Genomic DNA, 281,862 nt, shown 5'->3' with positions numbered 1-281,862 from the left:
AAGGTCTCACCCTTCCTGCACGTCCCTCCTTTGAACAGGGGCTGGCAGTTCCCCCTTACCTGGAGGGCTCCTACAGCCCTCCAGACCCCACATTTCTATATGGACCAGACAAACTTTGGCAGGCTTTCCAGGGGCCTCCAACACCCCCAAAATGAAAGGCTACCAAATTTAAGTCCATGGCCCCCTGTCTGATGTGTATGAGGACCGCAGGGTCACTCCTTGAGCACTGCACCAGCTCCAAGGGTGATGCATAAGCCGAGATAGACCTCTTTCTTTGGCCACAGGTCAAACCACATCAAGGACCCCCGAAATAATCGCAGATCAACATCCAAAACACCTCCCCAACCCCAGCCAATACACAATCACTCTGCCAACATCCACTATTGATTCATTTGCAATTAAACTTCCACCATCCAACGTAGAAAAAACTCCTGTTTTCCCCACTGTGTCTACAGCCTGATATTTGGGATTCCAAACTCCCCTGAGCCTGCCTGAGCCCTGATTGAGCTCTTTCCCTCCTTCTTCTACTTTTTGGCACCTTTCTATCCTCTCTCCAGCTTTTGGGAGGGGGAGTTCGCCCAGGTTATAAGCTCCCAGCTTGGAGAAAGGAACTGGGGGGTGCAGGCATGCCTCGCAGCTACTTTCAGAGGGTTGAGTGGGTTTTTCCTGGGTGTTTGGTTCGTTGTTTTTTTGTTTTGTTGTGTTTTTTTCTTGCAACTAATGAGACTCCCAGCCCATCTGAGAGCAGCACAAGACCTCAGCCGGCCAGAGCAGAGCTCACTCAGCACAGAGCCGGCTCCCGCGCTGCGTTCGGGCGAGAGGCATCCGCACCCTAACCACAAACGGCAACCGTCTTTCCAGAGCCTTTGCGCTAAACCCCTCTCCTCTCACCCACCCAGCAACAACTAAAAACAAAAAGACATTCGGAGCCGTTTCTCCCTTTTTCATCCTGCAAAAATACCCCCCCTGCCTCCTTTTCCTCCAGCACTAACTCTTTGTCCGCGAGCTTCCCAGCTTGCTAAAAATCAACTTAAAAAAAAAATAAAATAAAAAAGAAGTAAGAGGAAAAAAAATAGGTGTTGCTCCTGGGGTTGGTTTATCACGAACCGCAGATGTGTCTCTAGAAGGTAAAGTAACAGAAAGTGGCGAAAGGAAAACAAGAGGCGGGGTAAGGGGGGGTGGGGGTGGGCAAGACGGTTTGAAAATACCGCGCAGCCGGTGCCCCGGCGGGAGCTGCGGCTCCGCGGGTCCCAGGGCAGCCGGGGAAGCACAAAACCGTCCGGTTTGTACCGGGGGCGAGAATAGAACTGTCCCTGCCCCGCTACAGCACCCGGTCCGTACCGGGGCCAGACGGGGAGCCGCTCCCGTTAATACCCAGGTCGGTTTTTTTCCCCTCTGGTTAAACGGGGCAGTCGCTCCGGGGCTGTTTGAGTCTCTGTCCCTCTCTTTTGTTTCACTCCATCTCTCTCTCTCTCCTGCTTTCATGTACAAAACATACAGGTCTGGGTTTTTTTGTCACTCTAACCGCATCCGGACTCTATTAAAGTTCCTGGCGCTGGATAAACAATGCAACTGTCGCGTGCAGCAGTCTGAAAATAATTGGATTAGCTCAAACATATCAGCTAAATAGAGACAGTCCCTGCTCAGACAGACAGAGTAAATGTCACCCTGGAAAAACCCTGAAAACTGATCTCATTCATGCCAGGCAACCCTGCAGCAGCCTCCTCGGAAAAAAAGAAAAAAAAAATAGAAGAAAAAACAATTTTGTACTAATCGCCCTTTCCCTGCACACACACACACAAACACACACCCCTCGGCTCACACGCTGCCCCTCGGTGCACACAAACGTCCGAGCCCGGAGGGTTCAGGGAGCGGCGCAACCCCCTAGCCCCTGCACGGGGTGCGCAAAGCTCTGAGACTCCCCCATTTATTCCCTGAGCGAGACGGCCAGGGGGATGCTTTTGGGGTCCTGCATTGGGGGTGGCCAAAGACCTTGGTACGGAGCTGGATGGGTCTGGAATTGGTCAAAGACCCCGGCACGGAGCTGGATGGGCGGGGGACTGAGTGGGCGAGCTCACCCCCCAGGGAAAACCCTCCCCGCATCCCCGGGCGTCGCATGGGAAGAAGCCCTGGGAAGAGCGAGGCGGAGGGCAGGCGGGGGAAGTTGGCCGGGATTTAGTACCATTATTAAAATACAGAGAGATACACTAATGCTGCGGTTCCCTCGGTTTCGCTTCCTCCTTAGGCGCCGCAGCTGAGCACCCTGTAGGCGCTTGGGGTGTCGGAGGGGGCCGGATCGCCCCCGGGACAAGTGGTTTGGGGTTTTGGAGAGGTTAGACCCCCAGCCCGGGTGGGACAAGTGGGAGTTTGGTTATAAACTCAGCAGGACAACCTGTAAAGCCGATACACACACATCCCCGGGGGCTTCAGCTCCCGCTGCGTTCATCACACGGATGCTTGTGCGCATCCCTCTGCGTGGAGAGAGGAGACGGGGTCGCAGCTTTTCCCTTTCTCCCAGAGCTTCCTCTCCCCAGCAACGGGGATGAAGAAGCCAAAAACCCCTACCTGTGCTTGACCGTGCTTTCGGTCGCGATTTGCACCCGAACCCGGTAGGCGATCCTCCTAAGAGGCTACTGGGGGGAAAAAGTCCAGAGCCATATTCTGGGACATACGGCGGGTAGGTAGTGATGGGGTGATGAGCGGAGGAGGTGGCTCCTCCTAAAGAGGCCATGCTGCTCCGAGAGTGAGAGGACTCCAGCTTCATGGTATCGGCCAGGGACACCTGGTATTTGATGCATTCCTTCTCGTCCTGCCTAGTGGAGCCGGTGGAGCCGGGGGTGGAGATGGACGGATCCGGGGACACATCTTTAGGAGGGGTCGGCGGGAAGGTGAAAAGGTGCGGGCTGGAGTGGCCGGCGGATAAAGTGGAAGAGGAGGCGGGTGGGTAGACGGAGAGGGGTCCCGGTGAGCTGTGATGGATGGAGGTCTTGGAGAAAGGGCTGAGGTTCCAAGGGGAAGCGCTGTGGTGGCTGCCCAGCGCCTTGCTCCCGTCCAGCCAGGGCAGCGAGCCGTGCAGCAGCGGGGGCCGGCACACCTGGCTCCCTGCTCGGAGAGAGCACAGCGAAAACACCCGTTACACTCCCTTTGCCACCCTGGCAAGCCCATCGTAGGAGTGCCGGGCTGTGTCCCCCACTCCCTCCTTCCCAAAGGGCTCAGCATGAGGGTGGAAAATAAGCAAAATTACATCTGGTGTGAATCCCCATTCGCCTTTAAGAATTAAAATTTAAAAACTCCAATAAGCCTGAGCTGGCAGCCCCGATCCTGCCCAGGAGCGGGTTCCGAGTCCGGATCCGCCGACCAGGGATGCCAGCCCTAGGACACAGAGTTTGGCGAGCCCTGCTTCGCTCTCCCCCTTTTCCAGACAATCCCACACGGACTTTGAAGCGAAGACCCTTCGTGAAATCGCTAAGACCCCACTGCAGAAATATTTTGTTTTTCTTAGCTGGAACAAAATTTTCCAAACGCAGCCGTGGGCTATAAACCCAGGGAATATTCTGGCCAAACGAAGAAGACCAGAAGATGCCCACAGATGTGATAATAACCTCTCCAACAGAGCTGCTAAACTTTGCAAACTGCCTAGTTTGTCTTTTTTACTTCCACGAGGCTGCACATAGACGTTAGATGGCTTTTTCCGTGGCGATATGGCACACGGAGAGAGTACCAGCTTTCTCAGAGAAACTCTCCATCCCCTTCTTATGACGAGAGACCCTTCACTTGTATTTTAAAATACAGACCTAGAGTTTGAAAAAAAAAAACAACAACCCTCACTAGGTTTACGCAGTCAAATCTTGATTTCCTTGGTTATAAATGCTCTTAGGAGATGATAGCTAATATTTTAATTACTGCCCTTTCAAAAAAAAAAAAAAATAGTATATCCAAAGAATTAAATCTACACAAATCCCCAGCAATTTGAGCAAATTGCTACAAGTTGAAAAACAGAGTTATTCAGCTGGAGGAGAGCAAGTTTGTGCCTGCTAATAAAGTCCTAGAAATGCATTGACATCTAGAGAATCTTAACCTCTGTAGGTCTCTGGATATGTGTATAGAGGCTGCTAAATATACAGAATGAGAGATGCAAACACAGATCTATAGAGCCAGAGAAAGTTAAAGAGCCGGGGCAGTGTGGACATGTATGTTTGCCTGGGAGCTTGTACGTGTCTAGAAAATCTCCAAGCTAGTTTTCACAGTACCAGGCATTTGTGAACAATACTGAAAGTAACTGCTCAAAAGGAAGGGAAGGTGGGTTATACGAATAGAAAGGGTCAAGATTCATTATCTTCTCCAGGAAGTAGCATAGTAAATAATATTCAGGCTAGATCAGAGAGAACGCATTTCCACTTTCTGCTGATACATTGGGAAAAAAAGAAAAAAAAAAAAAAAAAGGAAAATAAAAGGAAAGAAAGAAAGGACAAAGTGTGCTGATCCTTAGAAATAATTGTTTTAAATGGACTAATAGCAGAACAATGCAGTTACTGAGCGGAGCCTAATGCAGACTCACACTCAACAAGTAGCTGAGGGCTGGGAGCAGCCCCTGAACCCGGCTCGGCTCCATCCCTACTCACTCGTCCCACTCCCCTTTCCTTGATTTTGGGGTGATTTCCGTGGCAAACCTCGGGTTTTTTAGATTTCACCGCCACAGAGGTCACTCTCCGGCTTCGCAAAACAGCATCTGCTTTTTCCCCTCCTTTTAAAATTTTTCCCTTCTCCCTATTATTTTCACCATACAGGTAAACACCAGTTATAAACACTGAATCTCTTCGATTCAACATAAAAGATGGCACTAAAACACCCATCCCCTCATGGACCTGGGCCTCATCGACCCCAGGTATTTCACCTCCTCTCTAAAAGCTGTGACCCAGGAACAAAACTCACGCTGTGGATCATTACCTTCCTGCAGGACCCACAGGAAAACGCACCATCTCTGATACCTAATTACACCACGGGATTTATTTTTTCTTTTTTAGTTTTAACACTCGCCGTGATGTGGCCCTGGATGCATGTGCAAAACTTTCAACCCAAGCCTAACAAGCTCACCAAGTGAGAATGAAATAGCCCAAGCGTGAGGACAGCGGGGTCATTTTCACACCCCTGCTCTCCAGCTTGCTTTTCTTCTCCAGAGCAGCTTAATCGTGCAAAAACTAAACACCGTATAGAAAACCCTAACTGTTAACCTAATTGAGAGAGGCGATGGGGAAACTAAAGCGAAAGAGAGAGGAAGAAAACCAGAGAAAGATTAAAGGGAAAGAAAGAGAAAGAAGGAAAGTGAGAGAGAAGGGGAAAGGGGGAGACAAGAGAGAGGGGACAGAGAGAAAAGGGGAAAGACAGCAAGAGAAAGAAGGAGAGAAAGAGAGAGATAAAGAAGATATAAATAGAGAAAGAAAAAATGAAAGAAGAGGAAAAAGAGAGCAAGAAAGATTAAAAAAAAAAAAAAAAGAAAGAAAGGAAGCCTGGATTATATTTTTTTTTCTTAATTTCCAATAAGCCAACCCCAAAATCCACCCGTGACGTAGTTGCCCCGCTGGCAGGAGAGCTGCCGGGGTCTGCCCGAAGGCATCCGGGCCGGCGGGACTCGGAGCAACGCGTAGGGACCGGGACTGGTGCCGGGGCTGCCCCGTGGGAACCGCGATGTCGCCGGGGACACTCACCGTGGTGGGCCGTGGGGTATCGCTGCACGGTGGCTCTCACGGAGTTGCCGTAGTACGGGGGGACGGGGTTGCCTTGTCCGTCGATATTAAAAAGTACATCCACTTCCTCGGCGAGAGGATACTGCGTGGGGTCCATGTAGGTATGGCCGAGCGTGGGGTGGTGCGAGTCCGGGTGCTGCCCATTGAGCACGGCCGGGTGGTGGTGGCTCACCCACCGCGGCTGGTCCGTGGAGACCTCCATCTTCCGCGCTGGCTGCTCTTCCTCCTCCTCCTCCTCCTCCTCAGCAAGGAGCAGAGGGCTTGAGATTGGAGGGGGAGACGGTGCCGAAGTTTATTGCAGAGCGGTGGAGGGGAAAGTGCTCAGATGTTGCTGTTTAAGTTTGGTTTAAAGTGGAGGGAGGGGGGTGATGGTGATAAACGATCGATTAAAAAAAATAATAAAGAACTAATATTTCAAGAAAAAGGAAAAAAAAAAAAGAAAACAAACAAACTCAGGGGAAAAAAAAATCTCTACGAAGTGAGATCCCCTCGGTATCTTCCGCTCTTCTGCAGATGTTTCTCTTCTTTGATCACCTGTAACGAGAAAGAGGAAAGGGAAGGAGCAGAGAGAGAGAGAAAGAGAGAGAGGCAGAGAGAGAAACGTGCTTGAGAAGTTTTGAACTTTAGCACCTGACTTTTTAGGCAGGAGAAAACCCATCCCATCCCTCGGCAGCCATCCCTGGGAAGCGCCTGCTCTGCCCTGGACCCACCTCTCCCCAGCGCCTCTTTCTCTTTCGCTCTCTCCCGGCTCGGAGCGGAGCCGAGCAGCTCTAACCGCGCTTCTGCCGCCTCAGCTCTTACTCTTGCCTCTTCTTTTTTTGCTCGTCGCGGTTGTTTGTTTATTTGTTTATTTGCTTAATTTGCACCTGAGAAGCTCCAGCGGCTTAAGCCGGTGAGAACTTGTGCCATTCGCTGCTCTGCAGCCTAGAGCCACTTTGATTGCTCATTAATTATTATGCAACTGAGAAAAGGGGGGAAAAGGGGGGAAAATAGAAGGTGGGGGGAAATCGAGGAGGGGAGGGCAAAGCGATTGGGGAGAGGGTGGGGGTGAAGGGAAGGAGCGGGAGGAAAAGGAAGGAGGGGAGAGAAAACAAAACAAAACAAAAAGGCGACAAGTTGCTAAAGAAATTCCGCACAAACCTTGTGGAGAAGCAGTGTGTGACCCAGGAGGGATGAAGCTGAAAGTGCTTGATCAGATCAGATTGTGCTAGCTTGCTCTATTTTTTTCCCCTATATTTTTTTCTCTCTCTCCTTTTTTTTTTTTTTTTTTTTTACAGGGAAGGCATTCTTTCTGAAAGGAGCAGGATGGCGCCAGCCGGCTCAGTGCTTACAGACAGCTGTGGCGAGACGCAACTTAAGGAGGTTCCAGTGTCATAAGCCCGGGGGAGGCGGAGCTTGTCCCCGCCTGAGGAGGGGACCGGCAGGGCACACCGGCCGCCCCCGCCGCGCACCCGCGGGAACCTCCTTTTTACCAACTTCTTTTCTCCCCCCGCCCCCCCCCTTTTTTTTTGTTGGTTGTTTTTATTTCTCCATTTTTAAGGGGGAAAATAACTTTTCCCGCTGGCCAGGAAACTCTGCGAGTGGCCAGTCCTGGAAGCCATGCGCGGAGGGGACCGGTTCGGTTGTCCCGCCGGCACACCGCGGGGGTGTGAAGAGGGACCGGACCCCACCCCCTAAAAGCGAGACCGGGCCGAGCCGGGGATGTGCCGGCAGGTGCAGGAACCACGAGGGGGGCGAGGGGGGCTGGCCACCTGAATTTGAGCTGCACAGGCGGGTTTAGAGCTGCTCCGTCTCATAAAGGATTTAATGATTATTATTTTCAAGGATACAAGCGCAGAGAAACGGACGCGTTTGGAAATAATACGGTTTGGGGGTATTATTTTTTTTTTCCCTTACAGGCAGCGGCGGGGGGGGCGGAGGGCAGGGGAGGCTCAGGGCAAGGGGACAGGGGGGCTTCCCGGCCGAGCTGCGGTGAGGGACAGGACCATGGGACCCCCCGACCCCCGCGGGCTCCTCTCCCGCAGCACCTCCCACCGCCCAGCGGGGGCCGCCGCAGCCAATGGGGGGCGAGCAGGAACTGGGGCGCCGGTCCCGGGAGACGCTGATTGGCTGCCCGCCCGCGCCCCGTCGGCCCCGGGAGGCGCTGATTGGCTGCCTGCCCGCGCCCCGCCGGCCGGCCCGGCCGCTGCGTTGAGCCAGGGCATCCCCTAGCGGCCCCGGCGGCACCGCGGCCCGGGCACCCCCCGCACACCGCGGGGCACCAGCCAGGGGACGAACCCGGGAGAGGGGAATGGACGGAGGGAAGTGGAGCGGGGGGGGAAGAGGGAAGTGGAGAGAAAGACAATAAAGAGAGAAAGAGGGGGAGAGAGGGAAGAGGAAAAACGGAGGAAAAGAAAATAGGGCAAAGAGAGAAAAGAGAGAAAGTAGAGAAGAGAGAGAAAGGAGAGGAAAGAGAAATAAAAAGGAAGAGAGAAAGAGGGGAAACGGAAAAGAGGAAAAGACAGAAGCCGCAGAGAGGAAGACAGGCAGAAAGAAAAGAAGAAAAAGAAAAAGAAAAAGGAAAGGAAACAGAAGGAACAGAAAAGGAAAAGAAAAGAAAAAAAAGAAAAGAAAAAGAAAAGGAAAGGAAAGCAAAAAAGAAAGGAAAAAAGAAGGGAAAAGAAAAAGAAAAAAAGAAAAGAAAAAAAGAAAATAAAAGAAAAGAAAAAAAGAAAAGAGAAAAGAAAAGAAAGAAAAGAAAAGAAAAGAAAAGAAAAGAAAAGAAAAGAAAAGAAAAGAAAAGAAAAGAAAAGAAAAGAAAAGAAAAGAAAAGAAAAGAAAAGAAAAGAAAAGAAAAGAAATTATTTAAAAAAAATAGTAAGAACTAGGAAAAGTCACTTACAGGGTGCCTTTGCGTGCCGTCTCTCCGCACGCCGGCACGATCGTCTACCCGGGTGCGAGAGGAAGCGCCTCTCAGGAGGTTTTATACAGGGGGGTCTAATTAAAAACTGGGGTTTCGCAGCGACGGCCGCGCCGTTGCTGTTGCCCCCGCCGGGGCGGTCTCCGGTCGGCGGGGCCAGCGCCGTTCCCCGCGGCGACCGCGCCGGGCTGGGCTCAATCTGCTGCCTGGAAATGCCTCCCCGGCCGATTCGATCCGCTCCTCGACGGGCGGCGGAGCTGAGCCTCCAGACGGACGCTCCGAGTCCTTGAGCCCGTTTTAAGCCTGGGTTTAAGCCCCCCGGTGCGGCTCATCCGCCATTCGGCGTGAGGACAGAGAAGCATCGCTGAGGTTTCGTGCTTCTCGATGGGGATGCACACACACAAGTATATACTTTATATTAAAAAGATATAAAAGCTGGGGAACCAGCCGTGCGTTGGGGTCGGTTAAGCACATCCCGGGCGGGAACCGGATAATCGTGCCCGATTGGGAACTCCATGTGGGGGGATAAGCAGGGATGGGGTGGCAAGTCCTGTTCCCCCCCGGGACTGTCCGGGGGAGCGGGCTCGGCGCTGCCCCTCGCTGTCCAGCCTCGCTGACGCCGCCGGTGCCGAGAGCCGAGTCCCGCCGGCCGGGGGGAGCCGGGCACCGCTCCCGGCAGCCCATTAGGAGGACGGGAGAAGGGGGGGTGCCGCGTGGGGGGGATGCTCACGGCCCTCCTGGAGCCGGGGGTTTTAATTCGCTCCGGGAAAGCTCCTGTTTCCTCTCTCCCCGCAGTTAGACAGAAGCCCCTCTGCCTGCAGCCTTTTTGTTTTGCAGGATACCCCCACCCCGCTTTCCTTGCTCCAGTTATTGGGGTGCACTGCGGGGTAAGAACCACCGGGATCTCTCCTGATGTTCTTGGGGTGGGGAGGGTCCTCGCCGCCTCCCTCCACACCAGGAGCCCCACGGCCCTGGGCGGCCTCCGATATAGGGGGCCGGCGGGGTGCCGCAGCACCGGGGAAGGGGGTCCCTTGCCCACCCCTTTTCCCTGGGAAGGGATTTCTTTGAGAGAAAGAGGACTGTAAAGAGGAGAGCATCATTTACAATGCATTTATTTGCAGACAAGAGCACAAACTTTCTGCACCCCCCGCCCCGCCTCAGGTTTAATGCATTTTATGGACGTGAGGGCGAAGTGTTTCCCCGGATTTTGCCTCTTTATCCCCGCTCTCCAAATTTCCCCAGACCCCAAGCAGACCTTGCGGGCGAGAGTGGTCTCCAGCACTTGGAAAATAAGTTACCTCAAATAGAAATATCTTTTAACATCTGAGGGAGGGTGGGGAATATCTTAGTGCCGAGTTGGGATCTTTGGGCAGGTGAGCTGAGATTCCCAACCCCCCGTTCGCGCAGTTATAGCCCTGGGACCTGCAGCCGTGGGACCACAGGAAGGGAATTTCTGTCTAGAGGTCACAAAATTGCTAAGCCATCGAGAAAACGTGCCTTTCCCGAGTCCGGGGGTAGGGGGAAACCACATTCATCCAACTGTTTGGAGGGCATGGAATGTATAATGCAAAAATAAAATTAATGAAGTAAAAAATAAATTTAAAAAAATAAAACAAGTCAATAGCTACACCAAGACTGATCAGTGGCGGGGGGAAGAAGTGGGAACAGTCCTGAGCATCCTGTCCTGCCCCGGGTGGAGGGACAGGGGGTGTCAATGCGGGACCTTACGCGCCGCCTCCCCCTCGCAGCCACAGCCCCAATTTCGGGAGGTGGACACCCTAAATTTTCACCCCGGTCTCACGGCCGCGATCTTCCCAGCTTGGTGGAAACTGCACTGGGGAGAGCAAAAACACCCCCTCAAAAAAAAAAAAGAGGGGAGGGTAAGGCAAACCCCTCTTTCCCCCCCGCTCTCCCCTCGGATTAATTTGTGATCCCCAGAGTTTTTGCTAGGAGCGCTGGCCTTGACCGTCCTTTTCTCAGGCTGTGGCTGTAGATCCATCACCTCGGCCTCCCCCCCGCCCCCACAGCCCCCAGCAGGGTTTCCAGTGACAGCTCGGCGTTAATAGGAGCCCATTGTTGGAGCAATTAGCCCCAAGCTCGCCACCAGCCGCCAGATAAGGCTCGGGGGTTTCGGGGGTTAATTCTGACGGGGTGGGGGGGGGAGGCTCGCAGGGAGGGGGACTGGAGCATCCCTCCTAGTTAGGGAAGGGATGTGAAATGGGGCTAGATCTGGCGCTAAAAGGGTCAGGAGGAAACACTTTTGACAAAAGTCACTGAAAGTCTCCAAGGGGGGTGGAAATTATATATATATATATATATATATATATATATATATATAAATAACAAAAAAACCCCAAACAAACTCGAGGAGATGGGGTCGTTACCCCGCCTACCCCTCCCCTGAAAATGAGCAGTCAAAGGACACTAAAGCTGTGCGTGTGTGTCCCCGCGCTTTTTCTCTCGTTCTTTTTCAATAAAAATAGATACAAGCGGAGGTTTTTCTGGTGCCGGAGCGCGGGGCCACCCCCCGCCTCCGTCCACACCGGTGTCCACGGCTGCCACTGGCACCTCGGGGCGGGGACAGGCAGAAAAAGCCCCCTCCTCCCCACCCTCCCCTTTCCCCCCCTCTCTCCTTTTAGCCCCCTTTTAGACTACAATTGACTGAAAGAGGATTAAGTTACGTTTGCTGGGCTGGGATTTTTTTCTTAATTTTTTAAACAGGGTACCAGAATAGTACAGGTAAAGCTGTACAAACAGCCGCGAGCGACGGATCGGAGGGTTATGGAGAGGACACGGCCCAGGGCAAAGCTCCGAAGATTTTTTCTTCCCCCGTGTACAGCAACTTGCTCTCTTGCCGGGGGAGAGGAACCCGGCGTTAAACAAAGGAGGAGAGAAGGGGGAATATTTTGTTTTCCTCTTTTGTTTTAATTTGTATTTTCCCCTTCCTGAATCAGGCAGGAATTGTGGTCTGTTCCCCCAAGGCCAACCCCCCTCTCTCCTTATCAGTAAAGCGATAATCAGCATCCCTCCAGCTAGGGGCTGGCAATAATAATAATAATAATAATAATAATAATAATAATAATAGAAAAAGAGAGACGGAGATACCAGACTGGCGTTTCTGCATCTCTTTTATCTCATGTGAGCCTTCCCCTCCGCTTCGAAACCAACCACACCGGTGGTTTATCTTTTTTTTTTTAACCTTTTTTTTTTTAAATCTAGACATATATATTTCCGTTCTCTTCTAATAATTCCTTTATCTCTCGTTCGCGAAGATCGAGAGGAAACATAAACACACGCACACGAAGAAGTGCTGAGCAATGCAAATTCAGCGAGAACAACTCAACGTCTGATTACACCGGGTCCAATTTTTTTCCCCCTTCGTGCATCACCACCACCACCACCCCCACTCCCCCCCCTCGGACACACACACTTTTTCTTCAGCGCAAATGATGCTGTTTGATGGACGGGGGCGGGCGGCGCGGAAGAGAAGGGGGAAAACCCTGCTCTGCCCAAGAACAGAAATTCGTAGAATTAAAATTGGGAGGAGAGAAACTGGGACTTTACTTTTCCCTCCTCCCTTCCCCCGACTTTCCCCCCCCCCTTTCTTTGAAGCTGAGAGGAGGGCGACTGCCCCGGGACACTGCAGGAGTAAGAAAAAAAAAGGTCTGAGAAAGATCAAAAACCGGCTCCGCAAGTCCCAGAGGCGACCTCTCCTCCCGACACATTCCCCAAACTGCGCAGAGAGGAGCCGGGCAAAGGGGAGAAGTGGGGGGGGGACACACACGCGCCGTGTCACCCGTCCTGCTCCGGGAGGGGAGGCAGAGTCCAGCTCCTTCCTCCCTCCTTCCCTCGCAGCACAGCCCCGGTTTCAAGCTCAACCCGGTAAGTCAATTTTCTCCCTTTCCCCAACCGCCCCCCACACACACACACTTTCCCTTTTTCAAGCAGCAAAGGGATGGCTTGAAAAGGGCTTTTCTTGCTCTTCTGTGATTTTTTTGTGTTTAATTTTTCCTTTTTCCCCGACACTCCGCGTTGCGCGGATCCCGCCGCAGCACCGGGCATCCCTCCCCCGGCACGGAAAGGCTTCTGTCTGATAAATTAAAACAAATATATACATATATATATATATATATACATATATATATATATGGAAAGAAAAAGCAGAAATTCGCCTGAACAGCCACTCCAAATTAAGGCGAGGTTCAGGAAATGCGCATTAGCAAACAAAAAAGGGGGGGGAGGTTATTTTTTAATTTCATGTTTCTCGGCTTTGCTTTATCGCCCAGGATCGTTTCGAGCGGTGCGTTTGCAGGCGGACTGAAGCGAAGGCAAAATATCTTTCGGGTTTTAAACCGGCGCCGTTTCTCTCTCATCCCAAGGAGAAGGTGAAGCTGACGTCGGGTTTAATGACTTTTATTTTTCCCCCTTTTTCAAAAGCAGAAATTACCCTGGGACTTAGATAAAGCAGAAAACACAAATCGCCAGGTGTTTGGCGTGAGAAGAGGCGGCAGAATTAACACCAGCTCCTTGGCGAGGCGCTGGGGCAAATCCTGACCTCACGGGATTAAAAACGGAGAGATTTGCTCCGGGAAAGTCCCGGCTGCCGCTAGTTCAGAGCAATTCCTTCAGAGCACCCGTTCCAAAATTTACCTCCCGTGTCCACAGCCACTCCCGCCCCGGTGCAACCCCGCACGACACCCCCGCTCCGTAAATGGGGGGCTCACCTTTACTGTTCCAAGCTCCCAAATTCGGATAGTACCGGCGGATGGGGGGAGGGCAAAATCTGCGCGATTTCTTTTTGCTCTAAGGCTGGGGAATTATCTCACCCCAAATTCCGCTGACATGCCCCTGTAGGCACCCCTGAGATGCTCTTCCCCTCCCCGGCCCCATCACTCCTGAGATGCTGCCCACATCCCAGTGGGCGAGAAGAGGCCCCCATCTGGGTCTCACACCGCACCCCACTCCCTACCTGCTCCTAGGAGGAAGCACCTCTTCGCCTTTTTTCCCTCCCTCGAAATTAAAACACCACCCTCGGCTCTGTACTAAAACAAATCAATCCCCGGGGAGAAGGAAGCGCTTTGCCCCAGCCGGGAGCGAACTGCCGGGGGGGAAGAACTTCCCTCTCCTTCCTTCCTAAGAGCCTGTTTCTCCTTTCCTATGCCCCCTGGCTTCCCGGGACTCTCTCTATCCCCCCTGCCTGCCTTGGTGGCCGGGGATGCTGTCCCCAGTGTGCCCGGGGACCAGGGACAGGGGCCGTCCGGGGCTGTCGCCGCAGCGGCACCGCCGAGTCCCGGCTCCCCCGCTCCACACCTGCGGCCCATAAATAATGGAGAAAACAAGCAGGGCCGGTGGTTATTAATTATCCGGTTGCATTAAAATCCGTCACCCAGAGCCCCGCTGCCTTTGTACGGACACGTGAAGGTAAGAGGAACTGGGGTGGATGAATGGCTGGGTAGATGGATACGTAGATATACACATATTTTTTTTCCTCTTTCTGTTTCGAAGACGCACAATGACAGTTAACGCGCATTTTTGGACAGCCCGAGCCATTTCCAGGCTCTCTTCTGAAATAAGCCCTCTGCCAAGTCTAAAGGGTGGAAACATTTTCTACGAGGAGGGGAAGGAGGAAAGACAACTAAACCCAGGATTGCCGAGAGAAAGGGAAAAGTCTCCTCTCGTTTTTCGGGCACCGAGTCCTGCCGAAGCCCAGGACCGATCTCCCCGGTGCGGGGTCCCGAAACGGAGCCACCCCCCCACACCTCAGCCTGTCTTTACGGCACATCCCCCCTCCGTGGCTAGGGTAGCTGTGATTTGGGTTTGCAAGGTATCAAAGGAGGAATATCCGCAGAAAACGGGCGGAAGATCGTCCTAATGAAATCATATTAGAAGCATAATGTGCTTTTCATATATTATATGCTATACCTATTTTAACATAAAAATATATCGTGCTAAATATACGGTATATATTATGTGCTATACAGCATGGACTGACCTAACATAAGCAAGTCAACATCGGTGAGTATTATACACAGGAATAGTATGGAAACGCAGATGTCCTGCTGCTCGCAGCTGCGCTAGCAGATACTGACACACGGACCGACATCGCTGTATACAAAAATATAAGTGGTACGCGTATGTTGGTCTGTATATATAAAGATATATGCACATAGGTACGAAGCCAGACACGGAAAGGCCCCAATCCCCCATACAAAGATACATCCCTTCCCGTCCTGAGATGACTATTTCGCATCCAAGTATGACAGTGCCATGTCTCCCATCCCAGCCTCTCTCCTTTGCTCCTAACACCCAGAGGTAAAACAGCTTTTTCTCACCCGCTTCCCAAATTTCGGATCCCTCCCGAGCGGGGCGGGGAGGGGGGGGGTGCCTTTCCCCAAGGTCACCGGGAAAACCAAATTCCGCCCCCCCCCGTCACCACACACACACCACAAGTAATAAGGGTTGAGTTTCAAGCCGGCGGCTGCTGCCCTTTGAGCCCAAATCCCCATCCTAATTCCCTCCACGTGGAGAAGGAGAAAAAGGAGGAGGTGAAGGAATTAAAAAAAAAAAAAGAAAGGGAAGAAGAAAGGTGGAGGAACATACAGACACACAAACCGGAGAATTCACTGACCTGGGCAGACGCTTTTTATTCTGTCCCGCTCCGCTGGAGCTCTCAGGGCAGCCGTGCGGGAGCAGCGGAGCCGCGGCTGTTGGCATCTCCAAAGCTCCCAGCGAGGGGGAAAACCTGGGGGAGCCGCATCCTCCAAACGCCCACCCTTGCCCTCCTCCTCCTCCTCCTCCTCCGGGCTGGGCTGAAGATCAGAGCTCTTCCGGGTTGGGAAAGGGCAGAGAAAGAGTGAGAGAAATATGATGGGCCATTTCTTTACACACCCATCCCGGGAATCACATGGGGCGGGGAGGTGGCGGGGGGGGAACAGGGGCAGGGCCTGGTTGCGGGGGGGATGTGCCAGGTACTGGGGCTCGCAGAGGTGTGAGCGTGATGTAACCCGTCCCAGGAGAAACTGTCGCTGCCGTGAGGCTGCAACGCCTGCAAGAGACAGGGGAAAAAAAAGAAATACGATTAAACATACGATCATACAAATAACGCCGGGGCTCTCTCCGCTTGCACTGAAATCTTTCGAGGAAAAGCGGTGACATTAGCTAAGAGGAGCTGTTTCTTTTCCGTCCCCCCCTCCTCCTCGAGATAGACTTTTATTCACCCTATTTTCCTTTATTTTTTTTTACATCATTATTATTTTTTTTTTATTTTGAACATGTGTCTGTGTAAGGCTCCAGAATATGGGCAGAAAAAAAAATAACCATGATCCACACACATCCCTTGGTACTCCGAGAGCTGGGGTCACTGTCCCCTTGTCCCCCGTGTTGCCTCCTCTTCATCGCGACGAGGAAGGCTCTTGGCAGCTCTGCAGAGAGATACCGACCTTGGGGGTCGGACCCAGCCCGGGGATCTGTCCTCCCAGAGCCAGGACGGGCTTGAACCCACGACCTCCGTGCGGAGCAAACGGGACACGCCGTGTGGAGCTGCAGCCCCCGCCTGCCCCCGAATTCCACCTCCCAGCGAAGACTTGGGGAATTTCGAGGGCTGGGGAGGATGGGGGGAAGACAAAAGTCCCCTCGAAACTGGTGTGGGGCCGGAGGAGAAGCTTGGGAGCCAGACTGTGGCCATGCCGCAGGCTCCGGGGGATTCCCCAAATCTTGCAGCCATGACAGGAGATGGGGGACTGGCGGGAGGGGCACTGATTTTCCACATTTAACCTCCCACTTGTGTCAGTCCCCAAAACCTAGTGCTGTAGCCTCTCTGTGCCCCCCCTCATTGATCCACTGGCAGATTTGCTCGCAAGGAAACTTCTCTGCTGTTTGGTGATGGATGCTCTTTTTTATTATTATTCTTTTATTATATCTATTTCTTCAAAGTCCCCCCTCCCCCCGTGTAGGGGGGCATCTGTCAACAAAGCCGGACAAGACCTGGAGAATCAGCCACGAAAAACGCATCGTGGGGTGTCCACGCTGTTACCCGAGTGGGCAGCACTTCCCGGGATGAGAGAAGAAGTGGGAAGGTGGAAAAAAGTGGGGATGGGGGGGGTGGTGGAGAGAAACACACACGCACACTCCCCAGTTCAACATCAAACCCCACATCCAGCACCGGCGTGAAACGCTCTCACGAGAATAAACCACAAGAGCTTTATTCGAGGGAGTAAACGAGGTGCGTTTAGCAGCCCTCAGGCCCCACGAGTGGGAGACCCCCCATTACGTTTTGGGGGGACTCAGAACCGCTCCCCTGGCCCATCTCCGCTGTACCCGGCGCAGATCCCGCGCATCCCGACGGCGCTGAGTTCCGATGCAACCCGGCGCCTTAGAAACGGGGGCGAAAATTGATCACTTAAGGAAAAAAATACATATATACTCCTACTCCTGGACGGGTTTTTTTTCCCCCCTTTTTCTGCTGACGTTAGGCGTTCGCTATCTCCGCTTCTAGAGTGACTCTATAAGGTGAAAGGTAACGCGATCGCCTCCCAATTCTATCTTTAGAATACACATTCAATTAAGGTAATAACTTAAAGCTAATTAGAGCTGCGAAGGGAGACTTCCCACCGAGAAGCACCGATGGAAACAGTTCGGGCACCCCAACAGCTGCGAAGATGGGTCGAGCCCGTCTACCCTCGCTAAAAAATGTGGCTTTTGCTAGGGAAAGGCTCCGAAAACGAGTGTTTTAAAGCCACGAGGCTTGTGTATTTTTCACCGAGTGGAGGAACGGGGGCTAAATCCTTGAAGATAATAAAAAAATGAAAATACGGCTAAAAACACTGTTGGGTTGTGCTCCCCATCACCGGACAGGGAAAATCCCTGGGAAAGGGAGGCGAGATCAGCGTGGAAGACGATGTTGCCGGATCCTTCCAAAACTGCCCAGGATTAAAAATAAAATCAAATAAAATAAAGGGAAGGGTGAGGGAGCTGGATGTCTGAGAACATCGTGGAAAAGGGGAAACGAAAAATCAAGGATTCTCCTGAAAAAAACGCTTTGGAAGCCCATGGAGACGGAGTCCCTGCTCTATTGTCTCCATTCCCCTGTCTGGGGCTTGATGGGGGCGGGATGGGGGGGGTGGGAAGAGGAAATTTGGGCAGAAGCGCAGGCGCATCTACACACACACAGACCCCCCTCTCGCATTCACCCCGCATCGTGAAGTTCATTCCCAGCTATGATGGCTGGTGATTCAAAGGTTAAACATAACTAATGAGGCTTTAAATGGCACCCGGGGTTTATCACACATATCACAGACCTTCCCTGATGCCTGCAGTTTAGGTCCAAATGTACATTAAAAGCAGTAGCCAGGTAGCCAGAGGTCATTTAAATACATAAATACATGCATATATATATATATATATATATATACACACACACATGTATTTTTTCCTTGTGTATGTGTATATATGTGGAATATATATATATGTGTGTGTGTGGTGGATGTGTGCATATTTATATTCCATATACATAGGATATATATTTTTTAAATTTTGTTTTTCTATGCGTTTTCCAACTAACTGGGGGAGTCTGTGGTTCTCTGAGTGCCTATGGCTAATCCCATCTCTTGCTCTCCTCCTGGCACACGCTGAGTCGCGTATACATCGAAATAAATACCTACACACACACACAATCGATTTCGGCTCCTCCCGATCCAAGATTTGCAGTCGGACCCTCCATAAATATAATCCATACGTTATTGTTCGCGATAACCGCTCCGCCGGTTGCAGAAAGGAGGTTAGGGGTGGTTTATTCACTATAATTAAACTACCTTGTCTGCTCTGGAGAGAAAACCCGCCTTCCTCTGCCCCCACCCCGGAGAAAAGATGTCAATAATCAATAATTTCCACTTCCCCGGCTGTGAAAACACAGTTTTAGGATTTTCTTTTTAATATCATCGTTGCAATCTTCGTTTCCGAGGAGGGGGAGAAAGGGCCCTTGGCTTGATCTCCCCAAATCAGCCGGTTTGGCATCGATCCTGTGCTTTGTGTGCGCAGCGTATATTCGCTTTAAAACGATTTCCATTAAACGCAGCCTCCTACATTGGTGGGATCGACCTAATGACTTTGTGTGAACGGTAGGGAGGGAGAACGAGGCCGGGGGGGAACCTCGGAAATTAAAATAATCTCCCCCCACCCCGTCCACATCTTCCATTCAGCCAAATGAGGGACTTGGAAATAAAGTCAAATCCCAGACCCAAATAAATAGCCTCAGTTGCGAATTCCCATCCATTATAGCCAAGGTGCAAAATATATTTATAAAAAATATATAAAGCACGTGGAAGTGGAGAATTTTAATTAAATCTTACTGCGGCTCTAACAACATCGAAGTGATATTTCATTCGGAGCCCGCCTCTTGCTTGTGTTTTATAGCGTTTTCTTGCCTCTGACTTTATTTAAAATATTAGACGAGGTACAGAATTATAAATGACTCTTTCCTTATCTGTGCTGCTCACATATCCAGGATCAGAGGAGCTGATTAAGAAAGAAGTCAGAGGCAACGTTGGATTCATAATGATTCGGAATAATGAATCCTTATCTCTGCTTTCCAGATTATCACCCTTTCAGCTCCCAATGTTTTGTTACATGGGATAATTTATTGCATCTAATACATCACAATGAATCTGATGGAGGAAAGCGATGGGCAACGTTGGGGGGAAAAAAAGAGAAAAAGAAGGGGGTCCTTATTTTAGTTCAGTTTTATCCTGGGGGCAGCGAAATGGATTTTTTTTAAGGGAAAAATATAAGGTAAATCTAAATCTGATAATAATAATACTAATAATACTAATAATAATAAGTTGGGGGGGATGAGGCGCTTTAATTAGTGTGTCACTTTCAGACTGGAATTCAGAAAATCGACCAGAGTTTCTCCTGTCAGTGACTGCGAGATTTTACATGGTTTATTTTTTATTTAAGGGGGAGATAATATATCATAAACATTGACTAAAGCACGGAGCTGGGTTACGATAAAGCACAATTTGCATCTCTTTCTCTCCTTTTTTTTTTTTTCCTAGAAGGGAGGGCTGCCAATAATGTTCAATTTTCTCCCCGCCCCGTTGCCAAATAAATACATGCATAGCAAAAAATCGATAAGATTTCTGCTGTGAGTCTCTCCCCTTTCTCTCCCTGTGTTTCTCCCTCCTTTTTTTTTTGGTCTTATAAATTGGAGAAACTCCGCGGCTTGCTTTGTATGCAAATGAACGCTACTCTGTGTTTCTGGCTGCAGAAATGAAAAGGGGAGGGGGGCAAATCACCTGGAATTATTGATATTCGTGTGCCTGAGGAGGGGAAGATCTGCTGATATTTTGCTGGGTTTGAATGTGTTCGTTGGAATCCTTGAAGGGAAGGAGCAGGCGGTGTTCGCCTCCTCACCTGCGCAGGGATAAGATGCATTTCAGATATTTTTTGCGGTGAATAACCCCCACTGCCCCCCTTTAGGGGGTGGGTTGGAGTGGGGAGATTCCCATTGCAATAACAACTCAGCCCAAAAGTTGATCTCGACTGAACCACCGCGTGGGTTAATGATGATAAAGACTCAACCCACCCCCAAAGTCCTGCCGACGTTCTGGGGGTGCTCCTGACCCCCTGTTAGAGCATCCCCACCTCTCCGTTTCTTGGGCAGCACCAGAGAGAAAATGGTGCCTAAAATCCTCTTCGTGGTCAATTTGCTGCACGTAGTTTTTTTATATATTATTTTTCCTTTGTGTACAGGCACTCCTGATGTTAAATTTTCTGGGGACAGGTGCTGGCAGCTCTGTTCTGCCTTGGTTTAAGTTTCCCTGGCTCCCTCTCATCCCTTCTTGGCTCTCACAGCACAGGGACCGTGTTTAATCATTAACCAGGTCCAGCTCGGTCCTTTTTATTTTTCCAGAAAGCGGGAGAGGCTTCTGAAATGAGGTTGAAAAATAACTTTATTATTATTATTATTATTATTATTATTATTATTATTATTCCCTTTGCCTAAAGGGGAAGGCTCACACTTGGGGGTTTGAGTGAGGGGGACCTTCCCCCCACCACCACCCGTGTCCGTGTTGCAAATGCACGGTCTCCCTGCTATAGGTTCATCATTTTATATGCGGTGTTTCACAAATCCCATCCGAACGGCAATCTCTGCTTCCCTGCTCTTCCTCCACCGTATATTCCCTGCAATATTTGTCAAGGAATTTCAAGTATCAATTATAACCGCAATTTTTGATCCCCCCCCAGTCTGAAGTGTAGATGACGTGATAGGAATATACATATATATAATACCGGTTCTCCCTCAGATGAATTTATTGGACCACGTCCCACCCTCAGCTGAACATTCAATATTCCAGCATTATCTCCGCACTTAAACTCGCTTTCTCCGTTTCTGTGCCAAGATAAATTTGCATAATATTTGCAGTTGTAATTAGCTGATGAACATCTCCCAGCCTTCCCCTTTGTTTTCCATGCGTTTGGTCTTCAATTGATGCCACTTTTGATCTTTAATATTGCAGTATCCCGATAGAGTATTTTATATCTTATCTGCAGAGCATGAAAGTCGCGCAGAAAGGGAGCGAGGGGAGAAAAAAATATGATGGGGAGAAAGGAGAGGGAGGAAAAGGCACTGAACGAAGCTGAACTAATCAGAGCTTCGAAAGGTTGCTTCAGATGCCTGGATCCGCAGTTGCGGGGCAAATGCGATAAACGTTGAAATTAGAGCCATTTAACAATAATATGGGGCTTGATCAGGTGAGGTACCACCAGTATCTCTGCATCATCCGAGATGGGCGCCCGAGGGTCGGGCGGTGGGGCCGGGGACGCGGGGCGCCGGGGGGGGACCAGGATGGGCAGCGGGTGTGTCCCAGCATCTTCGGGCTTGGGGACCCTGAGAGCTTTTGGGGACTTGAGCACCAAAGTTGAGTTTTGTTATTTTTTTTTTTAAATTTTATTTTATTTTCTAGGGGGTGGGGGGAAGATGCTTTTCCTCATCCTGCAATTGCACCAGGGGCAGCTCGTACTGGCCACCCGGTACCCCTGAGCCCCCTCCCCGCCCCACAGCATCTCGAGTGAGCAGCTCCCATCTCCACCCCCCCACCCCCCCTTCCAGGGTCACCTCCGCTCACAGAGCCAGGAGTAAAGGATGTTATCACGTCGGGAGGGTTATTAAACCGCTAATGAATGAGTGTCTGTGAGACTCTGGACGGGCTGGAGAGACTGCGGGAGGGGGGCCAGGCGGGGAGAGGAGGCAGAAAGGCTCGATCTTCATGCCAATCTCTGGAACAAATAGCTAACATTTAACGTTTACACCCTGCTTGGCGACGAACTGGCGCTCCACGGACCCCTGATCCAGGCTAAAATGTCCAGAAAGCCTTTGGAGAGAACAAGTTCCTAGCTATCAGGTTCTTCTGATCTCTCTCCTCCTTTCATAGGGCTTTGGTTTCAGGCTGGACTTGTCCAATGTCTGCTTTACCGCTGCGCGCTCCTAAATGAGTGTCAAGGAGGCGAATATCAAATAGCAGAGAGGTCAAGGCGATTTGGTTAACCGTTGGCTGGGCTGATGGCTTTAAACTTGTGTGGGAGGCTGGGGACGTGGCGAGGGAGAGAGAAGGAAAGGGGGGAAGGAGTGGGAGACGAGGGGAAATAAACCCAAGAGAAGGGAAAGCGAGGAGGGAGGGTGGGAAGGAACCCCAGAAAGCCAGGGTCAGGGGTTTCAGGGTGGTGGAGGGTCATGGAAACCCTTGGTGGAGGGTTTACTGGTGACCCTGGCTAGGCTGGGGGTACCTTTGTCCATCGGGGAGTGGGGGGGGTGCATGTCGGGAGTATTTGCACAACGCGTGTATTTTGATGGCATCCACGTTTGGGCTTGATTCTGGATGTTTTATATGGGAGGCTGCAGGGTGCAGGTGGGTGCATACCGAGTGAGTGGGTACAGCTGTAGGGGTTTGAAGATGTGTTGTGGGGGTTGTAACATGTGGGTGGAGGGGGCCACATGGTGTTTGTGTGCAGGGGGAAAACCCCAAAAATGCATCCAAGAGGGTACATTTGTGCAAAGGGTGCATGAGGGCAGGGCTGAGAACCTGGGTACGGGGTCGTGGTCCTGGGGGTGATGTGTGTGTTGGAGCGAGGGTGGTAAGGGGGTGAGGGAGATGCCATATATGTCTGTGCATTAGGGATGTATGGAAGAGTTTGCCTATGGTGATGGGGTACGGCAGGTTGGGAGCAGGTGAAGAGGTGACGCACACAAGGAACATATAGGGATGCAAAGCAACAAACTGCACGAAGGGTGGACCAGCTGTGGGTGTAGGATGAGCTATGCATGGGGTTCACACGGGGGTGCAGGACCATGGGTGCGAGGGGTCCATGCTGTGGCCATGAGCGTGTATGAGTGGGATGTGCTGGGAGAACCTGGGTCTGTGGAGGGCTGGGTGATCCAGCAAAGTTTTTGGGGGTCAAATCCATTTCCCGAGTGCTCTTGTACTTCTCAGCATGGGGGCAGGCTGGGAGACTCAGCAGGCAGCGAAGAAACCAAAGAGAAATTTTACCTTTCCTGTAATAATCGTCTGCTTAAAAAAAAAAAAGAGAGAGAGAGAGAATTTCCTGGAAGAGAAAGTTTTCTATTACCAAAGTGGCCACTGAACAGAACAAATACTCGAGGCCTTTTCCAGCCACACTCCTCAGGTACGAAGCCGCACGAGCCCTCCCTTCCCAGCAATCATGTTTTCCTCCCGACATTAGCAGAAAACTCGCTCTGGTCTCAGGGAATGTAAAGCTCCTCAGCTGAATCAAGGCAAACAATCACCATAGGAAATGTGTGCACAGCTACACACGGCTGAGCAGCGCCGGGGGTTGTAACTACCGCAGAGTTTGCCACGGCTAAAACCAAGAGGGAGTTAATCGTGAGTTGTGTTCCAGTGCCCTTGACCTACAAGTTGCAGAGCTCAGGAGTGCGACGCCGATAGAAGATATTGAGGTGAAGGCACTGAGGCCCTCAGTCTGAAGCTGTGGTCTCCATATTGCCCCGTTGTCTGCATTTTGGGTATGTTATAGGGGAACCAATTCCTTCTGTTCTCCCTTTTGGAGGTGCACAAAGGACTTCAGGGGGTTCAGCCCTGGGCTGTCCTGTAGGAACGATGGATGCCATCAGGGACAGGTTAACGAAACCTGGTGAAGATGGGAGAGAGGACAAACAAATTTCAGGATCAAATAAGTATTTTTATTTATAGATTTTTAACAAATTTTATTCTAGTGGTTTTCATTTGCTTGGCTGCTTGGGGTAGGCTGGAGCCCAGTGAGTGTGGGGCCGTCCATCCTATGGGCATTGCAAAGGTGTGGCCCTATAGAGAGATGCCTCATATGTATGTTTGGACACGAATATATAGGCAGAGCGTGCACAGGGACCCCTTGTACATGTGCACACCAGCGCTCGTAGATATCTTGCACTATCTTTATTTTAAAATATATATATATATATTCCCTACAAGGCTCCAAGCTATACATTTCTCCATCATGCCTGCATACATCCACATACATCCACACACTAAGGCTGCGTTTCCGGAGACATTCTCAAATAGAGCAGTGTAATTTCTCCGCTGATTTTGATTGACATGCTGTCCCTGGGATCATGTGTTAATCCCTTCTTCACTCAAGCCTTTTCATAACTCATTTCTCTCTGCTAGATGGAGACTCTGATGGTTACCGAGGCAACGATGATAGCACTAAGCCATTTCCCTCTCTGCACGGAGACCATTATTCCGCATGCATAGGCCATTTGCAACAAAGGTCGCCACAAAGTCATCCACAACACAGCACACGTTTATTAAACTTTTATTCTTCTTTTTTTTCCCCTTAACAGAGAAAGTAGCCGGCACGTGTGCAATCTCTTCCTTTTTTTTTTGGGGGGGGACATCTTTGTAATATAGGTAATAATAACTGTAGCAGATATTATTGTACCCAAACTATATATCACACAGATCAGGGGCTTACAGTTCCTGGTCCAGAAAGATCAGGCTTAGATGGCAAGGTTTTGCACCAATGATTCCTATTTGTCTTTTGTTCTCCTATCAAATAGTAACTTTAATAGCAGTTGGAGGAAAAAACAGCCAACAGCGACGGTATCAGAGCGGTGTGAAGTGAATATTTGAATGTAAAACCCACACAGAGATTTGCTCTGCAAAACCAAGCACCTCCCAAAACCAAACAACTAAATAACCGTCGGCAATGACCACCCCCTTGCTGGTATGATTTTCTTTTTAAGTCCAGTTTCTACCTGGCTCCTTAGCTGGGCTTCCTGGCTCCAGGTATAACTCACAGGGGACCCTCCTCGTGGTCTTAGGAGCTGTTTTAAGGGTGTTAAATCCAGCTCTGGCTGTAAGAGGACAATGGGTTAATGCACTGCTGGAGCGGGACCCCGCAAACCTGAGGTGCTCCCTCCCCACCAGCCGGGCTTTGCCCATATGGGGCCAGGCTGCTGGATTTTATTTCAGCCCCATCCTTCGCCTCTGGAGACTGAATGCGATGCGGCGCTTTGGGCTGGCTTTTAGCAGCCCTTTCCCACTGGGAATGGCGAGGATAAACGCACAAATGCCTTTTCGTGGACTCGTGAATTTAGCACTGAAGCCAAACATCCACGTCCAGCATCCGCTGACCACCAGCCCCACCACCTCTCAGCGCCTGGGATCACGACTCCTTGGCCTGCAGATATTTATAACCTCTTTCCATCTCTGTTCTCAGGCGGTTAAACACCTCTGGAGGTCTGCATTTCCTTGTGGGGACAGAGCCCCCCACCCCACTGCGATGGGTCTTGCAGATACGATGCCTGACGGGTGATGCAGGGACGGGCGAGGGTTGGGCGGCTGCTCGGACAGTCCTGCGGCATCAGGTCTGCTGTGGATGTGAAAGAGGAGGAGAAGATGGCCCACGGTGATAAGCTATGGTGCCTCCTACTCTTCTCTGTCCAGACAGCTCCAGCGCTGCTCCAGGATCTTATCTCTCTGTATTGCTGCACCTCTCTGGCCTCCCTCCTACAGTGTCCTGCTCAGCTCGCTACAAAACACACTCCTAATTGCACCAGCCTGGCCCAAAGCTTTGATTCCATCTGCCCTCTCCAGCTCCCGTCACTGGCTTCACTGGTTTTATCACCTATTTCGTTTAAATGCTTGATGCCACCCCTTCAAAGCCAGGCAGAGGTCAACCTAGCCCCGGCTCTGCCACTGTTTCTCCCTTTATTTTTGTTCTGGAACTAAAAACAAACAAACAAACAAAAAACTATCATCAACTTCTAAACATTCAGCTTCTTTTCTTACATACAAGAGGGCACTGAAATTACTGAGAAGTCCACATGAGTCCAACCACATGCAAGTGCATGAAGTCCAGAGCTTGGAGAACCACTTAGGGGAAAGCATCTCCCAGGAGGAAACCATCACTTGGAGACAGCCCCAGTGGTTTCCAAACCAGGTCGTGTGCGTGTTTACAAAGTTTCTGTTTTGCAAGATATTCAAATAATCAGAGACAAACAGGAGCTGGAGTTAAACCTCCCAAACGACCATTTATCTGGAGAATCACTTTCCCACTACGATGCAACCACCACAGGGGAGGGTGAAACACCATCGGTCCAGCTGACACGCAGCTGAGTGGTTTATGGTGTGGGGTGAAGAGGTTCCTCTGCTGGGGAGGATTTAGCAGAGGTGTTTGGAGAAAGTAGCTTCCCTGGATCCCCGGTGGTTGGTGTCCAAGACCTGCCGTGTCCACCCCTTTGAAATGACGGTGGGCAAGAGTGAAGCTTGCTCCACCAATGTGACATTACAGTGTAGGGACCCAAGAGGGACGGATCCTGCACCCAAGGCCTTGCTGTCAGGAGGACACGCTGTCTCCTGGCTTTTTTCACTATATTCCTAATCCACATCTAGGCTTTCTGAATAAAAGCCCGTTTACTTTTTCCCCATCCCCTGCACCATCCAGCACCCTGGCTGCTCTTCCATCTCTCCTTCTATGCAAAGTCTTCAGCCTGCCTCGATTGATATTAAATATACATATATATATATATTTATCATGATTTCTGCTCATAACAAGCTCTCGCAGCTCACGCAGGGATGCTCAAGGCTGGGAAACACACAAGAGTATTTACTTGTGATGTAGCCTGGGGATGGTGCTGGGACTTCTGAAGGAAGCGTGGCAGGTATTGCCAATCCCCCTGCACTAATTGATGGGCTCTCTATATATCATGCCAGATAAAGAGCTCTTGTGCAGTAAATGCTGATGTTTAGAACATCCTGATAGTGTTTTGTTAACAAGAAGATAACGGGAGAGCAAGATACGTTTGTTTAGCTGCCTATAGATAAACCCAATAGGGTCTTTGTTAAGTTTTCATGACTGATGGCAGGTACTAAATGCGATAAATAATACCCCAGGTCCTGACTGGAGCTACTGTAGCACAAATTATAACCCACTGCACTGACCTATGAGGGGGATGGAGGGGTTGAAGGCTACAGGATTGAAGACCTGGGATCTTTTTTTGATGGCAACCCTTTGTTTCTGAACCAAAGGTGGTCCGCTAAGGTTTTTCCAGCACTCCTGCCAAGTGGTACCCACCAGAAAAGCAAAGGATGAAAAGGAAAGTGGCAGCAGAAAGGCAGAGAGGCTGCAAAAAATTCACAGGTAGACGGTGTGTCAGTGGCCAACCCCAGTCCAAAACCAGCAGTCACCTTTCCTCCAGGGTTCTCCACCAGCTCATCCAGGATGGGGTGCCCCAAGAGTCTTTGGAAATGGAGGGTGAGCAAGGCTGTGTCGCAAAATCACGTCCAGCAGATCCAGAGCATCGTTCTCCCCCCCCGCCCCAGGAGGACGCTGAGTCAAGGCAGCATCCGCCTCCCTCCCAGGTTCGCCTTCCTCAGGGTGCTTATTAGCATTTCTCCCCAAACAACCTGCTAATTGCAAGGTGGGTTGCTCTCAGCCCTCTTACAAAAGATGGAATTGTTATTGAGAGGTGATGTGGTGTCCCTGAGTCATGAGAGGAGAAGAGGGGCCACGGGGTCTGCCCACGATGCTCCCGGGTGATGTCCCAAGGGTGTCCCCACCGATGCACCAGCCTGCGAAGCCTCAGCTCGTGTTTAACAAATTACCAGCAGGGAGAGAATCGCTCGGCAGAAGCTCTGCAAAGCCTACGGCTGCAAAACCTGTCGAGGCTTAGAAGTCAGGCCATGAAATGACCCAGCTCATTTCAGCTGTTGAAAAGGGTTATAATTACACTATCTTCAGTGCCATCTTCCCTGAGAAGTTAGTAATTTGCTCCCATTTTTTTATTTTGTTTTGTTCTTCTTGTGTCATTTTTTTGTTTTATTCTTCTTGTGTCTTTTAGGAGAGGAAACCGCAGGAGCTGCACTGAGATAGAATCCCAGAATCATTTCAGTTGGAAGAGACCCTCAGGATCATTGAGTCCAACCATAACCTCACTCTAGCACTAACCCATGTCCTGGAGAATCTCATCTAAACGCCTTTTAAACCCCTCCAGGGATGGTGACTCCATCACTGCCCTGGGCAGCCTATTCCAATGCCTGACAGCCCCTTCCATGAAGCATTTTTTCCTAATATCCAATCTAAACCTCCCCTGGCACAACTTGAGGCCATTTCCTCTTGTCCTATCACTTGCTACTTGGGAGAAGAGACCAACCCCATGCTCCAACCTCCTTGCTAAAAGCATCCATGACCCTTTGGATGAAGCTTTCCTGGTGCACCTCGCTGAGCAAGGGGATGAGGAGGCCTCCAAGCTTGGCTCCCTGACTGAAAACCTCTGGGATACTGGAAGTCTCAGCTCATTTTCTGGTGGAAATGAAGCCAGAAAGCAGCCATGGCACCTCCAAGCCAGTTCTGACTTTGCACGAGAACCTGATTTCCAGCCCGACGTCACGTTTTGGCTCCCAAGGAACTGGGAATGAGGAGCTCAGCGTCCAGGTTTCCATCTAAAAAAAGTGTTACCAAGACATGAAATAGGTCCTTGGGGAGTCTGTGCAATTTGGGGTTTGTTTTTCTATCCCAGCTGTTCATATGGGTATTTTTATATATATATATTTTATATATATATATTTTTTATATATATATTTTATATATATATATATACACAAACACACATTTATATATATATATATGCATATATATATATATATGTATTTAATCCTCTTAAGGAGGTGGAAAAGGCGGGAGAAGAGGGCACTGAGCTGGGTTTGCATAGCGTCCCAAATTATTTACATTAATAACAGTGTCCCATTATTATTTACTTTAATACCTTGACTGGTCCTGCTCCTTGCCTGAGGAAATGCCAAGATCTTCTAATTTCTACTCCCATGTCATGCACATCTATCCCATCCTTCATTAGTTTTTGCGGCCATCAATATCAATGGGCAGAGTTTATCCATTCCCATCCTCTGACCAGCTCCACTGTTACAAGGGCAGCTGTAGGATTTGGCTGTAGATAAACCTACTCCTGGCATACACACTCTAATCCAGATTAACTTCCAGTTATGGGTTCTCCCCAAGCAGAGTTATTGCAAGAGGAGGGAGACTTTGTATCCGACTATACACATTTAAACACTCCAAGCTTGAAAATGTATGTATGGATTGAAACTCTGCCCTGTGACTGGTTGCGAAGTTCCTATATTTCCATTTTGCTGATGCGGGACTCACCCCCATGCTCCTGAGTGAGTGCTCGGCCCCAGTGTCAGTGCTGGCCAAAAGTGATGGAGGGATATGAATGAAAAACTAGTGACTATTCCTGAAAAAAACTTTGAACAGGCATCCAAAAAATGAATGTGTTTTCTTCTAATTAGGAGCGTTCACCATATCTCATGGCGATCTACAAAACAAGCCACATGCCGGTTATTGTTGGTACAAGCACAACAATTCTGACTGTGGGAAAAAAAGTATTTCCAGGCATGTAGGACACAAAACTTACTAAAGGCATTTTAATGACACTTTAATTAATCTCTAGGCATAGGTTAAACAGAGAATATCTAAAAAGGCGTGTATGTGTGTGGGGGGTAATAACAAAAGTTAGGACTCAAATCAAAAGATGCTTTAGGACCTGCAAAAGCTATTAAATATAATTATATTCATTTCAAATATCCCCACGCACAAAAAATGGTAAACTGGAATGAAGGTTGCAAGCAAATCTCACTAAATCAAGGCTTAAAAAGAAATTTATCAAAAGAATGTTGTGATTATCATACGAACAAAAACAAACCCAAATAAATTCAGAGTTAAGGTGAGACTTAAAAAAAGCAATCCAAGGCAACTAGGTGTGGAAAATTACAGTGGGGGCAGCTAAACCACTTCAACTTGGAGATGCCGCGCAGTAACATAAAGAAAAAGTAAGTGTGGATTTCGAAACACGTTATCCTGACCTGGGACCACAGAAATGGAAATGCCTTTCTCAGGTGTCTGTTTGCTGATAGAGTTTATCGCAACCAGCTGGGAGACTCTCATTTCCAGTTTGCTCGCCAGACCACCACCATCCTGGGTGCACACCTGAGACAAAGCAACCAGGGTCTCTACAGAGAAGTGGGTTTTGGTTCAAGAAGAAATGAACCCGATTTTATCCAAAATCACCACTTCCTGCCCAATTCTTGCGAGTGCTTTGCTGAGCTCGCTTCGCGCCGTTTCCCAGTTGTGGTTGGGAGGTGCGTCAAGCAGCCTCGGGGGGAGCCCACGTACAGACATCTCCCCACGCCTTTGGTTTGGAAGGGCCTTGCAGTGGGATCCAGACTTCTGCATATCTATTATATGGAGATCTTGGCAGCCGAGAACCACTTTTGGGAGAAAAACTCAACCTAAGCTGGTGCCCGCAGTAATAGGTTCATATAAAGGTGCCTGGAAAAGTACCTGGAGAGGTACTCAAGGATGATGGAGGCTCAAAGGTGTATTTTACAACAGATGCCACTATTAAAGCAAGGATTAGCTCCTACAGCAGATCTCAAGCTTAGAAAGAGGAGAAAATTTCCCTTCTTGTATCATCAGGCAATTTTTCTCTGCAGATACTGACGCTCTTGGCCTCACATGGCTCTGGGACGGGTGGTCCCAGAGCTCAATGATGTCTGCTCAATGACAAGGAGAGCTGGGAGCTCAGAGGTGCTTGTTCCTTTCTGGGCTTTGTCCCAGGCATTCTCTGTGACATGGCACGAATCACTGCCCTGCTTTGGTTTCGCTGTTCGTAACTCCAGCAGAAAATAAATCAGTCCCTGTTCACAGAAAGTGGGTGACGCTAACCCGGCCCCATGATTTCCCCAAGCACATCTGATGGGAACTATCACAGCTTTCGAGGCCTTAAGCCATAGAACTAATAACCACGTTAAACAGTTATCTGGTTTTATTACCCCCTCCCAGTGATTGCTGGGGACATCCACCCACCTTGCCCAAACACAGGCAAGTGTAGGAATGCCATAGTGGGACATGTTGCACTGTGATGGCAAAGCGTAACCAGATGTCTGGAGAGGTCCCCTTCTGTCTTAAATTCTTATAAGGAGTGATCAGTTGTGTTCCTCAGCTGTGGAGCGTGTTGCCAGCAGGGAAGGGGCAGGCTGGTATCTGCGAAGGTCTGATCTCCAGCAGCTCCACGCTCCTGGACACCAGAGGTGTGGAAGGTGCATCTCCAGAAAACAACAATGGGCACTTGTCTTGCAGAAGGGAAACATGCAGTGTCAGACAAACAAAGGTGAGGGACCTATTTCAAGAAGCAAGACACTTCTGGTTGAGATAAGGGTAACTCAAAACAGAGATAAACAGCTGAATTACTAAGTTGTTGCAGAAAATTGGAGTACGTTGGCAGAGGCAATGCCAAGAACGTACTCAGCTCTGCAACTGCTTTGCAACGTGTGCATCTGAGGCTAGATTCACACCAGAAGACCAAGTGATGCTATTTCGTGTTAACTCTATGGCCAGCGCATGCGATCCAGAGGCAAAAAGAAAAACAAAGACGTGATGTAGCTCTGCAGTCATTTAAGCACAGCTTTGGTAAACAGAGCTGGTATAATATTCACCAGAGCCTCAGGCACGGGCTAAGGCACTGGCTCCTCCCTCCACCCACCTGCACACGGGATAACTTGTGCAAAACTTGGCCTAGTAGGAGCCCTGGCAATTAATCTGGTCCCCTGCATCTCCCCACCGCCCTCCTTCCCCAACACCAAACCAGCAGAATCAGCTCTGCTTGTAAACACAACCGGACTGTCAACCAAGGCCAAGCAAAAATGAGGAGCTGGGCGAGCATCCCGAGATCTGTAGCCTGTTAAATAAGCCCGGGGAACGTTTTCCAGTGAACTGGCGGAGCGCAGCTTTGCCAACATGGGCACCTGGGTGTGGAAAGAATGCTGGCAGGGCGATGAACTCATTAAGGTGGAGCTCTGTCACCACCTCCCGAAGGAATCCGAGATGAGTCCATCGCGCTGCCGTACCCTTGTGCAAGCGAGTGTAGGAAGGATCAGTCACTGGAGCTCCGCGCTCCCCTGCTCTACACGCCGAAGTCAATGCCACCAGGAGAAATAGGAGCCTTTTCCATGTAAGCGAACTGATCTGGCTGATATCAAGTGACTCATTAACAGCTTACAAAACTTAAGTAGACCATAGTGTTGCTCTCTAGTAGTGGGAACTTCTTGGCTTGAAAGGAGGATTTGATACCTGCCAAAAGCTCGCCTTGGGCCTAACCCTCGTTAGCAATAGCAGATCTGCCCTTGGACGTGCCTGCAAGAAGCTGCAAACTGCGCCTGTTTCAGCTCTGAAGAATGAAGTTTTCCCAAGATCCTGGGCACTGAGATGAGCTGGGTCTGCACTGGGCTAATGGTGAAGTCCGAAACGTGCAACACACTCGATGAGGGGCGAAGGTGGAATCGAGCTGTTCTTACGCTCAACAAATGTATCTACTCAAACTGTGTCTTTTCTCAGTACTCGATAACATTTCACCCTCCGCTCGCCCTTTCATCTTTTTCCTACCCAAGCTCCTCAAAAGAATGAAAATATCCCATGATGATTAGATTGATTAGAGGAAAATGAATCTTACTTTCTACTTTTCTTAGCCATGCTAAGAAAAATAGGTCCATGTCCTTAGTGGTACGGAAGAATTTGTGTTTGGCCCGATGTGGAGCAAAGACTCAAACTGCTGGGAAGGTGACTGCCGTGTACGCAGAGGACAACTGAAACTTTGCCATCAGCAATAAGGGTCTTGTAAGAACTACCTGTTTCTCCTGCACTTCTTTGACCATGATAATAAAGACCATAAAAGCACCACAAGGCCCTGAGCACTGGTTTAATCGCACAGCCACGCTACCTTGTGTGCTATGGGTGGAAGAATTAATACAGATCAGATTTACTCTTTCAAGGCATATTTGCTTTAGCAGCTGCTAATCCAGAGGCTACGCAGAAAAGACAAACTTGTCATGAGTTTCCTCAGTGTGCTTCTCCTGAGTATATTTCTGTTGTCCATGGCTTGGGTGCATCCTTACTTGAAAGCGGAGATAAATACATTTCCTTCAAAATAGCTAAATGGTCATCTTGAATACATCTGAATTGGAATCACTGTCACTTGGAACAGGCAAAACCAGTCCATCCTTCACCATAGGTCATGTAGTCAAATCTTGCAGAGCACAGAAACAACAGATGGAGTGAATCCAATGGAGCAGGATCAGCTTCTAAACAGGTTGGTAGGCAGGAGATGTTTTTTTCAATTCTAAGGAACACAAGGGTTTTGCAAAATAGATCCTTTGTGGGTCCAAGTAAAATGAGTAAATAGATTCTGAATAAAGGTTAAGTAGATACACTGTGATGGTTGCTTGAGCTCATGGCTTTGCCATGTTGGGTATGAAACCTCCAGGTAGACTTAAAAACATCGCAGACAGGACATACGTATGACACCCGAAGTTTTGGTTTAGTGAATTTGAAAGAGATTTCTCCGTTTTAAATTGTTTAGCAAGCTAGAACATCTCCAACAGACTCTGTGGCTGGTCCAGACAAGACTTTGCAGAGATCATAGTTGTATTCCCTGAACATCATCTCATGTATTAGATAGCTACGACACCTTCAGTGGGATCCTCAGCACAAAACTGCTGAACATTCTGGCTTTGGGAAATTCTTTCTTTGGCCAGGACAAAGCAATCCTGAAAAGCAAATAAATGTGGCATTTAGCCAGTGGCAACTGGGAAGGTTGAAGGGATATGCTTGCTCCTGAGCTGTGACATTGCAAATCTGGCCTTTTAGAAAGGAGGTGGCACTAAGAGTCAATGGTCGGGCTGGGTTATTAGATACTGAGGCCAAAGTCTGGATTTTGGGCTTGACTGAGCACCTGTCTTTGCAGAAAGTATAGAGAACAACAGCATCGCTTCATTCTCAGCATCTTAATACGTGCCAACTCCAAGCACTAACGCAGACATTTCACAGCCCACAAAGCCCAGAGAAGGCAGCTATTGTATGAATTATGAGAGGTCTATTTTGACATCCCTGAAGTAATTTTAAGCAAGAAGCTGTTCTTCAGGTAAACCTCACCCTAGAAGCAAAGAAGAGGTAGCAGCAAAATAAGGTCTCAAGGGGAGCTCAGACAGGCTCCCTTGGCAGAAAGGTTCAAAATCAGTGGATGAAAAGAGGGTTGGATTCATGTTGGAAAACTTTGCACGAGAACCTGATTCCCAGCCCGACGTCACGTTTTGGCTCCCTAGGAAGTGGGAATGAGGAGCTCAGCGTCCAGGTTTCCATCTAAAAAAGGTGTTACCAAGACATGAAATAGGTCCTTGGGGAGGCTGTGCAATTTGGCGTTTTTCTATCCCAGCTGCTCATATGGGTATTTTTTATGTATATATATATACATATATATATTCACATATTTTTATATATATGCATATATATATATGTATTTAATCCTCTTAAGGAGGTGGAAAAGGCGGGAGAAGAGGGCACTGAGCTGGGTTTGCAAAGTGTCCCAATTTACATTAATAACAGTGTCCCATTATTATTTACTTTAATACCTTGACTGGTCCTAGGGAAATGCTAAGATCTTCTAATTTGTACTCCCATGTCATGCACATCTATCCCATCCTTCATTAGTTTTTGTGGTCATCAATAGCAATGGGCTGCAAAGCCAAAGGAGCTGTCTGGTTCAGGAGTGTAGTAGATGGTTTCCAGCTCCCAGCCTCAATGAAAACACAAATGTAGAAGCGCAGAGAAAGGCGTAGTTGAGGAGCAGGTTCAAGGATGGACCCTCATAGTTGCGCAGTTTTATCTACCCCGTGTAAAGGTGTTATTCTTGTTATTTAACCCGTGGGAAAGTCTGGGCTGCCTTTTACAAGCTTCACATCACCTGGGTCCAAGGCCGAAGTGGAGCTGCCAGAGCAGGAAACGTTATCCTCCTCCTGTGGATGGAAACTGGGACACGCACCGATCCTGCGCCCCAGCAAAGCCACGAAAGAGCAGAGGACTGTGTCCGACTTTCCCACTGACAGGACAGTATTTCTCCCTTAGAATATGTGCAAGGGTCACCACGTGGACAACAAAACCTTTGAGCAGGTGTACACCCTAAACATGACCATTTTTACAGCATTTATTAGAAAAGTGCTGTAAATGATATCTCTATTACAAATAAACAATTGCACACTATTCCCTGCCTCTATTACCTAATCTGTTTCTGTATAAGGAACTTATACAGAACGCAGCAAATAGTGCCCAGTCCCCCACTTGGGGAGGGTTCAGCTTGAAGGAAGAAGACTGAAGGTCTCCTGCAAGCAGCAGCAGCGCTGGAGGCCTTGGGTGACACCAGGGCACCAGGGCAGTGACAACCCATCATACTTGTCATTAGTCCTAGAGTAAAGCAAATGACAGGCACAGTAAGTTGTCAAACCTGCGACGGCTTATGGAGGAATTGACAGGCAAGACTCTAATTTATAGACCAAATTCCTATTCGTGACAGCTGATGAAACCTTAATTTTTGTAAATGTGTTTTAAGTCTGTTTCTCCCTCATCCCCTCGTTTAGACAACAAAATAACCTATTTTTTTTACTGTTTGGTTTTATAAGTTTCAAAGTCCTTGTGGGAACACTCGCATTGAGCACACAACAGGGAACTGTGTAGTCATTAGCAATTTTTCCTTGTGTTTTTAAAAATACGTGGAAGATCTTCCACCTATCCTGAGTTTACGTGGCATTTTGCTTTCTGAAAAACTGACCTCCTTGGTCAAAGGTTGAGGAAGCAATGTTCCACCAAACCTCAACTATCAGCACCTGCGCGGTGCCACCGCACCTGAGTGCAAGTCTCCATCTGTGCAGGGCACCCAAAAGCCACTGAGCTGCTGTGGTTTCGGCACTGGCCACCAGAAACCTGAATTTAAGGGTCAGGGTCTCTGGAGCAAACACGGAGTGGAAGAAAAATTAAGAGGAGACTGGCAAGGGAGAGTGGGCAAGAGGACACAGTGGTCCTGTAGCCCCCAGCTCTCCTCTCTCCCACTGGAGAGCACCACAGGATTGAAAGTCCTGCTGCAAAAGGTCACTGCATAAGCACGAAGAGCTGCGTCTTAGAATCATAGAATAGTTTGGGTTGGAAGAGACCTTTAAAGGTCACTGAGTCTTGGTGAACAGGGACATCTTCACCCAGCTCAGGTTGCTCAGAGCCCCATCCAGCCCGGCCTGGGATGTCTTCAGGGATGGGGCATCCACCACCTCTCTGGGCAACCTAGGCCAGTGTTTCACCACCCTTATAATAAAAAATTTCCTTATATCTAGCCCAAGTCTCCCCCCTCCTTTAATTTAAAACCCTTGTCCTATCACTGCAGGCCCTGTCTATTCCCCCTTCACCTGGTGTAAACCCCACGCAGGCTGGAGCAGCATCTTCGAGGCAAATCACCCCAAGACCAGCTGCCATCGCTCGTGTTTAAAGGCTTCTGCTCCCATCAGCCAAATACGAGCTGTTTGCTGGCCGTAAATCTCCCGTTGCAGCCTCCTCTGCCGCACAGCACACACGGATTAATAGCAGCTTTCTACTTTTGAGGTTACAGCTGATCCGAAAGTCCCCAGAAGAATGGGAGAGTTTCCTAAGTACCATGACTGACAAGACGGCGAAGAGGGAGTTTATTCAGAGCATTATCTAATTCATTCCCCAGCGAAGGAAACTCATCTACTTTTGAGACTTAAAACTTCTAAAGAAAACTGCTATGATCTAAAGAGATTGGCCATAAAACTATTTGTATTGAAAACTTAGCCAGCATGCCTTTAGTGAACTTCATTCATTAACATTCTTCTGGCAAGGTTTCCATATCTCAGCGTTCATTTTATACTTTAATTTGGTTAGTAGGTCTTTGTTTAATCGTCCTATTGAAAGGAGAACAAAGAAGGTTTAGGTGATACAGTGAAGTAATACACTATATTTTATCTCTGGAAAGCCCAGACAAAGTCAGCAGGCTCTGATACCCTCCGATTCAGGGGTTTTTTTATTCCCTTTCTCTTCCAGGACATTTGGAATCACAAATCAGTTGCGGAGCATAAAGATCCTCACTGTACTTAGCTGCGGACACCTTCAGAAGAGAAACACCTTGTCAAGTAGAGAAATGATGCTTTGAGCACGACATACAGCCCCGAAGGAAGATAATCTCTGGAAAAGTGCATCCCCATTACTCCAGGGATGGATGCTCTGCATTTATATCTCTACCCTCCAATAAAAATCAGTAGTCAAGATAGTTGCTTCTATTTCTGAGCTTTGTGCTTACCATCTTCATATTAATATAGATTTTCCTGCGTGCAAAACTCTTTCACAAGTCGCAATTTTGCCTAACGATGAACACACTTTGCAGCGAGCACACAGCACTGACGTTTTCTCCAGCGACCTGCAGGTACGGGCTGCCCTAAAAGGAGGATTTAGAGGATGAAAAAAGCATTAAAAACTGCCTAATTTCACAATAACGGAGCTGCTCCCCAGCCCCTAAGTCACCCGCACAAGCGGGCAGCTCCTGGGCTGGTGTAAACTGACACAGCTCCAACCGACTCCAGATAATCATCTGGCCCCAGAGTAAAGGCAGGATCCAACAAGCTTTTCTCACGGAATAGCTTTTACGCTCTTTTCTTGAATATTAGCTACCAACACTCACCATACTGCATAAATCCACTGCATCAGTAAAGGGGGGAAAATTGTATCTGTCTTAACACTGCGGGCAGAGGGCGAGTTGTGTTCTCCTCACTGAAAACCTTTTAATTCTTTACTTTTTAAACTTTTGACCAGTTCTACTCCAACTAGCCATGGAAGTAGGTGTTTTCTGGATGCAGCGCTCACAACGGATATTCTTCTTGGATGAAAGGGGTAGGAAAACCATCCGGAGGTACTGATGCTCTCCCATGACATCCAACAAGCAAACCAACTTGCAACCCACCCGCTGGACCCTCTTCCCATGGGGAACGGTGTCCAAACCCCAAATCATAAAAGGATTCAGGGTAACACAAATGCCCAACCCATTAAATCAAGTGGCAAAGCAAGGGAGCAGCCCTAACTCCGGCAGAGTTTGTGGAGCAGAAATGCAACCGGTGAAGTTCTAGCAGCAAATACAAACATCTGGGCTTGCTCAGCGTTGGGTGGCACCAGGGGATGTAAGGAAGGTCCATGCCCCATGGCTGCTCAGGGGGTAACTAGTTTTGGAAGCTGATTTATTCTTTTAAACCACCAATTCCTGATACACAGCAGTGAAAGGGGAGGCAGGCTGAGCGCAGCTACGGACCGAGGATGGCTACAAACCGCTGACCTGGAGGTGAAGGGCCTCTTCTCCCGTTACTAATCCCCTCAGCCACACAAGGCTCCTGAAAATGATGCTTTGGTTTTATTGCCACAGGGGTCATTTATAAAATCATAAAACCCGGGGGTAGGAAACGAAGCCGGCGGCAGCGAGGCACAAGCATGCATAGAAATAGCTGAGCGGCCGTCGAAATGGCAAAGTTCAGCCCTCCCACGGCACCTTGAATAATTTAGCTGATTAAATGAGAGAAGTTCTGATTAACGGTGGGGAAGAGGAAATGGATAAACAACTTACCAAAAGCTAGTTCTTTATTATTGCAACCAGAAATGACCAAAGACGGTGTATTTCGTATGCTTGCACATTACACATGGAAAAAAAATAACCCACAAGAATCAGGTTTGTAACATCCAGCAATTCAAAATAAAATAATCAAACCCAAGAACTTTCTTGACTGGTAATTAGCAGGGACAGAATATAAATGAGATGGCATTGAACAAAGAATGTAACAGCGCACTTTTAATAAACCAATTTCATCCATATCTCCACTGATTTGTAATTTAACAGTTCTATCAGCAAAGCCTCATTTCCCTAACTAGACTGCTACTTTTAAAAACATAACTAATTCATTCTCATTAATATCAATTTGGATACACTTAAAAAATAACTCTTATTATCTGCACAACAGGTTAAAGGGCCATATTCTCAAACATCAAATGTTTCTTACTGTACGGTTTAAAGTACAAATATCCCCAAATTAACCAATGAAGGCTAAAGTCGCTTTGGAAATAAAAGGCATACATTTATTTTTCCAGATTTATTCTTGTATTTTATTTAGCTCTGAGACCCATTGCACTACAGTATCTAATACTGCTTTGTTTCTTTTTCTTTTCTCTCTGTGATTTCCCCCCTTATTTTCAATGGGGAATACAATGCATATTCACTTTATTGTTCTTTCCAAGGGGGTACGAAAAGCAGAGCGAGGCGTCTTCTGGCCTCGGCGCCACTCGGCATCTCCTCCATCTCAACACGAGCCCCATCGTTTTGGCAAACTCAATGAAAATAAAGAAAAAAAGAAATAAAAGCTCAGCTACAGATTAACACGCTGTAGCGACCATTGAAAGTGCAGAGCCCCCTGGCCTAAGCTCTCGATTCAGCCGGCGTTTAAGCACATGTAGAACCAAGTGTGGGAACAGGGCTCCTTGAAGGCAATAGGATTACTCACTTCTTAAGAAGTTACCACATGTTTAAGTATCTGAATCGAGGCCTAATTATGGTGCTGGCCGGCTCCTCGTGCGCGCCAATCCCTTAAAGCCGTACGGACCGGCGTGCGTCGCACGGGCGTTTAATAGCTGCTAGGTTTGTATTCTCAGGCAGACAAAAATTAAAATCCTCAAGCCCTATAAAAAAATAATTACAAAAAAAAAATGTACTTTATAAATATCTGGTATTTACACGTGTGAAAATCTTTTAATGGGAAGTGTTTTTACACACCAATGAAATGTACAAGCAATGAAAAGGTACATTGACAAAGACGAGAAAAAAAAAAAAGCAAAACCAAACCAAAAACAAAAGTATAAAATATATTACAGGTCCACTGAAATAAATTCACACGGGAGAAAAGAATCGACACAATGGAAACTTTCTTCTTTTTTTTTAAAATAGAAGATATATCACAAAAGCTTGAACGTGTTTATTTTATGTTAGTACTAAAAATCAAGGAAAAAAGCTTCATATATTCTTGTCACAAAAATATTTACCGGTCACTTTTTATTTCCACATTATGATTATCTGGCTCAGCAGGAAAAGAGGCTGAACTGTATCCAGGCTATAGAAATCATTCCAGACGGTCTCCTCAGTTTACAACTCACTGCAATTTACATTTTCTTCTCCTCTCGGCACCTTACTGCAAAGGTTCAAGAGAGATTAATAACAAATCAAGAAAGAACGGGACAGATAATCTGCATTTACAACATTCATCTTTGTTGCTGCCGAGCCATGAACTACCGAAGTTTTTATATCGCTCTGTGCAAATTCTCCCTTCGGTAGCTGAAAGACGGGATCAGAATGTACCAAAATCCAACCCCCTGGGCTCGGACGGTCTGTGAAACGCGACAGCCCCCGACGGAGAGCATCTCCTCGCCCCGATTCACTCCGGAGTCGTGACGGAGGGTGAGACATGACCTGGTTGGATTATACCCCCCCCAAACCTGCAACGGAGTCAGGGCGGACGGTGTCGCGGCGACCGCACGACTTCAGTCCGCTGGCAACGTCTTCAGTGCGCCCTGTGCTTCCTCTTCTTGTGTTTTTTGTCCTTCTTTTTGTTGGCACACTTGGAGCAGAACCATTGTACCTCTTCTGGGGGTGCAGTCGTAATCCCAACGCAAGGCCTGGGAAGGAGGGGGAAATATCGGTCTCAGTGGAGTAACGTTGATTTTGTGTTTTACCCAAAGAAGCGCAACTTGCGAGTGGGAGAAAGGATCTGGCCTTCAAATTAATACAGCAATTATGTTACTATTACCTTAATGAATCTAATGATTGAACAGAAACCTAAAAAGCACTTCCTTTGAAACAAAAAAACCCATGTATTGAAAGGACACCCAGATAAGAAACACTATTTTAATAGAAAATATGAGCGCACTTTCAGGTACATTAGGCCAGATTTTAAATAATTTCAAATGCTTCTTCAACACATCTGCAAGAAAACCTCACGATTTTATGTAGCTGTTTAAGAAAACGCCTAAAAAGTGATTAACTTCCTCCAACCCTATTGTAAGAACTGACATTTATATTGCTGTTCATACAATGCTTCATAATTTGAAATGTCTATCTGTATACACTATGCTCATAATCCTGTAGTTCTCACAAAATTACCGGCATCAGCAATATTTCCCAGCAGTTTCAAAAACAACTGTTATCACCAATGCCCATTAATTAAAAAGTAACTCTCCTTTATAGCGTAAAATCTCCTTTTTCAAATTCCGGAGAAACAGAGATAAAAATATCTACCAGGATTGTTAAATTGGACATAGCAAAGCCATTCAAATATTCCCAGTGTCATGAATCGTAACCAAAAAAAAGAAAAAGGTATTGATAATATAGCCCCAAATCTGCCAGGGAACAGCAGAAGAGGATGGATGAGAAGAACTCACCAGTGATACCAGTCGTCGCAGTCGTCACAACCTATCATTGGACTGCCATCGTCTGGCTTGTTACAGCCAGGACAGATCCAGATCTGGTTACCCGACTCGTCTCGGATCTGGTGCAAAGAAAAGAAAAGTTAAGTTAGTTTTCAGGGCTTAAAAAATAAAGAGAAAGAGTTTCTTGTCTATCCCACAAAGCTATTCAGCGGTCGCTGTTGTTATTTATGAATTCTCTGATCATAAACATTCGGCGTTATGTTTTAATTGATTTTCCTATACTGTACATGATGACAAAAACACGTATTTTTCTGTACCGTCCTGTAAACCAGTAAAGCCAGTTACACCACCCGACATAAGCGCGGCCATTCACATACAGCAGCCAGGGCTTAAGGACACAATTCCTTCTCTGTCTATACTGTCGTGACTTTTTAAATTCTAGCCTGTTAATGGCAAGAAGGAGCAACGGCAGCCTCCTGCGTAAGATAACAGTCTTATATGCATGTAAAATATACAGTGCCCTGTGTATATATTGCCGTATTACTTATTAGCCAAAGTCTTCAACTTCAACTAGCCGATAAGATCAGGATATAAAAAAAGTTGTTACTGAGTAACTTTCCATTCCCCTTATGACATTTATGTCACAGTACAATTTACTAAAGGGTAAACGAAACGAGAGAGGCAGATCATTTACAGCATTAGGCAGCTGCTTACTGGATTAATCATATTCAGAGATTTATGATTTTTTTTTAATATTTATATACTGCTTGACCCTTTATTTGTATTCTTAAATCTCCAGCAGTTTCTTCAACAGTTATTTGCTAAAAACATACATGCAAAATGTCCCGAAATCCACCTAAAGAAGTGCAATGAACACCACAAAGTGCAAAATATCAGGGTTTATTACCCAGTTTTCATAATTCCTTTATGAAGATTTGCACATTATCGCTGAATCTCAAGAACATAAACTGTTTTGTTCTCAGCTTTGGTGCATTAGTGCATTTACACATATCTAAGGCAATAGCTTTTTGCTATCTGTACGGCTTACAGAAATGGTATTAAAAAGTAGTAGATGAAAAGACCCAAATGCTCTGTCTCTCAAAAAGAAAAACTACTACACGGTGGTCTGTACATCTTACACCGCTTCTCAAAAAATCAATAGGAATGTACCAGAGCTGCAACCAACACATCACTCCCGACTGGCTCCTCTTAAAGCCCTGAATTCTTTTTGTGATTTAAAACTAGAAAATACAAAGCCCAGAAATACAAAGCAGGGAAAAATCTCCTTCCCACTAGAGAAATGGAGCAGGCAACATCCTAAAATGAACTTGATTTTAAAGGTGATTGATTGCAACGATCGTTCCTATCTAGGCATCTAATCTCACGTCTGCAAAGTCATTTTGAGTTGGCAGAGCAGCATCTGCTCTGCAGGTAACCCGGGTGTGAAAGGTCCGTGGTCGTCGCGGTGGGGAAGGAGGAGATGTTGTGTCCCAATTGAAGACCGATACCCCAACTTTTCCAAACTTTTTCAGGGGGAACGTGTGTCTGCAGTGGTCGGAGAGGGGCAGGGTGGTCTGCAACCACTGAAACTTCTGCCTGTTCATTAAACAAGGACTTGGGCTGCTGAATGAGGATGTTAAAAATGTTGTGTAACTTCTCATTCCTTAATGAGCCAAGGGTTGTGGCAGGAGGGACAGTATGTGATTGCTGGATGCTATTTTAGTACAAACCGCTGAGAGCTGACAATCAGAGCACGCTTACTGAGATGCTATCCTGCAGGGAGAGCCCACATCATGTATTTGTAATTTTTTTTAACTATAAGATCACCCTCCTGTCCTTCCCTGCAGAAGGGAGTTGCTCACCTCTGTCACACTGGCTCCAATCTTATCTCTAGAAGAGCTTTTTCCCGTGTGACCTGGGGAAAGCCATTTCATCATTCTGTGTCCCAGATTCCCGTCTTACAATGGGCTAAGAGTTATTAATTATTCCCTTCTTCCTCAACCTCTCTCTCACCTTTTTGACTTATAAACGTCTCATATCAGGAGTCTCTCTGCCTGTGCACATAGTTGGATCCTAATGAAATAAAGCTCTGGTTTTAACTACAATATTGAAGAAAGAACGAACGAACCTGGAGCTTACATGTCCTCCGAATTCCCCATAAGGTAAAATCTAGGTTTTCCTTCTTTAAACTGACATCATCTCTAAGTTCTTTGCTTTTAATGCTTACTGAAAAAAACTGGATTTAGCGCAGTATTTTGGAAATGTTTCTTTCTTAGAGTGAATAAGTGGTGGAGTCAGGGTTTCAAAGGCATTTAGATGAGGTTCTTAGGGACCTGGTTTAGTGCTAGAGTTGGGTTATGGTTGGACTCGATGATCCCCAGAGTCTCTTCCAACTGAAACGATTCTACGATTCTATGAAATTTCCAAGCTTCTGGGCACTGCTGTAAGAGTGACATTGCATTTACACCTGTGATACAGGAGGTGAGGATGTGTATCCTGAACCCTAAAGATAAGCACAGCCTCCGTGCAGTCGTCTAGTGCTGTAACCGACTCAGGAGTGAAATGTAGCAGCTGTTTAAACAGAGATCAGTAACACGATACATTAGTTTAAGTCCAGCAGGGAAGAGCACCTTTTCCATTAGAAAAGGCAGGGTAGATTTACACTAGGAATCATTATAAAAACAGGAATTGGAAAAAAAAAAAAGGGGGAGGAAAATCATGCATACATCGCAATTAAAGCCCAGGAAGCTCTGTAATAAAAACAAGTTTCAGGTGTTTTAAATGGTGAGATTTTTAAACCGCTACCCAATACAGATAAGCAAGGTGTCACCAACCAAGCTGGAACGTGGCCAGGACAGGGAGGATAACAATGCCGGTACTGTTGTTAATGGTATCTGCTGCTCTTCAATGACCAGAAATGGTCAGAACTTTCATTTTATATTGCATCTAAAGCAGAAATTTTCAGTAGCACAGCAATCCTAGTACTGAACAGAGGTATGTCCATGTTCTTTTAGAGAATGTAGTCTCTGTATCATGTTGGATGGGACACTTTTCTTAAGGAATAAAGAAGTCTCCACGCTACCAGAGAGGCCAAGTTCAGAGCATATGTCAAACAGACTAATGAACTGTAGACTAATGAACTATCTACAGACTTTCTGAGAAGTACAAACCTTTGCAATTTCTGTGTGTTGAAGAAACCGAAAAGGAGCTTGTGGACTCTCCACATTTCAGATGAGGGCTAAGTCAAATTCTTGATGTTGTATGAGGGTTTTGTACTTCACCTGACTGACAGCAAAATCTATGGCGAGTTTGACATTTGAGGTTTCAATTCAGCACTTATGAAACAATTTATAAAAACCCTCCAACTCCAAAAATAAATGCTCTTGCTCAGTTAGCAGAAAATACCGAGTGGTATATAACTGGACCTGTTAAAAGAAACTTAAACATTGAACTAGAAACAAAAGAGAAATTCAGTCTAAGTGGTAGTGTTTTAATTATTAACCCCTCGAATCACATGCATGGAAGCAAGGGCTGGGTAAGGAGCAGCTTAATAGAGAGCAACATGACAAGTCCAGGTACCATCATTTTGAGATGATGAGTCACCCCAGAGCTCAACAATTCAAGAGATGAATGTCACCAGCAGTGGGACAAACCGCGGCAGCACGTTACCTACCACGTAAGTACTGACGGTCTCGGTCACCACGCTCCGAACCGGAGCTTTGGAACCTGCTGCTGCTGAGACGGCTGGAGAGGGCGGTGGGATGAGGACCTGCGAGACGGTGGCCTGTGGAGGAGGAGGAGCTGGAGCCGAAGGAGGGGTGATGTGGATGGGAGCTGGGACCGGTGACGGCACGGGTGGAGGGGTTTTGGGCCGGCTCACAGGGGTGGAAGGTTTGGCCTCTGGAGCTGGTACCACTTTGCTGATGACTCTGTAGGAGTGAAAATGAGAATCGTTAGAGTTGATGGGAAAGAAAGCAGCGATCGATCACTGACTAGATATAAAGAAAATACAGCACAGATAATTCACATCACCTTTGAGCCATCAAAGAGGCAGTTTGAACCCAACACAAGAACCCAACACCATTAGGCCATTACAAAGCCAGGACAGCCTGAGCCACTCCAGAGCTCACTGCCATATAAATATTCTCTGTGGCTTTACTAAACCTTGTTTCGTTAAGTTTTATTACATTACCTCAATTTGTGGGAAATATTAGAAAGGAAAGTTAATCAGCTGTGAACAGCACTGATTTTAATCTTCAAACTGAGAGACGATATCGTCCTCTCAAGATCCTACATTAGGGGGTTCTCCAAATATTTGCTAGTTTGGTATTTCTTTCCCCAAATGTTTATGAAATCAGCAGTGGATCTAGTCAGGACAAATAAATGACGCACACTATATACTCAGCAGTTAAAATATTGCTACTTACTCAAGTAGCTGAAGTAGACAGGATGTAGCTCTAGTAAATACACAGTATAGAATAATCTTGCCCAGGAAGGGGGATACATAGAGGACCCAACGTTTATTAATGAATGTTGATATACAGTGTTATTGACGTGCATGCAATTTAATGAACAAGACAGAAAAAGCCCTCGCTATAAGGCTCTAGATTAGAAACATAAAGAGAAGGAAAAGGATGTTTTAGAAAACAAACCAAACTGAACCTCAAACAAAACACAGGATGGGTCTATTTGTTTTACCACATTTCGGTAAATAATTTTATTAACTTATTTATATTTGAATGGTAACTGTGGGAGTGCAATTGATTTGTGATGGCACTGCGGGAAGAATGTGATTTAAAGAAAGGTTAGACATTCCAGAGATGAGAATACCTTAAGAAATCTAAAAACGGAGACATCAGTAGGAAAACTACGATGGAAATCAAATTGCAACAGCTCCTGAGAACCAGGAAAGTCCAGCCTCACCGTCAGTGGGAACTTTACATTCAACTTCAGAGTTTACCACAGCTCTCTTATGATATTCAAAGGCAGTATCGCTACGACTGGGGATATTTTCTGCATCTTGAGTAAATAATCAAAGTGATTATTTGATAAAGGCTGGGAATTATAGAGTATTTAATGCTTGGCTGCGATAACAGTGTCTTTCTCCCAAGATATGCCACTTGCACTACTAAATCAGAACTATGGCAAGTTGTAGTAAAAACACTTGGTAAAAGGAAACTCATCTACTCATCAAATCCAGCCTCTTTCTCCTGTTGGTGGGGTAAATCTGAAAAGCCACTGTCATCCTCCACCAAGAAAGTTTCCTTTTTGGCTCTTGAACGTCCATGATGTGTTTCTGGTTCAATGGAAGTCTTGGCACGTGGCTCCCTGGGGCTCCTGACTCTGATGCTTAGTTACAGAAGTTAAGAAGTCGAGAAGTTATAGAAGTGACTACACAGAATGCACTGAAAGTATTCCCCAAACTTCAGAACTTTCTTCAGATATAGACTTAGAAATACGTAATATTGCAGAAACTATTATTTATGGTATAATTAAAAACCAATGTGCATCTATTTACATTGCTGCAGAATATATTGCCAAAATTACAGGAATTCCAGTTGAAGAAGTTATAGAAGTGACTACACAGAATGCACGGAAAGTATTCCCCAAACTTCAGAACTTTCTTCGGATATAGACTTAGAAATACGTAATATTGCAGAAACTATTATTTATGGTATTTATATTATAATTAAAAACTAATGCCTTCCTCCTTCCACGGCTCCCACAGAGAGCCCTGGCTCCCCATGCTGAACGCCCCAGACCTTGTTTGGTGGCAACACTCCCATGGCTTTCAGAGCTACCCCCAGGACTTGAGAGTCACCTCTCGACAAAAAACAAATCTTAGCAATAATAAAAGCAAAGAGAGGGACAGACAGCAATGTATTTGGCACAGCTAAAGTCATTTGGATGGTTTCAAACATCATTATCCCTTTCATTCCCCGCCTCCCTCTTCTACCCCCTCCAAGTAAACAAAGTCCTGCTATGAGTTCTTCAGGGAGTCAACCCTCCCCGAGTCTAGACTAGGAAATGGATTAGCTAATAGGATTTTAAACATAAGTTTGCACACACTGTAAACAGTTTTAAAGAAGTATTAGCTAATATAATTTGAATAAGAGTGACCATGCCCAGCTAACATATGAAATGAAACTATGCCGTTTCCTGGTCCAGATGAAGCCAGGTTCTTCTCCTGAACGAGGTCTTTGAAGCCAACATGCTAAGAACTGCAGAAGCTACAAGGAACATCACATACCAAATCTTACGAAACTACAAATATTCATTAGCGGGCGACACACACTCATTGGTTGACTTGAAGTGTGCAATTAGGATGTGTTCAGTATATAGGGCAGCTTGTTTATCTTGATTTCAGAGCTCAGTTATCAAAACAGGAGATCGGCATTTCGGAGCACGCTTGGGCCTACCACTCCCTTGGGCTAAACAAGTTCAGAGACTTTAGACTCCGGAGTGGAGAAATGAACGGCTTTGTGCTCCACCATTAGAGGTGATGGAGTAACCTCAGGGAGGGCGGTTTAGCGTGTCCTCCTTTCTGAAGAAGGGGCTGCACACACGGCAATACAGAGGTGGGGAGAAATCAAAGGGAAATAGCAGTCCCACGACTAATAATTAATGTTACTTCAGACTCGGAGAGAAACCTGATATCAAAACACTATGTAAATGATGGCAAGATTTATGAGCTCTATTTTATAGACAGGAAAAGTGAGGCACAGAACACAATGCGAGTAGGCGATACTCACTACATACAGCTAATGTTCCATCCTCCTTGTAGCTGGTTCCCTCCTAGGATTTAAACTCTACATTTGGACATCACCATACATAGAATCATAGAATCATTCTGGTTGTGAGGGACTCTCAAGATCATAGAGTCCAACCATTAACCCAACACTGTCACTAAACCATGTCCCTAAGAACAAGATACACATATTGTCATCTTCTTTCCTAATATGTGTTTTTCATACCATTTCAAATTCAGTGTTTGTATATTAAAAGTTTGCAAGTACAATACTAAATAAGGCAAAATTTCACCTCCTTCCTCACCCTAATTTGAAAACTCTAAAACTGAGGCTGGATTAATATTTTTTTAAGTAATCAAATACAGATGAAAAACAACCACCATCAACACACTCAGAGGCCCGAGACAAGAAAAACATTTCTCTGCAGGCTGCTTGCCTGACAGTATATCACAAACACGTTCTACAATGAAAGATAAAAAGTCAATTAAAGTTGTTTTTGAATCAAATAGTTCCCCCAGAATGAAGGGGTATGAGAAAACCCTTGGAATAGATGTGGTAATAAGAACCTCCCTAAATCTTAACTAAAGTTTACCTCTCCCTTTAAAAAAAAACCAAAAGACAGAATTAACGTCAACACTGTGTATCAGGTGGTGTCCAACCTACAATAACTTTGGATTTCTTTTTAAATGCTAGCAGAAACTGTATTTCGTACAGAACCTCAGCACATTTACAACCGAACGCACGTACCAATACACCTCTATATAATGGAAGAGTGAATGAAAACCCATTTTCATCATTACTCTGGGGCAATCACCCCGTTCACAGCTACAGATCCAAACAGGATGAAACCGAAGTGTCGGCTTGCAAGCAAAGTGCAAATTCTACCAAGATTTTAAGTGTCACAACAGGTCAGTTGGTTTATAATCAGCCCTACACAGGCATGAGCTGTAACATGCTACACCTGGAGCAAAATGAGGCTCCAAGGTGTGAAATGGTTTCCTATCTTTGGAAGTAATTTATTTGATTTCATTCTGATCCTTACGGCTGAAAGCCCCATTGACTGCTTCATATAAACACAGGGAAAAGACATGTGCACCAAAAGGAAATGGCTTTTCAAAAATAGGATATGAACTGCAGGGCTGACTGATTGCTATGGGTGATGAGCTCCAAAAAAAATGCTGTATCGGTACTTCGAAAGGTCTAGTAAAAAAATCACAGCAATCTTTGTTTCTCAGAGGCAGAGCTCCAAAGAAGCTGCTTCTCTGCTCAAAGGAAAAACAACATTTGATAAGTCCTAATTCTTGAATTATTTTTAAGCAAGAAGCGGGAGCTAAAGGGGTCTTTGTACATAGGAAAATGTCACCATTGACTTCACCAACACAATCAAAACTAGTATAACTCACCTGGATTATTACAAGTGACGCCAATGGCAACTGGGGTGTATTAGAAGGAGGGGGGTTAGTAGGTCAAGAGAGGTTCTCCTTCCCCTCTACTCTGCCCTGGTGAGACCACATGTGGAATATTGTGTCCACTTCTGGGCCCCTCAGTTCCAGAAGGACAGGGAACTGCTGGAGAGAGTCCAGCGCAGGGCAACAAAGATGATGGAATGGAGCATCTCCCACGTGAGGAAAGGCTGAGGGAGCTGGGGCTCTTAAGATTGGAGAAGAGGAGACTGAGGGGTGACCTCATTCATATTTACAGATATATAAAGGGTGAGTGTCAGGAGGACGGAGCCAGGCTCTTCTCAGTGACAACCAATGATAGGACAAGGGGTAATGGGTACAAACTGGAACACAAAGGTTCCACTTAAATATAAGAAGAAACTTCTTCTCCGTGAGGGTGCCAGAGCCTGGACCAGGCTGCCCAGGGAAGTTGTGGGGTCTCCTACTCTGGAGACATTCAAAGCCGCCTGGACACCTTCCTGTGTAACCTCATCTGGGTGTTCCTGCTCCATGAGGGGATTGCACTGGATGAGCTTTTGAGGTCCCTTCCAGTCTCTGACATTCTGTGATTCTGTGTGATTCTGTGATATTTGTTGTTATAAATTCCTCAATGCTAGAAAATTAAGTGGTGTAACTATATTTTATTACTGAAAAATCTCACACCTGGAACTGAGGTTGTTGCAACAGAAAAAAAAGAAATACTCTAAGACCTATGGGTAAGAGTGTCAAAAACACCCAGGGGAATTAGGAAGATTTCCATATGGTTTAGATTCTTCACAGATTAGAGGTGATTCTGAAATTTTCTTTCCAACCCTGGAGGAGAATCAGTGCAATTTAAGCTCTGTAATGTAGGCTAATTCCCATATTACTTTTAGAAAGAGAAATTTAGTTTTTATCTCTCATGCTCTGCTGAATATTTTATTCTGTGCAAACAAGTCATATTGGCAAATACAAGCTCCACAAATACACGCTATGACCAAATTGTGCATTTGCAGAGTGCCAAAATACATCAGACTTCCAGTGGAGCCTCTAGCAATTCTGCAAGTGAAAAGACTTCAGTACTTAAGCTTGAGATTAAAAAAAATATAAATATTTTCATGTGATAAATTGCCTGCAATGTGATATTCTTCTCTATCAAGGAAAATGAACTTTGAACATTTATTCTGAGCTATCACACATTTTTGTGGACACTGCCTGGTCTCTTACAAATGGCACAACTTCTGCCTAAGGGTGTTGATCTTCAGTGGTGCACATGTGGTTCAATGGTCCATTCTTCATTTCCTCACTACAGCAAAACCTGCAAAAGTCCCTTCTTGGGCAAGAGAGTCTAGTGACTTCACAGGCATCGTGTCACCTAATCCCATTCACAAGTTTATTGAACTTCATCTTAAAACCAGTTAATCTTTGTGTCCCCATCATTAACCTGTTCCAGGATCTCACTGCTCTGGTGGCACAGCAGCCTCTTCTAGTATCCAGCCTGCATTCATAGGCAATTAATTCCCATTTGTTTCTGTGCCAACTTTGTTCTTTAGCTTAAATAGCTTTCTCCCTCCAAGACGTTTACTTGCCTGATGTATTTGTAGCCAGCAATCACATCCCCTCTTCACATGCTAGACTAAACACACAAAGATGCTCTCCTAGGGGTCTGGAGCATCTTTCTTATGAGGAGAGAACAAGGGAGCTGGGGCTGTTCAGCTGGAGAAGCTGAGAGGGGATCTCATCAACGTTTATAAATATCTCCTGGGTGGGTGTCAAGAGGATGGACCAGACTCTTTTCAGTGGTGCTCAATGACAGGATGAAGGGCAACGGGCACAGACTGAAGCACAGGAGGTTCCATCTGAATATGAGGAGAAACTTCTTTCCTTTGAGGTGCCAGAGCCTGGCCCAGGCTGCCCAGAGAGGCTGTGGAGTCTCCTTCTCTGGAGACATTCAGACCCACCTGGACACCTTCCTGTGTGATCTGCTCTGGTGAAGCTGCTTTAGCAGGTGGGTTGGACTGGATGATCTACAGAGGTCCCTTCCGACCCCAACCATCCTGTGATAACACGGATCCCCTTATGCTCCCCCTAACAGTGCTCCAAGGCCTCTTCTGCACCTGTTCTTCATCCTTCCTGAATACAACCTGCCTTCAAGAATCAAATATAACATTTCAGACAAAGTATAAACAGGTCCTCATACAATGGCCTGGACAATTCCACTACCTCTGCTAAAATAATCTCTTGCAATGCATCCTATGGTTGGCAACTCTGTCTTTCTGTGATCAACTAATGATCCCCTGACCACTTAATTCACCTACTGTAGTGATGGACACCCACTGATCAGCTTTTTACTTCTGGCTGAAGTTTTGATTGGTACACTGCAAATCCAAAGTCTTAACTGCAGTTTTTCATATACTGAATTAAATGCCATTTTCCCTTCTATTCAAGAGAATCCAGTTCATTCCAGACAATCATAAGATCCTCATTTGTACTGACATGGTCCTTCAAAATTACTGCCAACAAAAAGTATCAGTGTTCTAACTCCTTCTGTGACAAAATTTTAAAAGAAATGATTAAATAAAACCAGTCCTGGAATACATCCTTGAGCACATTCACTAGCAAACTTCTCTCTGGTTAGATAAGCGCTCTTACAATTCTCAGTTCCTATCTTCCTTTCACAGCATCACAGAATAGTTTGGGTTGGAAGGGACCTTCAATGATCATCCAGTGCCAGCCCTGTCATGAGCAGGGACATCTTCACCAGCTCAGGTTGCTCAGAGCCCCGTCCAGCCTGGCCTGGGATGTCTCCAGGGATGGTTTATCCACCACCTCTCTGGGCAACCTGGGACAGGCTCTCACCACCCTCAGGGCAACAATTCCTTCCTCATGTCCGGCCTGAATCTCCTCTCTTTTAGTTTAGAATCATTACCCTTTGTCCTATCACAACAGGCCATGCTAAAAAGTCTGTCCCCATCTTTCTTCTAGACCCCTTTTAAATACTGAAAGGCTGCAATAAGGTGTCCCCAGACTTTGAGCTAGTTCCTTACTACCGAGCAGCTCCTCTGCTAACCCTGTTTAGACAGCTTCACTAGGAATATCCTGTGTGATAGTATTAAACATCTTCCTGAAATCCGGCTTGGATTTGCCATTTTTCATTCATTTAGAAGAGAGCATCCCTTCTCCCAGTGGTAGGAAAGATGTCAACTTTATTCCAGCTATGCACATGCAAATGTCCCAGCTCATTTCCACCCTAGTTAAGAATTTTCCTTGGAGGGGAAGGGATTCGATCCTGCACCCAGCAGCTGCCTCCCCAGTCCAGAAGAAATGACTCTGCTGTGGGAGGTGGAGATAGTTGCTCTCAGCATTGGTGGTGGAAAAAGATACCTGAGATGCACAGCAAAAAAATCAGCCACTGCCAGGCACATCTGCTACAGCCTGACTAGGTTAACCTAGAAAATCAGTTGCTTTATCAAAAATTGACACCAAGCGTGTCGGTATGGTTTACTTCTGTTTTGTGTTTTGTGCCAGTTACCTCCAAGCCTTCAATCAGCGCTTCCTCCAAAATTTGCTGCATAGTTATATGCACTGCTCTCACCAGGTGTGTAGATCACATTTTCTTTCCCTTCTTCTTCAGCACTTCTATTTTTTCTATTATTTATTAAAGATAGATTGAACACGCGTTGCATTTTAAAATAAAAACAAATATATTAAAAATGACTTGTCACTGAGTCTGCAAATTCACGAGACAGTTCTTCTAGAACTTGGGAGAAAGATTATCCCATTCCTTGATTTCAGCGCATAAAACTTCCTGTATTTTGTTACCCAATTCATTATGTTTAATTTCCATTACTGTCAACCCACTGCTGTTACCCATCTTGTCCTAGTTCTCAGTAAAGGAGAAAATGAACAGAGGATCACAGGCAAGTATTCTTTCTGTTCTTGGCTCATACCTATATTATCCTTCATTTTGTCTTTGTCTTAATTTCCACAGTCCCCCTTCTCTTCTCTCCCTTCTCTTCTTTCTCTTCTCTTCTCATCTCATCTCATCTCATCTCGTCTCCTCTCCTCTTCCTCTTCCTCTCCTCTCCTCTTCTCTCCTCTCCTCTCCTCTCCTCTCCTCTCCTCTCCTCTCCTCTCCTCTCCTCTCCTCTCCTCTCCTCTCCTCTTCCTCTTCCTCTTCCTCTTCCTCTTCCTCTCCTCTTCCTCTCCTCTTCCTATTTGCTCTATATCCTTCACAATAGTTAATTCAGCTTGACTTCTGCCAGGCCTGACTTCACCTCCACAGTCTTTTGTCTTGAAGATGTAACTTCTTTGCTAACAGTCCTTTTCTCCTAGAGGTACGATGCTCATTCTCAACATCCTTTTGGAAGGAGTTATTCACAGAATTCACTCTGTAGTAGTTTCCTACAAGTGCTCCCTTCCCATCACTTTTGAATCTATTAGGTCTTCAATCTAGCTGACATTTCAAACTAACTCCTTCGGTTTATAGACATTTGCACTCTTGAAACTGAATTACAGGTTTTCTACTGTTTATTTTCCCATTACTTTAAGTGAAACAGAGTTCTGCCCTCAGCCTCCGCCCTCTGTATCTGTTACACCAGGGTATTTCTCCCAACAACCACAAGCACCTTTCTGCCGATGACTCCTAAATCACCCTCCTGTTCTTTCTCACCATTTTGACTTACATCTCTGGATGGTTCATCACTAGTCTGACAAAACCTGAATTGGTAGCGTGGTGTCTTGGTATCTTCCATCTTCTTTTCTCTCTTATCATCAATAACAACTTGCTCAGATCTTCGATGTGAAAACCACCAGGCATTATTCCCTTCTGCTGAGCTCTCAACAGCAAAACCAGGAGCTGGTAAAACACGTTTACGCCAACGTGCTCTTTGCAAGCTTTCTCTCACATGCTCCTTGCAAACTGCCCTTTATTGCCATATGTTTCGGGAAATGTTACGCGATGTACAATCCAGAAGCTTGCTCATAAACCAGTCCTACATATACTCTCTTTACTGGGAACTAGTATAGAATATTAACTTTATTAACTACCAGAAAATAATGCCAGCATGGGCTTAGAAACCTCCAAAACTGTCATTTCCAGCTTGTTACTGATACATTTTTTGTAAGAATCAAGTAAACAGGCCAGTCCTGCACTTGGAGGCTCCATAAAGCGACAGAGGAATTGCTCACAGGACAATTTGACTAGATCCAGGTAGGACCAGCTTTTTCTTCATGTTTATGGATGGCTACTCTTGTCCCTATCCAGCTCCCAGGAACTATTTTTTGAATCCCTGAGTCTATATAGTTGACTCAATTTTGTTTAAAAGCTTCAATAAAAGAATGAATGACAAGAAGCACCTCTGCCAAAGACAAGAAAATCAGCACCTTTCTCTTGCAGTCATCTTCTATGGAGGCAAAGTCTATTTTCTAAACAAACACCCATCTGCCTTTCTAATCTTTCACACATATTTGATCGGTTTCTGTTGTGCTTTATAAGGGCAGCTGCTCATGCCCATTTACACAAGCAATTCGCTTATGTGTCTAAACCTGCCTGAAGTGTTTTTTTTAATTGTGGTATACAGTATATGATTTATTTACTCTTGAGCAATAAGCAGCAAAATCAAAGAATCTCACAGTAAGTTGTTTTGTTTTCTAATGACTCAAGCCTTTTTATGGATTCACTTTTGGATTCACCACCCAATGTGGCCAGCAGCAAAATGAAAATGATTTTCCACAGCCTACCACCTACCATAAACAGGATGAATAATTAGTTGGGGTGGCTTCAGTAATTAAAAAAAAGAAATGCTAAGGACTACATCTGAAGTTGGAAATAACTCGCACTCAAGGAAGAGAAAAACTCTTCTAGAAATATAAACAAAAATGATAATTTATTTGTTTTGGTAAAAGGGATATGGAATTCTGTGTTTTATTCTGTTTTCATGTAAAAGGGAGAGGCTGGGGTACCTCCATCCACGTGAACCAGACTTGTGGATGGATACAAGACCACACATGGGGATTCTACTACAGGATCGTGGCCAATGTGTGACACTAAAAGAGAAAAATCGGGAAAGGGATATGAAACATACCCGTAACAATACCTTCATTAAAATGCGTTCAGCATTTAAAAAGGTATTGAAAATCAGTCCTCCAGCTCTTATAATTTAAAAGACTACAGAACAGAAAAATGAGGGTATGTATATACACACACAAACACAAAGATTTATGAAAGCTGTAGAGATGGCTGGAAGTCCTTATGCACATCTCTGCTCCCTTGGAGAAGGGCGACATCATTTGTCATTGTTCTGTCTCCTCACTTAGGTGGTCTATTGATCATATCAAAAATGATTTCACCATTACACACTCTCTTCTCTCTTACACCAAAAGTTGGACTGACATCCACAACGTTAATTCTGTTAAAACACGGTTCACGCAGCTTTTTCTCTGCTAAGTGCTGCAGCGTAAAATAATTGGGCTGCCCATTAGCGCTGCAATAAACACAGACTTTCGCTGCCCGGACTCTATTATTTAATTTTCCCGAGCCGCGGTTTCCCCTTCTACATTTTTCTCCCTGAAGTATCACTTTTTTCCCTCCTATTTAATTCCACAATAAGTTCTCCTCCAGAGCTTTCTGTTGAATAAGCAGCGTCTCGCAGGGTAACCAACACCGCCTACAGCTGTGTCCCACAATAGCCCCATGCTGCTTGCATTACGTTTTCCGAAGGATTTGGTCACGGTGCCTTAACTGCTCCAAACACTGCTTTTATTCATCGAAACGTGCGGAAGGAGGGGCTTCCAGCAGGATTCCTTTACCTGTTTTCCCCACCACAAAAACAGTGAAATAAATGGAACGGGTCAGGAGCTACTTGGCTGGGAATGCAAACCTATGGCTTGACAAGTCAATAAAAAGTGAATCCTTTCCTCCCCGGCCACACGTGGGGAGCCAAGGCTCGAGGCAAACAATTTGGATGTGCCTACACAAGGTTAATGAACCCCATTATTCAGCTATTGTGGGCAAACGTTATGAAGACAGTAAACTAAATTATCTGAGTTGCTCTCCACGAAATAGCACCCAAAGTTCAAAAGTTTCTTCACATGGTCTGATTTATCTGGACGAGAACAACCCTATTAAAACCAAAAGATCCTTGAATATTCACCAGCGATGATACTGTAAAATGAAGATGCATTATTGGAAACTACCTAGGGTAGAACTCTAGTTTAATTGAAGCTAATGGCAAAGTCCTGTCTTAGACATCCATCTTTTTTTCGTAACTCCCAGGGAGTCTGAGCAGTTTTGAAAACAAAAGTATTCACATTCCAGCAGCAACAACAGATCCCCAGTGAGCTTAGGGGAACACCAACATGGTCCTTGCCTCATTTATTGTCTTCAACCAGGTCAATAAAAAATGTATGGATGGATTTGCTACTACTCCTCCTCTCCCTCTCCCTCTCCCTCTCCGTCTCCCTCTCCCTCTCCGTCTCCCTCTCCCTCTCCCTCTTCTCTTCCTCTCCCTCTTCTCTTCCTCATCCTCTTCCTCTTCCTCGTCCTCGTCCTCGTCCTCGTCCTCTCCTCTCCTCTCTTCTCTTCTTCTCCCATTCTTCTGCCATTACCTTTTTAAAGTCTGATTGTATATCTCTGGAGAGTCTGCAGCTCAGCTCTTAGTTAAATTAAGGTTGTTGAAGAAGATACATCATTTAGGCATTGGAGAACATCACCCTGTAATACACTTGACGGTTCTCTGTATGCTGCAGGTTAGGTAACGCCATTTTATGGAATTTCCAGAAGTGTGAATGATGAAGAACTGGTTTACTGAAATTCTGTTGCCCAACTGTGGTTGCATTTAAAATACCAAATTCTTGAGCAAGTAGCAGTGATGACCCAAACCATGTAAATTTATGAAAAATAAACTCCTCCAACAGTCCAGCTGTGTTTCAGGTAAGGTTACAGATTCAATGAGGAGATTTCCTCAAGCCGCATTTCCTTTCAGGCTTCCACTTTTTCAGACACTTGCTTTTTGACAACTTATAAAAATAGGTGCTATGAGCACCTTATTGTGGTACAAGTTCTGAGATGGTCGATCACAGAAACTCAGTGTAATCAAACAGAAGGAACAGGCCAGGTTTCCTTGTCCTCTTAGTCCCAATAGCTTCTGGGTCACCCATATTACACAGAGAGGTCCCATCTACTGGTCACAAAATAATTTGGTCTACACTGGCACTTGGCTTTGAGATTCCTTATAAAGTATGTCAGCTAGTGATACCGGTGGCTTTTGTCACGGGGATATAATGCAGTCAAGTGAGCCTTCAAATGACCACAAGTTAGGCTTTGGACTGATAATATCCCACCAAGTGATAAAAAGCTTTAGTGGCATCAATTCAATATCTGGATGACAAAAATTCTTCTATCCCTTAATTCTTTTAGGATTTTATTTTACAATCCACAAGTTATTTAATATACATTTTTTATAGACACATAAGCATGCATATCTGAGTATATGCTAATTTTTGGGGGGAGAAAGTCAAATATCTAGTTACTTCAAAATATGTAAGACAAGGGGGCAACTTCATTGGAGCAGGAGGTTGGGTTTAGAAGTTAAACACTGTTAAAATACGTGTCTTCTCACCAACTCATGCCTGGTCTCCAGGTTCCCTTCTGATGGCAGAGCTATGATACAATGCGGTACGAGTCTGGAGCAAAAGCCTGACATTTTAAGGTGAATTTGGAGAATCTATTTCACAAAAAATATATATCCTGCTTCTAAGTCACAGAAGCACTGAAACAGCACCAGTGAGTGGTACTCTGCTTTGTGAACTGGCCTTAGTGTCAAAAGCCATTGTTTTTTTCTTAAAAACTGTATTTAAATGTAGAATAAATTTATCTGATGTATAAAAAATTACAGCACATCCTGTTGCTGAAGTTTGTGTCCACCATGGCAGTGGTTGGAATGTCAACACCCCATAAGTAGATCTCCTTTTTAAAAACTTAGGTGTTTGGAAAATGATTGTGCTTAGGAAAAATAACCAGACAAAGCAAAACCACGATGCAATTGAATTAAAGTATTCAATTCTGCCCATCATTTGCAGTTGATTTAAAATCGTAAAGTCTATACTAGCTGGGTTGTTTTTGTTTTGTTTTTTAAAAAGATAGCATCTCTAGTTCCTTCCTATACTAATTCAGTTAGCAATCTACCTTGATAACACTGGAGAGGAGAAAAAAACACTGAAAAACCCTTCCGACATATCATTCAAATCATATCTAAAAAGGTGGTCATAAATATTTCAGAATCCAAGCAAACTAATAAGAGCTAGGCCCATTAAGGATAAGATCTTTTACAACAAATTAAATAAAACAATTTATTGAAGCCTGGACTTGAGATAAACTAGATTTACTAGCTGACCTTTTATTCATTTAAAGAACAAAATTAGCTCTAATTGCATTAGAATGGAATCCAGTAAATTTCTTCTAATGTGGCATCCATGCAAGTATTGCTGTAATTGTTTACAACTAAGATGGAAATGCTTTGATTATAATCTACTTTCTTCCTGTTTTACCGTGCAGTTAAAACACTTGCAAAAAAAACCTAAAGTAGAATAGTTTTTCCAATATTGGTTTCTCCATCCTTCAGCAACAATATGTTTTTGCGTCTATTAACCTAATGTTATTAATAGTCGTCTCTTTTGAACTGATGTGTGCTGTAAGAATGTTTGCACACTGGACAAGCTTGAATGCAGAGACCACTTTGAATCTAGGAGCAATATATACTTGTATTCCCAGCAACAAGAAAGAAGGAGAACTCTCTGCTGTTACCATCACCGCTTTGTATGTTGGTCCAAGCAGAGGAGCCAAGAAGCAAAATGATAGAGAATAAACTGCTCGCTACTGAAAAGGTATTTTCCTCACCACTGCTGTGCTATTTGAGTAAATTCATGTTGCTGTTGCTGTGCCGTGTTTATGGTGTGATGTGAAGCTCCGCTTCAATCACCATTGGGATGATGCTTTTTCTTCAGATGCCTGAAAGACTTCATGGCCTCATCAAGATCTGTAACTTCTTCCATTCAAGACAAAGTTTTATGTATTTTATCTATTCCCCCAGCCTCCAGTTGAACAGGTGCTTATGTACTTCCTAAAGCCTCCAAACAGCTCTTCTCTTGAACAAAGGAAATTCAAATAACTCATTAGTCCATTTACTCATCAAATTCTACAAATCCCCAAAAACTTTTTTCATACTTTTCCATGGCCATTCACGGTATTGTCAAACAAACCCATGCCAGCAAACTCCAGAGACATGCTAATTGAAACACGTTTCTATATGATAATTACCAGATATCCAGAACTTCATTACCAACGCAGATGAAACAAAAGTTTAACTTTTCCTTAACATAACACGGAACAAAAGCTTTGTTTCTGCCTTAAAAGGTTGATTATCCTACTATGGTCTTTTCAACTAATAACTTGAAATAAAGGCTGCAGAGCCTTCTAGTTTTGCTTCAGATGTCCAAGCTACACACAGGCTTTGCCTCAGATCCACACCAGTCCTTTCCATAATGATCACGACATGTGAAAATTAAAATATGCGCTGAGTTTAGGCTGAATATTAATTGTTGAAGATGACAGTAAAAGTATTATTTAGAGTAGGACAAGCCCTGCCAAATAAGACACCAGATTGACTCGCAACACAAAATTGTCCCCAGAGCCACGTGGCACAAACTGTATTTATCTGTGTAACAGCAAATTTCTTCCTGGACTTTGCCTTGGAAAACTATGAAAAATCCTCAAAGTTGTTATAAAGTTCCACAAGTTCTTGTTTGCTGTGAGTCAGAAGGTGCAAGTGGGTGATAGAACCATTACACTGGGACATCAGGGTGCCAGTATGGTGGGCAGTGAGGAGATATTTAAGGTAGAAAAGGGAAACCAGTGAGCAATTAGAGATGGAATACTAATGACTCAAACCTTGTTTGGTTACTTATCTTAAAGCAATCTCAAAGATGACTGTTGCATGGAGAAGATGAAGTTCCCCTCATAGACCCAGTAGAGATGCTGCAGAGAGCTGGAGCACAACCAACTTTTAGCATTTCCTACCATCTGCCTCCAGGACTCCCCAGGCCCAAAGATCTGGGCTTTGGTTTATTAATTCTCCCCTATTTTTGCCTAGAATCTTTGAGTTAAGCCAGCTTTGTGTATCTCCCATCCTGGAGTCGGGGTTTAAACTCTAGGCTCTACCATGCACAGGATCACAACGCCTGAGGTCCTCAGATGGTGGTCAAGGTGCCACTAAAGATGCACGAAGGAAACTGGGATAGAACTGAGTTTCCCAAAAGGCCATAAAACAAGATGACAGTATCTCTGACCCATTATGGGCTGTCAGAGCTGATGATGACATACCCATGTGATTTGGAGGAAGCAGATGGAGTCTGAGTCTCAAAATGCTTGTGGATATGAGAAGGACTAGGGTAAATCAAGATGGGAAGCAAAATCAACTCCTTGGTGCTAAAATACAGCTTCAGAATTTTAATTTAGAAATTCTGCCTGGAAATTCTGACCATTTTCCTCATGTAAACACTTGTACAGTTCTTGAAAAAGAGGAGTTTAAAGGTATTTGCGGTTCCTCAAGGAGGAAAACAGATTTGTGGGCTCTGAAGGGACACTCTCTCCATGTGGGCACATCCAAATCTGCATAGCAGGCCAGACAAGGGTTCTGAGAAAGCTGGAGCTTTTGTACAGCAATTTGAAGCACAAAAATTCTAGATCACACTCTAATACTGTGAAAAGAAGGAGGCAGAAATTATTGAAGAGCAGGAAAAAGCCCTGATATTTGGGGTGAGGGGTGTCCCATAGAAACCAAGAAATGACTGAAGTCCCATAGCAACTTCAAACCAGTAAAACTCACAGTTACCTACTGAGGAGAAGTCTGACAGCACAGAAAAAAAGAATAATCATCAAAGATGCCATTTAACTTATAAAGGAGAAAAATTAGCAATTAGGAGATTTAGTTCATAATGGCTGTAAAATAGAAACTACTTTATTAGCAATAATTAATGCGATGAATGGGAAGGAAAAATCTGTTTGGTGCCCATGTTTACCATCAGACATGAAAGTGTGCTCTGAGCCATTAAAAACAACATGAAAAGCCTGATGAAAAGAAAACCTTTACCTACATACACAGGACCAGCCTAAAAAGCCCCGTGACGCATGGTTTTCCCAGCCTCTTCAGCCACCTGTTTATGCTGTGTGATCTCAGGATAGGGATCATCCTATTTATGCTCGTCCAGTACAAAGTAACTATTATTTGTACAACAGCACCCAATAATTAGGGAGCTAATGAACCACCATTTGAAATAAGTTAGGTACATTCATGAATAATCATCAACAGTTATAATAAAACAGAGGTGTATAAAGGAATTTCAAATGTTGTGCTTTAAAGCATAAAACAACTGTTAGCTGAAGAGCGTTGTGAAACTTGGCTGTAGGTTATCCTAGGGATAACTATACGTTACGGAAGCCTCACTATATGTCACTGGAGGCACCACAGAAGTCTAGATGAAGTCTTGTAAATCCATGCCCTAGAAAGGCATGGACTGGGAAACAGTGTAGGATGGATGAAAGATGATGGGAGAGTAGAAGAAAAGGGCAAAACATTCAAAAAGTTTCTATTGGTAAGTGTTCTGCTTGATTTCTCATTACAACAGTCCAAAGATGTAATAGGTGTATGAATGTCATTTGCCACTAATTTTTAAGTGTTTCCCACTGAAAATAAGAGCTACCGCAAGCGACAGAGGGGGAACACCTTGCAGATACACCTTGCAGATGGACTTATTTGTACTTACATCTTGTCTTGGCCTGCACCCACTCTTAACGTCAGCCGAGGAATAACCGGTGATGGAGCAGGAACAACTGGTTCCACCTTTATCTGTACAAAGGAACACAATCATCAATCAAAGACTGCAAGCAGAGTCCCAAAATATATTAATTACATGAAAGCACTGATGGGGTTAACCAAACAGTGTATCAGCTTGATGAGACAGACCTATGACCACAGTGCTCTCACGCTTCATGCTGTAGCACAGATGGTCAAAGTTTGTTGGGAGCTCCCAGCCACAGCAAAGCACAAATCTGAATTCTACACTGAAAAGTCAACTTGAAATTTTCTTTCATTTGTACCTGCTCATACACTTTGTTAACAAGTCTTCTCGATTCAGTATTTTTCTAGAGACACAAAAACCCCCTAGTATATTTCTAAACAATGATACGAAATGCTTTGACCTTGATAGGTGCCCACTAGTGTTTGCACTTTTTGAGGTTTAAATTCAATTATTTCCCAAGTTCACCACATAGATGTGCTGTGACCCTCCTGAATTAAAATTAGACACACAGCAAGCAAATAAACCTCAAGCACCAACACTGACTACTTTATGAAAGTGCTTATGCACACAGGTATAATAGAACCATTGCTTTTTAATGCAATTAGGCTGAGGTTTCTAATGGTTATTTTTCAAATGGCCTGATTTTCAACCTCAGTATCTGGTGGAGTTTAGAGCACTTGAATATGTCCTTAAAGTCTTTGAATCAGTATCTGTCAAAATTAGCAACTCCCATTGAGCTACTGCTTTGCTAAACCTGTATAGAATTATCTCCGATTTTACAGTTGACACTGTAATCATTCTCTGTACATAAGCCGCTCAACCTATATCCATATATCCATGTACATTATATATGCACATGTATATAGAAAGAGAGGGAGATTGATCTCATTTTGAGCACGGGTATCATCATATTTAATAAAATAACCACTTAGCTGAATCTGATCCAGGAACTCCAAGAGACAAAAAATAGTATGCACACACTAAATGGAAACCCGAGCAACTCTCAATGGGAGAAATCTGCTTTAAAAAAGCTTTCATGATGAAATGGAGAGCAAACAATCAATTCAAAGCACAGAAAGAGGCGCAGGAGACAGCAGCCCAGAGTGGGAGGACTCAATTAGGACTTACATTGAGGAATGGTAATGACTGAGTCCCGTGCCACGCACCTTGCCCAAAGAATCAGAGCTGCTTGGGAGATGTCGACTCCAGAGAGAAGGGCTGCAGCCCAAGTGGTATTTCTGTTTTGACACAGTTAACCACGCTTTTCAATAAAGCTCTCCATGGATATGTATTAGTCTAATTCACAGGCCTCTCTCTTTTGTTTGTATAGCACCATTTTCTTTGTTATGTCATTCCTTTGGAGTGTTGCAAGCGTTTTTTACCTCTGAAGATCTTAATGCTTGCAACATTTTCACTGCTACTTTCTACAGGCAAGTCCCTTAACTGCTTTCCCATCATCTTTAACTGTAGCATTGGGCACTGGACAAAGACATGGAATTGAACCCTAGGTACAGGAGGCTCAGGCACATGCCTTAGATTATTCTACCTCCTTTCCTGCAGCTTTTTCCTCCTTCTGTAGTGCCTGTTTCAAATCTAAAACTTCCTAGGACAAGCATTGCTACTTACCTTCCAGCACACAGCACAGAAAGATACTCATGTCACCTATCCCTCGCATTAAGGTCTTTCATATTATCATTTCTATTCGACCAAGATGTTCTAACCAACGGTGGTGCGGGTTCATGTGGCAGAAGAAAAGCACATAAACAACTTATTTACGCTCAGATGCCAATATCACAGTCTGGCCTGAGAGGAAACTGGGCTCCACAACAACCCTAAATCTTATTCTTTGATACAAGAGGAGATGCAGCATCTTTCTACAACATGGGTTTATGTGGAGTGTTTGCATGACTGGAGCAGAGGGAAAATTAAGAAGCATTCACGATTAAAGGGGCCGATAAGGAAGATGGGGACGGACTTTTAGCATGGCCTGGTGAGAGAGGACAAGGGGTGATGGTTTGAAACTAAAGAGGGGAGATTCAGCCTGGACATGATGAAGACATTTTTTACAATGAGGGTGGTGAGAGCCTGGCCCAGGTTGGCCAGAGAGGTGGTGGATGAACCATCCCTGGAGACATCCCAGGCCAGGCTGGATGGGGCTCTGAGCAACCTGAGCTGGTGAAGATGTCCCTGCTCATGGCAGGGGTGGCACTGGATGAGCTTTGAAGGTCCCTTCCAACCCAAACTATTGTATGATTATATCCTGGATATCGTTGTTTTTCCTCTACATCAATGCCAGGATTTTGACTCACGAGTTAACTTTGGGGCAGCTCTGGCAAGTCCTGAAGCGCGGATGGCTCCGTTTCTCACGCAGCAGTTCCGTGACTGCTTTAGTTTACAGCTCAGTGTATTAAGGTTAGCTGAAACTGGGTCAGCAGCCGCTTCGTGAGCTGCTCAGTCACTCCTACAGCACACCCGGTAATCTCCATCGTAGAATGAGGTGTAACCGCTTCAACTGTCTGCTTTTAATTTAGCAGCGCATGCAAGGCAGCCCACAGCTCGCTGTCTCCTTTTCTGGCTCCAGGAGCAGCGCCCCAGCACTCACTGCAGAGCATGGAGCTGTAGGCAAGCCCTGCGCACAAAACTCCTGTTCCTTGGTGCCATCAACCATCACTTCCAGTGTGCAGCCTTCAGCTTCGCCTTTCTGCCGTTTTTGCAGAGTATTGGTTGCTGTTCAGTGTTTTCCAGCAGCTCAGGGCAAAATTACAGGGGAAACTTGATAAAAAAGTGTCAATTCGCCAACAGGATGGGATGCACGCTTAGGTAATAACTATAACAACACTCAAAATTAAGCATTAAGTGATTCTTCTGTTTAAGTATGGCAATGTTAGAAATGGCAATCTGATGTCTTCTACTGGCCATCAAGAGCTGAAACTGCAGTTAAGCCACAAAATCATCTTGCAGGTTGTGCTTGCGCCGTGCAAGGTTAAGGGTCCGAGCAGTAACTTGATCATTCGCTCTTATAACGCAACCACTGGCTAAATAAGTCATTGTGTAACCGAAAAGCTAAATTAAGGAAACATGTACTTTTAGGGGTTAAAATGAAAGAGCAGCATTCTGGAGTAATACTGGGAATTGGGGCCAGCAGAAGAGCATTTACAGTGGATTACTAAGCTTCCCAAATCACCAAAGAGGTAAAGTCCAGCAATATAAGACTCCTTTGTAGCTAACTAAAAATACATTGTCAGTGGATTTGTCCAGTTTTATGTATAAGCAATACTTCTTTCACCTGAACTAATACTAGTAGTCATATAAGCCCCTTATTGCCATGTGCTGCATTTTTTTTGCTAATCTTCAAGGATTTAGCTGCTTTGCCACATACCTCAGGGCACCAACTGATAAAGCTCTAACTCTCCATTTTTCCAGGACACCAGCAGTGCGGCCTTGCAAAAAATGAAAATCGCTCAAGAGATTTAAAGGGGAAATTTATTTTGAAAATCCTGACTTGCAGCAAGATGTGGATTTAAAAAAAGCTTATCTATCAAGAATCAGTTTAAATTTTAATTCTATCTGGGGACTCTTTCATGCATTCTAGCTTTAAAGTTTATCTTTTGACAGGGACTTTTTGCCAATGTAATGGGCAGCTTTGTCACTTTAATTTGTCCAAGTTTTTATTACTGTTGATCTCCTCTTCCTAATATATATATATGTTCAATCTATGCTGAAGCTTTACCAGTTCGTGCTTGTTTGTGTACCTGTTGTATTGCTCTAGAGCAAACTAGATACACAGATTTGCAGAAGAAATGCAAAATCAAATGTATGAAAAAACAAGTAGCTCATCTCTATTTTATATAGATACATATTTATCTTAACACTGAAAAAAAAAGCATTTTTCAGCTTAAAAACTATGTTGAGTTTTGAAATTGGCCATTTGGTTCAAGTCCAGCTTGTAGCACAATAGGGTGCAGTGGCAACAAAGGAAAATGAGGAATGTCCCAAATTGGAGCTTGTACGAATGGTGTATTATACACCAAGCAGGATGTAAAGACCATCTTGGTTAAACCAGAACTTACATAGTGTTTCCTAATGCTAAGGATAGAGATTTAGGAAATCCTGTATCCAAGGTTATCACATATGAAGACAATCTCTTTCTTTTCTTCTGGTTTTTGTTTTTTTTAAAAAACAATTTAATGCGTATTATAAGGTGAAGTGACAAAAAATTAGAGCAAGCCTTGAATTAGGGGAGCTGTTTCTAATGGGATTTCAAATCTGATAACATGCAAATACGCTGGTTTCATTTCTCAAATATTAAATATATTCTGAAGATTAGGTGATATTGGAAAAAAGAAATTATCTTTGGCTGATGTAAATCACTAAGAGTTACAGGAGTGGAAGGAGCTCAACCCACTTGAAAACCAGCTCTCCCCTTCTCTCTTTCAAGCATAAGACTCAAAACGAAAGGTGACATTTGAACATTTAGACCATAATTTGAAAACAATTTTCTTACTTCAAACAAATGGGAGCAATAAGGGGGTGGTCGTGCAAAGAGAGGATTCAGCAGCTCTTCCGAACATAAGATAACTGGTGAACTTGTTTATTTGAGGGCACCTCATTTCTTTCCGCCTTGTAATTTACAGACTTGTACAAGCTTTGAAATGTAGACTTTTAGAAACTAAATTTAAAGTAAAGGTGTATGGTTGCTGCTTCTGACTAAGGGACATCTACAGAACAAAATCTGTGCATTGCGATGCTACATACACTTGTGTGTGTGCTGTTGTTGAGCCCAAGCCCCAACTTTTCAAAGTAAATGGAGGAAAACCAGCAAGGCAATCTCACATTTCAAATTCACAAAACTGAACTTCCACTGTTTTATCTTCCAAAGAGGCGGGACAGTCCCTGGATCTCTTTGGGGACATCTTCCATGGAGCTGTTATGTTTAAAAAATACCAAACCTGGAATCACGCATCTCCTCAAAGCTCTTAAACAATGCTCAGCAGCAAATATAGGAATCCATGTGCATTTTTTCGGGCAGTTATGCCATCTCAGCTCATGGAAACAGCTTACCTTTTCATGTTTGTGTTTCTCCTTTTCTTTCTCTTTCTTTTCTCTTTCTTTCCTCTCCTTTTCCTTCTCCTTCTTTTCCTTTTCTTTGTCCTTCTCCCTTTCTTTCTTTTTCTTCTTCTCTTTTTTGTCTTTCTTCTTCTCTTTCGGTTTCTCTTTGTCCTCAAACAGTTTTTCGGGAAGCATTGGAGACAAGGAAGGTAACATGCTGGGAAGCCTCATGGCAGTTGGTGTGCTGACAAAGGGCAAAGACATTTCCTTGGGAGGTAACACAAGAGGTGCTGATGGAGCCTTTACCTTATCTTCCTTACCCTTATCTTTAAGTTTCTCTTTGTCTTTCTTATCCTTGTCTTTTTTGCCTTTCTCTTTCTCTTTCTTTTTATCTTTATGTTTTTCTTTCTCTTTTTTGGTATTGCCATCTTTCAACTTTACTTTTGTGTCAGCGTCCTCAAAGTCCTTTAGCTTGAATTTATAAGGATCAAGATCCTCATCTTTGAGTAGCTCCTTCCACTGAAATTTCGCTTCCTTGTTTCCTTCCTTGTCTTTATCCTTCTCCTTGCTCTTTTCCTTCTCCTTATTTTTCTCCTGTTTTTTCTCTTTATCTTTTTCCTTTTGTTTTTCTTTCTTCTTCATTTTTGTCTTCAGCTCCTTTTTCAATTTCTTTTTCACTTCTGCTGATGAAGCCAACTTGGTTTTCTCTTCATAGACTTTGATAAGAGGTTCTGGAGTTGGCGGCGAAGCGGAAGGAGAGGAGAAGTAAGTGAAGTTGGCAGGTGGATTAGAAGGTGTCCCCATGTTTGCCTTTCGAATGACCTCATCAATTGAGTCATCCATTGTCCATGAAATGTCTGAACTTGAAGTCCCACCTGAGGGAGGTATTGGAGTTGCTCCTGCCTTATTTGCATTATTGGCAGAAACGGAAGGTTTAGGAGTTGTAGCCTCTGAAACAGAAAGTCTTTTAGGACTGGTAAAAATTTCCCCTTCTGATTCAGAACCAGAGGAAAACTCAAATGGATCCGGTTCTCGTTCTGCACACGCACGAGCAATCACAGCATCAATTGAATCATCAATGGTCTTGTCCATTACTGGTGCTTTCTTAGTCTGGCTTTCAATATTTGGCTTGGCAGCAGGTTCAGGTGGCGTCTGTCCTTGTTTTACTTGAATGTTTTCCTTTCCTATCTTGTCACTTAATGCAGCCAGAGGGGTTCTACTTGGTGTTTCAGGCTTGACAGGTGGTTGGGGAACATGAGCAGGAACCTTTGGACTTTTCGGACTTTTTGGGCTCTTGGCGCGACCCGGTGACTTTTTTTCTTTGGAACCAGGTTTTGGTGAACGTATGGGGCTTCCTGTTACCGCTGGGGAGGGTGTAGTTTTAGGTGATTTTGTCTTCTGTCCTGGAGAACTTGTTTTGGACTTTGTTTTGGGTACAAACGGCTTTGCCTCTAAAGTTTTGGGGGTTGGCATTTGCGATTTTGCAATAGGAGCCAACATTGGTGGTTCTGGTGACGGAGGGGGTACGTCTGTACTGTCCTGAACATGAACTGGAGAAAGCATGGGTGGTACTTTTTGAGTATTTATTGAGCTAAGAGGCTCACGTGGTTCCAAAGCTCCGTCCAAGGTGTCCCCTTTGGAAACGGACGGTTTTAGCCGTTTCACGGGTGGAAATTCCTCAGCATCAGGACTTTCTAATGGTCTCTTGCTCAAGTAGTTCTCATCATTAATTGCCTCATCCTCTTCCATATCTCCCTCTTCTTCCAGTGGCACCTGCATGGCCTCTGCAGATGTACCTCCATCGGTAGGCACCTGTTCCTCTTCCTCTTCTGTAACAAAGAACATTTTAAAAAAGCATTAGGATGATTAAAATGTGTTTTACAGAAACAAACAGGCAGCAGAGCAAATGTTCACATGTATCTCAGCCCATAAGAGGTAAGTGGCCACCTAACAGCTTCTTACTCCTCTACTGGGAAGGAAAGTCTTGTATCCCCTCTGTCTTGCATTGGCCACCACCACAACCGCCAGGTGCCCTCATCGCAGTGTAACATCAAACACATGAGCAAAGGATCTGAGGGTAGACCTTGTGGAGAAGGTCCAAGGTGTCAGTTCTACCTAAAAACATCCTGATTATTTCTTTCTGAAGCTGGTGGGATTACAATAACACAAACCTTGAAGCATTTTTTCCTGTAACAAAGCAGAATGCAAAGCAGACTTGAAAGTAAAATTCACTCGAATGATCTGTCCTTCTTATATATCACACAATTTTGACCGCGGATTAATTACTAGGAAAAATGTCTTCCTAAACCTGGTTTGTTTTTCCTGCAGCAGCACAGTCTGAAGGTTAAAGCAGAGGACTAAGCCCCGCTCAACCTGCCAGGTTCTGCCTCTGATACCATCTTAAGTGCTCGCTGCACACGGACATTATCTGTTACGATGATACGGGAACACCCTAGCATTGCGTGTGTGTGCGTTGGTTTGGATCAGAAACACGCCTTTGAAATGCATCTCCTCGCTGTCCCCGCTCGCCGTTGTTTTCTTTGCACCACGGAGCAACCCTGGAGCCTGTGCGCTGCCTTCTTGCTGCAGCAAAAGCAAAGTCAAATTATCGTTGCCAGAGGAATGCACCTAAAGTGCTTGAGTCACAAGTGGCCATTCAGGCTATGGGACCTAAAAAAAGCAGCTTTTGGAAATAAAATAAACCCCAAAATACGCACAATGTGGACATCAGGCACCAACTGTTTCAAGATACTGCGGACACCACCTCTGTGCTTGCTCTGTTTTTTTGTTTAATAGCAATTATTTTTTTTTGCCCCTACATATAATGCCACCTTCAGTCCTACACATGTGACATTATGGTGCAGAGAAAGGAGAAAATTCACTTGAGATCTCCCAGCAAATCCACAGCAGGTTTGAGAAGAGAACCTCTGATCTTCCCAACCACAGCCAAGCACTTTATCCTCTCGGATACACTTCCTCACTTTCAAAATGGAATTATCCAAGCAGGAAAAAGGATTCTTAGTCTGGAATAAGAACAAGCACACCGGCATTAACCTGACACATTTATATTTGCTGTAATTACGTCATTACACCTATGCTGGTTGACGTTCCTGTGTAGACAACCTCATTTCACTTCAACTCATGTCTCTGTTTACCCACCTGCAAAACATATGACATTTTGTCTAGCAGGGGTTCTGCAGAAAGATATTAAGTGCCCCAACATTCTTGCATGAAATACGTAGCAAAAACCGTTTATTATGACAGCAGATAAAACCCAACTTCTTAATGAGCAGGTGGTTTTAAAGAAGCAAACACCGAGAAACTTATAACGTTACCCTAACACCATTTAAAGCTTTGCAAGGCAGCATCTTTCTGAAAAATCTCTTTTTTGAGGCATTTATTTTCAGGTTTTCTGTGCTGGTGTTTCTCTGCCGTAATGTCAACGCTCTGATTTAGGAGGGTTGAGTCAAGAGCCCTGGGCTGCAGCACAAATCTTGCCAGCATCACAAATTAAGTAAAATGAGCTAGCAACTCTGGCTTTTGCCAGGGCCCAGAGGATTTACAGCAGCCAGCCCAGAGAGGAGACTTTGCCCGAGGATAAAGTCTTAGCCTTCCGTGAAAAACAGAAATGTTAGGGAGTTGGTTTTGCCTGGCTGGGCACTGACATTAAATTTCTTAAACTGCAAAGTTCGGGTATAACTGAGAAATCACTGCAGACCAAGCCTGCACCTGCTATGGGAGTGGGGAAAATCTGCTTCCAGATTGTGGAAATAACTCCAATCTCTGTTTAAGCTGTTGTGGGAATCAGCTCCTTCATCGGCTCAAAATGGTTTTGGGGATGAAGAACTGATATTCATCAGATGTCACGCAGCACCGGTTGCTACCGAGCAGTTCCCTCCCAACCCCATTCAACCTAGTTTGTTTTCGTTTAGAATTGTAGAGAGTGTTAAAATTTAAAACAAACACATTACTTTAAAATCAGGATTTGGAGAAGTCTTTTGCCTCAGCTACAAGATGAAAAGTGTAGCCAAATGCAAACATTATGAAAGACGGGGTTTGATGGTGCAGACTTTAGGAATAGCAACGTAAACCATTTTAATCTAAAAAACATGGGGATAAAAGGAGTTAATAAGGTCGAAGAGAAACTACTGCAATGAATAGTAAAAAAATTACATTTAGTAGAAAAATCAGAACATTTATTTGCTAAAGGTTTCTGCCCGGTGTCTGCTTAAACAGCCACTGTGTTGTACTGTGTCTCACGGAAGGGCACTGCAATAGTCCATATTTTTGTAACTCCTTCCCATCCCAAGGTGCTTCTCATGTTTTACCTACTCAGGACTGCAGAAAACCAGCAGCTGCTGGATCAAAGGTGAAAAAACAATTTCAGGGGAGGTTTGGAGAACAGGGACTGGAGTTTTGTACAATAAAAAAAAAGTAATACTTATTTTTTTTTTAATAAGGGCAAGTAAAGTTTGCACCAGGCCCACAAAGTTCCTGTGATCTCGTGTGGAGGTGCCAGCGAAGGGCAGAAGAGGTTAAAGTGCAGTTTGTAGAGGTGAGACTAGAAATTGGGGTGTCTTGGCTCCAGCTTTCATGCACATTCCTGCAAGCCACAAAGACAACTTAGTAAGGAAGCAGCAGCATTTACCATCCCTTTTATATGGACTTGGATTCCCCAAAACATCTGGAAAAAATTGCCTAGGTCAGTCCTGAACAATCCGGGGACTAAGGAAGTTCACGAGCACTTAACTACTGACACACATTCACCACTTTTCAGACATGCTCAGATGACAATCTGGAATCCTATCGTGGTCAAATGAAACCCAAATTTCTCTTGGAACGAGGCCATGGTCTGATCCTCAGCGAGCGCTGGTTTTCTGCCAGGCAGCGGCTTTCAAACCTGAGCCACCGCAGCTGTGGCCGTGGCACAAAACAATAATGCAGGTTTGTTGTGTTGGGTTTTTTTTGGGGGGTGGGGGGGTTAATTAGAAAAGTGAAATCTCTGTCTTATGTTCAAGAGCCGCAGGTTCTTTTTCCTCCAGAAGGATTCACAGGAGCAGGAACTAAATATGGGGAAAACATCAGCTTTTAAGCGTCATCTGCTTGACTCAGCGATGAGCATTTAAAACCACGCAGCCGCTTTTTCACCTCTGTCCATCTGATTCGCGACCCGGCACTTCTTGACGTGCAATTGTCTGTGCACAGGATTGCTCTTAAACTCTCTTTACTGCCATCTCTCCCTATCTCCAGCCACCTTATTAATGATCCTACTCTTGAGTTAGCATCTATAGGTCAAATGGATATCACCTCAGCCATCTGCCCTAATAACTCTCTCCTGTAATGAAAGGAGACTAGAGCTGTTTGGGAGGTTTCTCAAGATAACAAATATATATATATTTTTTTTGGGGGGGGGGTTTGTTAGAGAAGTCAGTGCTGGATCAATATTAATGTTCACATTACTAAAGCTATACAGAGTAATTGTTTATTATGTCAGCTGGACCCAAGCGCAGAGCCTGGGTTCAGTTGATGCACAGGTTACAGGATGGATGGGCTCAGCCCAGTGAATTTGTCCAACGCTGAAATAAAACAGACAGCTGCTAATTTGGAGAAAACTGTGTGTTCAGACAGCATTTCTTACTGGAGCACATCAGGATGTGTGACACCGCCTGTGCCTACGTAACAAGGCAAGTTCTTTGCTTTCACGAATTGATTTTGAAGCTAAGAGAGGAAGGAGCCCGTTCCTCTCCTGACACGGGTCTGCAGAGCGATCTTGGGCAGGTCACATCTTGTTGTCTTCCCATCTGACAAGCGATGATAATTTCATCTCACAGGGGCGCTGTGAAAGCTGAGTGCGATAAATACATAGCTCCTTGGGATTTCCGGACAGAAAGCATTAGAATCCCAAACGCAAGCTGCGGAGCTCTATCACCACTTCAAATACTGGAAAATTTCTTAAGCTGAACAGTTCAGGCAAGGAACTGAAAGTCCTGCATCTTTTTAACAAAAAAAACCCCAAAAAACACTAAAGAAGCACAAAACTTCTTTCTTTGTACATCATGTTCCTGTAGCACAGCAGGGAGTCCAAGAAGGCTTATTGAATATATACCTTCTTAATTTGGCCACGGCTCAGTTTCAGGACAGCAATACTCAACACTTCAGTAATGAACTTCCAAGTTCACCATGATCAAGAGACTGTTTGTCCCTAAAACTGACAGAGGGGTACAAAGGGACAGGAATCCTGCCCTTATTGCAGGACCTGCAGTGCAATCACCCGTACCGCGCTATCAGGCTCTCCCGGCCGCCTCATTAGAGGAGGCTGCACACATTGCCCTGTCAATGACAGGTCGGGTGAAAGTGAAGGCAGGAAAAAAACAGATGAAAAAGTCTTCTGGTTCAAGAGAAAGGCACCTATGTACAGGCATTCTACAAGCAAGAAAACCTATTTAAAATATATATACATATAAATACATATATCAAATTAAATTGTCATCATCTTGGTCATTACCAGACTTTTTACTTGGTAGTTTCAGAGACAGCAGCAAAAGCACTTCCATCTGGATCATAGAATCATGGAATGTCCTGAGTTGGAAAGGACCCACAAGGATCATCGAGTCCAACTCCTGTCCCTGCACAGGACAACCCCACAGTTCACACCGTGTGTCTGGGGGTGTTATTCAGTCTCTTCTTGAACACGGTCAGGCTTGGGGCTGTGACACCTCCCTGGGGAGCCTGTTCCAGTGTCCAGCACCCTCTGGGTGAAGAACCTTTTCCTAATGTCCCACCTAAACCCCTAGCACATCTTCCTGCCATTCCCTAGATGATGTCCTAAGGAACATGGCACTGAGTGGGACAGACAAGATCTCTGCTCAGCTCTTGACGCTTCAAAAAACTTGCTGTTGGCTGGTATTTAATTGTAAGTGAAGTTCCAAGCACTCTTCTGGCAACTGGATTAATATTTCCCCGTGTCACAGGGCGGTATCAGGATAAAACCAAGTGGCTAAGAGCTGGAGATCTAAGAATAAACCAGTATTTCTTAGGGACAAGATGAAGGAGAGTCAAACACGTTGACATGAAGATGGACCCCACTTGCTGAAGAAAGTATAATATGATGTTAAGAACAGCAGCCTCTTACCTCCAAGGCAATGGGTGACGTAGAAATTGCATGAAGCCCTGGCAGGTAACAGTTCCTGTGGAAGCCAACTCTTGTTATTAGAATAATGCAAGATTTTGGCATTTGGTATTTGATATTTAGCACGTCAGATAAACAATATCAGCTTTCAAAGCAAACTCATTACGGATACAGTTCTGAATGAGCAGATGTTTCCATGCAACCGATACCTGCCTGTTTTCAACAATTACATTTCTTCCATAACCTTTTTCTTTTTTAAACAGAACTTGAACATTTTCTCTCCTGACCGAGTGCAAAGTGGCCAAATATGGATCTATCGGTAGATCACCCATCATTTTCACACACAGTTGTGTTCACATCAGGTCTCTGGGCTCCTCTGCACTGTGTGGTACCAAGTACCTAAGTCTGGAAGTTGAATGTGTCAGGGTTTCTAAGGAAAATTAGCACTCATGAAAAGAACTACCATGGCAGTGCCTGCACTGAAACCTTCAATCCACCTTCCTTTGCAAGCATTTGCTGAAGGTTTTATACACAAGCCAGTTCAGCCTCTCAAATACAAGAAATTAAGTGAGCATTCCACAGTATATGAAACTTTTTAGTGAAAAAAAAACCCCTCAAACCAACAATATTTTCCTGCAGACTTCCAGAATAACTTTCCTATTGTCTAGATAAGGCATGAGATTAAGCTAAAGATATCTTTTGGGAAATTTTAAGTCACTAAGTCAAGAGCTCAACATCCTTAACATACCCTAATAAGTAGGGACTTTTGACTTCTGTTAAAAGTGAAAAGATTTTTTCTTATGCCATGATAGGTTTTATCTCTTCAACTTGTAATAACAATGGCTTTTTCCCAAAACAAACAGAAAGTGTGCTTGTAGTCCATAAAGGAAATTAATGAAGAGCAACAAAATTCAATCCTGATACCCTACAGGCCAAAATCCTGATACTTCAATGCAAAATGAACACACTAGGATACTTGCAATGTATTTTGAGCTTAAAATGCCAGATTTTATATAGATATATGTGTGTGCATATATATGTTATATATATTATTATCTATACAACTTCTCTGTCATATAAACACAACTGATCACTGATGCGACTTGTTAAGCAAACAGGTGATACACCAACAGATTTCTCTTTTACTGTATAAAGGAGATCAACCAGCCTATTACCCAACCCTGATATTTTCCAATTGACACTTTCTACGGGAAGAGAGCTGGTAAGAAAGCACCATCAAGGAAGCTCATCTTCCACAGGTCTCAAATTTTTCCACTGACATTGCCAGCGAGTTCATTCCAGCCCCTTCTCGGTATGTTCTAAAATGTCAAAACCACAAATACGTTAAACAAAAATTAAAGAAAAAAAAAAGCTTTCGGGTATGGATAGTGATTTTGCATACACAACTGAAACACTGAAGAGGATGTTAAAGATGCCTGAAGCTAAGCATCCAGATTTCTTAGTTATGCTGGAACATTTTGGCTCAAATGGCTGGGTGGTGCCTTCGACAACCAGTATTAGCCAGGGTTGAATTTGGAGGTGTTCAACGGGACTGAGAGACCTGGTGTATACATTTATCAATCACTCCAAAACATAGTTTTTAACCTGTCTGAGAAGCTACAAGTGGTCAACAAAAGCCCCTTCCATCCCTAATGGACAAAATAGATCCATCTGCCTTGAAATACAGATGATGGCAATAATGTGGATGAGGACTCACAAATTTCCAGACCAGTTCGGTTATCTCTCCACCCTGACGAACAACTAATTCACACTCTTGATTAGGCAATTCTTGGTATTAAATCAATGGAGACGAACTTTTCAACACAAGCATGGGAATAAGACATAGGTAGTTAGCCAGAAAGAAACCACAATGACTGAAGCTGTAGTTCTACATCACAGCGTTGCTTAAGAAAGAAACAGTCCCATCCTTTATTTTGTCTGGGTTCAAGCATTTGTGCAGAAGAATGGGGAACTAATTGAAGCTAAAATAAGAGAGATTATCTGTTAGTTTGAACCCAAATCACCAGCCTCGTCTGCCATGATGCTACTCAAATTTTTGGGCTAGAACAAGCCAGACTAAAGTCTTACACCTCCTTTCTTCATCATCATCTTGCCCCTTCTCTACAGTGAAGTGTCTTAACAGGCTAACTCATATGGAAATATATCTGGGAGTGGGTACTAATTGACAGGAAGCTCAACATGAACCAACAGTGTGCCCAGGTGGCCAAGAATTGTATCCTGTCCTGTATCAAAAATAGCGTGGTCAGCAGGACAAGGGCAGTGATCCTTCCCCTGTGCACTGCATTGGTGAGGCCACACCTGGAGTATTGTGTTCAGTTCTGGGCCCCTCAGTTCAGGAAAGACATTGAAGTGCTGGAGCGGGTCCAGAGAAGAGCAACAAGGCTGGGGAAGGGACTTGAACACAAGCCCTATGGGGAGAGGCTGAGGGAGCTGGGCTTGTTTAGTCTGGAGAAGAGGAGGCTTAGAGGTGAGCTCAGCACTCTCTAGAACTACCTGAAGGGCAGTTCTACCCAGGTGGGGATTGGTCTCTTCTCCCAGGCAGTCAGCAATAGGACAAGGGGCCATGGGCTTCAACTCTGCCAGGGGAAATTTAGGCTGGAGATTAGAAAGCAATTCTGTGCAGAGAGAGTGGTCAGGCATTGGAATGGCTGCCCAGGGAGGTGCTGGACTCACCGTCCCTGGAGGTTTTGAAACTGAGATTGGACATAGCACTTAGTGCCCTGATCTAGTCAATGGACTGGAGTTGGACCAAGGGTTGGACTTGATGATCTCTGAGGTCTTTTCCAACCCAGTCGATTCTGTGAAAATAAAATAAAATAAAAAAAAAAAAAAAAGTATTTTTCTGTCCAGTTGGCGCAGTAAAAATCTCACCTCAGGATCACACAAGCCTAAGGGTGTGGGAAAGGCTGGAGGCACAGAGCATCCCTCTTCAGGTATCAGACAAATGTGCAGCTTTGGTGCACATGTGGCTTTAGTGTGCACATGGTGCAGTGTGGCTTTAGGATACTGCATGCAATGAGAATAACACTTTTAGACACTAGTTGCAGTCCTCATTATAATACTTTTTTAGAATATGCAATGTTTATGAAGCCACACTACCCAGGATTCTTCAAATGACACACCCAGCTTCCTGCTGCAGAGATAAAAACAGCGTTGGCAGATTGTTATCAGCTACAATCTCTCTCTGATCCGACAAAATATCAGTCCTACATTTGTGCTGCAAATAGGAAGCAAAAACGTGTTTCTGTCTAAATAAAAAGAGGGGGAGTTTGATTTTCTAATAGCGGCTCAACAGTTTTTTGTAGATCACACGTACACAGACGAATAAATGCACGTGCATGGCAATGTTATGCTGATGTGTCTGGAGATGTTATTCAGGCTTTGGATGGAGAGTAAAACCAACCACAGAAACACCTTTAGGAAGTGATGGAGCGAGAAGGTGGGTGAGAACCAGCCAGTTCCCCATCACCAGGGCAGCCTCGGCTCAGCCTCTTCGGTGTTGTTCTGAATTACTTGTGACTGAGTCTCTCCCCTGAAATCTGCAGAACACAGAACGACACAAAAACCGCCACCGTTTGATCTGTTTCGATCAGGGGCAGAAAACTGCCATAAAAAATGCCAAAACTTGGATTAATCTGCACGGTTTTCACTCTGCATTTTACTCCTGGGGTGTATGATCCTTGGCAGAATTTGGAACTTGCCCCGAAGTACATGGGAAGCTATAGAGGTTTTCTCTTTAAAGGAACATTTTGACTTCTAAAAAATGAAATTATTAGCAAAGACAAGGTAATTAGGCAATGACAATTCATAGAGTACAACCAATCAATAACAGAGTACATTAGCAAGACTGACAGAGGGGTGAAGCTGATACGTTATAAATGGCTTTATACCGACCTGTAAAAATGCAGCGTTTCCCTCACATTCGGCACAATAAAAAACTAAAGTGCTATATAAGCAAGCCAACCTGAAATGACACCTAGTATTATAAATGGCCTAATCTATATGTTAATACTGTTGTATCACATAACTGCAGCAAGACCAAGATAACAATATGACTTTGGGGTTTCTATGGCTACATCCTGGGCTAACGTGCCTGAAAGGGCTCGCTGCTGACACCACACCAGCTTTCCGAGTGCTTCTCTTTGGTTATTTATGATATGATTTATGATAACGACAACATCTCCTATTTTCTCCCCTCGTCAGATACAATAAATTGCCATCGTTAATCACCGTTCTTGCTTCAGCTATGATTACAATAGTATAATAGGGCCAAGCTATGGTAATACTGTGTATTAAGGTGGGCTTTTTTTTCCCCTTTAAAGAAATATGCAGAAGTAGATCTTTGTAGCCGATGTCAGTACCTGTGGTATTTTAATAATCTTCCCAGGAGTATTTGTGGATGAGAATTTCTGTTACAACTCAGATTTGACAGTGCTCCTCTCGCAAAGATCAATTTTACGATCTAAAGACTCAAAATCCACATCGTATTATCTGTATCTAACAATTCTCAGATGTAATGCGAGGGCTTCATATGTATTTTTCTTGATAAAAAGAAAGCAGATGGTCAGACTTTTCACTTTGCACCTCTGTATCTGATCTTCCTGGCAGAGCTTCCCAAACCAGCTTTTCAGGTATCACAAATCTTACTAAAAACAAAAACACTGAACCTATATAAACATTTGGAAGGATTTTGCAGTGCCTTTCTTTTTATATATTATGGTCTTGTGTAAGAAAATATACTGTTCTACCTTCAATAAAATCGTGTGCTAAAAACCCCAGACTTTTACAAATATTTTAAGAAGCAAATATTTATACCTGCTAGAGGAGGAACAAACTAGGTATTTATTACATTTTACCACCTGTACTTCTGCTATAGTAATAATTTTTAGCTAGTATTGCAGAATATGTTTCAGTGCTTCACAGATTTGCAACCTACATATGCATTCATGTACAAAGCGAGAAAATACAGTGATTATTTAAGATCTTATTTTGCAACTGAGCTGAAGGACCCCAAAAAGGGTAAGGCATCATTGTCCAATAGACATCACATATTTCTTTTACCTTGTTACCTCAGACCTCACCCTTTCTTCCCAAAAGTTAAATCTCCAAAGCTCTGATTTCTGTGTAATGTGCCCATGACAGCAGAATCACAGTTTGGGACACAGGTGCTAGAATTTAAGTCACATTTCTCATCCTCAGGAGTCTCAGAGACACCAAGTCAGAGGCAGACGTGATGGCATGACGAGGTATTTCAGGTCACATTAATAAGCGTATTTCTATTTATATTGCTGCTATAAATAGCTCACATGCCCTTCAGCCCTGTGATCATTAGTGACCCGACTTGTTATTGGTATTGTGGCAAAGGTAGAAGAGATAGGTGGGGAGAGGGTGACAATATCGACCGATGCAGGGACGATGTTTGATGTGGAAGTGGTAGCACAGCAGAAATGGGAATATGAAGACAGAGGTGTCCTTTCAAATAATTATCTCATCTCAAAGCTCAGGTGATAACCACGGACACCTCTGTGTCAGGTGAGGCAAAAATCCAGGTGGAGAGAGAACATCTCTGCCACAAAATCAGCCACAATTACCTGTGACTTGCTTTACTCCATCAGAAGTAAACCTGGGCTATTTTGGGTATTAATTTGTTATATATAATACTTGCTCACATGACGGAGCTTCTGCAAAGAAAGCATTACCAGAAGGAATCTTTGGCTTAACACAACTTTAGACCATCATCACTCTTGCTGTGCAGGACAAAGATGCAACTTTTCCATCGTAAAAAGGCTGTGAGTGTTTATATCACCTTCAAATAACTTTTTAGTTTAACAACTCATTTGGCCATTAATTGCCTTTCCACTCCTTTTCCTATTGCGCATTACTTGCAATTGCAAGGGCACGTTCGAAACCAAATGACAAGCTGCTCAGGGCAAGAACCATATCTGTATTCTTCAAAGCTCTTTGGTTACTTCTGGGCACTATAAAACAACAAACCATGGGGCATGTATTTAGAGACTCTCCTATCCATTTGATTGTCTTCATCAGATAAGAAAGGGAAATTAAGTATTTTCGCAGCAGTAAAAAAACATTTTATAAAAATGAGAAAGACTGGGGGAGAAGTTTATTCTTCATATAAGAACTGAGGTGTACAAAAATATCAACCAGATACTACGCTCTAGAATAAACTGGAAAAACTCTGTCTACACTGTTAGGCAAACCCCTGATCTGTGGTATCTATAGTGGCATAGATGAACATAAGTCACTGAAATTTAATAATAATAATAAAATAAATATAAACCAGCCCTGCCATTGACTGGAAACTCCCACTAATGCAAACAGAGTTACTATATCTTCAAAGTAAAAAAAAAAAAGGCAAGTGTTTACCCTCTCTCTCAATATATGTATGCACACCATACCCAGAAGTATTTACCAAATATTCCAGCTGTTGGGAATGGGTGTATCAGCTCATTTCTCTAAAGACAGCAGCGGCAATTAGGAATGCTTTTGCCATCCAGAGTAATGTGTTTATTCAAACAGTTGCTAAGTCAGAAATACAAATGCAATTCCAGCTTATGGCTCTGAACAGCATCCAAAGTCTTCACGAATATGTGCTGACAATGCGACCCTGGGACTTCAGTACCCTGAATTGGTAGCGGTGTCTCTTGGTACATACGTGAAAACCCACATTTGCTGGGGAAAATTCTGAGATACAATAGGAATCCCATAACAAATATAATCTTTTTGATCTAGCAGAGAAGGAAATCACTGATGATAAGGCTTTAATAAAGCTTGACAAGCCTCAAAATTAAATTTGCTGGGAAGGGTTCACCCCCGAAACAGATACTTTCAAGCGGTCTTCACGAAAGAAGTCGAGGGAAGACTTAAAGAGAGGAAAATGTTTACTTTAGGAGCTTTTTTTCTTACAGCTACAAATCCAATTAGTGACCCTCTTTGTCTTTCAGCCTCTCTCCTTTATTCTGGGTGGGAGCACATGTGTGTCCCTTGCTCTGCCTCTAACCCTGCCCTGCAAAAGGTGCCCATAGGCAGAGAGCAAACTCAATCAGGGCAGGGTGACACAATCTAGAGAGCTGCACTTCTCAGCCATTTGAAACCGGATCGGACAGGCGGGTTCAAAATGCTGCTGTCAGCACCGCTGGAAAAAGAAAGAAAACAAGTGCTACGAGAGCACGGGGTGAGGGTACTGAGTAATAATTCTGCGGGCAGCTCCCCGCTCCAGCAAGGAGCCCAGTGCAGGGAGGCCGTAGGAAAATTTCAACCGCATCCAATTTAAAATCTCTGCTTTTTATTTCCTGCGACCTTATAATTTTTCAGGGACAGCTGCAAAAATCTATTGCTTCTTCCCGGAGGACCTCATGGATCGCGGCAACATCTTCAAATAAATCTCACTTCCAAAGGAGCTCAGAGACTAAAATCAGAGCAAAGGAGTCTCTTAGATGCTGTCACCGTCTAAGAGGTTTTTGGGGGACAACTGGAAAGACCTTGTGCTGTTTTGCAAAGCCAAAACCAATCCTATGCTTCTGCAGTCACTGTAAGCCTTTGTACGATAATTAAGCTAATCAAAAAGGAGTGTAAAATACTAGAGAAAAAGAATAGAAAAGAGATTCAGAGATATCAAGAATCACAGAATCACAGAATGTCAGGGATTGGAAGGGACCTCAAAAGCTCATCCAGTGCAATCCCCCCATGGAGCAGGAACACCCAGATGAGGTTACACAAGAAGGTGTCCAGGTAGGTTGGAATGTCTGCAGAGTAGGAGATTCCACAACCTCCCTGGGCAGCCTGGTCCAGGCTCTGCCACCCTCACTGAGAAGAAGTTTCTTCTCAATTTTAAGTGGAACCTTTTGTGTTCCAGTTTGAACTCATTACCCCTTGTCCTATCATTGGTTGTCATCAAGAAGAGCCTGGCTCCATCCTCCTGACACTCATCCTTTACATATTTATAAACATTAATAAGGTCACCTCTTAGTCTCCTCTTCTCCAAGCTAAAGAGCCCCAGCTCCCTCAGCCTTTCCTCACACGGGAGATGCTCCACTCCCTTCAGCATCTTTGTTGCCCTGCGCTGGACTCTCTCCAGCAGTTCCCTGTCCTGCTGGAACTGAGGGGCCACAACTGGACACAATATTCCAGGTGTGGTCTCCCCAGGGCAGAGCAGAGGGGCAGGAGAACCTCCCTGACCTACTGATCACCCCCCTTTTAATCCACCCCAGGTACCACTTGCCTTCTTGGCCACAAGGGCCCAGTGCTGGCTCACGGTCATCCTGCTGTCCACCAGGAGTTCCAGGTCCCTTTCCCCTATGCTGCACTCTAATAGGTCATTCCCTAATTCCTACCCAGATGCAAGACTCTACACTCTCCCTTGTTATATTTCATTATGCAGGAGAGGTGGGCACGAAGGTGAAATGATTTGTGATATACTCCTCTTGGTATTGCATGCAATGGATGCAAAATAACAGAGTATGCTTTTGTGGAAACGTTCGGCAAGTTTCAAATTATTGTCTCTTTTTAGAAACATCCCAACCTGTTTTTTAAATAGAAAATTACAGCCCTCACAAGCCAATGTTGTGTGAGGTTGAACCTTCCACCCACCTCACTCCTGAGCACCCAGCAGCCTCCTTGCAACGCACGGTCTGCCCCAGCGCTCCCAGTGACCTTGGCAAAACTCTTAAAACAAAAAACACAAACAAAAAACCTCCAGGACCTCAGGCTCTAAAGCTATTTTAGAATTAGCTTTGAATAATTGTCCCACAATAGGAGTTTTCTTGATTAATTGCTTAAGATAAGGCCTCCTTTTTCCTTGCTCGCCTCCAGTGACTCCCTCTACTTCCCATAATCACTTTTGTCCCAGTCTCCTGTTTACTGGGAACTGCCAGGAGAAAAATCAGAGATACACCAACTCCATTACCTGAGGATTAGCCAGGAGATAACCCCATGTATTCCATTACTGACCATTATTTGAGTAATTATTCTATCAAGTTTAGACCATGCAAAAGATGCACGAACGGTTTTGCAAAGCTTGCCCAAGCTGTAGATCTAAGGGATGCGACTTGTGTCCTTCAACAAAACGAAAATGATGTGCTGATTGCAAAGGAAAATGAGAAGTGGGTTTGTATCAAGTATATTTTTCTTAAAAAAATAAAATCAACAGTCAAAACACACACAAACCCCCAACTAATTAGGCTTAATTAGAAGTTAAGGATCTATTTCTATTGAGTTTCTGCACAAGATGGATTGTATACATACAAACTGGATTGTATACATGCTTGATTACAGAAATTTTGCAGGATATTGCTTTTCCATCTGAATTAGTTAAAAAATGGTATTCGGCCATTAGTTTATGAGATTAGCATCCTGACTATAGGGAAAGCAAGGACAGAGGGGAAACAAAGAGTCAGTAACCAGCAGGCTTAAATGAAACAAGAAACTTGAGCACACACATCAGTACTACACTCAGAGGGCTTGATACCCTGATTTAAACTGAATTAATGCCTTTTAGCTAAGTAATATTTTTCTTGGACACACAGGAGAAATGAAAAAAACCCTATGAAAACAAATTTAGCAAAGGAATTGGCTTCAGTAGGCAGTTTTACGTAACATTAACTTTCCACACAGACATTAAAAAAAAACTATCCTTAATTTGAGAGCTGTTGCATTCCCATGTAATCTTCCTGTTTCGTGGACCTGTGACTGGTACTTTACCAAGGACACCAGAAGATGCTCTACAAAGACCCCCCCTAAGAAGCCACAAACTAAAGACAACTTCATCTTGAGAGACAAAATTTCCTTCAGATATCAAACGCAGCCAAAGTATTTACAGACGATGCAAAATCAATCTATAACTATATATCTGACCATCCTTCTCTTGCCACACTTGCTGAAGCCGTGTTCTTAAAATCACCGTCAAAATCTACAATCTTTATTTTCAAAAGACCATCAACCTTCCAGTTCCAGCAGATATCATGTAATGTCTTATGTAAGCTATTTTTTAGACATATTTTCTTTGTAATTTTAAGTGCCATTCTAGTAGACAGGTATAACCACCCCTCAGCCAGGGGTAGTTTGGCATTTTTTAACTTATGTTGCTTCATGGTCTTCCAGCTCTTGGCTAATGCAAATAAAGCTTCCACATGGTCTCCATATAGTCAGACCTTGACCACCTCTGTCTTGATGAGTTTTTGGGGGGCAGAGGGGAGATTTACCTACGGGAGGGAGCACAAACTGTTGGTATTCTCAGGATTCGGGCAGAACCAAGCGTGCTCAGCTGTGGCAAGGGAGCTCCGTCCATTCTAAGATTAAAGCCAGTGGTTGGGAAGGTTGGGTTTTAATGGATAAATTGCTGCCGAGTCCGCTCAGCCAAACACCTTTGCTGATGAACGAGACTTGAAATTGGGTGGGGAGGGGATTATCTTCCTGCCGTGGCATGTGATTTTTAAGAACACCCCCCTATTAATTTAGTTACGTGCCAAATAGTGAGCAGCAGTTTGACCCAAATCCTATTAGCAACAACATTCATTTCTCCCGCCTCCCAGTTCAAATTGTAAATTCATGGGGCAAGGACCTGCATTATGTTTGTAAAGCCTTCACCCACACTGTTGGATGCATAATTCATGGACATGAACAACAAGGAAGATTTTCTTTTGCATTTCTTCGTTTCTTCTTTTTGTTCTGATTCTCTTTTTTTTCTCCCATCCTTGTATTTTCCTCCTTTGGTTTGATCTTCACTGCCTCCCCCTTCCAAAAACATTACATTTTTTTCTGTCCTTTTCCTGTCCCTCACTCTAAGCTTTCGCTTCTGCTAAAACATAAAAACCAGAAGAGGCAAGAACACATTTGCTTTTTGTGTCACTTGGGATATTTTCATTAAGGAGACTGGTGGCCAAAGGCACAACTGAAGCAAAGCGAAAAGGACAAAACATTTAGGAAGCCAATGAAACACTGGACTGTAAGAAGTACCGAGAAGAAGGAGAGGAGATAAAGATACACTAAATAAGTATTTTGGGGACAAAATGAAGAAGATGGGACAAATCAGGATGTGGACACATGGTTAAAGCAACTGTGGAACAAGACAAAATGTGATTGGGGAGCAACTGTTTGCTAGTTTGGTTTCTCCATCATGTGATGTTATATCCTGCAAGCTCTGGTCCTTGAGCACTTGCTTAGGGAGAGTCTCTTCAGTCCTGAATTCTTCCACCTCACATCTGTCACAGCGAATGCTGTGGCTTCATTTCTTATGTACCTCCAGAAGAATAAAAAATGCCTGAGGATACTCTTAGATAAGAAGTTGTTCAGATGTGACGTTATCTCAGCAGTCATTGAAAAGTAATTACACCTCATATTCTCACGAAGCATTCATTGTTTTCAAAAGAGACTTAGATATCTAACTTTTAGATATATAACTTTTGCAGATTCTGCTATATTATTCATATGTTTTAGTAGAAACAAGGAATAGCTGAAGAATCGCAGTTTGGTCACTAATGTACAGATTGTCTTGCTTACAATGGTGAATTCAGTGTCACCATTGCAAATCACAAGAATATATCTGTCTAGCGCATTGCAGCCAAGATGAATTATCTTCCAATCTCTTGGGTTTTTCTGAGTTCTAATATAATGTGTGTGAGGTCACTTGCAATGATCAGCAGCTTGGGACACAGGGTACTGATGCTGTCAAACACCGACAATTACAATTACGGATTACCCTTGCTTCAAGCACAACTGTGCTCTGACATTGTCCTACAGCATCGAGCACCCACAGGGCAGCTCCACTCCGGGAGCTGAGGGAAACGCCAAATTCTCCTCTCCCTCCTTTCTGAAAGAAACAACTTTTGGCCTAATCATAGAACAGAATCATTTTGGTTGGAAAAGTCCTTTAAGAACATCAAGTCCAACCATCAAGCCAACACTGCTGAGTCCACCTCTAAACCGTGTCTCTAAGAACCTCACCTACATGTCTTTTAAACCCTTCCAGAGATGGTGACTCCACCACTGCCTTGGGCAGCCTGTTCCAATGCCCAACAACCCTTTCTGGGAAGAAATTTTTCCTAATATCCAATCTGAATCTTCCCTGGCGCAACTTGAGGCCGTTTCCTCTGGTCCTGTCGCTTGTTCCTTGGGAGCAGAGCCCGACCCCCTCTGGCTCCAAGCTCCTTTCAGGCAGTTCAGAGATCAGAAGGTCTCCCCTCAGCTCCTGTTCTCCAGCTGAACCCCCCAGGTCCCTCAGCCGCTCCATCACACTTGTGCTCCAGCCCCTTCCCCAGCTCCGTTCCCTTCTCTCAACTCGTTCCAGCACCTCAAGGGCTTTCTTGTCATGAGGGGCCCAAAACTGACCCCAGGATTCAAGGTTTGGCCTCCCCAGTGCCCAGCACAGGGGGACGGTCACTGCCCTGCTCCTGCTGGCCACGCTATTCCTGATACAAGCCAGGATGCTGGTGGCTCTTTGGCTACCTGGGCACACAATGGCTCATATTCAGCTGCTGTTGACCAACACCCCAGGTCTTTCTCCACCAGGCAGCTTTCCAGCTGCTCTTCCCTGAGCCTGTAGTGTTGCTTGGGTTTGTTGTGACCCACGTGCAGGAATCAATTGCTTGACCAACTCCAAGGAAAACAGGAGAAACAACCAGCCAGAGATGAGAACGTGCCTGCTCCTCCTTGCTGCATCCCACAGCTACAGCAGATAAACCTTCCAGCCTACGGCAGACACGGTCAGTCCTCTGACTTCAAAGAACAGCACATGACGAAAACACAACGTTCACAGTCAGTATATTGCAGTATACACACATTATTTCTGTTGCTAACTTTGGGTTTTGTATTTTACTAGACCTGTGAGCCCTTTCAGGTGAAACGGGATGTCCTTCATCTTCTCTTTAGGGTAGATATGAACACTTGGGTGCCGATTCAGCCTCTTGCTGCAGACGCAGAAACTTCAGGAGAAGACTTATTCAGATCTTAGTTTGCAGTAGGACAGAGGATTCTTTCTCGAACTGGGGCAGGAGATTTACTTATTTTTCCTAAATGGCATCTTTGACTCAGCAGAAATCAGTCCTCAATTTCCATTCTAAATTTTCTTTCCCCCTGTCTACACCATATTATGCCCTAATAAAGCAGGGGAAGGAAAACCCTTTTCTCTCTCTGTCCCACCGAGAACTGTCACTGCTCTGAGCTGAAATACAGACAGCAGAACTTCAGATAATGTCTAGAAATCCTCCTCAAAGACGAAATATCACTGAAATGTATAAAAAGGATGGGCCACCTCTTCTTTTGTAGGGAGCCAAAGAGCCTTTAACAAAGAATTTCAGATCCACAAATATTTGAGTTTGTTTCGAGTGCTTGATAAGACTCCAGCAGACATCAAATTCCTGTTTTATTTCTGAGCTTCTGCCCCCTCCTCCACCATTTCTGGGCTATGGAAACAAACAGAAAACGCTGGTGTACTCTGTGTACACCCAGGAACTCATTAAGTTCAATCAAAATGACCTCCAGAACTGTGGGATGAAGTAACAAGAAAAATAAAGCATTAGGGATTTTAATACAATAACTGCTTGCTTCCTTTTGCCATAAATTCTTTATGGGTCTCTCAAATACATCTGCTACCGTGGGATAAATATCTTGTGCTCTGGTTATCCAAGGTTTCCTACACAAATCTAAGATTTACTCAGCTATGTGCACAGAAAGCTGTTTAAAAAATAATCTAACTGCCTTATGAGGAGAAAGAAATCTAACCATAAAATCTGTGAGCAAGAACAAGAACACCTTAATCCTCTAAGTAAGAAAGGGGTTGTCAGGACTTGCATCTAAGTCTTCTGCATATTAGAAAAGAAAAAATAAATAGTTAGTTATGGCCAAAAGTATAAGGAACTGGGAAGAGAAGAGACAGGGAACAATTTTAGTCAGGACACCTGGGAAACTGTAAATATATTATTTCCATTTTCAATACACTACACCATTGCAAGAGAATATTACCCTTGACATATACTAGACATGCTGAATGGCAGAGTGGCAAAAAACATCATTTATCATAAGTAATATGATAAATAAGCTCTGTGATTGCTCAAGAATACGAGGTTTTAAAGACGCAAGATATCTCATTCAGAATAAAAGTCTTAATTTATTTTTGCTCAGGAATAATATTCTTGCCAAGCCACTGTTTTGGGAATTTTCTGTTTCCAAGATCAGATATTTCAGGACAAGCTGCTACGATCACATATTTTTACACACTCTTCATCCACAAATGGCAAAGAATTTGTACCAACAAACAAAATCGGGGACCTCATCTTAGGAAAAAACAAAGAGGGCTCAGAACAGGCAAACTACTTACACATGGTCACTGTCACACAAAATACTGGTGACAGAGCTGAGAATTAGAAGTATAGGATGAGCTTGGAAATACAACACCGAACCTACCACTTTTGCTTAAGAGAAGGTGTAATCTGGCTAATCAGAGATTTTTTTATACAGTCAAGAAGGGGAAAGAGCCCATCTTTCTAATCCATCTAAGAGTTCTTGGATTAGAGGAGATACCTTGAAAAAAAAGTCAATGGTGTTTGTTCATCTCTCTAGAGGAGAGAGAAGCATCTCCTGCCACTGGAAGAATCACAGAATCGACTGGGCTGGAAAAGACCTCAGAGACCATCAAGTCCAACCCTTGGTCCAACTCCAGTCCATTGACTAGATCATGGCACTAAGTGCCATGTCCAATCTCAGTTTAAAAACCTCCAGGGACGGTGAGTCCAGCACCTCCCTGGGCAGCCATTCCAATGCCTGACCACTCTCTCTGCACAGAATTGCTTTCTAATAGCCAGCCTAAATTTCCCCTGGCAGAGTTGAAGCCCATGGCCCCTTGTCCTATTGCTGACTGCCTGGGAGAAGAGACCAATCCCTACCTGACTAGAACTGCCCTTCAGGTAGTTCTAGAGAGTGCTGAGCTCACCTCTAAGCCTCCTCTTCTCCAGACTAAACAAGCCCAGCTCCCTCAGCCTCTCCCTATGGGTCTTGTGTTCAAGTCCCTTCCCCAGTCTTGTTGCTCTTCTCTGGACCTGCTCCAGCACTTCAATCTCTTTCCTGAACTGAGGGGTCCAGAACTGAACACAGTACTCCAGGTGTGGCCTCCCCAATGCAGAGTACAGGGGAAGGATCACTTCCCTTGTCCTGCTGACCACGCTATTTTTGACACAGGACAGGATACCATTGGCCTTCTTGGCCACCTGGGCACACTGTTGGCTCATGCTGAGCTTCCTGTCAATTAGTACCCCCATTAGTACTATATGGAGTTTCTTCTGGCAGAAAGAGCTGTTTAATTCCTTGAAATACATGAGTTACGTTGGTCACTGAGCTATGACCGATTTGGGAATGACCATCACTTTGTGGCTGATGCCTGATTCAGAAGAGGTATAGCTTTTAATTTTAAAAGAAATTGCAAAAGGACAGCGAGATTGTAACATCCACTTTTTGTACCACATCCTTCTCCACCCTCCCCTCCCAGTGCGGATTAGGATGGGGAGAGGAACGAATTATCTCTGGAAAACTACAAAAGATAGAATTGATTTTTGGTAAGAACTCCAAGGAAGTTCTTAATACCACCTTATCTTTGTGAGTAATACAGAAATGTTCCTCCACCGAGTGAGCACCTATCTATGCAGCTATCCTTGCCAATGTTATCTCTACAGAAAAGCAGCTTTGAAGGATAGAAAATAATATATGTTCCCCATTGGTAGAAATGGAGTTGTGTCAAAACTTGTAATGCAGAGTTTAGGTTCGACACTAGATATTTCCATAACTTAAGGGAATTCAACAAGTTTGTTGCTGCGATGCTCGCATGAGCCCAAGATAAGATTTGCCGATCTCACATAATGGAATTTAATAACTGATGGACTTCAAAGCACCTGCACATCCCTAATGATGTGACAGCACCCAAATTCAGTGTCTTGCACATTAATATTTTTATTACGATGTGAATTTATAAAGTTTCTTTAAATACGTTTAAAAATATCCATCACCTATCAGTGTTTCTTGAGGAAAGGCAGGAAAGTCCAGGGTGATACGAGGTAGCAATCTCCTCTTACACTAGTAAGAAGAGATGGAAAAAACAGATGTAGTTATGGATGCACAAGCTATTCTTCTTGAAAGTTTTTTGTGTAAGTCTAAGAGGAGATATTACCTCTTCCTACAAACTGTCTGCTCCTGACTGCAACATTTACCAATACAAATATTGGACTGTCCCACCCTTAATAATTTAGGGTAGTCCCCCCCATCCAGCTTTCAAACGTTTAGGTCAAATGGTTGATTTTTTAAGAAAAAGAAGCTTTTGGTTCAAAAGCTCGCATTTCTAAGACAGTCTCATTTAAATGTGCATGAATCTCTGAACGTCATCTTCTTGCCAGCCCAGGGTTATGCTTATGTTTAATACTTCCCTCTTTATTTTCAGCCCTTGACAACTAGCAAGGAGAGCACACACAAAAAGCATCTTGCAGCTCCTCTAAAAACAATCCTCTGCTACAGCCGAGCAGTCTCTGCCGAGGAAAAGAAGAACTATTTGGTCATCTGCCGAAGCCAGTTATTCTGTTCTTTGGACTCCCAGGATTTCTGCTATCTGATGGAATATTTAAGTGGAGACTTCATTCCCCCGGCGGAGCTCAACGGCTCAGCCACTCCACTCCGGTGTTCAATGAGCTCTTGTGTTCTATTACAGAAGAAATGTGATTTTCTGCCCAGCTGGAAAATGATACTTGCTTCCTAGTGCAGAGATTTGTACCCCACTCTAACCCGCCTAAATAGGTCACAGTCACATTTTCACAATGCTACCAATATATCCCTTCAGAAAATGCAAAAGCTTATTGCAACCAGGGCAAAGACTATCTAATGTGGAATACAGCAGAGGGAGGGAAATAAATATATCAAACTAAAAAACACGTTACATCTCTCTATAAAACCTCTTCCTCTGACGCGGCGGGTTGGAATAAGTGTCCCATATCTCTTTCTCTCATCGACTTTCCCATTTCAAGCAGATTTGAAGACCCTGCTGTGCCGGTGACCAGCTTGGCGGCGCTTGACAAGACACAGCTCTGCCCCTTATTCCCATCCTCTATCAAACAGGGATTATTGATATTTTCCACCGAGCTCTCTGAATGAACCAGGAAGCTTTATTTATTCATTTGCTTGCTCCAAATGAAACAAGTTCTGTCAACCCTGCTGGGCAGGATGCTCTAGTCTTATTGACCTACATGGTACAAGTCTCCCAAAAAAATTGAGACGTTAAAAATATCAAAGTCTAGTAGATGTCTTGAGGAAACAAAAAGCGTGATGTGTCGTTTAATTTATTCTTCAGACATCTTCTGTGCATGGCTTTCTTACGCTGCTTTACCAGTCAAATACAGTAATTAAGCGCTAGTTAATGTGCCCTTCAAAAGGACACACTGTTCCCAACTACCCTGGTATAAATCTGGCTTAACCTTAAAAAAGCCAAGAGAGTTAAACCTTGCACACGAGAGCCCTGAAACTTTCAGCGTCAAAATACATTCGAGGTAAAACGAATCAAAATGTGGAGAAAGGGGATGCTCAGAATTGATTTTTCCAACAAGGCATTTACAGGCGCTCCAAACACGATCCCCACTTCAAACATAAAATAGTCATTGTGCTGATTTGTTACGGCGCGACTTACTAACGTATTTGATTCCACATTATCTGAAACTCCCAGTTATCCGAGGTCTCATCTTCTTAATGGAAGGGAACGTACAAAAGCCGAGCACTCACTTTAACACACAATATATTATCTATACAAATTGGTACTCACTCAACAGACAAACTTAAAAACCAAATTATGGTTTACTATTAATTTGATACTCTGCAGTAGAAAACACTGCTTAAAGCCTGAGAGCTTATAAAGCCTTTTAACGACAATTCTTGGCATTATAAATACCAGATCTTGACTATGTGCTGGAACTCGGTAGAAGGCTCCCATGAGAAGAAAGTTTTTGGTAGCTGGTTGTTGCAGCTGAGAACTTACAGAATATTAACCAAGTTACTGTATTGTGGGCTAAGATGTCAACATTATTAAAATGTTTCTTGGCATAAAACCCCACTGCTGTGTCAAAAGCAAAGATTCCTCCTGAAGCAACGCACTGGGTATCTCAAAGCAAATGATTTGGAAGCAAATTTCACAGGCAAACTTGTGGGGGACTACGGTGGGTCCGTGGATGCCCTGCTGGAGGGCATGGGGACAGAAATGAGCCTTGAAGATATGAAGGCCTACCCGTGAGAAAGATGGGAGTGAAGGAGCATCCAGAGATGTTAAGGATGTACCTGTGAGAGAGAAGGGAGTAGAAGAGTAACATTGATGATAGCAAAATTAGCCAATGAGATGTTACTGCTGTAACTTGTAACCAATAGTGAAGAGACACATGAATTGGTAAAATTGTATAAAAATACACTTGTGGCAATAAACAGCATCTACTGCTTTCATCCTGGAAGAACTTGGTCTATGTCGTTTGTCCGTCTCAACCACAACACAAATCTGCACCTAAGACACCGATCCAGCAGCCAGTGAATTTCAACCTTTATCTTTGCTTCGCCACAGCTGCCTCTAAACTAAGTTACCTGCAAAACACATTTAGAGCCTTGCCTCAGTTTCCCCAGTTTTAGAGACTGCAGCACCTATTTAAGCGTGGTGAATTAAAAGTCAAACGTGGAAACGTAATTCGTCAAACACACATATGTGTATGGATGCCGCAATGCAAATTGCTTTTCCATTCCAACAGTCTTTCTGCATTTAACAAAGCCCAATGCTAGAGGTATTACTATTTGCTTTCTAAAGTGTATGGGGTTTTGCCTTCAGCATCAATATTTTTGATCTCAGGGTCATATTCTCAACAGTTCTTTGGTAATTTAGGAATAAGAATCCCGACAACTTTCAGTGGAAACAACACTTTTTATTTCTTAGGCACTCAGAAGGACCTACCTTAATTTGCCGATTCCTTTAATTAAAACCTATTAGAAGTTTTAACTTGCGGTCAAAGTTCTGTAATAAAAACGCTAAACCCCACATCTCATTCTACAGCTTTTCATCAGGATAGAAGCCAGACCCCAGTCGTCCAGCATCAGAGCTGCTATTAACAACACAGCACACTGTACACTTTAGAAATAAAAATTCAAGTCCACAGTACAGTGACAGATATTTGGATGCTACTGGGCAGTTCATGTTATAAACAGAGGCATTTCTCTTGAAAGTTCAATAAGGTTGAAAGCCAAAACAGTGATACGGCATCAGGGATTTATCATCTAATAATAAAAGAGTGTTTGTTCCTCTGGATCTGCTCTGAACAAGTGGAGTCTGATGCTGAAAGAGCAGGTTCAGTAGGCATGCAGTTTTTCAATTGCACTCCTTATTGTATGCTTTATATTAAAGAAAGCAATTTAACTTTTGAGGACAAGAAAATTATCTTGAAACTGAAGTCCTGCCTAAGCTCAAGGCCAAGCTAGAAAAGAACATATACAATTATTAACAGGTCTTCAATTATTACTATGGCTGGAACACTCACAACAGCTATAACTCAGGGTGCCTACACATTTTAATTATAATCCCCATTTTCAGCAGGTTATAGCTTTCCCTATGATGCTAAAATTTATCAGGTCTGGCTTGTCATAGCCTTAAAAAAATAAAAACAAAAAAGTTTAGGCCATATTGTTCACTCCTGCTCAAATTATGGGGAAGTAGAACTAAAGTAAATGCGGTTCTGCTGCACCACGGGTGACAGAACAGAGGTGGAAACCACTTGAGCAACCTCTCTTAATGATGCTTTGGAGTTTTTTGGTGGAAACTAGGCATGGTATCATTGAAGCCACTCACGTACACTCCATAAAGTATAAAATAACAAAAGCAAGAATTTACCTAGTTATAAAAGCAACAAGAAACAGAGGGACACCATCCAAGAAGCTGTGTTGTACCAGGTACATATGTGAAGTAATTGGCTCTACTTCCACAAGCACAAATGAGGTTTCCTACTTCAACAAGTCAGGGCTTTTAGATCTTTGCCTCACTCCGTATCAAGTCAAAGTGAACAAAACTGGACTCTATAGGAATGATCTAGGACAGCATCTTCCAGACCTCAGCTTTCTACTCATGGACTTTCCTACAGTGGTAAAACCCCCTTCCTCAGCCATGCAAGTTTTGATGCAAGGTACAACTCATACACAGAACAGACCAATCTGCTAGTGAGCAGCCAAACTTAACCCGATACATCTAATTTTCTTTTAAATATTCAACAAATTCCACATACAACCATTCCAAGACAGCAACAGGGATGCCCAATAACTCCTAAAAGACTGGAAGCACTTTGAGTCCTATTCCACATCTTTGGCCACGCAGATGAGCCCAAATGATGCTCTGCTGGTTGTGTATGTTCTGCCAGAACAGAAAAACCAATCTGCTGCCCACTATTCTACAGCAGCACATCTGGGGAATACTTGGAAAATCAGAGCAGGCTGAATGACGTGCCCTGGCAAAGGCATCTCGCTCCCGTTGTTTTCTTTTCCTAGGTCTGGCTTAGAAATAAGCTGGGATTTCCTGCGTGCACAGGTCGGGCTGCAAAGGCACAGTTGGCTTTAAATTGGGAAGCACTGGACAAACTGGGCGTACACAGACGGTCTGTACTGGGCTTCAGCAGTAGATTCATTCACATGGCATGCACTGCTAAAATTTTGCTGTTGTTCTAAAATACTCCTCTGGACTTTGAAACATTCAGTGTGAAGTATAATATTACAAGTGAATACAATTAAAGCAGAATAGAATTTCATACATACACAATGACGAGTGCCTACAAAACTATATACCAATGATCAAATTAAATATTAGCTGCCCAGATGTAAATATCAGGCAAAACCTACTATATTGTAGTTTTGTAAATCAGGATTTGTCAAACCAAGCTCCGGCTTGGAGTGCACAACATCTTGCTGCATCTTTTCCTGTTTCCAGCGTTCTGATAAGTCAAATATTAATCGTAGAATCATTTCAGTTGGAAGAGACCCTCGGGATCATCAAGTCAAACCATAACCTAACTCTGGCACTAAACCATGTCTCTAATGATACTGTGCACTTCAGAAATAAGTTGTGACTGTAACACACTTGTGCAATGACATGTTAAGATTCTAAGTCCGACCTCGCCACTGGTATTTCCTGACTTTTTTGAGCTTAACAAGTATAACCTCACATGTCTCAATGTTTAAAAGAATGATGTAACATAATAGTAGCTTTGAATTTATGATTGTTTTTATTAAAGAAGCATCTTGGAGAGCCCAGCTAACAACAGAACTCCATTGTGGTAGATGCTGTCCAGACTTAACCTGTAAAGCCCTCAGTCAGAACAGTTTACAAATCAAATAGGGAAGGCATACCTAAGATGAAGGACAGGAAATATTACTGTAATAATACTGATTTATGGAGGAAGTGACCTACCTAAGGTCATAAAGCAAGTCTGACCCCCATCTTCCGAATCCCAGCCTACTGCACTAATTGCAAAACTGTCCTTCACCTTCCTCCCAAGATGAAGGACTGGCAAAGCGAGGTCGATGCTGCACCAGGAGAGCTCAGGGCTCCAGTCGGACAAGGCAACAATGATCATTTTAAGGACAGGAAGACAAAAATCTCTGTTTGCCTTCTCCCTTTGCCATTTTATCTCACTTAATTTTTTGGTTTGGAAAATACAGCTCCAACAGTCTGCGTGGGCTTTCAAATGACTTTCTAAGTGAGGTACAGTAGCTCTGCTGGTGGACTAAAAGGTTTTATTCTCACACAAAGCTCAAGAAACACAACTATACTGTCCCGTCTACGTCCTCTATGTCCAGAAAATTTAGTATGTATCATTGCCCTACCACACAGCAGCAAGTTCTCTATACATAATATCCTATTTATTTGCAGGATATACTGGTGTCTTAAGTGCATTTTTTAAGGATTACATCACACTAAGCTGTTAAAACACCCATTTCACCAGTGAACAAACTGAGATTAAATGATACAAGAAGACTCTTTGCTGGATCAGCTCAAGGTTCAACACAAATTCAAAAGAGCTCTTGAATTAAGGACTCGTTATTCACAACAACAGACTTGCAAGATGTGCACAGAAACCTGTTAAAAATGCATTTAACAGGATCTACAACACAGAAAACAAGAACTGCAATGGTAAGTGGTTCAAGGCCTTCAACTTACACTGGCTGAAGCTGATGAAGAACGTACAATGAGTCACCTTCAGGCTAGTGCAGAGGAGGCCACCTCTCCAACGGCTCTTTAACTCTCCTGGATGCTGATGTGGCATTTGCATTTAAAATACACAACATTTTAGGTCAGTCTTCAGGAATTTAAGTACAGTTTTAGTTATGGCATCACTAGGAAGTTCTATATATTTAAGCTGCTAATGTAAATAATCTTTATGATGGTTAAACCATAAGCATCACAACACCCTTTCAGCAAACATCGTCTGAAAACACCGGGAGCTTGGAAGCTGATAGGTGTCCTTGTTAGTTTGTTTTCGTCTCCACCTCCTTGAAAGGAAGCAAAAAGCTCCCATTTTGGGTTAGCACAGGATCAATTAAGAGCCTATTTTAATTGTTGGGAAGCCAAGCTTTCCTTCAGAGCTATACGGGCTGTGTATTCACCAATCAAACTAATTTCTCCCTTGTGTGACTCTTGAGGAAAAGTTTCCTTGCGTGTACGCAGGAGCTGGAGAGACTCAGACGTCAAACCTTAATTGCTGGGCCAAGTTTTTCTTTAGGTTGATTTTTAGGTACCTTTAAACTTTTAATTTAAAACACTGAAAACTAATAAGAGGTCAACTCTTCAAACATGGTCCATGTTAAATAAGAGCATTTATAGGGTTACAGCTAAGGAAACAAGCGCATTTATAGGGTTACAACTAAGTAAACAAGTGCATTTATAGGGCTGCAAGAGAAAAGCAACTTGAGCTTCTGCTGGAAGTAAAAGGGGTGGATGGTGGACAGGGAGTATAAAGCAAGTTTTGGGCAGTTTGTGCATGACCTGCGTGTTTTGACTTCTGATTTTTCTGCCTATCAAGCGGTAACACGTACAGACTCAACAAGTAAAGCTCATCGGGGACTGAAATTACCGCAGGAAAAAGCTTCTGAAATACAGATTTATTACCCTCTGTCGGAGGAGCTGGGCTAGAAGATGCTGCTATGGTGGAGAAGAGAGGACCACCGTGGTTAGGAACCCAGAGAGAGTAATTTGAGAGTCCAGCACAAACCAACGAAGATGATGAAGGGAGTGGAGTATCTCCCTTATGAGAAAAGGCTGAGGGAGCTGGGGCTCTTTAGCTTGGAGAAGAGGAGACTGAGGGGTGACCTTATTAATGTTTACAGATATATAAAGGGTGAGTGTCAGGAGGATGGAGCCAGGCTCTTCTTGGTGACAACCAATGATAGGACAAGGGGTAACGGGTATAAACTGGAACACAAAAGGTTCCACTTAAATTTGAGAAGAAACTTCTTCCCAGTGAGGGTGGCAGAGCCTGGAACAGGCTGCCCAGGGAGGTTGTGGAGTCTCCTTCTCTGCAGACATTCAAAGCCGCCTGGACACCTTCCTGTGTAACCTCATCTGGGTGTTCCTGCTCCATGGGGGGATTGCACTGGATGAGCTTTCGAGGTTCCTTCCAACCCCTGACATCCTGTGATTTTAGTATGTTGAAACCACAGCTGGTTTGCGCACCTTAGTAAGATAGGAAATCACCAGGTTATCCTTCCTATTATCTGGACTAAAACTCATTCCATCCAGGGCTATTATAGAACAAAACAAAACAAAAAAAATCACATGCATTGTCCACCCTGTAAAATCAACCGAAAGCAGCTTTTCTCTTCCCTTCTCTACCTGGCGCCAGGGAACAAAACCTGCGTCACAGCGCCCAATGTTTGCAGACACGAAGCCATTGAGGACGCGCAGCCATGAAAAACCTTCTCCTCTTACCATGGGGAATGAGGAGCGGTCGGCCGACGTTATTGTTTTTACCCAGTGACATCCTCGAGCCTGTCATCGGGTATAGAAGGAGCCTTTATGCAGCGGTTGTACCATCCCATTTCCTGGCTTCTGTCAGACCTAACAAAACCCAAGTACTAAACACATTTTATGCCTTGGAGTATCAAATGTTCTTTGCTATCAGTCGAAATGGAGCTCTGTTCATTTTCATTATTGCTTCATATGAAAATGTTAGCTCTATTCATATTCCATATTCAAGATGTTTAACCTGGGTTCACTGTATGAAAAGTCAATCATGTGTGCATAAATTCAATATATTTTCCCCATTTATTGCAGTACAATGAGTATCTTACAGAGAGCAATGTTTGTGTACTGATTCAAAAATATTATCTCTTTCTTTTGCCCAATTTATTTTGTATTTATTTGAGGTGAGGCAGGTATATTGGGTTAAATAAGCTTTATCATTGCTCAAGGTTTATTATGTTTAGCACAAGAAAGAAAGGTGGCGTAAGAGAAGGAAATACAAAAATCCATCTTCGAAATCATGCCAGCAAGTGGGAAGAAACACTTTTGCTGATAAACAGGAAATATTTTATTTCTAAAGTTAACATTCTTAAGTAAAAAAACAAACACTTCAGCTAAATTTGTGGGTTTTAAAAATAAACTGTGGAAAGCATTAAGGGAACTAAATAGAAACCATCTTTCAAGATGGTAAAACTAGGACAACTGCAAACACGAGGTATTAAACAAGCCATGACAACAAACATACACAACAGCCAATTTTAACACCAATTAAAGATATCTGCGGTCAAAACCTGGAAAAAAATACTGCGAGAAACGTCAATCAAATTATTATGTAATAATCTAAACCCTTTACATTATTATTTATATTTCAGGAAGCTGCACATGCTCCAACAGAGCGTCCAGCATGTTCAAAGCACCTACAGCCTATAAAAGAATCATAGGATGTTAGGGATAAATTAAGAGAGAAATTAAGAGCATCCTTGGTCCAGGAAATGCATGGCAGAGCTGAAGACTGGAGACAGTTGGGGTAGAAGGGCAATCAAAGAACAATTAATTGATGCAACTCATCAAGGAACAGAGCAAATGTTGGTAGTGTCCTGCCGGGTTCTGCTCTAACTCTGCAAAAGTTTTTGTGCTGTTAATGGGAGTTTTGGCAACAGTTCATCCTGCTGAAATAAAAGTATATAAGCAGAAAATATCAGTCTGCAACTTCTTGTTGGCTCAATGTAAACGAAAGGGTGAGTGTCAGGAGGATGGAGCCAGGCTCTTCTCAGTGACAACCAATTATAGACAAGGGGTAATGGGTTCAAACTGGAACACAAGAGGTTCCACTTAAATTTGAGAAGAAACTTCTTCTCAGTGAGGGTGGCAGAGCCTGGAACAGGCTGCCCAGGGGGGTTGTGGAGTCTCCTACTCTGGGGATATTCAAGACCTGCCTGGACACCTTCCTGTGTAACCTCATCTGGGTGTTCCTGCTCCATGGGGGGATTGCACTGGATGAGCTTTCCAGGTCCCTTCCAATCTCTGACATTCTGGGATTCTGTGAAAGATCTAAAAGGGTGTTTTCCATCTCTGTGCTGCAAGTGAAACCCGGATTTCACACACTCTTTCATAGAAGAATTGCAAAGTTTCCTTGCAAATTGAAAAAGCAATTTTGCTGTATTTTTTTTGCACAGGGCAAAAAAAAAACCAACTATACACACAGTTTATTTCCATTGATCTGTCTATTCTGTCCAGTTTCTTTGCCTTTCTTCAACAGATTAAGCCAAATTTTTGGAGTATAGATTAACATGCATTATGCAGTGACAGCGATCAACTGCCTGTAACAGGCACAGGTTTCTTATGGGTAAAAATGGGTTTTTTTTGTGCAAGTAAAATTAAGATTTTTATAGTCAGTTTAACACAACATGGAGCACGTGTAATAAGCACAAGTGACTGGTCGGTCCTGCCCACCAGTGCACCCACCTCACTGCAAACACTGGGCAAATGGGACACTGGGGAGAACAACTGATACGTGAAAAGTGTTTTGAAGCCGAAAAGCAAGAAGTGTTAAGTATTATATCCCATTTCAGCGTGTCATTACAACAGCTGCTCAAGCTTAGCATAAAAACAATATATAATTAAAAAAAAAAAGGCATGCAGTGAAGGAAAAATTAGGAATTCAGCCCCAAGTTGCTACCTGCAAAATAACTTGACATGATGGGGCACCATGCAGACGTTGTAACCAGCTCATGCTGTACAGAATGGGCACACAAGAAGACCCTGAAAGTGCTAAAAAATACCAAAAAAGTATTAAACTTTAAAATATCAGGGTCAAGTCAGCAGCAACACACTTCACTTAAGCATGGATCATTAGAAGAAACTTAATATTCCAGCAAAGAGAAAGCCTTGCTCTGATTTCTTCTGTCTAGGTTCATATATCGGTACCAAAACACCAACAACTAAAGCAACACGAATATTATGGTATATTATTATTTACCTACAGTGAGGGAAGATAAAGAGTTTTAAAACAACGAGAGCAAGTTAAAAAAAAAAACAACAAAAAATACCCTTGACTTCAAAGCAAAAACTAATTATGTGTTTTACTAATTACATTTTAAAAAGATACACAGGGCATTACCAACGAACCCTGCAAAACTGAAAACACAACTGTGTCTCAGGCTGCCTTGGCCTGGAAAAGAGCTCCTGCGAATTACCAAGGGATTCCTGCTTCCCGCAAACACAGCGCCACTAATATTCTCCAGATTTGCTGGCCCTGCTACGAACCATCTCCAGAAAATGTTTACATTAAAGTCGGGTTCAGCTGGGAGGTCATTTAACTTTAAGGCTTTAAGAAATCAGCAGCCGTCTTGTCTCCCCAGCAGTGCAGGGGGATGGGGAAAAGGGGGTTTTTTTTGCCTTAAAAAGAAGAAGAAAATCATTAACTTGCTTCATGGACAAAACCTCAGTTTTTCACTCTGTTTCATTTGCTGTCAGTGATGTAAAAGTCCTGGTTTTGGTGCTTGTTTTTCATTAAGCGTCCATCAATAAGTTGTCGGCACATTTCCAAAGTTTCGGCATAATTTGAAGCTGGTTTTAGGTTGAGCCACGACATCGCACGTTTTAAAGCCATCCTGAAAATAATAGGTGCTATCTCACGCAATTAGCTGCGAATTTTATCAGGTTGCTGACTTTTGAACTGCATACCTATATCGAGTAAACAAGATAAGGAATTTATATCGTATGTATTCAGCCTTTATTCCTTAAAAATCGCTTTGACGAATGCCGAGTGGACGTCGGATGATTTTCTGTTTCATTCTGTACCACGTGAGAATCAATACAATGTGGTTTTATTTGAGCCAGGCTCCTAAGCTTACATCTTATTTACATCTTGCAACTGATAAATGATAGCAATAAAAGTGTGGCATTCCACAGGAAGAAAGTGAGATTACGCTTCATCTAATTGTTTAAAGTAGGAGAAACAGTCTTCCCAACCTGAAATAAATGCCTTAAAGGTTTCCAGTAGTATAATTGTATTGCAAGGGTCTAACAACTCTATGCTGAGCAATAACGGCCGCAAATACAACAATAAAAAGTCAACTGTTTAATTTTTTTCTATAGCTATGTATACATGTATATATGTCAGAAAAAAACACAGCCTTCCTTCAAGGTTCTTAGAAATAACCAAAATATAACTATGGCAATGTCTGTGTAAGAGACTGTTTATGTGCACTGGTAACTGAAATCAGATGCAAAGAGCACAAAAGCAAATGTTAATATTTGCTTCTAACACAAAATGCGTTTAGCAGATCCAGAGTACAACTTACAGCAACTGTCCCATGAGATGCAGATTTGCGTTGTGGCTGATAGAATTGTTATATTTTTAATCCCAGAACCAGTTTCCAACAGTCCACAGAGGGAAGGGAAATACCTGCACTGTCTTCTGGTTCTATCTCATCAACTTTAATTTATCTCTATACTAAGTACACCTACTTTACTAAGCAAAAAAGCATTAAGCACACATGTGAGTTATACAGGTAAAAAAAATAAAAAGAGGTAGAAACAGACAAGTAAAATCCAGATTAGAAATAACTTGTGTGCAAGAAATAATCTGAGTAATTTAAGAGACTGAGTTAGCACAAAGAATGGATGCAAAAAACTTTGAGAAAGGAATCGTTACTGTCCATTTTGGACTCGTGAAATGAGCCATTCTGCTGGGTCTGACTTTGGAGCAACTCCTTTTCCCGTTCGATGAATCCCAAAACGCTCTCCAAAGCTTTCACTCATTTTGACACAAAGGCTACAGGAGACTGTTTAGACTCCTAATAAGCCAGGAGCCGTGAAAGCCGCACGGAACTGTTAAACCCGGGATGGCGGCAGCCGAGAAAACAATTCCTTGGAGAGGAAAGCAGCCAGTGCGTGCCCTCGTGTAGGAATCACATACCAGAGGAAAAGAGCTTTTTTGGTGGGTTTTTTTTGGGTTGGTGTGTGATGTGACTGTGAGACGCTGATTGTTCGCGGAGAGGCTCCGTTTCTCCACTGTGTCGCCTGGAATGGGACAAGGGACATTTATTTCAGCCGCCCAACGTCACCGTCACCTGCCGAAAATCTCTTTGGCAAGTGTTGATGTTGCTGCCAACTAACAAACGTGAGATATTAACGCTGAATCTTCTCAACTATATTTTAATCCTACTAAAAATGCTCCTTTTTATGTTTCCCTTCTACCAGGAAAAGCCGGACACCCTTTAAGATCCCCTGAGAGGCGCATATAAAATAGCGCTCATCTAAAGTCTGGTAATCTCTGACTATACCATAACACAGCACAGTAATTAACACATCACCACCATATTTCTTCCAACTCAGCAAATTTACAGCTGAAAGTAGTTCCATGTAACCCAGTTTAATTAGGCTAAAAATGACGCAACTTATTTTATTAAAAGGGGATTGATTGCTCTACAAAGAATTTAGATCCAACAATGACCTTCTGTGCTACTGTAAAAGGTGTTCGAAACCCAATGAACACACAACGAAGGCTCTAAACCAGAAACTAATTAGCTCACACACAAAATATTAAATCTGTTTCACAAATTATGTAAATCATATAAAAAATGAGGTATAATACCAATGGCAAACTGTATAGTGCCAAAATGGAATAAGCTGTATGTATACCTGCCTTCAAATTAACTAAAGCAATTATACTGTAAAATCATTAGCCCAAGACATAGTTTAAAGTCAAGCTTTAATAACTTAATGCTACATGCATTTTCTAACCACAGAAAAAGCATTACATACATTTACACTTCCCACTAAATTTAGAGGAGGTTATGCTGCATTAAACCAAGCAGGAAAAATAAAGTCTTAAAAAAAAAAAAAGGAATGCCAAAAATGTTTACTGTAGAAAACATGCACAAAATCAAACCATCATTTCCTCTGGAGCTCTGTTTCCCCCCCAAAAATGATGCATTATTATGCTTTTTGAAACATTAGCATGTTTATTCTGCCACTGTCAACAAAATTAACTAAACAACTCTCCTGAGTGACGACAAAAAAACCCCAAATTTTACATGACTGCGGTGATACTGTTAAATGCCAATTATCTGGTCTCATGGCTGTACGTGTCCCATGGCCAAAATCTCTTACTAGTAAGTGGAAAAAGAGCAACTCACGGTACAAGTGTGTCTGTACCACAGGACGCGCTGTTGCCTTTGCAGTCCTAAGGGATGGGATGAAATATGTAATTTTTTGGCAGATGTGGAGTGCTCGGAAACCCTTCTGCTTCCCTAATGGGATTTCCAACCTGCTCTTCATCCTTTTAAGACATCTGCAGTGGAGCTTGATGCAGCTGTGTAGGAGCGAAGGGATTGCAAACAAGGCAAAAATAAAGCGGCTTTCTTACTCTACTCGGATGGTAAATTTGTTACTGCAATTTTCACAAGGTGGGGGCGTATGAGACAAATCCTCTGTGCTGTCATGCGGGAGGATAAAGTTTAGGCAAATGGCTCTGAATCATCTACCTGTTCCCATCTACAACACATGGCTCTACTGTATCTTCATGCGGAATTTTGCAGGTGTGACATTTCGGATGATCTGGGATTCACTCAGCATAAAACCACGATGCTGTACGTGTGATTTCACAGAATCACAGAGTGTCAGGGATTGGAAGGGACCTCAAAAGCTCATCCAGTGCAATCCTCCCATGGAGCAGGAACACCCAGATGAGGTTACACAGGAAGGTGTCCAGGCAGGTTGGAATGTCTGCAGAGAAGGAGACTCCACAACCTCCCTGGGCAGCCTGGGCCAGGCTCTGCCACCCTCACTGAGAAGTTGTTTCTTCTCAAATTTAAGTGGAACCTTTTGTGTTCCAGTTTGAACCCATTACAATCACAGTATCACAGTATCACAGTATGTTTGGGATTGGAAGGGACCTCAAAAGATCATCTAGTCCAATCCCTCTGCTGGAGCAGGAACGCCTAGGTGAGGTCGCACAGGAACATGTCCAGGTGAGTCTTGAATGTCTCCAGAGAAGGAGACTCCACAACCCCCATGGGCAGCCTGTTCCAGTGTCTGTCACCCTTACTGAGAAGAAGTTTTTTCTCAAATTTAAGTGGAACCTTTTGTGTTCCAGCTTGATCCCATTACCCCTTGTCCTATCATTGGTTGTCACCGAGAAGAGCCTGGCTCCATCCTCCTGACACTCACCCTTTATATATCTGTAAACATTAATGAGGTCACCCCTCTTCTCCAGCTCCAGAGCCCCAGCTCCCTCAGCCTTTCCTCACATGGGAGATGCTTCACTCCCTTCAGCATCTTTGTTGCCCTGCGCTGGACTCTCTCCAGCAGTTCCCTGTCCTGCTGGAACTGAGGGGCCACAACTGGACACAATATTCCAGATGCGGTCTCACCAGGGCGGAGTAGAGGGGCAGGAGAACCTCTCTCGACCTGTCTGAAAACGAGCACACACAAAATAATAGCTTTCCTGGCCTGAAGCTGAGGTGCATCTTTTGGGGGTGAAGCTAAAAGCTGAAGCACAGCTGTGACACACGTGTGTATGCATTAAAAAATAAAGACTATAGTTCAGCTTGAACAAGTAACAATTCAGACCTTTTAAAATTTCTTTAAGCTGTTCACTGCCCAGGTGTTACTGTCAAACTTCTCATGGACGCAAATACTTTGTGGATGGCTACAATTTTTTTCCAATTAAGACAGCTTTTTCATATGTCAGGTCTGATATATTATGAACCCCATAAGCTAAGATTTGGTGCTCCGTTCTCTGTCTGAATAGCTGGGGTAAAGTACTATCACGATACACAGAACCCAAACACCACTCTAGGAATGGATGTGGCTTTGGTGTGTTACACAGGAGGAACCGCAGAGGATCTTTCAAATATTGAGAAAGAAATGTGAGAACTTTTCCTCTGTTTCCAGAATATTGATTAACAAAAAAGCAACTTTCTGAATTTGTTATTGAGCTTTTAATACTACAGATCCAATGGGAGACTGATCAGCAGCAAGGTCAACTGGCCAAAGATGTCCAACAACTATTTGTGTGTGTAAACACATCTACAATCACTAATCCTGCGTAATCAATACATACAGACTCTACATTTACTAAGGGCTGTTATAATACTCGTTTAATACTACCTTCCTACAAAGAAGACTATAAAAACGATGGGCATATACTGGGAAGAAGTACATGGGATGATGGAGAGAATGGAAAGAATTACAGAATGAAGAAACTGGGAAAAACTGAGTTAACCTGTAGTGAAAATTAATAACATCCACGCAGCCAACTGAGAAAGGAGGACTGTAAGGCAGGATCGATGAGTGAATCTTCTAATAAAATGCATTTGATTGGAAAAAAGTATTTCCTTGCCTCAAAGTATTCTCCCAGTGATCACGCTACGATAGGAGTTGTCTCCTAAATATCAACTGCCTCTTGATGTTGCATGACCACCTCCCAACCCTCTGCAAGCAGAATATAAACGTTATGGTAATTACCGTGACTGATGACATGTAAATATTTAATACACTTTAGTTTTTGTCTTTAAAATGAGTTTTAGAAAGGAAAGTAAATTAGTTTCCGGAGCTGACTCCGGAACTTGGTTATGGAGAATAAGGATAGTCAAGGGAAGTCGTTTTGTCTGCCTGGCATGTGAAATTTAAGGGAAAAATACTTGCTGGTGTAAACTGCTTTTCTAATTTGTCAAAATAATTCGAAATTAGATCGTTGTCACCAAAACAGGCTCAACAAAGCCAGTTGCCTGACAATATTTTATCTGTGTCTTTGTGACTTACTGCTTAAATCCACACACATGCCAAATGCCACAGTACTCGCTCACTGCTTAATCTGTTTCCTTTGAAACTCATCATCAAATGCTCATTTCTGTACAGTTAACGGCAGGGTCTTTATAATGTGTTTTCTTTTTTAAATGTAAATCCAGTGTCTTGGGAAGGTGTTTAAAAAAAACAACCAACAACACACAACAAAAAAAAACCCAAAACAAACAAAAAAACCCCCACAAATCTATGAAGTCTCGTTCCATGCTTTTGAACAGCAATAGAGGAAAAAGATGTCACTGATTTGAACATTCCTTGGAGAGTGGTATTTCCCTTTCTATGAACTTCTAATATATTATAAAATATTGTCTGAAAGAACAAGATGATAGCGTTTCCATCTGTTGTTTAAGCAGCTCTAAAGCCCTTTTAGTTTTGAGAAATGTATATTTTTAAGGAAAAAATAAAGAGAGAATGAATGAATGAATGAATGAATGAATGAATAGGTCATGAAATAGCCTAAAAACAAACAGCAAGAAAAACATCATTTCAACTGTATTACAGCTCCAATTACTACTTACACCCCACTTTCCTGGGTCAGACTGTATCTTGATCAATGATATCCCAGCTGGTTTTAGCTGAAAAAGTTTCCATTTCTATATCTGCTAATGGTGCTACTGATAAAGGGGGAGAAATCCATCGCATCTGCAGCAAATAAAATTCCATCAAGGGACGTATATTCATATATGCATGCATGAACTGAAACCGTCAAGGAACATATATATTTATGAACCCTTGCCCATATATATAACATTTTGAAATATAGAAAACTGAATGAGAAAGTAGAGTGCAAGAAGCATATCCATATTAAAAAGTATGCCAGAAAAGGGACTGCAAATCTTAACATCTCTAAATGCTGGATACAAGATCCGTGGCAAGCAGGATGTTTCTGCAAAGCTACATGAGAAACCGCCAGCTTTAATGTATCACCCTGTAGCACAATATTTAATCCCCATTTCTAGTTCTTCCAAGAGCACACTGTCTGCAGATATATATGCCATGGTTAGGCGAAAAGAAAATATTATATGCAAGGTTAAGCACCTTTGGGAAGTGACCGGTACAGCTCAGCTGATCCTTATACTGTCCCTTCGCCTTGTTTTATTGCTCTTCCAATTTACAGTGAAATGCAGGTATAAAAACACCTGTGGAAAGGTGGCATGAGGATGTTCTCGCTCCCTGCAGCTGTACAACTTTGGTGGAGAAAGAAGGCATGACAAAACAGGGTAGCCTCTTTTAAAGAACCAGTTTCCTCTTTGATGAAAGCTGAAAACTTGGAATTGGCACCAAGCTCTGCTGTGCTGGGGACTGAAAGCATGGACGTGACTTACAGCATCCCCATCCTGATCAGCATCCCCATCATGATCAGCATCCCCATCCCGACTGGCATCTCCATCCTGACCAACATCTCCATCCTGACCAGCATCCCCATCCCGATCAGCATCCTCATCCTGACCAGCATCCTCATCATGAATGGCATACCCATACCGATCAGAATCCCCAACCCAACCGGCATCCCCATCCCAACCAGCATCCTCATCCTGACCAGCATCCTCATCATGAATGGCATACCCATACCGATCAGAATCCCCAACCCAACCGGCATCCCCATCCTGATCAGCATCCCCATCCTGAATAACATCTCCATCCTGATCAGCATCCTCATCCTGCATCCTGATCAGCATCCTCATCCTGACCAGCATCTCCATCCCGACCAGCATCCTCATCCCGACCAGCATCCTCATCATGAATGGCATACCTATCCCGATCAGAATCCCCAACCCAACCGGCATCCCCATCCTGACCAGCATACTCATCCTGACCAGTAAACCCACCCATGAGCTCGGCACATCTCCCTGCAGCCACAGGCTGCTCTACCTATACATTAGCTCCATCTATACATTAGCAACATCAGCGTAGGGAAAAGAAAAAAAAAACAAACCAAAACAAAACTCTAACCAAAACCTGTCTTGAGGTCTTGTTCATTTTGCCTATCTCTTCTTGTACTGAAGTTTTTGGGTGCTTGTTTAATTTTTTTTCTTCTTTTTGGGAAGGGGGCAGAGGGGAAGGCCTAGCCCGTGTTTAAAAACAGTAGATAAACCATGAAAATATCTCACCATGTGCACCAAGGCTGCAATGTTTTTTTCTTAAGCATTGCTACTGCAATGCTTAAAAGACAAAACAGAGGAGCGTGAAGCAGAGATTTGGCTAATAGGAATAAGCTGTAAAGCCCAATTACTTTGACAGGATCCTTTTCAAATTCACATTCATCTTCCAAGCAAAGCCAGTCTGGCATCGAGGATTCAACAAGTTATATTGTAACTGGGTACTTGTGTGTTCTTAAAATAAACATTTCTTCTTTTTGCGTGGAAATGTCATCCCTTTCAATTTACATCTTTGGAAACAAAAGCCCCTGGAAAAGTATACAGAAAAAGCTGGAAAAACTCCATCCTAGTTTGCAAAACTGAAGTAAGATATACAAAGGAAATGAACCTGTAATACTGTTGCTGTAATACAAACACTCACTGTCCACCGCCACATTTAATTCACATTACGTGCTTTTTTTTAATCCTGGGTTCTTCACTTTAGCAACGACGAGCCACACTAAAAATAAAAACTTAGATAATTGCATTTCTGTAGATTGTGGTGTGTTTAAGGTCAAAACAATCTGCGAAAAAAGAGGGAAGGAGCTTTGGTTTTATTGCTAATGCATTGGTATAAAACCTCTGTTGGAAGAACGAGGTAGGGAGAAAAATAGGTGAGAATCTGAGGTATATATATAATTTTCTTTAGCCATCCAGATGAGTTATACAGTATTTTGAATCATCTTCCTGGAGGTCTCTGCCTGTCTCTGATTCCTGTTTGTAATCAGGTATCAAACAAGTTGGATATCTGTGTTAACCAGTGTGAATATTCCCATCCATGTTTAAAGAGGATCCTGAACCAAATCCCTCAACAGGAGTAATTTTGATTTTTTATTTATTTTTGTAACATTTAGACCTAAATTTCAGAGCTTAAGTCTGCCTCTGTATTCAATTAAAAGAAAGATTAATGAGATTATAGCCAAGCAATCATACAAAGGTTGATGATAATACACTTTGCAGCTGAAATGACTTTGTCCTGAGGTTTTTTTCTTATATATTTCAACATAAACTCTCTTGCACAGGCAGCACATCCCTGTCTATCCATCCCAAAATGTTTTGTGCTCTTCCACAGCCAAAACCAGATTTCCCATGCATGCGGAATTTGGTGTACCTAAATCCATATTCAAAGCACATAATTTAATTTGTGGACATTTATGAACTACATAACCAAATTAAAACAGCTACCAAAACCTCAAACCTGATCTCCCGCCTTTGCCATCCTCGTATTTCTACCGCATCACGTTAATAATCGATTTTTCCATTGGATTTCCACCTGTTTAAGGAAGGGACCGACCTGCTATCGATCAGCCGTTCAGACACGGCACATTATTTGAGCGAGCGATGTGAGATCCCAATAAAGGCACCGGCTACGTCTGAATGTCCTCGTGTGTGTACAAGATCACATGTCGAAATAAACATAGCTGGGTTGAATTCTGATGTGCTGAGCGCTCCAAAAAACACGCTCGCATTACGCTGGGCGTGAAGATCCACAGAGTTATACCTTGCTATACGAAAAGCTATTATTTGGTGAGGAGGGAAATGTGCTCCGTGAGCAGCCTGTAAACACACCATTTAGAATTAGTGAAAAAATTGCTAAAAGTTGGAAAAACCCGCTGTTCAGAGCCAGAAAGAAGAAACCATCCCATGCCATCAAAACGCTGGCAGATTCTGCTTCTGCCCTTCAAATAAAGTGTTACAGTCTTAAAAATACATTGTGAAATGAGATTCCTCCACCGCAGTAACACAGCTGTGTTGCTTTGGCACCAGCCAGACCAAGCGCAGACTCTTCACTTGGAGCCATCCCACCGGACAAACTTCTGGGAACTTATTCACACTCTGTGCTGCTCCAGGAAAACAAATAAAAAAACCATGGACATAACTCTTATCATTCCAAGTACCATGACAATTCAGTTTTATGGTATGTATGTTTTATCATCTCCGTTAGCGGGGAGGATGTACCTCCAATCCGACCGATGAGGTGAGGAGCTTCATACCTGAATCATTATAAGTGAATGTGTGGCAGCAACTGCCAATAACTAAGAACATCAACAAAGTTGCTTATCTATCTATTATAACTCTGATTTTGCTTGTTTGGGCTGAGATCTCTGAACACACAACTGCCGAAATTAAAAAAACGCATTAAAAACCTTACCAAAACCAATTTATTTAAAATTGTCATGTTCTTAAAGGTCAGCTAAGAGGCCAGGGATCAAGAAATTGTACATGTTAATAGTAGTCAGGCCACTGATTTGCTACACAAATTGACTTGACCTGCTCCAGCAGAGTCTGGGAATGAAGGAGCAACGAAGATGTTTAAAGCAGTGGAGCATCTCCCTTATGAGGAAAGGCTGAGGGAGCTGGGGATCTGGAGCTGGACAAGAGGACACTGAGGGGTGACCTTATTAATGTTTACAGATATATAAAGGGTGAGTGTCAGGAGGATGGAGCCAGGCTCTTCTCGGTGACAACCAATGGTATGACAAGGGGCAAAGGGTTCAAACTGGAACACAAGAGGTTCCACTTAAATTTGAGAAGAAACTTCTTCTCAGTGAGGGTGGCAGAGCCTGGAACAGGCTGCCCAGGGGGGTTGTGGAGTCTCCTACTCTGGAGACATTCAAACCCGCCTGGACACTTTCCTGTGTAACCTCATCTGGGTGTTCCTGCTCCATGGGGGGATTGCACTGGATGATCTTTTGAGGTCCCTTCCAATCCCTGACATTCTGTGATTCTGTGATACATGGTCTTGCAGTGACATATATTTGTAGGGCGATCCAAAGAGACCCACCATTATATTCATAATATTATATTCATAAAGCACCTTATTTGCTTTAACACAAATAAATGCTGATGTTGCACATACAGTAAAGGAAGCTTAATGGGCAAGCGAATAATTGGCAAACATTACATGCTATTAGAAAGTATTACTGGGACCATGAGGTTGTTTTTTTGGCTAGAAGATGAAAATCCAGTGTAGCTTTCTAGAGGCACCACCACTGTATCTCATGGGCTCCGCACTTCAGTGCCTCTTTTTTCCTTCCTCACTGTCCTCTACACACTCAGGTTTCCAAACAGACTTCATTTTTCTTGTTTAACGGCACGGCTTAACAAAAAGGCAAAATCATTCAGGTGAAGAAACCAAAGTCACACAAGTCAGCCCAGCGATGACTCCCATGTGGCGTTACAGCAGCATCCCCAAATGGAAACTCTGGTTTCTCCCTTGAAAATATTTTGCTGTATCGACGTCTGGGGAAAAAAATGTCACATTTTCCAGAAAAAATCCAATGTAACCTCCTCTTGTTTCCCCTCCTCTGGTCCCACACGTTTTAACATGTTTTAGGCAGCTGCCATCTCCATGCCAAGTGCTGTAGGTGGGACCAATAAGTTCAGTTTCAAAGGAGAGAAGACAGGGAAGCACTGAATCGGCTGAAGCTCTTGATAACAACAGCAGGGGCAAAAATACCCTAGTACTTATATTTTATTTTATTTTATTTTATTTTATTCCTCTTTTGGGATGCAGCAAAGGATAAAAAAGCAAGGACCTTTGCTGCTGTCAGTAAACCTCGCATAATGTTGATAGTTTATCATTTACAGAATCACAGAATCGACTGGGTTGGAAAAGACCTCAGATCATCAGGTCCAACCCTTGGTCCAACTCCAGTCCATTGACTAGATCATGGCACTAAGTGCCATGTCCAATCTCAGTTTAAAAACCTCCAGGGATGGTGAGTCCAGCACCTCCATGGGCAGCTGTTCCAATGCCTGACCACTCTCTCTGCAAAGAATTGCTTTCTAATAGCCAGCCTAAATTTCCCCTGGCAGAGTTGAAGCCCATGGCCCCTTGTCCTATTGCTGACTGCCTGGGAGAAGAGCCCAATCCCCACCTGGCTAGAACTGCCCTTCAGGTAGTTCTAGAGAGTGCTGAGCTCACCTCTAAGCCTCCTCTTCTCCAGACTAAACAAGCCCAGCTCCCTCAGCCTCTCCCCATAGGGCTTGTGCTCAAGTCCCTTCCCCAGCCTTGTTGCTCTTCTCTGGACCCGCTCCAGCACTTCAATCTCTTTTCTGAACTGAGGGGCCCAGAACTGAACACAATACTCCAGGTGTGGCCTCCCCAGTGCAGAGTACAGGGGAAGGATCACTGCCCTTGTCCTGCTGACCATGCTATTTTGATACAGGACAGGATATCATTGGCCTTCTTGGCCACTTGGGCACACTGTTGGCTCATGTTGAGCTTCCTGTCCATTAGCACCCCCAGGTCCCTTTCTGCCTGACTGCTCTCCAGCCACTCTGTGCCCAGCCTGGAGCGCTGCAGGGGGTTGTTGTGGCCAAAGTGCACAGGCACTTTAGTTTCCTTAAGGAATGATGAGAAAATAAACTGTAAGCCGTCTTTGCTATCTCCACATTTTAAAGCTGGTCAGAAAATGGTTTCCTGCAAAGAACCCTTCCCTACGAGAGAAAACAAAAAGTTTTCTAGTTTACCACAAAAAGGCAGTTTCCTACGGAAAGCAAAATCCCTTTCAAGAAAACTATTAGTGCAATTGAAAACCTAATTTTCTGTTAAAGAATAGTCTGCATTTGTTTTTTTTTTTTAAACCAGCTGTTATGGTTAAAACTGTACGGAATTGGTCATCATTTACTGCTTCCTGTATTATCAAATTCTACATCTGATGCCACAAGAATGAGCTTTTCAGGGCAAAAACTGCCCCTTTGTGTGCAGACAAGGCATCCAGCAAATGCTGCTTGAGCGCTAAGTAAGTTATGGAACTAATTAAGTTACGGAAATATGAAGATAATGAACACTTTCAAGTACTAGTTCATTTTTTTTTGCCATACAGAGCATCTATTTATGTTCTAAAACTCTACCATCTATAAACCAAAATGATTAAGTTGTTAACATATCATCTATAATAGTAGTCTGCCTGAATTGAAAAATACACACAACAGTCACATTTACAACAACGGCCTTTAAATCCTTAGTGAAAGCTTAACCCTCTGAAGAAACATCTTCTGAAATGCCAACACAGAATATTAGTTTCTATTTTACTGACATACCATGAAAAATAACCACACAAGCGTAATCTGATGCATTATCACCTCGGAAGCTAAATGTGGTGCCAAATTTACTGAGCCAATTTAAATCTGTAGGAAACTGGAACTCTATTACTATTATTATTATTATTGTTATGGCTTCATCTTGGTGCAGGTTTCCAGCTTTATGGTGTATTTGGCTACCTCTGCTGTTGTCTGGGCAATACAAGGGATGTGCCAGCATGAAGCAGAAGATAATCCCATTAATGGCAGCTTTAACTTTTTACTGGGTTATTCATACGTGGATGAAGGTGATGTACCGATCTACTACAGAAGACCCCATGTCCAAGCTCTGGTCACTGCTTCAAAGAAGCGTCTATAAAATAAACAGTTATCAAACGCGACTCCAATATGTCTCAAGCTGAGGAAATAATTAGTTCATGCTACAATTGTCAGAGAAATGAAGAGGGAATAAATGACCGAATATAGCTCTGCACGTCCACTTCTCTGACAACTGTAATAATGAAAATATTTCTTACACTTCTCAGGGTGGTATTAAGCAGCAAAAGATGTAAAATGTCAAATTGTTTAAGGAAATATATACACATGAGGAAACAGGCACCACTTATAGTGCCAAGGGGTTCTTATATGAATGTTAAGGTGTCTCTTTATAGTATGGAACTCTGGTCCCATTGCCAGAGGGTCATTTAAATATCATATGGAAACAAGTCAAGAGATGCCTTCTCACCTTGGTAACACATGGATGTTACACACGATTATACACGTTTCTGTGTATTTCTGTGTGTACATGTGTTTTAGTTTACATTAAAAGAGCGGTTACAATGTCAGCCCATCTCAGGCAAGAGCCAGTTCAGGTCACTCAATGAATACAAATAGGAAATACGAAAAAATGAAGCATATTTTCGGTATTGCAGCTCCCCTGCAAACACAGCAGAGCACAGCAAGGCCTCGGTCCTGCCTGCAGCTGCTGGACGCTGCTCTGCCGCAGCATTTCAGGAAAGCAAAACAACTGGAAAGACAGAAATTATCTTACAATTCATTGTTCAATACCCAAGAGGCCAAAGGCCCCTAAAAAGGAATTAAAAAACAATAAAGTAAAACCAACGGCAGTTTGACCTGGACTCTTGATGCAAATTTCTGCATCAAGAAAACATCCAAAAGCAGTTTAGAGGTGAGAAGGCTGTGATGCCTCTCCAGAGGGGGTTTTAGCACTTCGGGACCAGAGACAGGTCGGTATCTTGGCTGGAAATGAGATACAGACTCAAAACCTGACCATAGATCTGGAGCTGTGGATGGAGCTGAGAGCAGCTCGGACCCGCACGTCTCTACCTCAGCTCTCGGGAGCTGTTGACAGCAAAGCCGAAAGGCCAGATCTTGACCCAAAACTCTCAGAATCATAGATTGATAGAATCATTTTGGTTGGAAAAGACCTTTCAGATTATTAAGTCCAACCACAACCTAGCTCTAGCACTAAACCATGTCCCTAAGAATGTCGTCTAAACGCCTTTTAAACCCCTCCAGGGATGGTGATTCCAACACCTCTTTGGGCAGCCTGTTCCACTGCTTCACAACTCCTTCCATGAAGAATTCTTTTCCTAATATCCAATCTAAAACTCCCCTGGTGCAACCTGAGGCCATTTCCTCTTGTTCTATCACTTGCTACTTGAGAGAAGAGACCAACCCCCTCCATGCTCCAAGCTCCTTTCAGGCAGTTCAGAGATCAGAAGGTCTCCCCTCAGCTCCTGTTCTCCAGCTGAACACCCCAGGTCCCTCAGCCGCTCCCATCACACTTGTGCTCCAGACCCTTCCCCAGCCCCTTCCCTTCTCTCAACTTGCTCCAGCACCTCAATGTCTTTCTTATGACAAGAGGCCCAAAACTGAACACAGTAAAGTCAATGATCAAAGAACAGGGGAATGAAGAACGCTGTGTATTGGTAAGGAAGAAGTGTAGGACCTGGTGTATTTGGGCAAACGCCCATGGTTCCCAGGAACGGTGCTGACAAGTGGCTTCTGGTGAGCTCCTTGTTCTTTGACGACTCCAGGTTGGGAGCAGGGGCACAATGCAACGGTGGAAGAGGGAGACTTGAAGTTAGAGGAAACAAGCAAAGGAAAAATAAAACAAAACAAAAAACCCCAGCAAAACAGATGCAAGGAGTAAGTGACGGAGTCACTGAAGTGGCTTCAGTGAAAGGTGATCACCACCTTCTCCCAGCAGCACCTTTAATCATCCTTGATGCAATTTCACTAAAGCAAATTCTATTTAATTTCATTGTGCCTGACCAAGCAATGCAATTCCTACTAGCTGGACACTTTCTAGCCTTCATCAGGCTTTCGCAATAGCACTCATTCCCTCGAATTTATCAGAGCATTTATCACAGCAGTTCCAAAAGCGCCAGCTCCATGAGGCAGAACCTGGTGCTCAATACTTTATTTGTATTCAGCAGATCGACCTTTGCATTCTGTCCTGGTACGCTGATAATTTCCCCTGTTTCCAGAAGAGCTCCTACTGCCCTGCCACGTAATCACTCCCTCATTTGACGAGCAGAGCACTTTCCTTCACATAAGCTCCAGCACCTTGCATATTTATTCAGTATTTAGCAGCTCAACAAGCCTTAAGTTTAACCCATAGATATTTAATTTTGTTTTGCTACAAAAACAACAAAACTCGGCTATTTAGATTACCGTTTTTAACCTCAAATTTAAAAATTTTACCAATCCTTTTGAGGGAAAAAAAATATATAGATCATATGAGGCAAAGAAAGATCAGTTTGAGAATCTCTACACACAGATGCTGGTCAGGATGGGGATGTTGGTCGAGATGGGGATGCTGGTCGGGATGGGGATGCCGGTCGGGATGGGGATGCCGGTCGGGATGGGGATGCCAATCTAAAGGACATGAGGCACTCAACAAAAAACAACCCAGAAAATCCTTTCTTTCTGATTGTTTCAGTACTCCATCGCTTGTTAGCAAAGCAGCAGATTAATGGTGAGATTATAAATGATATCCATGTGCATAGAAACAGGTAGCAGTTCTACAAAAAAAAAGTTATTCAAATATCACTCTAAAATTTTATCCATCATCACATCAGCTCATACTCTGGAAGGCAATATTTCTTAAATTTGGGGGTTTACGCTTATGCCATTTGCCATTTTTAACAGTAGAAAATGTGATCATCATTCATCTTTAGCTTGGATCGGATCCAGGTCAAAGAGCTCCATATTTTCAGCCCATTAGTCATGGGAATTAGAAGTATTATACAGTAGCTTTTAATTGGTAGTTCATGTTCAACTACGGCAATCCAGTCTATGATTGCAAAATTGCTAAATTCTATTCTCAATAAAACATCATCCAGCTTCAAAAAAAAAACAAACCCAAAACAAAACCTGTCCCAAAGCAATCTACATCTCACATGCATAAGTAAAATATAACCAGCTCCACACTCAACGATCATGGGAAAAATGTTGATGAGTAGGCACAAACTCCGGCTCAACGCCGCGTTCCACTCCAGCTCCCTTTCAAAGGAAAGTCGTTCTAAATGCTCGACTGGTCAAACACAACATTAAGTAGCAAGCACTAAAAAGTTAATTGAATGTTTGCCAGGAGACGTATGCCCTGCTTTTATACTGGATAATTAATTTCTTTGTTTTTATAAGAATTTTAAAGAGTGACCAACATGCACCCCGAGGGTAATGATCTTCATTCAAGGGAGACTTCTGACTTTCTGTGACACGGGACTTATTTGTATTTGGAAACACTCCAAGCTTATCCTCATGCAGGTGCTCGCTCTTAACATCACACAAACTCTTGTATCTATTTATTTTTATTTTTAAATTTTTATTTAGGTGGTATCTTCGCATACCTCTACTAAATGAAGACTTTTTCAGTTCAAAAATAAGTTTGTTCTTAATGTTTTACAAGCAAGGTTGGGCTGCGGCACATGGTGGAGAAGGAGCTGCATCTACTTCTAGTCATCTACTTTACAATTACAAGACCTGTCTTTTCTCATCTCTAAACCTTATTACACACAGGAATGGGGCTTTGCTGTTGACAGTGTGAGCTACTCATTAAGATAAACTGCAGGTTTGGGGTTATAAAAAAAATTTCTTAGGTTACTATCAACCCTGTCAGGATTAATCGTTTTAAAGTATACTTGAACTGTCAAAACAGTTCAACGTTTAGAGCCAGAAAGGAAATGGAGACTATTAGCATCTCACAACATGTGCCAAAGCTCCAACGTACTTGCGGATTTCTGGTCTACTACTGTTTTGGAATAAAAATCCAGAATGATCTTTAACCATGATTAGGCCTTTGCTGCTAGCAATGATCGTTACTACAATTTACATTTTGAAGTAATTGTTCCTAGACCATTGCAATCTGTGAGTAACTCCTTAATTGCTTCTGTAAATAAGTATTTCAAACAGTCGATTCCCCATACTAAAGAAAATATCGACAAGAAGAAAGCAATATTGCGCCCCTCTCTTCCAACCCTCTCACTGATAATTGTAGGAACTACTGCTGATTATAATCGTCACGAAAATATACCAGCTATATATGTGGAATTTAACTTCCCTAGGTTTTGCCGTTAAACATGACCAACTATTGGAATGACCGCAGAAACACCAAACTCTTGAACAAGTGAACTCTAAATTTTCTTTAAGCTTTCTTCTGTTTCATTTAAAAGTTGGCGCAGTTTTTAGACTCTGATTTTTGATTACCAGCCTAACTGCTATGCCATCTAAAATTATCTCAGTTAACGTAAAAAGGTGGTTATTCTAATCGATAAATACAGAACCAGGACAGGACACTGAAAGAGTAACAGGGCGATGACACGAGTTTAGCTGCTAACCTGGGCTAGATCCTGCAGGTCTGAACACATCTCCACTCGAAAATAATCAACAGGCATTCACTCTGCGCGGGTACCTCCAATCTTCTTACTGCTATCGTTACTAGAAGATCTTTAAAGAACCTTTTACTCACTGCATGAATACCAATATGAGAGCAAATTTTAACTATCCAGATCATAAAAAGCAAATTGGTGCAGGAGTGTTCGCTGGCTGCCGCTGGTTGGACCTTCCGACTATCAGCTAGAATTGTTGGCAACAGGAGAGGGGTCAGCAAAACAAATTCTGATGTTCATCTCCCTTCAGTCTGCTCACAGTCTAGGTTACCTGCACGCTGGTTTGGGGTAACATCGCTGGGGTACAAACATTCACAGTGTCATGACACCTTCCAATTTTATTACTCTCAGGATTGTGGTTTTCCTGCTTGAATGAAATTACCTTCAACCTGCACACTGCAGCTCCACATAAGCCAGAAGATCTTGAATCCTGGGTTCAGTTTTGGGCTCCTCAGGACAAGAAAGCCCTTGAGGTGTTGGAGTGAGTTGAGAGAAGGGAATGGAGTTGGAGAAGGGGCTGGAGCACAAGTGTGATGGAGCGGCTGAGGGACCTGGGGGGTTCAGCTGGAGAACAGGAGCTGAGGGGAGACCTTCTGATCTCTGAACTGCCTGAAAGGACCTTGGAGCATGGAGGGGGTTGGTCTCTGCTCCCAAGTAGCAAGTGATAGAACAAGAGGAAATGGCCTCAAGTTGCACCAGGGGAGTTTTAGATTGGAGGATATTAGGAAAAGAATTCTTCATGGAAGGAGTTGTGAAGCAGTGGAACAGGCTGCCCAGAGAGGTGGTGGAGTCATCATCTCTGGAGAGGTTTAACAGATGCATAGACGAGGCTTGTAGGGACATGGTTTAGTGCTAGAGTTAGGTTACGTTTGGACTCAATGATCTTAAGGGTCTCTTCCTACCAAAATGATTCTATGATTCTATCTGAGCTGAAGGGCACAGTGGTGTTCTACTGGTTGGACTCGGGTGATGGGCACAAAGGTTAGTGTGGATATTCCCATAAGAAAGCCTGAACTTTTTGTCCTTGCTTGCATCTGGAAACGTAGCCCACACTTACTTATGTTGAAACACAGTGGGGGCTCTTTCCCAGTCATCAAGCTCAGCTGGAGGAGAACTTGCTTGTCCTCCCAGGAGAGCAGGTCTTCTGCATGTGGATGGCAGCAGATTTCACTTCAAATCCCAGTAAACCTAAAGGAAAATCTCCCCTCTTCATACTACCAAAACATCAGAGAAGATGTAAACCTACTAACAAGGCTTTCGCAGAGCAAGAAAAACCTGTACTCTGCCCTCCCTCAGATCTTTGTTGACATGATGACAAATAAGAAAGAAAATCTACTGCTCCTTGTGGAAGTGAAAATGTTTGTAAGAACGTGCACACACGCTAATATTTAGGAGCAGACAAAGCTGTGGCGGTGATGAGGGTCCCACAGTGTCCCAGCAGCAGCCCACAGAAACCATTCACTTTATCGTAACGCACCAACTGGAAGAGCTGGAGAAGCTACTAGGCTGGTGGCATCTTACGCCTGAGGTTGTAGTAAGCTCAGCTTTATACGCTTTCTTCTGTTCTAAAATAAAGCACGTGCATTTATTGATCAAATATGAATTTCTTAAATGCAAATGCTTTCACAGCTGTGGCCTTTCCAGACACTGCACTGCCATGCTGTAACACTGCCATAGCTGAGTTAAAGCCGATATTCCACTCATACTGGCAATTTTCCACTAGCAACAAAACCAAGTCGAGTAGACGCAACGTTTCAAAACGCATGTAAACTATTTAGATGAATTCTTTTTATTGACAATCCCAGGGGAATGGAGAGAAAATGATTTGTTTTTACCCTCAGAGCTCAAAGCTCTCTTGGGAGGTAATTCAATTGAAATTTCACATTCAGTCTAGCCAGGCAGTGATAAACAGATGCTTAAATTAGCTGCATTACACCATAATCAAATATCTTAAGAGGGGGGAAAAGTTTCCAATAAACAACGGGGGTGGAGGGAGCTTCCCAGTATTTTCAGAAGGAATGTTTTTCATACCTCTCTGAAGCTCCTGCACTCCTTCAGAAACAGAAGCACCTAACAATGCAGAGAATACACACACACCAACACAAACCCAAACACAACTGGCATTTCACCCAGATCTCTAGATTAGGCCACCTGCCCCCCCCTCAAAACGCTTCCTTTATCTACTATGCTTACAAGACAATTTCTATTACCATGTCCCGCTGTGCCACGCTGCTACTTCAGCGATTTTACAGAAATGTTCCTCTTCTTTTAATTTAAACAAACTGTTGCTTAAAATGTTCATGCACAAGTAGAACTAACCAGATCGGTGTTCAGATCTGAACACCCCCATACAGCCCGATAAACATCGTGCGTCTCCATCCCGTTTCTATCATCCTTCTTGGTCCTTCCCCTCCCTGCCAAGCAAAAAGAGTAAGAAAACTGGTGCTTTGCTCCTGCTCCAGCTGTCAGGAGTGAGAAATATATCAAAAATAACTAAATGTTTTGTCCATTTGGATGGGTCCCCTTGTTACTCCTGAAATCCCTGGAAGAGCATGAATGGGTCTGAAAATACAAACTGTATACAGTTCTCCCAATTAAATTTGCTAATTCAAGAAGCTAAGAGAATTAATAAAGGGGGGGGCGGGAAGCATATTAGAAGTTTTTTAAATTTTACCGCTTTTTTTTTAATTTAAAAGAGACATTTTGTGTTTCTCTCTGGACTTTATGTGCAGGTCCACAAGAACGCGTGAGTGCCCCCCACTGCAAACACTTTCTAGTTCTCACGGTCATGAATGTAATGTGCTTTAAACACATCCAGAAAGCTTCAAAAATCAAGAGGAACAAAATAATCAAGACTATAATCAAGGTATTCCAAATAATCAAGATTTAATCACGGCGTTTTCAGTTACGGGGTTTGGTGCTCACTCGCTGTGCTGCATCCAACGCAAACAAAATGCCCTGAAATACGGGGTCAAGTTAGCAGAGGTCAGGCTTGCAAACATTGTGTGTTTTAGGGGTTTTTTTTTTTAAGTTCATTGTCACTTTTCTTTATCAGCAAGTAATCCTTAGCCTGCCCTGCCAGTGAAAGCATTTGCCTGCCACAAGAGGCAATATTAGAGGGGAAAATAAGATCTAAAATTGCAAACATCCTGGACTCCGAGGCGAAACTACTCCCTGTTACACCGAAGGTTGAAGTAAATGTTATAATGATTCCTCTGGCTTAAAAAAAGAAACCCATGAATATGTTAAACTGCTTCAATCATCTTGTGCGTCGTCACAACTGTAAAATCCAAAGTGTAAACGGCTCCTTGTGTTTGTAACACTCAAAACCAAAAGCTACTAGTTCACAAAAGTTTGATTTTTCACTGGTGATCTTGTTTAATTTGGAAAGTACTAACTTATAAGTAGATCCAAATAGTAATACTGGGGGAAATTCTTAAAAAGACCATTTGTCCGTCCTCCAGGTCAGCTGCTATCTAAATTTTTAAACTACCTTTCTAACAAAGTATGTGTTTAATATATGAACGCTTGTAACAGAGTCATTCCTACAAACATTAGATCATATTTTAAAGCGGTGTGGAGCACCACAATCTGAAAAATGAAGCTAAGAGTTAGTAGTTACTTATGGAAAGTTGGATTTTGCTGTTAGAGATTCGAACACTAAGTGACCATCAAAAACGTGTGTGCCGCACCAAATAAAACACAAAATGTTGCGTCGAGTTTTTTAGTCCGTGGTAAAAACAAGCTACACATTAGACACTTTGCAACTCCTATTGTAAGATAAACATGGTGTGCCAAATGATATTTTCTTTAAATCACATTACTTCTCAGCGCAGTAGCTCAGGCGAAGCTCTTAGCAGCGACTGAAATGGGGAGGTAAAAGCCTTTTTCGACGACACGGATTTTCTCTTCTCTTTGGTGCCAAACGCGCCGGGAAGGAGCCGCTCGGAAAACTCGGCAGCCGCGGTGAGGTCGGTTCACAGGAAAAGCCTGACAGACCTTAGGCCAGACCTAACGCTGGAGTTCAAGTTCGCCTGACCCTCGGGTTAGCACCACACTGCAGGCGATGGCGGTGGCGGCTTTCTCTGAAACCCAATGCACCGGGGTTGTGGGTGGTGGGTTTTTTTGCTTTAAGGGACAGCCGAGTTTCCAGCTTCATTTACTTACAGGGTTAAGAACATACAGTTCTTGCAGCAGATTAAAAAAGCAGCACGGAAAGGGTATTGAATCAATCTCTCCTTCGCATTCCTGTGCCTTATATCTTCCATCTACGCTTTCATGAACTAGAAATATTCCAAGTTTCTCATCTAAAAAGAATTAAATAATAAAACTCGCCGAACACACGGCTTTCAGGCAGCCAATGCTTTTTAGTGCTAATATTTCCAAATACTCATGGCTTTAAAAGGCTCCATGAATTAGAATAATGCCATGAAATCAGTAATTTAAATAAAGTCATATTTAATTGATTCTGACATTCAGAGACATTTCTTCGCATTGCCACCCCTTTCTGACCTTTCACTCAAGTGTGTTTCGCTCCATTGACGGGGACTAGCTATTTATTGCTGTCTTTGAAGTTATAAACGCACAGCAGCAAAATCTGCCCCCAAAGAAACAAGGGGGACATTTCCAACTAATCTTACTGAGGATGGGATTTGGCCAAGAGAAGCGTAATAAAAATCGCTCGAGAATACTGAAGTAACGTACACAAACACATCCAGCGAAAAGGCTACAAAATCAGAGGGCCCTTCAGTTACTGTGGTTTCCCTTTGTAGGAGGGTCAGGGAAAAATAATGGCTGTTACATGTCAAACAACATGATGTGCAATATAACAGGGCAGTTAATTAGACCCGCAAGGGCAGAACTCACTGGTCAAAGCTGTGACACAAGCATCTAGTCATCTTAGTATAAGTAGAGGTACAGAGGAGAGTATAAGTATAAAGTAGAGGTACAGAGGAGGTAAAGATAAATTTGGCATTTAATTCCTAAAGTTAACAATATAAAATGCATCTTTCCCCAGCCATTTCCCCAAAGTGTACCACGAAATGCAGGAAATGTATTGCCAAAAACCCCTAAAGTCTGTGAAAAACTTGGTAAAATTAATAACGCTAGCCACAGCTTTATTAAAAATGTCTATTCTAAATATTTATGATTCAGCACAGAATTAAGGGGAGATATTTTTTCTTTGGGGTAGGATGTTCTACAGATGTCCTCCAAAGGACACGTCGTATTTGTCTGGGATGTATTTGGAATTTAACTATCACACATAGGACAGCAAAACAAATCCTTTGCCAGGATATAGACCCAACATTGTAACACCTGGATTTCTGCATTCTTAAACTATCTATATTCACACACAGCAGCAGGGACATTCTAATTTAAGACTTTAGTAGCCTCTCCATACAATATTCCAATGGGTCGATTACATAATACTCTACCACCTTCAGTAGATTCCTTCTTGAGCAAAACTAAAAGAGAAGTAATGTTTCCATGTTTTCTCAGAGTGAATACATAAATAGATCTTGAGTGCAGTAAATAATCAGAAATTCGGTCAACGGGAGTAAGAATTCAAGCAACATGTAGGAGAACATGAAGTCTGCAAAGGTCTATGTGACAAAAGCAAGAATTGCAGATGCCTACATGAAATGCAAAAAGCTCCAGGCAAAGCTTTACAATTCTCCTTTAAAAATAAAGGTTATTTTGAAAACTTTTGGTTTCTGTACTATCTGTTGCTTGTAAAGGCAATTGTTTATTTAAGCAACAGAAAGTTCTAATCCTAAAGCATTTATCTGCAGCCATCAAAGTATTTTCATAAACTTATTATTATTTACAGTTCTACTTGGTTTTCCTAAACTTCACATTCCCAAGCTCTGCAACATGCTTTTTAAATCAGGCAAGCTTAGTTTCACGTCAATTAAATATAAGCAGTCCTGAAATTAACAGCTGAGCCCACAAACCCCTTTACTTCTACTACCCTACGACCGACGTAACCACCCTCAAACGGAAGAAGAGACACAAGTTTCCCCCCGACCAGCACATTCCTGCCTTGTTTCTCCCCACTTTTTAATTTTAGAGTATCACAAGTTGTCCTATCTACCCAAGCAATATCAGTGCATTCATTCTCACAAATGCATCACCCAAACAGGCACTTTAACAATCCTACTTTATATTCCTTTTCCTTGCAACTGATAACTAGCACGCTTTTGAAGCACGAGATTAAAATCAACCATAAAAAAAAGAGGAAAAAATACAATGCAATTTATTTGTATGTACCATCCACATGACAACGTACCTCCTTTGTCTAATCGACTCCCGGGGATTAGGAAAAAAAAGAGGTCAGGAGGTGAGTTCTGAAGAGAGGATGGAGCTCAGTGGGACGGAGGAGAGCAAAACGCTCCCCAGACCGGGGCAACACAAGTGAGATACTGTGGAACCACAGGAAGGGGAAAAGGAGAGATTAGAGGTCAGATCCTGGTGTTTTTGCACATCAAACTCACTCCACGGTTGGCGTTTTGCACAACCATGTTCAGGCTGCAATCCCAGGACACCGGAGGAGAGGCAGGGATTGGGAACGGGGTTCGGGGAGCCCAGAATCTCAGGCTTCCCTAAAGGGGTACGTTCTGCAAAATTCAAAATAATAATAATCAAAAAGAAAGCAAACAGGATGAGAAACGGAGAAAATGAAACAGAAGAGCAGTTTGGCTTTTGCATTCTGGCCTCATAAATCCTTCCCAGCAGAAGAGAAGTCAGATGGAACAAAGCATAAATAAAGTATGAGGTGAGTTTTAAGCATTTTTCAGGGCAGGGAGAAGGAAAGCTCAACAGACTGCACCTCTCCACCCTCATTGAGATGCAGACCACACAAAGGCGAAAAACTCATCTTGATGCACTGGTAGTTACGCATGTAAATTCCAGTGCAGGGAGCAAGATAAGCCCAAAGAATGCAGTTTCTCTCACCAGAAAGATTCAGCTTTGTGTATAATGCTGTAGTTTAACTGCTGTAACCATCAGGACGAGTCTGTTTAATATCAATAAAGTGAGCAATGTGTTTTTGCCTCATGCTAAACAAGCAGAAAACCCAGAACAACCAATTCCCACAGCCTAGAAACACCCGTACGTGAAATAGCATCCAACTTTGCTGCGATGTAAAAAAACCCACCAAACTTCTTTCCACTTCAGGCTCTTCTTTCTTAAGCGGAGTCTGAAACGGGAGCTCACCTGTGCGGCACAACGTGAACCTAAAGCCTCCTCTCTTAGCGGAAAATAAAGTTTTATTTTAATAAGACATGCCCTTGGATGATAACACTGACAGTACCATTTTGCAGCCTCTCTTTGCCTCATCTCTGGCTAAATTGTCATTATTTGAGTTATTTTGGCAGCTGCAGAGCACACAAATCTGCGCACAGCAGCACACTACTTTAGTTATCTAGATGTGATTTTTTTTTTTAATTTTAACTATTAACAGCAATTATGAAGCGTTTCTTTTGAAAGGCCATAATTAGGGATGACAGACAAACAGTGGATGTGGCAGAAAAAGATAGTACCAGCTCTTTGATAGTACAAAGCAAACCACCAAGGCAGTGTGATAGTACTAGTTTCATTCCTTTTGGAGTTCATCAGTTGTGAGCGATTGAATTCTGCCTTGTGACTGATAAATGCATATTTTGATTTGTTTCCCCTTGAAAGCCAAGTACTCTTTTATTGGCAGGCTGATTAAAGTGGAATTAAAATGTTCTCTGAGGAAAGAGGTGAAAACTTGTCACCTTTTTCTGCAATGCTCTTTTTTCCCCCCCTTAGTAGATAAGGGTTTTTCTGAGTCACAGACACCGGATACTTGGGGGTAAATTAACCAAACTAGCCGCGTTTTAAAAGGACAATTGTTCTATTTTTAAAGCCGTCATTTTCTGAATATTTGATTAGGGCTGCGTTACAAAAGATAACTTTTGCAAACAGTCTGCTCTCCCTCCCCCCCCAGCCTTATTAATTTTACATTAGATTTCGAGTGTGTTCCAGCAAACCCCACGGTGAGTCCCTGCTCCATCCAGGCTTCCTTACTACTGCGATTTCTGCAGGATCCGGGCACGGCAAAGTTGAGCTACATCAGCAAACAGGCAGCCAGAAACCTCAGGACCCGAACCGAAGTGCAGCTAAGCTTGAAAGGAAGACAAATATTTAAAGACGGAGCAGAGGACCCATAAAAAGCAGAAAAAAACCCCTAATTCAACGAAGCATTTACACGACATAAAGCTACTAGACTATAATAAATGTGGCCCTCGTGAATTTGCTATAGCAGAAGTTTATGCTTCCCTCAATTTAAAATTTTCAAATAAAGAGACTAAGTACAAAGCCCTGGAGAGAAAAATAGTAGAAAGTATTATAATTATGAGAGCAACATCAACCATTGCGAGTGATATTGTTCTTCTCCATCAAGGAAGCAATAACTTTGATGAATAATCCCCTTAATGAACACCAAGATGGGGTTCTGCCTCCCTAATTAAATTAAATTAAAAGTGTCAGGTATCAAACCTCTGTGGTAAAAACGAAGAGAAGCCACACAGCAGCTTCCAAACATGGTATTATCCACCCCAAATTTGAATTTTTCAAGTATTAAAAATACAAAGAAGCAAACTTTGGGTGCTCCGGAGCCAGGAGGGGTAGAAAATAAACCCACTAAAGACAACAATGGGGTGTTACTAAGAAATCGAAAAGTAGGTGACTGTGGCAAAGGTGGAAACTTTCTCCTTAACTTAGTCCTTATGCTACTATGGCTGCATTGTGTGGTTTAAAAGATCAACTACAGAAAACTGAGACAGCAAAATGAGCTTGAGTGAGCCATGCGGGCTTATCAACAAATTATCTTTACCGGATATAAGTCAGATCTTCAGTATTACTTTAGCAGGATTTTTTGTGGGTTAATTTTCTTACTCTCTATCTGATGCAACAGAAAAATACAAAGCCTGAAGGAAAATAATCCTTATAATTTGCATTTTTAAATGCCCCTACATAAAATACATATTTAAGTAGATGCATCATAATGGCTGGAATTATTAAGTTACATAAGTATTTAGAGAGATTATGAAATACTTATTGATTTAACTGCATAAATATGTACCTGGGGAAATTTATATCACAAATGAAAGGGGCCTAAGCCACTCTGTCAGAGCCAAAACAAAGACAATTATCTTGTCAATAAAAAATGGAAGGTAAAATTCCAAAAAACTATTAGTGAGCTAAAAATAGAGCAAATTTATAATTGTAACAGGTAACTTGGGGATAAGCCTCATAAATCCCTATACAGACACGCAAGTGAACGGAAAGCAAACATTCATTTTGATTGTGTCCTAAGAACCTGTTAGGATTTGGGGAGGAGGAGCATAAAGTTCCATCCCTGTTAAAAAACATGGAGTTGTACATTTTTTTTAATTTAAAAAAGTACCTAACTCTATAATTGCGGAGGCCCTGTTACAAACAACCATTTATGGCACCCACGTTACACTGACAGAGTCTTACAAGCTTTAAAAATTCATTAGGATCTTGGCAATAAATATTGCCAATGTATTTTACTGTAACTGTATCGATCCTAATGCACTTGACTTATCTATAGAGATAAAACTTATCTTGACCTTGTCGAATACAAACAGTCTGGACTAAAAACCTGCGATAGCCTCTCATGGGGAAAACATACAGCAGATAACAGCTACAGAGATGATACAGGAGCAGTACATCAGTATTAATGTTCCAGATGAAACAAGAATTTGCTTGAATATTCGCCTACCAAGCACATGTAAGGAGACACTAATAAATAGGAAACGATATGAAAGCGAGCTTTAAAGAGGAAAACTGTACATTTAATTAGAGTCTTCTTGGGCACAGTATTAGTCCCGCTAGAAAATATGTGACGCCAGATCATTACAACCCTCTGCACAGCGATATTATTGAGTTGTGTTTTTTTTGTTTGGACGCAATCGCTTCCCTTTGTGGAAGTAAAATCCAGTTGCATCGCGCCGACGAAAAGCAACGCGACCAACTTTTGCCTTTGTTATTTCAAGTCGCCGTTTCCAGCTGCAACCCGAGCGGCCACTTTAGACGGGGGGCACCGGCCTCAAGACGCGGATCCTGCCGCACGCAGCTGGGGGACAGACCCCGCAGAACACGAGGTGTCCTCCCTCGCAACCCCCCCAAGCTTCCTAAAGACCCTGCACAGAGTATGAATGCCCCAGGATCGGGCCCCGACCCCACGATTTCCCATAGAAGCCCCTGAAGTGAGAAGCCGAACGGATCCGCTTTGCTTTCACACTCTCCAGTGCTCCTTTCCCCCCGCCATCCTCCCGGCTGCCGTTAGCTGCTGATAACTTAATTAACACTTTCAACTACCAACAAAAAAATATTCCTTGTTATTTCTAAGGCAACAGAGATTTTATTTTTAACTTGCGTGGTTGATTTTGAAAACGAACATTAGGGTGGCTTGCCAGCCAGGGCAGAGCGTTAGCCCTCGATCTTTCATCTAAACTTCTCCAGGTTGTTGTTCATGTAACTCAACCAGGTACAAAGAGTCACTTTCCGAAAGAAAAACAGAACATTCTTTTTGCAATTAATTCCGTATTTGCCCATTTCAGAGCCAAACACAACCGAATACTAATAGACTTCCATCTTCCAAATATCTTCTCTTTACAAGCAGTAAGAACATTCGAATGCAATGTCAGCATTAAGATTTAAGATCTCTAGCACCTCAGAAAATGTATTTCTTTCTGACACAATGTTTTGTGGTCCGTCTTCATAAATTAGGAAAAAATTAGGATGTTTACAGGTATTTGGACAAGTAAACTATTGCTGGGTCACACTAATTACTTTGCATTTGCAATTAATGAAAAATAACTATGCCCGATCACTCTGCAATTAATATTTCCATGTGCTAAACAGCACCAATACAGTAAAACTTCTTGCAAAGATACAGAAGAAAAATTAAAGAGAGAAAAAAGAATCTGCCGAATAAAATCAATACGTTTCCCACACCATTAAATATTATGGGTTTGTGCATATATTTTCAATAACCTGCATGTACTGACAATCCAACAATATTACAATACGCTTTTGGATACAAAGGTAAAATGATTTTGGCGCATTAACTCTGCTATTTCCTGAGCCACGAGCAGGGATTTTAAAGGTTTCCTATTTACTCCAAGCAAGTAAATGAAACTAACTACACGGTTTTATATTTCCACCTTTAAATATTGCTTAGCTTTGAGAAATAGCAATAAAACTTTCTACGTTTTGATAGGCAACAGTATTTTGCATTGACTGAAGGCAAAGAGAGACAAAAATAATACTATCCACAGCAGTGGCACAAAGAATAAGGCTCCATTGCTAATTATACAGGGAACTGAATTTAATTACATGGAGAACATTAAACACTTTCCAAAATAAAGAAAAAAAAATTAAGAAAAGCTGGAGATGAGACTTTCAAGTGGTTTTAATGCTACAACAGTGCCCTCTGCTGAGGCATCCAAATAATGCTGAATTATTACTTGAACACCAAACAGGACACAAAACCCAGGCATCGCTATTTGGGGATAGTTTCTGCTTAAAATTAGGCACCATCCTAAAATCAAATTAAGCCAGCTTTCCATAGGGTGAATAGGCCATCGAGGTAGGCATGTGTTTGTCAATGAGACTGCAACCACTGTTTGCAGACGCAGTCGTAATTCAGAGAAATTTAAAAAGCAATATCTGAGGTCTGAATTGTTCCATTCTCGCTCACAGGATCCATCTGGTGAGGATATTCCCAAAGACTAATCTGTTTAGGATCCCGTACTAAAGCACTGCTTTTCTTAAGACCCAACTTAGCTTATGTATTATGATGGATTTAACAAGACGATACTAGAAACACCTTTGAAACTAAAAAGGCTATGAAATAATCGAAACCAAATAAAAACTTGATTCATTCAATACATTTTAACAAGAAAACTGTTGTGCGCTTTTTCTCCCTCTTTCCCCAGATGGTAAATATCCCCAACATACTCCTGTCTGGCAATAAACCAGCAAACTAAATGCTGTCCCAAGCACTGTGGGTAGGTTGGACGATGTTCATCAAAATTCCAGTTTCAGACGACTGAGTGGAAAAGGGGAAAGAGAAACAGGAGGCAAAGGATCTTAGCACGACTGAAAAGTGCAGCGTAGAAATTTCCGACAGGTTTGTCTCTGTTCCTTTTTCTTTACGGAAAATGAAAACAAAACCCCAACAAACCACAAGCAACAAAACCCAGATGACACCCCCCAACCAATAAAACTGGGGTTTAAAAAGGAACGAATGAAAAGTAAACTCTTCCTGAGAGTGGATTTTCATGAGCTGGTTTTCAGTGCAATTATTCTAATTTTATGTGTTTGGGGGAACAACAGAACAATTTCATAGCTATAAAAATAAAGGTTTTCAGGACTAAGGGAGACATGAGGTAGACAAGACCCTTTCCTTACATCCCTCTTCTCTCCCACCTTAATCTAGGCGAATAAAAGGAGTAAAGGAAGAATAAAGAGAGAACTCACGTTAACATCTTCTTCTTCAATCAAAGTTTTTAAAATTTCAGCTAATAAAAAAAGAGCCACAGATTTGAAAGTCTGAGCGTTGCCTTTTCCCCAAATTCAATATTTCTCTAATGATTAACTCATACATAATTTTTGTCACCTGCAAAAAACTACAGCCACAAGCACTCAGATATTTTAGATTAGATCGTAGCCAGAAAATGTAGGTAAGAGCAGACACCGAGCTCTGTGGGTATGCAGAGGAACAAGGTGAACAGCATGAAACGGGCAAACACAGACTACGTTAAAACTCATTTTTCTACCCTCAGCGACACCTTTTTTAAAACTGGGGGTAAATGGTGATAAAGCTGCTTTTGTTTTAATAGTAGTAATTAAAAAAATATATATATTCTTGAGAAATATTAAATTTCTGTGGGTTTAAATGTCAGAGAACATTCAGTGTAAAAGACAAATGCACGTTGGGCAGACTTGAAGTGAGGGTTTTTTCAGATTTCGGGCTCTTTTCCAGCACCTCACGAGCCTCCTGAGAGGTGCCCATGAATCAGCTGCTCATCCGGACGGCGACGCTGGAGAACGAGGGCGCAACTGGTTTTGATACGGACACCGTCTCCTGCGATCCTTATCGAGCACGACGGTTTGAAATCAGGATGCTAAAACTATGTATAAACCTGCGGGGTTGGGAGTACCTGCGGGTGCTGCTCATTCCAAAGATATATGTGAGTTCTTAGTGATCCCGATAGACTTTTTATTTGCTACGTAGTGTTACCAGCCCTGGGCTTTCCGCATCCAGATCTATTTCTCTTTTGCCTGTTTCACATCGGCAAAGCTGAGATGCTTTTGGCTAACTAAAAAATTAGTTGCTTAAGCACAGTAATACAGAAAAGGCTGAAATTAAGAGTGTGTCTTTTTGAGGAGTCCGGCACCCATCCTCATATACAACTTCTTTCAATTTTAAATCTGTGTTGCAAGCCTAATTTTCACAGTCTATCTTTTTTCCAGATTGCAGCTGGTTGAGCCTCCACTGGACATACATTTAAACTCCTGCACTTCAGAGGTTAAGTGAAGGTGTTAAAATCACTTAAAGCCACATCGGCGCAGTAACAACACCACAAAAATAGCATCTTAATAATGCAGTATCAAGGATGTGTAATATTACCATAAGTTCAGGCTACACCAAAACATTTAGCAACTTGCTTACTCAAAATGCTATGTAAATGATGAAGATTTACTGCTACTGTTGGATCCTAAAGGTTCATTTGCTGTGAATTTAAATACATAGCCTGCTTGGAGGTGGTTTGCTTTTCGTCTTTCCAAAAGGAGCGTTAGTTTTGCAGGACAGTTGCACAATCTAAAATCTTAATCCATTGTCCTCTTGTTGTTTTAGGCAGGTAGTGCCAGAAGTGATGAACTATATTAAGTTATTCCCTTTCATTCCCAAAAGAGAGACATTTAAACTCAGTGCTTATTTCTAAGAAAATCCAACAGGCTGTGATTCACAAAAGTTCTCTGGCATAAACTAATCTCCTTGTCGAGAAAAGATGGTTGCACAGTCTTCTGAATAATCACAATAATAAAGAATCATGAGGGGTTTGACAGTTCAATGTGCAAAATGCAACCGAGGTCCAGCAGGCAAGAAAGACAAAAAGCATTTTCTTCCTTTAAGTGTTAAACTGAGGCTTTTTAAAGAAACACGGAAGGTAATAACGAGAAGATCACGTCACCTCCTTTTCCTACAGGGAGTTTAAAGCAGGTCGGCGTAATCAAAATAGCAAACAAATAATCCAAGAGAATATAGAGCCCTAATTTACTACAGACCTATCAGTTCACTCATCTGAAAATCCAGATTTTCAGGAATTCTCCATTCGGGCGCCACAGAAGGACACATCAGCCACCCAAATTAATTTGCCACCTGGTGTTTAAGCACTGATGACTTTCTAGAGTTTCCCCTGATCTTTGTGATCTATCAAGTCTCTTTCTACCCACTGCCAGTCGCTACAACAAGGAGAAAATAAAGGCTGGAGCTGTTGGGGATATGAAAGGCAAAACAGAGCAATGCAGGAGTATCTGCCATCCCCAGTGCTGCCCCTACTAACTGTGTTTATAGAATAAGGGATGGCATTTCAGGGATTTAAGGGGAAAACTTAAAACCAAACCAAACCACCAAACACATTTTTTATTTTTAAACGAAGGGAAGAAAAATAATGAAACTACATTTTACTAGCAAGCAATCTGTCCATTGATTCCTACAGAAAGACAGAGCGGACATGCAGATGCCAAAGAAAGCTAAAATTGGAGAGTATAAACCCTCTTTCCTCTGCATGCCCAGCACACTTTGTTACACCTACACCACACATTGCAAAGCATACAACAAAAACTTTACAAAGTAACCTTTCCCAAATCACAAAAATCTTGTTTTTTTTTTCCCTAAAAGCATTTCTTTACCACTTGGGCAGGATATGTTTAGCTCTCTGCCCAATGAAAATGAGAAAGAATGCCTTAGTTTCTGTGTGCTAAGATGTCACGATATACATTTCCCACGATGTGAACATTACTGACAGTGTATTAGATCTGATCTTAACAGGCACACTTTTTTTACATTCAGTAAATAAACACAAGAAACATCTTCCAAAACAGCAAACAAAGCACTAAATGGAGAACTTTTTTCCCCATGGATCACTCATTTAAAATATAATGGAGTTAGTGCATTTAAACTTTGGTTGGTAATGGATGTATGCATGTTATATTAGTCCAAACAGACGCTTTTAAATTGGGCAATTTAAAAATCATTGAAATGCACTGAAATCTGATCTCTGCCCCCTCCAAAAAACCCAACCCAAACCAGGACACGTAACGAAAAGGAACAAGAACAGCGCATTATTTCCAAGTTAATTTGCTAGCCAAATTCAGGAAACAATGTAACCCCCCAAATTCTCATTTCAAAGTACAAATAATTTGCATATATAGGGGGAAGACTCTTGCCAAACAGTGATGGCTGTCAAACAAATCCAAGTTGCCTTACTCTCCTCTGAAGGATTTCTAAGAGATTCAGAAAGAATTCTGAAAGTTGAGAATGCAGAGCAGAATCAACACAAATATTAAGAAATAACTTCGGGGGGAATGAAATGTGACTGTGAGAGCTTTGCCAAGAGACACCTATAGGGAACATCTTACCTTTTTGGTACCTTAGGGTGACTATTATTATATTTATTCCTTTAGATTTCTACACAAAGGTAAAAAATACTGTTAATAATACAGCCAAATCATTAGATTGACCTACTCACAGCACAGTTGCTCTGTAAAATCAGAAAGACAAGAAGATGCTCAGTAAGACTGTGAGCACCAGTGGAAAAGGAACCTTTGATGGTCACATCCAGCTTTCCTGCACCTTTGCCCTCTGTCCAGCTGAAGCTTCAGAAAGCTCATTTAGGACCTCATCGAGGTGATTAAAATTAGGCTGTTCCCCTGGCAAAATCATCTTTCTTTTTCCTCTTCTCTTTCAGACATCTGCACAAAAGTGCGTTCATAAAAATTAAGCCAGTTGTTCGTTAAGGAAAGAACTATTTGCTGCGTTAGCAGGCTGAAGTACTTCCAGTAAAAATGAACTCGAAGCATTTTCAGCCGTTCTTCCTTGTTACTTCTGTTCCACGTACCCTCAGTATCTCACATCACGCTTTACTTATGATGAGAGTCTTACTGAAAATTAGGATAAGGGGTATGTTAGCCAAGATGAGTGCATTTAATAAGGAAAAATAATTTAATAGTAAATAATAAATCGGATATAACAGTAAAAAATGAAAACATGCAGTTAGCACTGATCCAACAGTGTCAAGATACATGTCAAAACTTTATTCAATGTCAAAGAGACATTGAAACCTCTAAGACATGTCAAATCTGGACCATGGCAGCCATCAAGTTTGGGTAGAAAAATTACTAGTAAAAGGCTTCGGCACTGTCCAACTATGCAAGAAAACCATTTTGCCTTTTCAGAAGAATACAAACTAGGGAAATACAAGGAACCACTAGTAAGAAAAGACTGAAAAATATTGTTATACTTTAGCCAGAATCCTAGAGAAAACCATTTGCCTGTAAGGGCGGCCATGGGTTACAGCCACATCTCTGTATCAGTTACTATATGAGGCTGGTCCTAAGTACGAACCCAGGGCAAGTTTCCAGGAGGGCGAACAGGGATGGAAATACAAACTGCAAACGTTTTAAGCCTCCGCACTTCATGCTGACTTGTTTAAACTTCTTGGGCAGTTTCCATTTTCAGCTGCTTCTGCTTATTTAATATCCATCCTCTGCACATTTCTATCATAAAACTTGTATAGAAGAAAAGCTTCTTCGGTGATGTAGAACCAACATATTGCATTTTTTGTTTTGCTTTTTTCATGCTGGGTAGTCTCGGACTGTAAACATCGCTACTAAATTCCAGAATTATAAACAGTCAGTATCAAATGGTTTGTATCTGGAACCCAAGAAACCTGTACATAGCAGACAACATTGTTTTGATACTGCTTGAGAAAAATTCAGGTCTCAAACTATTCTCCTGTCTCTACCAGTTCACTATTTAGTAAAGCTGCTTGTTCTTACATGTATCTAATTAATATGAAGTTCGGAATACACACATACTTCAAAAGAATGACCCTAACGACTACCACTTCAACCCATAACAGAATTAGGACGTATTAAGAGAAAACCCCACAAGATTAGACAGAAAAATCAAAAAGAAAACTATGATCAATTTCCTGATTCTTCTGAAAGAACTACAAATATCATAGATAACTGGAAACTAATAGAAGCTTTAAAGTTCGATATCTGGCTATCACAAAATCTGACTTGAAAAGTCTTGGGTAATGAAAAGTGGAGAGAGCTACCTAGCAAGGAACTAAATGAATATAATTTATGCTTGTTGTTATTGTGGCATATTCGAAAAACCAGGATGATCTCACTGAATGAAACTCGTCAGAAAGTATCACATTGAAAGCGTGGCACAAACATTTGTGGAAAATGACAGGTATGAGAAATATATCCATAAATAAACTATTATGCTTAGAAGCTGATCTTGGCACACAGAGAAATATTTAATGCATTTCAAGAAACCTGTTAATTAGCAAGAGAAGTATGGAATATTTAGGAGTGGTAACCAGTAGCAAGAGGCACGCACTGGCAGGGAGAAAAGGCAAAGCAAATTTGCCCATAGCATTTAAATCAGTCTTAGTATTAGAAAAGCCACAATGTTGCATAGGATCATTTTAGAGCTATAAGTCAAAACCAAGTTCCAGTTTCCAGCTGGGGAAATTGCACACAAATTAGAAGGCGTTTAGGAAAATTGACAATTCCAGAATGCTGGAAAGACTGAGCTTGGAGGAAAAAAGAAATACATTGCTGAACATGCTGGTTTAGCAAAGTAATACATGTGTCAAAGTTAAGATGAGGTTTGCAAAGACACCGGCTAACCGAGAAAACCAAAACACACTGAGCACCAAGGATCTTTAGGCCCTTTCGGTAACATACACAGGCACATATATACATGGGGTTTTTTGCATTAAGAGTGAAGCGCATTTAAATAAAAAGACTGTGAGATACCATCTGATAGCTCTATTGAATCTACTTTATCTCCCTGAACGGTTTAACTATAGCAAATTGATAGTGACTCAATGGCGAAGGCTCTGATGCTATTTCCATTTTAAATCATGCCTCGGACATTTATAATTCTCAGGGGAAAAGAAAAACACCAGCTGTATCTATTAGAAATACAACATCTTAAGTGTGTTTTCCACTTAGGAGCTGAATTTCTGTGAGAAAGTTGCCATAAGACTTCAGCTATTTGAGTTCACAAAATGTTTCCTTCCACATTCCTCTTTTTATTAGCAAAACACAGTGAAAATATATAGTAAAAAGTTTTAAATCAATGTTTATTGAATACATTATTGACTGCAATAACTAGAGCTTTTGTTGCGTATGAAGAAGGGTTTAAAAATAGCAGAACTTGCAGCTGTCTGAAAACCTACATGCTCAATAGCCTTAAGTCATAACTTCTCTCAACTTGAGGCTTGGAACGATGCTATAAAATATTTGCACGTGTGGTATCTGAAGGGAGAAGAGTGATACAGACCTTCTGGGGTTTTTACACCTTGGGATTTTCTAGCTAATATAAAGCAAGCTTACTGCGCTTTCAAGCTGGAAATCTTGCTGAAAATAGTGTGAAACCTACGCATTTTGGCAGTGATCTGTGAAATATTACTGTTAAAAACACACTGATGCAGTCAACGTAGAAGTCTAAACCAATATGATTATTGAATTTGCATTAAGCAGCAAATGCGATGCGATAACTATGGTGAAAAACCACAGCTGTGTTATTCGAAAACACTTGATCTCATCTGATTTTTAAGAGGAAAGAGGAAAAGATCTAATTTTTTGGGATATCTAGAAGACTGATGAAGAGAAAAATCAGTGGAATGTGTATTTTCCATACAATCGGCTCATTAACAGACTCCAAACACTGACAGAAGGTCTGTAAACACATAGCCCCCTTGTTTTGCCAGGAGAAGGGACATATCAGAACCAGTTTAAACTTGAGACTTGTGTACCCATACCCCAAAACCTTGCTCAGCTGGCAGAGCTGGTGTTGTCCTTTAACAGGGCACCTCACTGATGTAATCTGCTTCTCTGCAGTGATTCCTGCTCTTCATTAGATGGATGTTGTTTCTGAATAAAGGAGTCCTTCAAGCAGACATTGCTGCACGTGTGCATGGTACGAGGGTGTCGTGCAAGCTCTAATTCAAAGCATTCTCCAAGTGCTCCCAATACAGGGCACCCACCTAAACAGAGGCTCAGCCTGCCGAGCTCAGCCGGGCTTAGAGTCTTCCCAACAGTATAAACTGACCTGACAGAAGCATCTTGGTAACATGGCTCTGCTGTTTCTAATACCAAAGTTATTTTGTTTAGCATCATCACCATTATCTGTCACTGCAACAGACCTTGGGCATGCACTTCAAGACTTGGCTTTCATCTCTTTCACATCACACAACAAAACATCCCATTACTGAATTATCCACCAGAAGTACGCTGCCATGACAAGTCTGTGGGAAGGGTTTGGCTCCCTCCAAATAATCATCTCCCTTCTCACAGCATCACCCTATTCTTAGCACCTCAAATTGATGAGGGTGCAACTGGAGATGGGCTGTGGTCCTGTGCTCTTCCCAGAGCTGCAACAGGAATCACAGAATCACAGGATGGCTGTGATTGGAAGAGACCTCTGGAGATCATCGAGTCCAACCCACCTGCTAAAGCAGCTTCACCAGAGCAGATCACACAGGAAGGTGTCCATGTGGGTTTGAATGTCTCCAGAGAAGGAGACTCCACAACCCCTCTGGGCAGCCTGGTCCAGGCTCTGGCACCTCCAAGAAGTTTCTCCACATATTCAGATGGAACCTCCTGTGCTTCACTCTGTGCCCATTGCCCCTCATCGTGTCATTGGGCACCACTGAAGAGTCTGGTCTATCCTCTTGACATCCACCCTATGGAATGGCGATGACCACAGAACCACAGAAACATTTTGGTTGGAAGAGACCCTCAAGATCATCAAGTCCAACCATTAACCTAACACTGACACTAATCCATGTCCCTAAGAACGTCATCCCTGCACCTGTTCAACCCCTCCAGGGATGGTGACTCCATCACTGCCCTGGGCAGCCTGTTCCAATGTCCGACAACCCTTTCCAGGAAGAAATTTTTCCCAAGAACCAATCTAAACCTCCCCTGGCACAACTTGAGGCCATCTCCTCTCGTCGCTTGTTACTTGCGAGAAGAGACAAACTCCTCCTCGCTCCAACCTCTTTTCAGGTCATTGCCGATATCTTGGTGTGCCCTGATGGCTCTGGTTCAACTCAACCACAGAACATGTTCTTCGCTAGCATGGACAACGTTTCCCTTTCTCCCCAAACTCTAGCTACAGCCACACCACTTTGGTGTCTTTATGTCTCACAATGACAGTGACTACTAGGAGCAAACCTCTGGACCTCGTGCTCCAAATTGCGCCAGGTATATGACACACTAAGCTCTTCTTCGTTAGTAGAGATGAATGCATACTAACGACAAATACAACCTCCAAGATACACCACGACTGTAGTCAAATGATCTCCACTGCTCAGATCGGCCTGAAACATTTAATTTTCTTTGCATGTGTTCGTCTGGCTCCTCTCAGCTTCCCTCCCAGAGTTTCCATTCTGAAACCAGCACATGCAGCCCAAGTAATCACCCTCTCTGGATTTCTGCTCCTTTGTTTTGTGTGCAAGTGAGAAAAGAGGTGCTGGTAGAAAGAGCTAGTAAGCAACTTAGAGTAAACTTAGAAATAAACACATTTAATTAATTTAATTAAAATACAGTAAACATTAATACTAGTCTTTTAGTGATGCTAAATTTTAAAAAATTGCAAATTTTAACACAATGTTTAAAATATTCCACTTGTACAATGCATTTTATAGCCACATAACGTGACAATATAAGATGCTATATGAACTGAGATTAGAGAAAGCCTAGATCTTTCATATTATTTCCTTTGCCATATGTAACCAGATTATGCTGCTGTTATTTTAAGAACATATATTTTGCTCTGAATGTTGTAAATGAGACACACACATAAAAGGCAAAATAAAAGCTTGAGGGAAACGACTTGGGTTTTGCAGAATAAAAGCTTCAGCCTTGATACTGCATCAGCAGAATGAAGGTAGGTGTGATAGAACCCAATATAGGTACTATGTTATGTATATATGTAACAATTATGAAAAGTAAATCCTTTATGAGTACACTCTCAAATAGAAGTGGAAGGAGGAAAAATATTGAAAATCTCCACTTAGACATCTAATTTTCCTTCAATTAAATCAGAAGGTGTGATGACAGAACAGTTAAGGTGCCTCACTCTGCAACACGAGGCAATGAGGCTGAGTATTGCTTTGGATTTTTGCCAAATGTAATTCTTCATCAGCTCTGTTGTAATTAGGAATCTGGCTCTTTGCATGAGGAAGCAAGAATTTTCTTCGCATACTGTTTCCTGCAGAAATTCAATTGCCTTAAACATGTTCATGTAGCATGCTACCTATGACCAGGAGAGGTTCCCGGTTTTACAAAGCTTTGGCTCATTAAAACGAAAAGGTTACGGCTTCTGTCTTAATGATAGAGAAAGAAATCAAAAGAATGTTCAGAAAAAGAATGGCACTAATGCAGCTTTGGCCGTTCAAAAAGCAACCCCGACCTCTGCGGGATGCTGGGACAGTTAATGCGGAAAAGGAAACAAAGTCACCTAATTCTGGAGAATAGTGTTTAGTGAGTTATGTGATACCCCGCGTGTTCTCTCCCTGTTAATGCGATACTAAGTGGACACGATTTCTTGTCGGGATCTCTCACTCGTTCCCTCATCTCACTGCGTGTTCATAAAAGATTATCTGGGAAAGAAAACTCACACCAATTAAGGCAAAGGAAATGGCAAAACTGGACATTTCAAAGCTGCAGTCAACTCGGAGCCATCCTTGTGACAATCAGAAGCAAGCAGGTTTTTAAACCACATTTAAGCTCTTCCCTGTAAAACCAACATGCAGAGTCTTTCCCTTGAGATACTACCAATATATTTCACCTCTTCTAACCAACATTAAAAGGTAGTAACAGCTCAATGCAAAGATGTGCTGCGCTGAGAAACGTATCTAAGACAATGGGATTGTAGCAGAAACCTCGTCTGCCGTTTAACAATACAGAATGAAAGCATTTCCACTTAAAAAGAAAGTCAGAGTCCTGTGACTGCATTGATAGGCACGATGTACACATACTTCTGGGCATATTGCCTTGAACTAAGGAAAAAGGAGCTGGTTCTTTCAGATGGAGCGGCAGCGCATAGAAGTCTCCGGCTCCAACTCCCTTTGCTCTTGATAAAAGCTTGGAGCAATGAACTCTCAGGAGATTAGCGCACACACACACCAGCTCCAAAAACTTTAGGGAGCATCCATGTTCTTTGGAGTCTCGTACATGTGTTGTGTATAATGTGCTCTTTTTGATATTAAAAAGTTGCTACGTTGCTCTCAAGCTGGAAAGGGTTTTCCATTTAGATAAGGGCAGTAGCTACGGCATAGAAGCGGCACATGGGTAACAGTGGAGCCTGAAAGCAGCACAAGTGTTCGCCGTTTTACCAGGAGCCGATAAGAATTATTCCATTTTACAAAAAATCCTACTGTGGGTTATTTAACCCCAACACACATTTTGCTGGTGGCACTGACAGCGCCACCTTCCCACATCACGCGTGTTTCTTTCACAGTGATTATAACCAGTTAGTTGTCCTTCTACTTGGCTATTTGCACCTAATTTAAAGCCCGCACACCTTTTCTATATGTTGATTGCTAAAAATACCACACAGAAACCATCTATATTAGGCACAAAAGCAGGCCTCATATGCATGTGAAAGGAAGAAAACTATTTAGATAATAGGAATCAATATTTGTTCATTTGTCTTGGTTTCTTCAGTATGTTCACAGCACCTACAGATCATATATGTTTTTTTCCTCTGCAAACATAGAATTGATACCACGATGGGCTCTACTCCCTGTCCTGAAAGAGCGCAATGACCTGGCATTTGTTTATCATCATTCACACAGGTCTAAAGCTTAAAAAACACACATACACTGTTGGATTTATGCTTAAATATATAAGAAATATGCTGGCTGCATGCATTCAATCGACAGGACTTGGTCTCAGCTCAGCATCACTCCAATTACGGCTGAAATGCAGTAATCTTGATGGGAGGACGCGGCGGCTATTGAGCGGCACAGAGCAGCGCCGAGCGGCTTCTCCTCCACGAATTTGAAACTGCTCGGGGCATTTAGTTTGGCAGAACTCTCTAACCCAAATGGAACGGTGCCAGCGGGGTTTAACACGCTGCTCTTGAAAAGCGAGCCACCGAGCCTTTAATCACCACGAGTGGCGAGGGCTTAATTTTTCATCTCGTTTGAAATATGCCGGTCTCGACAGTAGACCGAGCTTTTTGTGAAATGCCATCGACTAATTGACACTGGTTCCTGCTTCATTGCTCGGCCTTGGATGTCTCCTGGTATGAGTTTTGTTTGTCTCAGCCTGTGATGCAGGAGAATCACCGCCTGCCACAGCACAGGACAGATGTCCCGCACGCAGGACACACGGACAATTGATACCACAAAATCCAAGCGTAGATTCCTTCTAATACCCTTCCCATAGTGGTGGGAAGCATTTTGTCTTTTGCCAGGGCTGGTTTTTAAGACTTTAAGAGCTCTGCACCAGCATCCCATCCCTATGAAACTACACCAGGGGTCTGGAAGATGTGTTGGGAGTTCACCTAACCCAGCTCAAGCAGAGATGGACCAAAAATCATAGAATATTTTGGGTTGGAAGGGACCTTCAAAGGTCCAACCCACACACATGGAGGTTTACACTGAAGAAATTCAGTGTTTCAGCCTGAATTACCCGAAGTTTTAAATAGATACTGTGCATACGCTGCAAATTGGCCCATCTAAGAGAAGGTTCTTACCTGCAACACAAGCACTCAGATACTTATCACTTTTTAATTCACATAAAGTGAATTCATTCCCCAGAGTCCTAAAAAATATTCAATTCTTTCAATATATGCAATATTGTGATAAACCCTTCATACACTGCAGTTTGTAAGTGCAACTGAACTATATAGAAACACTGGAACAATAAAATTCCACCTTGATTTTTCAGCTCACCCCAAGCAACGTGATTTTGTATCATGTTTTTAAGGACTCCGAAAAAAAGTTAAGGGATGATGCTAAAGGAGGATAAACAGATGGCTAAATCTCACCAAAATTTAAATAGATTTTCACTTGTAAAGTTAAAACTTATTAAATAACATCCCAACTCAACTTCTGTGGACAAGGATAGGTGATTTTAACCATAGCTTTTATCTTAAAAAAAATAATAAATGAATATATGTACATGTTTTGATCACATTGCAAATATTTGTTTGTACAATATTTTATACACACACATACCCCCCCAAAGGTAATTGAATGACAATAAATTTTGCTGATCTGAACATGTAAAGCCTGTATTACGGAAAATTAAAACTTGCATATAAGAGTGGTGAAAAAAATCCATCAATCCTCTGCAAAACAAACTAGTTATCTCTGAGAGATTACAGATGAGCTATCACCTTCAGCGATATTGTGATTTAAAATATGCAGAGCAGCAGGAAAGCCTCTTTAATGAATGTGTTAAAAGTTTCTCATGCAAATCCAAACGCATCCTTGTTCCATATTTAATTTGCAATAGGATACCCAGCAGCTGGGCTATGAGAACTTTCCTGGCCTGCTGAGACGGGCTCCACACGTAGGTAGCGACACGATTGAAGACTTAATCCTCATTTCAGCTCCCTTTCAAGTTAATCTGAACACACTAGACTCTAAAGGAAATGAAAAGTGAGTTTCTTTCCCTTCCTATGGCACCAGGACTTCCTGTGTTTTAGCGATTGGTCAAGAACTATTATTTCCTCCGTGCTATTCCCAGTTGTGACTGTCAGACATAATTAGTGTTGTCCGCACACAAGCGCAAAACGTATTCTTTGAATACGCCTGGAACGCAAGTCTCACATGCACAGAAACCTGGAGAAACATGGAGAAACTTGGAGAATATTAAGATTCAAGTATGCTGTACCTGAACGAACACGCTGCTCTGAACATTTAGAAATGCAAAGTTCATTTGCTGAGATGAATATCCACAAAAATCTATGCAAGATAAGGGGTATGAAAATTATTCGCTCTCCAATTCAAGATGGATTATTTGGCCAATCTGTTAAGCTATACCTCTCAGATGCACAGAATCAGTACCATCCTCCTCCCCTCAGGGAAAAGAGTTCATAACGTTTGAAGAAAAATATGCTCCATCCCAACTGTAAGAGTACACATGAAACGCAGAGTCTTCCCTTAACGCAGCTCTTTGGAACGGGAAAGCGGCAGACACCAACATTGTGAATACAAAGGGCAAACAAGTTCACTAAAGAAAATAAATTAAGCAGAAAGCTGCAGGTTGTAAAGTGGCCAGAATAAAGGCCGTCTGAGTCGTTATCGGACTGCTTTAAATGCGCACACACAGACAAAGTTGAGCTGCAATTTATGTCTCCATACAAAATACCACCTCTGGCAGCGTGGCGTCATCACTTAGAACCACGACTGAAACACTAATCTCAAACCAAGACAGAAAAATGTGTGACTTACTGTGTTACCACCTGAAGACCTTATGTTTTCCAGCCTTGGGCTAAATACAAGCCAGATCCAGCCCCGCTCACGTTTGACATTGCTTCTTAAAAACACAGGTATGCTATGGTAGCTTCTGCTTAACCGATCCAAACAATATCCATTTATACACAACACACAAACAGAATTACATTTTACCTAGGCACGCAACACACAGATGTACAAAGAAACAAAATCCAAACTAAAGAAATATATTAAAAAAAACCCCAAAACTTGTCAAGTCATCAGAAAGTCATTAATGTTTCTAAGGAGCGCAATTACAAGAATGAATAATTTTTAAAAACCCACTCGGTTACAGAGGAACTTTAATTATCCAAGTGTCTTGCTACATGAACCAGGGTCATGTCTCCAAATGCCAGGCTGAACTCTCCCTGTTATTCATCCAACTTTGCATTCTCAGGCTCTTGCAGAGGACAGTGGAGCTGCCTGGACACAGAAACAAGTTATCCCTTCCTAAGGACTTACCCACTCACTAATATTCCCTGAAGCAAACAGGACCATGTACCCAAAGGCGAAGACTGGAAGAAGGCACTGAATTTAAGAGCTGCACAATAAAGTTATAGCGCTTATCTGTGTGTGGCAAAAGACAAATAATTCAAATGAGCTTTCTTAGTCATAATTTTAAAAATCAGCAGGCAGAGTTCCTTGGTCTTAACCTGGACTCTACCACATATTTGTCTGCAGAAGCTTGTAATGAGTCATTCACCTGATTAATGCAAGAGAGATACGGGTCCTATAATCCATGAGTGATCTTTGTCTAGACAACGTCTTGCCCTGAGATCAAGGTTGGGCTCAGCTACACTCAAAAACATGCGTGTAAACACCGAGCGGTGTCTGTTCCTGAATAACTCCAATACTTTTCACAGGAGGAAAGGAGTGTTTCAGACACTTCAAAAGTGTTTAACTGAAAAAAGTTACTCTGCAAGTAACTCTTCTCTGGACCGCACATTACTTGGAATAAACAGCTGGAGTATCAACTCCTGAACTCCAGGTGTGGACCCTTCGCCACGTTCATGTAAATGCCACAGTTAATAGTTGTTAATCAGCAGCAGGAGCACACTGGTATTGATGGGGAAACTTAGGGCCACGTGTCTCAAAATCAGATATACACAGGTCTCAACCACTATGTTCTACTTTTAAGTCCTTCTCAAACGATTCCCTCAACTATAGCACAAAATCAAGGCTTGCTGGGGTTATGAGCCATTTTTCAGAAAGTCTGGCACAAATTCCTGTGCAAGGGGGTAACAACTGAATTTGTGGTTTGCTCCTAGTATCTAAAATACTTTAATTCATTCTTTAAAGGCCAAGAGCTGTTAGTAACCACTGACTAACCTCTTCTTTGAGTTAAAGCATCCTTGGTGGCAAAAGTCAAAGAGCAAGAGCACTGAAAAATAACAAAGTTACAAGGTCAGCCCTTAAAATAGGCCAGTTGGCTTCTCTCTTATCCTGATTTAAGGTGGCTAGACTTTCCATTTCCCACCTCCTCCCCTAGAGTCACCCAAAATACTAAGTGCAGTAAGTCTGAAAAGCCTGAGAACAGTAACACAGAGCTATCAGACAATAACCTAATTTGAAACGTATGCTTTCAAAGGCACAAAGGTGTCTGATGATGCAGATGAAATGAAACCCTGAGGTGCAGCAGCAGTATACAGCGCAGGAAGCAATGCGGGTGCTAAACAAAGTCACACATTGTCAGAAAAGGGAAAAACTGATCTGACGTGACGAGTCAAGACAAGTGACAAAAGTTTTGCTGAGAAAGGATCAGTGGGAAATTATAGTCATGGCAGCATTTCTGTTCAAAATATACAAGACAATAGAATCCTTTTATCGTAAAGCCCCGTTTTCTCCTCTGGTTTTATTGTAGCCAAAATTGCAATTTGCACATCACAATGCAGTGAAAGAATCCATGACTTTCATTCCAATTCAATGTAAATAATTTACTGGCTTTTATGATTCAACTTCTGCATTGTGCAGTTATTTTCAATCCTTAAGAATCACTAACAACTTGTAAGTTATCTAAACAGGTCTGAAAAACATAAAAGTCTTTGTGGGAAGACTATAAAAAGATGATAACCCATTGAAGAAACGTCACTTCAACTTCATTTCATTTGCTATATGCAGCGAATAAAACCAGATAGCAGGAGGAGCTAAAGAAATACATTTTCACAACGCTGAATTTTTATAGTTAGTATTACTAGTTCCTTGTTATTACTTTTAAGAAAATGGAGTCGGCATCTTTATAAAATGTATCTTCTCATTTGCTTATTCAGGTACAGCTTGGTTCCAGCTGGTTTATTTGTTTTGAAGGATACAACAAACAACAAACATAAACCCCATCACAAGCTCTCTCCCCAAACCAATGCAAACACTTTTAATCCATTTCCTCCATTCTCCTCTTCCAGCTTCTTACAAAAATAGCAAGAGAGGGTTTTTTTTTCCAAATACATGAATGATTAGGAAAAGTTAGGTACTAGCTTCCTATAGAATATAAAATAGCGTATGTCTCTGTCTGCAAAGTCTATGATGCCCAGCTATGTGATTTGGTTTGTGCCACAGATAAAGTTTGACTATGGCACTTATTACATTGATTTTATTTTTTTAACAAGTGCTGCAAATTAAATGAAGCTCTTTGGTGAAAGTCTATTTAGTTTCACATTTTAAGCTTTGAAAAAAAAAAGTCTTCCTCATTAAATCCTTTCGTGCAGTATTTCACTGGAAATTATGCTTTCGATTATGATACAACTTCTAAAGAAAAGGTAAAGATACAGTTGTCTTCCCAATTACAGCTTTATCAGCATGCCTTCTATAGAAGAGTTAAGGCACATTTTCAGTACACTTTATTTTTGTTCCTGTCTCATATTTTCCTTTTTCTTTGAAACCTGCCTCTCCTATTGGCTCTTCCCCAATGCTTTTCTTCTGCCTGCATCTCAAGCTTGGCTGCCTTTCTCATTTTGTCTGTTCCTCCTGTTGCTTCTTCCTTGCGAGGCTGATGTGTCCGTGAAGACTCGTTCGCACAAAAGCCATCAGTGGCTGACACTCTGCGTATTGTACGGACAGCAAATACTCAGCAAACAGCAGCCAGGAGCGAATGTTCCCAGCCTGTTTGAACTTTTCAAACTGGTACCTGTTTGTTGATGGGTGGTGGTTTCCTAACCAGGTATATTGGAAAAGCTCTGTTGAGAAGATCCTTGCTGCTTTTAAATCATCAGTGCAGCTGTTAGAATGAAGATGAGTTGGCCTGTGGGATTAAACTAGACCTAGAAAGGCTCACAAACGACAACAGCAAGGGCTGCGTTATCAGAATAGCAAAGTGGACATCCCAGTATCTTTCATAAAGCACATCATGCGCTAATTTAGAAAGAAGCGTTGGCTTTATTTAACCCTTGAGGAAACCAGAGACTGAAATGATGCTGCCCTGAGGTCCAAGACTTGCTACATTCAGTTCTGGACAATGGCCAAAGAAAGCACTGCTAGACTGAGGGGCCAGTGACAGTTTTAAAATCGGATCTATCTAGCCACTGGAGCTAGACACTAATGCTTTATACCACCATGATGCTTAATGCTTTATACAATGACAGTTCTAGCACCGGCAGACCCTAGATATCAGATGCAAAAATTCCCGTTATGGTTGGACTCTATGATCTTGAGGATCTCTTCCAACCTAAATGATTCTATGGTATTTTGATTAGCGCCTTGCTTCACACACACCCTCCTTCTCATCAATTCAAATGTAATTTTTAGTAACTAACGTTGTCTGATAAAACTAGAGATGTTCTGAGATGATGTATAACTCCACAGCTGGGTTTCCACGCTTCCAAGTGGCTGCAAGCATCAAGTTTGGATGGGTAACAGGTCCTAACATCACATCAGCAGCAAAGAGGGGAAAAGGCAGGACTGTAAGATCATCAGCAATTTTATGCTTTGATCTGCCAGGGAAATAAAATGCTCCAACCGAAAAGGCTACAAATAAATCCCAATTAGTACACTGTGCCAAGAACTGGTCCTGACACAATGATCAGAAACACGATGCCCATGCTTGAATACACATCATTAGGAATGAAAGTCCACAAAACTCAGTGCCTGGCAAAAATGGTGTTTGTTTCCAGGTCATATTTAAGGGAAAGGAGCTGAACCTCTACAAAGTGGGAGTGAAGTGGTATGAAGCAGAAAACAAAAGAAAATGAAGCAAGAATTGAGGAGGAGGATTGTCTCCCTAAAAGCTGCCCCTCTCCCCATAAGAAAAATCTCAGCTACCGGGAACAGGCTCCCATGTCTTTTCCCTTCTGATGTACCCCAGCACAGTTACAGTGTGAGAGAGGAATGAGGACCTAATGCAAATATAACAGACTACGAACAGTATCACTTGCAAAAAAGCAACGTGTTTTCTTCAGTCTTCCGCTCTGAAAAACAGGGATGGACAACCTGTGACTTCTAAACGTCAGAAAAAGAAAGTGGTTGACATACAGTAGCTATTAAAAAAATATCATTATTGTTATTAGTATTTCAAATGAGATAATAACAAGAGGCAGCAAGCACAGGTAGAAATTCATTCTGCAAAGCTTAAAACTAAGGTTACTACAGCACATGCAGGACTCATACTTCACTTTTCTTTAATTATGGAGGATGATACATGTTCTTAAAGCATCAGGACTGAGGCTTCTCAACATTATCACAAAATGTACCAGTGATTATCATGAGCTGTGGAAAAGTATCTGGGCTTTCTCAATTGGCCTACTTTCAGCACAGTACTGTTTTGCTTCAAATGCAATCAACAAATTCTATGAAGTTGATGTATTACTGCAAAATGCATGTTCTTTTACATTAAAGCGCAAGAAATAAAGCATGACCATCATGTTTTGCAACTAATTTATTTTTTTCTCCTTTTTTAATCTGTCTTGCAACTTTACCATGACATTTTAGTGACAACAGTGCTAAAATAACTCAAAAAACAAAAAGGAGACTAATTAAAAATAGGCAGACAGCGAACATCATGATATATTGGCATAAAATTATCCCTTCACTGTCCTTTGTAAAAATACTGCTAAAAAGCCAACATTTGCCATGGAAATACTAAGTCAGATTGTTTTATAAAATACATAATTTTATATGCAGATCCTCGCAGCGCAAGTATTTGGAATCTGCACCAGATCGTTTGGTTAGTGCTGCTTTCTTGGAACAAAACTTGTACCACTGAACAGAACTTGCAACCGACACAAATTACAGATCTCAAAAACCTATTTGTCTTCCTCCCTGTCCCCCACAAATTAAGAAATCATTTCAAGAGCTGTTTCAGCATTTTTTGCTATCGAGTACACATGAAGGAAATGGGTCCTCTCAGGTTGGTCAGGACTTTATGCTCTTATCGAGTCTTTGGCGACGATAACTAAGACATGGCACAAGGTGCTGGGTAGATTGTATGATCTGAACACAACACCACCCGTTCTAGAGTAAGTGGAAATAAGAAGTTAGTTACACAAGCAGAACGAGAGGACTTTTAAGAAGGAGGTTAGCAACACCTACTGGTCATGGTGCATACTGAATGCTGTTCTTTTTTTAAAAAAATAACAATAAAAGCAGCTTTTTTCTTACTGAAGCACCTAGTTAAAATTACCTGTGAAGGCAGTTTGTTACCACAGATAATCCTTCTAATTAGATCAGCTGATAAAATTAAAAGATGTTGCCTCTTCCAATAAACCTTGTTCTGTTCATACCCTTAGACCGTCGCGGCTACATTATTGCTATAATATATCAGCAATAGTAATTTCTGAATCATATCAGTAAATAAATACCCGTAACATGAGCTGAGCTCTAAGCTTCAATATAAAATGGGACATAACGAGTCCTCCTGACAGTTCCTTTAAGTGACTGTAAGATTTACATTATACATCGTAATGTGCATGATGCCTGCCTTCTTTACTAATTATCTTTATTGCCTACTCAAAGCAACTCAAATGTTATGAACTGCACAATCTCGGCAGCTCTATGGGTTTTTTTCTTCTACTCTATAAAGATCTGTAAACTATTCAAACAGCTTCTGCAATTCTTCAGTATTTTTACCATGCATTCATTTAATCTGCAAAAGTAAAAGGTTTTCTTCCAAATTTTACTTGGGAATAAAACACAATTGACATATGCAACAGAGTTTCTTGATCTACCCCACCACTTCCCAAAAAAACCCCAGAAATACGGCAATGAATTACAAATAGCATTTTCAGAAAACACTTAATTCCAAATTAAAACGTGCTCAACTATAACTATTTTAGATAAACTATAACAAACCAGCATTCAGCAGTTGTATTTTATGCTTTCTTTAAATTTCCATTAGAAAATAAATATTGTATTCATTTTTTGAATCCCCTGATACAATAGCCTTAGGCAGTAGAAGTTTTCCTGGTTCTCATCCAACTTTGGAAATAATATCTTCTTGCTTCGGGTGTTAAAAGGATTCATACATTATTTATAAGGCCTGCTCAAATCTAACCCCTGGATCTAACTTGCAAGAGAAAGAGTATAAAAAGTTACATACAAAAAAAGCCCACAACTGTCCCCATTTCAGTTTTCAGCGTCTCTTTCTATGTCAGGTATCACTAGACTGAGCCTATAATACTCTCATCTCTCACTCCCATTTTCCAGATATTTGTCTACAGAGCCTTGTTGAATTTGATCTTTCTTGCATATTTTTAAGGTATGATTTTCCAAGTGAAAAAAAACCCACAAACAAACAAAGCCACAAAACTGCCAGGTAGCTTGTTACGCTTCAAAAATGCTGGATTTCTCTGACAGAATGGTGTTTGTTTACCTCCTAAAAAATCAAGGCTAAAGTGTTTCAAGAAAGTAGTCAGAACAAGGTAACTAAAATCCCTTTTAACTTCTTAACTTCTTCCTCTATACTTTTCTCTTTTTAATCTTGTCTACATGTATGATATTTACATTCTGTTTGTTTCTGCCTGGTTGAAGAGAGTTCATTGTTAGTTTTTAAAACAACCCTTTTAACAAACTTCACAAGGGGAAGATTTTAGCACCGTCTTATCAATCCGGCAAAATATTCCTGCAGTTTCACTGAAACCCAGAAGTTTTGCTTCCAGGATTATATTAAGACATTAAAATGCTATTGATCTGTAAAATAACTATGTATCCTATGCAAGGGAAGCAAACAGAATAGTCAGGTTTTACAGAGCTTCAGAAATACTCATCAGCACGAGAAAGTCCTCACATTATTACTGGAAATAGCATATTTGTTCTGAACACACTAAACCCATTGTATCCAATAGCCCTTTATGCTTCAGATTCCTGTTCCTGACTATAATTCCACTTAATCTAAGTGGAGCACATAGTAACTGCATCTCTCTAGCTGAACACCATGTATGAAAGACTGAACCTACACTTACTACAGCTTAATAAATCACTGAAAAACTGCCCCACGCGACATTTGTACCAGCACAGCAATGGGTTTCGTTCATTCAATAAGATGATGTCGTTTACATTCATCTTTACACCGGGTAGAATTTTTACACTCAATCTTCAGACTTTAAGACTTTAGTTCTTAAAAAAGAACAATACGCATAATAGAGTATGATCTCCATTCTTTCCCTACAAAATTAGAAATTAAATAAGAAGTTTGAGAAGATTGCACCAGTTCGTTACAGTCTTTCAGAAAATGAAGTTCTGTCTGGGATTTTTGCACCTTATCCACAATACGTTTATCTCCTCACAAAATATAGTTGTGTGGTGTTCAATACTCAAAGGGAAATTAGACTAGGCTGTGTTTCTTTAAGGTGTATCTTATTAGCAATCAAATCTCACGTAGCTGAAAAATAGAATAAACCAATTTTGCTTTTTCTACTGTCACTGTTAAAATTCTCGGGCTGCAGCCCGTAGTGTTTGTACAGTTGTTTCACTGTGACAGTGACTCCCAGCCTCTGTGGGACAGCTGCACAAAGAAGGGAAGGGGAGCAATTGGAACAATGATAAAACCCTAATTGACATCAGCAAAGAGAATTAAAAGCCAGCACTGTGACTCTAAAGGACTCTTACTTCCTTATTTTAAATCTGACTTGATTTTAGTTGAAAGAGATTTTTGGTGGTGTGGGGTTTTTTTCTCTCCCTTTTGTTTGGTTGGTTGTTTGGGAGTTTTTCTCTTTTTTCCTTTTGTTTGTTTTTCATTGGTGTTTTTCTGTTTTGTTGTTGGTTTGGGTTTTGTTTATGGTTTTTATGTTAAATTTGTTCAAAGGAAGACAAACAGCCATCAGGAGCTGGGAATGCTGTACCAGTCACCAGCCCTCCTTCTTCTACCTTTACCAAATTCTGTAAGCTCTTGCAGTATACACAAGTGTGACGCTAACACATGAAAGGTAGCATAGAGTATTTGCTTCTATTGTCATCTGAAAACTTACTGTTTAAATGCATTACGGAAACGTGTATTAACACACTGTATTTTGACACCAGTTAATCTTGGAAGGAAGCAAAAGAGTGGAAAATGACCTCCCCACAGCACTGCTACCTGTTGTAAAACCACACTCGTGTAACGGCCAGTGGGTCCTTTCAGAGCGACTGCGACGGGGCAGCACAACTCAAACCGTTCGAGGATGAGAACAAATATGCGAACGCACAGGGACCAAAACGTAAAGCAAAGGATTAATTTCGCACCTTCTTGAGAGGAGACGATAGGTGGCATGTAATCGGGGATGTATTCCTTCCTTTCTTCCGCATCTTTACTTCCCGGCTGGGGAAACTGCAGGACATTGTTCTTGCTGACGGGAAACGATGGGATTTGATGTGCGAAAGTGACGGGTTCGATATTGTGTATATAATCTTCTAGCTCGTGCAGGTTAACCCCCATAAGCTTGAAGGCATCACCTACATCATCCAAAACTGGATCTGTGCGGCCATCTGTAACAAAAAGGAAAAAAACAACAAAAGAACGACATTTTTGCAAAAATCCGGTTAAATAAAAATTGATCAGCAGATCTATGCTTAGAGATTACAGTCTGCCACTAATGGAGATTATTGTCCCACAGTTCTGCCAGGTTTGCTGTTCATCAGGCTATATGTCTCAAGCTAGGAACACATTCTCATTTAAAATTGTTCTGTTCCGATCCAGAACGCTTTATTTCAACTCATACCATTAAAAATTGGCACCTCAAGAAGTAAAACCAAGGGAGCAGCAACAAGCAGCTTTACCTGGCAACAACTAACATCGTGCAACATCACAATAAAGCAGTTTTCAATTTCATAATATATATTCAAATAAACAAAACATGCACTTAATATATAGAAAGTGCCCCTTTACCACTATATAGACCAAATACTATTTTTCAGCCTAGAAAAGGAACAGCTTTATTTTTGTAACTGACTGTAGTTTACAGGTAGGAAAAAAGATATCTCATGTATCTCTTGATAACAAAAATATTTCACATAGTATCTTTCCACCAGATGAAATCTACAGCCTTCATAAACTATGAGTCACTTTACCTACCGGTTAGATATACCTCCCAGATGAAACACAGGAATATTAAGTAGTGGTCTGATGAGGTGAGAATATTTTATATCAAATTTCATGGGCTGATTTCCCAGGGTGCTATTTGACTCTCCAGCAAAAATCTTCTTTTCTTTATGAAAAGCATAGAGAATTCCTACTGGCCAAGCACTCAAGATCTTTATGCAATAGGACCTCCAAGAAAACAGTTCAAGAGAGGCAGCACTTTGTTCCACACATGTGATTTGCTTCAAAGATTTAAACTATGTAGTTCAGAAGTCCTCCGGGTGCCTCAGTTTCCCTGACCTGATGGAGGGAAATCCCTCCAAAAGCCTCCAGAGGGAGAACTTCACACCTGCCTTTAGTAGCCAGGGCATCACTTTAAGTCTCAGCCTAACTTTTCATAGTAACAATAACACAAAAAGAAGATGCCTTAAGCCCCAAACATGACTTTTTGTTCTAATTCAATAAAATTATACTGAATTATTGAAATTCTGTATAGTTGGCTTATGAAGATATTACATCCCTACATGATGACAAGCTGTGATTTACTTTAAAAAGCAATTATGGAAAACCAGCCCGTGCTTATTGAAGGAACACAATCACTATTGTGAAGCCCCAGCTTCGGAGAGCTGGGTGGGGGGGGATGTTCTTTTGTTTGTCCTTTAACCTAATCTCTTCTTGGTTTATCTTGAACCTGAAGCAGTCGAGCAGGCTGGTTCTCACATCACTGGATGAATTCAAACCCCCAGCCAACTTATGCCTGCAGGTACATTTGGAAAATAAGAATTTTGTTCTAGAATTTCTCTTCTTAGTCTTGCGGTGAAGATAAGGGTAATACTCAGATTATGGTTTTGATTCTCAGCTCCGTAACACTGGCCTCTTGTGTGACTCTGGGCAAGTCGCTTGTGTTTTAATTCTCTCCGCAGCTAAAAGGGAGATCAGACCAAGTTATCGCCTCTTTTGTTCGTCTGTATTTAGAACGTGGGCTCTGTACGACAAGAACGGATTTTGTGTTTGTATAATATCCAGTACAAGTGCAATACTAGTTTCCCCTGCAGACTCCAGGGACAGAGAAATATGGGGACTTACATAAATATAGTTAAAGGCGGATATCATCACTCTGCAGTAGTTATGAGATCCCTGTAGATAATAGGCAGACTGAGGAATGTTTTATCCTTAAAACATTAAATTTAGATAATTGACACAGCTAAGAAATGTTACGCTGTGGCTTTTAGTTGCTCTTCAGACTACGAAGATAACTTTGAACTTACTGAACCATTTTCCAAGGTGTCAAGACTTACAGGTAGAAGCTGGACAGCCAATTATAAAGCAAAACTTGGGGAAAGCTTTTCAACAAGCCCAAAAGTAGAGTGTATTTATTCCCCGGACAGTCCTGAAATTGCTGCCTGTGCTTTTCACCAGTCGGGGGATTCACGGTGAGCCTCACAGCACCTGTGTCCGGGTGGGTATTGCCCAGACCCGGCAGAGTACCGACAGTCAAAGACACACACGGCGCTTGTGCCCTGTTTCCCTTGGAAGAAAACCAAGTCCACACACAGGAAAAATGCTGCAATAAGTTTGTTTCCCACCTGGACAAGCTGGGGCACAGGAGTGTAAGATGCACCACAACATCTATCTCATTGCTGGGGCTCCATGAAGGTGTCTCGAGCGCCTTGATCAGAGTACGCCTCTTGACACCAGCACCGTCATGGAATCATTTTGGTTGGAAAAAACCTTTAAGATCACCAAGTTCAACTGTTAATCCAACACTGCAAAGTCCACCTCTAAACATCACATCTTCACATCTCTTGAACCCCTCCAGGGATGGTGACTCCACCACTGCCCTGGGCAGCCTGTACTCAGGGTGAAAGTTTAGTCCAGTTTATCACTGTGAAAAGGTCTTTTCCTAGATCTGCACGGGATCTTTTCTCACATCCAAAAGAGTGCACTGACATGATTAGTAAACGATAAATGCTAAAAAGTACTTCTTCCTACAAGCGCTTATTAAGAACACATGACAGAGAACCGACTATGAAGTGTAACTGAAGCACTGAAATACTTAAGCAACTATATAAAAAAACAATTATGTGTGTTAGAAAGCAAGTTCAAAAGAGGAACAAAAAAACCCTGAAGACACAATTGTCCCATGTCTTGGACATTTGCCTCCAAAGAGACAATGCTAAGTCATAATGTTGATTAAAACATCGAAATATTTTTAAACCTGAAACTGCCACGGGGACAAAAGGACCGATCAGTTAACCTCTTCTTTCCAAGACAGAGTGTCCTCTGTGGTAACAGTGTACAAGGGGAGGTTTAGATCAGATATTGCACCAGGGGAGGTTCAGATTGGATATTAGGAAAAAATTCTTCACAGAAAGGGTTGTTGGGCATTGGAACAGGCTGCCCAGGGCAGTGGTGGAGTCACCATCCCTGGAGGGGTTTAAAAGGCATTTAGATGAAGTTCTTAGGGACATGGTTTAGTGCTAGAGTGAGGTTATGGTTGGACTGGATGAACCTGAGGGTCTCTTCCAACCTAGGTGATTCTATGAAAAAAGTTTCAGGTTGGTATTTATATCTGTTTTTAAATCAAAATACTTATGAATTGGAAATATACATAAAACAAAAATGCATTAGATCTAATTTGAGGTGATTCATCAAATAACGGCTTTTGCCCTTACACTTATATTAGAACAGCTTAGCATTCCTCTTCTCTCTCTAGTTTAACAAAAGTTCACTTAAAAAGCCAGATATGTGAAAGAGAATGCTGACAAACACATAACACACTCTCTCCTGGTCTTTCATTAAGTTTTAGGTTTTTTTCCTGTAAGTAAATGATGGAAAAAAAAAAAAGGTTTAATTTGTGCTTACTGAACTTGTCTCAATATTCTTCAGATATTTGTGCTCTCCTCAGTTTCAAAATTCAGATGCTGAAGCATCTCAGTGAAATAATTAATCCAATGTCACACAGCAAGTCAGATCACGACCAGTTTTGGAGCTTTTTGTTTCCAGCTTCTTGCTGTTCCCTGTACCATGACACATCAAATCATATCTGTTGTCCAGGACTGGGAACTGAAGGAAGGAGGTGGGAACAGTTCATCCAGCAAGTTACAACTCTCCTCCTTACCCCGTGAACAGTGAGCTAAGAAAATAACTTTCTCATGAGTTTTTAAGCTGTACTATTTCCCTGTGCTCCAAAACTGATACAGCTGTGGCAAAGACAAAAGCTAAATTAGGACCATTCCATCTCAAAACAGCTCACCAGAAACCCGTGGGAACGGCCGTGCAGTTATGATACTCTCAGCTTCCTTATGCAAGAGAACAAACCAGGTGAGGGGAAATCTGCACGTGGAAATGGAATCCCCAAAAAGTAAAGGACGGAGATTATGGGCAAACAGAATCCATGCAGAGCTGAGTATTTGGGTGGGAATTTATCCAGCACTTAACCTGCTGCTCAGCATCACCTGCAGATACACCCAGGTGCCTACAAGGAAAAACAAATCAAACAGGAGGGCAGCGCACTAACTCCCCTTCGAGGAATAAAAGCTCGTTCTCTGTTTGGTGGGGAAACAGAATTTTTAGAAGCTACTAAAGCCTCGTTATATTTGCAAAAGTCACAAGAATTCCTCCAGGAAACAAGCTGACCCATGCTTATGTCATCCAAAGACACTGGGAGTGGGTAAGGCTTAGGGAAAAAAACTGTCTTACTTTCCTTAAATTCAGACTCAGGAATAGCTGAGTTACTTTCGTCACACTCAATCCCATCAGCTCCTCCTTCCTGGCCCAAAGTTTGTATGAATCAGTGAAAATTCAACAAGCGAGTCAACCCAGAACAGAAAAGCTTTTAGTTTCATGCAGGGTTTTTTAAAGGGAGCAACTGCAACCATGTAATAAATACACTGAGAAAAATTAATGAGTCACTACCCATGCAACACGTACAGTTTACTATAAATAGCTCAGTATTCACCCTCATGTCTACTATAAAAGAGATTTTTTTTTAAATTTTATTTTAATCAGCCAATTACTAGATATGGCCCCTCAGTATTTTTATTACACACTCTATCACAGATTCCTTGTGCTCCTGCACATCACACAACCCTGCCATGCATTAAATACCCATGTATCTGCACTGAGAACTTACTCCAGGATAACTCTTTCAAGCAGACAACACATTGCTTGCTTCCAGCATCCACAAGAACAGTCAGAAGCATACACAGTAGATTATTTAGTAATAGTATATACGCACTGACGTGGGGAAAAAGGGCCCTATTAATGTAGTTACCAGGCAGGCAAAAGCATCTAGTTGCAATTTTTGCTCAGAGTCTGCTCCTTTCCTCGATAACATCACAAACGTCAAGCAAAACCTCAAGCTGTCTTTATGGGTAGCCAGCAAGAAGTCAATAAGCTTAAGAACATCAACATTTAAAGTTATCAGGGTATAAAGAGATACACTTCTTACAGCAAATGTTACAGGCCCTGGATAGATACTTGTTACAACAGTTGTTCAGCATCAGTACAGGGAATCAGCTCATCTAAACTGATCATCAAAATGTAACACTTTGATAGAGTTTATTATTGTATAATGATGAGTGAAAAAAAAAAAACAACAACAAAAAAAAGAAAAATGAAAAAACATACCTGGTAAATTTAACATTTAATTAGAAGGAAATAAAAATGTGGTTGATGCCAGCTCAATTCTCTCCACTGTGCTAATTCCCAATGAAAATATTGGTCTGTCATCCACATTCTCCAAAGAGATTTGCTATAATGAAGTTAAGTTTTCCTTTACAGGAAATCATGCAGTGACACTGGGGCAGGTTTGGAGCAAGCTCTATCATGGCAAAATGTTTTGAGAAATGTGTCATTTTTCCTTCCAGCTACAATGTTGTGCTCACCAGATCAGAAACTGCTTTTTTAATATAAATGCAGTTGCATTATTAATATCAATTTTAATATATTAGTTAATATTATTTATATTTATACACATATATATAATTACTTTTAGGTAGTCCTGCGAGGAGCAAGGAGTTGGACTCAATGATTCTTATGGGTCCCTTCCAATTTGAGATATTCTGTGGTGCTATGTTTACATAAAAATAATCTTCAAAAAAATAGTCGCACAATATAAAACTAAAGAGCAAACTTTTAAAGTTTATTTCCTCACTGTAAGCAGGAAAAAAAATAAATAAAAATCACAGCATATCCAAGCACATGCTCACCACTGAAAATTCAAGGAAAGGACACTGAAAAACCCACTTCTAGATTCAACACTCCTCAAATTCAATTATCTAGCTTATTACACTTCTAGTTTTAGCAACGGATAACCTAAATTTATCCTGTTGATAAAAGCTGCAGTAAAATTAGTTCCATTATGTTGCACTGCTTAACACTAATGCTGAAATATGCCTGGGCGATTTTAGTGATTAAAGTTAAGTAGCTTCTACCAGGTTGTTTTTTTAAATGAATGTAAAAGAAAAAAAGGAGGGGTACAAACCACAAGTCCCTTCAATCAATAATACCACCCAAAAACATGCTGGAAACTGAACTCTAACTGGATGTACAGAGTTAAGAGGTGAAACATGGTGTATTTTGCATGTTTGTACCCAGCCATCCCACTGCCAAGCTGCATTAAATTCACAATAAATTAAGCAGATACCAGTCTGTCTTCACTGGACAGTTTCCCAACATCAAACATATATATATAATATATATACAAGCAAATCCAGAGCAGTTAACCCAAAGCACCAGCTGCGCTGCCGCCTCTATCAAACCATGTGAAATGTGAACACAAGTGGCATGTAACAGAGAACTTTTCCCTTTTTACCTTTGCTTAAAACAAACACCAACAAAAACGCAGTACTCTGCTCTAAGAAACCACACAATGTCAGCTTGTTTTGTAGTTCAATACCTTAATTACATACTGGCTTTCAACTATTTTATTTAATTTTAGGATAAAAACGTGTGAAGTGTACAGCATATTGAATAGGCTTCGTCTTACAAGCTCTCCACAAATTCAAACAGCATAATGTGGTGTCCTTTAACAGGAAAAGCCTTATTTTTTCCTAAGTTCACTCTCTCCTCCACCCCCAACACAGTATTCAGAAGAATTTCACGGCATCAACCACATCTCAAGGCCGCTTTGCAAATCCTTTTGCCTCCTCTTTGCAGACACAGAAGCTCCCATCAACTGCAGCTACTGCAAATGCAAAGAAACAACAGCAGAAAAGTAATGAAAATCCTGAATGTAGCTCTCCTAATGGGATGTAACAGCTGGAACAAAGATCTAACACAGCTGGGAAAACCATCATTTTCTTTTGCAACTGAGAAAATACACGAATGGCAATGACATGCTTTTCAGAGCAATATCACACTGTCTCAATTACGTCAGAGTAAATCCATTCGGTTTCGAATACAAAGATTATGTTCCTCCAGCTGACAACCCTGCTAACTCAAACCCCACTGGTTTGACTCCGAGATAACACACTGACAATAAAGATGCTACAATTGGAATTTAATTAATTCTACTTATGCAAAACCATGGCAAAATTCAACTCATTCATCCAGAGCTGGGTTTGTACAGTAACTTATTTTAGGAGCAAAAGGCAACAATTCTGAAAAGGCAGGGAGCTGTCAGCTGAGCATTAAGATGTCTTTTTTACAAACCTTTTAGGGAAAGACATACAGGAATCACTTTAAGAGAGGTAGCACAAAACATACCGTATCAGTGGCATAAAACCAGCATACTGCCCTTCTCCACCACAACAAAAAAGAAAAAGGAGAAACAACTGTGATGCTTCCTTCACCATTCATAGAGGGGAAAAATAAATCCTTTCACCACTTTTAGTAAGCACACCCAAAGCAACAGAGGGATACCTCAGCTCTACCCACTTCCAATTCCTCAAGCACCAAAAGGAAAAAGTTGTATCTTTACCATCTGCGTCTTTTCCTCCCATTCTTACAAACCCTGCAGTACCTGTGGCAGAGGCAGCTGAGCTTGGGGGCCGGTGCTGCCCAACAACTCATCTCTTGCACAAGCAGTGATCCAGCAACAAAAGCATCTTCCCCAATATTTGTACCAACTGCATCAAAGCATAGCTCTGACCAAGCTCCTTTTTCACCCCATGACTCAGTGCTCCCAAATTCTATGTTATCCCCTTCAATTGCTTTACAGATCATTTCTGTTTGGATTGAGATACAGATTTGAGAGACGCAGCAGTTGTACTCATGCTGCTGGGAGATACAGGTTAATATTACACAGTCCCATTTCCAGACTAACTATGCAAAGCTTCACATCTAACTAGTGTTCAAATCTGGGGAAAGCTTGTACAAGGATACCTATTCAACCTAGAACTGAAAGAGTTTGCAGCAACGTCACCAAGTTTCTCCTAAGCTCAGTTACACTGGCAGTGCCAAACTCAATCTCAATTACTCCTGAAATGATGAAGCAGAGGCAGGGCCACATAGCAGATACGCTCAGCTCATCGCTTTATCGGGAATCACTGCAGCACTGAGAACTTCTGCTCCAGAGAAGGGACATGACCACAAGCAGCAGAACCTTCAGGCCACAGCTGCTCGTCTCCCAACCAAGCCGATCACGCTGCACTTGCCAGCTCCTGGGTCTTTGCTCCACACACTCTCCAAACTCACTCTTGCAGAGGAAGCTGACACCTCTAGCCTTCACAGTTCCTCTGATCTTGAGGCTGCATCCACCACCAATTGAGAGCAACGTCTCTAACATTCGTCTTACCTGTGGCTGTGCCACCCTCATTAGCGGAGCTCACACAACCTGGAGAGAAGTACTGGCACACTTTTCCATTTATGCATTTCAGGGCTGCCATCCCTGTTACCTCTCCCACAACCTCCTGCAGTCCTCAGCACATTCTCTGAACTGGTGGTGGGTACGGTAGCCCCAAATCCACCACCAGTGAGTCACCTTCTCCTCAGCCAGCACTTCAGGCAAGCAATCACATTACCCATTCCAACTCCAACCTCTGTTTCCTCTAAACATCTTCCCCATTGCCAGACCCAACCGCAGCACCTCCAACCTCTGCCCCAGGGGCTCTCCAGGGCTTTCCCCTTCAGGAGTACACACAGACAGGTGCAGCAGCAGCAACTCACAACCCCACAGCTCCCTAAAGGAAGGGGGAAATGTCCTGTTCAGCACACGAGGCACAAGCAGCCCTGTTTCTCCATGCACACACAGCTTACACACACTTCTCCAGGGCACCCACGTTTCCCTCAGCCTCTCCACTCTGTGTCCCCTCCTTTTGTCTCCCTCCCTATACTTACAGACCCAGCAGCAGCATCTCTGCATACACATCGCTGTTGTCCTCCCCATCCCTGACACACACGTAGGGCAGCAAAGGCCTCTGCACACACAGACTCGTGACCCTCCAACCACATCGACAGCCTGAGCCTGGCTCCACATCCCTTGCAACACTCCCTGTGTTCAGACCCCACAGCACCCTGACAGCCTCCCTCTCCCTGCATGCCACCACCTTCCCACTCCCTCCCTGACCCACCAGGACACTGCACCCCCATCCTGACACTTGCACACCCAACAGACCCCTACCACCCTCTTTTTTCCTCCAGTCAGCATTACTGACTCAGCAAGCAATGGGACATCCCATCCTCCAACATCCCACATTCAGCAGGTACCAGCAGGTTGTCCACCCACTCAGTACCTCCTCTGCAGGGATGGAGACAACCCCAAGGGACACACAACTTCATCCTCTGTCACACTCCCAGACCCAGCAGTGATAGTTGTTGCCCCTTCGCCATCCTGTCCACACAAACACACTCCATACTCCTATGTGATCCAGCCAGCAGCCATCACACTGACTCCCATATATCTCTTCTTTCTCTTCTCCCACTTGGTGTAAACTCACCCTTTCCATGTTTCCAGCCCAGCATAGTCCCACCCTAAACCCAGCAAGGCCCAGGGCATCCTGACCCCCACTATCACTCCCACCTCCTTCTGCATGTGCCACCTCGGCAGCAGCACTAGCTAACTCCAGTCTCCAAATCATACAGCCAAATCTCTTCCACTGCATCTACAAGGATGCTCACACCACATGCACTAAAATTATTCCCAGCTACATCCCTCCCATGCTCATACTCTACATATGCCACATGCAGCCCCGTTAACCTCCCACATCCTGTGAACTACAGCTCCACTCCCCCACCCCAAAAACAGTCTAGTGCAGGGGTGTCAAACCCATTTTCACTGGGGGCCATATTAACCTTGCAGTTGCCTTCAAAAGGCTGAATGTAATTTTAGAACTGTATAAATGTAACTGTTCCTGATGATGGACAACAGAACCTGAGTGAATGGCGGGAAGATGTGCCAGGGGAGTTTCAAGTTGGACATGAGGAAAAGGTTCTTCACCCAGAGGGTGCTGGACACTGGAACAGGCTCCCCAGGGAGGTGTCACAGCCCCAAGCCTGACAGTGTTTAAGAAGAGACTGGACAACACCCTCAGACACATGGTGTGAACTGTGGGGTGTCCTATGCAGAGATAGGAGTTGGACTTGATGATCCTTGTGGGTCCCTTCCAGCTCAGAACATTCTATGATTCCATAATCCCTGACCCCACACAGCACAGCACATGCTCATCCCCCCCAAGCATGATGGCTCCACGCCTCCCCTTGCACACATGCACCTCCAGCCCCACAAACTGCTGCCCCCTTACACATATATACCCAAGCCAGAGCACTCCAGCCCCAGCAATAGTGTTTACAGGCACATCTCTCTGTCCGCATGTAGGTGACTCCACTTCCTGCGGGCCCACCTCTTGGACCCCGGGCACTGCACATCTCTCTCTTCACCTTACACACTTCTCACCTTCCCTGCTCCATACACCCAGCCCAAATCTTGCACCTTACTGCTTCAGCACTTCCCCTTGTTCCCACATCCCGGACCATACACACACATTCTCACCTGCAACAGACTCCCACAGCCTCCTCAGCATTCCCACCAAGGCACACCCACTAACCCAGAGATGAGCCAGGACAACACAGCAACAGCAGCTTCACACCCTCTCATGCACATATGCCACCCAGAAAGAGGCCTGGCTGCCACTTGTCCCTCCCAGATACAGAACACAACAGCCCCAGCAGCAGGGCCAACAGTCCCATCTCGTCCTCCTGTAGACACTCACCTCAACACCTTGCATGCTGTGGCCAGAGAAAAGGAGGCAGCAGCCCCATCTCCCCACACTTCAGACCCATTGCCTCAGAGCTCAGTTTCTCCCAAGTCCACAGCCCCAACTCCTCACCTGTACCACCACGTCAGACCCACTGCCCCACAGCTGACCTCTTGTACACATCAGGGTCCCTGCACATTAGTACTGCCCCATACCTTCCCTCCTTATCCTCCCAGCCTCCTATGCTGCTCCACAACCCAGCTCCCCTTCATCTTCCCCAGCTGGAGTACCCCACAGCTCCCATCACTGCCCCACAGCCTGACCTCCCCCACGCTCTCTCTGGAGCCCAAGTCTTATGAGAAGTGGTTGAGGGAACTGGGGCTGATCAGCCTGGAGAACAGGAGGCTGAGGGGAGACCTTCTCGCTGTCTACAGCCACCTGAAAGGAGGCTGTAGCATGGAGGGTGTTGGTCTCTTCTCCCAAGTAACAAGTGATAGGATGAGAGGAAATGGCCTCAAGTTGTGCCAGTGGAGGTTTAGACGGGACATTAGGAAAAAATTCTTCTTGGAAACGGTTGTCAGGCATTGGAACAGGCTGACCTGGGCAGTGGCGGAGTCACCATCCCTAGAGAGGTTTAAAAGGCGCTTAGATGAGGTTCTTAGGGACATGGTTTATTGCTAGAGTTAGGGTATGTTTGGACTTGATGATCCCGAGAGTCTCTTCCACCTGAAGCGATTCCATGAATTCTATGATTCTATGTCCTCACCTCCTTGGCACAAAGCCCCTCCCCGACAGAACTGCCACCTCCCCACGGCACCACAACACTGCCCCACAGCCTGTTCTCCCCCATCTCACACCTGCTGACCTCCAGACCCTAGCACTGACGCAAACCCAGCCTCCCCATGCTCCCCTACACTGCTCCATAACCCATCAGTCCATGCCCTCCTACTGTCCCACAGCCCACATCTCCATGACCTGCAAAGCATCCCCCGCATCGCTGCCCTACAGCCTCCCATCCCACAGCCTCCCGAACGGCCCAGGCTGGCAGGGACTCATGGAGGTCACTTGGTCCAGACCCCCCACTCCAGCAGGGCCACCACAGCCGGGTCCAGGACCGTGTCCAGACAGCAACCACAGAGCCCTCCGCCCTCTCCCGCCGCAGCCCCGGCCCGCACTCACAGAGCTCGCAGTAGCGGTGGCAGCCCCGGCCCAGCCCCTGCAGGTACCGCTGCAGCACGTCGGTGAGGAGATCGCAGGCCGAAACCTGCACCGAGTCCCAACCCAGCGCCTGGCAAATCTGCGCCACCGACACCCGCAGCAGCCACCGCGAGTAGGTCTCGCACATGCCGGCTCAGGCCGCGGTGCCGCCCGAGCCCGCCGCCCGCCCTGGGCCGGGAGGGCCGGGGGCGCCTCACGCACAGCCCGCCGCCGCCGCCATCTTGGCGCCGCGCCTCCCCGCCGCCCGCGCCAGGCCGCGCCGCACCAGCGCCGAGCGCATCGAGCGGCGCGATCGACCCGCTCGGCCGGCGGCAGGGCGGGAGCGCGGGGTCTCCCTGGGAAACGCCGGAGTCACAGAATCGTGGAGTTATAGAATCGTAGTGTAAGGAACGTTTAACGGAGAATTGCTGTTTTTACATAACTGAGGACCTGGCTCCTGACCCCAGCAGGGGGGAAGGACCGAGAGACATCGGACTATGAATCCTTAATATAAAACAGTCTCTTCCCGGAATATAAACTGATACTTGTATACATAGATACCTGTATTTACAAGTTAATTTAGGGGGAAAGACCGAGAGACATCAGACTGAATCCTTGATATAAAACACAGTCTTTTCCCAGAATATATACTGATACCTATACGCATACTGATTACCTGTACTTACAAGTTAATTCAGGGGGAAGGACCGAGGGACATTGGACTGTAAATCCTTAATGTAACACAGTATCTTCTTGGAATATACACTGATACCTGTATGCATACTGATACCTGTATTTACAAGTTAATTTAGGGGGAAGTGTCACCAAAGAACAAGGAATTAATATCTTAAATAAGGGGAAGGGTATTGTATGCGTCGGGGTAATCTGTAAACCCTGAAGTACCAACCAATGGGGAACCGGGGAGGGAAATTGCAGCCGGGATTTTGGAGGGATATAAGCAAGGGCTTTTTGCCCTATTGTATGTGCCTACATTTAGGTAGAACACCCCATCTTGCAAAATCGTTATTAAAATATACTTTGCTGAGAGATCCTGCCTAGGCCTATTATATTTGCAAAATAATTGTTTCCTACAATAGAATGTCCTGAGTTGGAAGGGACACACAAGGATCATCGAGTGCAACTCCTGACCCTGCACAGGACACCCCACAGTTCACACCGTGTGTCTGAGGACCTTGTCCAGTCTCTTCTTGAACACTGTCAGGTTGGGGCTGTGACACCTTCCTGGGGAGCCTGTTCAGTGTCCAGCACCCTCTGGGTGAAGAACCTTTTCCTAATGCCCAACCTGACCCTCCCCGGCACATCTTCCTGCAGTTCCCTGGGGTTCTGTCACTGGTCACCACAGAGAAGAGCTCAGCCCTGCCCCTCCTCCTATCCTTGAGGAAGATGGAGCTGCCATGAGATCTTAGAATTGGGGGTCTTAGAACTGGGGCTTCCTGCATCAGTGTGAGGGAAAGTTGGTCTGCAGCGGCATTTCATAAAATCATAGAATCATTTCAGTCGGAAGACACTCTCAGGACCACCGAGTCCAACTACAACCTAACTCTGGCACTAAACCATGTCCATAAGAAACTCGTCTAAATGCCTTTTAAACCCCTCCAGGGACGATGACTCCACCATTGCCCTGGGCAGCCTGTTCCAATGCCTGATAACCTCTTCTGTGAAGAATTTTTTACTGATGTTCAATCTGAACCTCCCCTGATGCAACTTGAGGCCATTTCGGAGCACTGGAGGGCTCTGGGCCGCGTGTCCACAGGGACAAGGCACCGACACCTCCTCTCCTCTGTGGCCCAAAGTGGCTGAGGCCCCTGAGGCACCAGAGCAGAACCCAAGGGCATCATTTAAACAAGCAGCAATTCCACCTCTTACCAGAAAGATGGAAATCTTTGATCAGAACGGTTTATCCAAAGCCCTGCTTTATTGTTTTTCTCTTTTTTTTTTTTTTTTTTTTAATTTCCAGCTGGGTGGAGGAGGCAGAAGTTGGTGAAGGGTTTGGAGAGGAAGCCGCATGAGCAGTGGCTAAAGTCATTCCATTTCTTCAGCAGGAGTCTGAGGGGGAACTCATGGAGGCTACGGCATCCTCACAAGGGGAGGAGGAGAGGAAGGTGCTGAGCTCTTCTCTCTGGTGACCAAAGACAGAACCCAAGGGAATGGCAGGAAGATGTGCCAGGGGAGGTTTAGGCTGGACATTAGGAAAAGGTTCTTCACCCAGATGGTGCTGGACACTGGAACAGGCTCCCCGGGGAAGTGTCACGGCCCCAGGCCTGACAGTGTTCAATAAATACGTTGGACAACGTCCTCAGGGTGTGAACAGTGGGGTTGTCCTGTGCAGGGACAGGAGTTGGACTTGATGATCCTTGTGGGTCCCTTCCAACTCAGGACATTCCATGATTCCATGTCAGCCCTCAACCTCACAGGGTGTCTCCTCCACTGCGGGACCTGACGCACCCTCATACCCACAGTCATCGAATATTTGCCATCGAGACCTTGCCATTAAATCTTCCCTTTGGGTTGAAGCCTTTTAATTACTCTCGATGCTAATCCTGTCAGTTGGTCGCTTTTCACTCGGAGATTGTGATTTTGGGCTGTTAGGCCCCACCGTGTCACTCCACAGCTGTACGGCCTCGCCACACGTTGCCACATGTAGCATATGTATGGCCAACATGGCATCAGCAGCCTCCAGCGCTCACATGGATTAGGTCTGTGCTGTATAGAACAGGAACCTAAGAAATGGGAGAGCAGATTTTAGTGTAACAGAGAAAATCCTTTGACAGCAAAGTCACCTAAGGACACAGGAAGGATCCTGATTTAAGACACTTTAAAACAAAATTGACTTTAATGCCAGAAGACTTGGAGGGGATATTTCTCCTTTGCAGGAAAAAACCCCCCAAAAACTGGTTTGTTACATTTCTTCCCTTTCTGATTTCCATAATTCTTCCAGCATCAGAGCTAAGAAAGAGAAGAATTGTTGTGAACCTCTTCTCGAGCTGCAACTTTTTGCATATGTTTGAACCACAAAAACAAACAAAAGCAAAACAAAACAAGGCATTTTTATCAGTCAAATTGAAGGGGAGTTTGAGAGATCTTTGGGGGAAGCAGAATCTTGCAAGGTCACCTTTATGTAGGCAGGTATATAACTAACTACATATAAGGCCAGGATTGCCTAGATAGTAGAAACACTAACTTTGGGAACAGATGTAACAAAAGTGGCAATAATGAGGAAAAAGTGTTTATGAGCAAGTTGTTTATTTGGAAAAACAAACTGAGCAGGGAAAGGATGAAAGCATAGTGGGAAAAAGGATCTAGAAACAAAACCAGCAGTTACTACTGGTGTGGGAGGTCAAATGAGGAGCAGCAGAGCTGTTACTCTATCGTGGATGCGTATATACTAATAACATAATTGCTAAAATACAACTAATTGTAACTAATAAGAGCATGACTTGTATATAGTGGTGCATTATTAGAAGTTAATTACTTCATGAATGAGCTCTTTGATTTGACGATTAGTGGTGTGTTGATTAGTCAATAAAACAGGCTGGTCTCTTGTATCAGTCTTGTGTCTGAAATCTGCAACCTGAGCGGAGCTGTATTCAGGACAAAATCCTGCAGCTCGTGGGTTTTCAGGACAGGTCAATCTTTGCTCACTCCCTGTGGTGTGTTGAGAAGCTTTGAGCAGTTTTGAACTGGCATCACATTTCCATGTTGAAAGTATACTTTTTTGAGTCATCTGGAAAGCTGCAAAAGGAGGGAACATCAGCTGAGGTGGGGACAGCAGGGGATGCACCTCAAATCCTGGGGTCAATTCTGGGCCCCTCAAAAGAAAAACTTGAGGTGCTGGAGTGAATTGAGAGAAGGGAACAGAGGTGGGAAAGGGGCTGGAGCACAAGTGTGATGGGAACAGCTAAGGGACCTGGGCGGTTCAGCTGGAGAACAGGAGCTGAGGGGAGACCACCTGATCTCTGAACTGCCGGAAAGGAGCTTGGAGCCAGGGGGGGCTGGTCTCCTCTCCCAAGTAACAAATGATAGGAGGAAACTGGCACAAATTGCACCAGGGAAGGTTTAGATTGAAAAATTTCTTCCCTGAAAGGGCTGTCGGGCATTGGAACTGGCTGCCCAGGGCAGTGCTGGAGTCACCATCCCTGGAGGGGTTTAAAAGAAGCGCAGATGAGGTTCTCATGGTCATGGTTTAGACGTGGACTTGGCAGTGTTAACTGTTGGACTCGCTGACCTTAACGGTCTTTTCCAACCAGAATGATTGAATGACTCTGTGATTCTAAATTCTTCATTAATGGGGATACAATTTCACATGGAAGAGAACAGAGAAGATGGATAATTTTACGGAGGCAAAGGGGAACATAAATAATCACAATTATCTCATAAAATGGAAGTTGTTTAAACAACTGGGCTAGCTCTCTACTTCGAATTACAATCTACTGCCTCTTTAGGCTTGCGCTGTCAAAGCAGTTTCTTATGTTTACGTAGAGAAGGAAATGAGACAAAACTTGATTTTAAAGGGGTTCTACATAAAATTACACTTAAAGGATTCCAGGCTCTAGATTATGAGAACTGGGAATTGCATAGATCAGGGACTCCTACATTCACACAACATCCAGTGGCTGGTTTTTCTGTTCAGATTTTAACACTCCCTGAATTCACTCATTCTGACCAGCTTCCTGCTACGTGAACAACGGCAGCATTAGAACAGTAGATCCTTAAAAGTAGTAAAGAAGTGTTTCCTAAATATGTAACAAATCCAGCTGACTTAGGTCCAGCTCAACCCAACAGGGTGGTGCTTAAGCAACTATGAATACTAGTAATATGATATTCAAATGAGACAGAGATCATTTTTACACATGCATGATGGAGACAGGTTATTGCAGAGTCTCCTCCAGCACACAGTACAACATATGTAACCATCCAATACTTTTAAACACAATGTGAAGAGCCAAAATCTCTTCAATTCTTCAAAAGAAACACCCACTTCATGTTTTTGCATGCCAGATACATTACAAAATGTAGAGCACAGCCCTTTAAAAATTATATTTCAAAGCGTATCCATGTCAAACCCAGATATTTAGACACTGAGAGCATTTGCTCCATAGACAACCAAGAGCATTTGTTTCATGTAGGTGGTTTATTGTAAGAATTTACAGATTTCTGGGGCTTTACCACTTCTTCACAAAATAACAGAGTGGTCTTGTTAACACAGGCAGGTTAAACCATATGATCAGAACAGCTCTTCTTCACCTGTAAGGAAAAATGAAGCAAATTAAAACCCTTTAAATTTTTTTTTTCCTAATTTAAAACTTTTGGCTCCTCCAATTTGAATATTTCCAACTCACTAATATTCCTAACCTTTCCCACCACCCCAACCTCTTCATTAAGTCTATTTTTTCCTTGAACATTTAAATTTTGAATATGCTTATTTTGCTACAGAAAGCCCTTTAGGTACCACATCCTACCTACAGACATTTCATTGCATAAGGTCTGGGCACTATGATAAAAATAAACAATAATTTCAAGTGAATCCAATCACCCAAGAAAAAAAAAAACACAGAAAATTATGTCAAATGTGCATTTACGCATTCATGGAGGTATTTGCTTAAAATTATTGACTCTTAGGAACTTCTCATTCATATTTAAACTAGCAATGGGCAGTTTCCCAGCCCTTCCGGAAAAGCAGTTTGTCTGAACACCACCACTGAGTTCTTCATTTGACTTCAAGATTTTCTGTGTTAATTCATCTAAAAGAAACAATCTGGTTTCTATTTGATAACTTTACCTCTTGGATTTGGCTGAACCGCTTTTTTTCCGATTAATCCCTGGTTATGGTATTACGAGAAAAAACAGAACAAGCAGGTTAGGAAGCAACTCATGCAAATTCAGGCAAAACTAAGCACGTATTTATGACCACAAATGTATTGTGAGGAGCACAATACAGCACGTAACTGCTTTATGATCTGTATTCCAGGCATTTTGTAAACATACAGGATATTAACACATGTATTTGCATCTGAGTATAGCACAAAATTTCAGCTGTTAGATGTAATACACATGAGCTACATGCAGTTACAAATTGTGGTGTAAGCCCACACATTTGTAACCTGCAGTACACACCTTCACAAAACTTCTTGCTCAGGGAAATAAGCAAAATACTGAACTTCAAGTCAAGTACATATTCAGTATCAACAGATTCTGGAAATTCCCTCCTTCCTCCAATCCCACCCTAAACTCTCAGCTTCTGAACACCATCACAGGCTGATTTATCCAGCAGCATTTCAGTCACCGGATTTGCTCTCAACATCCAACACTACTGGGCTGTTTGAGGAGAGAGAGGAAGACAAGCCCAGAGTAGAAGAGAGGAGGGGGGAAATCCACTGAACGCCAAAAAGGAGGAAAACCACTGCCTGTTGAGGCTAAAGATCGATTTTACCAGCTTTTTAACTTTATCTGGCCAAAAAAAGGCTGCTAAACATCACACTTGTTAGTAGAAATGCGCAAGCTGAGAACTTCGGAGTCACACTATGGGCTGTTTTCCCTCTGGTTTTAGAACCAACACACTCGAATGCTCCCCGCTGACCTGACTGCAGCAGAACATATGATACAAGCCTTACACAACTTTGCAACAACTCCTACTTCACGTTTACACGGATACTCACAGAGCAGCAGCACCAGAGATGATCTCAATAAGCTCCTTAGTAATAACGGCTTGACGGGTACGGTTGAATGTCAGGGTCAATTTGTCAATCATCTCAGCTAGAAAAAATTAAGTTTGGAATTTAAACATATAATAATGATTCAAATACAGATAAAGAGAAGCTGTATGAACAGAATACCAAATATTCTTGTAAATCCATCCAAACAGTCAAGAGTCTTACTGCACTTTTCATTTTTTTTTTTCCCCCACATATAGAACTACTAGGAGACAGCCTAGAAACCTGATAATTTGGCTTGAGGCATCAGAGTTAAATATCTGAAGAACAGCTGGCAGACTAGTAAACACCAGAGTACGACATAGCTTATTTTAACATAACACAAGCACGTGCTATTTGCATTTAAATTAGATTTGACTGTCAATAACTACATCAGTATTTCCGTCAAACTACTGTTGCTCTGGTGAAGGAAGACAGAGCTTTTTGAAATTTTTATTCTCCTATTTTTTTTTAACACAGAAGGCATTACCACTTTGTCACAAGATAAAGCGGTCAGCAGAGACACACCTATAGTTCCAGGTAACCCAACTGCAGATCACATCAGCTTTACGCTGTCACGAGTATCCTTAATGCAACGTGACCTTCTTAGGAATGAAGTCTTCTCACCGTGCCACGTTAAAAACTGTTGCTGTCTCCCACTGCACACTCTCTGCACTGTGCAGTTTGGACATACACTTGTATATGTCCAATATACAGAGCCAATATACTTGTATATTCTGAACTTGTTGCAAAACAGGTGGGAAAGCAGTTAACCATTGTTTCAGTTTCCTCACCCTTCAGTTGAAGCAGTACTAATTACACTAGACTCACAAGCAGGTAAGTAAAGGTTTCTAAAAAGTTTGGAAACCCTCAGACCAGCTACACAAGAAGAGCGGAAAGAATATTTGGCTGTTACAACATTAGTTTAGTATTTCACTTCCAGTTACCTACTCTTATTTCTCACATACTTGACAGGAATCCCTCTTCCCAGGGACTAAATAAGATTCACATGTTCAGAAAAGCATCCCGATTGAACTGGCTCTAAAAAACAGACTCAACATGGAATTAAGAGAGAAACCAGCTCATTTCTCATCATTTTGGAAGCAAAGAATTACATAAAGGTAGCTCAATGCCTTCATGCTAAACTACTGGAGTCCTGGGAAGCCACAGTGTAGACTTACAAGCATTTTTGCTGGCGTTGTCCATAGCGGTCATCCTAGCACTCTGCTCGCTGGTGGTGGATTCCTTCAGGGAGTAGTACAGAATATTTGCTAGTGTAAATTCCTGGTAGTTTCTCAGCACGTCAGCATCAATATCATCATAGATGCTCAGGCTTTCTGTACAATACAAAAGAGCAGACTTAGCAAAGGAATTTTCTCTATGCACTATGTGTACTTTCATAAGAAAATTTTAAGTTGCAGAGAGATTAGGTATTTAATGTCTTTTCATTCAATTTAACACTAGGAAAGTCAGATTCTCACCAAGGCCAAATATATTGTTAGTGTATTATGTTTAATCTTCCCAAACAATGCTGCAGAAACATTCAGGATATTTTTACTGAGTAGTGCAAACTGCCTGAACACCCAGGCTGTCCAGGGCTGAAAACTGGATTTGACAGAGTTCTGCATATGCTTATTTCTTGCTTGAGAGAGAATCATAAATCAAAATTAGTACAACGATCCTTTTTAACCTCCTTGCCCTAGAGCACCTTGACAGGTCAGCGTTAGACTGCCAAAATAAAACAATCTATTAAACTTATGATATGTGAACCATAGTAAGATATTTTAATACCATATTCCTGTGTTCAGAGTACTTTTTCTGTGATTTATCACTGCACATAACTGGTGGTTTCTAGTTCACCACTTACCAGAACCAGCAACTGTTTCAAGAGAGAAAATGGGTTTTTCATCGGTCTTGTAGGAGATGACAGACCTGTATGAAAAGAGCATAATAGGGTTAGTTGAACTGAAGAGCCAAAATTCAGTGTTTAAAATCAAAATGGAATAAACAACTTCCAGACTTCCAATCCCACAAAGTTTTCTGATAATCCTGAGGAAGATATGAGATACTACGTGGATATAACGACATACTCACTAAATACAACTGCACTCACTGCACAAAGAGAATTCCAACCACGGCTATTAAAAAAATCACCAAAACCAATGTCTCTTCACACACAACAAAATGCACTCAACTCCTCCAGAAATAAAGCAAATTGGGTCAGTTTTCATATTACTTCATTGGGTCAATATGCTCTTCGAAGCCTTCTACCCAATATTTTTCTAGTGCAGTTTCAGTTTAATCTTACCTGAACCGATTGTAGATGATAGAGCCTTCATCAAATTCATACCCAGAATTTAACAGCTCCAAGGCAATGACCGAGGCATCTCCAAAGCTTGGAGGTCTCCGTCCCACTTCTTTGAATGTCAGCAGGAAGTAGTTGCCATGTGTCCTGCAGTAACATCAAATCTGTGTTAGAACAAGTGGATGTTCTAATGTACAACTACGTAGCACCAAGAGGCAACGAGTCCAGTAACTTACTAGCATTCAGAACTAAGGGTTTTGCTGAATCGAGGCCTGAGATAAATACTGCTTTCTTTTTCAGCTAAATTATTATGATAGCTTTGATAATAAACACACATTTGTAACAGCACTAGTATTGCTAGCTTTCAGACTTTTATTCTAAAAATATAGTAGTGCTGTGCAGCAATTTCATGAATGTCCAGATGATCAAAACCCCTTTTAGCATATTTGCAGATTTTTTTTTTAAAGAACTTGAGTTTAGCACAGCTTCATTAAATGCAATTGTCTGTGAATGGCAAACAGCTTTACAGCTGTTACAGAAAACAACTAAAACCACCAAACCAAACCCTTCCCCTTTTTACCTCTGAAGCAGACCTCTGATCTTGTCACCTACTCCAACTACCATAACTTCTTTCCCTGCATTCGAGAGGTTGGTAATCTCGTTCTTCATGGTTTTAGCAATAGACGTATGGATAGCACCACACAGACCTCGGTCAGAGGACACACCGATAAGGAGATGCTTCTTCTTGTCCTCAGGTGCCTTTATTTCTGCCTTCTCATACAGAGCTAAAAAAACAAACCAAAACCAAACAAACATACCAAAAAAAAACCCAAAACAAAACCAAAAGAAACCAACACAAACACAAACAAACAAAACCACAAAAAAAGAAGAAAAGGGTAAGTTCTTCAGGGGTGCCAGAAAGCAAACAGGTCATATCAAAACACCTTTGACTTATTCTAACTAAAATAATCCCTAAAGGGGTTCTAAACCACCGTGAAATTAATTTTATCTCCCTCAAAATCACTGCAAGTTTGCACGTGACATGACCAGAGGTGACAAACAATTCAAAGCCAGCCACATCTCTGCATTGGCTATCACAAAATCAGTGTTATTAATTAGTTAAGTTCACTGTGCAAATCTACTGGCTCAGGAGCACGCGCAGCCCAAGAGTCCACAAGAAGGTATGGCAGCAGCTGTAGCTGCTACAGAAACAGGACACAATTTAATTAACACACTGAAGCAGGCCAGAAATTCTGATTTATGGTACTTTTATAACTAACAAAAACAACCACACGAAATTAAAAAAAATTATTAGAAATCATACTGAATTTCACATTAGAACTCTTAAGCCACTTTCTGTAAATCACTTATAAGGAACACTCAAGGTGATATTGGCCTTGAGATACACATTCCTTTGGAAAGAATCTAACAAAAGGTTTAAAAAGTCTAGACATTTTATCACCACCATGAAAACCTTCCTCTTCTGATCCCACAGCGCAAGAGCTTTCTCTCACCCAGTGCTCCTGTTCCATAGACCCTTGCAGGCTTCAGCTCCCTCTCAGCTCTTGCGTATTTTGCTGCAGAAACCATCTTCATGGACTTGGTAATTTTTTGAATGTTCTTGATGGACTTCAAGCGCCTGGTAACTACAAGGTTAATAGTTGAAGGTCATGGGCTGTACTGGGCATAATGACATCCAAAACAAGCGATAAATTGCTAGCAATAGGCATCCAAAAATATCTTGCCAAGTTCCTCAAAGAAGAAAAAATTAAACAAACAAACAATGCACAAACAAACCTCATAAAAGACATGCCTTCAGTATTTATAGTAAGAAAAGAATAAGAGTAGTAATCTTGGAAAACCAAATGCATCTTTACAATAGGGATGTCTTATTCCCCAGACATAGCATTTATTCAATATTTAGCCCAACGTAAGGTCTCTTTCCTTCCACTTCTACCTGTTTAACAAATATATCATTTGAGGTATATTGTCATCTTTTCCTAGATGACAAAGACAGTAAAGAGAAAAAAATAACCCCAGACTATAAAGACAGAATAAGGTTCCTCCTCTGTTTAGATTGTAGTAAAAAGAGATTCATAAAAATAGTGACGTAAAAACAAAAACAGAACAGCTGTCCTATAGACAAGCACAATTCCAAGGCAATGTCTCTGTATAAGAACCTAAAACGTAGCTTAAAGAAGTTTTATTGAAGTGAAATCATTCAGTCACCCTTTCCCTGCTTCAATGTTAGATAAATGGGCAGGGAAAGAAACATAACAGAAAATAAATTTCTTGAAGGTGAGCAAAAATCTGGTTTAGCACTTATGAGAAAGCTATTTTTGAAGTATATTTGGGTAAAACTATATTGGTTTGCTGAACTGACATCTCAATTAGTGTTAAAACCATTTTAAGCAATACCTTTTGCGAAGGCCACTCATTTCATACAAGAAGTGCTGGAGGCTCATATATCAAAGTTATGGTGCATCACAATTAGCTAATTTGACAGAGGCCAGCAGAAATTATACTTCAACATATGTTTTCCTGCAACACTTTCCCTCTCTCAGAAACAAACAAAAGCAGTACTTACTGTCTTTTAGAGTTGCCATATTCCTGACTTGGCCCCTGAAAACGAATGCAGGATAAATTAGGATAGTTCATAGTTCTCCAGCAAACCAACACCTGCCAAAGACAGGTCCCTTTTGGAGGAATAAAATAAGCCAGCAGTGTGCCGAGGTGGCCAAAAAGGCCACCAGCATCCTGCCTTGTATCAGGAATAGAGTGGCCAGCAGGGCTAGGGAAGTGATTGTGCCACTATACTCAGCACTGGTGAAGCCACATCTTGAATCCTGTGTTCAGTTTTGGGTCCCTCATCATAAGAAGGACATTGAAATACTAGAGAGAGTGCAGAGGAGGTGATGAAGCTTATGAGAGGCCTGGAGCACAAGTGTGATGAGGAGCAGCTGAGGGACCTGGGGCTGTTCAGCCTTGAGAAAAGGAGGCTGAGGGGAGACCTTCTCGCTCTCTACAAATACTTGAAAGGAGGTTGTAGCATGGAGGGTGTTGGTCTCTTCTCCTAAGCAGCAAGTGAGAGGAAAAGAGGAAAAGGCCTCAAGTTGCACCAGGGGAGGTTTAGATGGGATATCAGGAAAAAATTATTCCTGGAAAGGGTTGTCAGGCATTGGAACAGGCTGCTCAGTGCAGTGGTGGAGTCACCATCTATGAAGGTCTTTAAAAGGCGTTTAGATGAAGTTTGTAGGGACATGTTTTAGCGCTACAGTTAGGTTATAATGGGACTTGATGATCTTGAGGGTGCCTTCCAACCGAAATGATTCTATGATAAATTAAAGAATTGCTGTTTCTTAAAAAGAATATGGAAGAGGGACAAGCCACTCTAAACCATGCCTTGTATGTAGACCCATCCCCCTCCTTAACTCTTGTGACACCATATCTCATTTAATGTGAGATCCACATTATTCTATGTAAACGAAATCCAGACAGCATGGCATCAGAAGGGGACACCTTTCAAAAAAATGCAACTTCTTTTTTTAAAATGAATTAAATAAAGCAGAGCAAGCTACACCGTTTCCTGACAAGAGCAGAGTCTCCTTGCACCACCTGTCACCTACGAACTGTCCTTTCCACTCCCCCATTCCCCTCTCCCCAACTGAGCGACCCTTCCCTTCAAGCTCCCGTTCCCCCCTCACCCCCGAACCGTGGCTGAGAGGACGGAGCCCCCGGTCACTCCTGTGTTGCAGGGGAAGCCGCTTCCCCTCAGCCTCACGGTCCTCACTCCCCCAGCCTCCCCACAGCGCCTCAGGGCCTGGCGACCCCGCACAGCTGAGGGGACCATCAGGCCCTCAGTCACCCCGCCGCTTTCCCCCACCACCGGGACGCATCCCCGCAGGCCCCTTCCTCCGCCCGTTACCATTGCGGCTGGTAAAGGGCGACGGCGGCCCCGCGGGCGAACATGGCGGCTCCACCACAGCCCCGCTGAAGGTCAGCGCGCCCGCACCGCGCATGCGCGCACTGGGGCGGCGGGCACCGGAAGTGCTTCTGCGACGTCTGCGGCTACTTCCGGCGGGGGCGGAGCGGCGGCCGTGACGGCGGTGGCGGAGGTTTCGGAGGCGTTAAAGGTTTCGTGTCGCCGCCGCCATGGGGAAGGCGGATTTCCTCAGCCCCAAGGCCATCGCCAACCGGATTAAGTCCAAGGGGCTGCAGAAGCTGCGGTGGTACTGCCAGATGTGCCAGAAGCAGTGCCGCGATGAGGTAAACCCGGCCCGACGGTGACCGGGCCTGCGGGCCCGGGTGGGCCTCGGTGTCTCGGGGAGGGAGAGTGATCATCTGTGAGGGGGCGCGGGGGGCTCTGACCCTTTTGTAGGGAAACCCAGTCCCCTTGAGTGGGGCCGATCTCTTGGGTGTACACAGAACGGTCAGATCCCTGCGGTTGGGGTCTTCAGTGCCCCTATAGGGGCTCCCATCCCCCTTGTAAGCGCCATTGAGGGGTACACGGGGGACTCCGATCGCCCTGTTGCGGTCTCCAGCCCTCTTGTGGGGGGTTGCAGATGTCTTATGTGACCTCATAACTTTGTAGGTTTCCCAAGTTCCCTGGTGGGGGGTTCAGGGCTGGCCCAGATTCACCTTGCAAATATCCCCAGTCTCCTTGTGAGGGCTGTGATCCCATCTGTAGAGTGTGATCTTTCTAAGGAGCATCGTGGACTCTGGTCCAGGTTACTCAGAGAGGTGTTGAATGCCCCATCCCTGGAGACATCCCAGGCCAGGCTGGACAGGGCTCTGAACATCCTGATCTGGGTGAAGATGTTCCTGCTCATTGCAGGGGTTGGACTATATGAGCTTTGAAGGTCCCTTCCAACCCAAACTGTTCTGTGATTCTATGGCCTCAGTTGCTGGGAGCATGGGGAACACCAGCTCTCTTTAGGGAGGTGTTGTAAAGGGCCGTTTTTCTAGTTTGGGGGTTCACAGTCCCTCTTGTAGGGACCACGGCCCTGTTGTGGGCAGATTTATGGGACTTGGGAGGTTGCCAGTTGCTGGGGGTGGGGTGATCCCTTTGGGATCCCCCATGGGAGAAATCCTCATGCACTTTGGAGAAAGTGTCCTGGCCCTGATTCATCTTCGGGGATGTTTCATCTCTTGCAGAGTGACTGTTTAACTGGGGGTGAGAAGGAGCACAGGGTGGCCCCAAGCCCCCTGGAGGGGTGATTCCCTTATATTTACCTTGAAGGATCAGTGGGGTTAGGAATTAGGTGGTTTCTATCCACCTTAGAGGGGAGTTGAGGCCAACCATGTTTTCTCTTGGGAACGGGGTGGGTGCAGTGACATGCCCAAGGGGATGTACATCTGGAGCACTGTGAGGTCTCTCTTCACAGAATAGTTTGAGTTTGAAGGGACCATCAGAGCTCATCCAGTCCCACCCCTGACATGAGCAGGGACATCTTCACCCGGCTCAGGTTGCTCAGAGCCCTGTCCAGCCTGGCCTGGGATGTCTTCAGGGATGGGGCATCCACTACCTCTCTGGCCAACCTGGGCCAGTGTTTCACCATCCTCAGTGTAAAAACAATTTCTTCCTCATGTCCAGCCTGAATCTCCCTCCTTTATTTTAAAACCATCACCTCTTGTTCTGTCACAACAGGGACTGCTAAAAAGTCTGTCCTCATCTTTGTTATCAGCCCCTTTTAAGCACTGAAAGGCTGCAATAAGGTCTCTCCAGAGCCTTGTCTTCTCCAGGCTGAACACCCTAACTCTCTCAGCCTGTCCTCCAAGCAGAGCTGTTCCAGCCTCGCATCATTTCTGTGGCTCCTGTGGCCCCTCTCCAGCAGGTCTATGTCTGTCCTGTACTGAGGGCTCCTTCCTTCTGTGTCTGGTGCAGTTTCTTGCCTTCTGGTGTACTTTTTCTGTGAAGCTTCCCTCTCGTCACTTGTCTGTTTACTTGGACCCAGATGCCTGTGGAATGCAGTATCCTCTTCTTCCCAATTTCCACCAGATTGTGCTCCAAAAGTACCTCTGCTTGGGTTAACTGCGCTTTTAGTTTTCCATTCCCCATGAACAGGGTCTTTAATGTGCCTCAGAGAAGTAAAGCGTCCTGTGGCTGTTTAATTGACTCATTCTTCAGCAATTTCTGCCCCCCTTTCCCTTTCACCCAAGAAACTCAAATCCTATTATCTTCCCAGAGACTGCAAGCAAAAAAACTTCAGAGTTACAACCTGATCTTTCTGTAAAGGGGGACGGGGCTTCCACAGAATGAAATTTGCTGTTGATTTAGTCATATTGTGATGAAAGAACATTACATTAGACAAAAAAAAAAGGGTGCAGTCAAACGTCCTATGTCTGTGTGCTTTTTTTGGGAGCTCTGATGACTTCAACCCTGTGTCAGAGGTGGCCAAACCATCACAGTCCATACCTTGAGCACCCAAACTGCTGGAAGGTCCTGACTCATAGCCTCTTTCACAGTTTGTCTTAAGGCTCTTGGGCTCAGGAGAGTTTGGTTTCTGTCTTGCCCGATCAGTAGGGACAATCACCCTATGCAGACCAAGAAATTTCACTTATAAAATGTTATTTGTAGTACTCTTCAGCTGTGCAAGTGTTGCAAATTGAGACAAAGTATTTTTATTTTGTAGAATGGCTTCAAATGTCACTGCATGTCTGAATCCCACCAGAGGCAATTGTTGCTGGCTTCTGAAAATCCTCAACAATTCATGGATTACTTTTCTCAGTAAGTTTGCTATATTTTCTTATCCAGGTCTTTGTTCCTCTATCCCATCTGTGCAGCCGTACCTCTGAAGCTCAACATGTCCCACTGAAGACACTTTATTCTGACACATTTTAGCATCAGCTCTTTTTCTAATGGCAGTTTGAAAACTTAGGTGATGTCACTTCTGAATGCACATGAGGGGTTTCAGGGAGCCATGATGTTTAAGGAAATTTGGCAGTTTTATCCTGTGTCTCAGTCCCGTTTTAAGTTGCTCTGTGTTACAAAACACGTCACCGTTCTGCCCCAGCTAAGTGAATGCCACACAGGCAGAGTTACAAAGGGCTAGAAAAAAAATAGAGCCATTACAGAGTGATAACAAGTCAGGGGTGTGATTAACCTCCTGCAGTTTCTCTCAGTCCTTTGTCCAGCTGACCTGTGTGACAACTGGGTTGAGTGGAGCTGTCTCCAGCATGAGGCTGAAATGAGGCTTTATACTCAAGCCTTTGAATTAGCAGCGAGATGAGTGATCAGTCCCTCCCATCACCCGCTGCCGCCCTTTGTCCTGCCCTGTGTTTGTTGTCAGCCAACCTGGGAAGATACCTGGTAATGAAATACCAGCAATTAGAGGGAAGTGTTTACATTTTGTTCTTTCCATTTTATCCCTTTGAAAGGGGATTATCCTTTTGAAGGTTTAATTTGTATGTGCAGGTACCGTATTGTGTTTCTTTGTGTGTGCCTACTGCATTTAATGCTAGTGTACAGAAAAAGGGAAATGGGTGTCTGAATTTCATTATGCTCTCTTTAAAAGAACACTCATTTTTATACTGCAGGTATTTCATTCTTAAAGACAATAGAAAATTGCTTTGTGATTATTAAAAGTTTTACTAAAATACTTTCTTTTTATCCCCTAAGGGAGTTCCGAAATGATTTCCTAGAACTCCTCAGGAGGCGATTTGGTAAATATTTTACTGCTTATTTGTTAGTTTTTAATGCCTTTTATTAGCTCAATGCAAGAAGTTTTGCTTCCTTTCTCCTAGATCCCATATTTATATTTTATAATTCTATATTTCAGGAACAAAGAGAGTTCACAATAATATTGTGTACAATGAATATATCAGTCATCGAGAACACATCCACATGAATGCCACACAGTGGGAGACACTGACTGACTTTACGAAATGGCTGGGGAGAGAAGGTAAATGTAGATGCTTAGGGTTGGGAAGTTTTTATGTTATTGGGTAATTGCATTGCTGATAAGTGATCAGTAAATGTTTATGTTAGGTCTCCCATTTCCTTTTGCTTTCTTTCTCTCCCTTCCTGCATATATATTAACAGATGTCCAAACATATTTCTGTGCAATTAGGAATTTGCTTATAAAAAATGTCAGAAACCTGGGATAAATGTGTCAGTCACGAACCTTTCCTTGTTTCGTCTGTTGGGCTGTATTTATTGGAGGTATTGCTATAAATTCCAAATCAACTTCCAGCAGTTGCCATTTAAAAAAACAAAAATTATGATAGAACATTTTTTTATGACTTCAGAATCCTTCCATATTTACGGTGACAAGAAGGGAGCGGTTGTTTTCATTCCTGGCCTAGTGAAAGGGTTAAAGCTTGAGATCTGCAGTTTTGTGTTCCGTGGGAGAAAGAGCGATTAAATGGCAGAAAGTTTACTTTGGCTCTGATTCCCTGTGTCCTACAGGATATGTTCAGGAGTCATATACAGCTTGAAAAGTCACTCTAATGAGTTAGTAACAACAGCATAGCATAGTAAAGTTTCCTTTAGCGTGATGCTATTAGTGTGTATTGTTTATATATGTTAGATTTCTGCTTTTTCCTTGTTAAAACATTGAGAAGGAAATATTTTCTTCAATAAGGGGAGTATTATCAAACAATCCACTTTATTATGTACTCTGGCGTATTTCCAAATAGAACTGGCTAGCTGAAGGGCAGAAACAGATAGTAAAGATAACTTCAAGTCAATTTTACCGGGCCAGTAAGGGGTACATTGTCTCTGGTAAAGTATCTGCATTGCTACAGTGATTGTGGACTGTGCAAATGATCTTGGTATTTTCTTTGTCCCTTGCTTGCTTTTGTGAGTATTAATCTTTATCTTGCATTGACTTTTTAGGTCTTTGCAAGGTTGATGAGACTCCGAAAGGCTGGTACATTCAATATATTGATAGGGACCCGGAGACTATTCGCAGGCAGCAAGAACAAGAGAGGAAGAAGAAACAGGACCTTGATGATGAAGAAAAAACTGCTAAATTCATTGAACAACAAGTTAGAAGAGGCTTGGAGGGGAAAGAACTGGTGAGGAAAATTACACTGTATGACAGCCCTCACCTCAAAATTCCTGTTAGTTAAGTTAATGGTGAATTTGACGCTGGTGAGATCTTTGCACTGGTATTTTCTTTGCAGGCAGTTAAAAGGTGATGGGTAAGCTTCATGCTTTAGGTTACAGGCTCATCACCAGTTCAAACTGGGGAACAGTGGGCATATTTGGCTGCATTGCTGTTCCCTTCTAAGCCACAAGGAGCAGTCTTCTCCCAGATACTTCTGATAGCAGCCTCGACTAACTTGTTTCTGTCGAAATTGCAATTTGTTACACTTCTTTGAGTAACCAGCTGGTGGTTTCTACAGCTGATAAACATTCAGGTCCTCTATGGATTCACAGGTTTTAAAAAAATAAATAAATAAAGGAAAACAGAGGTTTCAGCTCCTTTTAGATTTGATGTGATTTTTGAAATCTGCTAAAATTGCATCTTGTGGCTGTAGTGTCCAATCCTCGCCATTTCAGACTTTGATTTAGTCTGTCTTCTTCCATGCTTGGATCACCTTCACTTATGTTCTGAATTTTCTGCTGTACAGCTATCTTAGATTACAACCTGTTCCAGAGGAAAACTTAGGTTTACTTGGTATCTGGCTCACTTTAGTACTAAAGGAGTAATAATTACTGCTCTTCAAGTGATTAGTGATTTAAAAATCACCCTTGAATTTAGGAAGGGAGAGTAAACAATACAATAACCAGCATGACATGTTGTCTTTTGTGGTATTTCACAATTTTTAGGGCTGCAAATAACAAGTACAGTGGGGAGGCTGATAAATAACCTGGAGGTGGGGCAGGGCTGACATAGTAAAATCGACATAGTGAAAGTTTTATTTTGGTAGTGCTGGTGTGGTATTTGGGGTCTGTTTATTTGGCATAATTCCACAACTTCCACACACGTTGTTGCCTGGAACTGGAACCTCCCTTTTGATCCTGACTATTGATAGGTACGTTTAAATGCCGTTGTTAACAGTTATCTTTTTCTTAATTTAAAACTAATTGAAGTTTAAATGGTGTGAGCCTTTGGTGCTAAAAATTTGTAAGGATTCCAGAATTTCCTGCTTTGAGTCTTCAGTCTGTCCAGAAATCTGTCTAATCGTGCTGGTTCAAGTAGAGAAAACTGCTACGGTAAGGCTACTTTCATGCTGGAATCAAGCAAGTTTAGACAGCATCTCTGTAGAGAGTGTTAATTAGAGAATTTTGCACAGAAGCCTGTAATGAGATCATGTTTATTCAATATATAATCTTCTATGAATCAAGCCAGGTTGAATATTACAGTCACTTGTAATAATCTCACAGTAGTCTGTAAAACTGAGCTAATCAATGATCACCAAAAAATATCTTGGCTCAGGTGTCTGTTTGACTCTTGCAATGTGTTTTGTGTCTTTTTTGGCAGGAAAAGCCAGTCTATACCGAACTGAGCAGAGAAAATGAAGAAGAGAAAGGTAACCAGATTTTGATATATGTAATTTTCTAGAACATACATAAGCTGATTTTGTGATTAAAATGAGATGAGCGCTGAGGCCTGCTCAGTGCTTCGTACAGTGCTTTGAGAGCCGTTATAAAGAGCACTGGAATATGGAAATACAGAGTGTTCTTTCTTATAACGTTTAAAGTAATTTATTTTAAAAGATGAACCAAAACATACATTAGTAAATATTTTCAAATTTATTATCTTTTCCATTTGCAGATTTTAAAAAATGTAACATCCTTCAATGCAGTTATGTTTAAAGATAGAAATAGAGTAATGTCTTTTTATTTTTTAGTTACATTTAATTTAAACAAAGGAGCAAGTACTTCAATAGCAGCATCTTCTAAAACAAGGTGAGAAAAGAATTGAAGGGCAACCTTTACTGTTGCAAAGCACTTATAGGAGAATGATATTTATATGGGCAGGGAGATGTATCTTGTCCTAAAATATTTGGAGTGTAATATCTCATCCTGTCATGTTGTTCAGGAGGGGATACATGGTGACTTCATGGTTCCATTTATATTTGAAATGGGTAAATGGGTTTATCTTAAATGTGTGTGATGAGGAGCCTTCTTGAATTCACAATGGTTCATGGCAGAAGCCCATGAAGTTCTAGGCATTTACAGGTTCCTCTAAGGAGATACTGATGTGAGAGAGTGGAAAAGGGATCCAGTCAGAGCATTTGAAGTGAATTCCATCTTGTCCCAGATGCCTCCTACAAATGGGTATTCATGACTTGTTAATTTTGGTTCCTAAAAGGTTTGATTGCCTTCTCTAATTGGAGGTAATATTTTCTCTGATCATGATTTAAGAAGCTTGAATCTACCTGATGTAAATCTTTCTGAAGCTCATGAATGTAATTGTCGTCATATAACCGTGAGCGACGCAGGACAAAAGCGATCAACAATGCAAACAATTCTGACTTACAGCAGTCTGTGAAACTGTTTGAGCAGTACATCTTTTCATGTGAGGCAGTATTGTAATTAAATATATTTTGGGTAAAACGAAAGCTTTCCTCTCATCACAAGCTCAGCTCTTAGATAAGGTATCTGATGGGAGATATGCCAGTCAGAAAATGAGACAATTAAGTAGTTCTTTGCAATAATAGGTACGGGTTTCAGACTTTGAGGAAAACTTGTAAATTATCCCTAAGCATTGAGTTGTGCTTAGGATGAGTCCGAAACTTTAATTCAGACACTCACTTGAATAGTGTCAGTGAGGAATACTTAAGGTGCTTGCTAAAATTTGGCTGAATGTGAAATCATATATCAAGTAGTCTGATTTTTTTCTAGCATATGAGAAATACTTGTCTGCAAACTTTATAAAGCTAGTGCAGAAGCAAAATTAGGATACCCACTTCATGGTGAAGTGACTGGATGATGGTTTATATGTCACTGGTGTAGGTGTCATAGATACAGGAATCACTTCTGAGTTGTATATAGACACTGCTTCCCTGTGATAGCGTCAAGGTGTGTTCTGCAGCTTCTGGCTGTTACTGAGGATCAGTTGAGTTCAACCTGGTGCCCAGGGCAGTGTGCAGCAGAACTTCTGGCTTCCCACCTTCCATGCTCACAGCACAAGAAACCTGGCACTTGTATTTCATGAGTGAGGCTTCAGAAATAGGACCAGGAGATCCTAGATAGTGGATGGAAGAGTTTAGAGGGTGTGGGGATATTGGTAGTTGGGTACAGAGATGGAGTGGGAGGGGAGCTGTGCCTTCCCTTGAACATCTATGTGGCTGACATGGAGTGAGGACTCATCGCTGCGGGCACAGCTGCTGGTGCTTTGCTCTTTCCTTGTCCCAGGGTCCTTAATGTATATGTTATGTTAAATAAGATTTGTTTTAGTGCTGACCCCCAGGAATCCCCTAAGGGATTCCTTGAGCAAACTGGGAGCCCTGGGCTTACTTTTTTCCTTCAAGCACTTACATCCTCAAATCCCTGCTTAACTCACTCAGTAGACAACTAAGATTATAATTACATATAATGAAGGAATGAGCAGAAGCTCCTTTCAAGCTGCTTTCCTGAGAGACCGTTTTGTGGCTTTTTGGTACATAAAAGAGGCCTAACAAAAAATGGGAACAGACTTTTCAGCAGGACCTAGGAAAAGGGGTGATGTTTTTAAACAAAAGGAGGGGAGATTCAGGCTGGACATGAGGAGGAAATTTTTGCCCCTGAGGGTGATAGAACACTGGTCCAGATTGCCCGGAGAGGTGGTAGATGCCTCATCCCTGGAGACATCCCAGGCCAGGCTGGATGGGGCTCTGAGCAACCTGATCTGGGTGAAGATGTCCCTGCTCATGGCAGGGAGTGGACTGGATGGGTTTTGAAGGTCCCTGTCAACCCAAACTATTCTATATGATTCTCAAGGGCACTGACTCCTGTGTGCAGTCTTGCAAGTGCACCAGTCCTGTCCACACAGTGATCAGCCTCAGTTGTGCACAGGGTGGGTCTCCCCAGCCCTATAATCCCATGAGAAGACCCTTCAAAACGTGTTTGCTCTGATCATTAGGACCCTGTCTATAATTTCTCAGGTAAACATAGTCATGGCTGGTTTATACCAGTTGCTGTCACGTTGGTATCGACATCCAATATAAATAGTTCTTTTTGTCTCCATTCCCCTGATCCACTGAATGTCCCTTTCTTGTCCTTGCTTCAGTTTCAGCTAACCTGGAACTGATCAAATCTGTGCATACTGCAAATGCAATGTCATTGTGGCTTATACAAGACACTAATACTTGTCTGTCTTGATGCTTCTTAGGATTGTATTTGACTCTGTCATGACTGGTCCACACTGGTAGCTGTCATCTGTGATCATAGCCAGACCCCTTTCTGCTTTTATTGTTCTTAAGCAGCTCACTGTAGATAGAAGGTAATCAGAATAAACTTTTCTAAAGTATGTGAGCTTGCATAATGTGCTGTTGAATTTTGTGGTTTTTTAAGATGAACAAGTCCCTTCTGGTGTCCAGTTCTTTCTTGTGTCTTCTGCAGTGATGACACACACTAACAGTGTTGGTGGCCTCTCTTTCCTTATCCCAGGGTCCTTAATGTATATGTTAAATAAGATTTGTTTTAGTGCTGACACCCAGGAATCCCTTAGTAACCTCACAGCTAGAGTTTTCCTTCTTAAATATAGGTACTGCACTTGGTTTAATTGTATGTTAACCTTTACAAGGTGTTAAGTACTTGCTATTTGATTTGTGATTTAATGTGCTATTTCTTCTAGAACTCTGCCATGGAGATTATCCAGGCTTCCTCTGAAATACAATTTTTCTCTCAGTTTTGCTTCTACTACCATTTCAGCATCTTCATTCCGATATGTATCTTCCCTTTGCCAGTCTATCCAACATTGCCACCACAGGCAGAACATGCGATTTGTTATAAGGCTGTGTTAATATTGCCTTACTGTCCACCTCACAGCAGCTGTCTTCATCTTTCTGGATGAGACAATATGTAATTGAGTTTTTATTTTACTGCACTCAAAAGTTATTTATAAAAATTGCTTAACTCAAGCTGGGTTTTGGCAGTTCTCACTTTACCTACATGTTTCCTGATATGTAACTTTTTGTGCTGATTGCTCTTTTCTTTCAAAACTCGTAGACTGTTTCCCTATTTTAAATATGATTGTGAAGACGGTGTTTATTTGCTGAGTGTGCAGCTCTTTTCTACAAATTAGGAAAAGATTATTCATGGAAAGCATTGTCAGGCATTGAACAGGCTGCCCAGACAGTGGTGGAGTCACCACCCCTGGAGGTGTTTAAAAGGTGCATAGACAAGGTTCTTGGGGACATGGTTTAGTGCTAGAGTTAGGTTATGGTTGGACTCGATGATCCTGAGGGTCTCTTCCAACCAAAATGATTCTATGATTCCCATGTGTTTTCTCCCATTGCTGGATAGGTTAAGTATCTCTTTCTGGAAGGAGTTCTAGATGTCTGCCAGGTCTATCCAGATGGCTTCTCTAAAGCCACAGATTTGTCCTATGAAATTTGAAAACCCTGTTTGCAGACCTGCTTTTGTCTTCTCCACTGACCTCAAGTCCCCAATCAACTCTTTGCTTTTTGTACTGGTGAAATGATCATTAAGTTGCTTTCCTTCTGCTGGACCGCTGGCAGCAGACATCAGTGAGCATGGATGGAGTTTACGCCTCAAGGAGATCAGTTCTAGCTGCCAAATGCAGTCCTAGAGAAGAAGGCATGCAGGGTCTGGAAGGTGACTTGCACAATTCAGATGTAATAGATCAGCAGGCCTTTTTGCACAGCCAGTTCTTCAAATGCATCTTGGTAGAGGAAACAATGTAAGGTCTGCTGTGAAAACACCGTCTTACTCTTCCAGCAGTGTCCTTGGAGCAAATGCACTGAAGATGGTGGAAGGGGCAGTTAAAAGAAAAGAATCAGCTCATAGCTCTGGTCAGTCCAAAGAGAAAAAGAAGAAGTCTGCACTGGATGAGATTATGGAGGTAAAAATCATGTAGGATCTGTGTCTTTGTAACCCTGTGCACTTTACCAGGGCATCCTTTGAAGTGATCTCAGACCTTCAGTTCATGTGGAATTCAGACTTTCGTATCTTAGCAAGCAAAATTTTCTCACATCCCCATTAAAACTGGTTTCTACTGCTCATCTGTCCCTATTCCACAGACAACTCAGATATTGGAAGTAAAGGAATACAGATTTTGGAAGAGAAGAAAATATCTAGAAACAAAACAAATCTTGACACAAAACAAATATAAATCTCCATCATTTTATTATGGATGCCTGGATCTCATCAGATTGATTTTTATGCAGCAAGCACATACTGACTTACCCATATTTAGGTTTTTGGTTGTATTTTTATTCCCATTTTGATGTGAGCCTAGAGAATTGGTTCAGCTTTTCAAAGGCATGGGAAAGTTGTGGTGAATGGAGGAAGTAAATGGTGATTGTTTTTTGTTCTTCTGTAGCTTGAAGAGGAGAAGAAAAGAACATCTCGAAGAGACTACTGGTTGCAGCCTGTAAGTGTCTTAGGAATTATTATTATTATACCAAATACAAGCGATTCTTCATCTCTAAAGCCACTGTTGATTTGTGTGATGATCCAAGAGCAGGTTCCAAACTGAATTCGCTCTTATTTTGCGAGCTGCCAAATGTGAAATATTACAGTATCTGGGAGGAATTACTGCAGGATCTGCAGTCTGAAGTGTCATATGCCTGACCTCAGATGGGGTGGAATTCTCTAATTAAAGAGCTGTTACTGTGAGTCTTTACAAATCATGTTTAAATCATGATTTTACTGGCACGTAGAAGTCAACATCAGCCTTTGATCTGAGAGACGTCATCTCAGCTTCTGTTTTTTGACTGGACTTCTAGATCAAGAAGTCTGGCCCTTGACCCATTGAGGATTTTCACATTATATCCTCAATTCAGCTGTAACAGTAGTTGTAAAACAAACAAACAAAAGTATTACTTTGAGACAGTAATTTAAGGATAAAGACAAGTTCCTGAATGCTTAGTCTTTACTATTGTCTGTGCCAGGAGTCAGAGCAACCTGAATGTGCAATTAGTTTAGATTGTGTAGTTGTATATTTTTGCATCTTATTATTTGTCTCCATTCAAATATTCCAGGATATCATTGTAAAAATTATAACGAAGAAGCTTGGAGAGAAGTATCACAAGAAGAAGGCAGTTGTTAAGGTAAAGTATGCAAATGTGGCATTGGTTAGGCTCTTCTGAGATCAGATAACTTCTCAAGTTTTGTTTTCACTGTGCAAGTTGTTCAGCTTTAAGTCAACACTGACAGGAGCTGAAACGTCGTCTTCATTTTCCTGGGACTTATTCTGGGCAAGGAGAGAATCTCTGAATTGGTTTAATGTCACTTACTCAGTGATTCTTTCTTAACCACTGTTTTCGTCCTGCATAGTTTGTCCCTATTAAAATGTGTGCCTTGGAGAATAGTCTCTCTTTGATACGACCAAGTGCAGTGCAATTGAGTTTTAGTCTCAGACTAGTCATTTTTGCCCATATATTTAAACTGGAGGCTGCCTTTGAACAAGATCCCGTTTCTACACAAAATCTGCAGGCTCTCAGCCTCGCTCTGTTGTTTGAAAGTACTTTTAGCCACTGCCAGTGAAGTTTTGTTGTGCTGGGCAGACCAGGGCTCAACAGTCACTGGCAAAGGTGTCAGAAATGACGCCCAGGTGCATTTTGAATCATTGACAAGAGTATACAAAGCTCAAAATCACCGCTTTTTTGGTAGAGATCCGGAAGGGTTTATGAGCCTGATGTCTGTCTTGTGTTGAGCTCTGAATGCCAGAGGTGGAACATGGCTTATTCCAGGTGCAAAGATGATCAGTGACATTTTCCTTAATCAAGAGGTAGTAGTATCCCAGTATTTACTGTGTGGCTTCCAGCCATCTTTGCCTCCCATGGGGGAAAGAAACCTCTAATTTACTCTCCATCTTTGAGAGAATAGCCAAGGTAGCTGACCTGAAGCTTGACAAAACCTTCAGAGAAGGCTCACAAAATTAATGGTCAATTAAACCCATCACTGGTGTTTAAGAGGAGCCCTTTTAATCAAGCCTTAACTTCAGCGTGGGGCTGGTCAGCAGTTGGTGAAAGCTGGATGCCTTTAGGACAGCTCAGGGGTCCCTTTCTGCTTGTGAAAATGTGGAAGTGCAGACTCGTGGTCCTGAGTTTGTTAATTTTTAAATGTAAAATTAGATTTTTTTTTTTCAATATATTTTGTTTTTCTGATTGGCCTTTGCTTTTCACAACAGGAAGTGATTGACAAATACACAGCAGTTGTGAAGATGATTGATTCTGGAGACAAACTGAAGCTGGATCAGACACATCTGGAAACTGTCATACCCGCACCAGGTATAGCTATTTTGTTCATTTTTCAGCATAGCTGTCACTGCAAAACTTTTATTTCAGTTCTTTTAAACTATAATTCATGTACTTGAAAGTACCATAACAAGAGCTGTCTTGTTCTTGGGACAGTGTTTTGCAAGCTGGTTTGATCATATACCAAATATCCCCTGGTTACTTTCTAGGCAATTATTACATTGCTTCTGCTTTGAATCCTCACAGTCCTTTCTCATAAGAGTTAGATTATTTTCTGAGAAGACAGAAGTGCTTTAGGAATCAGCGCATTTGACGAGATGAAAGCATCTCTCTTCAGCTGCCAGGAAGCATCTCTGGGAGCCCTGCAGAGCCTTTGGTCATATTTATCCTGTATTTTCCCTTCCAAAGTCATGCCTCAAATAGCTGTGGGCACTTGGCAAAGCTTTCCTCACCTCCTGTTTGGTTCGTGGGCATTTCTTTGACTGGCACACACTGATGTTTGTGTGTAGCATCTGACCAGTATTTCAGGGAACAGTCAGGGTAGCAGTAAGCAGAACACAGTGCATGTAGGATTTTGGGATTTGCACATTATTCAGCAGACCTGCTGCATTCTGTGTTTCTGCAGCTGCTGAGGAGCTGGGTGGTGGTATCGGTGAGTGCTCTGTAGTGTAAGGATGCTTGTATGTGAGCTCTGTCACTAGGAGTGATGTCCTGAGGGGACAGCCTGTGTGAGACGGGAAAAAGGAGGTGCACTGAGCCATTAGTGTAGGGAATGGGATGTGGAAGAAATGGATTTGGCTTCTTGATGTAGTTTCAGTTGTTTCAGCCCACAGTATATGTAGCCGGGAGCAGTAAATGCAGCTGCGCTTTGGAAACGGGCAGATTGTAATGTGTCTGCTTCTGGGCTCTCCAGTTTAAGAAGGACAAGGAATTACTGGAGAGAGTCCAGCTGAGGGCTGCAAAGATGATGGAGGGTCTGGAGCATCTTTCTGATGAGGAGAGACTGAGAGAGCTGGGTCTGTTCAGCTGGAGAAGAGAAGCTGAGAGAGCATCTCATCAATGTTCATAAATATCTCCAGGGTGGGTGTCAGAGGATGGACCAGACTCTTTTCAGTGGAGCCCAGTGACAGGATGAGGGGCAACGGGTACAGACCAAAGCACAGGAGGTTCCGTCTGAATATGAGGAGAAGCTTCTTTCCTTTGAGGTGCCAGAGCCCTGGCCCAGGCTGCCCAGAGAGGCTGTGGAGTCTCCTTCTCTGGAGACATTCAAACCTGCCTGGACACCTTCCTGTGTGATCTGCTCTGGTGAAGCTGCTTTAGCAGGTGGGTTGGACTGGATGATCTCCAGAGGTCCCTTCCAACCCCAACCAGTCCGTGATTCTGTGAGGCAAAGCTGGGAGCTGCTTGTTGGATCTGCTGGGAGAAACCTTCTCTTTCCCAGCAGTCAGTGGAATTGAACACAACTCCATCAAAAGAAGCTGGGAGCTCCGCTGTGTAACTTTTTTCCTATTTCTCATTTCAGGCAAGAAAGTGATGGTATTAAATGGTGGTTACCGGGGAAATGAAGGCATCTTGGAATCTATCAATGAAAAGAAGTTTTCAGTGACAATAATCATCGACTCTGTAAGTATGGAACACTGCAAAATTTTGTTTGCGTAGAGCACTTTTCGTGTGTACATTGGAGAGCTTGCACAAGACAGATGCTGTCATTAATCCTGTCTTACAGGATGGCTTTATTTACAGCGTGCAAAACGCTGTGGTCACCTCCCGCCTATTCCCAACCAGTAGGAAAACAGCCACATATTCCCCACTACAGACTGATGTTCTGCTATTTGCTTTTAAAAAGATGCCAGGATGTTGGTTTTGTCAATTTTTGAACTTGAAAGAGACTTGCAAAACATTTTGTATGTTTATTTTGTATGTGACTGTTGTTGTACTATTTTGTGGGAAGGTGAAAAATGTGAAATATGCAAGAAGGTGAATTTTCTCCTGCCTTTTCCAGGCTGAACGTGGGGCTTTATGTGCTTACTTGTTGTCTTGTTCATGGTTAACAATTATGGTTGTTTTTTTGGTTTTGTGTTGAGTTTTTGGTTGGTTGGTTTGTTTTTATTGTTTTGGGGGGGGTTTGTTTGGTTTTGATGTTTTGTTTTTTCATGGGGTGTTTTGCTGTTTTTCATTTGTTTTACGTATCACCTTTTTCTGAGCTAAAATTAGACCATGTTATCACGTCTGTGTGGCTACTTCTTCGTTCTCCTCTGCAAAACCAATCTTTAAACTCATTGATGCAGGAGTAAGGATATTGGCTCAAAGTCAAATTTCTTAAACATGGCTTTCAGGAGAGAGACCCTGTTAGGATCCCATTTGAGGAAGGGCTGCAGAAACGCAGCCCATATTAGATTTTGGAGAATTTGCTTGAGAATAGACTGTGCGGTTGTCCTGATCACAGAAGGAGCTTTAGTTGGAGCTGAGGATTACGATAACATTGGCCTTGGAAAGCCAGGGTAGTGTTTCATAGAATCATAGAATGATTTGTGTTGGAAGGAACCTTCAAAGCTCATCCAGTGCCACCCCTGCCATGAGCAGGGACATCTTCACCAGCTCAGGTTGCTCAGAGCCACGTCCAGTCTGGCCTGGAATGTCTCCAGGGATGTCTGGCCTGGGATGTCTCCAGGTGGATGTTCATCCACCACCTCTCTGGCCAACCTGGGACAGTGTTTTACCACCCTCAGTGTCAAAAATTTCTTCCTTCTGTTTTTTTCTAGTTCTCCTGCTTGTAGGTGTTAAGATTTCCCTTTCCTGCATGACCTCTGAGTCTATACATTAAAAAAGAGTGAAACTACTACTGGAAACCACTGAAGTCTGTGAGAATTTTCTTATTGTTTGTAGGGTGACGAGGATTTTTATAGATAAGAAGTTTGTGTTCAAAATTAAATCTTTTACTACTTAAAAGTTCATGGTGAATTGATTCAAAACAGCTGCTGTTTGCCCCAAAATCACAAGGACTTTAACTATCATAAATAAAAGTGAAAAAGATTTCTGGCACAGTGTTGAGACCTTGTCACATTGTCTGGTCAGGCTGAAAACAAAGAAACAGCAAACATTGTGTTATGAGTGAATCCCAGACCTGCAGTTTTTTGGATGCATTCTGCTATGCACCCCCTGTCCAGCGTCCGGTGTGCAGTTATACGTAGTTTTTGGGCAGAACACTTAAACAAAAAAGTGGTCATTGTGTTTTTACTGGGTGCAGCACTGAGTAAAAACGCGAATGCCTGTGATTCCCAGTGCTGTTCATTTTGATTGTGCTTCCTGAAAAATGTCTAAACATGATGAGGTTTCATACAGTGCCCTTAGCCATCTTATTTTAAACTCCCTATTGGGAATTCAATAACCAAACAAGTTTATATTTTGATGTTAATTCTTCTACTATGTCATTCTCCAGGGACCTTTAAAAGGACGCCGAGTTGAAGATATCCAGTATGAAGACATTTCCAAACTCGCCTGAGGCGCTAATTGTGGATCAGAAAAGATTTTGATTCCCAAAAAATCTTTCTGCCATCTTGCAGGCAGACACAAGACTCTACTGTGTCAGGGTTTTAATTGTGTGTGCATATGTATTTATAATGTATATAGCAATTAGCCACAAGCAAACTGGATTTATTTAAAGATCACTATGGATTTATTACATAAAATGTTTGTGGAGATCTTATCAGGGGAAATATTTCACCTGATTCTATATCGAAGTTGTGTTATATTTGTTTCATTTTCCTTTTGTAAAACATAGTGGCCAGCTGCAAGCTGCAAGATTTTATTTACTGAAATATATTAGCAGTTCCATAAGAGAATTACCTACAAGTAGCTGCTTGAGGGAGGTGGTGTGTGTCAAAGCCAGGGGAGTTTATACACCACATTTCTCAAGTTTGCAGCCGAAAGTGAATTCTGGCTGCAGGAACAAGGGAAGGGATCAGGAGAGTAGCAGGAAGGTAACAGTGCTGCAAGGGATTGTTCCCCTCGGTCGTGTCAGAATGATCTGGTTTGTTATTTGCTGTCATCTATTTTTGCTTAGCACATCAGTGATAGTAGAACGCAAGGCATCGCTCCTCCGTTATCTTGTTTGTCAGGGTTCCTAATAATAGGAATATGCAGTTTATCTTCAGTGGGAGCTCAAGATGGATGTTACTTGAGGGGTTTCTCGGATGCCAGCAGAAGTGTGTGCAGATACAAATTGGTGATTTCTCTTCTGATTTTCCAGAGTATTTTCTTTTGTTCATGCTTCCATTGTCACTCTGCTACATGAGTAACATGAGTCATGCTAAATGATGTAACATTACCGTTTTATTTTTTTAAAAACAAGTCACATTTTGTACAATGTTTAATTTCTAAGGCAGTTCAGGAATAAACATAAACCCTTCTCAGGTTGCTGTATTTCTTATCAGCCTTTTAAGTGGGTGAGGTGTCTGTTGATTTGCATCTACCACAGAGCACAGCAGAGCGCCCATCTGATGTGCTGCTGTACAAGAGAGGTGCAAATTGTCCCAGGCAAAGTGCAAACCATCACCTGATGCTCTGGTCTGCCCCTGGCTTGGTGTGTGTCTCTGGAACCTGATGGAGACAAAACAAACAGCCCCATCCCCTTGAGAGGAGATCTCAGCTGATCACAGAATGTCAGGGATTGGAAGGGACCTCGGAAGATGATCCAGTGCAATCCCCCTGCTGGAGCAGGAACACCCAGATGAGGTTACACAGGAAGGCGTCCAGGTGGGTTTGAATGTCTGCAGAGAAGGAGACTCCACAGCCTCCCTGGGCAGCCTGATCCAGTGTCTGTCACCTTCACTGGGAAGAAGTTTCTTCTTATATTTAAGTAGAAACTCCCGTGTTCCAGTTTACAGCCGTTGTCCCTTGTCCTATCACTGGCTGTCATCAAGAAGAGCCTGGCTCCATCCTCCTGACACTCAGCATTTATGTATTTATAAACATTAACGAAGTCACCCCTCAGTCTCCTCCAAGCTCCAGAGCCCCAGCTCCCTCAGCCTTTCCTCACACAGGAGATGCTCCACTCCCTTCAGCATCTTTGTTGCCCTGCGCTGGACTCTCTCCAGCAGTTCCCTGTCCTACTGGAACTGAGGGGCCACAACTGGGCACAATATTCCAGGTGTGGTCTCCCCAGGGCAGAGCAGAGGGGCAGGAGAACCTCTCTGACCTACTGACCACCCCCTTCTAACCCACCCCAGGTACCATCGGCCTTCTTGGCCACAAGGGCCCAGTGCTGGCTCATGGTCATCCTGCTGTCCCCAGGACCCCCAGGGCCCATGATGTGCACATGGGTTATCTTGCACTTTAAAATTTCAAGGTCACTAGAGGCAAAAATCACTGTTCCTTGTCCCTTGCCTCAAGGTTCTGTGTCTTGTTGATTTTTTTTTTTTTTTTTTTTTTTTTTGGTTTCCAGGGGACCACTGCAGGAAACGCTGAGAGGTTGCACAGGTTTGGTGAAACAGCTGCTGTCTGGAGTAGTTCGAGAGAAACTCGCACAGGACATCAGATGGCTTTGCTGGGGTCCTGGACACAAATGCAAGACAGAGCCAAGCGGTAACACAGTATCTGAAGAATGGAGCGAGTTGAGAGAAGGGAACGGAGCTGGTGAGGGGCTGCAGCACAAGTGTGATGGGAGCGGCTGAGGGACCTGGGGGGTTCAGCTGGAGAACAGGAGCTGAGGGGAGACCTTCTGATCTCTGAACTGCCTGAAAGGAGCTTGGAGCATGGAGGGTGTTGGTTTCTTCTCCCAAGGAACAAGCACCAGGATGAGAGGAAATGGCCTCAAGTTGCTTCAGGGGAGGTTTAGCTTGGAATATTGGGAAAAATTTCTTCTCGGAAAGGGCTGTCGGGCATTAGAACAGGCTGCCCAGGACAGTGGTGGAGTCACTATCCCTGGAGTGGTTTAAAAGATGTATATATGAAGTTCTCAAGGACACGGTTTAGAGGCAAACTTGGCAGTGTTGAGTTAATGGTTGGACTCAATGACCTTAAAGATCTTTTCCAACCAGCATGATTCTATGGTTCTAAGAATGGAGAATTATGTGGAAGGGAACTAGAGACAGAAGACACACTTGTCTGTAAGTTCAGGCTCTTTTTGCAGCCTGGATTGTGTAAACAGGTCTGCTGTTTCTTAAATAATAGGTATGACTGAGAAGAGCTGTGCAGGAGAGTAATGAAGGTAAGTGAAAAAACAGAGGAGCTTCTGAAACACTGAAAATGATTGCACTTAACATTCTGCACCCTGAAGAACTAAAGTGAATATAATAGACATGTAAAGTTATAAATTGTGTGGAGGAGAAGACCAGAGAATGATTATTCCTTGCTTGTATTCACACAGAAGCTGGGAAACAAGGAAATCACTGATTTGAGGACTTAAAAACACCCTCAGCACACAGAGCCTGGTTAAACCAGGGAACTCACTGCTGCAGGATGTTGTGGAGGCCAAAGATAATAAATGAGTTCAAAGGAACGATGAATGGTTTGTGGGGAAATTGTTCATGTTTCTGAGAGTTACTTTGGAAAGGCGCTTAAAACACATTGGTCCTCTCACTGTGGACACCAGGGCTGCGAGAAAGGTCACATACCAGCCTTTAGTTTATAAGGAAACCAAAGTTCTGAATGGCAAGTGGGTTACCTGAGACCCCTTCCTAGATCAGGGCTGCTGAGAAGGATCTGGCCAACATCATTTTTCTAAGGTTGCCAGAAAGTGGAGCTTTAAGCCTGTCTCTAGGTACATACACACACATATTTGTTTTGCTACTGCTCTCATTCATTGTTTAATATTCTTGAATAGTTAAGGCATCTTTTGGGAGCTTACATCACTGGGATTGAAGCTTTCCGTACTGGTGGTGATTTCTAGATAGCCTGAAAGTTTCCTGCTTTCCCAGATATGCATCTTTGTGTGAACTCCACTGTGATGTTGACATTTTCACAAAAAAATATGGTGGAGGTTGTCTTGGGCTTATGTACTTAATTTCCCTGTGATATGGCAGCATCGGTTATTTCGAGGACATTCTGTTGGTTAACCCATCCTTACGACTAGAGACTCTTCATGATACCCACTGCAGAGCCCATATTCCTTTCCTGTTAAATTTCCTTTACATCTAATGCACATTGTCCTTTTTGCCCTGTCCAGCAGTATATGAACTTATATTTTCCCAGCAGTCTGAAAAAGCGAAGGTGTATTAAACCTGTTTGTGTGTTTTACCCACACTGCAGGAGCCCAAATACAGTTGCAAGTCTGCTATGAAGTGTGCATTACAAAATAGCTGAAAATTTTAACGGCGTTTACTCTCCAACAAATCAGACACGGCAAGATCAAGGTACATATACTACAACCCAGCATGTCACTTTATTACAGATTTCATTTTTTAACAGGAAAGGGAGTTACATTCCTTTGAAACACTGATCATTTATAAAGCAAATGGTGGTGAAGTCACCTTTGGTTGATCTGGCTTGACAGGCTGACAGCTACTCTTCAGAAGAGTTGTTTTGGCATGAAGGAGCAGATCAGAATTTTGTTATAATAAACTGTTTTCATGTTGGAGCATTCAGGGTTTCTTCAGAAAGCTGTACAGGGTGGGCACGAGGTAATCCGTGTAGTGGCCGTCGATGAACCCTTTCCCGCTGTTGTGCACAAACCAGCACTGCACCTCCGTCCCAAGCACGCGTTCTGTCCTGTAGTCCTTCTGCAACCCCCTGTGAGGAAGAGACCACTCAAAATGAAGGTCACAACACGACAAGACGACATTGATAGTCACAGAATCATTTTGATTGGAAAAGGTCTTTAAGATCCTCAGGTCCAACCTTTAATCTAGCAGTGTCTAGTCTGTCACTAAGCCATGTCTGTAAGACCCTACATGTCTTTTAAACTCCTCCAGAGATGGTGACTCCACCACTGCCCTGGGCAGCCTGTTCCAATGCCTCACAGCCCTTTCTGGGAAAAAGTGTTTCCTAATATCCAATCTAAACCTCCCCTGGCACAACTAGAGGCCAATTGATTCTATCACTTGTAACTTGGGAGAAGAGACCAACACCCCCCCGGCTCCAAGCTCCTTTCAGGCAGTTCAGAGATCAGAAGGTCTCCCCTCAGCTCCTGTTCTCCAGCTGAACCCCCCAGGTCCCTCAGCCGCTCCCATCACTTGTGCTGCAGCCCCTCACCAGCTCCGTTCCCTTCTCTGAACTCACTCCAGCACCTCAAGGGCTCTCCTGTAGTGAGGGACCCAAGAATGACTCCAGGATTCAAGGTTTGGCCTCATGAGTGCCCAGTACAGGGGTCAGTCACTGTCCTGGTCCTGCTGGCCACACTATTCCTGATACAAGCCAGGATGCTGGTGGCATTTTTGGCCATCTGGGCACACACTGGTTCAGATTCAGCTGCTGTCACTAACACCCCAGATCCTTTTCCACTGAGCAGCTTTCCAGCTGCTCTTCCCCGAGCCTGTAGTATTGCTCATTCATTCTGCTCATTCATGGCACCACTCTGCTAAAGCAGCAAGATGTGTGTCTTCCACCAGCAGAGAGTGGAAACAACCCCAAAATGCCATTAATTTTACAGTTCTATGAGCTCATGGGCTCTTTTGTGGGGGTCCCAGACACTTTGACAGGGCCTGGCCAAGGTCAGATGCTGGGCAGCTATAAGAACACAACAGTTCATGCATGATTATGAAAGAACCCAACTAGTTCAATTTGCTGGAGGGAGTTGAGAGCTACAAAGATGATGAGGGGTCTGGAGCATCTTTGTGATGAGGAGAGACTGAGAGAGCTGGGGCTGTTCAGCTGGAGAAGAGAGGGGATCTCATCAATGGTTATAAATATCTCAGGGTGGGTGTCAGAGGATGGACCAGACTCTGTTCAGTGGTGCCCAGTGACAGGATGAGGGGCAACGGGCACAGACTGAAACACAGGAGGTTCCGTCTGAATATGAGGAGAAACTTCTTTCCTTTGAGGTGCCAGAGCCTGGCCCAGGCTGCCCAGAGAGGTTGTGGAGTCTCCTTCTCTGGAGACATTCAAACCCACCTGGACACATTCCTGTGTGATCTGCTCTGGTGAAGCTTTTTTAGCAGGTGGGTTGGACTGGATGATCTCCAGAGGTCCCTTCCAACCCCAACCAGTCTGTGATTTTGTCCCAAGTGTTTCACTAACTGCTAAAACCAGATAGTTAACAGAGGGAAAATAGGGATTTTTTTTCCCCCAAGATCCTTGAGACTTAATAAGCCTGTAGTCGTCAATGTCAATAAAAAGAAGCCAGATTTAGAAAGAGGAATAAAATACATTATTCCTACCTGGTAACAGTGAGTTTGTTGCCTTTCACTTCCATGGTGGCTTGTGGTTTCTCCGGATCTTGCCCAGGTCTTTGGTCATGGATATACACTTCTGGTTCAGACGTAAACTGACCTGATCAAAGAGAGGTTTAAAGCTCTTTGCGTGTCCTGACTTTTGGGGCGGTCGTGGAAGCTGCTGCTGGGCATTTTTGGAAAAACAAACACGAACGCCTTCTGCATGGATCACAAGGCACCGAGTCTCCAGCGCCATCAGATCAGGAGGATAAACAGCTTTGCTTTTGAACCAGCAAACTTTTAAATAACCAGACTGGAGCTGAGAAGAGCATTTGGGAAACCCACCTCTGCTGCACAGGATTCCCACATCTTAAAAGGAGCCTTGGGTGGGTCCAGGGCTGGGAGAGCTGATTTTCCCTGTGAACCGAGCCCTTGGTTTTGTTTTATACCATTGCTGTCATTCAGGGGAGAGCTGAGTTATGAATGTTTGCACAGAAATCTTATCAGAAAGAAGGTTTTTTTAAGGGTTTGTTTCAGTCTTTTTATTTTCAGTCTGCAGCAGATCAGCCATACCAGGAAAGCCCTGTCACAGTGTCTCCAAGCCTAGTCAGGCTTGTTTGGAAAACACTCTCCCCAGCTGGGATGAGGAATAATCTCTAATCCCAGATGTTCTACAACATCCTTGGGGCTTCCAGGACATTACAGGTACCTCTCCCATTTTTTATTTAAATAATTTTCACACCTTCTCCATCAGGACACCAACACCAATGAGTTCACTCAAAGATCTAGCAAAAACCCTTCCCAGTGTCCCCCATTCTCACCGCCCAACCCACAGCATTTACCTATCAGCCCATGGGCTTCAGGAGAGAACCGGTTTTCAGGAGGAATGTAGATTCCCAGGAAGTTGACATTAACTGGGTGCTTCTTCCACACACGATGCAGCACAACCATGAAGGACATCTCCTCGCCCACGGTGATGGTAACGTTATTTTCTTTCTTCACAGATATAAGAAGCCTAGCAGAGATGAACCAAAGGAAGGACTCAGTTCAGCTGCCCACACAGAAGCTCTCAGGCCCCTTAAGATGCTCTTGGGTATTAGAACAACCACACAGGGATGACAGATATGACAGAGGATCCATCAGAAACCCACAGCCTTGGGAGTGGTACCCAGAAGTCTAGCAGGACAGTAGGACTGATACTTCATGCCCATGTTCAGGCAACAAAATCTTGCCCTACAAATTTAAGCTCTTGCTACAATGATTGGAGATTTTGGAAGTGATCCGTTTGCCTGAAAACATGTCTAGTGCTGTAGGATGTCCAACATGGCTGCTAGCTGTTAATCTGCAGGTGAAGGTCTCCTGGATGTTCTGAGTCATGTCTCCCATCACATCAGGAACCCTGAAGGTATCTCAAATAACATTAGGTGCTTGTGTTTAGGCAACTGAATCCTGGTCTCAGCCAATGCAGTCCGCAGTAGGGAGAGGATTTCAGCTCTTTCTACTTGTGTCTGGTCAACTGAATCACGGTCTTGACCCTGCTGCCTAATTTCTTTAACTGTAACGAGAGCTTAGACATCAAGCTAAGATTCACACACCCTTGGGCATGCACCCTGTGACCTGGATCCCACCCACAGCTGGGTCAGTCCAATGCTGTTGTTCCAAATGGTTTCCACAGGGCAGACAACAAACACTCAGCAACTTACTGTTTCCGAATGATGTGCCCCGTGTCCGACCAGGTCAGCGTGATGCTGTAAGATCCATCTTTCAGTGTTATTGTTTCTGTGGTGATCTGCACCTTCAGGCCTTTGTTTTTGAAATAAAACCCAATTTTTCCGAAGTATGTGTTGAGCTTCTTATTCTCCATTTTCTTGGCTCCAACGAGCTGCCCATTGACCACAACTCCTGTGAAGACCAGAGAAGCAGATCTTGCCTAAATCTTGGAGCACCACTTAAGACTTAGAGTTCTGACCTCAGCAGGGAATACCATGGGATCAGCAGAAACAAGTGGCCATCCTCACAGTGAAGAAGTTTTTCCTAATAGCTTACGCCTACTCTGAATTCCACCTGCCGCACCTTATTTCTGTCACCTCTTGTCCTTTAGCTATGTATCTTCTTTGGCTCTTCTTTTCTTAAGATTGACCCAACTCAGCTGCCTCCAGTTCTCCCTGTACATACTTTGCTCCAGCCCTATGATAATCTTGGTGGTCACCACCGAATTTAATCCAGCTTGTCACCATCTTTCTCGTACTGGCAAACCTCAAACTAGGCCCAGCACTCCAGATGTGAACGGGAACAACCACTTTTCCCTGCTCCCTCGAGATACTTTTCAGACCTGAGAGAAGAAAAGGGTGCTATAAAGTAAACCATGTTTTATTTCCTTACCAGTACCAGGATCAGAAACCAAGTTCAGGATCTTTCCAGGCTCTGAGTTGATATTGAAGCAGATGTTCCTTTGGCTCTTGGGCAGGTGTATGATGAAATGTGGGTCGTTGTCAACTGAAATACAGAAAAGAAACGGGTAAGAGAAGCTGGTACCTGCCCTATAGGTAAGGGGCGCAAAGACTGAGATGCTTTCCTCGGAGAATTTTGAAACAATTTTTGGGACTCCTCAGAGTAGAAGGAGGGCCTTTTCCACCCCCACAGTAGCTAAGGAAGTTCTCAGATGCTCCTCAAAAAAGCCCCTTAGACACTTTATCCTCAGAGCATGGAGGGTGTTGGTCTCTTCTCCCAAGTGACGGGATGAGAGGAAACGGCCTCAAGTTGCACCAGGGGAGGTTTAGATTGGATATTAGGAACAATTTCTTCTCAGAAAGGGTTGTTGGGCATTGTAACAGGCTGCCCAGGGCAGTGATGGAGTCACCATCCCTGGAAAGGTTTAAAGATGCAGAGATGAGGTTCTTGGGGACATGGTTTAGTGACAGTGTTTTGGTTGGACTCGATGATCTTAAGAGCCTCTTCCAACCAAAATGATTCTATGATTCAATATACTTCCCCTGTTTAAGGAAAAGACGTGACATTATTGGCTTGAGGAACACCACCAAGTGCAGTGAACTCTTGGTTTAACTGGTCAGCTGCACACTAGGGGGCCACCTGCTGAACCTGGAATTCTGGGAGCTAAGCCTTTTTTTTTTTCAGGATGAAACATCCCGGGACATCACTCTCTCAAACTAAGAAGCTCTCAGACACATTACAAGTCCATATCACCATACTGATGTTGGGTAAAGATAGGTCCTGCCTACAATCTGCCCTGAGGAATACAATCAGGACTTGTTCTCACAGTATGTTTAACACTCTGGTGGGACTGGTCCCCTCTGGAAGTCACATATTCTTTAAAATTTGCCTCAAATGAGACAAACACCCACACCTAACACTGAAAGCAGCTGCCTCCAGTCTCATCTTGAAGTGCAAAGCACTGCCCAGCTCTTGCTAGTTTGATGGTAGTTGGTATCTATCTGTCAGCATTCACAGACATGCCCATAATCAGTGTTGTCTATGGGGATAGCCAGCCAGTTTCCATTTATTCTCCAGTGTTCCTTGCCTTTTGGAACCATTTAACTCTTCCTGTGCATCAGACAAATCCTGGGCCCTTTGTCAGGAACATCCTCATGGGAAACGGTAGAGTAGGTACCCTGCAAGGGGTGAAGGAGCTTTTGAACGTCTTGAATCTTTTGAATATATTGAATCTCTTGAATATAGACCTCAATAATTTTTCCTTATTCTCATCAACTACTTGATCTTCCTCAACTTGATACCAAGGCCTGTTCTGATCAACATTTCCAGGAATAAAAAAGAATTCCCAGTGCAAATTATGTGTATAAGACGGACAGGTAACTTTGCCTTGCTCATCGTCTTTTCAAGCAGTTTTTTGACTAGCCAAGGTCTTAGATTAACCCTTGAGCTACTCTGAGAAGGAGTTTGATAGCTCTTTGTTTGATAGTTATGTAAATATAGACATCCGCATAGAGGCACCCTCCCAGAGTTATTGTAGTTACGCTGCTTTTATAGGCAAAGGCTCTCACAGCTGGTTTGTTTAAGCAGGCACTAAACTGTGGCAATGGCCCAAGTATTAACGGGATCCGTCAGTCATTCAGTGCATTGAGAGATTTTTATCTACCGCAGAACATTTGTCTGTCATTTGCAAGGGCACTAACTTTACATTAGCTTTGCTACTGCAGAAAAGCTGAATGTGAGCTCAGTGAACAGCGTCGGCCTGGGGGAAGCACGCAACTTAAGACGGGGTTGCTGGAATCCCATTAGGATCTAAACTAGTCTTGTCTTTGTAACTTAGAGCATATTTTTGCAAGTTCATCTATTCAAAGTCAAAACGACTCAGTATTTTATAAATAAAAGTGTGATCCTTGGCTATTGCAAAAATTTGAGTGAGGTGGCTGAGATTTGCCTGCTCAGACCTTCAGCAGAGGCTGCATTGAGAACCTTTCACACTGATGTCCTCTGCAACAGCAGTGAAGTAGCTTTACCGGCTATTCACAGCAGCTGATTTATTCTCTTGTGGACTAGCCTCTAAATGATGATAGAGCTTTTAGAACAATTCAGAAAACTCAACAAGAAAAAATTAGGACAACTGATAGACTCCTGCAGCACTGTAGAGCTTAGCGTCTTGTCACAGAAGCTGAAATTCCCAATGTGACCAATAACTTCGGTTACATCATCTTTGTTTGTTTAATGGGTGATGAGTGTTGCTGTCTAATATTTCTTTGCAGAGAAATACTGTAGGGTTTACCTCTGTTTATGCTCAGAGAAGACACAGGAGGGCTCCTTTGCTCAGGCATGAAGCTGACTGGTACAGCCGTGACATTGGCCCAAGCTGGGATGCCTTTGTTGTTGTTATTAGGTGCGTTTGGAGTTAATCCTAGAGTACCTGTTAAAAGACAGTCATAATTAGGTTTTTGTTAGTTCTGACACAGTTAGTACTGTAATTTTTGAAGTCATGGGGTAGATCAGAGCCTGATGTTGTTCTACCAATGTAAAGCAAGTGCAACACTCTTTACAGTAGACAGATTTGTATAATGGGGTAAGGATGGATTTACTCCAGTGTCTCACCAGAGGTACATGACTTACCAGGGCAGTTGAACTAACCATAAGCTACTGGTGAAAAATGGAGCCTGACTTTTTAACTCTTATCACAGCATCACAGAATGGTTGGGATTGGACGGGACCTCTGGAGATCCTTGTGGCTGATTGATAATAATCTTAGGAAACTTCCAAGGCTTAGAAGTGGTGATAAAATATGGTTTAGTCAATTCAACAGCTTCAGTGCAGGGAACTACACATATCTGTCCTAGTAAGAAGATGTTCAATCTGTGACATTGTAGGCTTATTGGAAACCTCATCATTGCAATGTTGGCACATTCAGTCCTCTCTGAAGCCAATGGCTCCAAACAGTACTTGTGTGACAGGGTGGCCTCAAAGTGGCTGAAGGCTTGCTCAGCTTTCACTGGAAATATAGGTTATCCTGAGGGTACTGGTGGATGAAAGATTGGATGTGAGCCAGCAATGAGCACTTGCAGCCTAGAAGGCAAATTATATCTTGGGTTGCATCAAAAGGAGCATGGAGAGCAGGTTAGGGAGGTGATTCTGCCCCTCTGCTCCGCTCTGGTGAGACCCCCCTGTAGTGCTGGTCCAGCTCTGGGTCCTCAGCACAGGACACACATGGACCTGCTGGAGAGGGGCCAGAGGAGCCACAGGAATGATCCAAAGCTAGAACAGCTCTGCTGGGAGGACAGGCTGAGAGAGCTGGGGGGTTCATCTGGAGAAGAGAAGCTCCAGGGAGAGCTTATTTCAGCCTTTCTGGACTTTAAAGGGGCTGATAAGAAAGATAGGGACAGACTTCTAACAGGGTCTGTTGTGACAGAACAAGGTGTGATGGTTTGAAACTAAAGGAGGGGAGATTCAGGCTGGATATGAGGAAGAAATTTTTTACACTGAGGGTGGTGAAACGCTGGCCCAGGTTGCCCAGAGAGGTGGTGGATGAACCATCCCTGGAGACATCGCAGGCCAGGCTGGACGGGGCTCTGAGCAACCTGATCTGATGAAGATGTCTCTGCTCGTGGCAGGGGTGGCACTGGATGAGCTTTGAAGGTCCCTTCCAACCCAAACTGTTCTATGATTCTGTGATCCTATATACACAACCACCCAGAGTGAAAAATTAACTCAGTTGTTCTTCCATCACAAGAACAAAGCCAAAATACAAGGTAGTAATGGACCGACTAAGACACTGACCTGGGCAGCAGCCCCTTCTGGGGTCTTTGGGCTGGTCTGCCAGCATTATCTCATCCTTTTCCTCATTTTCTATCAGCATGGCTGTGAAGGGAGTAACAATATGATGGTCAAGAGACATCTGTAGGATGGATTTAGTGATGTTCCTCTTCAAAGCAGCAGTGGGGGCTGTGTTTCTGGGTGGAAAACAAAACAGAAAGCATAATTAGCAGCTGTACAGGACAGCTGCCCTGACAATGCCTCCACAGAGCGGTCGTAAAGCCAAACTGGTAGGTATTGCAAGAAGGAAAGGCTGAAGGCCCACGTGAATGCTCTCTCCATAAGAAAACTATTCTTGGCTTCTGTGTGTTTTGGTCTAGACTCAAAGAAGTCCAGTCCATCTCCTGGTCTCAGCAGAAGACTTCTTTCTGCTTCAGAGGGGATTCACCCTGAACCCTTCCATAGCTTTAACTCAGGCTGTGTAAGGCAAATCTGCCATTCATTTAATTCACTTAGCCCCACAGTTAGGTCTGTTTGACCCTTATTCTAAATTAACTGCTCCTAAACTCTATTCCCTGATATCTGCGAGTAGTAAAATAGGAGTAATGTGACTGTAAATATCACCTACTGTTATTCCAATTTGTTTATCTTACCCATTTGAAACCCTGTGAGCAGCCTCATGGCTGTGGTCTCAGAGAGGACCAGATTACCCTCAACCTTCTCTTCCCTCCCATCACAGACCACATTTCTCCTCACCTCTCTGCCAGCATCTGGTTGACGGTCAGATAGGCCCACAGCTTCCTAGTGAAATCAGGATCTGCATATTTGTCTTTCTTCATGAAGCCATCCAGTTCTTCAACATCTCGCAGGGTTTCCATGACGAGCTCTGCGTTTGCCTATGCAATCAACGAGAGATAAAGTCAAGGCAGGGTGAGCCAGAAGAATGCGGTGGCTTTGAGTTCCATCTTGGCGTGTCTGGCATTAAGGATCCGCTCTGGCTCTGCCTCTGGTCACTTCTAGATCAGAAATTCCCAGCACCGTTGACCTGACTGCCATGGGGAGTTATCCAGGAGGGTCTTCTGCTAAATATACTTTTAGTGACAGTGGATTAAACAGGTAAAGGAGCAGCCAGCATTAACCAAAGCGCATATTACCACATGCCAGAAGAAGAGGCTTTTACAGGGCTCTGCTATCCTCCCCTCAGGCCTCTTCACAACCATTCCTACTAAATAACAGGAAACAAATTCTACTTTCCCCCACAGACCCTTGGACTGCACTATGTTTTGGCAGGAAATAATCTTGAATGTGTTTGATTTTTCCAACAAATAACAAATGGCAACTCGTAAGCCCTGTAAGAGTGTGGATATTTCAGTTTCTCCTCAGAAAGAAGGACCTGGATGTAATATTCCCACCCCATTCCACTCCACCTGGTAGGGCAACCCTGAAACGTGGGGAAAGCCTCATCACACTTGCCACAAGGCAGAGCCTAAAAGGACAGTGCTAGGACTTGACACAATGGAGACCCACCAGCTTGAACTCTCCAACAGTGAGAGGTTCAGCCATGAAAGGATCTACTTTAGAGGATCTCCACTGCACCTTCACCAAGCATGAAGGAGGACTCCATAGTCTAAGTCTGGTTTGCAACTAAATTTTGTATGGTACATTTATTAGAAGGAAGTTCCTCTGGCAGGCTGCAGGATGCAGGTAGAGAATATTCATGGCTTTACTTTGTGAAACATTGTTGGACAAACTGCCTATGAGTTTCCTCATGATCCCACCCAGAACCCCAGTGGACAAAACACTCTGCTGGCAATAACCTCCAGCAAAGAGAATGTGCACACGAGTGGATGAACCAGCCCAAAGCCCAGGGGCAGGTATCCTAGGGACGCCTTCACTCACTGCTGTCGCTGTGACGATGCTTTCCAAGTGCTGCAGGTTCTCCGTGTCGACCTTCCCAGCCACTACTATCTCTGAGCCACCAAAGTAGTTGTGGAAGCTGCTCTGGGTGATGTCTGACACTGACTCCTGGGGGTAGTTGAACTGAATCTTCTTCAAGAGTGGGGTGGAGACCTGGTTGTAGAAATTCTGAGATGGAAGGAGACAGAGAAGTGAGTTGGTTGTACCTGAAGCAACCGTCCCATGTGCACCACTTTTACCGAAAGGACAGCAGGTGACAAAACCTGAAGACCTAATGGGAAAAGGCACTTTCCTTGTCCCATGGAATGCAGACACCTTTAAACTTAGACCTTAGTACACTTGTAAGAGGGTACAGCAAGAAGGTCTAGCCTAAGTGTTGTGGAAGTCACAGGGTGTTCAGAAGCCCATGGACTGTGCTCTTCCAAGACCTAAAAGGCTTCAACAGAGGTGTATATGAGTCTGAATCCATTACCAGGTTGGTCAGCTCTTGCTGCTGTGTAAGACACACAGCTGCTTCCTGACAAATTCTTGTCAAAAATAAGACCTATGTCTCACTTGGGTTTGTTTCTGTGCTATAAACCATTCGCCATTTTCTGACCCTGTTGTACCTGGCTGATGTGAAATGGGATGTGTGTGTTTAACTGGGTTTAGTGTATGGGGCAGAGAAGGAAAAGATGTACCCACACAGTGTTAGGGATGGAGGCTGCCTCATCCTAAAGGGCTGCTCTCTCTCAGAGCTGCTCTGTTTGGCAGAACACCAGGTAGCGTGTCCTGGCACACCTGTGTGTGTCCTATCACACCTGTGCTGGGGAAGAAGAGGTATGAAAAACCTGCACAGGTGGTGAAACCAGTGCGTAGAAATGGAGTAAGAATTTAAGAGCTGGTTCATCAACCATTGCCACTCACTGATTCAGAGCCATAGCCTCCTGGAACTGAGCTTTTTCTTACAATGGCAAACTTTGGATTAGCATTTAGCATTTATATCTAGGTCTTTTGTTAGTACTGAAGTGGTCTGAGGTAAAATTCAGGCCTTAATTTTAATTCAGATTTTTTTTTTTAATAGTTAGGACTGTTTTGTAGAATATAAATCCAATATAAAGCAATGGAGGAAGTCTCCATCAGGGTAAGGACACTCATGCTCTTCCAGTGACTCTGGTTCTCTCTTAATGTAAGGAAAATCCTATACAGAGCAGTGAAGTATGTATTATAGATACTACAAAAATTGTATAATAACTAGGAGCATTTAGGCAAATGCATGATTGTCATCTTGCAGGACTTTCCAGAAGAAACAATGCTTTTTGTGACCTCCCCTGTGAACCTACAGTAACTCTACTCTTGTTAGTGGAGTTACGCAACTCCACAGCTGTGAACAGAGCTGGACCCTCAGGTTCAGAGGCAATGGGCCAGAAACGCACCTTCATTTGGGCAGAAGTCTCCTGGTTTCCAAAAATCCTCTGGGCCATGCCACGGTTGTCAGTTGCGATTCTCTGCAGGAAATCGTAGTCGACATCAAACCCAATCCCGAGGCAGAAGAGAGAGAATTCATCCTTTATGCTCTGCTTCACATTCTTCTGGATCGTCGTCAGCTTTAGCTCACCTTGGAGACACACAAGAGGTGACATCCATCTGAGCAATGGAGGAAGTCTCCATCAAGGTAAGGACACTCATGCTCTTCAGTGACTCTGGTTCTCTCTTAATGTAAGGGATATCTAGACAACTAGCTCAGATGCCCAGTCTCTCTTTTGCAATGCCTACAGTGACATTTGAGCTTTTCCTGGATGGAGATTAACAAATTGTTTCCACTGAATATGATTCCTTTGAACTCTTTTATTTTGTTTTTGGTATCTGAGGCATACTCTTTGGATTTCCAGGGCTCTTATTGGCTTCCTGAGGAGTCCGTCACTATAACACATCTAGACTTCTCCCAGAATTACTTCTTCAAGCTCTCTGCAGACTAAGACATCTCCATAGAGGTTTTACTTTGTTTCTTGTAATGAAGATGTTCTCTGCCACCGTTTGGACTGGTTTTTTTCCAGCTTATTTTTAATGGCAGCCTCCTCTAGGCTGGCATCTTGCAGCAAGCGATTGCTTTTCTCCTGTACCAAATCCAACCCAAATTAATTTGCTTTCTGCTTAATTTTCCTGATTTTGATGTTACACTGGGGGCTGCATAGATCTGTGTGGGCCGAGGTCATTGGAAATAGAAATTTTTTCTAAGGTTATTGTGATTAACTCTCCTACAGGACTTGCTCATCTCTGTAATTGCAAGAAGTACATCTCTTTCATAACATAATCCATTCATTTTTTGAAAGCTCTTATGCAAAGCCCCATGGCACCTATAGCACTTGGCAAAAGAGCAGCACAGGCATTGGAAGAAAGTGAAACATCATTTTTTAAACTTACTGTCAAAATGTCTACGTGTTGCACATATGAACAACATATGAAACATATGAATACCTACTTATATTAATTTATACATCTCTATATACACATGCACATGTGTTTCTCAGGCCAATCCCACCGGCCTTTCTTCTCACCTGAAGTAGGATCCTTACCTACTGTCGGGTCTCCATCAGACACCAATACAATCATGGAGACTGAGTTAGGGTCCAACATGCCTAAGTTTTGGGCTTCATTCAGGATGAAAGTGGCTCGGAGAAGAGCTTCATTGATATTTGTTCCTGTCAAAGACAGAATGAAGAAGACAAGTTTGATTCTTGTTGAGTCTCTTGCCCAATCCAGATCAGTTCTGCAGTTCTAGTGGAATTAACCAACATGGACAAGACCTGTGGTCAAGGCAGCAAAACCTCTGCTCTGTGATGCTCATGGTACATCTGCTTGCACTCTGGTTCGCTAAAGAAATGGAAGCTGAAATATGTTGCATTTGGGGGACTGTATTAAACAGATCTTCTATATTTTCCTTACCTATAGTTATACTATTTACTGAAATCAGCAGAATTAGTCAGGATGTACATCCCTGTAAGTAGGAATAGTCTGTAATCCATCTGAATTTGATCATCAGCATGTTACTTTTTTCTCACCATGATGTTGAAACATATGAATACCTACTTTTATTAATTTATACATCTCTATATACACATGCACATGTGTTTAGCACTAAGTCCCACTAAGACACCAGATGTTGACACCCTTTCTCATCTGAGGCTGTCACTTCCACCCCCGTCCCCACAATTCCCCCTTGCTAATTCCAGTGGGACCATTTGTGGTGTTGGGAATTATTTGCTGTGGGGAGAACTAGTGGGTTTGTGGGCAGATGACTGAATGACAGAAGAAGATGCCAGAAACAGCCGGCCTTGGACAACTTAATTGGAAAAGGTATATATATTTGCTCACCCTGTCTAAAGGTTTGGCTTGTGACATAGAGTAAGAAATTAGTATGAGAGGAGCAGGAGTAGGAAGGCTGAGCAGCCAGAAAATGAGTATTTTGTTTGTCAAGAAAGAAAAACATTAGCTGCTCCAGAGACAGGATAATAAAAAGCTGCATTGAAATCTGGCTTTGCTGGATGGGAGCAGTTCTCTTAGCTTGTCTGTCAGTTAATTTAGGGTAACAAAGCCTGGTTTATGAGGCATTTACATGTGCAACATGGGTTCCTATTCCCAGCACACTGATGATGACGGACAAGTCTGTAACTTAATGTTGATCCCACCTTACCTGTTGCCAATGAAAGTTTCTGGTAGTGAAGGTGCCATAGTGACAGAAGGCTCTGGTGTTGTGTAGAGCCTCTACACACTGTTGATGTACAAATAACTGAACAACTAAACCAGAATTGCACTTCAGAGAGCAACAGATTAAAATGATCATGAGCCCTTTCTGTACAAGTAGCTCAAGCACTAACAAAGGAAGCATCCAAAGTGCTATAAGGCTGAAAAAGGCAACTGTCCTTGTTTATCAGACAGGGAATCAAGTCACAAAAATGATGAACAGTTTGCCCAAGGTGGCATTTAGTAGATCATCATGTAGTCTACAAACAGCCAGTGGAGACCTTGGAGCTGGGCTGCTTATGATCAGCTTTACAAAGGCATGAGACAGCCTTGGTCTTTCAAGGATATTCACTAACTGTGAGGTTGGAGGTAGGACCTATAGATTAAAGGCAGCTGTTCTGTGTCTGTGTTCTATCTGTTGTAGCTCATTCAGTAGAAGGAAAGGCCATCCCACCCCTAAGGTAATCAGCTGTCATCCTTGTGCTCTCCTTTAACCTCAGGGCATTCTTTTCCCATCTTAGGAATCAGATCTTTTGTCAGAAATACTCTGCCAATCTGAAGGTTGTCTGAGGTACCCATTCCTGTGATATCTAACTTCTGTGAGCACCTTGCAATCAAAACCTCATACCCCCGTTGGGTTGGATTGCCTGGATGTACTTCTTAGCATCTTCAACCTGTGATGGGGTGGCTGAGACTAGATTATCTCTCCAGCATCGGACGTTGTGGTTGAAGTCGATAAGGGAGAACTGATCAGCAGCACGGAGCTCACTCAATATTGCCTTCATGGCCTCAATGGTCTGAGAAAGAGACATTTAAGAGAAGATGAGTTTATGCTTCCTGTCGCTGAAAACATCTTCTAACTTGTGACTACAAGCACAAAGCTGCCTCTGATGAACAAGAACGTGAGCACTAGAATCCAAAATAGCATCTGCTATCCAACTCTTTTGCACTTCTTGCATAAAACTGAACTTTTCTCCAGAGAAAAAGAAGAAAATGCAGTTAGCAAGAGCAAACCCATGTGACTCAACCCATCCTTGCTTAGTTCCTGCTAACACAGAGTAAGGTGTGAGAGAGAAGACTGTGGTTCAGGAGGGAGGAATTGCCTGTATCAGCTCAGCAGACTTAGCTCTGCCTGCAATGCTGTCATTTGAAGATGTGTGATGTAAACAAGTGACAATTAGTCTGTAATTAGCCAGTTATGCAGCACTCGTCTCCCCAAGGAAGCAATCTGCCAAGCCTTAGTATTGTGCTCCAAAGCAAATTCAGATGTACCTAGATAATTTTCAACTAACGTTTGTCTAGATGGTTCTTAAAAACCTTCAGTGATACATGATATACAAACCCCTGAACTCCCCTCTCAGCACTGCAAAGCTTTTCCTAATATCTAATATAAATCTCTCCTGCTGTAAATTCATTTGATTCCATCTTATTCTACCCTGGGTGGGTGTGAACATCAGTTGATGAGTTTCCTGCTTAGAACAAGTGTTGGCGTATTTGGAGGCTGATTATGTCTCTTCAAGCCTTTTCTTCTGTAGACTAAAATATCCTGGTTTTTGCATTCCCTCCTCACCATGGCTTATGTTGTCTAAACAATTCTTACTGTTCTTCAGCGGGCTATCAACAATTTGTCCCTAGCTTTTTGAAAGCAGGGATGTAGTATCCCAACTGAGACTTTCCCAGGATTCAGTGGCAGAGATTAGAGAAAAAGTTGGGGTCAGAGCCTTCGCAAAACGTTTCAATAATTAAATTTTTAAAAAATACATCTAAAATCAGTATCCTGATGGCATCAACTCTTCCTTACAACATGGGAGGAACATTACAAATAAAGAATAAAATCATGATGTCTTTGATTCACAAAATATTATCCAAATTCAGCAAGACTTTTGACAAAATAAATTGTAAAGAACTTAGCTGGTAATTTTGAGTGCTACGGAATTGTATGTTAGGGCACATGGGAAAAGTTGGCAGGAGGTTCATTTTGCAATAGAGGTCAAACACTTACTTGTTTCATTTTCAGTCCCCACATCGAGCCACTGACGTCTATAACAAATAAAATGTTTTTGGGCAGAGGATCAAGATTTTCCGGAGCAAAGAAGTGAATAAAATACCCATTAAAAATCTGCAAAATAAAATAAAAAAATTCACAGTGAAGTGAGCTATAGTAAAGATGTCAGAAAACTCAAGACAATAATAGAGCAGAAAATGGGCCCCACATCATAAAGACATCGAGGTACTAGAGAGAGTGCAGAGGAGGCAATGAAGCTGGTGAGGGACTGGAGCACAAGTGTGATGGGAGCACCTGAGGGACCTGGGGGGTTCAGCTGGAGAACAGGAGCTGAGGGGAGACCTTCTGATCTCTGAACTGCCTGAAAGGACGTTGTAGCATGGGGTGGGATTGGTCTCTTCTCTCAAGTAGCAAGTGATAGGACAAGAGGAAACAGCCTCAGGTTGCACCAGGGGAGGTTTAGATTGGATATTAGGAAACCATTCTTCATGGAAAGGGTTGTCGGGCATTGGAACAGGCTGCCCAGGGCAGTGGTGGAGTCACCATCTCTGAGGGGTTTAAAAGGCATTTAGATGTGGTTCTTAGGGACATGGTTTAGTGCTAGAGTTGGGTTATGGCTGGACTCAATGATCCTGAGGGTCTCTTCCAACTGAAATGATTCTATGATTCTAATGTTATTCTTCTTTATGGGCCAAATCTAACTTTCAGGTCTGCACATCTCTGTGTTTGTAGTCTTGCACCATCTATACTCAATAGCCTTCCCTTTTTATCAAGGAAAGCAGAGTGTGGTACTCAGACAACTACCATGCTCTAGCATAGGAAGGAATTTAAAACATTTTAAAAAGACTGTTCTGTCTGTAATAATTCAAGCCTATAACTCTGCTTCATGTTAACATAAAAATAGTGATGTTCTGGTTGTCTCCTTCTGATATATTGGTACAACTTCCAATGCCTCTGTACTATGATTCAACATTAAATCACCAGAGTGCTGCTAGACATTGGCTTTTGGACAAAACAGGAATCTGCTGCTGACTATATATAGGACCACGTCTTAGTCATAAATTAAGTAAATCCATTCTGCCCACTTAAAATCTCTCTGTTCTCTCAATTGGATACAGAGCTCTTCCTCATGCTTATTCTCCTGAATGATGAAGTTTATTTAGCAGTGTTTGCTTAATGACAGCAATTCTTACATTCACAGATCTCCCCAATTAATCAGTAACACTTACTTCCAATTCTCCACCCGTGGTTTCTCTGTTCACATCATATTGCACCACAAAATTTCCATCTACTGCTGTGGTTGAGCACGTGGGGCACTTTCGTTGTTGAGCCATTGTTGGCTTGAAAGAAACGTGAGCCTTGAAACGAGAAGTGATCATCAGTCAATCAGATGTTGTGCGAGAAGTAGATCATTGAAAGAAGAAGAGTTCATCCTTTACGAAATATCATATTTCACTGAATGTTTTTCTTCTTTATTTATGCTCTTAGTATAAGCAGAAAATGGACTCTGTAACTTCAAAAGAAAATGAGCACCAGGGTTTGCCTGGATATGCTGATCCAGTAGCAGCAACTGTGACACAAATAAGATAACCCATTTACAACACCAAATATTCCTATTAGAACTGTGCAAACCATTTCTATTAAGTAACTTGTTGGCTTATTTAACATTTTCTTTGTTGAAATTATCCATAATTTTATCAACATTCTAAATACCCTTTTTTTTCCCCCAGATGAACAACAGTTTGCAATGTGTCTGTAAACTGAGTGCTAGGAATAACTTTAATTAGTCACATAATTGATTATGCAGACTTTATGGAATCATTTGTCTACTTCACTGGATAACTTGAAATTTCCTGAAAATATATTACTTAATACATGTAGCCACATACCACCTCTGAAATAATTTGCTGAACTAGGAATGTGGGTGAATGAGACTTGAAGTTGAGCCTGGATGTCAAGAAACAATACTGCCTAAGATATTATTACAGTAGTGTAGACAGGCTTTTGGGACCTGACTCATATATCCTGTATTAGATATTGACAGAAGAGTGAGAAGAGTTGTACCCTCCCAGAGCCACTGTGTGAAGTTGCTTGAGAAAAACTTCTCTGCTGTTGGAGGGTTTATTTATACCCTAGAGCTATGCTGGAGAAAGCTAGGGTAAGAATGTGAAGGAAAAGAGCCATCTTAAAATAAGTCCCTGTGCAGGTGTTCTCAGTTGGAATTGAGACTGTGCAGTTATTCCAGAATGGTTGTTCCACTTAATATTCATCACCTACCTTTTTCACCTCCAGCATCCCAGCACATTGCTCTTTCAGAATTACAAATGAAAAGCTTTGTGCAAAGATGGACAGACTACCCACTATTTCTATACCGCTGTCACTATATTATTTGAGCATCTCATACATACTGTTATGTAGCAATAATTTTTTTTTGGCAATATTTTTTCATTCTTCCAGCAGGTCTGAAAAAGCGCCATGACTGTGTAGGAACAAGTGTTGTGAAAAACGGAGTTTTCATGCTATTTCCAGTCTGTGACTATTACCTTTTTCTCTCCCTTGGAGATAGTGGTGATTCCATTAAAATGATCTCCGAGTGAATTAGGAACATGGACGTAGCGAAGTCCCTGTGGCTCGATAATGCGGACATCTACCTAAAGGTGGGAAGGGAGAACATTAATACTACCAAGATTTCACAAATCCTCCACAGGAAAACTCCAGCTGAGGATTGGGATGCTCTTGAGAATGCTCCTGTAGGACTAGTCTCATTCACAGTGGGGATCCATGCAATGCCAAAACCAGACCATGATGGAAAGATAAAAAAGTATGCAAAGAATAGAAAAAGTTTGGTGGAAATGCTCATTCTTCCTCTCTTTCCCACTCTGCGGGGCAAATGGTGAGACAGGAGTCAAGGATGATTCCATTGTTTAAGCTGAAAGCATGAAAGAAATGTGACATGACTCTGCCTAAGTGTTGCTTTGGGTTAGGAGGCCAGGATGATGATGAGTTCTCACTTTTAATGATAGGTTCTCTTCCTCTCCTACTCAGGCGATCGACAGGAGAGTATTTTCCCTGTTGATTGGATGGTCTAGGTGATTTGGAAAATGAAGGTCTTATCCTGTCAGCTCGAGATAAGGGCTTTTTCTGGTTGTATTTCTGAATAGTTAGTAAGATTACTAGGAGGTAGGACATGGTGTCCTTTCCAGTAAGATCAACTCAGGCCTTTGGGAAGCTTGCAGCAGATCACAGCTTGCACCAAGGACATGCGAGCAGCCAGCTTTCCTATACAGCTTGTGCTGAAGCCATGGAAAGCTGAAGGAGACATTTATGACATGGGAACATGAGAATGGCCAGATGGAAATGTCCAGCTAGCCCTGTATGCTGTGTCTGTTGATGGATGACAGAGGACACCTTTGGATGAGTGTAAGAAAAGAGGGTAAGAATAAGATAAATCACTTTCTGGCAGCCAGTTTTGGAGGGAGTGTCATTCAGAGAACATCTGTTCTTATAGGACAGTACCTCATGAAGCTGGGATTCTTGTGAAAAGCACTGTTCCGAATAAATAGCGAATATTGTTGATTTTTCTTCAGTCAAGGCAAGTTTACACAAAGGTATATATAGGCAAAAGCTGTTTGCCCAAGTGGTTCTGATGTGAGTCAGTCATGATTCAGGAGATGCCCAACTGTGTTAGTACAACAGGAGGCAGAACACGTTTGCTCCTTGTTCCTGTAGCTACATAGCTCCTAGTTTGAAGTGTCTCATGCTGGTGTACACAGTGGCACTGACGCTATTGGTACTGAACCCGTATAAAAGGAAGGAGCTGTAGATGAAGTGTCCTACACACACCAGCTCTAATTTACCTCCATGTGCTTTGCCAAGCGTCCTGGCTTCACAGAGATAACATGCTCATAGGAGCTCAGTTTCCTTCGAATCATTTCATGGTAGTGAAGTTCAAACTGGATCCTCGTCCCTGGAGGCACATTCACTTCGGTTTTGAAGTTTTCCATATCCAAGGCATTGCTCCTGAAAAGTCAGCTGTGGGGTTATTTTGGGAAAATACAAGGAGAAAGAGAGTTTCTTTGTATTTTGGTTTAGATCTGTAGATTTGCTGGGTCTGATTCTGACTGTGGCCTATACCAGGGAACTGCAGTTGTCTGTTAGCACAATATGTTTTATCAAGCTGAAGGCAGAAACACAAGTTAAGTTCTTGACAATTAAATATCAGGGTTGCTAGATAAGTAAACAACCCATTTTCCTTCCTAGGGTTTCCCCCTCATCTATCTCCTCCTGGGATGGGACACCTCAGTTCTCTTATGAATAAGTTCAGTACAACACTCATGTGCTAAACTCTTTATACCTTACTATTCCAGCAGCTTTGCCTTTGGCTTTTGCTTGAGAGTACATTTTTCTGGCTTCAGATTTTTCCCGAATTCTGCTGGTAAACGTTATACCATTGACATCCCTAGGAGAGAGAAACACGGTCAGTTTGGAAGAAAAACAACTTTACAAGCGATGACTGTTTCTTCACTTTGGAAAAACATCAGTGAAATCTAAGCTGGTGGGAAATAAAATAATAAGGCTCTTGTTTAACCCTAAAGTCATGAAGTCTGGTTTCCAGCAGGTATGTATGTTTTTTTCTCTACCTGTTTTTTTTTTTTTTTTTTTAATTTCAAGTATCCAACACTCTTGTACTCTGAGCAAGATCTATTCTCCCAATCTCCTTCACACTTTCTCCAGGCAATTGCTCATGTCATGACTGTTCTGGAAGGTGAATCGGGACATGTTTCTGACCAGCAAGCTGTCTGCTGCATTTCTGAGTGGATACTGAACGAAGATAGTTTATTTCTGTTCAGTGAGGGCTCTAATTTGGGTCTCTCTATCTCCTTTGATCTGACGCCAACTTGCAAAAAACAGGTAGGAGCTTAGTTTATTTGAGACTTTTGTTCTTTTGTCAAGTTTCGTCAGCATTGGCCAATGGCCCAATAACTACTGGAGAGGAAGAGGTGGACAGACAGACAGTATGATGACATGAGCCTTTTTTCTTTGAGAAAGCCTACTAAAATTACACTGAACCTGGAAAATAGTAAGAGCTGTTTTGCTTTTACAAATACCTCCATCCCACCACATTCTGCCACCACGTTGAACCTGCCAGAGCACAAAGCTGATACCTGACCACTACTTACATAGTGAAGTTGTCAATAAAAGCTCCTTTGGGGACTTGTACATCAAACACTATGTGCTGGGACCGTTTTGCATTATTCACCATTTTCGCTTGGATCATTGTGTTGGCCAACCGTGACGTTATAGTGGATTGAACTTTGTAGCTGTAAAGACCTATCTTGTCATCGTCCTCCACCTGTAATTAACAGAAATTACCACTATAAACTCAGAACACAGCTAGAAATTGTGCCCTAGAGGCCGATACCAACCCCTTTTATAGTCTCAGTGCCTTTTTTTCTACTGCTGTGCACTGTAATATGGCAGCCAGATGGGACATGAACTCAAGTTCAAGACACCTCTATATTTTACCTGGCAATGGTGGCAGGATACACATGTGGATATAGTTCATTATAACATTTCAGCTGAAAAGGGGAATTCATCAAGCTGGAATGTTTTCCTTGCTTTTAACCATGCAATATGTCCTTGGAATGACTCCATTGGTACAATCCAACATAGAAGGGTACACAGTAAACCTCAACATCATATACTGAGGAGGGTAGAGCTTATATTTAAATAAAAGTCCTAAACAAAGGAGACCTGAAGCACTGGTTACCGACCTAGTCTTGTAAAAGGTTAAACCATGGCAGTGGGAGAACTGTATTAAATTGGTATATTAAGATCTTCTATTTGTCTAATCACTTTTGTTGCTTATTTGTTCATATTTACCATACCCTTCTCCCTCCAAGAGCAGTTGTATGAACAGTATTGTGCAAACGGTGCTCTGTTTAAAGAAAATAGGTTAATATCCAACCAGCAGTAAAAACAAGGGACTAAACAAACAAAAGGATTGATTTCCGAAAAATGGTTAACTAGAAAATCACTTTGTTCAGTCTTATTTTCCACAGAGGAAGAAAAAAACTCACCAGATCTCCAACATAGCCCCAGTCGGATGTGCTTCTCTGGAAAAGAAAAATATGGAAACATGTTTCAGCAAAGCTAAGGAGAAGATTGTGGCTGTTTCAAGACACGGATCAGACAGTGGCGACATCTAAAAGCTGCTTTCCAAGATGATCAGAGAAGGTCTGAGATCTCAGACTTAGTGTGCATATTTCTTTTGTCTTATTTTATGGACTTCTACACGGGATGTTGGAGCACATGATGTCCCAGCTGTGACTTGGAGGTTATCAAAACCAGAAGAACAGCTCACTGCCTCTGCCTTTATTTTTTATGGAAAACACTCTTTTCTAGATCAAAAATATTCTTCCTGAAAGCAACAGTTGCTGGCAAAAAGTCATACTCAGAAATCAAAAAGTGGAAAAACCTCAAAATCCAGACATTTTTATTTAATTTTTTTCATTTATATTATAGAATATATATTGATATTATTGTAATATCTGCAATATGATGCATATAAAAACCTATTGCATAATTGATATTACATTTATATATTTATATATATGTAAATTTAATTATGTACGCACTGCTTAGAAGAGCTGAAACAATTAATTGTGTAGTAAGTTTTTTTTTCCCCGCTGTATGAATATTTCCATTTGGAAATTTCTACAAACAGGTGGTGACATCTTGTGGCCATTAGAATCATACTGTTTAATTCCCCACAGTCGAAACTCACATGAGTGACCCTGGGGTGGGATTTGGCTCAGCTAGTTCTAGAGGAAGATGCAATTGTTTAACACACCTGTCTGCTTTGGTGTTATCATCACAACTAGGCAAAATTAGCTCTTTACAGTCAATGGAGCAATCCCTTCCATCTGAAAATAGATGACACACTTTGAATGAGTACTGCCCTAAACCGTGCTGACCATACTGATGAGGGGAGTGAGTGCCCAGTGCTGCTGGAGGTGCCCAAAGGTACCTCCCTGGCTTTCAGCTGGAGATCCAGGACATCATGGAGCTCCTGTAGGTCTTGCATGACATCTGATGTCTTTGATGCTGCTAGATCCGTACATGTGGGCGACTGAACCGAGCCCTTCAATGCCGTTGATGATGATCAAGAACTTAGGGAGACTGGTTCAGATACTGATGGATAAATTATAAAAATGTACCAGAACATACCAATCTCATCTCAGGTTTCAGCAACACTTGGATCCAAGAGGATCCAAATCACAGAAGATGCTCACAAAAACTGCTTTAGTCACGTAGTGTATATTAGGCTTGCTAAATGGTTACTAATTTCATTTGAAGGTGATTAACATACTGTTACTAGGAAAATCTTGGGTCGCTTAAGAGATGATACATCTCATTGCAAGATCATTTTAGTGAGATGATTTTAAGGATCCTTCAAAGACAGACAGAGAGACTGCAGGATTTCTGCCTGCCTGAGAAAACAAACAAACAAACAAGCAACCAAAACCAGGTTTTCGGTTTCCTATTTATACAGGTTCCACCTGCAACATTCAGACTAGGATTTCAGGATCTGGAAGTTTATGGCTCTATGTAGACCTTCTTCAAAGCCTGATGGACTGATCCTCACTCAATCCATCCTGACATCCCACAAACAGCACTGTACAGTGAACCAGACCCTTCACATCTGATAAAGAGCCAGACTATAAGGAATGACTATTGTCCCCATATGTATCATTGGGGTGGGAAACATCACTAGCATGAATACAAATTAAGAGTAAACAAACATTAACTGAAACAATTTTTGAAACAATTAGCTGAAACAAATTTTGAAAATCTGAAGACCAAGACCTTAGCACAGAGAGGATTTGTTTCATTGTGTTGGTTTTCTGGTTCTCAGAAGAGCTCAAGGTTCACCTTTATAATGGTGAAGCTTTATAAAGCTTTCAAGATGTCCAGCTTTCCTTCTCATTTGTTTTCGGGATGGTGGAGGAGAAATGGGAAGCACTGATGGAGACATGAACTAATTACTTGAACGTACAGTGACTCCCACCATTGCTGTTAGAGATCAGACATGGGGTGGGCCAACCATTCCCCTGGGATCCCAAAGGCTGCAGAGGGCAGCTGCTCCAGAAGGATAGAGATGTAGATAACTGTACTTCAGATCTGAGCACTGGAGAGGTTGTGGAGAACATGGGCCTCGCAGGGACTTCTGTGGCACATGAGATGCGCTAATTCTGGATTCTTGGCTGATCCTTGCCTTTAAACCGCATCCAGATCTGCTGATTACTGCACTGTATGGAAACAGCACCTTGCGCAACAGCTGATGTATGGCAGATTGCTGGTAAGGGTGGAGATGAGAAATGTTTCCAGAACTGCTTCAAGGATCTCGTCTTGACAGTTGCTGGGTCCTGTCTTTAGGTATTGAGACTCATCTTCTCCTGACACCTCAGGTTGGGCCAGGGGAGGTTTAGCTTGGATATTAGGAAAAAATTCTTCATGGAAAGGGTTGTCAGGCACTGGGACAGGCTGCCCAGGGCAGTGGTGGAGTCACCATCCCTGGAGGGGTTTAAAAGGCATTTAGATGTGGTTCTTAGGGACATGGTTTAGTGCCAGAGTTAGATTGTGGTTGGACTCGATGATCCTGAGGGTCTCTTCCAACCAAAATGTTTCTATGATTCTATCTGTGCAGGCTATGGATATTTAGCTCTCCATAATGATCTTCATTCAAATCATTCTGCATGAATGTTGCAATTACTACACAGTCTACCATCAAGAAAATATTGAGTATTTCAAGTTATCTGTTTTTCAAGGCTGTTGGCTATGATGTCTCCTGTCCTGTCTCTGGAGGAAGAAGTCATGGTGTCTAAGGGAGGAACACATTACAGGAGGTAATGCATTACAAGAAATTGCAGTTTTTATGTCATCTGTGGGATGCCTAGCTTACCATTGCTTTTGAGTTGCAGTTCACAGTCTACTTTTGAGGTATGACTTAGCAAAACAAGGACAGCAGATTCAGAGATGTTGTACTAATTTTCTACTGGGGCATAAAAATTCCCAGGGAAAGTCATAACAATCCATAAATTAAGAAAGAGGTTGAAAAGTTGATGCCCAGCATGCTGTCTCCTTACAGATTTCCTTGTTCTCAGGTGAGCCATTTCCTAAGCATTTTTTAACACACTGCAATCTCTTTGCAGCTTCTTCAGATTCCTTTTGGGGATTATGACTCTCACTGTGAGGTGCAAGAAGAGCAATTTCCAACATAGAGTTTGGCAGAGTTTATTTTCACAGTGCTGCAGATGAATCCTGGTCTTTCTGGTCAAATTCATACCCTGGGAGCCAGGGGGTTTTCCAGCCAAATGTTTCCACTCTCTGTGTTCCAGCCAGCTGGTTCCACCCTCATTTCATTTCTGTGTTGGTTCTCATAGAGAGCAAACCAGGCAGAGCAGTAAGGAAATAGGTGTGATCCCACCTGGCTCTGGACAACCGGAGATCAGGACCAGGACTGGGAAACACGCTACAGAACATCCCAGCTCACAGTCTAGACACACACTCCATTATCTATCTCCAAAACAGAGATAACTACAGTGCACCATCTCACAGTGGTTCACAAGATTACCTGCATTCTAGCCCGTGGGGTGCCCTGTTTCAGTGGTCACAAGGACCATTCACATCCTTGAGACACAGTATTTTTACTCAGGAGCAAATATTTGTCACAAGCATACCTGATCTGGACACAAAACTCAATTCATTCTATTTCGAGCTAATCCATAGGGTATGCAGAGTTCAATGGGCTACTGAGCTCATTGTAGAAATACATAGTGCTAAAAGAGTAATTTGGAAGACAGTCTTCCTCTGGTGATTAACACTGAGTAACTGTATGCCTTCTGTTGGCCAAGAGCTACTGTGTCAAGTTGTTCTACATAGTTCAATTTATCTCATTTATTAATCTTTTAATGTGACTCAACTAACATAACATAACCTACAGATGAGATCTTATTTTTAATTTTTTTTGCAAAGGCTCATTTGATAGGCAAAGGATGGGAAATAATATATGGGAATATAAGAAATAGCTGGTATAATAAAAACACTAGTAGAATTACAAATTACTGCACGTGTATGTCTATATCACCATGTATCCAGAAAGTTGGGTAGCAGAGGCAACATAATACATACGGCAGTAATGCAGACATGTTGGAAAGAAATTATGCCCTGAAGAAGTGCGGTTAGAGAGGATTTCTGCTTAGATCATGATAAAATTATTTGGATAATGGTCTGGCAAACGTGATCTGGCTGGATCCATATTTGTACTAAAATCTTCCATTTTTCTGGCAATGTAATGGGGGCTTTAGGTGACAGTAAATTACATTTACATTCTGTGTTAAGACCCTTTCATAAAGCCTTAGGATAAAGAAAAATTGTGTTTCCCTGTGCATAACTTCAAAGATGCTGCGAAATCCAACTTTACCAAAGAGGATCTTTTGTTTTCACTGTACTGAACAAGCTTATGACAGAGACCACAAGAGCTTTAGTGGAGGACAAGGTCCATTCTGATAATAATTTCTTTCAGTCCATAATAATAATAATATAATGTAATAAAAGTTAATATCTTCAAACAACTCGTTTCATTATTATTATCTTTAATTACTACGGTGTAAAATGCAAGAAAACTCCTGAAATGCTGTTTTAAATGTTTCTGTTTCAGAAGCTGACAGAATACAGTAAACTACAACCCATCAGCATGCTGGAAACAAGTTTTCTTTCCAGTCTCAGAATTTTCCAGCTCATTAGCTATGTGACACTGTGCTGCACTCTTTTGACCCTACTTAAGTATGAATGAATGGACTCTCTGCAGGGCTGAGTGGTTTCAGCCCACATTGCCAGTGTCTGAGATCCTTTTCCATTTTCTCATGGAAAAGCCTCACCAATATCAATGAGATTTTTCCTTCACGTGAAGCTGGACAGACAAGTATCTCCATTGTTTAGCATCTGTATTGTGGTCCTTAGGAGCTCAAATATGGAACAAAGCCTTGTTGTTCCAGGTACTGCGTAAAGGATTAGCAGTAGTTCTCATCCCAACAAGAGATATGGAAGTCTCAAGGCGTATAAGAACCTTCTAATCCCACCTGATTGCACACTCACAACCTTTGACATGGAACAGACTGCCTGCAAATTGCTCCCAGGCAATCCTGCTTCCCTTTTTTCTGAAGCATTTCTGGGTACTGTACCTGGTACCTGCCGTTTCTCATCTTGGAGCTTGAAGGAAATCCATCAATTTCTAGGTCAATCAGATTTTCCACTTCCTAGAGAGGAAAGAGGAAGAAAGAAAGAAGTGTTGCTGTTGCCTTGCTGTTTGATTTATCACTTGATTTGTTACTGATTAGCACTCTAATAGGGTTCTGAAGGGAATTTACCTCCCCTTGGTGCAAATGGGGAGCAAAGGTGCAAACCACCTGAGACCAAAATACTGCATCTTCACACATTCAGTTTCCCCCTGTGGCCAATTAGCTCTATATACTCTTTTAAGATCATGACCTTTACTATCTTTTTACAATCTTTCCTTCTGAAACAAGGAGTAATCTTTAACGTGTTGAAATGACCATAAAAAGCAAGAGGCAGTTCACCATCAGGGTGGGTCCAGACATCACAACTACAGCATTTCAGATGCTGATCTCACTTAAACCAGCAAGTTCAGAAAATTTTTGCTCAAACCAGAAGTTGTCTCTGGTTTTATATTAATATACCTGAGACCTAAATTTGTCCCATTGGCAGTAAAAGAACATCAGGTGTTTTCCAAGTGCAAGCACTGATGCAATTAGAAGTGTGGTTCTTATACCACAGCAATACTCTTAATTAAAGTTTGTTAGAAGTTTAATTCATGGCAGTAAAGAAGTTTAAGTTAATGAGTTGCTCTCTGACTTATATCATAGCACACACACACAGAAGCTGACACAAAATTAACTGATATTTTTAAAGCACATTGATATTAAGCTGGCATGGTGTCTATGGTTAGAAGGGACCACGGGTCTGGAATATTTTTCCTGGGAATTATAAACTCAGGATAAAAATCCCACTGTGTTTTGAAAAGTGCTGGAAGAAGAAGAGGAAAAAAAGAGCATATGCCTGCTCACCAATTCTTTTTGTTAATCTTGCAAATGAAAAGAAAGCTTCACACCATCCCTGTTATTTTCACAGAAATATTGCAATGTGGCAATGTGGAAAGGGGAATAGACACCCCAATCTAAGTTCACCAGAGTCAGGGGCTTTAAATTTGGATTCAGCTTCACTTCAGAGCCAAAGCTATAACTATGCTTCTTTTCATCATTGTATTATCCCAACCTTTACAAGCTTTTCTATAAATTATCTCATCTCTCTGCTGAGGAATGTATAGTCAATAGGATCTTAAGTCCGTATTTGAATTCCTGTTAACAAAACCTGAGTCTGTAAAAAAACTATGCTGAGGTTCATAGTAGTCCATACAGGAGACCCCATCAACAAAGTGCTATGTTTGTGTTTATTCCAGGGAAACAAGATATAAAATATGCTGAAGGTCTGAGCATAGAAGTCTACTTGAAAGCCAAAGGTTAAAACCAACAGAAAAGGCAAGGTTCGGGTAAAAATATTAATCCTCTTTGAAGAAAACATTGGAGTTATGTCCATACTGTCCTAATTTTAATAATATTAAAGAAGCAATGCTATGAATGACAGGTGAAAACCAATTATCAGAACAATCCCATTTACAGCTGTAAGTAGAAGAGAATTCATGAGATACAAGCAGAACTGTGAAGCAACGATCTGATTCTACTCCCACCCAAGACAGCTGCAGTTTAAACGCTGACTTCAACAAGGAAGGGAGACCTGGGCCCTGCCTTGAAATACTCACATCTGAGATTTCATCAATAACAAGATCAAAGCTTCCTACTCCAGGAATGAGGAACAAACCCAGGAAGCACAGCAGATGCTTCATTTTCTTCTTGCTTGTCTCCTGAGAACAGCCCGCATAGGTACCAGCCGCAAGATCTTTCCTTCTCTGAGACAAGTTCAAGGAAACAGCTCAGGGTTATGCAGTATTTTGAACAAAGTTTTGAAACGCTGACTTTGTTTAGGCCATAGGTAAATATTTGCCTTGCAACGTAAGTCTGAGCTGTGGTGCCTGAGCAAGGGTTATCCAAATAGTGTCTTCACTCGCCCCTGCCCTCGATAACAGCTCAGGTTTGGATAGGCTCACTTCTTGCTTTTGCAGCTTCCCATGATGTTTGACTAATTTCCTGCTGGGCACAGACCTTGAAGTACCCAAAGCTTTGAAAGATCAAAGCAAGAACTCACTCCTAGCTTGTTTGTTTATAGTAAATGAGGTGAAGACTGGTTCTCAAAGCGATCGGGGCAGCAACATTGTGCTTCTCCAAGGGCCTTCCCAGCCAGCCATCTATCTCATGGGGTTTGGCAGAGACCCTTGGGCTGGATCCTGACCTGCACAAATCTCCTTTTTCTATTTGGCTGGAAAAGGGTCGTATCTGGTCGTGGGATAGTTCTCGTTTTTCAAAATTAGTCCTGTGAACACGTCTGATTATGTTTTCATATGCATGTTGTGTAGCTCCCGGATGCTTTTGAAACTGATTTGGCCTCCCTGCCTCTTTGGGTACTTCAAGAGGTGAGATGCAGTAAGCCAGCAAAGCAAAAAGAGGAAAAAATGGAGGAAGCAGGTTTCTGACAAAAGGAGCTGGGGTACCACTTCCACTTTTCCAGGAAGAATGGAAACTGACAGACATCTGAGCAACCTCAACGGAAAAGACTGACCTACAGTGTAGAGCCAGAGGAAAAAAAACAGCGGACAAGATTAGAGTAGAATAGAGTGGAATGGAATAGAATGGAATGGAATAGAATGGAATGGAATAGAATGGAATGGAATAGAATAGAATGGAATAGAATAGAATGGAATAGAATAGAATAGAATAGAATAGAATAGAATAGAATAGAATAGAATAGAATAGAATAGAATAGAATAGAATAGAATAGAATAGAATAGAATAGAATAGAATAGACCATATAGTGCTTGACTCAATTTAATTACCTGCTGCATAGTATGGGATGAATCCTGCCCTTGCTGGGTCCAATTCACACCATGTAGGAAGTCCAGCCAGAAATCGCAGAGGATGACACAAGCCCTGGGGACATCTAAGCTTCATCAGATGACTCCTATCTCCTGGATCTATAGCTATGACAGGGTTAACCATGACTGCAAGAGCAGCAGGCGTGGGGTATCCAGTCTTTCCTGTGTTGACAGTATCTACTATGGCTTGAATTTTCTGTCTAAGCTGAGTTCTGTTCACACACATGCTCCTACCTTGAAGTTACGAGTCATTTCTCATCAGTAACTTAAATCTTAAGATAGTTTTTTGGAGGTATCTGGGACCCTGGACTGGGAAGCTAATCACTGATGCTCTGGAGAGATGAAAACGTGCCTTTAGAACAGAATTTACTTTAAACATTAATTTTGTAACCTTTTATTCCAATTCTCTCATAACCACCAAATGTGGCTTATTTTTTTCCTGCAAAAATAACAAAATTAGGACGTTAGTGTGACCACTAGATGGCATGAACAGCTCAAATATACTGTCAAAAAATCTGAACTTTCTCAAGGAAAAGGTATAGACAATATACGGGAGGAACATGAGCTGAGGATGCTCAGAAAGGTCTCTGAGCCCTACCATTTGCTGCCTAGGTAGGTGGACTTCCCCAGAATTTCATGGCCAGGACAGGATCTTGGTAAATATTTCGTGGTACGTGTCAGTTAGGCTGTTTCATGACTTGTCCTCTCCGTGGCCGGAATCCCTCTGGAAGGAATTTTTCATGCATTGTCCTCCTTGAAGCACTTGGAGTTACTGCTGGGTAGAGCCTTTTCCTCAGAATAATTAGATTGTGTTAAATTGGCTTGCACCTGGGCAGAAATGCTCACAATTCCTGCATCTTATGAGACAGACAGTTTCCCCTTCCCATACTGAATTTCTTATCTGAAAATTTCCAGTGATCCAAGCAAGAACACAGTATACCTGCAAAGCAACACACTTACTCAGGGTTCCTACTACACTTCGTCTCACTACACACCAACCATTCTGGGAAACTATATGTGGACATACTCAACAGGGTTTCTTGTTGTGTCAGCTTTAATCTCTTTGTAGTGCCATCCAGCAAAGCCATTTCAGGTACGAGGACCTGATGACCTGCCTGACCAGATGACCTCTTCAACACATGCTTCACAGAATCTCCCCACACAGACTCAGACATCCCCACCACTGAGATACTTCGGCAAACAATTCGGACATATTTAAAATTTTCATTCCAAATCAGGACAATAGCAGATGTTGAAGTTCTGAAATGGCAACAGGGAGATCAGCAGCCACTGGGATCCCGGAAAAGACCTTTCAGGAATGCAGGCACCTCCCAAATAGTGTGAGAACTGGGGACCATCAGGTCCTATCCAGATGTTTCAGAGGAGGTTGATTACATTAAGACCTGAAAGAAAATATTTAATGTAATTCCCTGAACTTCACCATAATTAACTTAACCTCTGGACATTTGTCTATGTCTATGACTGTGTAACCCTTTGGGACTCTTGCCAATTGCTTGATCAAATTGCTGGCTTTGAATGTCACTAAATTTTACATTTTATTAGTGCTTTGTGTAGATTTACTTCTTGGTTCAGCTGGGAATTTAATTTAGATGTGTCTGTGTGAGGTGGGAGTCTGGCATCCCATTCTTCTACCTAGAAGCATAGAGAACTGGAAGCCTTTAATTTATGAATCCACGCAGCCATGGCACTGATCTTACGACCAAATCCAGCTCTGATCTTGTTCCCTCAGCTTCAGTCTGGAGTCTGGAATACCCCTGCTCTTGAGCTAGAAGGTGCCAACATTTTATTTAGCTTCAGCACTCCCCACAGGGTTTATTTAACTGGTATAATGAAAATGATGAAGAATAGTCTTACCCATGAGCCTTGCACAGAAAAACAGGAGAATGCAGATGTGTGAAGGCAAAGCATCACCCATGTGCATGTGTTTGTACGTCAACACAGAGAGATTCCTTGACATAATGTGATCCATTCCAGATGGAATACATGTGGAAGCTCAGCTCTGAGATTGTGCTGGCCGTGGGCATGCCAGGCAATTTAATTTGTTCAGTTCCCACCCAAAGAACAGCTGCTCATCTTGCTAAGTCAGCAAAAGTCAGCACCAAACGTGTCTAACGTGAACACACATGAGTAATTGCTTAATTCAGTTTCCAATGGCACCCCCAGAACAGTGCCTGCCATGTTCCCCCCCAAAATCAGGAGACCAAGGAGGGGGATAATATGAACAATCAAGACCTCGGGCTTCATGTTCACTCACCAAACCTAACTGCATCTGAACCATGTTAAAACACACCTTAGTCTTATTTACTACGTGCTGTGTCCTTATGTGCCCCCACCGAGGAGAACATGAGCAGAACTGGCTGCTTGTAATCACTTTAGGAAGGACTGTGTTTCTCCCAGCTCATTCTCTTATACCTACTAGTTACCCAGTACCTGCTCTAGGGTCCTGGTTTGGTCTGAATTACCTCCTTTCATCAGATGTGGTGAGGATCAGCTTTATTGTAATATCTTTGCATTGTCTTACTGATTTGATTTAGTCTGTGCCTTAGCTCCTCACCTGTGCAATGGGAGAAGCACTGCTACCTATAGAGTAGGCAGGGTAGTTTTGACTTGCTTTTACAGAGGTTCCATGGTTTCCTCTAGTTTTTCCAAAACAGCAGGAAAATCAGCCTATACATAATTTTAGATGCTTGTTTCCAGCATTTCTAAGCATATGCTGTAAGATTTTTATTTATTCATCCATGTCCCCTGGTAAAGTGAAATAACAAGAGAGCAGGTTGAGGAAAAGCCCATCCCAATGTCAGTAGTGAGGACACAGGAGGCTACAACGATGCTTACCATCCTTCTCCTGTACACTTCTGTGTTGGAGATAAACAAGACACGCAGAAGATGAAGCAAACTGGACCCAGATGAAAAATGAAAATATTTTTTGTGTCTGAACATTTACATGTCTCAACCTGTACCATTGCTTTGAAGCCTTTCTTGATTTCCAGCTGGATGATTGAACCCTCTTCCACCTCCCTTTGAAATGGTGAGGAGCTGAAGATAATGCCTTTGACTACCTTCTATCAGGGACCCCATCAGCACAACAACCATTTGGGGTGTCTCTGGGGGCCCGAAGCATCCTGCTCCAGCTTCTCTCCAGCTTTCTCCTACCATCTTCTCTTCTCCAGCCACATAAGCCCTTCATTATACCCTGCGGTGCTGCCCAGCTTGACAGCTCCCATCAGGGATGTGGCTACACCAGGAGCCTTTGTACATGCCAGTGGTGGGCTGGTCCCAGTGGTAGAGGGGCAAATGGGGGGCAGGCACCTTCCTGCTCCTCTATGACACATGCTAGATTTGGGGGGCATAACACTCCCAGGACATATGCTCTTAGTGGAGTCTCCTTCTCTGGAGACATTCAAACCCACCTGGACACATTCCTGTGCCATCTGCTCTGGTGACCCTGCGTTAGCAGGTGGGTTGGACTGGATGATCTCCAGAGGTACCTTCCAACCCCAACCATTCTGTGATTCTGTGATATTCTTTCAGGTGTGTGTTCATGTGTCTGTTCAGAATGAGAAACTTCAGAGGCTTAAGGCTGAGTTTATACATCTCAGTAAGGTGTCACTGCTGTGGACTGGAGGTGAAGGAAAAACAGCTTCAGTCCCTCATGACCCAGAGCTGGAAAGCAAAAAGAAAATACAGTGGTTCAGATCCTGAGAGGTTGTGTGTGCAGCACTTAGCACCTCAAAAAACAACAACAACCACCCACTTTAGCAGGTGGGTTGGACTAGATGATCTACAGAGGTCCTTTCCAACCCCAACAATTCTGTGCTTCATTCTGTGATTCTGTGCAACAACCAAAAATAAATGGCTGGGTTTAAGAAGTATAGAAGTTAGCAGATGTGTCTAATTTGGGGTTAGGTGAGTGCTGCAGATGCAAGTTCCCGAATACCCAGGGATGAGACGAGTTGGGTCCGTGCCAGCTGGCACAGCGGTGCCCAAGGAATGTCCCTGGCAGCCGAGCAGTTGGGATCCAGCATGGGCAGCCAGCAGCCGCCTCTGTCCTGGGGCTGTTTGAGAATGAGAGGGCTCTGCCTCCAGGAATCAGAGGGAAGAGGGGGAGTCTCACCTCAGCTTTGTCCAGCTGAGAGGTGGAGTCAAGATGACCAGAGGGGAGTTAAAGTACAGGTCTTAGACATCTTTGCCAGTGGGGAGGCACCTGGGTGCCCGGCGGGGTGCCAAGGAGAGGGTGTGTAGGGAGCCCTGCCCTGCTCCGGGATGGGGGGCCCTGGGGCAGCTTTCACAAACAGACTGGGGAGCAGGAAAATTGAGGGAGTGGAGCATCTCCTGTGTGAGAAAAGGCTGAGGGAACTGAGGCTCTTTAGTTTGGAGAAGAGGAGACTGAGGGGTGACCTCATTAATGTTTACAGATATATAAAAGGTGAGTGTCAGGAGGATGGAGCCAGACTCTTTGCAGTGACAACCAATGATAGAACAAGAGGTAATGGGTTCAAACTGGAACACAGGAGGTTCCTCTTAAATATAGGAAGAAACTTCTCAATGAGGGTGGCAGAGCCTGGCCCAGGCTGCCCAGGGAGGTTGTGGAGTCTCCTTCTCTGCAGACATTCCAACCCGCCTGGACACCTTCCTGTGTAACCTCATCTGGGTGTTCCTGCTCCATGGGGGGATTGCACTGGATGATCTTCCGAGGTCCCTTCCAATCTCTGACATTCTGTGATTCTGTGACAAGCTGTTTTTTCAGATAGCATGAAACTGACAGGTTTTAACCCTCCTGGATAAAGCCCCAGTCCTGAAGCATGTCCTTAGTTTGCACTCCCCAAGGGAGTGGGTAGGAAGGCCCTTTTTTAATATGGACTCTGGCATAACCTGCCCATTGCCATGGCTGACCCCATGAGGAGACACCTTGGCAGCCCAGAGCGTTCTTCCAGCTCCCACCTGTGCCTGGCACCAGCCCCTCAGGCGGTCGCTCTGTGGCAATGGCCATGCCTCAGCACCCAGCCAGCTGGAGGAAATGTCTCCTCAGCCTTTCCCCCACCCACCGAGGGCCACCATGGGGCTGGGGTGCTGCTGGTGCCAAAATGACGGGCGGCAGCACCTCAGGGACCCCCAGAGCCACCCCTCTGTGTCACACGAAGTGAGATGGGGGCTGAGGATGAGGGTGGTGTTGAGAGGGACATGAAGGTCCATGGAATCCCCAGCTGAAGGGAGCAGCTGCAGGATGGAAACCCTGCAAGGATTCGCAGCAGGTCCTGGCAGCACGGAGTGGAAAAGGGGCCGGTCCCGAGCTGGGAAGGAGGAGAAGAGGGTGGGTTGGTCTCGCCTCCTGTCAGCCTCCTCGCAGCCCGTCCGGCAGCGCAGGCAGCAGCTGCAGGCAGCGGGGTTTTCCTCTCACCTGCGGGGCAGGAGCCCCAAAACCACCGTCCCCCTCCACCATGATCCTTTGGCTGTGGTTCTGCTGGGGCTTCTCCACCTCGGCGGGGCAGCCTGACTCGGAGCTGATGGCGAGGTACCTGGAAGAGAAGCTGCTGGCAGACTACAGCATCATGGAGCAAGTAGGTTTCAAGGTGGTCTCATTGGGGAGAACCTGGTGGCCGGGGCTGGCTTGTCCCCTTTCAGCAATCAGTATTGACATGCAGGGCAGTCTGCTAACAACGCATTTATTACACTCATCCCATGGCTGTGGCAGCAGCTCAGCTCCATGGGAGATGACTGCTAACAAGTAAGGCGGTTGTTGGAGGTGCTAAGCCATGAAAGCACTGGCACCCTCCCGTGATGGGTGCTGCTGTCAGGGGATGGGTTCAAGGCTGACAACCCCATAGCTGTGCTAATGAGACATTTCGCAGGGACAAGGGAGTTAACGCAGTGCCCTGGCCGTGTGCCAGTCTGAGTAATTCAGAGTATTTCGGGCTCAGAGGAAAGTTTTTACGACTATGGTTTCAGTCTTACCGCACTTGATTTTTAACTCATGCTGGATAAAACGAACCTCGTGAATTTCAGCTTGTAAAATGCTTCTTGACCAGGAGAGAAAAAAAAACCAACGTTCTGCAAAGTGAGGGCTGTTATGTCATATTATTTTGTGGCTTAGATTTTCTGGGGAAATGGGTCTGAAAGCAAAATAAACATTTCTCGAGTTAGTGAGAGTTTGGGTGGTGGTTTGGGAGGCTGTGATTTAAAAGGCTGAGCTTCAGGTCTGTGCTCACATCCTTCAGGTGCATAACAGATACCATGTGTGACTTTAGGTCACTTAGGGCATCAATTACTCATCTAAATTCGATCAGATCTCAGAGGCTCTGAAATATCTGAGACACCCATATGGGAATGGCAGATAAGACACAGAATCTATGGAAGAACTGTGCCTTATTGGAGGCCAGGTGGGATACCCTGGCATGTCCAAAATGTCACTGCATGCCTGTATTTGGTGTCTTCTGCCATACAGTAAGCAGGGAGAGTGAGACTCTCCATGTTTATTGATATGTACTGGTCATTCAGTCGCTCATCCCACTCAGAACGGGAAGAATCTCTCTCCAGAACTGCCCAACTCTCTCCACTACGAGGACCTCAGCAACTTCACTGTCAATCCAGATTGTTACGAACACATATTCCTTGTTGGGGAATTCAGCCACAAACCAACATTGTCTTGCAGATCCACCTGTCCAAGCGGGACAGAATATCTCCACCACTGCCCTGCCAGTGGAGTGGTATCTGGAAACTCTCACTTCTCAGCTTTAGGGGGAAAATCAGTTGTGAAGCCCAGGCAACAGGCTCACAGTGTTGATATAACCTGGCTGATCTTGCCTGAGGCAAATGAGGGTGTTTTCACAGGAGCTGTGTTGCTCAGTGGCAGCAGTAACTTCCAACAGAAAAGCAGTGATGTATGAATAGAGGGGGTGATCCAGCCCCCTGGGACAGCCAAATCTAGAAGAGGACATCTGTCCATCCTCACTGAACACATGAGTCAGGTTAAGAACAGGCAGATGCTTCCCTAGATCATCAAACCACGCTATAAACAAATCTCTGACAGATTCTGGAGACCACTACAGGTAGCTCTTCACAGGTAGCTGGGTTACTACTGCCTCTGTATACCATGCTAAGACTAGCAGATGGCAACAGCTATGTTGTCACTACGAGCAATTTATTGGCTTCAATGAGTGCTTTGGAAGGCTTTGAAGGTAAAGGTTGATGGGAACTTGGAAATTGTTCCATTAGATGATGCTAGTGAAGCTGGATGATCCAAAACACTTTGGTGGACTTACCAGTACCATAAACCCTGCAGCAGTGCTTTGGCAGTAGTCATGAAGTCCCAGCAAACAGAATACTGTTATCTGGTGATCCTTAGCTACTTACCAATGTCTATTGGTTAGCCTCAAGACTTTAGAAGGAAGCTTTTAAGCAGCCAAGTCATACAAAGCCTTCTTATGCAAAACAGAAAGAAAACAAAATGGGTGTGTGTTGGGGAAAGATAAAACCAGTAACAAAATTTCCAGTTTCACCAATTAGTCAGTAAAAGCCACTATGGCCATTCCATACAGGATGGCAGGTGGATTTGTTCCAATAGGTAAAAGTTTAAAAAGTACTGAGAGGCACTGATCTCTCATCCCTGCCTCTGCTCCAAGCAGGACCAACTTCACAGACATTTCTCTGGCTCGTTCTGAAGAACCTACAGTGATGGAGACTCTGCAGCCTCCCACATCAGGCTCCTGAGATGCTTTGCTTGTCTGAGATAACAGACCCAGACAGAAAGTTTATTCTGAAATTTAAGCTGCAGACAATGTCTCTCCTCTCCTCTCCTCTCCTCTCCTCTCCTCTCCTCTCCTCTCCTCTCCTCTCCTCTCCTCTCCTCTCCTCTCCTCTCCTCTCCTCTCCTCAGCTGTTTTTCCATGGTTCTAATTTTACAAGATATTGGCTAAAATACTGAAGAAGGAAATAATGATTCTAGCAGAGCAGAGTGTTTAATTTCTCCATTGGGCTTTCCTGAGCTTTGCAACGCATGATATAAACAGAGATAAAAATCATCTCTTTGACAAGGAATGCTGTTATTTCAGTGTAAATCAACAGAAAGGGCAAATCAGGTAAAAAAAAACCCCATCATTGCATTCATCTGCCCTCCAGATTTTAACCGACATTTTAGAAGTCTCTTGGCTTGCCTTGTTGAAAAGAGACTTGAACTCTCTGTTTTGGGGAGGGATTTGATTTGGAGAAGTTGCTAAGCTGAGACACCATGTGCAGGGAAGAAGTGAGAGGAGTTGTTGTGAAGGGCAACACAAGGAGTATGATTGTGTTGCTGTAGGCAAAGCACTTTATAAAATCTGTGGTTGAGTTTAAGTATCTTTATTCCCTATTTGCACACAACTAGTGCTTTTCTGTCACTGCACAACCAATTTACAGTAGCTCTGGAGATATTTTAGGCAAAAGATCTGCTGTTGAGGTCATATCAATAAAGCTGATGCTGTAACATTACTTTACACAAGTCCTCCCTTGAAGCCAGTCCACACGTGCAGCAGAATGGAGTTAGGCTTGCTAAGCCCCACTGTGAGTGCCAGGCTTTGACCTGGTTTTGGCTCAAGCTTTGGCTTTTAACTACCCGAGGATGTAGATGGGTACTGCGTGGCATTTGGTGAGTGTTGTAGACCATTTAGCAGCCCTTATTACGTGCCCTATACCATGCAATGGGGCAAGAACAGTGACACAGAGCCTCTGTGAGACTCCATAGGAAGCTATAAGGGAATATACTTCCAGGGAAAAGTCACAGCGTCCAAGTATAGGGCTAAGGACTGAGGTCCCTGTCTTCAAATAGAGAGTTTCTTGACATGTAACATTCGCAAAACATGCAGCACCTCCTTGCCTGAGAGAGCCACATTCCACTGCTGAGCTTTGATCAATGGGTCTGTTAATATAGCAGAGATTTAGGTTTTAATTTTAACCAGAGGAACATTTGAACCTGGCTATGGGTGATCAGTCACACAAACCCATGTCTGGATTTAAACAAGTGACATGTCTTCTGTAGGCTCCACTAACTCCCTTAACTCTTTGCAGGTTGCACGCCGTGTTCCAAGGCAGGCCAAATTTTTGCAGAGGCTGGTATGTATCACACTGTGTCTTTATTTTACCTTGTGGGAATGACACTTGTTCTACGTGTATACATGTGTGTGTAAATCCCTGTGCCCAGGAATAAACTATATCAGGGAGTGATTGTAAGGTGAGATTCTAGGTAAAAACAAATCTTCATTTTGATCAGTGCAACGGTTACAGGTTCTTCTAATACTTCCTAATACAACTTCTCAACCCCAGGTTTGGAGAGGTTCTAAACCTTAACCATGCGGTGAATGTAAGCCTGATGAAATCTCATTCAATTTGAAGAGAAAGGGAGAGTTTGCTTTGAAATTTGAAGATCTCTCCTGTTCTCTGTTGATGCAGAGGCCAAAATTTACTGAAGAAGGGAAGAAAACAAGGAAGCCAATACCCTTCTTTCAGCATGAGAACCTAAAATTTAAGGTGTAAAACTGGAATTATGAGATGTACAGCAAATCTGTGAGATCTGGCTAGATTGCTGCACTGAGAGTTGCACAGCTTAGATCAAAAATTTGGCTAAAGAGGCAGCCGATGAAACTGCTGTTCACAGCCTGTTATTTTTCTGGCTTTTCTGAGGTAAGGAGACTTCTCAGTTGAGAACTAGAGGAACTCTTTTCACACATTGAGCAGCCATCACATGTTAATAGCTTCTGATCCCTTTGATCTCTGATGGATTTGAATCAGCAGCCTGGAGGAGAGCAACTCTCAGGCTTATTACCAGTTTATTACTTCTAATCTGAGACGCAGTCAGTTTGTTTTGATGCAAGCAACTGATAAAGGCAAAAGCTTGGAGTGTATTTCATTTATCTCCAGCTCTCTTCTGTCTTTACAAACATTTGATGGAAACAAGCATAAAATCATTTGTTTGACAAGAAAATTTCAGCTCCCAGTTCATCATAATCAGCAGGACACCTTCATAAAGCACCCAGCCAACCTGCCTCATAGCAGTGTGCTAATCTGCCGCCTTGGCATTCCCTAGCTTTATTTTTAATAGGGATAATAAATCACAGCAATAATAATATTAAACAAATGGTTTGTTTTCCTTCTTTCCTTTGTGCTACCTCTCATCTTATGAAGGCCTCAAGAAAAAGTGGAGAAAACAAACAGGCGTTTGTGCAGCTGTAGGTCAGAGCATCAGGCGCTGATGGATTGTGCAAGAGCTCCAGGGAACGCACGAGAATTGTAGACTGGAACTTGGGCTGCCCGCCAAGCCTGACTTAGCAACCTGTTTGGAAACTGCCTCTGCCCCCACTGTTTATATTTTCTGTATACAAGGAATGGCAGATCCCTTCCAGGGGTGGGGAGATAAATCACTTCTTTCATCCTTGTGTGTGATGCCCTTATACAGTGTTTGCTTTCTCAACAGCAACTCCTATCCACCAGGAAGAGGGAGAGGTGTTGAATGTCTTTTTTTTTTGTTGTTGCTGTTTGGCTTTGCCATTCCTCAGTCTGTTAGGATATCAGAACTGGAGCTTGTTCAGTGGGATAGAGAGATATGACACAGATCAGTTGAAGCCGACAAATAGTAGATACAGGAAAAAGCTCTAGGTGGTGTGGTTCTTCATACAAAATACTATTATGATGTGGAACTCCTTGCTACAAGGTGTTGGGGATGCCAGAAGTTTACATGGATTTACAAAGCAGCTGTGTAAAGTCATAGAGAACAATCCAGAGGTTTATTAAGGACAAAAATATCGCCCTTGGCTCAGGAGTTCCTTCAGCTACAAATTACTGAAAGCTGAGGTGATATTTCAGGGTATTTTCAGTGCAGGTTGGACTGATTTTACACTCTTCTCTAGTGGTGCACTATTGATCTTTGCCAGTGATAAGCTACAGGGCTAGAATTGCCTTTGCTTTCACCCAATACAACCATTATTATGTTCTTGTCTTAACAAGGGCAAGTCCATGTCCTCTGTCATATTCTAAAGATTTTCTGAGTTCAGGTGAATCCATCACTGCATTCAATGTTAGATTCAGTGTCAGATCTCTCACTGCAGAACCACCCTCTATCTGAACTAAAGGCAAAGGACTTGACCCTCTTTTGTTGCTGAGCTGTCAACTATGAACCCACAGCTTATGACAAAATGCAGAACCTGGGAGTGGATGCAGAAGATCTGCAACCAAAGAATTTGCTTTAGTTTCAGATTATTTATTTTACTTATGTTATTAGAGCCTTTATATTTCTTGCTATGCCACAGGCATACCATTAATGGTATGGAAGCCTACATGAGACATCAGCTCATTATATCTGGAAACATTCCTACAACACTACTTCTGATCAAAACTCCCCATCCTCTCCACCTTCAGGATAATGAGACTGGAAAGCCATGCCTGTGTAACAGGAGAGGTCCTAAGAACAGCAAGATCTAGTTCTAATCACTGGCGATTGAGTAAAAGCCGCTAGTGGCCAAGGGGAGTGGCATTAGATCTGAGTAGATGCGTCTAGTCTAGACCCATCTCACTGAGCTGTCTCAAATCAGTGAAATGAATTGCACTCTGGAAGTGCTAATTTCTTTCCATCGTGCTCCGTGTGAGCTGAGCCTGTGCTGAGCAGGATGACCGAGGACACAGAGAGCACGTTGCACTTTCTACAGCTGTTAAAAATATCTATCGTGATTGGATTAATCTGAGACACATTTGTCAGAGTCTTTCCAAGCCTTGAAAGTGTAGGCAGGTGGGGCTTTATTCCAAGTCCATTGACAGTTTTGTGTTTGTTTCCAGTGGATCCTCATTCTTCCATTTGCCTGGAATTCACTGGCCCAGCAGCTTGGCTGGTTGGATGCTCAGTAATTATACTGCTTCTGATGCTACTACAGAAACGTTCTAGTTTCATACTTATGCAAACACTTGCTCCCTTTGTTAAGCCATTTGTCAAACTTGTTTGTATTTGGAAAAAGAGCCTGGAAGTGCAGCTGAAGAGTATGTTCTTGTCTTCACAAGTCTTATGTGGCTGTGACTTTTTATCAACCTCAATAGGAAGAGTTTCAGTTTATTTGGCTTAGTGAAGTTGCTCTGTATTTCCAATGTATTTTACTCTTCAGCTTCCTTCTGGGTTTGAGGGTTTGGTCTTTGACTGTTTAAGGCAACATACAGAAATGTTTTTTTTTTTTCCACTGACTGCTTATAGTTAAAAACACTGAAGACTTCCAGGAAGAAAACTGTTGAGCTCCATGGAGATGTTGCTGTCAAAAAATCACGTTAGCCTGGAGACATGCTCCAACCCAGGGCTTGTGAACAAAAACACATTCCCAAGAAGCAGAAATTGGCTTTCAGCTTCTATTGCTACATCATGTGTCACTCATTGCGGTCTCTTGCTTCTCTGCTGGAAGGAATCCAGTGTGGGCTAAAAGGCTTAAAATATTTTGCCTGAGACGTCACAGTGTCAGTGTTTCTTATTAAGTCCCATTGGCTGAGACCTCAAGGATGGATTCTCAGCAGAGGCAAACTCACCCTGCTCCACTGACAGCAGTTTTTCTGTTTATGTAATTTACGGATCTGATTGAGTGAATTTGAAGATGCTGCATTGTGCACAGTCCACAGGGCAGTTTCTCTGATGTTATTTCTGGATCCTATGGAGACATAATTTGGATTTCCTTTCCCAGGCCACAAGCGACTAATCCCAATCCTCTCACATGGTTGCGGTTGAAGGGTGCAATTTAGGATACAGGTGGATTTTGTCAGTGTGCTTCACAACATAAAGACTGGCATAATCAGGGTTCTTATCCTTCCCGGACCCTTCCCAAGCACAGGAGAATGACTGCAGCCTTTGCTCTTATGCATGACCAAAAGTAGTGCCATGTTCCTGGTTTACCTTTTGCAGCTCACCTGAAATTTTGAGGGCAAGCCCACCTTGACTGTTGAGTGTTTTTTCAGAGGGGAGTCTAATACTCAAAGAGTGGTAATTTGCTGGAGACAATGGAGGAAAGTGGTTGAGTCACCGTCCCTGGAGGTATTTAAAAGATATGTAGATTTGGCACGTAGGGAAATGGTTTATTGGTGGACTTGGCAGTGCCAGGTTAACAGTTGGACCTGATAATCTTGACGGTCTTTTTCAACTTTATGATTCTATGATTCTAAGTATTAAAGCCATCAAAACATTGAAGGGGTGAGTTATTTAGCTGCCAGTGTTAATGGGTAACTTTTTGATACCCTCAGGAAACCAGGCCTCGAATGTCTGAGTTCACTGTGAAATCCACAATCATTTCTCGGTATGCTTTCACCACGGTGTCGTGCACGATGGTGAACAGCGGATCTGAGGCACGTGAAGGTGTGTTTGAGATGCAGATCCCAGCTGCAGCCTTCATCTCCAACTTTACCATGTAAGTAAGTAATGCTGACAGCTGGGTGGATGATGTTTGTCTTATCCCACAGATAGCTCTCTGAGATTTCAAAAACTGGCTAAACCCTCAGTAGAACTGTATCAAGGGCTTTTCGTATTTCTTTGGGAAAAATAAAGATGCTGTACTCCACTTGAGATGACTTGTGACCCCAAAGCACAGAGCAAGTCCTTGAATGACAGGATGCTAAGATTCAAGTCCTCAATGTACGTAGGGAATAAAATTATTCTATTTCCCGAGTGTCTTTTGTCAGCTTCATTCTCCTCTTCTCTTTGATTTGAACCAGAAAGATCTCATCTAGCCTTCAGAAACCTTTCCAATTGAAGTTTCATCAATGACAGTTATCTTGCCAGACTGTGGTGTCTAAGAAGCTCTTTGTTGTTCCAGGTTCTCCTCACTGTCAATGGAGGAGAGTCAACTCCAACTAGCAGAGAGCTTCACTTGCTGCTGGTCATTCTGTGTGGATAACAGAGCAAGTAGAGTGGAACCAAGCTCATACCAAAATGACTCACTAAGGAAAAAAATTAAGCTCTTGGTTTCAAAAACATGTTTGGTTTGGAGGTGCTCAGATCTACTCTATGAGTAGATATTGGGGCCATAATTTTGGACCTGACCATAGCAGATAGGGGACCTGCTCTCTTAGAAAGTCTTCCATTTGGACTGAATAGGAGGAAAAACAGTCTTTTGTCAGTGGCCAACCAAAATGTACGTTAAGGGCTATTTCCTTATGAAATCCATGGCTCTGTAACTTGTTCCCAGGAAGAAACATTTTACATTTTAGTCAGAGAGGCAGCTACTTGAGAGCACTCATCCTGAATGTCACCATGAGTGTTGATCTGGATGGTGGATTCAAGACCAGACAAAAAAATGTGTTCACTGGGATTCTTGGCAATTGCTGTGCATTCTGTTTTGAATCCTTATGCTTTGGGGGTTACCCACTGAACTGGCATTTTAGAGAGGTAAACTGTTGGACTAAAAATGTACTCTGCTGGTGTAACCAGCCAGGTAACTTCTAAGTCAGCTTCTGTCTCAGTGACCCGAGTGGACTCCAGTAGAGTTACACCGGCGGCACATGTAGCCTATTCATGCGTGCACAGTCTGTGAACCCTTCTACAGCAAAATGTACAGCTGTCACTGTGTAGGGGTGCAAAGTGGTCAAGCTGACATCTCTGGTCTCTCCAGGATCATTGGCAACAAGACTTACTATGGGGAGGTCACAGGCAAAGAAAAGAAACATAGCGGCGATGACAAAGAAAGGCACAAGAAGCCTCCGAGCCCCACAGATGGAAGGTAAGCGTTGTGTATTTGGCTCTGTTCTGAGAAGTGACATACTCTCTTCCCATCTTTATTTTGGCTGCTTTGGCATACCCATCCATGGATTATAGGAAGAGGCAGCTAAAAAGAACATTATCAGCAGTACCTGTTGTCATTACCATGCTCTAAGTCATGTAAAATTGCTTGTGGCTATTTCTAACTCTGTTATACAACATTTTAATGTCCAAGTTGCTCCAGGATGTACTTGAGAGGGAAAGAAATCATGTTACTTCCTGAACAACAGACCAGAAAATTAAGGCACACTAAAATTCAATGAGTTACAACTTTGTGAAGCATTACAATGTTTTCTCTCTTGCTTGTTTCACATGTTCAATAATAGGAAATACTTTAATTGGACCAAGAAAATCCAGATTCATCATTCACTGGAGGAGGTGGTGTGTGATGTGTATGGGGTGTGAAAGTGTTTTTGGATTTTCCTTTCAGGGAGAATGGCCATGAGACATTCAAAGCTTCTGTCTTCATTCCTCGCAAGATGCAGGCCAGGTTCCTACTACATTATGAAGAGCTTTTGCAACGGCGACTGGGAAAATATGAATATACAGTGAGCATCCGTCCCCAGCAGCTGGTGGGGAGGTTACGTGTGGAGGTGAACATCCTGGAGAACTCAGGCATAGTTTCACTGGAGGTGCCTCCCCTTCGAAACAGCAAGCATAAAGGCAATGGGAAGGTTGAAGGTAAGGAGAGATTTTATGACCCACAGTTCTGTTATGCACGAGGCCTTAAACACTTCTCAAGAACTGAACCGACAGTGTTGGGAGTTCTCCAAGGCAATTTTGGATAATTGCGTAAACTAGTGTTTCATTCACTTCCACTTTTCTCCGAATGAGGCATTAAACCAAATCCCAACATTGCCTATAATAAAGACCATATTAGAAACTAGAGGACACGTCTCATGAAGACAACAAGAAAAATGAATGTTAGCAGCTCATTAGGCATAAACTATTCTGGCAAATTCCAGCTCTGATTTTATTTAGAAAGATAGATTTTTTTACCTTCCTTTCTTAGAGATTTCTCATTCACCGATAGGGGAATCTCCAGGTTCATGAAAGCTGGTATAATGGTTGCATGAAAGGGATTATACGATTACGAACTCTGGGAGGTTCAGTGGTGGGAATTCAGTGTTATCGTGAAGGCTGATGGATTTTGTTTTATTTTTTTTTGTAGATGACTGTGTCAATGTGGTATCCGTGCACAAGCATGTGGGAACTTTGAAGCTTAATGAGTATAGGGCTGATTCCATTCAACTGAATAGGAATTCTTTTTTCTATTGTCTTTACGAGCTTTGAACTGGGCCTTCAGGCCTTGTGCTCAGCATTTGAGCAGGCTCTTCCCTGGCTCCACGTCTCCTGGGAACTGTTTATTTTAAGTGGATTGTTTTTTCCATCCATCCATGCCAAAGCAGATAGGAAATCCTGCATTTTAGAACATGGAAAATTCCAAGAGGAAAATCCATGTTTTGCCAAAGCAGTCCAAGTATCTGCGCTTACCCCCAACTGTCCTCACTTGCTGTTCAGACAGAGTAAAGGTAATTTTTCAAGTGTAAACTAACAGCGAGGAGCACAGGATACTGTGATTGCTTAAAAAAAACCCTCACCAAAAAAATGAGGGTGAGTCTGAGCTGGAAGCAGGATGTAAAGTCTTGTGGGACTTGATCCTCCGTTACTCTAAGTGATAAAATGCCAACAAAATCAGTGGAGATGTACATATCTGCCAGGTGAAGACAGATATGTGAACATGGGGTTAAACTGATTGCCTAGTGTGATCTTATTGATTTAATCCAAACCACATTGAAATCAAGGCTGTCAGTGACTCGGAGTAACTTCAGGTCAAGCCTTACACAACTAATTAGCCATATATCCATTCACTGTGTGATAAATGTGCCCTGCCTCTCGTCAGGAGGGACAGGAAACCTTTTTCACCTGTCAGGGAGTATCACAGTGTATTGTGGTATATGGTTTCCTGCAAAACATCTGGCATTGATCAAGGTTAGAGACAGACTAAGCAGAGCTGACACACTGTTGTTCTGGTGCAGCGTGGAAATTCCTATATGTAAGTGACATGCAGGGAAAACTCTGGTAACTTGCACTCCAAATGGCAGTCTGTGAGCACTGATCATTCTTGGCACTGTGCTTCAAATTTAGAACAACTCATATAAAGATGGGCCCGAGCTCTAGTGTTCCATAATCCTCCCTAGCCAACAAAGTGTATATAAAATAGAAATCTCATTTCAGGATGGTTAAAGCAACTGAAACTCAGATTCCCTGTGCTTCATCCTTGCTCAGAATTCAATTACAGACCCTTTCTATCTAGAATAATCCTATACAGTTGGTAAAAACTCATTGCTATGATGAAATCGCTGCTATGGAAGCCACTGAAAGGCCAAACACATTTTTGGGGTCCATCATGGGCAGTCAGGAGTGGGCTATGTCTCTGGTAGATCATTGGTGCTCAGGTGTGTGCCACTCGGATGAGTGTATAGGGTTAATGAATTCAGCAGGTTTGCTGAGCTTCTTTCCAATCTAAAGCAAGATGAGGAGATCAAGACATTACCAGAAGCCAGACAAAATTAAAAAAAAATTGGCAGAGGGTCTCTGAAGGGCCTAAAATAGGTCACAGAGAAGGACAGCTTGTTTTGGATAGGAGGGATTTATTGCTCGTGACCTCTGCTGGCCAGCTGCATCCAGAGCAGACAACAGGAACTTCCTAAACGCAAATGGAAACCACAGGAATACTCCTAGGGAGAGCAAGGCCATGGCAAGGAGCATTTCACTTGGAAACCCACTGTATTCCCGTTGGCTGCCGTCGCCGAAGCTTGGTCCAAAAAAGCAAAACATCTGAGCCATTAGATCCTCCCTGCAAAGCCTTCTTGCTCATATGACATCTAAATATTTCAGAGCATGAGATGTCTAGTGAGACATCCAGAGAAGGCTGTGAGTTTTTAAGTGAAGACAGGTGAATTGTGAGTCTTACATTTAAAGAGTGGCTGCCTGGCAGACAGTCTGCAAACTTGGAGTAAGCCAGGAAAAATAGAGTGTCTGATCTCTTCTTGGACTCCTGTGGCTTGAAACTCTTCAGTATCACTTCACTGCAGAGCATGCTGGCAATCTAGGAAGTTAAGTGGTCAGCAAATGATGCCAGACCAGAAGCTGCCATAGCGTGTTACCTGTGGTGTCCCAGATGAGAGGTCATGACTTAAAAAAAGATCAAATAAGGAATGGAAGCCTGCACATTGGAAAATGGTACTGCCTGACTGGCTTGATTTTGAATATTTCAGGAAAACTCTCTTCTTCAATTTCCTGTGTCTATGAAGATGTCTATAGTATCTCAGAGTTAATGATGTGAGATTTTGATAAGTGTTAATAAATTACCTTGAGAGTATTGGGTCAAAAGTACGTTGTGACATCAAGTCTCAGTTAAATGGCAATTCTGAGTAATATGTCCAAAGCACCGCCAACCTGAAACCACTGTAGAAGATGGGATGTAGCTTCACAAGTCATTTAGGTACGTCTGACTCTGACTGACCTGGATAAGAAACTACATTATTTTTCTGAGTACTGGTCCAGAAGATCCAATGTTGGATAGGCAATTTAGGTTGAAAATCAAATATTTTTGGCTTTGGAGTCATCCACAGCTTCAGATGATGAGCACCAGCAGAGACTGATACTCATAACTGAAATGTCAGCCTGTTGTGACTATAAACACTGTTAGCAAAACTAATGAAATAAATAATAACAATAGTTTAGATGGCCCAAAGTGGAGGAATGGCTGATCTGCCTTTATTTCATGGAGCAATCCTCTTACATTTTTGGTGCTTCCTACATGATATCCATAGAGCCAAAGTACTGTGCAGGAAGCAAAGTGGAAAAACCAATTTTTCTGTTTAATGATCATTCAGGATTTGCACTTTTGACTGCAGCCAAACTGCTTGTAGCCATAGAGTTTGTGATAGAAAGAAATCACTTAAAGATCTATAGACAGAAGATGTCCCTTGATGAGAAAGAGTGAAGAACATTTTCTGCCATCTATAAATCAGTGCAGAAATCACAGCAGTAGGAGCAGAAACAGTAAAATGTCAAATTCTGGCTGGTTTTGACTGTAAGGACCCAAGACACAAAGATTGGACTTGGTTTCACAAACTTCCAGCGATTTTTGAGAAGTGAAGCTGTGCTTTGCTGTAGCTGGAGGCTCCTGGAAAATCCTGTATACATCCTCTTGAATATGGAGCAGAGACAATGTGATGACAAGTCCTTCCAGGATATTTCCTTTGTTGGTGACTCCTGCATGCACAGCTCCATCTGGGAGTTGTATTTGTCCCAAAGGAAGATATTAGGCATGTAGGTTTTGGAAAGTAATCATTTGGCATGTGCAGGTGCTGTTTTCCGTCACGTACAAACCCCAAAACAGGAGATGCTGAGGCAAATGATCCTGGCCTTCTCTGGTGACCTCAGAATGGAGCTGTTTTCTGAATGATGTCCTACCCAACATCCTCAGGGATGGCTGTTGTCATCCTCTTCCTCCAGTGTAGTGATGTGAGAACTAGTCATGGACTCCGGGAGGGAGACATTAGGATGCTTGAGAATGACTATTTCTCTTCAAAGTCATAGGTCTTGGAAAATGTTTTATTTCTTATCACAGTTATCCAGAAGTTTCCATGTATTAGCAGAGGATGAACCTTGCATTTGAGCTCTAATGCTGACTCTGCCAGTCTCCAAAATAATTTAGGTTTAACTGTTCATCATGTCAGGACCACAGTTTAATACGAAAAATGCTTTTTCCTGCTCTGTTTACTTCTTGAGCTGAATTTGGCAGAAAGTTTGTCTAAAGGCCCTATTAACTACCTCAGTCTGAGCACAGACCAGCTCAAGTCTTTGGAGCTCGTCCATGCTCTGTATTTTGCTGTATCTCATAGATTTTCCTCTTGTGGTCACTTGTTTGAAAGGAACTGGGCCAATAAACAGACAAGAGTAATTGTGATCTAGATGTCAAGTGCTGCCTAAAAAAGAAACCTGTGGGATGATATAGTAACTGTATTCAAATATACAAAAGGCTGCTGCAAGGAGGAAAATAATACTATACTTTCCACGTCAATAACAGAAAGAAATCATAGGTTTATAATCCTGAAATAAAAATGTAAATTAGACATTGAAAATGTCCAACAGTGAAAAAGTGAAGCTCCGGAAAGGACTGGCAAGGACAGGTTACTGAGTTTCAACTACTGGAGGTTTGGACTCTTTCCTGGCCGTGTCATAAAACAAAGTAGGAAGGGATTTGGTCTGGGAACATAGGATGAAAGGCACATCTCTCCTTATTGACTCAGGAATGGCTCTTGGAGATTAGGGTGAGTTACATCTCAGGGATGCAGTTTACATGACCGCACTAGCAAGTATGGGATTTTGTCTCGGTAAGACTGAAATTGCAGCAACTATACTGATAACTCTTTGCTCAACAGAAAGGCAGCTAAGGTGAGTTGCTCAGGTGTATACATTACACATAAGAGGCTTGTCAGATCAAGCAATCAATTAGTCAGATCAGGAAATATCTTGCCTACAGTACATCTGAACAAGTCACCTCAAGAGCTCTTTACAATCAATAGGGAGAAATCCGTAGCATGATTCATCTAATCGTAGAGGAAATGTTTAAACAGGTCGAATGAATCATACTTGCATTGACTGGCAGTATCTCAGATATAGAATCTACATTTTAGATGTCTAGAGTTGGCTGGAATGAATACCACATACATATCTGAAGTTGCGTGTTCATCATTTACAGAAAGCAACTAACAGTCGCATGGAGAACATCTAGCCTTTTGAGTTCAGCGACATCCAAGCAGAAATGAGCACAGGAATTTTGTCTAAACATTTATATTCCTGATAGCATTGCAATGTTGGTTTCAGTTTAGAATTAGAGAGAGGAAGGGTTATTAAGTTCTTATTTTATAACTGGTGAGCTGAATCTTTAGTCTCAGTCTGTAACTGTGCTGTAACCTGTCTCCACGGTAATACTGTGTGTGCTGTAAGACAATGGGAAAAACTTGTAATATTGTGGTTTTATCTCAACAGGTGATGCTTCTCCTCCTCCTTCTACTGTAGTGGGACATACCAAAACCTTAGCTAAAGTCACGTTCAATCCCAGTGTTGTCGAGCAAACCAGGATTGCCCGAAATGGCATTTTGGGAGACTTCATAATAAGATATGATGTCAACAGGGAGCTGAGTATTGGGGATGTTCAGGTACTGTACACATCACTCATCTTTTCTGTTAATTATACCTGAGATAGTTCAATTGTTTTCAAATTTCAACAATGTTCATTGTTTTCCAAGTGAAGGCTATTTCTCCATCTTGTAAGAGCTATATAAAATTAAACCAACCAGTTGGCAGCCACAAGATGGACTTAAAAACCACAAGTACCTACTTCATTGAGTTCCTTTTTGTGTTTGCTTTTCAGTTTCTCAATGTACTTGCTGTTTATATCTGAATACAAGGCCAGTTCCCCAAATGCATGTTGTGGTTCTGATTCCGGGGTACATACATTATATCCTTACCACATTTGGAAGGAAACTCCAATGTCCACCACGGAAGGATATGTGGAGAGCTCCAGTAGGCTCCCCCAGTCCGCCAGGATTAGGAGAGATACCAAGGACCACTCATATCCTGCAATGTAGACACAGACATTGAAAGCAGGATCAGGTGTTCCCAATGAACTACCCCATAATGATGTGTGTGGAACATGATCTACCCTCAATTACTGACTTCCTTGCTCTTCCACAGATTCTTAATGGGTATTTCGTGCATTACTTCGCCCCCACTGATCTTCCTCCATTGCCAAAGAACGTTGTATTTGTGCTTGACAGCAGTGCTTCCATGGTGGGAACAAAACTGAAACAGGTGAGGTCCTTGCAGTTATTATAGACTAGTTGGTTGTAAGGTTGCAGAGGACTTGGTTCAGACTTCGTCACACCAGATGGGTTCTTCTGCAAAATGCTTACTATGTCTGAGGTGAGAGGAGGCTCTGAAGAAACCTCAAGGTGAGATGATTTACCTGCAATGAGAAATTCTCATGTTAGTGGGAATGGGATGGGAACAAGAAGTGTCGAGGACTTCTTCACCCTATAAAAAAGGTCTGTGCTGTCAAAACTGAGCTAGAATGCTGCTGATAGTATTGTCCTGGCCAGTTCTCTTCTGGGCAGTTTGAAGAGTGGCAGAATAGGGAGAATTCCCAGCAAAGTGCATTCAACAGATCATTGCATCCAGCTTGACAGCAGAGAAAATATATTCTTGCCTTTATGTTACCTTGACGAAACTCTTAGCAATATATAACTCAATGGGTTCTATTGAAAGAAGGGTCACTTTGTCCTCTTGAGAACCTGAGTTTTTCAGCACAAATCTCAGACATTTTTCCAGGATGTAGACCATGTCATGAGCCAACATACTCAGCTGAAGGGCACAACAACAATGTTTAAAATCGACCTTTGACATGGAGGGTTCAGGCTGGTGCCTAAACATTTTTGTTTCTTCAGTTCTCTGAGATGGACAGATGGGAAATACCTCCAGTTCAAGACACAAGTAGTTGGCTTGGAAGACAGGTAGTACCTGGGGAAATATACTCTGTCTTTCAACACAATATTATCAGCCCAAACTAGAAGCAGAGGTGAATTAAGACTTCAATTCTGAATGATTTGACAGATATATTTCAGGTCTGCACTCACACTGGAGAGTTTAGTGCAGTTTCCATCTTATTTATCTGTGCAGAAAAGGAGAAAAGTCCTCGTTGATTTAGTATTTTTTCCTTCCATTTAAAGACTTGTCCCACAGGCATGAGATATGGAAAAGTTAGATGCCTTCTCTCTGTTGAATGGCCACATCTTTATCTTCTACTTTCTTACCATGGTCGACCTAATGATAGTGGAAAGCGACACTTTCCACATAGGTTGACATCCACATGAGGCAGTTTCAGCTTGTATGGACGGTGTGATGTTGTAACTCTACTAGAATGACTGAAGGCCAATGGCTTGGACTTGTATCTTGGCCAGTTAAGGAGTTCTAATTAGCCCATTCAGGCTTCTTGGTTGCCCACCTGGAACATGCTGATATTCCTGCAAAGTGTGATTCTTTGAGAATCTTTTTTTTTCTCCTTGGCCATCAAACTAGCCCAAATGTCCTTGAAAACACAGACCATGGCCATTCTCCGACAGTTCTGTCTTTGAACAAGGACACTGAGAGTATATATGCCTTTCTCTCTCTGCTAAAAACTTTACTATTAATATCTGTTTTCAGTGGTGATGATAAATCTTAATTTAGAAGCTGTGTCCCCTATTAAATCAAATTATCACCACTGTGAGTTAAAATGGAGTATGACTTTTATGGCTACTAATTGTCTCCCCCAGTGACTAGAGTAGCAAACAGAGAGTCGCCAACAAACATACCTAGTACGATGCTGAATGAGGTCTTAAACAAAGATGTTTCTGAATCTTTAGAAATTCCTTTGGACAGAGCCTGGCTCATGGCTTTCTGTTATCCTTCTGCTGAAAAATATCTGCCTTGCCTCACAGAATAAACAGATACTGCACAAATGCACCCAGTTCTGCATCCTGAAAGCAAACAGTCAAAGATACAGGGCTGAACCAGGGAGATTAAGACCCTGAAGGCCTCTGGTGTTAGCGTGAGCTGCACAAGCAGGGCCTTGGGTCACCAGATTAACCTTGTACTATGAAAGCTTTTATTCTCCTCCTGAGCATATTAGTGTTTCTTTTTCATACACTTACTAGAAACAACATGGCCAGTGATTAACCCTTGAAGGTTTACTGCATAGCCTGTCCAGCTGCTACTGCTAAACATACATCAGTCTCAGGCTAATTAGGTACAAAGAGATGCTTCTTGAGCCCAAAGTGAGAGAATTGTCTAACCTTTGTTGGGGGTGAACCCAACTTTGTACCTGTTGTGTTAGATCATCATCCCTAGAAGTGTTTAAAAGATGCATAGACGAGATTCTTATGGACACGGTTTAGTGACAGGTTAATGGTTGGACTTGATGGTTTTGAGGGTCTCTTCCAAACAAAATGATTCTATGATTCTATATACTCTTTTTATGGAGAACTACTGATACATCATGGGGGAATGATAGGAGCAGGAAGCAATAGAATTTCATGGAATTCTGACCTAAATCGTAAAAACCCCACACGAATTAGTCAAGGAAAGACCAAAATCTAGGACTGGCTGAATAATATGCCTCTTTTGGTACACTACGAAAGTGCAATCAGTTACAGCCATGACCCACATCTGCTCAGTGTCCTTTTTACCCAATTGTTTTTGTTATTAAGATGTTTGTTGAATCACAGACAGGTCCTCTGGTGGCAGGATACATGTGAGCAGAGGAAATGCCTCCTTTTCTTCTTTTTTTCTTGGGCCCTTGCAGCTGTGGTGATCTATGGTGTTGTGTAGAGAGCCATGAATTCCCAAGGGACTGCCTTTCTTCATTTCTCTGTACTGAGTCACACGCAAGATCAGCTAAAAATACAGTCAGCAGTAGTAAAGAGTGCTCTTGCAGGTCAGCTGCAGTGACTGTGACAAAGGACAGTTTTTAGGGTTGTACAAGCAAGGATGAGAGCCACCAGTTGTGCAGTTGAAGGGATTTTTCTACTCTTCACTCAACCGCTTTCATGAAGTTAATGGCAAAGTGGCTCAAATGGAGTCAGGATATCATGTATCCTGCAGTTCCCACAATCTAATTGTGAGTAATTTCTTCTTTTCCTCTACTGAGGTTTTCCTTTTCCTACATGAATTTTCATCTGTTCGTGCCATCCCTTTCTTCCTAAGGTGTGTCAGTCTTCAAAGAAACAAGACGCCCAGACTCAGTTGCAAACACGTGTAGTGAGACTGGTTGATCAGATTAAATCATGAAGACCTGTGAGACATTCTGAGACATATATTAGCTGTTTTGGGGAAGATCAGCTAATGTGCATGTTCCTCCTGCAGTTTTCACAGCCTCTGTACTCTGGTAATGCCTAACAGACTCAACTGTGTTATAGTAGTCCACCTCCACCAAGGATTTGCACATTTCTGACATTCATCTTCTAGCATTGGCAGGGAGATAAAGGTCAGGAAGAGAGAACACTCGAGCATCACGATAAAATATTTTCATGTGTTCAAGACTTTACACATCATTACTGCTGTCCCACTGGCAAAGAAAATTTTTTGTCCTCATGAGCTTTGTTTGTCCCTTTTCAAGGAGACAGTATGGAATAGTTGCTTTCAACAGGAGCAAGAAGAGCTGAGGAACAGGTTATCTCTGCAAGGTTTACTAGGAAGCAAAATTATTTGCTCTTTGGGAAGTCCGACCTGCTCCTGCTGATTTTTATGGTACCTTTGGCTGTAGAGGTGGAGTGGGACGTAGCAGTTTTACATTGGTATAACCAGAAGAAAGAGAGGCCAGTTATCCGTTTACCACCTTGTGGTTACCACAGTTAACCCCAGCTTCACTAAATGTGGTGAGAAAGGACCTTTATCAGCTTGCAATTCAGTTGCATAAACAGGCATGTTCTAAGCTATGAACGTGTCCACAAGAGGAAGGATTTGCAGATGTTTTGCAGATACGCGGTGAAATGTAGCTGTTTCAACCACAGATTAATTTCACCTTACCTTTCCCACAGGCAATAAATGGCCACACACTCAGTTAAACAGTTGGCTACACCGCAAGCCTGGCAACTTGTCAATGGTAGCCTGCCAGACTGTAATTTTCTTTGAGGTTAATTACGCTAGAAGGAACTCAACTGAAGCTGGGACCTGCTGCGTATTTGCAAATGCTTCAGTTTATATCCCTGCATCCATCCAAGGGACGCTGTTGGTACCATTGATCTGTCACCCACACTAAGCACTTCTGAGGGCCCAACTGCCTTATAGACACATATCCCTAAACCTTTGTGCCTCAGCACACAGACTCCCTCTGGGTAGTTTCAGGGTGTTGAGAGAGCAGATAAGCATCTGAACACTCGATGTTCTCACTCCAAACTCCACTAACTTCTGTCGGTTGATGCAGAGCTGGCTTCAGGCCTGTCGACTGCTGGTCCAAATAGCGGCTGCAGCCCAGGAGAACTACCTTAAATCACCAGGGGACTTCGGAAAAAATGCTAATTCTAATTACAGCCTTAAGTGAGTTTAAAGCTGCTGTGAAGGGGAAAGATTTGCCAGCTTTTCCATTTCTGTTGGAAAGCAGCAGCCTCAGTGGATGCAGAAGAACCATGTGCGGTATCTCCAACACCAGCTACCTCATCCAGCTCCCTCCTTTTTGTGAATACACAACAGCAGTATCATCTCAGTCCTCTCTGTAGATGTGAATACGGAATATAGGAACTACTACAGTAAATAAGATGTCAGATACATATAGACTTTAAACAACCAGCTTCCAAGAAGGATGCAAGTACTTATAATGTAGCAAAATAATCTGCCTTCCCCAAGCCCTGAAACTTATAAATAATGATAGGGTCATACAGACAAACAAATAACCTTCAGAGTAAGATATGCTCAAATATTTAGGACAGGGAGCATCTGCTTCTGGTCTCAGGACTAACAGTCAACATACCTCCAGCTGATTTGCTCCATGCTGAGGCAGGAGAAGTAGAGATGGAATTTCCCAGGAAGACCTCAGACCACCTATAAATAGCAAGTCCTTTAATTTGGTTTAGAGCAAATAGGATTTAAAGGCAAGTGCGGAGTTTGGCATGAAAATGCTGCCAAGGCTTGAACTGAAATCCCATGAAGACACTAAGACGTCTCCCAAGGGTTTCAGTGGGACCTTTGCTGAATTAATCAAAGGATGAACTAAAACCAGGTGCTACTGAAGTGCCAGGCACAGGCCAGTGACCACCAAACAAGTTCGCCATTAAAACAAAGGGGCTAAATCAAGCTGTGCAGTTAGTCCATAGATCAGGATCATTGAAGTCTACAACCAGGCATAGCTGTGACAAAGCTGGAGACACAGCACAGCTCTTGATCTGAGACTCAAACTAGGACTAAGGCTGGAGCTTAAATGGAATGTGGGTGGAGGTCCCAGGTGGGGCTGGCCAAAGCCATTAAAGTCTATTAGTATTCTCAAGGCTTTGTGAAGTCCGTGAAGTTATAGGCCTGAGTTTCTTTAATAGTCCTTTCCAAGCTGTAATTGTGTTTTTTTGCCAGTTGCTGGAGCAATACCTGGAAGGCAGTCCTGGCTTCTATTTATGTTTTCATTGTGGATCTGTTATGTGAACTTAGGTAGGTTACGTTCTTTGCCTGTGCTTGTCTCTTTGTAGAGTCTTGTCTGTTTAGCTGGCAAACTCATGGTTAGGCTTTATGGCTGTACAAGATCCCCCAAATCTAAAAGACACCTGACCTTTGCCAAGACTTAAGCTATTAGTCTAAAACTGCTTGCAACAATGCTGCTGTTTCCAAGGAAATACCCCTTCACCCTAATATGGGGTGTGTACTACACATTGCTCAACTGGGATGCTCCGTTTTTAACTGTGAAGGGCAGCTGAAGCTTGGAAGTTCTTGTGGGATCTTATGTGGAAACCTGCTGGAGTGAGGCCATCCATGTTCTTTTACTGCATGAATTTATCAAACACTGTTCATTGGCGGTTCTGACTATGAGGTCCACATGACGTAACTTGAAGTCCCTTGGGAATGAGGGGTATGACGCTACCTGTGTCACAAGGAGAGAGCTTTTGCTTGGATAACTGCCCTTGATGTAGCGACGACATCTTCTCCAAAACATCTGCGCTCTTCTCTGCAGCGTTTTGAGCAAAGATGTGGTCTGCGCTTGTGTCTGAATCAGTGGCCTTGGATGGAATTGGGCAGGGAAAGGGCTGGAGGCAGAAATGTGCAGGAGGGAATGGGGATCCCATAACTGGAGATCCCAAGAAGATTTGGAAATAAGGAAAATGGGAAGGGGAGCAGGTGTTGGAGGACTGTGAGGGCCCTGTGGAGGACTCTCAGGTGGGAAAACAGGCAAGTGTGATTTTTTAAAAAAGAACAATTTAGAGGTCTTTTATTGCTTAATGCTGACCTTGAACAAAAGTACTGGGTCTTTGATCCAACCGATCATCGTCACCATTCTGCACTCACTGGACATGAAAACGGGGAAGTCACATTTAAAAGTGAGAGGTATCACAGTCTGATGAAAAAGTACCAGGGCTATCAGAGGAGGTGGCTACAGAGTCAGACACTTCATCCCTATGGAAGTACAGTGCTCCTTTTCATGGAGAAATAACACCTGCTCCTGAGTAGGAATGGCACAATTGCTCCTTGTTGTGGTAGCACAGATCTTTCCTCCATGGACAGCAAACATCTCTCCTAGCAGGTTACACACACAGGTAGGATGTTCTAAGAAGGGGCTAGAAAACCTGCAAACCAAATCTAGCCACTGTGAGAGAGGCTGCCTGATGAAGAATGGAAGTTAATTAACATGAAAAGCACAACAAACTGTGTCCCAGTCCAACTCCTGCTGCCTAACAGCAGCTAATGGTTGCTGGAATTGAGGGGATGCGCTGTGTGCAGCCTCTTGGGCACGTCAGATCTTTCCAGTACTCTGTCTGCAGCTGATCTGTGTGACAGAGAATTAAAGTCTTGAGTTGCTGGAACAGTTTTAATGTGCTGGAACTAACTCCATCTTCTGAGGATGGGCAGAGACAGAGGTATCCAGCTCTGCATTGAGGGCATGGGGCACTTTTCCCTTGGCATTGACCTTTTTGCTGCTATCTCCACGGAAATTGTTTGTCATGCTGGGGCTTGAGTGTCCGACTGGCGTATTATGGGATGCAATCCCACCTAAAATGAGCTAAGCACAAGAGAAGAATGTGGCCTTCATGCACTGCTGTGTCAGTCTGGCTGTCTGCCCGGGTAGCCCCGTTTTTTCCAGTGGGGTTATTTCAGTACAGCGTTGTGCGTCAGCCTTTAAACTTTTCCCTTTGACTTACTGTACAGAAACTTTTACTGCTCCAAATGTAATCCATACCACACTGTTGATAAGGCATGCTTGGCACTGATAAGATCTTGCCTCCTTTAAACTTCATACAGGAATTTATTTATATCCTCAACACTGCAATGACATTGTGAAGACTGAACATCTACTCTGCCTTCTGGGCACATGAAACCCTAGTTCCTGAGAAATCAGATCATCTTGCAGTTTTTCATGTATTTATCCTCACCATGCTGTTGGGTGCTAGAGAAGTAAGTTACTCCAACTGATAGCTAAGCCTGTCCACAGCATTGAACATCCACATCCTTGAAGACAGTTTTATCTTCTACTGAGCAGAAATACTGTGCTTAAATGCCCAGGATTTATGTGGAGCTAAGTGATTTACTCGATGTTAAGCGGAAAACCTTTTTCAGAACAGGCAATAGAAACAGTTACTCTGAATGATGGAGAATGTCTTTTGCAGACAGGGAAACTACTAAGCAACTTTTTCTAAGGCCATATGGGGATCAGCAGTGTTCAAGTTATTAGTGAGAGACTCATGATGTTCAAGAGAGAGAGACTGGACCACGGACTGGAGACAGACCTTTATTGTTCAGAGCTCTACAAGCCCCCTCCCATCACAGCCCAGTGTTAGCATAAAACAAAATGCTTGTTGTCCAGAATTGCAAAGGAGTTTTCCTTGGTTACGTGATCAGTGTCTGCCAAGAAGAAAGCACAAAGATACATTGACAGGGAGCGGGTGAACTGCAGTCCCTGAACTGCACGATGGTCCCTGCAGAGGAAGAAAGGGCAGATTATCCTTCCCAAGATGGGGATGGAGGAAGGTAATAAAACCCAAGTATACACTTCTGGGTTAAAACCCACTTTTGGTACAAAAGTCCCTGGCATGTGACCTGCATTATGTGGGCAGAAAGGAAACTGAGGCATAGAGGAAAGCGAAACTCATGAGATTTGGCTTCAGACCTTGGCAGGAATGACGCTGCCCAAACCTTTGCTCTCTCTGTACCTCAGCTCCTCCCTGTAAAATAGCAGTGGAGCTCACGCTGCCTTTCCTTTGGCTGCTGGATCCCAAACCAACTCTATGGCAGTACTTTGTCCATCATTTCAGGTGCAACTTAGATGCCAGCCTTTCCTTAAGTCACAGTATTAGTTCCTCTGACAGACTATGGGCATATTTGACCAGATAAGGCTGTTGTAGCTTCAAAAATCCAGCTCTGGACCTTTTTATCAGCTGCCTGTGCATGTTTACAAATGGAAAGATATGAACCAAGGCACAGAGGATATCGAAGGGAAGCTCATCTGTTTTCTTTCCATGTATTTCCTTGCAGTGTTTTGCCAAACAACATATTTACTTGTACTTTTCTGCTTCTCGCTGTAGGAGATCTGGTTTGTGAGCCCTCGGACAGAGCTGTGGGTTCCAATTCCCTTTGTGCAATCGCTCCTTTCTCATCAAATATGCTCTCTTACAGGGGTCTGGAAGGACAAAGTCAAGCCTAGCGGAATTTTGCCTTCTAGTTGCGGCATCCTTCAGTATATGGTTGCAGACGGTCCCATGTCTGTTATCTGCAGACTGTCCTCACGCAGCACTTTTAGATGATGGGTACTGCATTCTAAAGGCTTTGGTGGTGAATGCTTTCCTCTCTGATAGCAACATTCTTCAGACTGACTGATCTCGAGCCCACGCAGTTCCCTGGTGCTGCTGGAGCTGGGAAGGGTCTGTGTCACTGGTGCTGATGTCTTGCTGCCCAGCCGTTGCGAGGGCAGATGCCAGCTGTGTTTGGGCGTGCAGGGTAAAGCCGAGGGTTGCCAAGTGATCTCAGAGGCACTGGTGGGGTGGGTGTTGGTAGAGCCCCCTCTGTATTTGAAAGCTGTTTCCAAGAGGGGCCGTTATGCTGCAGCGCTGCAGACACCCACTATCCATCCAGAATTTGATCCAGCATGAACTGAAATTCTTTTGATTTTTTGTTTTCCTTTACAAGCTGGTATGAAGCTAGCACAGATGTGGTCCTAGGATGAAGCACTTGCACGTGCTCCTAGGCAATGGAAAGTGTGAATACGTGGGCTCGGGATATGCATTATAATGAGGTGCTTGAATTGCCCCCCTTGCTTCACAGCAAGGCCAATGTCTGGCAATGCCAGGGCATTGAACAACCACACATTGTTCCCTTCTGAACGGCACAGCTTTCAGGGTAGCCAGGCTTCACCCTCACCCTGCTCCTCAAACAAACATGAGGCTGTGGGAGAAATGTCATCGGGACACAGATTCCTCCTAAAAGGTGCCCAGATGGTCTGACATCATCTCAGATGTCTCCGAGGCAGCTTTTTGACCCAAGAAAGGGTGGAAGGCTCTCAGCCCTCCCATGGGAGCATGTCTCTTCCCACGCTTTGCTCCACCAGTGCTCAAGCAGAGTGAGGTCTGTCAGAGCTAGTCCTGAGGGCCAGGTATGAAGGTGTGAAGCCACAGCTGAACTGGAGCATAGCTGAGGGAGTTCTCTTCCTGCTGTTGCTGGAGGTCGTACAGCCCTGAATCATCTTGGCCCTGATGCAGAGCCCTTAGCAATAAGAACCAGAAGAGCAGCAGTTATGCTACATGTCCAGGTATCACATGTCACCTGGAGGTGACAACAAAGACCATAGTGGTGGCTGTGAGCTGGCTTGTCTCTGACCTTGTAGGCTTGGGAAGACACTATCTGCACATCGGTCATTTAGACAGCGTGAACCCATGTTCAGCTGCTCCTCATTTCTGAAGCACAGACAAAAACTGTGGTCAAACCCTGGCAACCAGGGTCATCTCACCTGTCCTCAGCTGTAGATCATGACTCTTCTGCTTCCTACTTAGGGAGTGATAATTTTAGCCTGGACTTGTCTCTTTCAAGCCCCAGGTTCCAGCTGTGCTGAGAGCTCATTCACCAGCACAGCTTCTCAACTCATATGCTCTGGAGTGGCAATTCTGACTCCACCTTTCAGCTCAATTTCATCCATTCTAATTTGGGGAAAACGGAGGAATTTTCGTCTCCCAAGTTATTCTCTTTTAAATCCTCATTTAAAACTTGTCTCTGACAGGTACAAACCATTCCCAACTGGCATTTTTTTTCTGTTTTGCACTGCTACTTCATGACATCCTCTCCTTTAATCCTTTCTCCACCATCCACACAAAAATGCATCTCTTCAGGCAAACACTTTGGGAGAAGGGTTTCACCTTAGAGCCCCTGGCACAAGGGCACTGGACCCTTGGGTTACATCTGTGCACAGTTTATCCCCAAAATGAATCAGTGTTGTACACACAGCCGTGGAGGAATGATCTGGCTCTCACCACGGAAGAAACGGTTAATTTTCTGTCTCTCAGGAGCGTGCGTTTGGCACCAGTTTCAGTGCAATGACTCACTGGGGCCAGGAAGGACTAGAAATGTAAAGACCCCATCAGCAGTGGAGCAGCTTGGGGATCCCGGCAGCCTCAGCCCTTGGCTCCTCAGAGCCAGGAGAAGTTCCAGCTGTGGCCTTACATGGCCAGAACAAGAAACTCGCTGCTGCGTCCCGACTGAAGCTGCTGCCAGGCACTCTCTGCACGAAATGCTCTGCAAATCCTTGCCTGGGGGCTGCTGGAGGAGCGGGACGGGCACCAAGAGCACTCAGTCATAGCTGCCTACTTAAAGGATTTCAAGCAGTGCACTTTTACCAAGATATTCTCCTTATTTAAAGTTGCTTTTGCCTGCCAGCTCCTGAATTGTATCCAGCCCTACAGAGGGAAGTCACGTCTCTCTTTCAGCCCATTTATGGGTGAGGGATATTGGTAGCAAAGTGTGTGTTGCCACCCCATAGGGACTGCAGTGTTCAGGATAAGCCTGCAGGTTCTTATGAGCTGGGAGGAGGGATAGAAATACATGGGATAAGCCAGGAAATTCAGAGTACTCTGGGAGAGATGGAGAGCCAGTTCAGCTCCTTTTGGCACCAGTAAGTGCCATATTGCTTAGGACCGGGCAGGATTTGGTCTGAGGTGAGTCCCACCTTCTCTATAGTTGAGCTACTCAGCCTCTTGGAGGTAATGCAGGGAGACAGGCATTTCCAGGCAATGACTCAGCCCATCCTAAACCCTGTCCAAAACAGATGGGATGGATCACTCTCTGGAGGTGCCTTTCCCTGCCTAGAGAGGGATTAGATGCAATGCCCAGCTTTCTGATGACCGAGTTGGGAAAGCTGAATCCCACCCTTCATTTTTGCTGGGGATGAGGTAAAAACTGCAGGAGAACGGACCATATGGCCTCCCTCATTCTGTTTGCTTTGGAGCAAAACCAGGTACACGTACACACACTTGTACATATGTTTCTATGTATATATATATTACACAAGTTCCACAAATTCAAAGCTTGTTTTTTTTGTTGTTGTTGGGGATTTTTTTTGTTTTGTTTTGTTTTGTTTTAATTGCAGAGACAAGCATCCGATTGAGATGCCAGAATCCAGGCTGTCTGTGCATCTGCATTAAAATATGACATACTTTTTTTTCCTGAGAAAAACTGAATCAAACTCCATGGAAATGACTTAACTGTGACAAAAATAAGAGACAAAAAGGAAAGAGAGAATGAAAGAAGGGGAGAGAGAGAGATGGTCCCAGCCCCACACTGGGCCCCTGTATGAGGGTGTGGGGAAGTGAAAATCTGCTTCGATTCCCTCCTGACCCCTCCGCAATTCTAGCTTGGATGCTGTGTGCACACAAACTGCACTGCTGCTCTGCGTTGTTTCGCCTTTTATTTTCCTTTTCTTTTGGCTGAACGCAGGCAAGAATGTCAAAAGGAATTTCTGAGCCCTCTGGAGGTGAGACGCATTCTCTCTGCAAGAAGGCCAAAGCAAGATTGTTTTTCCTCTTGCCTTGTTTGCAGAAACAACAGAGCCGTTCAGCCCAATAAACCCCTCTGAGAAAAGTGCAGTTGGACAGAATTGCAAAAAAACTGAAAAATAAAAGGTTTTGTAATGGAAAAGGTCAAATGATATTAATTATAATCAGAGCTATAATATGGATAATGAGACTTGGGGAGTTTTGCTCCAAATCATTGCTTCTAGGCACCTCTTTTTTCCTCCCTTGCCTTCCCATGGCAGGGAGTGGAGGAGGGATGTTGCACATGGGGAGCTGTTGTGGGCTCATTGTTTCTTGCTTTACCATCCTGCCCAAAATTTCCTTCAGCGGAGGTTGGCATGAAAGCCTGATCATGCTTAAACAGGGTAGAAGCTTCTCTATTTTCACTTTTTACTCACTTTGATCTCATTTTTTTGAGGGCCACTCTTGTTATTACAAAATAAATCCAAGAGTCCTTCACTGTGTGATTGCTGCTTTGCTCTTCTACATGTGCATGAGAGATTATTTGACCTACTGGATTGAGAGCTGGAAACTCCAGGTTTTGGAAAGCTCTCAACTTGTGGCCTTAACATCACTACTAAAGTAGTCTGTGCCTCAATTTTCACTTCTGTAAAACAGGATTGTGAATGCTTGAGTGTCCCTCTGAAGGGTAATATGGATTAACTGATGCATTTTTACAATACAAAGGCTATTGTAAAAGAGGAGATGAGACAGCATAAAGCTTTTCCTTCCTTTTGAAATAATGTCTATTTAGCTCATCTTAGCAAGCTCTCTATGGACTGCTAGGCTGGGGAGACAGCCCTCATGTTTGGGACAGGGATTCATCTTCTGGAAGGTTTATTTGGTGCATATCATAATCTGATCCAAGCAGGGCTCTCTCCTTCTCTTTGAAAGAACCTCTTCCACCAGCATTTGGTTTAGTATCCTCATCTTTGAAACATTAATAAAATGTGTGGTGGTGAGACGTGGAGCAATGTTCCAGCTGAGCAAGTGGGAGATGAATCCTGTGATCCCTACAGTGGAAAACGGTTTATACAGAGGACAGAAACAGGCAGGGAGGGACTCCAGACCTGGTTCCAGATTGTTTGAAGCTATGGGAAATATTCCCCTTAACATCAGATGAACAGGAAGCCAAGACAACAGCTGGGAGGATTACAGATTCCTCTGCGGTGGGTAATTTGTTTGCAGTTGCATCATTGCATCATCGGCTTCAATGTAGACTCCAGAGGGATATTGATGACACAGCTTGATCAGTCCTTTCAGCTCTTTTCCAAACTGTCTTTATTATAGCAACATTAGGCCTAGAAACATGTGGTTTCCAGAATCGTTAATTACCTTTTGTATTTTTTTTCTGAACAAGCCCTTCACATATTTCCTTGACAGGCACAAGAGAAAGCTTTAAATGCTGATGAGCCCACCATGTTATTTCCTACATAGCTTTCCTTGGAATTTGAAAGGCCTAATGCTGACCAAGAAGGGGCAGAGCTGAGAAGCTGCTGATCCCTCTGCTTACAGATATTTCCTCATATTCTTTCCATGTGTTTTTCATCCAAGGATAGGGTATGTTTGCATAGACAAAGGCTGCCTTTGGGCATCTTCTCTGAGCTGGTCTTACTAAGCCGAAGTTTGTCTCCATGCGAACACAGCTGCATGGCTGTTAAATCAAAGCTGGTCACACTGGGGAGAACTGGACACATCTGCACTCTTTCTGCTGGCTTATCCTCAACGGCCTGTCTTTCCCATTACCCAGGAACCTTAGCCTCTCTTGCTATGAACTCATCTTGATACCAGCTTTCCTCACTGTGATTGACTGTATTTACATAGGATGATGAACAGTGGAGCAATATAACGTTGACATATTGCTGGAAAAACAAGCCTGGGACAAAACTGACTAGCAGGTAGAACCTGCAATGACTAGTCAGGGCTCCTTTTTATATCACATTCATTTGAACGTATTAGCTTAACTGGTATTTTAATTATAAACAGAGCAGTTGCATCCTTGACATATTTAGAGGTATATTATAAGTAACCTGTTTAACAATATGCGACTTACAGCAAGTCTGGAAGGATATAGAAGAGCATTTGGTATTAGTCAACATTATTTAGTATCCCTTAGTTCAGGGCATGGTTTTCCCAGTCAGTGAGAGCTTTTATCCTAATTGTCATGAATGAGTTTTAAGCTTTTAGGTCCAAGCACATTTCTCACAGCTTTGCAAGATCTTCTGGGCAAGGGTTGTTCATCTTATAGTTGTGTAGCACCTGACACCACAGAAGACCTGGCCTTGAGAGGACATCACAGTTGCCTTCATCAGCCAAACCGGCAGTGTAGAGATATCTATAAGAAATATCTGTAAGATCAGTAAACCTCTTAAGAATTAAATCCTTGCCCACTAAAACAGTGACAGTTGTGCCTACTGGTCTCTTTTCTCTTCTCTTTCTAGACCAAAGAAGCTCTCTTCACAATTCTCCAGGACCTAAGGCCTGAAGACCACTTCAATATCATTGGCTTTTCCAACCGAATAAAGGTCTGGCAGCAGGACCAGATGGTGCCAGTTACTCCAAATAATATAAGAGATGCAAAAAAGTACATTCATAATATGTCACCTACTGGAGGTATGGTCCAGAGATACGAACGGGATTAATTTTGCTATCCAATTAACTACAGCAGAATGGACAGTGGTGAATGTGGTCCTGTAGTATGTGGCAATAAAAACACATTGGGACTTAGGTCATGGGACAAGGGGGGCCATTCACTACCTCCACTCAGGTTTATGTGACACAATGTTACGTGCTCTTTATCAGTGTGCACGATGGGAAAGTGTCCCCACATCCAGTCATAGGACCCGATATACCTGTTAAAATCAAGTTGCGCCCATTCTCCCATTTATCTGGTGAGACCCTCAGAGTGGGAAAGTTCCCAGGGTTATTTATTGAGGACATAGGAAAAAAATACCGTATTTTGGTGAAGGACACACAGGGCTGGTACTTGTGTGATTTCTGAAAGCCTGTTTAAAAGCAGGTGCATGATTTTGTCTGGGCTGGAAACTCCAGGGATGGACTACTCAGCCTGCGCTGTGGGATTGCTTTCTACAGGACCTGATTTCTCACCTAGTAGTGTCTTCTTCATGTCTCTACCAAGGAGCAGCCAGAATGATATTTAAGAATTTCTTGACCCTTTTTGTTTGTGCCTTGTTGCCAGAAGGGAAGAGGGGAGAGGAGGAGACCCCAGAACAGTGGTAGAGTGCAGACATGATTTTGAATTTGAATCAGTGGTCTCCTATGAGGCTACAGACTCTAGTATAAAAAAAAACCCCAAAACAACAACATAGTGAGGTTTATAACCAAACATACTTTGGCAGGTATGCCCATCATACCTGAGATAAGCAGAAAGCTTCAAAATGAGCTGTGCAAACCCTTCTCCATGCAAGCAGTCACAGCTGGTTGAAGGTCAGACAGAGCCTTCCCGTGGCTTCTCCTGACCAGTGACCACTCCTAGCAAAGGAAACTCTCCGATGGAAAAACACAGAAAACAGGATGGTTTGCTGTACTGTTTGTATTGTGAGAAGAAGAGTTTAGGAAGTGGTCATGGGACCTGCCCAGTTAAACAATTACCAATAATGGGACTAAACTCAGAGTAGAAAACTTTTTACTCCTGGAGTGCCAAAAGAGCTGTGCAGGAACCAGCTGAGTTTGCCTGTGAACCTGCCAGAGAACAAAAGTAAAGGAAATTATTAACTCAGGTTCATCAGGAAGGTGCAGTGATTCTCCATCACAGGCCTGCAGTACTTTAGTTTTGTCTAACTCTGCATTTTCGCTATACAACTGATATTTCTTCAGCATCTTCGAGTGAACGTGAATGCACTCAGGCTTGCAAATCACAGACACGAAGAACGTGCAGTGCGTACACTGCCGTGTCATACTCACACACCGATGAAACGGGAACAAAATATTGCTGCTAAATATTTGTATATGTGGCAAACCACAGTTTTCGGTGCTTGGTAACTCTGCGATCTGGCTGGTTTTGAAATGACACACTCTGCCACATGGGATGTTTTTCTCTTGTTTCTGAGGAGAAAACTCTTTCTGAAATTTTGGATCTGGATGGAGTCTAAGAGAGTATTAGGATATTGAAGTGCATGGTTTTGGTTCAAAACCATTTTGCAAGAAAAACAGTCTGTATTTTGAGGACTTTTCTGAAATCTTAGTCCATTTCCTATTACTTATCTTGCTGCAGTCACTGGAGCTGTGCACACTGAGTTTCTAGATACCTGAGCTGTTTTTAACCCAGACATGCTGATTTTGCAAGGATTCCACAATCAATCTCTCTTTGCCTTGACTGGTACAAGAAATACATGGAGCAAGGAGATACCTGTGCTCATTTTCCTGCTTTCTTTTTCCCTGAGCATGCAGTAGGTTTGAATCCTTTTCATGGTTATTCTTCTAAAGTACCTCTATTTCCTCATTTATTTTCTCTTTTCTCCTTCTCTCCCCACTTCAAGCAGCTCCATTCTTTGCTAGCCAATTGTTTCGTGAAAACATACTCCTCAGCTAACAAAACCGTTTCTCTTCCCTTTGAACTTTGTTAGCCCCTGGGGTTTGAAGAACAAACCCAACCACTTGTTTTCGCATTTGAAGGCTTTTTCTCTTTCTCCAAAACTTGTGCCCTTCAGGCAAAGTGAGCAGAACTTGTTTTCCTAGTTAGATATAATCTGGGAGAGCCCCGTAATTAAGTTTAACTATTTTTGTATGTACTGGCAGGACATGGTATGTGCCGTAACTCTGCTTATCATGGCTGATTATTGTACATTGAGACATTCAAGAATATGGCAATTTCACATAATAGACTGTGATTCCTAATTCAGTTCATACTGGTGCTGAGTAACAGAGCTGAACTGAATTAAAGGGCCAGTGCAACCTCATGTAGAGAAAAGGAACATCCCGATGAATACAGATGCTGTCGTCATACTAAATGGAGTTTAGGAAGATTATTTGTACCCCTATTAGGAGGAGAAATGAGCTAATCCTTTTGATAACTTCCTAGGGACAAATATTAATGGTGCTCTCCAGACTGGTGCAAAGCTGCTTAATGATTACATTGTTCAGAACGACATCGATGCCAGGAGCGTCTCCCTGATCATCTTCCTCACGGATGGGAGGCCCACTGTTGGGGAAACACAGTCGTCCAGAATCCTCAGCAACACCAAGGATGCTATACGTGATAAATTCTGCCTCTTCACCATTGGCATTGGCAATGATGTGGACCACAAGCTGCTGGAGAGAATGGCACTGGAAAACTGTGGCATGACGAGGCATTTCCAGGAGGATGAGGATGCAGCCAGTCACCTCAAAGGGTATGTTCTGCTTTTTCTGTGCTCAGATATTTTTTGGGTCCTCTAGGCAAGGGTTTTGCGAGGGAAAATCTTCAAAGGAGACATTGCAAGCGATGGGAGTTTCTCTGAGGCTCAGCTCTGGTAGAGAGAGGCAGAGTATGCTCAGATACTGAGGAGACATACCCAGAAATTGTCTCCTTCCCAGAAGATCCCTTGAGCTGTACTGCAGCTTCCCAGCCCCTCAGAACAAGGCATTTGTTTTGCTAATTCAGATATTTGTTTTGGGCATGTAAACCTGGAGAGATGGGAGGCATGAGTGGCACCTCTCTGCAGGTGGAGGGAGCGAGGAAAAGATGGATTGCTTGCTTCAAACTGACAACATAAACAGTACGGAGGGGCTCAGGAATGGAGATACCAGTTTGGGGCAGAAAATTATTTCTTTTTGTTTGTTTCTTTGTTTATTTGTGGGGGGTTTTTTTGTTTCGTTTTGTTTTTTAATATATCCTTATGTTCAAACTCCAAAATACTTGACTTTGAAAAATATGCTGGGTTGATCATGTAGTCACTTAATCCTCTTATTCTTTGTAACCCAAACTCCTAACAAGTTTCCTGTAATCCTTCTCATTCAGTAGAAGCAGAGATTACGTTCCTCTTCTGTGATCATGGAGCTGTAGTTCAAGGGGAGACCCTAGTAAGGAACAACAAAATGATACCTGAACCACAGCTCTGTCTAAAATGTCAGGCAGCATGTCAGTATTTCCAAGCAAAAATCTTTGTCTTTGACTCCCAAAATGTTAGTTTTGAACCTCGGAAAACAAAGAGACCTCTTGGCTAGCTAGTGTCTAATTCATCTGGAGCAATGAATCTTGAACCTTCCACTAGAGCTTTTCTTCCTGTGGTTGTGATGTGTGGACAAGGGTTGTCTTCCTTTTAAATTGGATTTTGTAGATCCATCTGCCATTCCACCCATCTCATTTGCTTCTCAGAACATGCATTTTGGGTAGTGAGTGGCATTCCATGGCACACGAAGGATGTGCTTATTGGTTGTGCCAAGGAACCCAGCACTTGTTCAAACACATATGTCTGATAAACAGCTCACTGTTTATCAAGCTTAGAGGTGGCAAACACATTGGGCACCTGGTGCCAAATTTACACAGAAAATCACTTCCTGGAGGCCAATTCAAACCACAGTTGGAGGGAAAATCGACATGGGTGCCAATGTAATTTCTGATTTTTGTGGTCAGTGGGTTGTATTTTTACACAGATACTTCCCTGCATTGTGCTATAAGACATTGTATCTCTCACTCCACCATTTGTTAAAACCGAGGAGTTATTTCACAGAGAGCTGTCAGGTTTAATTCACTCACATTTTAAATTGTGACAAGGTCTCTGCATCAAAGAGTGCTTAGAAAGACTTTAAAAGAAAGTCAACCAATTCAGGCTTTGGTTTTCCTTGGAGAGAGAATAAAACAGAAAGTGTGACTCTAGCTTCCAGACAATCTGTTTAAGCAGATGTGAAAAAGAAATGTAGCTTAAACTCAAAAACTTCTGAGGCCAATTCTTCATTTATTTACCAAATTAGACTCAAATCACTTGCCAAGAGATGAAGAGTCTGGCATTTAAATGGGAAATATGGCATTCGCGGAGCAGTTTGGGAACATCCATCAAAAGCACATTATTTCAGGGAAAACACAGTGTTGCAAACTTGACTGCTTGTAAAAGCTTTGAGGCCTGAACAAGTATTCACAGAAGTATGGTAGGTCATGTTAACAAGGCATTATAGGGTTAAGCTCCATGGAAACCATGTCTTGCTCCAAAAGAAAATTAGCAATAGGGTAGCATTGAGTTCTCTTCTGCCAAGCTGCCTGTATTCAGTAGTTACGACTCCTCAATGCCTTGGAAATGTGCTCACTGGGCACAGTGAGATTCTTTCTTGGTTTTCTTTCTCCTTTGACCCTAATAAAACTTCATTCCTGCCTGTCCCACAGTGCTCACTGGGCACAGTGAGATTCTTTCTTGGTTTTCTTTCTCCTTTGACCCTAATAAAACTTCATTCCTGCCTGTCCCACAGTGACCATTCCAAAACGTGTTATCTAGGGCTCTTCCAGTGGTACAGAAGCTTCTGATCAGATACTCTCAGCTTTGGGGGCCCTGACATCTTGGTCTTACAGTTTCTGGCTCTGAAATACCATGCAGAACACCACTAGACAACTGTGGGTAGCAGTATCTCTTCTAAGTATATTTTGAAATAACTAGAGTTTTTTCTATGAGCCTGAGAAGTGAAGAATTAACTTGTAATGGACACGTGCTCTTAAGCAAACTTAAGTGGTCACAAATATCTCCTTGAAGAGCTCTGGAATCATAGTGGAAGGAAGGTGACTGCCAGGCCATGGTGGGATGCTTTGAACATACTTAAGACACTCTGTCTAGATGCCTAAGAAACACTGGAAACTACAATGAGGCAGGGAATAATTTTGGTTGAAGGGACCTCCGGAGGTCATGTAATCCAGCCTTCTGCTCAGAGAAAAGCTAATTTCAAATTTAGGTGAGGTTTCTCAGGATCTTGTGTTCTCAAGTTTTGAAAATCCCTAAGGGTAGAGACTCCCTTGGCCCTTTGGGACCAGTTACAGTGGATGCAGTGGTTAAATATGAGGCCTGGTAGTTCTAACTCCTCCTGAATGTCTTAGGAGCCATATTAGTTGGTCTGACTACATCCTTGGCCATGTGTAAGTGCAAGAGTGTGTGCATACACTTGGATGAGTAGTACTAACGGTGAGAAATGTGTTTTTGTTTAAGGTTCTATGATGAAATAGGAACACCCCTTCTCTCTGACATCCGTGTTGATTACTCTGAAGACAATGTGGAGCAAGTCACTCAGAACTTCTTCCCTAACTACTTCAATGGCTCTGAAATTATAATAGCTGGCAAACTCATCAACCGCACCTCCGACAGTCTCCACGTAGAGGTGACTGCTAGCAACTCCAAGAAGTACATTCTCCTCAAAACAGATGTGGCTATTGACCTGCCAAGCAGGAATGACATCAGAGGTGTCCCTGGCCTGGAAGATGGCAAAGGTGATAATAATTACATTGAGAGGGCATGGAGTTACCTCACCATCAAGGAATTGCTTAACTCCCGGTTGAAGAGTGATGACAACCAGGAAAAAGACTATTTGATGGAGAAAGCCAAGTCAATGGCATTGACTTACAATTTTGTTACTCCCTTCACCGTTCTGAAGATGAGAGAGGCTGGGCTCCATTCAGAACCACCTCAAGAGGAGTTTATCACCCCTTCTACCGATGGCATCGGTGAGAAGTTGCAGAGCTTGCAGGGACACAAGGCACCACCAGGTATGAGAGAAAAATAACCATGTGTTGGTAAGAAATCTCTTCATGTAGGTGATGTCTCATGGCTGACTTTGTCAACAGGGATGGTCTAGCCAATGAACCGAGCAGTGGTAAACAGAAAGCAGAGATTTTCATACTGATTTTACTAATTGTGGGCTGCGTGACCCTAAGCAAACTTTTTAGGCACCTGACTCACCCCCTTGAAGCGCTTACTGCTCTGTAGGTATCACTGAAGAAAAATTGATATTCTAAATGAAGCTTAAAGTAGCTGCAAGTATACTTCACATAATCTCGCTAAATAATATTTTGGCACCATTGTTATACTACGTCTCTTTCTGCTGCTCAACAAGTAATTGTAACAGCCTGCCTTCCCCACTTCTAGGTATACGCAGACAGCAAGATAAACAAAGAATTAAAATCTCCAAAACTTCAGGTCAGTACCTGTTTTCATGCCTTTAATAATTCAAAATAATAGTTGTTGATTTATGGAAACCTCAGTTGCATGCCACTGTGGTATAACCATCCTGACAATCAGCCAAAAGCCTGTTTACCAGACTTGCAGAGGAGAAAGGAAAACGAAAACAGCAAAACACAGAGAGGATAAGTAATGAGAAGTGATGTGAGGAAACACAGCAAGGCAGATGATCTATAACACTTGATCCTCAGGTTTGGTACTTCTGTAGATTGGGGAGACCAGGAAGCGCATACTCTCTGTACTAGAAATACTAAAAAACCCCATTTTATAAAGTAATGATGTTGCTGAAACATAAAAAATGATGTTGAATGGAAAAAGAAGAGAAAATTCCATAGTGTTTCACTATTTTCCTCTTGGTTCTGCACCTTTACCGAATGTCCTTCTCATACATTAAAAACAATAATCTAGACTTCAATTTCACTAGATAAGGTCCAATCTACCTTAAAAACTAGGAATTTAGCTTGTTTTATTATTAATTACACCTATTTGGTTGTTCATGATAGGTCAATGATTGTTGAAAAAATTAATATTGTGGGGTTGTTTACTATCTGCTGTTGACTTCTCCAATCTGAGGGCCAGGAAGGTTCAGTCTGAGGTGTGCCCATGCACTAGTCCTCGGTTAGAAGATACTTTTTTCTGTCCTGTGGGGATTGTAGCCTGACAACAGAATATGGAGAAATATAAAAAACCTGCATGACAACTCCCATAAATCACGAGAATTTTATTACAGGAAGAAAATACCCTGATTTTCACACAGACTGTTTTGAGTTTTCATTGAAAACCCAACCTCTCTTACGAGAAAAAAACAAACCGAAATAAAATAATCCTTGTGAAAAACAAAGCCAAATTGGCATTTCCTGGCAAACACCACCTGACCCTCAAAAAACAACAAACCACGGGGTCTTAGAAAAAACATGGACAAACACACTTTGAAGAGCAGGTTTTTTACATTCTTGGACACTACCATTTTGTGTAAGTCTCTCACATTTGTCTCTTTTTTCCATCTTTTCTCAGCGGATGGAGACCCTCACTTTGTCATTGATTTTCCCTCCAGCAAGTTCTCTGTCTGCTTCAATATTGATGGAGAACCAGGGGACATTCTCCGACTGGTCTCTGATCATAAGGAATCTGGTGAGCAGCCAAGTAAAGCAGTTGCTTGTGGGGGAAAATTGTAGTGTAAAGCCCACTCTCTAGCAATAAGACTAAGCACCAAGGTGCTTCATAGCGAAGAAACTGAGAGGAAATTAGAAAAAATTGCTTATCCAGACAGACAATGGAAAATTTGTGCACACCATTTTTATCGCTCTGATCACCCAGATTAGAAGGGGAGGTAAACTGTTCACTTGCACTTACTGAACTTCAACTTTGGCATCGCTTATGGGTAAATACACAACAATCCTAAGCAAGGAGGAGGCCAGGCCGTTGTTACATACACAATACAAACACATCTACAGAACTGTGTGTCAACAGAGTAGACCTAACCATACAGACAAGTGGCCTTCATGTGTATCCAAACGTTTCCTAGTTCAGATCTTCACTGACTGGAATCAAGAGAACAAGAGACTCACTTGAGTGCATGAGGATCACATTGCACACCTTCAGTCCAGTTAGGTTGGAGAGCTCTGTTCCTGATCACAGAATAGTGTGGGTTGGAAGGAACCTTCAAAGCTCATCCAGTTCACTCCTGCCATGAGCAGGGACATCTTCACCAGCTCAGGTTGCTCAGAGCCCCGTCCAGCCTGGCCTGGGATGTCTCCAGGGACGACACATCTATCATATTTCTGGGCAACATATTCATGTGTTTTACCACCCTCAGTGTAAAAAAATTCTTCCTCATGTCTAGAGACCCTGATCATTAGACCCCGTATGGTCTGGGAGCTGTGCTTGACAAGTCCTACAACAGCCACAGATGAACGAACAGCCATAGGCATTTTGCATATGGCATGTGGTGTTTCCCTGAGCCATGCAGCCACCTCCATGCTGAGAGATTACGCAGAGGATTCAGCTTTCTGGTGCAGAAACAGTGCATTTCTTGAATAGTGCAACTTCATCAGCCCTGTAGCTACAAAGCTACTACATGAAAATAAAAGATTTGAACTCACCAAAATTGCTCTATTATTAGAACTCCGCTCTTACAGCACTGTTTGCTTCAGGACAAAGTATCCAAACAGGCTAACCAAGCACTGAGGCTGTTTCAGTGAAGAAATTACCAAACTGGTTACAGAGTCATGACAGACTTGATAAAACCCACAGGATTCAGGATCTGCTTTGCCCGAGCTGGTCTTATCCCCAGGGGCCCAAGCTGTGCTCTGATCCCATCTGGAATTCTAAGCAGGCCAGCTAATAAGCAGATTATGTCCCGAGAAGAGAAATAGTGGGAACAAGAGGTGTCAAAACCAGAGACAATGCACAGACTTGTTTTACAAAGAAGATAAAAAATGCCACAATAAAGTTATAAGAATTCTGTTCTGTGTGGCAGAGGTCTAGCCTCCATATTTCTGTGTTCATGCTTGCCTTAGTGAATAAGGTCCAGCTCTTGGCAAAGTTTCCTTTAAACATTTCACAAACTGTGTTTGTGCCTCTGCTTGAATGATTCTGTGGCTCAAATGTGGAATGGGGTTAAGAAAAATAGACCCTACAGCACTAGCAAGCTGAGTCTATAAAGACAGACATGAAAGATTCCCTTAGCAACAATTGGGATATGGACACATTTCATCTCAGTGTTGATGGATTTGGTCTAGCCTGAATTAGCCAGAAGCCTCCTCCTTTATTGTTACTGTCTAGTAGCTGTTCAGAAACCCATGGGGAGTGAAACACTGTCTTATGGACAGGAAGTCACAAAAACAATGAAAATTATTTGGAATCTTACTGTGGACGTCTAGGCTTCAGTTGACTTAGTGAGGTCTGCACCTTAAGCTACTCAAAAGTAGCTTTTGGGGTAAAACTGAGGGAAGCTGGAAGAGCAGAAGTGGTGAACTTGGAAATAACCCAATGGAAGTGCAGGGTTCAGGGTCCTCTTTTTCAGTGGCATAAGGACAACCTGAATTTCTTACACTGCCACCTAGGGAGGTTTAGCATTTAAGACTGTTGCAGGTCAAGTTATTCCCTTTACTGGTCCTGCTCAGTCTTTAGCATGTTGACCAAGGTAATAACACTTACTCTGTGGCTTCCTAGGCTCGTTCTCTTCTTAGGTAGAGAGGGACATCAAACTGCAACTGTCTACTACCCTGAGATCTCTCTGAGACTGCAGCATGAGGATACACCCAGGGTCTCTTTCTAGAAGTTCAGTCCCTATGCCAGTTGGTGATATCACAGAATGTCAGGGATTGGAAGGGACCTCAGAAGATCATCCAGTCCAATCCCCCTGCCAGAGCAGGAACACCCAGATGAGGCTACACAGGAATGTGTCTTGTTTGAAACCCAGGGGGGTTTGAATGTCTTCAGAGTATGAGACTCTACAACCCCCCTGGGCAGCCTGTTCCAGGCTCTGTCACCCTCACTGAGAAGAAGTTTCTTCTCATATTTAAGTGGAACCTCTTGTGTTCCAGTTTGAACCCATTACCCCTTGTCCTATCATTGGTTGTCACCGAGAAGAGCCTGGCTCCATCCTTGTGACACTCACCCTTTATATGTTTATAAACATTAATAAGGTCACCCCTCAGTCTCCACTTCTCCAAACTAAAGAGCCCCAGCTCCCTCAGCCTTTCCTCATACGGGAGATGTTCCACTCCCTTAATCATCTTTGTTGCCCTACGCTGGACTCTCTCCAGCAGTTCCCTGTCCTGCTGGAACTGAGGGGCCCAGAACCGGACACAATATTCCGGGTGTGGTCTCACCAGGGCAGAGTAGAGGGGAAGGAGAACCTCTCTCGACCTACTAACCTACTAAAAGGAGGCCTGCCAGCAGCTTTTCCTAGTCCTCCAAGTCTAGTATGTTTGCCCAGGTTTGAGTTACTCATCAACAAATAGATGGTCTAGGTAAATCATACCACTGTTCGTCGGGTTATAGCAGTCAGGAAGATAAATATTTGTCTTATGTCACTCAAAATGCCCATCTATCATTGTCTCAATGATAGGTAGGTCTAAGGTTGGATGGAGTTTAGGAAGTGGTCAGGCTGAGGAACTGGTCCTGTCCTGTGGCACTATGTACACAATATTAGGACTAGCAAGTCTGGGGACTCTTGGCTCCAAGGAAGGCCAGTCTTTCTAAGCTTGGGTAAACTTAGGTGCTCTATATAAAATATCCATTTTATAACAGACTGGTTACACTGCTTTAAACACTGGTAGGTGAAATAATTGAGCATGAGGTGGTGAATCTTCATGTCCTCAGTTGCAAGACTTTCATCTTTGAGACAATAGACCTATTCTTGGTTCCAGCTTTCATTTATTGATTATTTTCCTGCAAGGTGTAACTGTGAATGGACAATTAATTGGAGCTCCTGCACCACCCAACGGCCACAAGAAGCATCGGACTTACTTTAGCACCATCACAATCCTCAACAATAAGCCAGAGAGGTCTTACCTAGAGATCACACCTAAAAGAATCATCCTGGATGACGAGGAAAGACTTCTTCTGTCCTGCGATCGGAGTGCTGTTGTGCGGAGCAGCAGCCTCGAGGTGTCCATCTCTGCCAATTCCAACATCACTGTGACGATACGAGACACAATCAGCTTTGTCATCCTCATTCACCGTTACAAGAAGCCGGCCCCATATCAGAGGAATCACCTGGGGTTCTACATTTCCAACAGTAAAGGCCTCTCTTCCAACTCTCACGGACTACTGGGTAAGTAACGTGTTCTCAGGTTCATAGCCGTAAACCAGACAAAAATGATGCTCCCAAACAGTTTCAAAGGTCAAAGATAGGAGCTAATGAACAAGGCAGGTGGGGATTAAGTTCACCGGTGAGATTTTTACATCCATCCTCAAACAACTTCTCTGTCAGTAGTATCCTCATCTCCTCTCCCATCTTTTTCTGTATGAGCTATCTCCCACCATCCTAGCTATGTGGCTGTGCCTGTTGTTCAAATTTTCACTTTTTAAAAGATTTTTAATACACTTGTCATTAGAATACACATCCTCGATGCTCCCAATACAGATATAGAAACCAAATATCCCACAAAAACCCCGAACAAAGGCACCAGTAAGAGATTGTCTAACAGTAGTCCTCATTCAGAACAGCCCAGTTACTTATGTGCTCTCAGGGACATAGCAAAGAAGGGTCTGAATCTCTCTAGGCAAAGAGGACAAGAAAGCTGGAGAGGGACTTTTTACTAGGGCATGTAGTAATAGGACAAGGAGTAATGGCTTTAGACTGAAGGAGGGTAGATTTAGATCAGATATAAGGAAGAAATTATTTCCCTATGAGGGTGGTGAGGCACTGGAACAGGTTGCCCAGAGAAGCTGTGGATGCCCCATCCCTGCAAGTGTTTATGGCCAGGTTGGATGGGGCTTTGGTCTAGCGGTAAGTGCCTCTGCTCATGGCAAGGGGGTTGGAACTAGGTGGTCTTTAAGGTCCCCTCCAACCTGAACCACTCTATGACTCTATGACAGTCAGCTGAGCTCTTGTAGGTTCTGGAGGAGAGCTTTAGTCACAGAGCTAGCACATTGCCAGGCTTACCCTTCAAGTACTTGTCCAGAGGGTCTGTTTTCACAGGACTGAGCTGTTCACACCTGAGCCTGATTGAGATCAAGAACCATTGATACCTTTTGGGGCCACTTTCTTTCAAATGTCAAGCGAAAGAAGAGCCATCCCCACAGTTTGAGAGCAACTAGGCTTTAAGTAGGCTCAGAGAATGAACAGATGGTTGGATTCCTTCAGCCAACGAGAAGCAGCAATGTTTATGACCATTTACAGCTGAGGAACTCCAAGACTGAAGTCATAGTTTCCATGACATTCAGCCACCTACAGGTTAAGCAGATGATGTGTCAGGAGTAGGATTTTGGATTCAGGCTACCTGCAAGCACCAACCTCTAAACCTGCACTTAAGTTTAGTCTGAAAGAGTTTGCCCCCAAGAAAGCAAGGGAAGAAAACTTGGAGCTTCAGGCCTAGATCTTCTTTATGCTTGCTGGTGGGCATTGTATGGGTTACTATCCTCTAGTAACTGTGACCCACAGAAAGGAACTTACAACTAGTAGCTCAAAAAGGTCTTTAGCTCAGGCAGTGTGTGTTGAGAAGCAAAAAAAAAATAATTAAGGTTTTATTATTATCTCTATGTTCGGAAGCACAGGACTCAGATTCATCTTGCTATTGCAGAGAAGTCCTTTTACAACCCCATATACTAAGAATCCTCAAAATACAGCCTATTAAAAAACAAACAAACAAGCAACAAACCAAAACCATAACAACTTATGAACAGGCACAAAACAGCCAGTCATGGACTCTATTTTCTCTTGCCTTGCAGGTCAGTTCTTGAACCATGAAGTTAAACTTCTTCAGGAATCTCTAAACACAAGTCATCAGCTGGTTGGCCAGAACCAAACTGAAGCATTAAAGTCAAACCCTACAAATACCCTGAAAGTGAAGGGACGACTGGTTCCCGTTGTGTGGAAGCAGAGAAGGATCTACAATGGCCAGCAGGAAGTTGACTGTTGGTTTGCCAAAAACAATGCGGACAAACTGATTGATGGGAGCTATAAAGACTACTTGGCTTCTCATCCTTTTGACACAGGGACCAGCTTTGGGACAATTAACAGCCTTTAAGACCGATCACAGCAACGCATCACAGCAGCATGTGTGACAGCGATTCCCTTCTGAAGCCTCTAGAGCTAGGCAACTTATGAGTATTTCTTTACGTTTTGGTGCCAAAGAAACCAAGGCTTTTTACCCTTGGAAATCAGCTGTCTCTCTTTCATGCTATATCAACATTGCTCACAAAATTCCTAAAGACAAGGAGGATATGGGGGGGAAGGGTTGAGGATGTGGTTAAAGGTGTGATGGGTGCTTTCCACATGGGAAATGTGGGATAAATGGGCCAGCACTTGTATCTAACAGAGAGCTGCTGGATATAAGATAAACCCTTGCAGGGATCTGTGCAATACCCCCAGGGGCACATGAGTCACCCAGTGAGAGGCACAGATTGTACAGCACAGTGTCTATCTAGAGGGACAACGTTGGGTGATATGCTTTGTGAAGAAGTGACTTGGAGCACCTGCTCCAACCATGGTCCCTGGGGAAAGGAGAGAGACAGAGCAAGGAGAGGTGGGTGGATATTCATCTGCAATGACCCACGAGCATCAAAGAGGTAACAAATAACTCAAAACTTCAAATCAGCAGGCCAAAAGAGGCTATTGCTTTCTTGGTTATTGGGATGAGGTCTGGATTTACCACTAAGTGTGACGTTCCCTGAACCAGTACAGACCCTTCAAACAGTGGTGAAAACCTTCACATGGTTTATTGCTCAGCGCACAAGCAGCATGTTTAAAAAGCTGCTCAGGTCTTCAGCAGCACCAGGAGAGGTGCAGGTTCCCGTTCCATGAAGCATCTCATCTGAGTAACATTTCAGGTTTAGTGATTTGAGTCTTGACTCCCTCAGAGACAAAAAGAAGTTCCATCACGAGCTTCCAACAGACTTAGTATCTCCTTGAACAGAGCATCACTTCTGCTTAGCAGAGATTAAATTCTCTAAAGGATGATGAACCAGCACCTGTGACAGCTTATGACCCTACAAAGCAGACTAGACATTTCTAGCTGCTTTTCTAATCATGGAGGAAGTCTTTAGTTACTCCAAACCGTCAAACATTTTCATCCCAGCTTCCCTGGCTCCTTCTCCTTCCTTACGCTGCAGGAATTTGTACACTGCAGGAATTTGGCAATGGGAGGTTACAGAAAGGCCTGCCAGCCACCCCCACTGCAGGTGGTGCTGCTCTGGAAAGAAACCACCAAACCTAAACTGCAAGGCTGTGGTCTATTTTAAAGTGAGGCATCACTGAATAATGCTATAGATCAGCCACAGGGGAGTTTGCGTAGTAGAGAACTTGGCCAAAGAGGACTTAGCCACAAAGACATTTACATGGCAAGGCCAAATTGAGCTCATACATACTCTGCCTTTCCAGAACTGAAAGGAAGGAGGCCGGGTGTGGAAGCATCTCCAGGAGCTAAATAACATCCATGTGTTAGGAGAAAATAGAGTTGCCAGAGACCTGCAGAAGTAGGTTCAATCTTGACTGATTTTTTTTTTCTTGCATATTTAAATCATATTGTTGCTGTAGGAACTCCAGCTGCTGGGGGTGGAGTGGTGATTTTCCAGTTGCTTGATCATCTAGTTAGTATTGCTTGCATTGTGGCAGCAGGGCAGGTAGTAAGCATAGTTGCTTATTCACACCGTGTGCTGTGGGGAAGAGGGCGAGAACCAAAAGGAACCAGCTAGATTTAATTGCACTCTGGAAGACCCTTAAGACAGCTCAGTTAGTGCAAAACTCATGCCAAGGCTCATGGTTTGGAAAAAAACATAAAGAAAAGAACTACTACTTTGGGTACAGCTATCTTGAGAAATAGCTCTCCTGCAAGGGAGAACTGAAGGCAACACCTTCAACACAGTCCTAGCGTGCAATAACCAGAGGTTAATGCTCTGGTTGGCTTCTCCACCCAAAAAGGCAGTGGGAAAATCACCCAGTCCATTTCAAATAACCTCCCATTTCACTAGAACAGGGTGAGCAGGATAGTGGTGGTGAACTTCCAGGCAGTCCAGGGTTTGGCAGGTATCCTCTTCATACTGTCCTTACTGAAAAGAGATTTGGAAACCTTCACCCTCCTTCCACATTCTGCTGTTCAAGTATATCATTACGGGGAGTGATTGGCTTTAGGCTCTCCTCTTATCTCCTGTATATACATATGTATATATATATATACACAAACATACATATTGCTAATGCTTCAGGTGCATCATTACTCCTCTTCCTCCTCCTCCAGTCAAAGAAACATCCTTTTAGGGCCTGAAAAGAACAATGGTCAAGTCCAACTTCCCAACCATGTGAAGCACCTGGAGCGATATACTCAAGTTCTCATTAAGGCTCCAGTTATCCATTTCACAATAAATATTTTACAGTGAACACCGCAGTGAAGCTTTCATTTGGCAAAGATAAAATGAGCTTTGAAGCTGAGGTTATGTATGTTTTACGCTGCTGGACAAGCTCATATTACCAGATGGCTGAAAGAACCACTCACAAGATAACAATAGGTTGGGAACCAGAGTAATTTCAGCAGAAAAATTAAGATCAATGATGTTCTTTAGCTTCTATATGTTTAATGGGAGGCAAGAAGTGTGTTATGTGAACAGTCTCTGGCGGTCTACCCCCACACTAAACAGAATTTAAATACATATATTTAAAGGCTGGATCAGTCTTATCCAATAGCATAAGACATGGGAAAACAGTTTGTGCTCCATCAAGAGCGGGTCAAAGACCATAAACTTCAGCTCTACCCACCCATGAAAGGGGTATCACAACACTTCTCTATTTCTCTCTCAGAAGGAGAACATGTCCAGCCTTGGTCCTCATGGTCCTTTGCTGTAACACAAAGAGCCCCCAAGCACTGCACTGTGACAACTGCACACACAGGCACACGTTTGTTCTCATCTCCAACAGTGTCACAGAGCACTTTGTTTTGCAGCAATATGGTTAAAGATTGCAAACTGCTCAGATCGCTCAGGAACAAGGGCTGAGGAATCACTTCGGAGCACAATGGAAACAACTGCACACCACCATTTCAGCCAAGGGGACAGGACTCCTGAATTTAG

General features: G+C 43.2%; 6 protein-coding genes across 8 annotated transcripts in view; 2 read left to right on the top strand and 4 right to left on the bottom strand.

The window, feature by feature from the left end:
- GATA3 (GATA binding protein 3) overlaps window positions 1–6,700 on the bottom strand; it is a 20,294-nt gene extending 13,594 nt beyond the window's left edge. Inside the window, exons 1-2 of the mRNA XM_080348850.1 lie at window positions 5,706–6,700; window positions 2,465–3,102 (exon numbers count right to left, since the gene is read on the bottom strand). Coding sequence (XP_080204976.1) covers window positions 2,465–3,102; window positions 5,706–5,946 — 879 coding nt within the window. The 5' untranslated portion in view covers window positions 5,947–6,700. The remainder of the gene's footprint in view (window positions 1–2,464; window positions 3,103–5,705) is intronic.
- A 31,999-nt stretch (window positions 6,701–38,699) lies between these two features.
- Window positions 38,700–166,038, bottom strand: TAF3 (TATA-box binding protein associated factor 3). Its single transcript, XM_080352721.1, has 7 exons — window positions 165,766–166,038; window positions 153,613–153,855; window positions 67,601–69,417; window positions 62,504–62,586; window positions 45,185–45,440; window positions 41,524–41,630; window positions 38,700–40,761 (listed from the first exon to the last, which is right to left on the bottom strand). Exons 1-7 carry the CDS (start codon window positions 165,929–165,931, stop codon window positions 40,647–40,649), a joined length of 2,787 nt encoding a protein of 928 aa, XP_080208847.1. The 5' UTR covers window positions 165,932–166,038; the 3' UTR covers window positions 38,700–40,646.
- Window positions 166,039–170,916: 4,878 nt separating this feature from the next.
- Window positions 170,917–178,822, bottom strand: ATP5F1C (ATP synthase F1 subunit gamma). Of its 2 annotated transcripts, XM_080363302.1 has the most exons (10): window positions 178,724–178,822; window positions 177,386–177,420; window positions 176,313–176,444; window positions 175,379–175,583; window positions 174,802–174,945; window positions 174,361–174,425; window positions 173,675–173,830; window positions 172,461–172,557; window positions 171,584–171,623; window positions 170,917–171,048 (listed from the first exon to the last, which is right to left on the bottom strand). In XM_080363302.1, exons 1-9 carry the CDS (start codon window positions 178,765–178,767, stop codon window positions 171,617–171,619), a joined length of 885 nt encoding a protein of 294 aa, XP_080219428.1. In that variant the 5' UTR covers window positions 178,768–178,822; the 3' UTR covers window positions 170,917–171,048; window positions 171,584–171,616. The 2 variants fall into 2 exon arrangements, with proteins under 2 accessions (XP_080219428.1, XP_080219429.1); XM_080363303.1 differs by having other exon boundaries at window positions 170,923–172,557.
- A 60-nt stretch (window positions 178,823–178,882) lies between these two features.
- Window positions 178,883–196,529, top strand: KIN (Kin17 DNA and RNA binding protein). Of its 2 annotated transcripts, none has more exons than XM_080363874.1 (13): window positions 178,883–179,064; window positions 181,431–181,525; window positions 182,417–182,460; window positions 182,577–182,699; window positions 183,635–183,816; window positions 185,229–185,277; window positions 185,599–185,656; window positions 189,638–189,758; window positions 190,239–190,289; window positions 190,900–190,968; window positions 192,051–192,150; window positions 193,640–193,740; window positions 195,557–196,529. In XM_080363874.1, exons 1-13 carry the CDS (start codon window positions 178,951–178,953, stop codon window positions 195,617–195,619), a joined length of 1,170 nt encoding a protein of 389 aa, XP_080220000.1. In that variant the 5' UTR covers window positions 178,883–178,950; the 3' UTR covers window positions 195,620–196,529. The 2 variants fall into 2 exon arrangements, with proteins under 2 accessions (XP_080220000.1, XP_080219999.1); XM_080363873.1 differs by having other exon boundaries at window positions 189,635–189,758.
- A 3,168-nt stretch (window positions 196,530–199,697) lies between these two features.
- ITIH2 (inter-alpha-trypsin inhibitor heavy chain 2) lies at window positions 199,698–228,271 on the bottom strand (the record flags this gene model as incomplete). The annotated part of the gene is made up of 21 exons (XM_080360865.1): window positions 199,698–199,845; window positions 201,432–201,543; window positions 202,268–202,440; window positions 203,129–203,327; window positions 203,808–203,921; window positions 206,167–206,304; window positions 207,666–207,838; window positions 208,398–208,537; window positions 209,541–209,726; window positions 210,974–211,155; window positions 212,114–212,239; window positions 213,910–214,078; window positions 215,284–215,400; window positions 216,516–216,644; window positions 217,830–217,937; window positions 219,144–219,306; window positions 219,641–219,745; window positions 220,467–220,639; window positions 221,367–221,402; window positions 226,533–226,607; window positions 228,188–228,271. 21 exons carry the CDS (start codon window positions 228,269–228,271, stop codon window positions 199,698–199,700), a joined length of 2,850 nt encoding a protein of 949 aa, XP_080216991.1.
- A 6,602-nt stretch (window positions 228,272–234,873) lies between these two features.
- Window positions 234,874–278,828, top strand: ITIH5 (inter-alpha-trypsin inhibitor heavy chain 5; the record flags this gene model as incomplete). Its single annotated transcript, XM_080363264.1, has 14 exons — window positions 234,874–234,993; window positions 238,475–238,519; window positions 242,666–242,829; window positions 244,030–244,137; window positions 244,606–244,856; window positions 250,242–250,411; window positions 250,950–251,066; window positions 265,417–265,588; window positions 268,017–268,326; window positions 271,102–271,655; window positions 272,035–272,085; window positions 273,142–273,258; window positions 276,533–276,910; window positions 278,530–278,828. 14 exons carry the CDS (start codon window positions 234,874–234,876, stop codon window positions 278,826–278,828), a joined length of 2,856 nt encoding a protein of 951 aa, XP_080219390.1.
- Between the last annotated feature and the right edge of the window lie 3,034 nt (window positions 278,829–281,862).

Source organism: Nesoenas mayeri (genome assembly GCF_963082525.1).
Source record: "Nesoenas mayeri genome assembly, chromosome: 1".
In the NCBI taxonomy this organism is placed as follows: Eukaryota; Metazoa; Chordata; class Aves; order Columbiformes; family Columbidae; genus Nesoenas; species Nesoenas mayeri.
The sequence above is the reverse complement of the archived record's forward strand: the minus strand, read 5'-3'. Positions and strand labels throughout refer to the sequence as shown.

Coding starts and splice junctions, on each gene's coding strand:
- ATP5F1C (XM_080363302.1), bottom strand. CDS start 178,767: ATGTTCGCCCGCGGGGCCGCCGTCGCCCTTTACCAGCCGCAATG. Junction 174,426..174,801: donor ATCATCTACAATCGGTTCAG/GTAAGATTAAAC, acceptor CTTTTCATACAG/GTCTGTCATCTCCTACAAGA. Junction 172,558..173,674: donor CAACGCCAGCAAAAATGCTT/GTAAGTCTACAC, acceptor AATTTTTTCTAG/CTGAGATGATTGACAAATTG.
- KIN (XM_080363873.1), top strand. CDS start 178,951: ATGGGGAAGGCGGATTTCCTCAGCCCCAAGGCCATCGCCAACCGGATT. Junction 183,817..185,228: donor GCTTGGAGGGGAAAGAACTG/GTGAGGAAAATT, acceptor CTTTTTTGGCAG/GAAAAGCCAGTCTATACCGA. Junction 185,278..185,598: donor AGAAAATGAAGAAGAGAAAG/GTAACCAGATTT, acceptor TTTATTTTTTAG/TTACATTTAATTTAAACAAA.
- TAF3 (XM_080352721.1), bottom strand. CDS start 165,931: ATGTGCGAGACCTACTCGCGGTGGCTGCTGCGGGTGTCGGTGGCGCAG. Junction 41,631..45,184: donor AGACCGTCAGTACTTACGTG/GTAGGTAACGTG, acceptor TCTTTGCACCAG/ATCCGAGACGAGTCGGGTAA. Junction 40,762..41,523: donor TGCGACGACTGGTATCACTG/GTGAGTTCTTCT, acceptor CCTCCTTCCCAG/GCCTTGCGTTGGGATTACGA.